Source organism: Colossoma macropomum, unplaced genomic scaffold, assembly GCF_904425465.1.
Source record: "Colossoma macropomum unplaced genomic scaffold, Colossoma_macropomum, whole genome shotgun sequence".
Taxonomy (NCBI): domain Eukaryota; kingdom Metazoa; phylum Chordata; class Actinopteri; order Characiformes; family Serrasalmidae; genus Colossoma; species Colossoma macropomum.
In genome coordinates, this window is record NW_023494795.1 from 37766519 (window position 1) to 38054876 (window position 288358).

The following is a 288358-nucleotide window of genomic DNA, read 5'->3' on the forward strand; positions in this document are numbered from 1 at the left end:
ATTCCTAGACACCGTGTTGTCTGTTGTTCTCTATCTGAGGCGATGCGTCTGCGCGTCCGCCATGATGGAGCGGTCAAGATCCGCTTGTGAACAAATTCACGTGTATTGAGAGATGATGAGTCTCAGGATTAAATCGGCCACAACTTCCTTAATACTCAACCAATTTTTACCACATTTGATTTATTATAATTCTCAGACACAGATTAATCTAGTCTGCACGGACTGCTCTCAGTAGCTTTTATTACTTTAATAACTGGTCGTGCTAATTAGCCGTCCAGACCAGCAGAAAAGTATTCAGTCTGCACCTGACGTTAAAAACCCAGTTTAGCGCTCCGGTAAAAACATAATGTCACACACATCAGCAAATCCATCAATGTGTGAAACACTTCTAATCTTAATCCACATAAAAACAAAACAAACCCCCCAAAACACATCCATTTTGATTTCAGGCTGACTTTAAAAGGGAATTCCATTGATAGGTCAACACTTCTAAATAATTCAGTTATTGAGATGTAAAGTCATTCAGAGTTTTGATGTAAAATGGTTCATTATACAGAAACTGTCTGACCGTCATCTCTTTACAGTGGTGAGGAACCAGGGGTCACTTCTGATCATGTATCTTGAAGGTGGGAGCAACTTGTGGTAAACTGCAACTGCTTTAGGGTGGATTTTTGGGGGCGGGGTGCGGGCAGAGAGCTAACGTTAATGCAGAATATCTTATTCCAGCCGTATAATTGCAGTCCTCGATTCGTCATTACCGTGGAGAGAATAGATTGAACAGCATGTACTATCAGTGTTGATTTCAGAATGACTGTAAAAGGCAGTTCTAATGATTTATCCACATTTCAGCATAATTATGTCATTGAGATGTAAACAAGGTCAGTCAGAGTGGTTTGAAGTGAAATGGCTCTTTGTAGATAAACTTACAGACTCTGATTTCTTTACAGTGGTGGTGATGGGAACCAGGGGTCACAATGGCTATGTTTACATGTAAAGATTTTTGCCAATCCGATTGAATACAATCCGATTACAGATTCAGACTGAGGTGTTTATATGCACACTCTATTCAACGATTTGATGGAAAATCTTCGTTTACATGCTCACTACAAGTAATCCGATGCAAAATGACGCGCATGCGTGGAGTAGCGTTTAGAGTAAACGTTACCATGACAGCGAACATCACGTGAGGTCCAGTCCGCGTGATATGAGTTTCCTGTTGGCGCGCTTGTGTTTTAATTGCTTTAAAATGATGTCAGACTCAGGAAAACGTCCTTCACATGTCCTTATTAAAGAAGGCCGAGAGGAAGACGTCGTGTTCTGAGACACATAAGCTGGACGTCCGTCCCACCGCCGTCTTTTAAAGACCAGAGCATAAACTTCTTCTCCTCTGCAGACCCAGTTTCTGCTCCTGCCATGTTGAACGGTATAAACTTTCGCCATGACGCGACGCACATGCGCAGAACATACTTGCACGTTCCGATTGGAATGTAATCGGATTCAGGCGTTTACATGGCTATTATTCTTCTATTTAACGGATTATTTAGAAGTTTACCCACCTCGTTCAATCGGATAGAAATTGTATTCCGAATGGCCTCAGTCAGACTAGTCTATTCCGATTGAGGTGTTTACATGGACGTGTTCTATTCTGATTGAGCTATTAGTCGGATTATTAACGGATTATCAGGCTGCATGTAAACGTGGCTAATGTCTACTACACAAATACAGCCATTTCATTTACTGTCCAAAATGACCAGTGAAATAGTGGTAAATCTGAATAAAGTTGGTCTGCATGTGCCTCTCCACCATGAATGGATTAAAAACAAAAATACGAAACTTTCAAAACTATCATGAAACAGTGTCTCAGACATCATGCAGTGTTAACCGTTCACATTTTGGTTAATATCTTTCTGTGAGGGAGCTTTTAGAGGCATTAACCTCTTCAGACGTCTGGTTCCCATCACCACCATTGTGAACAATTCTCCACATAGAAGAGTTTCTCTAGAGCAAAGAAATCTGAATGACTTTGTTTACATCTTAACCGTTTAATTATGCAAAACTTTTCAACAATTTTTGGAGTTCTGCCTCTAAACTGCTGTCTAACTGGGAAAAAAATGGCTTTGCTGAACAGGTTAAAAACACTTTCTAATGATTTTCAGTATATCAGGCCTCATGGCCAACGATAACACACATAAAGCTGCAGAGACTTTGTGTTCTGTGATTGTAGACATTATTAATAGTGCAGAGGAAGGAACAGAACGTTTCTGAACATAGCACAGATAAAACGGTCCATTTCGGCATACCTGGCAAATAGAGCTAAGCTGCTGATGTGCCCAGCGTTCGCCGCAATAATGGACACAGTCGACAGTGTAAATATTTTAAAAGCTTTAGTCGGATCAGTGGGATCCAGCATCACCCGGCTTAGATAAACACCGCTGGCCTTCCTCGGGCCCTGAAAAAGTCAAGTGCCCCCGTTTCCACGTCCGCTGTGCGATTATAATTTGTCAATGCTTCCGTCAGAGAGGAGAAAAGCTGTTTGTGCAGCTTGTGCAGTTGCGCCATGATGCTTAGTGAAGATGGACGAGTGTGAACTGTCCCTGCATCATCAATGAAAACAAAGGGGCTCTTTTCTCTCTTTCTTTCTCTTTGGAAAAACACCGCTGAAAAAAAACCAGCATGAATTCCACGCTGGTCAAAGCTGGTTTAGCTGGTCACCCAACGTGGTCATGCTGGTTGACCAGCATACCAGCATCCAAAAAACAACATATGCTGGTTTTGGTGACCAGCCGTTCTGGTGTGTGCTGTTTTTTTCTAGCAGGGAGGGCAGACAGAAGACACAGCAGCAGAGGAGGGAGCCACGTCCTGACCCCGTTACACTCGGTTGCAGCTGTACCCACTCCGACATGCATGACCTAATGAGCTTCTCTCAGCATGGATCAGCTTTCGGTCTTGCGTAAGAGGACTTTCTGGGGTGAAAGCAAGAGCGACGGGCGGCATGGGATTACCAGGTCGCTTAAAAATTGATGATCAATAAGCGTTCGAGAGAGTGAACCCACAGGGATTACCCCAGCTCCTGAAAACACCCACTGAGTCCCAGCACTGGATCCTGAGAGCAGTTATTGTGGGATTTGTATCTAAACCAGTGTTTCACAGATAGTTTAGCATTTCTCATTCATCATTAGCTAAAGCTAAAGCCCTGAAGCCCTTCTGGAGCTGAATCAGGTGTGTCAGAGCAGGAAGAACCACAGCACTGTAGAGCAGAAGTCATGCCACCTAAGCCTGCACTAAGCCATGTCTGGGCCCCTGAAATGAACTGAAAGGGCCCCCCTCTACCTGAAGTCAGATCAAGATTGTGATAAGAAATAAGTTTTAGAGTCTTGAAAAAATTAAAACAAAGAAAATCTAACAAATACAATGTTTCAAATTGAACCCCACTGTAGTTTTGTTTAAATAACTGCTTTTATAGAACATTTAATATTCATTTATGGACCAATTTTATTGACTGGCCCGATGATTCAGCTGTCATTCTAAAATGCTGCACTAAAATCATTTTTGATACCTTTACATTTTTTTGATATACTTATAGAAATATCTGCCCTGTGATGGACTGGTGACCTGTCCAGGGTGTTTCTAGCCTTCCGGCCAATGAACGCTGGGATAGGCTCCAGCACCCCGTGTACGTTCTGATCTGATATCTTTTCATTTATTTGGCATGCTTATGTGAAATAATCATTATGTAGTGTTATGAATTTGATACACTGCAAAAGTGGTATCTTAGCAAGTGATATTGTCTTTAGTCAAGTCAATATATCTACTGTTTCTCATTTTGAGATTGTTGAAACTTTATTATAAGATTATTGAACTTATTTCTAGACTGTTTTGTGTTTTGAGTAAATTTAGTAAGTCAAATTATCTCACTGTATTAGCAGATAGTTTTGCTTGTTGTAAGAAATATCCTTGAAGCCAATTTATCTGCCGATACAGTGAAAAGTTTTTTCCTTAATAAAATCATTTAAAACAAGTAAATATCTACTAACAAGTTAAATTATCTCAGAATCTCAAAATTAGACATATTTGATACATTATCTGGTCAAAAGTATGTGGACACCTGACCATCACACCTATATAAGCTGCTTGAACATCCCAATCCAAAACCATGGACATTAATATGGAATTGGCCCCCTTTCCAGCTATAACAACCTCCACTGTTCTGGGAAGGCTTTCCACAAGATTTTCGAGTGTGTCTGTGAGAATTTGTGCTCATTCAGTCAAAAGAGCATTTGTGAGGTCAGACGCTGATGTCGGATGAAAGGGCCTGGCTCACAGTCAACGTTCCAGTTCATCCCAGAGGTGTTAAGTGGGGTTGAGGTCAGGGCTCTGTGCAGGAGGACACTGGAGTTCCTCCGCTTTATGGAGCTCGCTTTGTGCACAGGGGCACAGTCATGCTGGCACAGGAGAGGGCCTTCCCCAAAGTGCTGCCACCATGTTACAAGCCGATAATTGTCTAAGATGTCTTTGTATGCTGTATGCCTCATCCCGAACACTATAAAACAGCCCCAGATCATTATCCCTCCTCCACCAAACTTTACTATTGGCATTATGCATTCCGCACTCCTGGCATCAGCCAAAGCAAGATTTCTCAATGAGACTGCAAGATAGCGAAGCATAATTAATCATTGCAAAGTACAGATTTCCACTGCTCCAGAGTCCAATGTTGGTGTGCTTTACAGCACTCCAGCTGACGCTTGGCATTGCACAGTGATATAAGGCTTGTGTGCAGCTGCTCGGCCATTGAAACCTATTTCATGAAGCTCCCGATGCACAAGTTTTGTGCTGAGTCATGCAATAGAGGATAAGCGGTTTGCTACATGCTTCAGGGCTGAGTGGCCCCACTCTGTGAGTTGCGTAGTCTTTCGCTTCATAGCCGAGCTGTTGTTGCTCCTAGACGCTTGCATTTCATAACAGTAGCACTTACAGTTGACCGGGGCAGACCTAGCAGAGCAGAAATTTCACAGACTGAGTTGTGGCAAAGGTGGCATCCTGTGACAGTGCCACATTTAAAGTCACTGAGCTCTTTAGTGCGACCAATTCTACTGCCAGTGTGTGTCTATGAAGACTGCAAGACTATGTGCTTGATTTTATAGGCCTCTTAGCAATAAGTGTGACTAAAACATTTGAACTCAATAATTAGGAGGATTGTCCACATACCTTTGTGGCCACATAGTGTATATGAACCAGATTTAAAATCATTTTACTTGCTAAAATAACACTTTTTGCAGTGTATGATAATGAAGGACTCTAACACATATATTAGCTGCTCCTTTCTCCCAAGTTTAACTAATACATAGCCATTAAAATATGCCAGGATCAGCTCTGGTCAATTGTGGTAAACTTTGAGGAAGACTATTATTTCCCCTCCGCGACCCAGAAGGATAAGAGGCTTAGAAAATGTGTGTGTGTGTATTATTTTCCAGGTTTTTTGTCATGTTTTCGGAGTTCATTTCTTGGTCTCTTGTACCCCCCTTAGTAGCTGGGTCCCTGAAAGTTTTGCACTTTATTGCCCTCCCTTGTGGGCAGCTCTGCACTTACTTAAGTCCAGGCCGAAACACCCCTTAGAGCTTCAGCATGAAGTGGTGGAGCTGCACTGCTGTGCACTGTAAGAAAATGGTTTCTTATTTTGATCTAAAAAGTGGACAAAAATTTAAGTGGTTTTATTAACATATTAATTAAATAAATGATTTGCAAATAAATTGTTTAAATGAAAAAAAGCTAAATGTGACATCAATTTAAAGCTCTAAAACACTTTACCTTCGGCCCTGTTCCACTTTTTACAGTACTGTGCAAACGCCACCCTTTTAACGTTTAATTTCCAAGTACAAGTTATTCATTTTTCAGGAGATATTTCTGAGGAGAAGAACAGTAAGATAGATATAAGAGAATCCCTGTGCATGAGGAAGAGTAAAGTTATAAGTAACAGAAACAGGAGTTTGGAGTTCAAAGTATGATAGATACAGAGAAAATGGGCCTCCTAACAACCACCTGCAACACTGGGCAGACCTTCAAAACTGTCCCCATCAGATAAACATTACTTAATGCTTTTGTCTTTGAGAGAGAGGAGAAAATCAAGCTGCTTCAGATCTGAAAACATCCACAGCTGTTTCTGTCCATCCTTCCACTGAGAGAAGACAACTCAGCGCTATGGGTCTGAAAGAATGAGCAGCTGACAAGAAGCTCTTACTGAAGAAAAAAGAAGATCAAAGAAGCTGCTAGTGTTCTCATAACAAGGGACTGACCACCTCAGAGTCCAGGCATCAACATCACTGAATGTGTTTGGGATCATTTGGATCATGAGAAGCAGATCAAGTTCAACCAACCTCTAAGACTGAACTGGAGGTGTGGAAAAGTATCCAGATTTATCCAGTATGCAGATTTATTTGAAAAAAAAACAAAGAGTCTCCTGAAGAGAATGAAAGCTGTAATAAAAGTAAAGCTTGGACACACTGAGTACTGAAAAGCTGATCTTTAGTTGTTGAGGCTTTTTAATTTTGTGTTAAATATGTTTTCTGCTTTTTTTCCTGATGCTGAAAAATTAACAACTTGTACCTATTGGTTGTTTTGACTGGAAATTAAATAAACAAAGGGGGGTCTCTGACTTTTGCACAATGTAAATGTGTTGGTTTTTGTGACATCACAAAAAATAGATCCAAAACAGCTCAGTGTCCATATATGGACTGCATGGACTGGGGAGTGAAAAGTACATATTGAAACTTTAACACTGTTTACATACTACATCAAACTCTTTTATTTTTTTTTTAAAAAGTGAAAAATTCTGTTTTCCATAAAAACTGCTGGTTAACACAAGAGCGTTAAATAGCTCTTCACAGTTTACAATGTAAGCATTTTTTCCTGCTCTATTACACCTAGCAGACCTGGTAGCTCAGTATTTCCCAGCCCCCGTCCTGTAGTCCATACTGTACATGTTCATGTTTCCCTGCTCTCACCTGATTCAGCTCCAGAACTGAGAGGATGACCGAGTCCTTCACCATTTAATACTGCATTTCACATGTCTTAAACAGAAATGACACCTAATTAACAACATTTTGTACATGAAGTTATTCATGCATGAACTTATACTACATTCTAGAGAAACATATCGAGTCAGACTTGTTCACAGTGGTGGTGATAGGAACCAGGGGTCACCGTGTCTACAACACAAATACAGCCAATTTATTTACTATCCAGAACCACCAGTGGACCCACATGTCTTCTGAGTTTTCATCTGCAATGTTGATGATGGTAAACAGTGGTAAATCTAAAAAAAAAAGTTTTCTTTAGGTACTATTTTGTCTCACAACACCCTGCATGTACCTCTCTGCCATGAACGGAGTTTAAAACATACAATTTGGGCCAAAACCTTTTCTTTAAACTATTTACTACCGTTTTGTGTATGTGATGGAGCTTTCAGCATTAAAGGTTGTTAAACGCTCCAGACGTCTGGTTCCTATCACCCCCACTGTGAACAGTTCTGACTTTAGGCTGGAGCGCTTCACGCCAAACACTCTGAATGGCTTTGTTACCTGTTTCATTATGCTGACAGTTTTTAAAAGTAGGTGAAATTGCCCTTTAACCAAACACAGTACTCTGTGTTTCTCAAATCTCTCTCTGTCTCTCTCTCTCTGTGTGTATATATATATATATATATATATATATATATATATATATATATATATATATACACATATATACACACACATGTGTGTATATAAAAGTATGTAAGATCTTTTCTCATCTTATCTCTTACACACAATCTATCTTCTAAACCGAGTCCGTGTGCGCGGCGATGCGAGCGAGCGCGCGCCCTGCTGGTGACGCAACCGCGCCGGTGCGCGGCCCCGCGCCTGACGTCACGGCGCTCCATTGGCTCAGGACTTCGGTTGTGGCTTCGTGTGGCTGTGTGGGAAGGAGAGAGAGAGGGAGAGAGAGAGAGAGAGAGAGAGAGAGAGGGAGAAAGGAAGAAAGAGGGAGAGATCACGACCCCCCTCCCCGAAATAACCCACAAACTTTCAACGTTCATGTGAATCCGCGCGCGCGCGCACTCCTCACGGGATAAGCAGTGGACCGAGGTAAGCGCGTTCATGCGGTCCGGAGCGCCGGACTCGGTATTATTTCTCCCTCTGCTGAGTGCAGGAGTCGGTGTGGACACCGGGGGCGACGGGGATCACCGTGTGTCCTCCCTCGCGCTCCGCAAAGAGCCTGTTGTGGTTGTTGTGGTTTGTTTGTGCGATCCGGTGTTGGGACGAGGGACGAGAGCAATGGCTGCGGAGAGAGAGAGAGAGAGAGAGAGAGATGCTCGTTCCCACGCTGCTATGAGCAGCAGGGCTGAGTGCACGGCGGCGTAGCAGATTAGACCCCAGCAGCTGATGCTGCCTTGTTGTTTTTGCAGCAGCAGCCTTCTCTCCCCCCTTCCCTCCCTCCCCATGCATCCCCACCTAGCATGCATGCAGCCCACACGTAGCGAGGAATTGCGGATGCATACACCTGAGGGACAGGACTGCACTGCACTGCCTGTGGGAAGCAGCCTGGAGCCTCCAAGCAGGGCCTTTATCCGAGTGGTGTGTTTTGAGATCACTTGGGTTTAGTGCTCATCACCTGATTTGTATGCCTGGGATAGCTGCCCTGAGATGAGTTCACTTAAGCTGACTTGTGTGCTTGATGGAGCTACTTTGGAATTGCTCTAGTTGTAATTTCGCTATAGTTGTACCTTAAGGTGCCTTATAGGTACCGTAAGATGAGTTCACTTAATTGGACTTGTGTACTTGAGAGAAGTTCTCTTAACCTGAATAACATGTTTCGGTTAGCTACTCTAGGATGAGTTCATTTTACTTAAGTAGTGTGCTTGGGATCAGTTCCCTTCAGCTCACTTGTGTGCTTAAGATGGCTAAGTTGAGATGAGTTCACTTCTGACTTTTGTGCTTGAGAGAAGTCCTCTTGACCTGAATAGTGTGCTTGAATTAGCTCCTCTGGGGTGAGTACATTTCACCTGAGTAGTGTGCTTGGGATGAGCTCCCTTCAGCTCACTTGTGTGCTTGAGATAAATACCTTAAGAGTAGTTCTCTTGACTTGTGTGCTTTAAAACGATACTTTCGGCTGACTTCATTTCAGGTAGCGTGCTTGGGATGAGTTCACTTCAGCAGACTTTTATGCTCTGTGCTCGAGATACCTTAAGATGAGTTCACTTCATCTGACTTGTGTGCTTAAGATGGCCAGTTTAAGAGGCCTAACTTGAGATGCTTAATTCATTTTTATGCTTAAGATGGCGCAGAAGTGAACTCCTCTTCACCTGAATAGTGTGCTTTAGTTGGGTACTTCGGGATGAGTACAGTTTCCCTGAGTAGTGTGCTTGGGATGTGTTCCCTTCACCTGACTTGTGTGCTTGAGGTAAATATCTTAAGAGGAGTTCACTTGACTTGTGTGCTTTAAACCACTACTTCAGGCTGACTTCATTTCACCTGGCTAGTGTGCTTGGGATGAGTTCACTTCACAGTTTGTGCTTGGGATACCTTAAGATGAGTTCACTTCACTTGACCTGAGTAGTGTGCTTGACATTGCTACCTTGGCATAAGTTCTGCCTTAGGAATGTTTTGGGATTTTACCAGAGTGATTGGCAAGCTGGGTTTGGAGCTGAGCTGCTGTCCTGCCTTTTTGTTAGTCAGTTGTCATAGATGGCCTGGTCAAACGTTTAGTTGTCAAAAAAGGTCTGGTCAAGTGACTTCCCTCATAGTAATGTCTCAAAGCTCACATTATGTTTGGTAGAATATGAGGTCAGTGATTTAGAATGAATCGGCGGCCTGTTTGAACTGATGTACAGTCACTTTTTAATCATTTAACCTGTCTTCCAGAGCCGCAACCTTTGTCCTGGTAGTTTGCATGGCTGTTTTTTATGGGTGCGCTGACATGCAGGTTGCGGTCATTACGACAGGATTTGCTCTTCCTGTCTCTCCAGGCCGTTGTAAAAGTAACAGCGGAGCAAAGGGCGCCGAAGACTTGTACATCCTCGGTTTCCACATGTAGATTCAGGGTTGCTGTAAAACTAAGGCTGTTCTTTCATATGGATTGGCAAGCCAGTCCAGTCTTGAACTGAGCTGAGCAAAGTAGCCTCGGGTTCTCCTTGGCAGGAGCTAAATGTGGACCAGTTAGGTTGCTCACACATTAAACTGCAGGTCTGCCCCCACGTGTGTGGGGTAATTGGCAGTCATGTTGGAGACGTTGTCCTCAGGATTATGTTACAGCCTGTGTTTTGCCTTCCACAGACAGTGGCGGCGTGTTATTTTAATATGAGGCTGTCAGGCCTCGTGTGTCACCTTACCCTGTTTGTCCACCGCGACACGCCTACAGGTGCAGTTACCTAGGCATCATGACTCACCTGTTCAGCTTGGACTGAAGGCTGGTTGTGAAGGCAGGCCAACGCATGTGGGAAAGTCAGGTGCTAAAAACGTCTAATTTATATGCAAGATCAGGTTTCATAAAGTCTGCTGGTGCTGCAGTGCTTACGTGAGGCTCCACAGCAGCGGTGCACAACTCCTAGAGTCCTAGAGGGCCGGCATCCAGCACAATTTGGTGATTTACCTGCTCTAACACACCTGATTCAACTCGTCTGCCCAACTGTGCTGGACACCGGCCCTCCAGGACTGTAGTTGTGCACCACTGCTCTACAAAGAAATGTGTTCAGGCTTATGAGTGTTGTCATTGAGGAAGATGCTTCCTTTGTGCTGTGAATTTTTATTTTTCCCAAAAATTCAGCATGATTAAATCCTAAAGATGTAAACAAAGTTGTTCAGAGTGGTTTGAAATGCGAATTGCTTCTTACCTAGTCGTTACCTAATCGTTCACAGTGGTGCTGATAGGAACCAGATGTCCCAAGCCTCTAAAAGCTCCTTGTGAATACGCTGCCTGATGCCTGTGACATTGAGTGCGTTTACATGCACTCGATAATCTGATCATAATTGGATATCTGTGTTTATCTAATGATTCAAATGGTCATGAAAACTCACCCCCCCCAATTTAAGGTAAGGTCTAGGAATCCGATGAAGAGAGCTGGATTGTAGCTTAGTAATCAGATTTCTCAGTGCATGTAAACTCTTACTCTGATTTCTTTCTTTTTTCTCAGTCTGTGCATGTGTGAAACAGACGGTGGTACCGGCAATAAGCAACCAACTACATGCTTCATGAAATGAAGGATTTAAATATTCTTCTTCGTCTAGATGGTGTATGTTCATAGCTTCAGGTAAAGTGGTGCAATGTTTAAAACAAAAAACTGAGACAAAGTCTGAAGTTTGAGTCCGAAGTCTGAGTTTTACATTACGTTACATCACATCTTCTTCCATGAGTGTATTGGCTCTTTACAAAGCAGAAATCCGATTACTGCCTGACTCATGTAGACCTGGAGTTTCCCCATTATTTGATTACTCAAGTGCATGTAAATGCGCTGATTGAATTACTGATTACGACAAGATCACGTCAAGACCCAACTGCTCACATTGTGTTCAGATCGGACGTCGTTTCCTGAATGTGTGTTGGACTCACGTCGGGGTTAAATTTCACAAGAAGGTTTTACAGCCCGCCTCCCACTTTTAAAAGATTTTTCCTTTCACTTCCCCCAGTTTTTCTCCTTTAGTTTTTCTCCTTTTACATTGAAGTCACGTTTTAAAAGAGTGAGATTTTCAGATCCCAAGAGCTGCAACATTGGTTTAACAATATTTAATTGGGTAACCTAATAATTCAGAGCTTTGGCGTTTCAGCCTCAAATGTGAAAAAGCAGATGTGTGGGTCTTCTTGGCAAAAGTGTGCCTGAAGCTTAATTCCTAGAAAATAATCACATTTAAATTTTAACTGCAATATTGATCAGGAAAATTGCAACTGGATATTTTCCTCAAATTGTTCAGCCCTACTGGAATCATCCACTCATGTTGTCAACAGAATTTTGCACTGAGGTCTTTGAGCCTGTGCTTGTGAGGAAATGGATTTGTAGGAAATTAAACAGTGAAAGTACTTCAGGAAAATACAAATTGGTGCAGCCAAAAGGATATTTTTTGTATGTGTATTATGTTTTATGTAGCATGTTCTATGTGAAGAAATAGAGATTTAGGATTAAACAGGTGAAGGTTAACGTCTCACTATATCAGCAGCGCACACTGTGGATAAAGCACGTTTTGAACAGCTGATTAGTTTATCATATTTTTTTCTCTCATTTAATGCCAGCTTTTATTATTGCTATATGATTTAACTGGTGCTGTCTTTAAAGATATCAGATTATTGTGCACTTTGGGTGATGATGGGATGGTGAAAGCCAGTTTCAGACAGAATTTTGTCAGGCTTGAGTCTGTTTCAGGCTTAAAATTTAGTGATTTGGGTCAGATTCAAACAAAAAATTATCAGGCTGTTTTTGGGTTCAGATCAAAATTTCAGGCCTGATTAAAGCTCCAATTCAGTTCATCGTGGAGGCACCATATCAACCTACTCACATAGATTTCGTGGAAAGGTGATTTAATACCCCGACCTGTGATTCACTATTGAAAGCGAAAGTCTTACAAAGACCTTGTTGTGTAGTTCCCAGTCAGTTTTTGCACCTACAGTTAGTTATTGCTCTTTATCTGAAGTTATTCTTGTAGTTTGGTGCTCTTATGCCATTTACCATTATGCATGTTTCCTTGGACAGGATCACTCAGTCCAAATGGACCATATTTAGAAAAGTAAGCTGCAAAAACAGTCAGTTTTGGTGTGTGACGTCATGACAACCAACACATTTACATACAGTCATAGGCAAACATTTGTGTTCCCCCTGGTCAAATGACGTTTTGTTGATTTAAATGAAAATGAGTGAACACATCCTCTTCAAAGAGCGCATGTCTGCACATTTTACTGCACAGTTACTGTTGGGTGAATAACATAGTGAAAAAAAAACACATAAAATGTGTCCTGTGCAAAAGTTATGGCACACTTTATATGTTGTGTCTTTTTTATGTTAAACTCAGCAAATAAACAGAAATTGGCACTAAAATTTTAAGTTTGTTCCCTTGTTCCCTAGAAAATTAGCAAAACATGTCATGTGACCTGTTCAAAATTTTTTCATATGACTTTATATTCCCCTATTTAACCTACACCGGTTTAGCACCACCCGTTCACACTGAAGTTATAAAAAGTGTTTCAATCTGAACTGTAATAAATAAATAAAATAATGAATTATTGAATGCCTTAATTATTTTAATACTTCCATTGTTTTCCATTATTCTAATGGTTATTTCAATGGTGAAGTTACCTGGACTGCTTTTTGAATGAGGAACAATACAGGCCAGCCAATCAAAACAGTGGTCATTTACATATGTGCAGTGCACAATAACAGCCTGTTAAGCACTAAAGGATAAAGAGAGGTTAGAAAATGGTCATGAGAAGATGAATTTATTATATTTTTTCTTGCATAAACCCACACAACCATCATACCTGGACCTCAAGAGGAGAAATAATGTGGGATGTGGCCCTTTAATGCATGTAATTGTCTCTCTCAGCTAGTTATTCAGTACACAATGTGTCTGTACTTGTCTGTCTGTGCTTGTCTGAGAAAGGCCTGCTGGTGCTGTCGTTTCTTTTCTGCCCAGCTCTGTCATCAGGCTGTGTGTTCACCTGCTTCCCCGCCTCTGTTTGACTCTGACCACATCCAAATGAGCCTGGCCTCTAGTTGGTGATCACTATAGCAACCTGTCCCAGGACTCTGTGCTTGAACTGAATGCAGCTTATGCGGCAGTCCATGACCGCGACTTGACTTAGGTTTCTGTTATGGGTTTCAGTGTCCATACAGCACGACCAGAAACCTCAGTTAAGAAGTAAGGAATGTTATAAAACTGATGACCAGACCAGAGAGCAGAAACATCATACAGTACCTTTGAGCTAGGCTGCCTTTTTTCTACAGTTTAGTTTTGGTCTGTTTTTTGGAGAGAATGCTTCATTTTTTTTCTCCTAATGTAAAACCTCCAGACGTAGAAGGTGCAATGAATCATGCTATTTTGTACTAGTCATAATTTGGCTCTGTTCCTCTTATTCACGCATGTTTGAATGTTGCTGCTGCCAACTATTTACCCATTTCACAATCATGTGGGTGTAAAAATCTGCATGTTAAAACCACACTGTGTAAGTTTTGGGGATTTGGAGGCCTCTCTGGTGGAAATATGTAACTGCATGCAAAGTGCTGAAGAACACTTTGTAATGTTGGACCCCTTTCCTGGGGGGGATGAATCTGATGATTGTGAGCATGTTGAATGAGCACTCAAAGTGAACTCAAGTCAAAACTTGGTGAAGAGTGTGCCTTCTGGGTACTGTGAATTGTGTACTGTTTTCATCTAGGCCTGGACGATATCTAAAAATAATTAGTACAATATTTTTCTAGTTAAAAAATTCGAATTATCCCTAAATCACCCCCCACCCTTTTAATAAAATCACGTATTAAATGACATAACATTCACGAGCTTCTTCTGATGCAGATCTGTGGTGACTTGCATGCTAATAGCGCTCCCTGCTGGAGAAACTTCAGACTGCAATCGATTTTCAAAGCCATGTCCACAGGCTTTCCACATTTAAAACAGGAGATTTCCGTCGTTGCAGCAGAGTTTTCATAATTCAGCTGTTCAGTAAATCACACGCAGCAGAGACTGTGGAGAACATACTCAACTACAGCCTTGTCAAGGCCACAGCATTACTCAATGTTTTAACAGTTAAAGTGAATAAAGCTTTATGACGGGGATCCGAAGAACTTTCTCTCCAGGTTAGAGCTGGTTGCTCCAGCTGAACAGAGAGAGGGGAAATCTGCAACATACAGAAGTAGCTGAAGTTGGGGGGCGGCTGATGTTGGGGGGCATGACGTTCTAGCAGGGTCTGAAAAACCCCTGTGAAATCTCATCCAACACCTCTAACTTTTAAATCACCTCTAACTTTTAAATCTCTTTCAGACTTTACAGGCTGACCCATAGCAGCGCAGAAACACTAGAGTTGGGAGTAAAAGCATCGTAAGCAGAGCGAGTCCTGACCTCCCTGGGGCCCTAAACTAAATTCTGCACCTGATCCGTGAGCCATGAAAACCATTTGCAATCGCCCCCACAGTCTGACACCCCAGTGCTACCAGTACAATCCGCCTTCTGTTAAAAGAGTTTGCTCAGTCTGTCGGATTAAGGATAAACAGACCTATATAGAATAGAATGACGTAGAAACAAACAATATTTATTGAAGAGAATATCTTCTATAGCAGGGGTCTTTAATTAAAATAAAGGTCCAGTTAGAGAAAATTTCCTCAAGCAAAGGTCCGGAACATCATAATGTCTAACTTGCATCATGATTTAGTGCCACATACTGTATACCGAAGTAGCCTAGTAGGTTTATCAACATCTTATGTAGTCAACAACTGAATGTCAAATCAAATAAAGTACAATTCGGTCATATTTCAACAATATTTGTCAGTTTTCTCTTTTTAGAGCACTTCATGTGTCCCTCTGACTCACTGTCTTCTCTGACTGCTGTGTCTTGCCTCGTCCCTTCCCTGTGTGTGCATCACTCACTGGAGTCTCAGTGCTCATTGTAATGCACAGATCTGATTGGCTGAGTAGTGTCACGTGTGATGTTTACAACACATGCGATTGGTCTGAGTTTCCCGGGCCGCTAAAGCGCTACCGTAAATGCTGGAAAAGTTTCGCCGATTAAAATAGGACCACCCCGTCAAATTAAATAATTCTCCTCAGTTTATCGGTTATAGGTCCAGGTCCGCATGGAACAGCGTCTGGGTCCGGACTCGGACCACGGCCCGCCTATTAGTGACCTCTGTTCTATAAAATCTTGTAGGAAAGTGAATATTAACATGAACATAAATATTGACAAATCTAAGCATATCACCTGAAAAATTATATTATTTTTAATTTTATCAGCTGCATCTGGCCCATTCCAACTGGCTCCCCCAGATTTCCTTTTATACATTTTTAAATATTAAATACTTTTTATACTATGGCTTGGCTGAATACTCATTGGTTACTGCCCTACGCTACATGCATAGTGAACATATAGGCCTCGACTCTGGTTGTAAGTGACGAAAAAGCGTTTATGTTGCTTTTGAGCCGTAGCGTCCTGCTTTAGTTCCCCTACATGGTCATCCACTATGTGAAAGCACTGCACAGTTTTCAGGTTATCATGTTAAATATTAAACCTTGCTGCTAAATAGGAGAGAGGAGCTGTCTAGCATTTGCTTAGCTAGCATGATAACAGCTCTGCTCACCACAGAACATTTTAAATTGTGTCTGACTAAAACACCAAGTTTAGATGATAATGATTCAGATCAAATGCAAGTGGCGTTGAAGGGACAGACAGGAGAAATTAACCCTGTTCTATATAATTTGAATCAGAATTGTTTGGGGATATTGTTGTTTGGATCTGTAGCCTGAAACTTAATGTTAGCTTAGCAAGCAGGCCATAGACCCAAACAGTGCCACACAGTACAGTACAGGTTTGATTCTGACAAACGAGTTTGATGATGAAAACTAAAGTCTAAACTAAAGAGAGCAACTGAACTTGTTCTGTGGTGTTTAGGGCTGTAGTGTTTCGGCTAAGCTAACGTTAGCTTTATTAGCAGGCCAGACGTGCGACACAGCACAGCACAGGCTTGGTTCCAACTAACCGAAGCTAAAATGAAACCCATTTTGAGGATATCTGAGTGTGAGTGACTGGTATTACAGTGAAAGCTGAGGTCGAATGTGTTCTGTGATGTGTTGAGCTCTTAGCCATCGCTAAGCCGCTATCATGCTTGGCTTTTCTGAGGTTTTTCCTGGCTTTTTTTCCTTTTCTATCAGTGTCACTTATTGGTGAGCTCCACTAAAATATAAAAGGGTGGAATGTATTTAGTTGGCCGTTCAGACATGGAACAGAATTTTGACACGTCATAAATTTAAAATGATGTCTTGACTTTAAAATACTGCCCAACACTGATTGACACCATATTTTATTTTGTCCACCTGCTGTAGTTTAGATGGCCACATGACTTTGGTTAATGATGAATGGAAAGTGCATTACTGCTATGCTTGGCTATGCTACACTCAGTGTAGGCTAACCAGGCCCTTGGACATTAATCTCTTTGTAACCCAAATCTTATAGTAGACGACTTTTGTCCCTGCTCCCGACTACTGACTCATGCACGAACCAAACGATTAAGAGTTCTGTGTGTAAAACACAGTAGAAGTATGAATGAAGGTATTTTGTTGCTGTGGCGTTCTGCCCAGTCTCATTAGGTGGTCTCGGCTAGAAGAAACTTTGACCCATTTTGTTAAGTCACTGTTTAGCCTGGGCCATTAAGGGCCTGAATGGTGAAAATTTTGCTTGCAGAGGTTTTTGTTGTTGTCAGTGCTGGCTGCCCTGTTTTCAGTAGTCTTTACCTTTATGAAGCACTGGACTGGAATCAGTCTTCCCCCTTTGGGGACGGGAGTTATTTGTTTCAGATGCATGTAGGGCTGCCACGATGACTCGATTTTAATAAATCAGTTGTTAAAAATGTTTTTGTCCATGAATCAGGAAACATTATTATATTATTATGATAATGGAAGTCAGGATTTGTTGTCGGTCAAGCCACTTTATGACAGTTGGTGATGTATTATGTATACCGTACATATTGTAGACTTTGTATACGTCATATACTGTGCAAAAGTCAGAGACCACCCTTCATTTATTTAATTTCCTTTCGAAACAGCCACTGAGTACAAGTTTTTCAGCGTCTGGGGGAAAAAAAGCAAAAAACATTTAAAAGAAAATTACACAAAAGATTTAATAACTGAATATAATATTGTTCACAGTTTAGTGTGCCCATCCTTCTTCTTTATAACAGCTTCTATTCTATTCAGGAGACTTGCTTTCAGTTTTTCAAGGAAATCTGCAGGAGAGTTTTTCCACACCTCCAAAGTTCGGTCTTAGAAATTCAGTGGTGTTGAACAATGTTTTTTCTGCTTATTTTCCTTTGGATTTCCCCTTCTTTATGCAAGTAGACTATTTTGTATCTAATTTCTTCAATATAATATATGTTATGAATAATTAATAATTTGTATTTAATTTCCATTTTGACAAGAAATTAAATAAATAAAGTCTCTGACTTTTGCACAGTGCTGTATGTGGTAAGTAAGGCTGAAAAATGATGATGATTTTAGATACAAGGGAATTCTACCTAATAAAGTGGCCAGTGAGTGCATGTGTGTAATGTGGAGGACTAAACTTTTTGTTTTTTGAAAGCTTTTGCTCTCATTTTGTTCTTGTGCCCAGATCTGTGAAATAAATACCCACACTACGTCTGTAGGCTTTGGAATCGTTCAGGTTGCGGAGGACAGTGTGGAGGCTGGTTCTTTTTCAGTGCTTTATTCATTATCTTTCTTTTGGTCATGAGTCATGTTTTCTCAGGTTCCCCCCACTGTGTAATCCCATATCTGAAGTCCTGCCAACTTGGACTGTAGTGTGGGGGCGTCCGGTGAAACTGAGCAGACACTGTTACCCTAACGGCCCACTTGGGCCTGGTCTGCTGTGCAGGAGTTTTGTAAGGTCAGCGTGTTATGTTTGAGGGTGCTTTTCTGGCAGCTTCTATTATCTCTGCATGTGGGAACCCCCTGTGGACCTCTTTCCTCTTACTGGACATCCTTGACTCTATCTCCCTGTTTGTCCAACAGTGGCGCCATGGCTGTTCTGTTTCCCTTTGCAAAGCTGTGGACCTTCTCACATTAGTTCCTATCACCAGACAGCAGACTCCCCTTTGTCTATACTGTGTCAGGTTTCAACATATAAGAACGTCCTTCTTGTGAAATTTGGTGCACTGATAAATGATTGAGTTGTCTTGAGGGTGATTAACATTAAATCCAGAAAAAGGGGTAAATGTATATAAATTATACATTTATCAAAACTGTGAGACACGCTTAACGAGAACAGCCTTCATGATGAGGAGGAAATGCTTCAGAAACAAGTTTTTTACTCTCTGTAACTAAATCAGGTAACACAAAGGCCCTTTAGGGAAGGGGGTTATAAATACTGCATTACATAGCACAGTTAACCTGTTGCTACGTAGAATATCTAACTCTAGCTAAACATGGACTACAGTAGCTAACTTTAGCCCAAACTGAAAGTTTTCTAGCCAGAATAGCAAACATTTACTAGAGTAGTTAACTTTAGCTAAACCTGAATATTTTCTAGCTAGAGTAGATAACCTAGCTAAACATGGACATTTACTAGAGTAGCTAACTCTAGCTAAACACGGACATTTACCAAAGTAGCTAACTCTAGCTAAAGCTGGACTGTTACTAGAGTAGCTAACTCTAGCTAAAGCTGGACTGTTACTAGAGTAGCTAACTCTAGCTAAACACGGACTTTTACTAGAGTAGCTAACTCTAGCTAAACACGGACATTTACCAAAGTAGCTAACTCTAGCTAAAGCTGGACTGTTACTAGAGTAGCTAACTCTAGCTAAACACGGACTTTTACTAGAGTAGCTAACTCTAGCTAAACACGGACTTTTACTAGAGTAGCTAACTCTAGCTAAACACGGACATTTACCAAAGTAGCTAACTCTAGCTAAAGCTGGACTGTTACTAGAGTAGCTAACTCTAGCTAAACATGGACATTTACTAGAGTAGCTAATTCTAGCTAAAGCTGGACATTTACTAGAGTAGCTAACTCTAGCTAAACATGGACATTTACAAGAGTAACTAACTCTAGCTAAAGCTGGACTGTTACTAGAGTAGCTAACTCTAGCTAAAGCTGGACTGTTACTAGAGTAGCTAATTCTAGCTAAACATGGACATTTACTAGAGTAGCTAACTCTAGCTAAACACGGACTTTTACTAGAGTAGCTAACTCTAGCTAAACATGGACATTTACTAGAGTAGCTAATTCTAGCTAAAGCTGGACATTTACTAGAGTAGCTAACTCTAGCTAAACATGGACATGTTACAAGAGTAACTAACTCTAGCTAAAGCTGGACTGTTACTAGAGTAGCTAACTCTAGCTAAAGCTGGACTGTTACTAGAGTAGCTAACTCTAGCTAAACATGGACATTTACTAGAGTAGCTAATTCTAGCTAAACACGGACATTTACTAGAGTAGCTAACTCTAGCTAAAGCTGGACATTTACTAGAGTAGCTAACTCTAGCTAAAGCTGGACTGTTATTAGAGTAGCTAACTCTAGCTAAAGCTGGACTGTTACTAGAGTAGCTAACTCTAGCTAAACATGGACATTTACTAGAGTAGCTAACTCTAGCTAAACACGGACATTTACCAAAGTAGCTAACTCTAGCTAAAGCTGGACTGTTACTAGAGTAGCTAACTCTAGCTAAGCCTCAATGTTTGCTAGCTAGACCCAGATAACAAGCGCATATTGGTCCACTGGCTTGATAAGTTGGCACCCCGCTAACTGTACCCCACTGCTGGTCCACCCTCGGACCACTCAGATTACTGTCCTGCGTACAAGCTCTAACTAGTTTTTTATCTCCCCTAACAAATTTTGAATGCACACAGACTTTTATTTTAGAAAATAAACCTAAAGAAATATTACAAACAACTGAAAGAAAAAAAAATAATGACTAGGCCTGATGTAAAATGATTTTATAGAAAATGTTGTTGCTGACTCTGTGCTCTGTGACGATAAGTAGAATTTTGTCTATTACTTTGCTTAACCACCGGTGGACTGCCCAGAAAATGCTGAGCAAAACGCCATTGGACCGCCAGCTTTGCCATCAGTGGGCCGACAGTGGTCCACCATCCTCTTGTTATCAGGGGAGTAGCTAACTCTGGCTAAATCTGGAAATTTGCTATTTAGATTACTTGACTCTACCTAAACTTGGAAGTTTTCTAGCTAGAGTAGCTAACTCTAGAGTAGCTAAGAGTGCACCATTTCTGTTAGGAGTCTGCTATGTGCTCGGTATTTTTCACATGAGCTCTATATTTTAAGATATATGTGGAACATCCGTTTAGAAATAATAATTGTTGAACATTGTTTTGGCAAAGCTGGTGCAGTGACACTAGCTTGTTAAGTGCTTTTGTTTTAGGCTAAATGTCTTTAAGAGGCTCTGGGACTACATGCTCAGTTCGTGGCTGTCACCACTTTTGGGCAAACCCTAAACCATAGCTGGGAGATAGAACGTTTCTGTCAGACGCTGTAGAAAGTGCAGTGCTCCTATGTGGTTCTCCTTCCTACAACTGCCAACTGCAAAAACGGCACTGAAAGCAGTTTCTCAGATTACAGAACAGTTTATTTCTTCCTGGTTGTACAAAAGGTGGCCCACTAAGAGCATTCATTCATTCATTCATTCATTCATTCATTCATTCATTCATTTGTAATACAAATCTGTGTAATTTACTCCAGTCCATTAACTGTAACACCTCCTGCATACATCCAGTAATCACACATTCAACAACTCTCCCAATAAACGTCACGCGGAATCACACCCAGACATGACTAAAGTGATTTAATCTTAATGAACCAGCTTCTTTGTCACCTAAACTTCTTCTGTAAAAGAGCAGCAGCACGACTTCATGACGTCCCGAGTCCTGTGATTCATGAGCATCCTGCTCTCCCGTCTCTGCAGCGGCCTCCCAATCACAATGGTACAAACTCTTCAGGCTCTGCCCAGGCTCAGTGTCTGCCTTCAATTAAACAGATTTGTCTGCTGTCTTCACTAAAACAACCTTATACACTGTGAAGATACTGGTATGCCTCCTTTTCAGGATGTTCATTGCCTCTTTGTTTTGCATAGGAACAGACTGGGGAATATTTGTGTCCCACACGCTTTACATTTAAATGTTTTGCCTCAAATCTGCAAAGAAATCCATAAAATATTTGTAAAATAAGATAGTAGTAAGTAATAAGAGATGTATAATTTTATCTGGTAAAAACGCTTACTAGCTAAACCTTATCATCTTGTATAATCCTGTTGTGGAAAACATATGTAGCAGATTTTTCAGGAAGTCTTTTATTGGTCTTATTTTCATACTACCTGGAATAAAATCCTGTTCAGTTTTGATGTTTATTCTTAATCTGTTGTCTTCCCTGAACAGTAGTGAAAGAGCATCTTACTGCAAGATGTGGTTGTTCTGTGCGCTCATATGCTTTTAAAATGATCCACAATTTATTAACTTTTTTACTGGTGGTGTCACACTGCAGTCAGGGCTTTTTTATTGGCAGTAGAGTTTGACCTGGAAAAGATAGGCCTGAGGCTCGTCAATCTTTAAGCTGTGTAAAATGAGTGGAGTGAGCTCGGTAGTTAGGTATCAGGGACTACTTTGCTGATGTTGGCAAAAATCAATACACTCGACTGAATGAACACCAAGAATGTGGGACAATGTCCACAAAAGAAAACACGATTATTTATTGTTAATGCACTGTTACGAATTAACCTGACCGGGTGGAGGATTCTGTACTACGCTCTCTCTTTCTTAGTGAAAGTGAAAAAGTCTGTAGGGTGTGACCTTTAACAGGCTGCTCCAAGGTAGATTCTTCCCTCGGCTGTGTGTTGCTAAGGTGTGGCTGGAATGGCCTCTTAATTATTTTCACTGTAAACTTGTTTTGGCTGGTAAGGTCAAGGCTGTCAACATGTACAGTCCAAATGAAATGGTCTTTAAGCGTGAAGCAAAGTGCCCGGAACGCTGACGTGCCTTTCGAGGGAGTGCCTGGGATGACGGCATTCCACCGTCCGCCATGTTCTGGTGACTGAAGGCTCCAAATGAAATCTAATAATAACATTGCTGACTAGATCTTAGTCAGGTGGTGGATCATTCTCAGTGACCTAGTAATGTGTGTTGTCCAGCTAGGAGTGTAACAGGTTGGGGTTTTTAAACTGTTTACAATCGCTGGCCACTCTGTAGCTTAATTTTGCTGGTGTACAGTTAGAGACTGTGCCTCATCGTTTTCCATGCACAACTTTTGTAGCCATCAGTGGTCAGTTTCTGACCACAGAGCCGCTGTTGGCTGGATATTTTAGGTTGCCTTGTTTTTCTCAACCCAGTGACACTAACGTGTGTAAAAACCTCAGCACACTCGCACCAGTGCCACGGCGTAAATGAAGTTTTCCAAAAAAATAAATGAAGAAGAATTCACTTCCTGTAGCGGTGAATTCTGCTTTGAGCCGAAGCGAAAACAAATGGACGAGCTGCTCCTTGGTCATCATATCTATGTAGATACCTGACGTTAACCATATTCATTTTGCTCTTGCTCTTATTGTTTGCTATTCAAAGGGGGATGGGGATGGATTGGTTCCTCTCAGAGATTCTTCCTCTTGCTCTTAGGGAGTTTTTCCTTGCCGCTGTTGCCATTGGCGACACTCATGGGGGCTTGGACCCTGGATTTTTCTGTAAAGCTGCTTTGTGACAACACCTGTTAAAAAAAGCACTATATAAATAAACTTTGATTTGGCCTGACTTGACAACCATTCACTGAGCTACTGTAGGGGTGCACAACGATATCCGAATCATATCAGTTTCGGCAGATGTTTGTTGAAATGAAAAAAAAAATTGGCGTAACTTAAATCAAATTAACTTAACAATAACGTGAATTGCAACACAGATCTGCCAAAATAAGCACAATAAATTGCTGATTTCATTTTCCAAGCAAAAATCTGCCAGTTCTGCTAATCCAGGTGCATGTAGTCCCAATTTAATGTATTTTATTAATCTTTATGTACCGGCAATGGTATCAGAATTGGCAAATGCCTGCATGAAAAATATCGGTTATCAGCATCTGTCCACAAATCCAGTATTGGTGCATCACTAAAAATATTGAAAAGCGGCATCAGCCCACAATTGCCATACTGGTGCATTCTTAAAAGTTTGGATGTCTGTATCAGTCCACAATTCCCATATCAGTGCATCCCTAAAAGTATCGGATATCAACATCTGTCCAATTCCCATATCAGTGCATTCTTAAAAACATCAGATATCTGCATTGTTCTGCAGTTTCCATATTGGTGTATCCCTAAAAATATTGGATATCTGTATTGAACCACAATTCCCATATTGGTGCGTCCTTAAAAATAGCAGCTATCTGCATCAGTCCCTAAAATATCAGATATATGCATCAGTCCACAATTCGCATATTGGTTTATTCCTAAAAATATGAGAAATCGGTAACAGTCCACGATTCCAGAACGGTTCATGCCTAAAGTATTTATTTACTCCAAAATCATATCACAGCCTAAAATTACCTGCTTTTGCTCCACGCTGGCAAAAGAAAATAGCCAGGTGAATGTCCGGTGTGGCTGCAACTACGTGACTAACATCTTTGTGTCACTGCTGTTCTGAGAATCGTCCACCACGCATGTAATATCTTATCAGTGGTGGTCCTATGGTGGTCTCTTTCCATTGCTAGATGGTGTAGAGGGGGGCCCTCATGAAAAATGCCTTGACAGGTAGAAAAATGTTACATTCAGTCCAGTGTGTCCAAACTTCTGGCTGTTCACACTTACCAAAGAACACTGATGAGCTGGACAGGTTGGCTGCACTGGTGTGCCAGTAATGTGATCATTCTATCATCACATTTATTGTAATGGTATGTAGACTAAATTATCTAATTAAAGGCTTTGGGATATGCAAATTAAGCCTGTACTAACTGACAATGGGACCTGCTTTAGGCTAATGTGAATAATGCAACCGCAGCAATAGGAATGACATGGCATAAGAAAGTGCCTCATTGTTTCTTCATAAATGTTTTAGACAGAATGATGGTCATCATTCAGGCTGTGAGGCAAGACAGACAAGACGGACAAACGTGTTTACAAATGGAGAACAACAGATCAGAGATAAGAGCTGGGTGTAGGCTGAAGAAATGGAGTTGGCTTTTGAAATTTGAGAGCCCTCATATTGAAGGGTGTCTGTTATATGATATTACTGGTCCAGGGAGAAGGAGTCAGTGATGAGGAAACCAAATGTTTTCATAGTCAAGCCACAAAAACTGTACTATTTCTTAATTCATTGTTATTATGTGGGACGGTAATATAGCCAATGTCATATCGAGGCCTCAGTTTCTGTAACAGCTATCTGTGTTTTGGCTGTCTTTGCATGTTTTTTTGTATGATTTTGTTTACTGTTTGTTTTCCATGTTGTCAATTTATATATTGCTGTTGAAAAAAAACTTGTATCTCCAAAGTGGTAACTTTACAGGAGAAGGAAAAAACCTACTTTACTTTTAATGTAAGTCAATGGAACCATGGTCATTTTGGGCCGTTTCTTTTGGCCCGTTCATCGTGAAATTTACACACAATCTAAAGAGCAACAGGCATTTTCAAATTATGTCAAAAACAGAAAAACAAAAACAAAATTGGATATACGAGGTTTTGTTCCGACAACAGCGAAATATTATCTATTAATATTTCCACCAAGACAGTTTCCTGGTACATGCAAGTGTGATTGGCTAATAAATTGTTCTTAGGCCATTTTGTTTGTTTTGCATCTTTAATTTCATTAAACATTGGCATTTTTTGCTCTTTTCTAGTTAGACAGTTACTCCAGCCTCAGTTTAAAAGGGGAATTCCAATGATTTTTCAGAATTTCTCAATAATTAATAATAATAATAATAATGATTACGAAGTGAACAAAGTCATTCAGAGTGGTTTGATGTTTAATGCTCTATTCTACAGAAACTTACAGAGTCAGAATTGTTCACAGCAGTGGTGACAGGAACCAGACGTCTCCAAACAAGAAGTCTCTACCTTTCAGAAAGCTATTTAATGAAATGCTTAGGAAGACCTTGCCTGATGCATGTTGCCTTGTTTTATTAACATTTACTTACCACTATTTTGATATCAATATTATCAGCATTTACAAATACAAACTCAGAAGACTTAAAAGTTCACTGGTTGCTAGTAAATACAAGGGCCTATCTGTTCATGGCACGGAGATACATGCGGGGTGTTGTGAGGCAAAATAGTCCCCAAATAAAACATTGTTTCAGATTTACTACTATTTATACTACAATTACCAGTGTTTTATTTAAAAACTCAGAACACATAAAGGTTCATTGGTTAGTAAATAAAATGCATACTGGACATTGTGACCCCTGGTTCCTATCAAAAAAAAAAAAAATCAGAGTTGGTAAGTTTCTCTACCATCAACTATTTCAAATCAAACCACTTTGAATGACTTTGTATACATCTCTAACAATGAATTATGTTGAAATTCTTGAAATTTTTGGTGGCATTCCCCTTTAAATGCCTTGGTTTGTGAGCTCCTGAAGCTCTGAGCTTTTCTGTGTCCTTTGTTAGCCACTCCTTTGGTCTCATTGTCACCGTGACATATCACTGCCTTTTGTGTTCAGCCAACACAGTCTCTGGTCATGTGACTGCCTCGGCCAACACAAAGTCCCTGATCACGTGACGGCCTCACCGTGACAGCGAGTCCTCAGTGATCTGCTGCAACAATCCGTGTTTGTGTGGCATGGAAGAGGAGTGGGCCCGAAGGGGCATAACTCACTGGCCTCTGAACTGAGCGCTTTTTACTGGATTCTTGCTCATTATGAAGTTTCATTCTGCAACTCATACTTTTATTTAATTCATTTTCTCTGATTATTCCTTATGTCTCTCAATTTAGGCCATAGTCACGTCACAGTGTGCTACTGTAGGTCGAGCAACAGTGCTATTAATACCTCCTTTGATGCACATGAAGCCTGTTAGTGTCTTCTCAGACTGCCAGAGACGTAGGATTACTGAGTGTCTCAGGAGAATGTTCAAAGGGTGCTGATGTCTACACCTTTTAATGAGAACGAGGCAAATTGCATCAACTAAAAAGCTGAAGACGAGTTCAGTGCTTAGAAGCAAGGTTGAATCAGGTGGTGTGACTCCAGTCAGCTCTTCCCATCTTGGTCAGTTTTTTTTCATGTCACTGGTACTGCTTATTTCATGTCACAGAGAAGTGGCTTGTCATTTCTTTCCCTTTCTTCTGGCTGTTTGTTGTGCCATTGGTAGCATTGCTCAGGAGGCTGGTCTGTGGTGCTCTTTCAATCTCCCTTTCAATCTAATGACTATGGCTGGGACTACGGCTTGAGTTCAATAGCGATTTCAGAGCAAAACTTTTTGTTACAACCCGAAAGTAGGTGTGGCCTGAACCCAACATGAGTGTGAGGTAGCAGTAGGCCAGCTATTTATCATTTATTATTGATCATTTATGATATCATCATGGTAAATTAATGGTGGCTTATTATTCTGGGAAGGCCCCTAACAAGCTGGAAATGAGTGTGGCCTAAACCCAACACAAGTGTGAGGTAGTAGTGGGCGGTATGGCCACTCATTTATCATTTATGATATTTATCAATATGGTAGATTAATAGTGGCTTATTATTCTGGGAAGGCCCCTTCACTTTTTAACAAGAACCATTTTAACATCCAAAGTAAACCTGAAATATTTTTATTGTGCAAAATAAATCAAAACTGAACAATAAATAGATAATCCTTTGTCAACATTGGTGCTAAATGTTTTAGTTGGCAACTAAAGGTGGATTTTCTGTTCCACCATAAATGGAGCAACATCTGTACAGGTGGCTAAATGTACCTGCTGCACCACTTAAGGTGGAATGGAAAATTTAAATATGAAGCCAACTTTAGCTTTGTTGAATTTAAAGTCATTTGTCTCATGTGCCCCTACACCTGTGCCTACGACCAACAGACACTGCTTGAATTTGAGCTGGTCTATGGCGTATTGCGTAGACAAGGCCGGGAGATTGAAATGACAGCTGACGCAGGAGTCGACTTCTCAGCCCTCAGAAACAAAATAGACTACTTCAGATGACAAGACAAGACAGCGGAAGGTGATCGAGAGACTCCATGACCGAGCCGATCAGCTGAAGGTGCTAATGTTAGTAAGAGTTGCGCTGTTTGTGTTTCACAGTATCTACGAGTTATTCTGACACAACCCACACCCGAGGAAGATTGTTGGGCTTAGGCCACGCCCACCTTGAAAAGAAGTTATAGCGTTCTGTTGAATTTCACGTATTCTATTGAAATCAATGTATCATTTATGCACAATTTTGTACGAAACCCAGCTCTAATGGTCAGACTGTAGTTATTCACTGTACAGTTAGTTGAGAACATTATGCTGGGACAGTCATGAATGTATTGAGTTGTTCATGTAATGCATGATTTTTCATTGCTACCAACATATCACTTTTTTAATCTACTGGAATGAAATTACTTTCAAATGATCTGTGATTGACTTGGGATTGAGGTTTTAATACACAATTGCATGGCTTCCCGTTCAGCCTTATAAAGCTGCTTTCACACCACTCGCAATATGAGCAGTGCTTGCCAGTTGGGTGAGAAAGTGGACGGCGCTCTCCGATAAAACTAGCCACACCCACTGCTCTCCTATTGGCTGCGGCAAGACTAGGCCGAAGTGCTTCGCGCAAAAGTAGAAAACATTTGAACTTTATATGACCCTGCATGACTCCATGAGCTCACCTCAGCGAAATTCTGCATCATCCCTTTGTAGATAATGTGTTTGAAAGCACTGAATTTTTGCCGTTCAGTGTAAAAGCAGCTTCATTTTTCAAGAAATTTTCAAGAAATATCCAGCAGCTTTGCGGTGCAGTCTGAGATCTGAGGCTGTGAGGTCTACATTTACACTCATAGTTGGGATTTAAATCTGTTCAGCCTTTTGGCTGTGAAGGTTTTCCACCGCAGCTATTACTGTAATGCTCTGGCCTCTCTATACTTGGCCATTGATGACATCACTGTGCTGTGTGAACATGACCACACCCTGCTGGGAGCTGCACCTGCTGATTTGTTTAACTAGCTAAAGAAACGTCATTCAGGCTTGCTGAAGCATTGATGCCTCCAAAATGAGCCTGTGCTTTATGCTGTAGACTGAATGAGGGGTTCATCCTCAGTCAGAGTATCTTTAGACCGAGTTTGTGCTCTGAAGCACAGAATGCAACATGAAATTTTACTTTGTAGCTCACTCATGAGTGGCAGTGCTTCTCAGTGTCCTGGGAGGTTTCGGTCATTTTCAGGAGCTTCATGTTCCTCTTTGAAGAACAAACAGTAGCATTGTTTATATCATAGGTGCTTTGCCACATATGGAAATTATGCTACGCTTTCTCAGATAAGCAAACCTCTCATGTATGAATTATGGGATGTTTTAGCATTAGCATTTAGCCTCAGGTTTATGTTGGGTCATGTTAAGGACAGCCCTCATGAGTGTGTTTGAAATAACAGCATGCTTAGAGGTCATTTAACTGACGGACGTTTGTGTTTCAAACAAAACTCTGCTTTGGGATGTATCCGGGACAAAGGTTAGGGTTGGGACCGGGCAGAAAATCGTGGCCAGATGAGTTCATTCTGAGTGTCCCTTTCTCAGGGAAGGCAGCCAAGCTGAGGGAGTCCCTGGCTGCTCCAGCGTCAAATGTTTGTTTTCGTGTAGTCCGTCGTTGCTGAACTGATGAAAGGCTAAGTAAACAACCAGCGGGCACACCCTGAGTGGAAGCACATTTCCTCTAAATACTGTCCCCCCTCCAACAAACTCCCCACCCCCAACAAAGAAGAGCCATAGATCTCAGCAGCAAATGGCAGTGACCAAGAGGTGGACTCTGAGTCTGACTTTTATTATCCTACATATATTTTTTTTTTCCCTGGGATCCACTTAAAGTACCAAATACAGTCATACTTCATGTTATGACCATTTTCCAAACTCACTTTAGCCCTTAGAATTAAACTGGCTGTTTTAAAAAAAATCCATACCATCGCTGCCCAAATGAAAAATAAAGGAAGTATCTCTTTTAATGTAAGTTAAAGCAGTATGTAGTTTGGAGCATTTCTGTTGGTCTTTTTATTATGAAATTTTCACACAGCTGTTGTGTCAAATGATGTAGAAAAATTAAAATGCAATGTTTTTCCCAGTAACGAAACATATGCAAATTACCTCCGTTCTGATTGGCTGCCTTTATAATGCCTCATTCATAAAGTAGTCTGGAGAACAGCTAAACTGTTATAGGCTACCTAGTTGGGATATATGCAAATGTGAATTTAAAATGGGCAGTTTCCTTATATTAGGGGTCGGCAACATGCAGCTTTGGAGCCAGATGCTCTTCTGCTGTCCTGTTGTGGTTCCACAGCAGAATTAGATTTTTAGGTAAAAAAATAATCCACTAAATTAATCCAGCAGTAGTAATAATGCAGTAGAATTCATCTCTGTTGATCGTTCTAACACAGTTTTATCAATAAATGGTTTTAAACACTGGAGTTAATGTATAACTGCTAATTCACCCTTTAACCGTGAAGATCAGCGCTCAGACTGCTGGTCACCATAGCAACAACAACAATCTTGCCTAGCTAGTAGCTAACGAAAAGGCAAAGAGCGTGATTTAAGACGATGATCGATAATTTGGAGATGAATGGACTTATTTAAATTTACAAGCACTCAACTGATTTCCTGATATGTTTAATCTGCAGTGAGAAACTGTCAGAAACTAAAAAATCGTGAAGCTGAAGTCAGTTTCCTGTTCGCCAGGTTCTTGTTCGAATTTTCCCGTTCCACCTTAAATGGTGCGGCAGTTACATTCTGGCACCTCAGGCACTGTTTAAGGTGAAACAAGAACATTTGAACAACAAGCTGGCGATTGACATCCTCATCAACAGTCAAACGTTAAAGAAACTATTCTACTTTTGTGGAAAAGTTTCCTGCCAGAGATGTGAGAAAAGCAGCTGTAGTTGAGTTAAAGCTTAAAGCAGAGCAAAGTATGTCTGCGTTTTTGTTAAATGTTACTTCAACAAAATGGATAAAATGTTGTGGCTCCCAGGGTGGTTTGATTTATGTTGAAATGGGACAAAATGGCTCTTCTTAACATTTGGGTTGCCTACCCTCTGCCTTTTATAAACTGTTTGCATTATGAATGAATGGTAGGCCCTGTAAGTTCTACGGTGCTTTTGGAATGAGCGTTTTGGTCAAATATAATATTCACAAGGTACTGTGTGAAAAATAACCCCTCGTATGCTCACAGTCACCAACATTTGGCATGGACCCATGTCCCCACGCGTGTCAGCGACCTTCAGTGCTCCTCAGGGTCTCTAAGCACCACTCAGCATCTCTCGATTACTGCATTAATCGCATCAAGTAGATAAGTGGCTTGAAATGTATACAGAGAAAGTAAGAAACACCGACGCAGGCTCTGCACTGCCCTCTGGAGGAGAACAGAGTTCAGACGTCTCATGGTTCTTAAATATGAGAATGTAGGGAGAAGATAATTATGAAAAATCCCAATTTACTATTTGATTTTTTTAAGACTTTGATTATCATTTGAAAATTTGGACTCATCCCTGGGTTGTTTACATACTACAGCAAACTCTTTTATTCAAAAAAGGTAGAAAAACTCCATGTTTTATGAAAAAGTTTTATAAATCACTGATTTGGAAAGTCTTTTTTTATTGGTATCGTTTTTGGTATTGTATTAAAGCAAATCCTATTGATTGACACATTATCCAGATTGAGCTAGTGTGTCAAAATAAGGGCTTTTTAATTACAGCCATTAATGAAACCATCTTTTGCACCCAATAATCAAGCCAGGCAGGGCTTTAATGTTGAGTTCCCACTGAATTTGGCTGTTGGTTCTGCACTGAGCTCCATCTGTGATGGAGGGCTGCATGAGCCACACACTGTTCACTGTTTTGGAAAATTCAGTGTCGTGTTTGAAATCTGTGGGTGAAGCTTTAGAAGCTTGGCCTGCACATCGCACTGAGCCAATAAACTGTTCATATGTTTTTATTAGGGAATGATTAGTCAAGACTGTAGGACATTTCCCTTGTGTTTTGTTTTGTGTTTATTGTACGTTTTGTTTGATTAAGTTATCCATTTTATTCCACCTAGACTGCCACAGACTCCTGTGTTAGTCGACTCACTTATTCTGTAATTGGGCCCCTGAGACGCTCCCTGATTGCTCTGCAGATATAGAAGGTAGCCTGTGCTGTTCTGTTAGGAACTGTATTTGAGAGCTGTGTTTAAATGGCTTAATGACTTGTGTTGAAGCCTATTGTTTGTCCCCTTTCTCCTCTTCTACTCACAGTTGCTCTGAGATGTTTGCTCAGTTCTCTTATTTGCCTCCCTTAGATGCTCAGTACTGTTTCTGAATCATAAATACTTCAAAAATGTTTAATAAGTACTTAATACATATTATATTAAATACTTCATAAGTATTATATTAAAGATAAGACATTTTGCTCAGTCACCACGTTAGTCCCAGGGTGTATTAACGTGTATTTCACAATACACATCACTAGGGATGGGAATCTCTAGGCACCTCACGATTCAATTCGATGACGATTCAGAGGGCTGCGATGCGATTATAAAACGATTATCGATGCATCTCAATGCATCTTTTTTTTTCTATGCATGATTTCTATTTTCTTACTGTCTGAGGACTTTGTGGGGGGGGTGGCTGAAGTCGCTTCTCTTTCTAATTTTCCCGTTCCACCTTAAATGGTGCCGCTTTTACATTGGGCGCCTCAGTCAGAATTTAAGGTGGAACGGGAAAGTTCAGCAAGAAGCTGGCGAGAGAGAAGTGACTTCAGCCTCGTAAAACAGCCGAAAGCTGAGAGACATTTTACAAGAAACTATTCAACGTTTGAGGAAAGGTTTACTGGCGGAGATGGAAGAAAAGCGGCTATAGCTAAAGCTTAAACCAGAGCAGAGTAAGTCCGCGTTTTCGTTTATATTGTTTAGCCTATACTAGGACATTAACACATACTGAGATATACTGGACATTAAATGTTGTGGCTCCCAAGGTGGTTTGATTTTTATTGAAAGGACAAAATGGCTCTTCTTAACATTTGTGTTGTGACTCCTGACCTATCTTTTAATGCAGAGGGAGCTGGTCGGATTTCTCACTCATCCAATTGTGTTTTTGTTATGTGCCGCCACAGACTGTCCGGGCGCTGCACTTACCCACTTCCAGGTTCCGCCCTTTGCGTTCCGTCAACATTACGTTATAAAGTAAATATTTAGAAAATCAATTTTTGACATTTGTGAATTGATTCAGAATCGTCCACGTCTGCATCGCGATGCATCTAAGAATCGATTTTTTCCCGCACCCCTACACATCACCCTATTTTGACACTGGACCACCAAGTGTACAGATTAAACTGTGTTTAAACTGAGAGGCTGACAACTTTCTTAACTAGAGCCAGGCTGATCAGCCAGCTAAGAGGCTAAAAGGTATGTAACAGGCTATTGTACACTATCATATGTAGTGCACTATGTAGTGAATAGGGAGCTATTTGAGATTCAGCCCTAGCATGGGAAGAGTGATGTACAACAATGTTAGCTTGGTGCATTTTGCACTGGTAATTTTGGTGAGCTTGGTTTTTGCATAAAACAGTGCTACACTATGCTTTGTTTATTATAATATGCCAAAATGTTGAAAAGAAATGACTACAGTATACAACAATGGGCAACTAAATGCTGTTGTCCCCTTTCACGAGTCTGTGGTTGCTTGGCAACAATAATACGGTCTAAAGGAATTTCCAGGCGGAATAGTTATTTATGACGATTGTTATTGATAATGACTTCTATTTATTTAAAATATTTTTTGTAAAATTGTCATTTTTTTATAGATTATGTTGTTCGCTGTTTCAAAAAAGCAGTAAGCCACTGCACGCATTACAGTGATTTTATCATGTCCTGTCAGGCCTAATAACACCCTTACCTGTGATTAGGTTTCATGGTTTATTATTTTAAACCCTCTCTCTCTCTCTCTCTCTCTCTCTCTCTCTCTCTCTCTCTTCTCTCTCTAATGTTAAACAATAAAATGCTATGTGGCCAAAAGGTGCAGATATTTCTATGTCCATCAGGCAACGGTTTTTTACTACAAGAAAGACCAGCAGTAGAATTTAATGTATGCATCGTTGGGTATCTGTAGGTATCAGCAAACTCAGTGCATTTTAAGTCCTTTTTATTGCCATTTTGATCAATTCTTCAGTGCTAAATTTGAGCTAGTCATTTCATCAACTTTTTATGACTGCACATATCTTTATAAAGCAGTATTTAATTCAGAAATCTTGCTTTATAAGTACATTGAGTACAACTGCAGTGATTATAATCTCTGCTTCTAGCACTTCTATGGATTATGTTGGCACCAAGCTAGCAGTTTATATTCCTACCCAGGGTTTAAGTCTACTTACTTAAACTTGGATATTTGAAACACTTGAAGCTTGTAACACATTTAAGTGGCATAATATTTTATTTCTATGTTATAGTTTGCAATGTAAGTGTTGTACAGTGAAGCCTTCAGTAAAGCCTAACTCTGACTATTATTGGAGGAGCTTGTTAGCTTACTAGCTGTCAAAGTGTCAGAGTCTGTTCAGCCTAACCTGTTCAAACAAAACATTTACTTTATGCATTTTTATTTCATGTGCACACAAATAGTAAAAGCAAACATTTAATTTTACTTCACATACATACAATTTGTAACTAGAAAAATATGTGCATTAATGAGATCCTGCTGGTGTGGGTTTCCTCTTTAAGTGCTACCTCCTTCAGTCTGCTAAACACTGCTTTGTAAAGACTTGTTTATTTCAAATTTGTCAAATTTGCTAAATTTGCTGAACTAAAGGAATTCATTGAGAACCTAATTCTTTAAATCGAGTAATTAGTTTGAAGTGAGTGATTGTGAAAGCCCTAATGTTAATAAAACAGGCCAGTGCTAAGAAATCCCAAAGATTAGGCCTACACCTGTCGAGATGACTTCTCAAATGCAGCTAGTCTACCAGAATAATAGGTGACCCGTTTACTCTCACTGATGACTCTAATTAAAACGTCTTCATCTGGGTTCTTTTTGTTTCTGTTGAGCTCTGTCTAGGAGGTGTGATCCTAAAGCCTGCTTTCAGTATTGTATTATACAGAAGATATGGCTTTTTTTCTGAGTCACCAGTTTAGTCCCAAACTGTGTCAATAAAACAGGCCAACGGGAGCCAAATGCTGCGTGGATAGTGATATTATCTGTTCAGAGTAAATAAGTCATTGTCATTTTCACAACCGGCTCTCTAGGAGAAATCTGGAAAGTATTATGATAACAGAAGTTTGGATGGCTCTGAAGGAGGCGCTTCCCAGATTGCTGTAAGTGATCTGCTGTTGATCTTTGATGCCTGAGTTAAAGTCTGCGTCATGCTTTGCTTTATCTTTGATTGATCTTGCATTTGGCAGCAGTGTTTCAGAACAAATACGGGTACGTCCACACACACACACACACACACACACACACACACACACTTACGAATGTATGCCAAGGACATACACTAGTTCTCTGACAGTATCTCTGGGGCCTTTTCTTTGGCAGTTATTAACCTTTGACCTCAGCATCTTGGGATGAATAAGTCTTGTATATGTTACAGTTTTTACTGCATATTTCCTCATGTTGATATAGACTGTCCTGTAAGACTCTCAAATACAGCTTCCTGTTCTATAACAAGCTACTTAGTTCTCTTTACACATCTGAAAGCCTCAATCTGCAGTGATTGGATGACCGCCTGTATCCCTCAAATTGCCATGTGGGTTAAACGTCAAAGTCCATGTGTTACTCTTGCATGCAAATCACATGCATTTGGTAGCTGCAGTGTATCATAATACTACTTACTAGCAATGTAACTTGTGTTTACGACAGATAGGTGTGTGCCTGTGATCTCAGGGCTGTGCATTCCTTATATGATTTATCATACTTAAATACTCAAATATTCACATTAGCATGATTTATCACTAACCCTGGAGGCAGTTGATAAGTCGAGGCAGGTTTGATATCTGACATGAGCTTCTTTAGTTTACAGCAAGAGATTTTAGGCCAATGTTGCTAACAAACACTGGACTTAGACTGTCACCAGCCTCATCTGTGTAAACCTATGCCAAAAAATCTTAATGTGTTTTCTTCAAAAATCTGTTGAAAAGTAATATAAACAAGGTTTTCCCCATTTTCTCCCCATTTTCTCCCCATTTTCTCCCCAGTTTAGTCCTCTCTAATTCCACCCACTAGTTAGGACTCCCCTAAACACACAATGCTACCAGCGCTAGAAGGGCGAAGGCTAACACAGGCTTCCTCCGAGACATATGAAGCCAGCAGCCATTGGACAGCTGAACACACTCAGTGGAAAGCTCCAACCGCCAGTTCTGTTACGTCAGCTAACAGACGCCTGTGCTGACTAGCATCACGTTGAGTGATGGGGGAGATGGGGGGCCATCCTACCCACCCAGAGAGAGCGAAGCCAGTTGTGCTCTCTTGGACTCCCGGCCACGGATGGCTGTAGCATCACCAGGGATTGAACTTGCAATCTCCTGATGATGGGGCCAACGCTTAGACGGTTGTGTCCGTAAACAAGTTTTTAAAGAAAACTATTTATTTAACAGTGGTAGTTGATGATGTACTGGTTTATCTGGTATATTGGTTAAATTCCTTTTAAGGTATTAGTTTTGTCATTATCGTTGTATGTGTGTGCAAACAAATACAGATAACTACCCTCTCATGTAGTGAGTTGCAGTCTGAGGTAGACTGAGTCCAGTTTATTGTTAAAAGAGCAAAAATCAGATTGGAATGGGTTAAAGAGTTTGACAGGGAAAAGAGGGTGGATGGAAAAGCCTGTCTCTTGGGGTTAGGTGTTAGTCATTAGTCTAGCATGAAGGCTAGCTGGGTTTCTGTGTGCACCACCTATGGCGCTCCTTGCTCAACCAGCTGCTTCAGGTGATGCCATGGTCTCGGCCTACAAGCTGAGCGTCGCATCATAGCGAAAGTTTATAACGTAAAACATGGCGAGAGCAGAAACTGGTCTGCAGAGGAGACAAAGTTTATGCTTTGAACTTTAAAAGACGGCGGTGGGACGGACGTCCAGCTTATGTCTCAGAACACAACGTCTTCCTCTCGGCCTTCTTTAATAAGTACATGTGAAGCATGTTTTCCTGAGTCTGACATCATTTTGATGTAATTAAAAACACAAGCGCTCCACCTGAAAACTCAGGTAACTCACTGCTGCTCGTCTCACTCTGCCTGGACTCATGCTATGCTCGTTGTCACTAAATCCAATTAAACAGGAGTAATTATGCTCTCATTGTAATGAAACGCGGCTGGAAGTGATTTCAAGTACTGAGGAAATCCACGGTATGCTCAGAAAAGGGTATTGTGAAATACTTTATCATGATAATGACAGAATATTGACTCATTGACCACTCCTAGTTTGGAGGAAGGAGGTAGTGGCTCAATAGGTTGAGAACCACTAGTTGAAGGAATTTACAGGAACAGTCGTGAGTAGATGCATTTTAATCTTATTTTGGAAGGAAAAGGTGAGATAACCATCCGATATATCATCTAACTGTGACACCATGACTGTGAAACCATGACACCAAAACATACCTAATACAAATATTAGTAAAGAACAAAACTCTGTTAGCATGTTTGTGACATCATGGATGTAAGACTCACTGTCAGATTTGAATGCAGTGTCACTTTCACCAGCATGTACAAGCCCTGCGTAAGTGGATTCATTAGTGTTTGTATAGCTGTGACTCTATTGATTTACATCTTGCTTTGGGTTTATCCATGAGATATTGCTGTATGAATATTCTGACACACTTATAGTAAGGCTCATCATCTTAGATCAACTCCAAGTGTTTATCTAGGGTTAGATGTAATCTGCAATCTGTCATCCACGACTGAGAAGAGTGAACTTTCTTTCTGAATTGGAGGAATGTGCCAAGCACTTCTCTGGAAGGAAGTTTTAATTCTCACCTGGAATCCTCCCAGTTACCTGATGAATCCTGGACTGTAGCTCTGCGCTGTCATCACTGCAAGGCTGGGCTATCTGAGCTCTTTATAATGACTAAGTAAAAGTCTTTAGATGATGGTAATATATCAGCTTTAATAATCTATTCAGGTCAGTTTGATAAGTGCTTTCCCAGTAGGTTGCCATAGCGCTGGAGGCCTGAATTCTGTTTCCGGGTTCAAAGACTAACCAGCTGTTGGATATGCTGATGTCATACATGCTGGAAATGATTCCTTTCTTCTGGTACTTCATGAGAACTGACTGACTTCCCCTGTGTTAGTGTTGCCTCGCAGCCAAGTTACAGAGCTGTGCCAAAGACATGAACAACAAAAAGGCACTGGCGTTATTTAATTTGACATTTTGGCAGTCTGAGATGTTTCAGCCAGCTATTCAGGGATTTTTAGATGTGGGCTAGATTGTGTAATCAGGGTAAAAGTGCTGAAAAAGTTTGGGTTAAAGCAGAGGTCATTTTTAAATCTAATTCCTTTGAAGTTACTGTATATTAAAACAAAACAGTTTTTACGGATAGCTTCCAGTGAGATAATATGCATAATATTTACACAAGTTAGAGATGTTTTCCTGAATTAAACATGCATTCTTCACACAAAATGTAGTCATGCCAGAGTGTGTTTTGTTGCTTAACATGGTGAAAAACTGCCTACTTTGACAGGAAAGGGCTGTTTGACATGCGAAATAACCAGCCACATATAGTTGTTTTTGTGCCATCAAGTCCTGCAATATTTCTAAATTGAAAATAAAAAGATAGTTAAGTTCGCTTATGTTTTGTCACTTAATGTGTTGAAGAATCGCCTACTTTGACAGGAAAGGGCTGTTTGACTGACATGCGAGATAACCAGCCACATGTAGTTGTTTCCTTGTTATTGATGTTTTTGTGCCATCATGTCCTGCATTATTTCTAAATTGAAAATAGTAAAATGGTTAAGTTTGCTTGTATTTTTTCGCTTAACATGGTGAAGAACTGCCTACTTTGACAGGAAAGGGCCGTTTGACTGACGTGAAATAACCAGCCACAAATAGTTGTTTCCATGTTTGTGCCATCATGTCCTGCATTATTTCTAAATTGAAAATAATACAGTGATTAAATTTGCATATGTTTTGTCTCTTAACACTGTGAAGAACTGCCTACTTTGACAGGAAAGGGCCGTTTGACTGACATGAAATAACCAGCCATGTGTAAAATAGTTGTTTCTGTGTTATAGTTGTTTTTGTGCCATCATGTAATGCATTATTTCCAAATTAAAAATAAAAAAAAATTGTTAAGCTCGCTTATGTTTTTTCACTTAACATAGTGAAGAATCGCCTACTTTGACAGGAAAGGGCTGTTGGACTGACATGCGCAATAACAAGCAACATGTAGTTGTTTCCTTGTTCTAGTTGTTTTTGTTCCATCAAGTCCTGCATTTTTTCTAAATAGAAAATAATAAAATGGTTAAGTTCGCTTATATAGTCACCAAAGATTTGGTGCATGATTTTCAAGCCACTATCCAATAACTATCAACCCATCTATCTGAAAGAGCGAAAGTCAAGTGACTAGTGTTTGAGTGACAGTCAAAATTTGAGAGTGTTTTGTGGTGTTTGGGTATGTAGCATTTTGGCTAAGCTAACATTAGCTTAGTTAGCAGACCAAAACTCCTGACTCTGGAAATAATGAAACTAATAATTCCAGCGTATATGAAAAACAAGAGCTGTTCACATGGATCAGGTATTAATTAGTAGCCTTTCTAGATGTGACTAAGTTGATACTGAGCTCTCTCTGATTCTTGCCATTATAGTGTTTCACTGGAGAGTCAGAGCTCATTTAAATAGCAGCATGAGAAGCAGTTTCCCGTCTGGTGTGCTGGATTATGTTTAGCTCAAATTTGTGTATGTAAATAGTTTGTTTGGTTGGCAGAGTGAATGAATGAAATGTCTGTCCTGGTGTACAACAAAGCCGCAACGTCTCCACTGGCTGGCTCTGACAAATAAAGGATCTCTCTTAGGCCTTACTAGTTAGCTCCCAACCTCCATATCTCAGCACTGGGCATCAGAAAGCATGATTTATCATGCCTGGTTTGTGTCGGTTATGGCCCAGGTTATAAAAGTGGAATGTAACACGTCACCCTTCCACAGAACGATCAGATGACTGAGGAATAAAACACCCCGCCTGGTCCAGACAGTGAGTTAGATTTCTAAAGTTATGGCAATATAGCGCAGGTCTAATCCTGAATTAGCAGCTCGCCCTGGAGGCTAAAACGCTCACGTTTCCTTATGTGACCCTCAGGCCAGCCGGTGTGCTTGTATTACATGCTTAGTCAGGTCTTTGGTATGTGTGCTAAACGGCATTTTGAAGAGGATCCGAGTGGCTTTCTGCTGCTCTGGTGGGAGAATGCAGTGATTGTTACTCTTGGGAAGCGGCTCAGGAAAGCCTGAGGCGAATAATTAATAGTTGGACATTGAAAGTCTGATTCAGACTGGAAGCTGGGACTCAGCCAGGGCAGAGGCCTTTTGTGTCCTGGGGTACGGTGTCCCTTGAGGACCAATTTTAAGGGAAACAAATTCCCTGGTGAACAGTGGGCTCTTGGTAGAAAACTAGCTTTCCATACCAAAATTCCAATGTTAGCCATCTAGCCTATAGGAAAAATAACCAAACTGTCCACCTGAAACAAAAGTGCCCAAAAGAGTTTTTGTAGCAATGCTGTAGAAGAAGCACTAGTGCTTCTGTAAAACAGTACTTCTCAAACTGGTCCTGAGGTTCTCATTTTCACTCTATCCCTATGTGCTAAGAGTTGGGATCGAGAAAAATGTGGACTGCCTGGCAGTCCCAAGAACTGGTTATACAACTGCTGCCCTAAAGAAAGGATGGTTCTTTTAAAGGGACATTCTGGCCCAAAAATAGAGTTTAGTATGTTATTTGTTGGTTTATTCAGAACTAGCGCAGCACGGTGGCTCTAAACCACCTCGGTTTGACAGAATTCACAATTGAATGTTTCCATTTTAACAGTATTCTTTTACCCAGTGTACAGAGCACAAAGGCAACGTACATCTATTGGGAACCCCTGTGGTGTCAACCAATCCTGACTGCTAGCTAACTGAGCTATGGGTTAATAAATGCAACCAAGCTAGCATTAGTGGAACTCTTTCCTCAGTCACTGATCAAAATCGCAATGAATACAGTGATTCTATCGTTATTCAGAACAAAATGTACACCAGAAACAAGTATTTACCCTTTCAGCCAGAGAAGAGAAGCCAAAATGAGGTAACGTGTCTAGATAGCCAGCTGACTTGCTAACTTTAGCTTTTAGCTTTTTGGCCTTCTCATCTGATTAGCCATTTCTGTGGCTTCAGTAATCCATTCTCTGCGCTGTAATGATGATTTGAAGACAGTTGCCACAGCTTTACAGCAGCTGTAAGATATACAGCTTTCTTCTGCATTAACTCGCTAACCAGAAATACCTGAAAATAATGGAACTAATTGTACCAGCAGATATGAAAAATAAGAGCTGTTAGTATGGATTACTTAGCCTTCAGCAGCCTTTAGAGATGTGACATTAAGTTAGTACTGAAGTTTGACCACTTCTTGTTGTCATAGTGTTTTGTTGGAGAGTCAGAGCTCAAATAGCAGGACAAGGATCTTACTGCAGCTGTATAACTCTAGTAACTGTCTTCAAATCATTGATATGGTAGAGAGAATAAATCACTCAAGAAACGACTTGTAGCTGGCTGTCTAGATATGTTAGCACAGTTTGGCTTGTTTTGTCTGGCTGAAAGGGTTAAAAACACAGAACAGCTCACTGCCAAACATCCACCCTAAAGCAGTTGCAGTTCCTCTTCCACACAGTAAGAAATACGATATTTCAGGATCGATTTTTTTACAGGATTGGATGACATGCATACTCTCTTACCCTCACTGTCAATTTAAGAGTGTGTGATGGGCTGGAAATTGCATTTTGATTGTGAATGTTCACCAACGTTTGAAGTCGATAGCCCATCAGCTTGACCTTTTTTGTCCACTCTGAGCATTTCAAATCACAGGGGAGTACTGTGTGAGCATTGTGCACTGGAGTTATCAACCATGTTTGGTAAATGAGCACAATTACTGTCCTGTGTTGTGGGACTGCTACTGGGTGCTAAATTTCCTTTGGGATCAATAAAGTATCCATCCATCCATCCATCCATCCATCCATCCATCCATCCATCCTAACTGCTCTTTTAGGCCCGTCGTTCCTGATATAACCCTTAAGCCGTGTTTGTGGGGACGTGCTGTATTTTGAGTTATTACTGATGAGGTCCATGATTTCAATCCAGTACAGATCTGCAATGTCTGTGGTTTTTACAAGTCTGCTAAGTGATAATTCTGGAGTGAATTACCTTCTATAGTTTGCTGAACTAAGACTTTCCTCAGTAGTAGTAGTCCTGTTCGAATCAACATAACAGTAATGTAATAAAAACCAGAGTAACGGAAATCGACACCTTAATTCTTTCTCTTTTTCTGCGACCTGAAGACGAGGCTAACAGCTAAATGGAGCTTGATTTGACCCAATTCCTTAATCATCAGTTTCATAACAAGACTGGTGAAATCCACAACAATTTGGTGTATATTCTGTCTCTTATGCTATGATTATGTACCGTCATTTAGAATGGCCGCTGACAACACGTGTCACCCTATACCATGTCTAGGGGTAGGGTGTCCCGATTTTTGTTGAGATCGAGAGGTAGGGCGAAGTGTTAGCACTACATGGCCCTCCAAACGGAGATTTTTCAGAGCTACACTCCAAACAGATTATTATGAGAAAACCATTGTATTATCTTAGTTTAATGTTGTTTTAATGTATTATAGTCCTTCTCTTCATAACAAGTATAACAAATCGCTAGTAGTAGCTGATGTCTCGGTAGCTAGCTAGCTAAATTTTCTGTTCCACCGTAAATGGTGCAGCAGTTACATTCTGGAGCCTCAGGTGTCAGAACTGCTGCTCCATTTAAGATGGAACAGGAAAATCCGAACAAAAAGCTGACGAATAGCTGACTTCAACTTCATCATCGTCACCGAAGAATTAGGTGTGGGCGATAATAAATAATTATCGCATCCCCCTCTTTGAAGGCATATGATTCCCTAAATGTAACTAAAGCCCAGCAGTGAGGAGCTGAACTTTACCCTCCTCTGCTGTCACTGCAGACTGGCAGGGTCGCCTACAGAGCAGCACTAGTAGCCAGTTAATGAAGTGATGTTCTTTTTTTATTTGAGGGTCCCATTTCGTGGGGGAAGATTTCCACTACAACTTGTAACTCAGTTCCAAGGGGCAAGGTGACACCCGAAAACAGGGGGTAGGGGTAAAAATAAGAAATGGGTTTGGGCCCAGGTCTCCTGCCTCGTCCAGTGTCAGCCACACAACATGTTATTGTTCAAAAGTGTGGCGCCTGTCGCATAATGCTGATGTAAATGTCCATGTGATGTTGTTTAGATCTGGGCTGTTTGGGGTAATTTTGGGAAATTACACAGATCCTTTATCCAGGATGAATCGACCAGTTAAACCACACACAGTTTACATCACAGACCACCTCTGGTAAAACTAATCCAGCTCCAATAGGGCTTTAGTTTCTGTGTTTTTCAGAAGAATCAGAATCACAATCACTTTATTTCTCCAAGTATGTTACACATACAAGGAATTGGTGAGTGCACACATGTGTGACATGAAACATACTGAACAGACCAGACAAACAAACAAACTGTTAACAGATATTTTACTGACTGACGAATAAAATAAAAATGCTAAACATAGAATTAAAAAAAAAATATGTAACAAGACAAAAAAGCCGCATGTGACTTCAGCTTTTTAGGTTAAGGTAAAAATAAATCAATGGAGCCAGTGACCCACACCTAACAGCATGAGCTTGATGGTCAGAGTGAATCACAGTCCACTGAAACAAATGCACAAGAGACTCTCTGTTTCCAGTGAGTGCAGTAAGTGAGGATTGTTTCTAGAGCAGCTTTATTCTATTTTAAAGCTGTTTTGATGGGTTGTATGGTTGTGGTTGGGTTTGTTGGGCTGAAGGGTGGATGTGTTTTGAAGGCTGGCTGTAAGAGAACTGGATTACAGTCTGAATTGTTCAAATACAAGTTTGCTGGGTGCTTCAGTGCAAATCACATACCTCAGAGGTAGGGCTGGGCGATAAAACGATAACGATAAGTATCAGCGATATAACTTTTCCTCGATAGAGCGATAAGACAGGTTCGATAAATGTTCGATATAATACACCGTTCTCACACTTACACGTTTTAGCGAAAGCCCTGGTGGCGTTTTCTACTGCAAGGAAAGCGACACTACTCTGCTGTCACCAGGAGAGGGCGCACTTCCGAATTTTTCGACTTGATTAGAGAGGGAGGGGGCCACGAGTAAAAAAAGGGTCGCCAAATATACTTTAGCAACGGCTGAAACGCGGAGTTATACATTCCCTGTCTGAGTGGATGTTATCGGCGATCTGTTCTGTGACCGAGTGTGAGTGACGAGGTCAGTGGTGTAACTGTACTGTCCTACAGCGAACTCACCTCTTTCTGTACATCCTAACAACTTCAGCGGTGTTAAATCACGTCTACAGCGCCGTGTTACAGCGCCAAACCGTCATATGTTAGTATTAGTGCATTCTCGAGCAACGAAAGTGAAAGAAGTGGGTTCATGTTTGAAAGTAAACTGAGGAAGCTGTGAGGCATTGGTGAGCAGGAGAGCACTATCTTTCCAGGCTAGCTGTTTTTAGCTGCTGGCTAACTTGAAGCAGCGCTCCGGCAAAACACGGTGAATTGATGATACTGTAGATCAAACACGACACAAAAGCACCGCTTTCAGTTTAAACATACCTAAAAGGAGGACTCTGTGACTGGTGTGAGAGATTCACACTGCAGATAATGCTTTTACACAGCAAACGTCAGATATACTGCGGTTCACCCCTTAAACTACTGCGATAGCATAGAGAAACCCAGTCGTCGCTAGCTGGTGTCTGAGTACTGTGATATGCTCTGACATGGATGTGGTAGGAGTGACCGCAGTGACCTACCGAACCGAGTTGACATTGTTGAGAAACTAAAGAGTTTGTTGGCCACTTGTTTAGCATTTGTAACGGGGTAGCCGAGCGCTCGTCACCAGACAGCTAAAAATAATCTGTTTTCTTTCTTAAATCATGACTATTACAAAAATTGCAGCTGTGCTTTTCCAGCTGATAGTGAAATGTTCCACTGTTTGCCGAGTGTTTGTCATGATCCGACCATAAGTGATAGTTTAAAACCACAATTAACCACCCAGGAGCAAAATCAGCCTTCAAACGTGAAAGAAATCATGATTTGACAGTTATCGCGATATGTATCGATATCGAACGATATGAATTTTGTTTATCATGATAATGTTTTTGGCCATATCGCCCAGCTCTACTCAGAGGTGATGTTTCAGCACACATTTGTTTCTGCTAATAGCTCAGTGAATGCTCAGTGGTGCTCAACAGCTGCAGGTAACTTATTGTCATTGTTTAAGTCTGCTGATTGGAACCAATCAGATTCATCCACATGTCCTGCAGTCCTGTAGAGGAGTCCTGAAGTCTGAATGATCTTTGTGGCCTGGCAGATCAGAAGGTTGTGGTTTTCCTGCTTCAATCTTTGGCCGTTAGGATCATTAGGATTCTAAGGCCCAATCCCATTTCTTATTTATGCCCCTACCCCTTGTTTTCGGGTGTCACCTTGCCCCTTGGAACTGAGTTACAAGGAGTAGTGGTTGAGATCTTCCACTATAAACTGGGACCCTCAAATTAAAAGAACATTACTTCATTAACAGCTACTAGCGCTGCTCTGTAGGCGACCCTGCCAGTCTGCAGTGACAGCAGAGAGGGGTAAAGTTCAGCTCCTCACTGCTGGGCTTAGTTACATTTAGGGAATCATATGCCTTTAAAGAGGGGGGTACGACAATTATTTATTATTGCCCACCCATAATTCTTCAGTGAAATTAATTCAGCTATTTGCCAGCTTCTTAATTGAATTTTCTCGTTCCACCTTAAATGGAAAGCATTCTGGCACCTCAGGCGTCAGAATTGCTGCACCATTTAAGGTGGAATGGGAAATTTCGCTGACTGGCTATCGAGACATCAGCATACTACTAGCGATTTTTATACTTGTTATGAAGAAAAGGACCACGCAGCCATTTTGCCGGTTTTTCTTTTTTTTCTCATAACACTCTGTTTGGAGTGAGTCTCTGAAAAACCTCTGTTTGGAGGGCCATGTAGCCCTAACACTTCGCTCTACCCCTCCATCTCAACAAAAATCGTGACACCCTACCCCTAGACGTGAGCACACAAAACGGAGGGGTAAGGCTAAGTGGTAGGGGCGAGGGGTGAAATAGGATTGGGCCTGTCACTACATTATCATTGTTTACCTTGTGACTGTTACAGTTCTTACAACATTTACTTCATGATTTCCATCATGACTTCATTGTTTTTAGGAGCTCCCTGTTTAAACCATTGTTGGGTTTATACTTTGTCAGTTCTTTTCCGGTGCTCGGGGCAGATGTGCTGCAAACCCTCAGGACATCCGTAAAATATTTCTTTGCTTATTACTTAATTTACAAGAACAAGGAACCCACTTCTACCATGATATGATATTCAGTTGTATGCAAACACAAATGATGTGTTGTGTTGGTTGTCTAAGTGAAAATAAATTCCTCATCCTCTACAGAGAACATACTTCTGCACATTTGTGATTATATGCTGTGAATTCTTAAGTGGCTTGTTTGCATGTTGTACACAAAGAAAAAAGATGGTTCTTCAAGGGTTCATTGGTAAAGAAAATGGTCCAATATAGAACCATGAACCCTTTGCATGATTAAAGGGTTGTTTGCATCATGAAAGTGTTCTTCAGATCGATGGTGCTGTAGATGGTTCTATATAGAACTTTTTGAAAATGGTTCTTCTGTTGTTACAGGCTTGACATCGTAACATTAGAAGTACCTATACTTTTCAAAACGGTTCTATATAGAACCACCTACAGCACATACAGCAGATCCATCGATCTGAAGAACGCTTTCATGATGCAAACAACCCTTTAATCATGCAAAGGGTTCTTTGAGTGTTCATGGTTCTATATAGAACCATTCTCTTTATTAAAGAACCCTTGAAGAACCATAAGAGTCTTCTAATATGATATGAGGATATTGTATTCTATGATATTGTAAAAAAACAAAAAAACAATAATTTTGGTTCTTCTTTTTCTTCTTTTTTGTTGTTGTTCTTCTTCTTCTTTTGCTTCTTCTTCTCTTTTTTCTTCTTCTTTTTCTTCTTTTTTTGTTGTTCTTCTTTTCTTCTCATTTTTGTTCTTCTTCTTCCTCTTCCTCTTCATCCTCTTGTTCTTTGTCTTTTTTCATCTTTATCTTCTCCAACTTCATGCTGTTTTCATCTTCTTCATGATTTTGTTTGTTTTCATCTTCCTTGTCCTTTGTCTTCATCTGTCGTCTCCTCCTTCTTCACTGTTTTCATCTTCATGATCTTTTTTGTCGTCTTCGTCTGTTTCTTTGTCTTCTTCGTGTTCATTTTCTTCCTCATTGTATCCTTCTTCTTTGTCTTTTTGTCTTCTTCCTTATCTTCTTCTACTTCATATTACTGCTGTTCTTGTTGTTGTTATTATTATTATTATTATTATTATTTATCTTATTTATTATTGTTAATGATAATAATGTGGTCATCATTATTAGAAAGATTGGGATCAGAGTTCTTGTTGTCTCATGCCTCTCTGTCCTGTCTCCTTGTTGCAGCGTGGTGAGATGGAGGATGGGAAACCGGTGTGGGCACCCCACCCTACAGATGGGTTCCAGCTGGGCACCATTGTGGACATCGGAGCGAATAGCCTGACCATCGAGCCCCTAAAGGAGAGAGGAAAGGTGAGCCTTTTGTCTGACCTTTCTGCTTTATCTGCAGGGTCAGATTATCACAGGAGCAGACTGCAGACTGCACTCTCGAGTCTGCTCTGAAGATTAAAGCTGATTTTTCTAGCATTGATGTTTTCTAGGCTGATTTTTGTGGTGTTTACATGTCATAACTGGCTTTTGTTTGGTTCCCTGGAATGATTTGTGTATTCAAATTGTAATCAAATAGTTTCTTTTGGATTACTGATATACAAGATATACATTAGGCTCTGGGCAGGCTTTACAGTAGATATTGGAACAGTGCTGTGAGGATTTGACTGCATTAAGCCACAAGAGCATTAGTGAGATCAGGCACTGATGTTGGATGATTAGTTCTGGATCACAGAGGTTTTGGATGGAGCTCCATCACTTCAGAGGATGCAGTTCCACTGCTCCACAGTCCAAGTGCTGTATTCCTGTAAATGATTGCAGTTGGACATAGGCTCATGTGCTGCTGCTCCTCCAGGGCTTTTTCTATGGAGATTATACAAGCCGAGTGCACACAGCACTGCTGTGCTAACACTCCACCACCACGTTAGTGTCACTGCAGTGCTGAGAACAATCCACCACCCAAATAATACCTGCTCTGTGGTGGTCCTGTGGGGGTCCTGACCATTGATCAGTGGGGTAAAATTGGGCTAACAAATAATGGACTACAGTCTGTAATTGTAGAACTACAAAGTGCAACTAAGTAGACCTGATAAAATGGACGACGAGTGTAGAAATAGTTACCTTATAAAGTCTATCTTGGTTACAGATAGTATTCTGAGCCAGAGTACGTCACCTAAAGTGCAAACTAACAAATGCAGCATTTTATAATCTAAAGTGTCATCCTTCAGTACCCATGAGCACACAGCTGCATTCAGTGAAATGGCCACGGGTTTTAAATGCGTCTGAGTGGCACCAGCTGTTTTGTACAAGAAAGAGTGATTTTGTGTGTATGTGTGTATCTGCTTGTTTTAGCTATCCTTGTGAGGACCACATGTCCTCACAATTATAGGACTGCTTCACAATTTTGTGTGAGGACATTTTGGTGGTCCTGAGTTGATGTGGTGCTTTCACCACAAAAATACTATTATAAAAACTAAAAGGTGGCCAATTGTAATTAATGAAAGTCCTCACAAGTGATGTAAAACAAATGTGTGTGTGTGTGTGTGTATGTGTGTGTGTGTGTGTGTGTATGTGTGTGTGTGTGTGTGTGTGTGAGTGTGTGAAACATTACATCTGCCCCATGTGATGTTGGACGGATGTGCCTGGAGTGGCCTGCTCTGATGATTGCCACAATGTGAGGAGTGTTCACTAGCATAGTCTTTGTGCCAACAGATGGCAGGCACCCCTACACTGAGAGTGAGAGATAAAGGCATAAAATGAAAGAGAGAGAGAGGGAGGCATGGAGAGAAAGAGGGAGGCAGAAAGAGTAAGGGAGAAGCAGAGGGAAAAGGGAGAGCAAAAGGGAAGAAGGAGAAAAAATAACGCATGACACCACGTCACCCTCTGTGAATGGCGGCGTTTGTGCCAAAAGCATTCAGTAATGGCACAGCGTCTCTGCCTCAGAGGCAGCCTGGCATAGAGAGAGGCTTAATTCTGAGGATTACATCACACCTGCACACACAGACACACTCACACACATATGCACACATTTATTTTCATACAATTTCATTAGATATATAAATATATAGCTACTTATATGTAATATATCTCTTATAAATTATAAAAAAAAATTGTCATGTTTGTATTATAAATATGTAAGAACATATATGGAGATAATAATAGCCCACACAGTAAATACAGAAAAAAATATTGTATTTAGTTATTGAGGCTTTTGTGTTAGATTCTCTTAAATATCTGTATTAATATTTACCCAGTGCTGAAAAATGAATTGGTACGGGAAATTAAATAAATGAAGGGTGGTCTCTGACTTCTGCACAGGACTGTAGTTAAAGCTAGTCTCTGTGAAAGTGAGGTCTCCAGTCTGTGTCGTAGAGGTTTGTAAGACATCATTAAAGCAGCTCAGGCTCCCTCTAAACACCCCCCTGTGGCTCTGGCTGGTGTGTGGAATGCGTGAGGAATGCCCTCCAGTCTGAGAGAGCGGACGCTGGGCCTCACAGTCAGCGGGGGCTCCCTGCAAATGTAACGCATCTGACAGAGCCTGACCCACACGGTCAAAGGTCGCCTGACATCTGTGCCGCACATTGTTTTTAGTTTTTTGAGTGAGTCCTCAGATATTCGCATTCAGTCTGAAGGTAATTCTGCAAATATCAAATTTACAATGGCAATTTTTCCTTATCTCAAACGAGTAGTAGACTATGACTGAGCCAGGCCGTGTTTGGTGCTGAAGCGCACAGTGCATGTCCTCTGTTGAATCACTTAGTAAAGAGTTACAAATTGCCTCTGGAAGCAACATCAGCAAAAGAACTCTGGAGCAGTGGAAACGTATTCTGTATTCTGTGGAGTGGTGAATCATGCTTCTCTATGTAGGGGTCTGATGGACGAGTCTGGGTTTGGCGAATGCCAGGAGAACGTTACCTGCCTGACTGCATTGTGCCAACTGTGAAGTTTGGTTGAGGAGGGATAATGCTATGGGGTTGTTTTTCAGCGGTTGGTCTAGACCCTTAGTTCCAGAAAAGGGAAAACTTATTGCTTCAGCAGACCAAGACAATTGTACGCTTTCAACTTTGCAGGAACAGTTTGGGGAAGACCCTTTTCTGTTCCAGCAAGACTAAGCCCCAGTGCACAAAGCAAGGTCAAAGTCATAACCTCAACCCCATCAAACATGTTTGGGATGAACTAGAATGGAGATTGTGAGCCAGGCCCTCTCGTCCAACATCAGTGTCTGACCTCACAAATTCTCCTCTGGGTGAATGGGCAAAAATTCCCACAGACTCTCCAAACTCTTGTAGAAAGCCTTCCCAGAAGAGTGGAAGCTGTTATAGCAGCAAAGGGGGGGACAAACTCCATATTAATGCCTATGGATTTAGAATGGGATTTCATAAAAGCTCCTGTAGGTGTAATGTGTAGGTGTCCCAATACTTTTGTCCATATAGTGTATCTCTATCTATCTATCTATCTACCTACCTATCTATCTATCTATCTATCTCTATCTATCTATCTATCAATATCTAACAAATGAGCCTTTTCCCTTGCATATTTTGCCACGCCAGTTTGCCTTGGTGTCCAAATGTCTTAATTTCTTGTACTTTTTGTCGTGAGGGTGCTCACACTAGAGAGCTCAAAAAGTGGGCATCACACACATGACAAGTTTCAGTTACAGAAAACCTCAGATCTCGCCGTCATCTGTGAAACAAAACTAAACTGGGCCAGCCTTGTTTTAGCTTTTACATTTACATTTATGGCATTTGGCGGATGCTCTTATGCAGATTCAATGAATATGTGGTTGAGAAACGCAGTGAGAGCTGGAGAAATGTTTTACTGCAAACTGCTAGCTTAGAAATTGTAAAGAGAGTGACTGTTTGCCTGTGTTCAGTTCTCCGCTCCACATGTGGCGTTCAGTTACGTCACTGACCATCTACCAGCTACAGGACTCATGAATGTTCTGAGTCGTAGAAGTCAAACATGTTTGAAAATATGGAAAGGCCTCTGAAGGCCTCGTGAGCGTAATTGGAAGGATTGGATCACTTCTGGGATCTTCCCATTTGGAAAATCACTTCAGATTGTTACAATTTGTCAGAAGGGGCTGATTGGAGATAAAATTGGGCAGTGTAGGCCCAGCTTAAGCATTTATATATATCTGGAATGGTCTGACAATGTTGGCCTATACCACGTTTCAATCAGAATGAGCTTAGGTCCATTAAGACTTTAGACTGACCATGACAATAATAACGTGCTGTTTACATTATCATGGCTTAATCCAAAGGTTAAAAATACACAACTTTAACACCAGTTTTCCCTGATTCTTAGGTTGGCTGAGTCTGTGCTGGACAGCTCTGGCCTGCAGGTCTAGTAGTGTGTGAGGGGCACAGATTTTTGGCCTCACAATTGGAAGGCATTTGCTTTGTACTATATATATATTTTAAGACTAATTTTACGCAGCATTTTGAGATGATACCTTTACAGGTATTGAAGCTTGGAATATCAGCCGATACTAATCAGTATTCATCATCCAAATTCCTCCCCATTCATTTTCAATGGGGAGTAGCAGAAAAGTGCGTGAGAGATTGTGGTATAGTGAGCGGCATGAACATGACTTGTGATGTGGTGATAGCGGTCAAACTGGCTTCAACTTCATGCAAATTGCACACGGCAGCCACAGAGCGCTGACCAATCAGGCAGATGCAACTGTCCATTGTTTGTGCACAGCAAGGACATGCCTATGTAGTTCTGCCTGGATAACATGGAAGGAAAGTTAACAATGGCTGTGCCTGGGTTCCCCATTCTGTGCGATCCAGAGAGTAACAAACAGAAAGACAAAAATACTGAACTACTGCATGACAGAAAGTATCTGAACCCCAAGAGCTTTCTTGCACTTCTTGCTGTTGAAGGTGTCCAAGCTGAGCTTGTCCACTCGTGTCGTAATGGGGAAAGTAAACTTGTCGTCTTGACACCCTGGGGATGCATTTTAATGAAAAGTATGAATGGTATCAAGACGAAGCTTATCCAGGTATAATCTGGATACAAACTCACATGTAAATGCAATGTGCAAACAGGCTTATACTGTTCACATCACTATTCTGGTTGCACTGTGTTACAAAGTTTGCGCACACCTGGTCAAATTACACATTTTATTGATTTTCAAAGTGAAGAGACTTAAACAGCATTTCTGCGTGGAACACATGACAGATTTCTTCAAAATGTAATGTGCAGTCATTGAAATTTGAAACAAAAACTGAAAGGGTGTCTAAACATACGCACACGCCACATGGCTTGTTTTTTTTTCAATATATTAAATTCAGCAAATAAATAATATTTTTCCATTAATTATGAGGGGCAAGGGCCCAACCTAACACAGGGAAAATTGTAACACTGATGTGTTTCTGGAGTCAAACAGGTCCTGGTAGAACATGCTTTTGGTCATCATCCCACCGTCTGTGAACTTTACGGATATTTCTCAAGCTTGATTGTTGTTCTTCCATAAAAGTGACTTTTTTCAGAATTTTTAGTGTTTTTAATGTCACAGAAGCTGTGCGTGTACTGTTTTAATCTGCTTCTTGGTAGCTGTAACAGCACCATTTTAAAACCTGTAAATAACTCCTGGAGAGAGCTAGCCATTCTCCGCATGGTGGAGGTAGTTTTAACTGTTACAGCTAGGCCTCCTGAAGTAAACAATGAGAGAAGTGTTTATCGTCTTCTGTCAGTTCAGAACAGTTAACTGTTTGAAACTTTTTGTAGAGTTAAAAAAAGAAAAGTTTTTCTGTAGCAGATGTGTTTAGGTTGCTTGTATACAATATTAAAATTTTTCCAAAATTTGTAGGCCAAAATCATATCCCAAGTCTGTTACCCATTTATGCAATAACTTTCTGTGAGGGAGATTTTAGAGGTATTAAACTCTTCAGATGTCTGGTTCCCATCACCCTCAATGTGAACAATTCTGGCTCTAAGTTCCTCTAGAACAGAGCATTTCCTCCGTACAACACCCTGCATGTACCTCTCTGCCATAAATGACTTCTAAAAACATGTTTTAGGCCGAAGCTTTATCTCAAAACTATGATAAAACAGTGTTTCAGTCATCAGGCAGCGTATTCGTCATAGCCATATTGTGCAGTAACTTTCTGTGAGGGAGCTTTTAGTAGCATTTCACATCAAACCACCCTGAATGACTTTGTTTACATCTTAAGGATATAAATATGAAGAAATTTAGAAACATGGGTGGAATACCCCTTTAAACTTGCTTGTATATTTTAAAGTTATACATCAAAACCCACAGTGTGTTAGGTTGTGTCCTGCTCTCTCTGACATCCCGATTTCCAGGAAAACAGCATTCAGGAAATGATGTCAAGGAGGATGTCTGATGTCAAGGAGTTCCGACTTTAGAAATACTTCCTGCAGTGATAACAAAGCCACCCAAACACCGCAGCTGTTCCTCCTCCTCCTCTCAGCCGCACTGAGAGTGAACAGGAGCTGCTGACCGAAGCGCTCAGTCATCTCTATATGTTCACTGTTCATACTGTTGAAGCCTGAAGATCCAGCACCTAAACCTGTAGAGAACACGGTGCCCACAGCGTGTGCAGAGAGGAGTTAGTGACCAGTGTTTTAGGCCTTTTCAGTATGAGCTGTCATACAAATCCGCATAAGTGTTTTATTGATATGTATATTTAAAAACATGCCCCGTATGATTTATGTGTGCATGTAAGTACCTGTGCAGGAATTTTCTAGGGCTGAATGTAACAAAACTGAAACATGGAGCTTTTGTGAAAAGTTTTTCTCCCTATGTCTTTTTGTTTCTCTTTCTCTCTCTCTCTCTCTCTCTCTCTCTCTCTCTCTCTCTCTCTCTCTCTCCCCCTCTCTCTCCCCCTCTCTCTCTCGTTCTTGTTCTCTCTCCCTCTCTCTCTCGTTCTTGTTCTCTCTCCCTTATCTCTGACTTTCTTGCTCACTTTCCCTCACTTTCTCTCTCGTTCTCTCTACCCCAACCAATCTCTTTCTCTCTCTCCTTTTGTCTCTCTTTATCTCTCTATCCTTTTGTCTTTCTCTCCTTTTGTCTCTCTCTCTGTCTCTCTCTCTCCCTCATTTTCTCACTCACTTGGTCTCTGTCCCTCTTCTTAGCTCTCTCACTCACTCTCTTTCTCACTATCTTTCTCTTGCTCAATCTCTTGCTCTCTTTTTCTCTGTCTCTCTTTCTCTTGCTCTCTTTCTCTTTCTCGCTTGCTCACTCTTTCTCTTGCTAACTGTCTTTTTCTCTCTTTCTCACAGTCAGTTTCTCATTCGCTTTCTCTTATAGTCTCTTTACCCCGCTACAAACTTTCTCTCTTTCTCTCTCACAGTCTGTTTCTCTCTTGTTCGCTCTCTCTCTCTCTCTCTCATACAGTATTTTCCTCCTGTTACTCTCCCTCTCTCTCTCTCTCACACACACACGCAGTCTGTTTCTCTCTTGTTCTCTCTTACTCTTTCTTACTCTCTCTCTCTCTCTCTCTCTCTCTCTCACACACACAGTCTGTTTCTCTCTTGTTCTCTCTTACTCTTTCTTACTCTCTCTCTCTCTCTCTCTCTCTCTCTCTCTCTCTCTCTCTCTCTCTCTCTGTCAGTGATTGTGCACAGAGTACACAGATGTGGTGCATATAACCCTTTAATAACTAGATACTTCATGACATAATAAGGAACGTCTTATATATTTGCTGCTTTTGTGTCTGAAATACGTACCTATGATTGACGACTGGCTGGAATGTGTTAGAAATACTGGCCCCTCCCTCGTAGCTCCACCTTGCCGGTGTTCAGTTAGAGGCTGTAGCCCGTCTGTTGATGCGCAGTGTATGTTAACCATCCTCTAGGCCTTCATCAGTGGTCAGTTTCTGATCACAGAGCTACTCTTGGCTGGATATTTTTGGGTGGGGGATCACACTCATCCTAGCAGTGGTGAGAAATTGACCAATGAGCAATGTAGTGGAGGACAACTGATAAATTGTCATGAGAATGTCTACAGTCTGTAATCATGCACCTATAAAATGGAGCTGTAAGGTTGATGGAGCTCATAAAGTGGCTCAGGAGTGGAAGTGTATGTTTTTTTTGGATTTGCAGTTCATGATTTTGCCATTTATGTATTTTTAAATCTTTTTGTGACTGTTACACAAATCCATGTTTGAGTGACCTAACACTGCAGTGTTTTCTCCTTTCTGTGTTGCAGACTTTTCTTGCTCCTGTTAATCAAGTGTTCCCTGCTGAGGACGACGTCAACAAACATGTGGAGGACAACTGTGAGTGATCCAGCTGTGTAAAACCCGCTTTGTTTTCTGGGCTTAGTTTAAGTTTAAGCCTAGACCAGGCATGTCAAACTGGGGACCCTTTAGGCCAAAGTGCTGCGGAGGTTAACGTTTACCCTCATCTAACACTCTGAATTCAGTTTACAAAGGCCTTGCTGATTAGCTGATGAGCTGAATCAGGTGTGTTAAATGAGGCAGTGTGCTGAAGTCTGCAGTGTTTTGGCCTGCGAGGACTGGAGCCTGACACATGGTGTAGACTAAGACATTTTACTAGAATCTCCACCAAGTGGAGCAGTTTTCCAGAACCTGGGTTTAATGTCTGAACCCGACTGAATCAAACGTCCATTCTGAGACTTTGGTGGTTCCCTTTAACTCGTTTATATCTTCTGACCGAGGGCTTATCGTGCTTTCTTTATTGTTGGATGCACTGTGTGAGCGAGTATCTGCATGAGAGCACAGTTCATGTAGTTAAGCAATTATCATTGTTTTATTTAATCAGCTTTATTAGATCACATTCTTTATGTTTAAAATAAATGCAACAACAGCATTAAGAAATTGCGTTGTTAACAGAGAAGAGCAGATTAAATGGCAGAAATAGCTCCTTTTTTGCATCAGCCATAAAGGGTTAACATGTATTTGGAAGTGGCCTGTATAAAGAGTAATTCCACCAATTATTAAAAATTTCTGCATGATTCAGTCGTTGAGATGTAAACAGTCATTTACAGTGGTTTAATGTAAAATGGTTACTTGTAGAGAAACTTACCTTCTCAGATTTCTTTTACAGTGGTGGTGATGGGAACCAGGGGTCACCATATCTACAACACAAATATAGCCATTGTATTTACTATCCATACCAGTGAACCTACATACATTTTTATATGTAATGTTGATGATGGTAAAATAATGGCAAATCTGACAGAATATGTTTTCTTTTGGGACTATTTTGCCATACAACACCATGTGTGTACCTCTCTGTCATAAATGGATTTTAAAAGTATGTTTTAAGCCACAATCTTATCTCAAAACTATCCTAAAACAATATTTCAGGCATCGGGCAGCATATTCATAACACATTTTTGTAATAACCTAATAAGTTTTTAGAGGCATTAAACTCGTCAGATGTCTGGTTCCTATCACCACCACTGTGAAAAGATCTGACACTGCAAGTTTCTCTGGCATTTCAGACCACGACGTACGTATCACACGTACGTATTAACGTCACATGGCTCGATGTTTAGGTCTCATATGCAAAATCAGCATTATACTGATGAAGATATGATGACGTCATCATCAGATTCATCCACTCGGGGAAGGGGTCTGAAGCACAACACACGTTGCAAACTCTTCTTCTGCACTTTCGCATGCAGTTACATATTTCCACCAGAGAGGTCTCCAAATCTCCAAATCCCCAAATTTTACATAGTGTAGCTTTAAATCTGTCTTTGAAGATCAAGGTTGCAGCTGCAGTTCTTTGCTTTCTGCAGCTTCACATGGTTTGTTGACAGACTAAAGCCTCCTAGTCAGCCCACTACCTCTAGTTTCACAAGAAAAACAGCATCTCTCTCACTCAAAGAACTGAGAAACAACAGTGCTTCAAAAGCATTGCAGTCTGATAAGGATGATATGCAGTGAAGATCTTCCTCCCATATTAGTGGCACCATTGTGCTGTAGAGAGCTATGCTTCATGGGATTTGACTAAATTTGATTAAAAAGCCACATTTTTTCCCCTCTTCATCATGTTTATCTGTTTTGATCTATTCGCTTGCATACAGTTTGATCTTAATCTGCCTTTCCGTCTGTGTTTCTGTTGCAGGCTCGTTGATGTACTTGAATGAAGCCACACTCCTTAATAACATCCGTGTGCGCTACAGTAAAGACAAAATTTACGTAAGTATTAAATGTCCACCAAAAGCAGTGAAGAGAATCTGGCCCTGGCCCTGCGTAGGCGGCCTGTGGGCAGTAGATCTCACTGCGGAAGGCGAAGGACTGAACATAGCTTTAATACAGTGTAGCTCAGTACTGTAGTGCCTCAGTACTGTAGTGCCTTCTGTAGTCCCACGCCCCTCTCTCTTCAGCACTGCAGCCTTATTATTGTGTGTCCTGTTATTTGTTTTCTAGTTCTTTATTCTCTTCTTTCCTTTGATAACACAGCGGTCGCCTTTGTCTCCCATTTTGTAGGATGTTTGTCCAGCTTTCCCATCTCCTGCCCCACAGCATTAGTGTTTAACTATTACACGTTGCCTGAACTGTTTGGCCCAGTGAGCTGAAATATAGACTGAGAGAAGTGACAAAATATTCCTCATTTATTTTTTGTATTATTATTTTTTGTTGGTAAAAATAATTGAATTGAGATGTAAATAGTCATTCAGAGTTGGTTGATGTGAAATATTTTCTTTGTAGAAAAATTGGAGCTTGACCAGAGGTGTGTCTACCCAAATATAGCCATTATATTTACTATCCACAATGAGTTTTATATGATGAAATGGTGGTAAATCTAGAAATAAGTGTTCTTCATGGACTGTTTTCCTTACATGTATCCCTCATGCATGTACCCCTCCGCCATGAACTGTATTTTAAAAAGTATGTACGTTTTAGGCCAAAATCTCATCTAAAACTGTCAGAAAACAATGTTTCTGGCATCAGGTAGCTCATACATAATCATTTCATGTAATACCTTTGTTACGTAACTTTTTAAAGGCATTAAAAGAGGGAATTCCACTGCTTTTCCAACATTTTCTGCTTAATTAAATGCTTATAATTTAAACAAACTAATTCGGAGTGGCTGTGGTGAAATGCTCCGTTCTACAGAAACTTACCAGCTCGGAATTGTTCACAGTGGTGGTGATAGGAACCAGACGTCTGAATAGTTCAATGCCTCTTAAAGCTTCCTCACAGCAGGCAGTTACATGAAATGGTTACGTATACACTTCCTGATGCTTAAGACAATATTTTATACTACTTTTCAAATAAGAACATATATTTTTAAATACATTCATGGTGTAGAGATATATGCAGGGCATTGTGTGGCGAAGTAGGCACCAAAGGAAACGTATTGTTTCAGGTTTACCACTCGATTTACTTATTTACAGGTTTCTCTAGGGGGAGCATTTCTCATCAAACCACTCTGAATGACTTTGTTTACGTCCTAACAGTTTAATTATGTAGAAATTTGGAGTTCTTTAGTTTCTCCTGATGTTTGCTTTCTCTCTTCACTATTGCTTGCCTTTCAGTGACTGGCAGTAAACAGCAGATGTGTTTAGATGCCACCTGGTGGCCACATCGAGTCACTTCAGCCCCTTTACATTTTTCTTTCCCGTTTAATAACATTCAGAGCAGCTCACAGATGCCTGTTAGACCTTCTGGAGGAAGTTTGCACACAGTGGATGAATGCTTCACTCTCAGTTGCAGTGACCCAAAGAACCACGTCATCAGCCGCAGCGAATAACTTCTTGGTTCACAGCCGAGTCCCATCATGGGATTTAACACTAATTTGAGTAGCGAAACAGTGAATGGCGTACATTCTGAAGGTACAACTAAAATAAACAAACCTGGTAGATGTGTCAAGGAAAACATGGCGCGAAGCATTGTTGATCCAAAAGTAATAAAAATAGCATGATTTGTAGATTTGATGTGTCAGTAGAGATAAAAAGATGCTCCAGCATGTTGCTTTAGAGATGAAATAGAGATGGCATGATACCACTTTTTGTTTTTTAGAAGCTTTGAGCTTCTGCTATGAACTTTAAAAAGAAATATTACATGTATTTATGTATCATACCCGAACTACCCCACACTTACTGTTATTAGGGGCCTTATTCATGTGGCTGTTAATGTTATTATGTGACCTACGTCGCGTTTGGGACACTACAGCCAATTCAGTAGTTGTGAAAGGAACCAGACGTCTGAGGAGCGTAAAGGGGTATTCCACCTATTCTGCAGAACTGCTGCGTAATTCAGCTGTAACATAATTAAAATAGTGGTAAAGCTGAAACAGTATGACTACTTTGCCTAACAGTGTCCTGCATGTGTCGCTCCACCATGAATGTATTTCTAAAAACATGTTCTTAACTTGAGTATAAAATATTGCCTCAAGCACCAGGCAGCGTATTTGTAACCATTTCATGTAATACCTTTCTGTGAGGGAGCTTTTAGAGGCTTTAAACTCCTCAGATGTTTCATTCCCATCAAAAATTCTGAGCTGGTAAGTTTCACTAGAACGGAGTGTTTTACACCAAACCACTCTGAATGGCTTTGTTTACATCTCAACCATTAAATTAAGTAGGATTTTGGAAAAGCGGTGGAATTCCCCTGTGACACCTCTAAAAAGCTACATAACAGAAACATATTACTTGCAATGGTTATGTGTATAGCTGCCTGATGCCTGAAACATTTTAATGACAGTTTTTTAGATGAGATTTTGGCCTAAAACATATATATTTTCAAAAATAGAATTCATGGCAGAGGGATACATGCATGAAGCATAAATGCAAGAAAAAAATAGTTTGCATAGAAGTCTTTATGCCAGAAAGTTATTATATGAAATGGGTTATGAACATGCTGCCGGGTGCCTGAAGCATTGTTTTATGATAGCTTTGAAGAATAAGTATGTTCTAAGTTATGGCCTACAGTGCATTTTTAAAACACGTGGTGGAGAATAAGTACGTGCAGGACGCAGAAAAAGCAGGATAGTTCTCAAAGACAGCCTTTTATTCTGTGGATTTAATGCCGTTTTACCATTATCAGCGTTACATATAAACACAGAAGAACCATGTAGATTTCACTGGTGGTTTTGAATAGTAAATAAAATGGCTAAATTTGTGTTGTAGGCATTGTGACCCCTGGTTCCTATCACCACCACTGTGTCAGTAATTTTCCCGACAGTGAACCGTCTCACATCAAACCACTCTGAATGACTTTGACATCTCAGTCATTGAATTATGCAGAAATATAGAAAAATCTGTGGAATTTCCCTTTAAATACTTTGAGTTCTTGGTTGTACAGTGATGAATCCAGTGTGCTGAAGTACAGAGCCACAGTGATAGAAGTGAAACTACAGAAATTATTACTGCATATGTATATAATATATTGCAAAGATATTTAGATCTTTTTCATATTGTTCATTGTGAATGCTTCTTTACTAACCCTGGTTCTAACTTTTGTCCTCTAGACCTATGTGGCCAATATCCTGATAGCAGTGAACCCTTACTATGACATCCCCAAGCTCTACTCCCCCGACACCATCAAGCAGTACCGGGGCCGCTCGCTGGGAACGCTCCCACCCCACGTCTATGCAATCGGTGAGAGACACAAACTAAAGTCACTTATTCAGCTCTTCATCTAAGGGTTTCTGAATGTCAGCTAACTGTTAAAACTCTCCGTTTGGTGAACAGTGGTCTTGTTCGAATAGGAAGGCATGTGGAAATACATGTAATGTCAAAATACAAACACGAAATGCTGTGGATACAAATAACCATAATTACTAATGATTCACCGAAATTAAAATTCCTGACTGAAACTGAAATTCAAGACATACTTGGTGCAAAAAAACAAAAGAAAGGTGTTTTTTAAACTTTTTTTATTCTAATTGCTGTTTTATTTATTATTTTGAATAAAAGTGCTAAACATAAAATCTACCAGGTAGTACAGAAAACATATTTTTATTATTGAGGAAATCTGCAGTCTTCAATAGGACAAAACTGAGCAGATAGTAAATTAAAAACAGTTAAATAAAGACAGAAAATAAACTTATTAAAATTACAGTATGTAGGCTGAAGAAAGTGCTACAAAATCTGTCGTTCTTGAAAAAAACAGTCGGTCTTCCAAGACATTAAATTCCATTATGTTTCTTTAGTTGCTTTGCTATATTGCACCTTTGTTTGTGAACTTCCTTTGTGACTTTGTCCTTTGTGACTGTGTTCCTCACAGTTGATCAGCTGCTGCTCAAACTGTTTGAACTCGTCTGCACAGCGCAGGAGTTTCACTGTTTCTCGTTTTCAGTATCAGTCAAATGATTTCTTAAGTGTGAGATTTTGACACTTTATTGCGGTCTAATTCAACTTTTTGTATTTTTGAGCCCAAATTCTCAGCCTTTTTTTTCTTTCAGTCAAAAACAGAAAGCGATCAAAATATTTTGGCGTCTTAAAGTTTTGGGCATCCCTAATTATTACCGCAATTCTCAGCACTGTTGTTTGTAAAATGATGCTGATTCAGGTATTTCATTTACTACCATTTACTTCTCCTGGCATTTAAGCTGCAATCAGTGTTTTAGAACTTTTGGGACAGTTCATTCAGCTCTAAATGTGTTGGGCAAAAATGTGGATAAATATAGTAGAAGTTGGACATTATTCTCTTTTTGTTTAGTCACATTTTCTCATTAAAATGCTTAATTTGCTATCACTTCATTGACCTTAGCATTAACTGAGAGTGCTGTAGATGGAGTAATATGTGTGGAGTGGTTGATGGCCTGTGTGTTTCTGCCAGCTGATAAGGCCTATCGCGACATGAAGGTACTGAAGATGAGTCAGTCCATCATCGTCTCTGGAGAATCAGGGGCAGGGAAGACCGAAAACACCAAGTTTGTACTCCGGTAAGAGACAGTTCCACTTTTACCACAGTCGACTGCTATACATCATGTGGCTTTAAAGAAATAGCTTGTTGAAAAGCCTGATTTGCCTAATTTGGCCCTTCCCCCAGATGTTGATCAGATAAGACCTGCTGGGTGTCTGAAGTTTGCTTCTTTAATTTTCACACTACTAATTGTCGTGATCTCCCTCTCACCTCAGTGTCAAGTTGTTAAGTAATGTCAGATAGACTTGCTTATGTGGTTTCTAATAAGACCGGATGATAATGTGCATTTGGACAAATGCTTGTTCTCATCAGAATTGTAGGGATATATAATGTTATCATGATCCAAATTCAGTTACCATATAATTAACAACTGTCCCAGCTTTTAATATCACTTAATAATTTATAATGATATCTATATTCTGCACATACAACATGTAACACTGCTAACATCCAGTGGTTCTCCACATTTATTTGGTTGGAAACCAAAATAATACCAAACTAAAGCTTTGGCAGCCTTCTTCTGGGCAAGGATGTCCATTTCGTAATCTTTCCAGGCGGCGTTTAAATTAAAGACATTTGTAGTTCATTAGTTTGTGATGTTGAAAAGAACAGTAATTTGTGTAATATCAGTGCTTATTTAAATTAGCAGGACATTCTTTAGTACCAAATTATATTTATTAACACTGAATGACATAGAATTATATAGAGTGGTGCACTGAAATGAAAACACTTGGCTAAATCCTAAACCGAAATCATATATGCTGCTCATTGCAAAATTTTGATTGTTTATTATATGATTAGTGGGCCAGTCTGAGCTGAGATAATGTTACTGAAACGTGAAAAAAGAGCACCACGGTTTCATTTTCGCACATTCAGATTTCTTTTCACAGTAGCTTTTCAAATGGTAGGCAGAAAAAAGGGTTTTTATGTGCAACGTTATCATTGTTATTAATGATAGCAGCAAGGACAGTCAGCTTCCATTTGATTTTCACCTGAAATTGAGTGTGTTTACATGCACTTAATAATCTGCTAACTTCAGAAAATCAGATTTTGTCAGTAATCAGATCAACATGTTAACATGCACTTGAGTAATCAGATAGCGGGAAACTTCGGGTCTACATGAGTCAGACAATAATCGGATTTCTGCTTTGCAACCAGCCAATAAACTCACAGAAGAAGACGTGACGTAAACATAGCATAAGCTCAAACGTCATGCCAGGGCTTTTTTTCAAAACATTGCACCACTTTATCTGAAAATATGAACATACATCATCTAGAAGATGAGGAATATTTAAATCCTTGAATTCGTCAAGTATGTAGTTTCAGCGTCGCTCCAAAAGAGTTTTGCTGCATCTCGCTGCAGCGCTGCTCACTTATTTCTGGTCCTCAAGTCTGTTTTGCACATTTGCAGACTGAGAAATCCGAAAGAAATCAGAATAAGAGTTTACATACACTAAGAAATCTGATTACTGAGCTAAAATCCAACTCTCTTTTTTGGATTTCTAGATCGGAGTATGGTGTTTACATGACCATTTGAATCATCAAATTCACTGCAGAAATCCAATTATGATTGGATTATTGAGTGCATGTAAACACACTCATTGATATGGAACACGTTGATTGCTGTGAAAAGCGATGGGCAAAGACCAGCTTTATAATAGATGTGGGATCTCAAAAGAAGATCTCTGCCAAATATCGCACACTCCTGACTTTAAGCAACAGATTTTTTTAGCAAGAAAGTTTACTTACGAAAAAACTGCAGTTTTCAAACATTGACAATAAATAATATTTACATAACAAATAGACCATTCAGTCATCAAGGCAGTGATTTCCACTATTAGTCATATTTTACACTGTTAAAACATTAACTTTATTCTATTAACAGTTCTTTGGTATAACGACTTGTGTGCTTAGGGTCATGTTTTGCTGCATGACCCCTGTCCTCTTGAGTTTCAGCTCATGGACAGATGTCCTGACATTTAATTTTAGAATTTGCTGGTTTGACACAGAGTTCATTGTTCTATCAATGGTAGCAAGCTGTCCTGGCCCAGATGCAGCAAAACAAGCCCAAACCATGATACTACCACCACCATGTTTCACAGATGGGATAAGGTTTTTATGCTGGAATGCAGTGTTTTCCTTTCTCCGGACATAACGCTTCTCATTTAAACCAAAAAGATCTATTTTGGTCTCATCCATCCGCAAAACATTGTTCATCTTGTGTGAGAATCTGATGAAGTTATAGGTGAAATTTATGCAGAAATGTAGAAAATTCTAGAAGGTTCACAAACTTTCAAGCACCACTGTACATTTGGGGGACAAAGATAACAATGTAACAGATTTTGTTACACATTATTTCTTTAATCAGGCAGAAGCAACATGTGAAATGACAGATGATCGTGTTTCTGTATGTTGATGCCAGGTTGCAGTCACAAAGGTCATATTGACAAAACTCCAAGTGATTGTCTCCTCTGACTTTTTGTCTTTGCTGTGTTTTTCCCAGGTATTTAACCACCTCCTATGGGACAGGTCAGGACATTGATGAAAGGATAGTTGAAGGTACGTGTGTGCTGTAAATGCTGCTGGCTTAACACACTGACTCAGACAGATTACAGAATGGTGACCTTTTGTTTGGTCTTTGCAGCGAATCCCTTGCTGGAGGCGTTCGGGAACGCTAAAACTGTCCGCAACAACAACAGCAGCCGCTTCGGCAAGTTTGTGGAGATTCACTTTAACACAAAGGTCAGTGTGCCCTCCTTGCTGTGAGTGAGGTTTGGCCAAGTATAGACCAGCAATGCTGAGCACACCAAAACAGCTTATTCTCATGTTATTGCTGGATTCTTATTCTTAGGAAGCAGTGGGGTAAGCAGTGATTGTTTTGAAGTCACTGTGTTCTCTAAGTATCGTCTAAAGTGGCTGGAAGAGTGCTTATTGTGCATGTGGGATGCTAAATTTGTTCTCTTTTGATGGGCGTCTACACCGAGCATTAAAGCAATGATTTGATGAAAGGTTTTGCTTCTTTAGTTTAGCGATACAAGGCTAATGATGCTAAAACACTAGAAGTCAATAGTCCCAAGATAGTCCCAAGATCCAAGATACCCAAATCTTTTCGGTAAATGCATCCCTAAAACTTCTCTGCTCACACCACACCTGGGTCTTCATTAAGGCCGCACAGACTTGTAGATGTAGTTTAGAGCACCACAACTTCACCGTGTAGCTGAATTTTTCACTGTGCTGAATTCTGACTGCACACACATCATGCAGGCATATTGATGTTAGTTCACATTCAAATTTCTGTGGTTTCTGTTTATAAACATACCCAGTCATATGCAAAGGTTTGGGTGCCCCTGGTCAAATGGCACGTTTTGTTGATTTTCTGAGGTAAAAGAAGTTAACACATCCTGTACACATCCTGTACAGAGAACACTATAATGTGGCATTTTTCCACAAAATTTAGTGCACAGTTTAAGGTATTGGAAAAAAAATTAAATATAAAATGTGCCATAACTTTTGACAAGCCAAAATTGGTTTTATTTGTATTTTTGAGTAGGTATATGTTAAATTCAGCAAATAAACAGTTATTGTGCATTAAATTCAGGGCAGCGCGATGAATTGTATTTTTTCTGGTATTGCAATATGAGTTTCCGGGATAAATTTTTAAGAGCTGAGATGACATAAACAGGTCAAGCTAGCAGCACCAGAGAGGCGACATGACAACCGTTAGAAGCCTAATGAGTGCTTCTCTGTGCTGGTGTTGAATAAGTAACTTAACCATTAGGCTAAACAGTCTATTACAAAACACACACGTGCACACCTCAAAAAACCGGCCTGTGAAAATGGCCTGCATCAAACATTAGGGTTGTTCTCACACCCAATGTTGTTTTGAGTGTGATATATGTATGTGTGTGTGTGTGTATATATATATATATATATATATATATATATATATGTGTATATATATATATTATATATATATATATATATATGTATATATATACACAACACCCTCCATGAGCTGTTGAGGTGATTTTTTTTCTTCATCCTTTTAGTACACAAAAAATCTGCTGAATCTGTATGTAAGTCGATGTTAGTGTTTCTTTTTATTTTGCACAATAGTAATTGGTACTTTTGTAATTTTGTATTTTGCTATTTATTAAAAGGAGAGGTTAGATTACTGTTTACACCTCCCCAAAAAATTCTGTACCTGCGTCATTATTATTAAAATATCGCTTCTCATATTGTCATAATATCATCATGACAGCTTTATCAAACATTGCACTTTATGTCCGTATTGTACAGCTCTAATGAAAATGTACAGACGTGTTCTCTGTATGGGATGTGTTAACATATTTACGCTTAGAAAATCAACACAACATGGCATTTGACCAGGGGAGCCCAAACTTTTGCACATAACTATGTATAAATGTGTGGTTGGTGATTCAGCTGCCATCTTGTGTGAGTGTGTGTGTGCACTTGCTAACGTATGTGTTGATGTGGTGTCCAGAACGCAGTGGTGGGGGGGTTCGTGTCTCATTACCTGCTGGAGAAATCGCGGATCTGCAGGCAGAGCCAGGAGGAGAGGAACTATCACATCTTCTACAGACTGTGTGCAGGAGCTCCTGAAGACATCCGGGAAAAATTCCACCTCACCTCTCCAGACTCCTTCAGGGTGAGTGCAGTGATTTACTCTTAAATCCAAACTTCTCTTTTTACTACACAAGTGGTTCACTGACAAAATTAATGACAGAACGTGGTGTTTTGATTTACATTCAGTATCAGCAGGTTTGCACTTCACCTGTTTTCTGTTTATTTAACAAACAATGACAAAAACGTTTCATTAAAGTAAAATGAATACTAATAAATAATTCACTCTTTTACTTGCTAAACTTGAATGTAGTATGCTTTGAAGGTTTAGAATCCACACTTTACACAGACCTTCTCAGCTTGTTTCACTGAGCTACGAGTAACTGCTCCATTGTGATGCAGTTAGCAGGTCAACTAACCCGCCAACAATAAACAGTGAAAATATAACAGTCTCTCTTTCATATGTTTATTAATAGCTGGTGGGAATGAGATGTTTAGAGTTGAGTTTAACATACCGGGAAAAAATATATATATAATAAATAAAGTGTGCCATAACTTTGTCACTACCATATTTAGTTTTATTTGTGTTCTTGAATATGTATATGTTAAATTTAGCAAATAAACAGTAATTGTGTATTAAAATTAGGGCAGCACGATGAATTGTATTTTTATTGTTATCACAGTATGAGTTTCCATGATAAATTAAGAGCTACAATGACCGAACAGGTCAAATTAGCAGCACCAGAGAGACGACATCATTCCCGGCCCAAACCATTAGAAGCCCAATAAATGTTTTGTGTGCTGGTGTTGAATGAGTAACTTATCCATTAGGTTGAAGAGCCAATTACAAAACACACACATGCACACCTTAAAACCTGCTCCATTCTAAACTACAGGCTTGTGTATTATTCTCACGCCCAATATCGTGTTTTAGTGTGTGACATACACACGTGTATATATATAAATGCTAAAGCTAGCGTTTCCTTCATTTAGAATCATTTAGAAGCCCCGCCCCTTTAGATGGCAGCATAGCCAAAGCACTACTAGTTGAGGACAAGCATCCAAGGGTCAAAGTTTACCAAAGTACAACTTGACATGACGTTTCAGACTCAAAATTCGTTCAGTCCGGAAGTCTGCAACGTGAAACCACTCATTACGGAGAATTATTACACTGAAATTAATGCCCTTTTGTTCATAAAATTTCACTCGCAAAAAGCTAGTGTGACTGTGCTTTCAAGTTCCCCTGAAGTCATATGTTAAAACACAAGAAATCATCTATGCTGAATAGTAAATTAAATGTTTTGTAAATTATTATTATTATGGCCAAGAAACTACAAAAAATGGCAACTACAAAATGTGTCCCTAAACCTCAACACTCATTAAAAATACGACAGTCTTAAAAGAATATGCCCTATTATGCAAATAGTAAACGCCCCGTTTGGATTCTTCGCCACTCCCCCGGCTACCCTGCCCTCTGTCTCTATGTTTAAAAAGATGAGGCAGTGCAGATACAAAAATAAGCTCCCACTATAACTATTTAATAATCATAAAGAGTCTGTCTTCGTGTCAGTCCAGCACCAGCCACTCGATTTCACTCGCTCAGATTTGAGTCTTTTGACTTTCCTCAGTGCAGAGTCAGTGGTGGTTTAGCCTTCTTGCTTAGCTATTGTTAACTTAAACTGACAGCTACACACACAAAACAGACATTTGAGTCTTTATCTTTGCATCACTGAGGCTTCAGTGAGCCAGAATGAACCTGCGTGTGAACTGTTGTTTAGGCCTTCTCGCTAAGCTAACGTTAGCGTCTAGTGCCGATGGCATTGAGGTGGTACATGAGGGCTGAGGCAAGTCAGCTGACTTTTGCATGGTTTTACATTGGCAGTGCAAATTGAAGATGCTTCCTTCAGCTGTCGTCGGCTCTTGGGGATCAGGTGCTGGACGTGACGCCTCTTGTGCATCCTCTCATTAGCATATTTTAGTATACTGAACAGTGATAGGTTCAGGCTAATTCATTAAGTACAAAACTAAGCTGTTACATGGTGCCCCACATGTAGCTTTTTTCAGATGTGCTGATATTCTGTGTTTTTAGTGGAAAATGGCGAACTCTCCACTACAGTAACACATTACATACATACAAATATCAGTCTATATAACCATAATAACATTTACAGCTTTGGCAGACGCTCTTATCCAGAGCAACTTACAATTTGATCATTTTACACAGGTAGGTGAAGGTAATGTTAGGAGTCTTGCCCAAAGACTCTTACTGGTATAGTGTAGGGTGCTTACCCAGGTGGGGGATTGAACCACAGTCTATAGTGTAGAAGGCAGAGATGTTACCCACTACACTATACCAACCATCCTAGAGAAGCTAACCATTTAAAAACCTCTTTTTAGTGCAGGTGGTCTTTAAAGGTGACATTATCTTTGTACAACTTTGGTAAGTACAGTGTTTGGGGAGAAAAAGACGAGAATCAGGGGGAATGGGGGTACATACTATTCAGATACAATAGAGCCCACAACCTTCTGGGTATATAAGGCACAGTTTCACCACCTACAATACCCAACAAACCTTGGTTTAAACACCCCTTATGCAACCAACTTCTATTCCACTCCTGGAAGGGAAAAGTTTGCTGAGTTTCCTGTTCAAATTCATCCAAACTTGGTAGCTTTCTGCTGAATCAGGTGTGGAGAAGTCACCACACTATAGGATCAAGGCCCTCCAGGTCCAGAGCTGCTGTCTTCTTTGTTCTTTCGCCCATGTTGACCAGTTTTTATAGGAACAGAACATTTTATTGTACTTAAATCAGCACTGCTGAACATATTGGACATTGTTGTGCAGATGAACCCTTTACTCTTTGAATTCCAGCTTAATTTCAAATGTTTTTTTTCCTTAGAGGGATTGCCACGCAACACCTCTTTCAGCTCTAGAGGCTTAATAAGCTTCGTAATTATCCGTTGAGGTGAATCCGAGCAAGCCAGAGCGCTGCTGTAATGGCTTAGTGATGGATGCACACTTGCATGTTTTTCTGTTTTGTGGAAATTCTTGAGTTAACCACTAGATGGCAGTATCATCCACAACTGCAGGACTCATATTTGGTCCTGTGTGCCATTTTTAACCTGCATTTATGGTTGCATTGCTGTCTGTCTACCATCCTCACTCTACCCATTAAAAAGAACCCAGAAATGTTACAAAACCAAAGCTATTCCTTTCTGCTTCAGCTTAAAGCTCTTGTTTATTAAGGGTTTCATTGACATCAACTGTGCAGAGTCTGTTTTAGCACAGACTCTTCTTGCGTTTGGTTCCAGGATCTATGGGGTCACAGAAGAGTTCCTAATGCCGTAAACACTTTTGTTTGAAACCTTTTGGCTCCTGTGACTTTTTGCCACTTCAGATTTTCTTTAAAACTACAGTTTTCTCCGAACTTTGATGTGCTTTGTTCAAGCAACAAGGCTAAAATTGAGCTGAAGGATTGCGAGATCACAGCCCGTCGCGATAATCCACGCAGCTTCAAGTGCCTCATATGGAGATAAGAATCTTTTGAAGTGAAATGGATGAGGGGCACTTGACAGTAAGCCCTAAAGGAAATGGGGGATTAGTTTAGCTCAGTGTGTAGATCTGCCACTAAGGCAGCATAATGTGCACTTAAGCCCCACTCACTTATTCACGGGAGCGTATGAATGTATGTATTCGATGAACTTATGTGCATGATTGCGCAGTGTGCCGTTGTGAGAGAACCTCAGGACCTCTTCACTAAGTTTTTAACAGTTTAAACTCAATACAGACTCAAAATTCACCTATACATTCACCGTCCACTTTAAACTAGGGTTTAAACTAGATTACATATCATTTTACGGTAATAAAAGTAAAGAGAAAATTAAAGTAAGGAGATGAATTTAGGAAATAATGTCCAAACCCGACCGAACCTGATGATTGAATGCTAACCATGATGGTTATTTCATCAGTTCAGTCTGCAATTCTGTCATACAGTTAAACAGGGGATGTGATATGTTAAAGTTTTCACCCTGTCATGGAAGATCGTGGATTTGAATCCCTGTGTTGCCGTGACTAGTAGAGTTACTAATTTTCACCAATCTTTAGAAGCCACTACCTTATCCTTCCACTTACTCACCACATTATGAATTATTTATTATTAACACACAAACTCCCATATTGACTTCATTAGTTAACCGTGTAGGCGATCAATAACATCTGTCACTGCACAATTTATCAGCCCTGCTCTACTTCATTCATCATTGGTCAGGCCTGCCTTGCTGGACGCTCTGGGAACGTGCGGCTAAAATGCAAGATGGTTGAGGTGCAGTGAAAGAGTATGCAGAACTGTAGGCCATTTCTGAGCCCCAAAGCAGACTGATGTTGTTTTGAAAGTTAAAACTTTTATTTTGAAAATGAAAATAATCAAAGATAATCATATCCCGTGCTCTGAATACATTCATTTGTGTATTGTTCATTATATCTCCTTCTCTGTGTGTGTTTAAGTGCTGGAATTCAGTGTGTAACGAAGGCCGTGATACAATCAGTTCCTGCGCCACAAATTTGCGATCTGATTGGTTGCCGCTCAGCTCAATTGCATAAAGTTTCTCCTGGGGGTGAGAGAGCAGAGTAGAGGTGGGCGATAAGGCAAAATTACATTGTTATTGTGATAAATTATGTCACAGTATGCTTCTCTGAGCATATTGTGGACATTGTGGGTCCCTAAAGGACACTCACTTACTGCGTTTCACCGCATGTTTCATTCATAGTGAGCATAATTAGGCCTCTTTAGTTGGATTTAGTGCAGTGCAGTTTGTAAAGCATTGATTAAATATGTTTAGTATTATTATTACAGTATTTTATAGTATATACTATAATATTGTTATAGTATGTTTGTATATGTGGCACTACAGGTTCTATTTTGTCTGTTTAATCTCTAAACTAAATATCGTGATGCATATCGTGTATCGTGAACATGTCTCATGACATATCAGGACATTTTTGCCATATCGCCCACCACTAGAGCAGAGTGAGCAAGGTGTACGTCAGCCGTTTGATGTCTTAGTCACATTATAGCACATTATGAAGACTATCATTTTGCATGACACCCCTGTTCACGCCACTTATGTGTTGCTTAAAATTCTAGCACCCCCACCTTAAAACACCTCCCCACATCCGTGGAAGTGTCTCCTGACTGATTACGTAAATCCTCTACAGATATTCATTCAGAAAACTAACAAAACGTATTTTACCAAAGGTGCACAAACTTTCCCACACAAATGTAGGCCAGTAGTTGTTGCATGGACTCATATAGTGGAAGTTAAAGTATAAACCCATCAGGCCTCTGGAGACTCTGTATCGTCCTCACTTTCTTCTCTCTTGCCTTATCTGCACCCATTTAGCCTTTTTGTTGCGAACACATGCAAACGCCTACCTTCTTGTCTGTCAACTGTCCATCTTCCTCCTCCTCTTCTCCTTATCTCTCTCTCGCTCTTCTACAGGCCCGTCAGTAATAAAAGCCTTTCGTGGCGTGTCGTCTGCAGACTTGTTTCTCGGCTCTGGACGGCCCCTCTTATTGTTTCCCCTCTTGTTCTACACCCTCTCCCTCACCTTGGAACTTCAATCCACACTCATCATTTATCCACGCCTCTCCAGTGACAGCATCCGCGAAGCCATTCATCTCTCACTGTAGTAATTAAAGAGGGGGACAAGGATTTCATGTTGGAGCTGACCGCTGACTGCAGCTCAGGGCTTAAACAACTTACATCTCAACTAGATGTAGAACACATGTAGAGAGAGTGTTTGTTTATCAGACAGGCTCTCATGGGACAGCTGAGTAAATGAGGCTCTTGCTTGCCGCCTTTAAACAAGACAGCCAGTTATACTTGATTACAATTCTGATGGTGATGGTGTTTGAAAACACAGCTTGCAACACACCTGGACTAGACATTGGCCGTGTGTTATGTATTGGCCGTGAGACTCGCGCAGTTCGGTAGAATTTCACGCCACTCTCAACTTTTCTCGCGCGTTTTTACAATATGACCTACCAATGAATTTGAACACTCAGAAAAGTAGGAACTGTGCACGTACATTTTGTTCGTCAGGTTACAAACAATGTAAATATTTCCTCAAAGGTATGAGAGTGATTTTAAGGTCCAGTTGTGTACTTTAAATAAGTTTTTCCACTTGGCACTTTAAAGATACAGTGTCTATTAGCAGAAATGGAATACAGTATACAAAACCATGTTTTAATCAGTGTATAATCACCTGTAATCATTGTTTTCTTTAGTTTAACATGAGCCCTTCATATCAACATAGGGAGCAGGTCCTATTCCAACACGTTGTGCCACCATGTTCCTACAGTAGTCCAGAATGGACAGACCAAATACTGGCTCTCGAGAGTACCTTTTGCGTTTTTACGTTAAAGCGCCAGCTTGAATTTGGTGGTGCCATAGCACTGGTTGGAAGATATACACTCTCAGAAATAAAGGTATGAAGCTGTCACTGGGGCAGTACCCCTCTTGTCACTGGGGAGGTACCCTTATGGGTTCATCTCAGTGCCTTTAGTCAGGGAACAATCTTATTTAAGGTACAAAATTGGACCTTAAAACCACTGTTGTACCTTTCAGGGCACTTTTACATTGTTTGTACCTTGAACGAAAAATGTACCTGAACAGAACCTTCATTTCTAACAGTGTAGAGGGGAGAAGAATCAGTGTTTGCTGCCAGTGCTGACTAACAATTTTGTGTTGTGAGAAGTTTGAGAACCCAAATTTTGACAAATGGTGGATCATACCTATTGTTTAGCACAAGAAAAGGCAAGGGAGGGTGAATCCTCGTCCTCAAAGAAGCAAAAGCATGAAGTAAAACAAAATCTGGACAGGCTAATGCAGAAAACCTGACCGCCACTGTAGGCACTGTAGGTTCTGCTACACGCTTGGAAAGGGAGAAGTGAGGGAGGGGTATTTAGTTGGTTACAACATGCAACCTCACCACTAGATGCCACTACATCTTACACACTGCACCTTAAGAATATTAGTTTGTTGTCTGGCCCGGGCCTCAGTTCACATATGGAGTGTCATGCAGTGAAATAGCAGAGCTACCTACCACATAGTGACAGAAAAATTAGCCTTCTGTCCTCATGTTTAGTTGGGAGAATGAGCGTTCCAGGTAGCCCTGTTCCCCCCAGCCAAGAACAGCTCCATCCTCTCCTTCTGCATATTTTTTTTCAGATAACGTATCACCACTTATACTCCGATCAGGCATAACATGATGACCACCTCCTTGTTTCTACACTCATTGTCCATTTTATCAGCTCCACTTACTATATAGGTGCACTTTGTAGTTCTACAATTACAGACTGTAGTCCATCTGTTTCTCTGCATACTTTGTTAGCCCCCTTTTACCCTGTTCTTCAGTGGTCAGGACCCCCATGGACCCTCACAGAGCAGGTACTATTTGGGTGGTGGATCATTCTCAGCACTGCAGTAACACTGACGTGGTGGTGGTGTGTTAGTGTGTGTTGCGCTGGTATGAGTGGATCAGACACAGCAGTGCTGCTGGAGTTTTTAAACACTGTGTCCACTCACTGTCCACTCTAATAGACACCCCTACCTTGTCAGTCCTCCTTGTAGATGTAAAGTCAGAGACGATAGCTCATCTGCTGCTGCACATTTTGCGACGGTCATCCTCTAGTCCTTCATCAGTGGTCACAGGACGCTGCCCACAGGACGCTGTTGGCTGGATATTTTTGGTTGGTGGACTATTCTCAGTCCAGCAGTAACACTGAGGTGTTTAAACACTCCAGCAGCACTGCTGTGTCTGATCCACTCATACCAGCGCAACACACACTAACACACCACCACCACATCAGTGTTACTGCAGTGCTGAGAATGATCCACCACCCAAATAGTACCTGCTCTGTGAGGGTCCATGGGGGTCCTGACCACTGAAGAACAGGGTAAAAGGGGGCTAACAAAGTATGCAGAGAAACAGATGGACCACAGTCTGTAACTGTAGAACTACAAAGTGCACCTATATAGTAAGTGGAGCTGATAAAATGGACAATGAGAGTAGAAACAAGGAGGTGGTCATAATGTTATGCCTGATAAGTGAATGCCAGAGGTTTTTCACTTCCGTGGCTCTACTACTACTGCAAAAAAAGGAGTTTTCTTGCATCGTACATGTGTCACTAGAAAACCTATAATCTGACATGCAGCATAACTGACTTTTCACATTCTTACATGAAGACTTTATTTGCAGCAGCTGGAGCAGTGTGACATGCAGTGAACGTATAAGCCTGCTGTAATCACACAGTGTAAAGCAGGCTTAACTGGCTCTGCGGAAACAAGGGTAGACGATTAAATGCTAATGTTTGAGGGAGTGAAGTCGAGTGGCTGGTGTTGGAGTAACAGAAGCCAAAATCGAACCTGTTCTGTGCTGCTTGGATCTGTAGCCTGATGGGCTAAATTACTGTTAGCTGAGCAAGGAGACTGCAGACCCAGACAGCCCCACACACCACAGTACAGGCTTGATTCTGCACAACTGCTGCTCTGCTAAAACAGGTGTTGGTGAAAACAAATGTCTGAGATAGATAAGTTGAAAAACGAAGACGAAATCGAAACTGTTCTCAATCAACCAACTAATCAACCAACTGATCAACCAACCAATCAATCAACCAATCAAATAATCAATCAATCTTGGAGTATGTTGAGGGAGCCCCTTATAAACAGTGTAGCCGAGCCTATTGGACTGTGGTGTTTTGGCTAAGCTAACGATAGCTTAGTTAGCTGGTCATACGTGCCACACACCACAGTACAGGCTTGGTTCCAGGGGACTGATGCTGAAATAGAGGATATCTGAGAGCACAAAGTCGAGTGACTGGTGTTAGACTGAAAGCTGAGACGGAACATGTGGTGTGCGTAGCTCTTAGATGCTGTTGAGCTTTTCTCTCAGTGCCACCTCTTGGTGAGCTCTCACCCCACCAATCAATGAGCCTGTCTAAAATATAAATGGGTGGAATGTCTTTATTTGGCCTTTCAGAAGAGGCCAAGAAATGTGACTTGTCTCTTCAAAAAGATGGTTCTTCATGTGTTTTTTTTTTTAGTAAAAATGGTTCTATATAGAACCGTGAACACTCAAAGAGCTCTTTGCATGATTAAAGGGTTCTTTGCATCGTGAAAGGGTCTTCAAATTAATGGGGAATGTGTTGTTATTTACAGAATTTGTTTCAGCAGGGCTCTATATAGCGCCAAAAAGGGTTCTTCTATTGTGATTCTATATGTCTAATATTCTATTCTGTATGTCAAGCTTGTAACAATAGAAGAACCCTTTTTGGTGCTATATAGAACCCTTTTCAAAAAGGTTCTATATAGAACCAAATACAACTCATTTTCCATCAATCTGAAGAACGATTTCACGATGCAAAGAACTCTTTAATCATGGAAACAGTTCTTTGAGTGTTCATGGTTTTATATAAAACCAGTTTCTTTATTAAAGAGCGTTTAACGTTGTACTGCCAAACCCAAACCCTGAGGCCAACCCACAGTGATGGGCCTTAATGTACATTTTTCATAAGACAGTAATAAGATATTTGCATTTCAATGCAGAAGCTGAAATGGCAAATAAACGGTATAGTTAGTGCCTGTTTATACATTTAAAAACATCCCAGGTGACTCTGTGTAATGCTGCTTTATAGAGTGCCAAGAGTGTCTAAAGTGTCCTGGCAAAAGTGTATGTGTTGGGGGGGGGTGTTATGGGGGCTGCTTTAAAGAATGTGAAAAAGGAGATGTTTGTCTCAGTTTGTCTTCACTGTTATTCTAGAAGCTGGAATGTGTTAAAATTGCAGAGAACCCTTGTATTATTGGACGTATCCAAACCTTTGACTGGTACTGTATTACACAGCGAGCTTGTGAGTGAACGTTTGGACCCGCATGACCGCACTTTCCCATTTGGTCCGCGTGCTTCAGTGACATCTTTGTTCATCATTTCTGATGAGTTTTGGCCGACAGTCGGACTCACTGGGGCTTCTCAAAAAAGCCTAGTTAGATGCAATTGGTTGAGCTGCAGATGTGTTTTTTAATGGTTATCATTTGACACTGTAGAATCCAACACAGGTGCCATTTCGACTGGATTGTTGGTGGGAGGGATAGAACTCAAAACCCAATCTATTTTTTTATGTAGCCCGAGCACAACCTACTGGAGCACCTTCGTTTTTTTTCTCTCATTTTTTCCCTCTTTTTTTAAAATGGTTGCACAACAAAGCAGAGCGATCACCTACTTTAACGGAAAAGCTCAGTTCAGATTTACACAGATTTCTCTTTACCCCAAATGTATATGGATCATTCTACCAAAATGGTTCAAAGTCAGAGTTTAAAACACAGACTTTGAACCACTAATTCTGTTTATTTTATTAAAACTAACTATTAAATGTTCCATTTTGTCATGCCAAAACGATCTTAACACTACCAAAACTCTACATCAAAAACACTAGCCAGTGCATGACTAGCAAGCACAGCTTGGAACAGTTGTACACACATAAAAATCATACTATTTTTTATTAAAACACAAAAACGTTCACTTATAATTGCATAAAATATGTTTCGTAGTGACACTTTTTAAACGCTTGTTTTCTGACTTTGGGGCACATTTACTTTAAAAACAATGGGATCTAACTCCTCACCATGTGGCAGTGAGGGACAGGGATTCAGTCTCACTTCCTGCTCTAAAATGCAGGGGTGTGGCTAAAATATGGCTCCAGCTATTGACTGAAACTCTGTATTTCAGTAGTGACATGAAAACATGGGACAGCATTTTTTAACATAGTTTTTCCGGTCATAAATGAACCTCATGATGAACCTAAATGTTTCAACTTCACTTTAAAATAAATAAAAAATTAAAAATATGAAATAAAAAAAAACTTTATAAAATAAGACATTTAAAAAATGTACGTATCATTTTTACAAGTGTGAATGTAGAGGTTAGGGTTTGGGACAGCCACCTCCCAATCAGAAGTACCCTGTAATTGATGATTTTGTATATATTTAGCTCATAACTATTTGTGTTAATGCCTTGAAATAAAGACTTAAATAGGTTAAAGCATACTCCATTTAAATATCGAAGCACTGAATGCTTAATTGTATCGTGTAGTGGGTAACACCTCTGCTTTCTATGCTGTAGACTGGGGTTCAATCCCCGCCTGGGTAAGCTCCCTACACTATACCACTAAGAGTCCTTGGGCAAGACTCCTAACACTACCTTTGCCTACCTGTGTAAAATAATCAAATTGTAAGTCGCTCTGGATAAGAGCGTCTGCCAAATGCCGTAAATGTTAATTGTTTTTAATTAGCTTTTTTAATGTGAGGCGGCAGTTTGAACTAATTCGGTAGAATGGTCCAGTTAAGTTTACTTCTTTAGTTGCTTCGTTTACACTGGAGCAACAAAGCTGACTTAGCTAAGATGTAAGCCTAAAACCCATCAGTTAGTATTGTGTAAACTACATATCTGAATCATCATACACTTGCCTTACACAACACCCAGGAATAGAGTAATTTAGTTAGCTCAGGTTCACTGAGCATCATCGCTCCTGGGCGCCCCCTCTGGTGCAGTTCTGGACGTCTATAGAGATTTCCCATCGGTAACTGACCTTTCACATATGCATACATCACCACGATGTTGGGAATCCGATCCATGAAGCGGTAATAATCTCTTTAAGAAAGCGTAAAATTCCATAATGTTGTTTCGGACAACAGCTATTCAAACGGCAGTAAATGGTGCTAATACTACACTAGGTTTTATATTATAATAAAAACAGGGATTTTTGTGATCTTGTTATTATATTATTAAATATCATAGTGGGCAATGTTACAGCAGGAGATCAGGGTTCAAAAACCTTTGGACAGTAAAGCTAATTTTTTTGCTGCTGTGGGGAAAAACTTTCCACAGATTTTTCTACATTTGTGCATAATCCAGTTGTTGAGATGTAAACAAAGTCATTCAGAGCGCTTTGTTGTGAAATAGTTCATTGTAGAGAAACTTTTTTCTTTACAGTGGTGATAGGAACCAGAAGTCGCCATGTCTACAACACAAATGTAGCCATTTTATTTACTATTCAAATTGACTAGTTAACCTGCACGTGTCCTGTTGTAATGTTGGTAATGGTAAGACGGTGGTAAATAAGTTTTTGTCAAGGACTATTTTGCCTAACAAAGCCCTGCATGTACCTTTTCGCCATGAATGCATTTAAAAAGAAGCATTTTAGGCCCAAATCTGATTCTAAAATTATCGTAAAACAGGTACCAGACAGTGTAACAGCTTTCTATGAGGAATCTCCAAGAGGTGTTAAACTCTTCAGATGTCTGGCTCCCGTCACCACCACTGTGAACAATTCTGATTCTGAAAGGTTCTCTAGAACAGAGCTTTTCAAACATCTCAGATAGACTTGGTAGACATTGTAGGACATACCGTTATCTATAAAAATGCTAGAAGCAGTAGCAGCCATGTTGAAGTAGTTAGTACTTTTGTCCAAATGAGTAACTCACATTATCTCCAATGCAAAATTACTGAAGCAAACTTCAGACACAGAACGTCTTGGCTGGTTAACTGTAACTGGGTTAAGGGGAAAATCTGGGCAAATTTGATTTGCACCTAACTACAGCTTTAACAAGGCTGAAAAGTTTTTCGCTAAAGTAAATGATGAATTACGAGGCCTAACGTGCGGAACAAATCATTCTGTCCCACGGTCCCACTCTTACACCCGCAACAGTCATTAAATGAAATTTGCATATAATTTCCTTGTAGCACATTTCATTAGCTCAGCGTCTGGCGAAGTTGCGGGGGCTAAAGGAGTGGGCCACGTTTGGCGTTTCGCAGTTTATGCTTTGGGGGTTTTTCGGTTCTGCACTGCTTCAGCGACACTGAAAATTGCCACCGCCGAGAGCCGAGTAGGTCATTTGTCAGTTAATTGCGCATGAACGTGATATTTGCTCCTAACCACTGTCCTCTGTTTTTTTTTTCCCTATGCTCTGACGCAGTACCTGAACCGGGGATGCACGCGCTACTTCGCCACCAAGGACACGGACAAGCAGATCCTGCAGAACCGCAAGAGCCCAGAGGTAACCTTTAAAATCTCTACTGCCCACACTGGGCCTGGACACTTTACCTGTGCCCCAGTTTGGGGACTGTGCACTCTGTTCTGTGCACTTCATTGCGTAAGGTGGTATCGTCTAAACATTTGGCCTAAACGGAAATGCCAAATTACTATGCATTGTAACGAGTCATTGAACAGCCTCCGTACAAACAAATGCCTTTTTAGGAAACTGAAAACCTTGATGAACAAAGACATGTAGTTCACATTGGTACAGGGCAGTAGTGATCTCGCTTGTGTCAGCCTTTTGAATATTTTAAACCACGGCTTCCTCTGATGGCTCCTCCCCTTCCACTTTGTAGTCAGCCAGCAGCTGCTGGGTACAAACAATATGCAACACTTAATTTCTCTGTGGTTGTAATTAGGAGCGACTCATTTAGGGGCCTGTTTACACCTTGCATTAACGTATTTTTATGGATTGTATCACGTTTGGATTTCACTTGAGCACATGAAAAGCCAGCAGTAAACACACCCAGGATGCATTGGACTACAGTCAGATCACTTAAACCTCATTCGGAGGTGGTCAGAGACAGATCTTGACCACACTGAACATGAGTTCAATGTGGTTCAATTCACAGGATGCATGTTTGATAGTTGTATATGTGAGCGGAGGTGTGTCTGCTGGCAAATGAGAGAATGACCAACGAAACAGAAGACAGAGGATACGTGAGGCCGAAGTTTGCCGAGTGTCTTCATGCACTCCAAGCCAATGAAAGTGTCCAAGCCGAGCTTGTTCACTCATAACGGGGGAAAAGAGTAAACAAATGTAACAGAAACAACGTATGTGTTAACGTTTTTCACACGGGAAAGTAAAATCGAACCTTATCTTGTCAGTCTATTTTAGTGAAAAGTATAAACTGAATCCAGACAAAGTTTATCCAGGTATGATCTGGATACGAAAACATTTTAAAGCAAGAAGCAAACAGGGTGTAAAAGTTTTGTGACTTTTTTTGTCATTGATTTTTCTAACAGTTTAAGCAAAAAAACAGAAAGATAAAAATCACATCAACCAAGTTGATAAAAAAAAACCATGGTAAATTAGGTAAAACAAGTTAAGATAAAAGGTAAGTGAGGTAACATAAACTAAAATAGGATAAACAAGCAAATCATACGTAGGTGGTCAGTACAAAAGTTTATAAATATGCTAAATGTAAACGTCAGATCTAGCTTGAGGCGACTCTCTGACATTAAAGCAACGGAGACATACCAAATATTGAAATTCTGAAAGTCATGTAAACATTGCATTTCCACTCAAATTGTTATGCTGATGATGTAATATGTGATGAAAACTTCTGTATTAAGTTAAATAAAGAATGCAAAGTGGAAGTATTTCCACTAGTGGACTTTTAGACCCCACTATACACTCCTAAAAATGGTGGTTCTTCAAGGGTCTTTAGTAAAGAAAATGGTTCTATATAGACCCATGAACACTCAAAGAACCCTTTGCGTGAATAAATGGTTCTTTGCATTGTGAAAGCGTTCTTCAGGTTGATGGAGAATGGGCTGTAAAAGGTTCTACATAGAACCTTTTTGGAAAGAGCTCTATATAGCACCAGTAAAGGTTCTGCTAGTGTTTCGATGTCAAGCTTGTAACAATAGGAGAACCCTTTTTGGTGATAGGTAGAACCTTTTTCAAAAATGCAAAAAACCCTTTAATCATACAAAGGGTTTTTTGAGGGTTCATGGTTCTATATAGAACCATTTTCTTTACTAAAGAACCATCTTTTTTAAGTGTGTACACACTGACTTTAAAGCTACACTATGTAAGATTTGGGGATTTGGAGACCTCTCTGGTGGATATGTGTAACTGCACACAACGTGCGGAAAAGCATTTTGTAATGTGGGTTGTAATCGAGACCCCTTCCCCAAATGGATGAATCTGATGACTACAAGCGCATTGAAAGAGTATTGAATGAGACCTCAGTCAAAACTTGGTGAAGGTCGTGTTTTCCGAGAATGTAAGTGAATGATCTGATATTGTCATCATATCTTCATCAGTATAATGTTGATTTTGAATTTCAGACCTAAACATTGAACCAGACTTTCTTTTTGAACCTATGTGTGTGACGTTATTACATAATGACATAAGAAGGTCTGAAAATTTAGCAGTTTCATTTCCCAGTGTGAACGCACCACTTGCCCTAGTGGCTAGTACACTAGAGAAGTAGTTGATATGGGACACAGCCTTTATCTGCCCTTGACTAGTTGAGATGTTCCAGAAGAGAAGTTACCTGGCACAAAGTTTATCTCCGAAGTGCCCTGAGTGAATGGAATTGGATGCTTACCAAGTATTCTAGAGGACACACACACACACACACACACACACACACACACACACACACACACACAACACAAGCACCTGCGAGGTATTGATGATGAAACAGACACAATTGATTTAGTGCCCTTCCAAGGAGAACACTTCATGCTTATAATTAATTATTCACTACGAGTCCACTGTACCCAGCCCTGCTCTGCAGTGGCCCTGCAGGAACAGCCAAATTCATTATTATTGTTTGCAGAAATAGCCCTTACAAGACATTGCTCGCGCTGCCCGCCTCCGGGAATAGAAATGATTAATTCATTACAAGCTCGTGAAGCCAGCTCTGTCCGGGGAATCACATTCAACTGGATTGTTTTCATATTAATTAGAAATATGTGTATGCATCAGGAGGCGGCGCCCCGGGCTCGTCTGTGGATAGATTACGCAGGATTATAAGGGCGTATCCATTGTCGTGCCCCGTAATCAAAGTGATTGTGTCTGTTTTTTAAATGTTCCTTTGAGAGGCTAACAAAAAGGCTGCTGCATTTCAGAAGTTCATGTTTTTGTTGTTTTTGTTTTGTTTTTTTGTCTGTGTATTTGGGTTATGAAAGTGTGTGTTTTTGTGTTGTGGTCACTCTGTTCAGTCTGTGTGAGACCTTATAGCATGGCTTTTGATTTGCTAATGGTGCCATCTGGGTTAGATATGATCGAAAATGTATTCACTAGCCTTGTGAATGTTTTAAATGAGGAGACATAAACCAATCAGGCGTAACATTATGACCACCTCCTTGTTTCTACTCTCATTGTCCATTTTTATCAGCTCCACTTACTATATAGGTGCACTTTGTAGTTCTACAGTTACAGACTGTAGTCCATCTGTTTCTCTGATACTTTGTTCGCCCCCTTTCACCCTGTTCTTCAGTGGTCAAGACCCCCATGAACCCTCACAGTGCAGGTACTATTTGGGTGGTGGATCATTCTCAGCACTGCAGTAACACTGACATGGTGGTGGTGTGTTAGTGTGTGTTGTGCTGGTACGAGTGGATCAGACACAGCAGTGCTGCTGGAGTTTTTAAACACTGTGTCCACTCACTGTCCACTCTATTAGACACCCCTACCTTGTCAGTCCACCTTGTAGATGTAATGTCAGAGACAGTAGCTCATCTGCTGCTGCACAGTTTGTGTTGGTCATCCTCTAGTCCTTCATCGGTGGTCACAGGACGCTGCTGGATATTTTTGGTTGGTGGACTATTCTCAGTCCAGCAGTGACACTGAGATGTTTAAAACTCCAGCAGCACTGCTGTGTCTGATCTACTCAGACCAGCGCAACACACACTAACACACCACCACCACATCAGTGTTACTGCAGTGCTGAGAATGATCCACCACCCAAATAGTACCTGCTCTGTGAGGGTCCATGAGGGTCCTGACCACTGAAGAACAGGGTATAAGAGGGCTAACAAAGTATGCAGAGAAACAGATGGACCACAGTCTGTAACTGTAGAACTACAAAGTGCACCTATATAGTAAGTGGAGCTGATAAAATGGACAATGAGTGTAGAAACAAGGAGGTGGTCATAATGTTATGCCTGATCAGTGTATAGGCCTGCTTATATAAATGAGGGGATGTATTAACCCACTTAAACCCTCATAACTGCATAACTTACATATTAGTTTCATGAATTAGTTTTGACAGCCCTTAATGTGTGTATATATGTATAGAATTTTACAAAATAAACATTCAGAATCCTGTACATGAAAGGTTTTTCTGCTTTTCCAGAATGCACATTAGGGAAACGTGAATAAATCCTTTTTCTGTTTGTGTTCTGATGAAGCGTAGGTAACACTTTATTTGGATAGTCCACTGTAGATGCTTTGTAACTACACAAAGTGATACGATTAATCACAACTGATTTTTTTAAATTGGCAACCCTGAGTGTGAAATACATTTAGAGCACCTGTACGTTTAAGAATTAATCGCAGTTGGTCATGATCAACTATACAAAGTAATACAGTTAATCACATTTGATTATTTTAATCATTTGACAGCATATTTAGAGTACCTGTACGTTTAAGAGTACATCACAGTTAACTACGCAAAATAATCCAATTAATCGCAACTAATCATTGTAACCGTCTGACAGCCCTAAATGAAATACGTTTAGAGCACCTATACAGTTAATGTGATCAAGCGTGATTAAGCGTGATTAACTACACAAAGTAATGTGATTAATCGCAATTAATTATTTTAATCGTTTGACAGCCCTAGGAGATAAATAAACAATTAATTGTGATTAATCACAATTACGATTAATAACAATTAGCTATCCAAGGTGTTTGTATATGATTAGGTATTTGAATGTGTTTAATCACAATAAATGATGTATATTGTTTGACAGGCCTAGGGGAACATTTAGAGCATCTGTACATTTAGTCAACAAATATGATTAATCACGATGGAGTATACAAAGGAATGTGATTAATCGCAACTAATTGTTTTAATTAAACTCCTGTATTGATAGCATTGCAGAAGGAACTGTTGTGATATATTGCTGTTAATTTTATGTATATATTAATTTCTTTAGTTAGCAGCAGGGCAGATGTTCATAAATAACACGGATGGCTCCTGGGCAGTAATGATTTCACGTATTGAATTATGACTTGTGCATGGCTTTGTTTATGCTCTAATCAAGGGGGCTCCCTCCTTTGTACTCACACACTAATAATTTGGTGCCATCTGCTTGCTATGTTAATCTCAGATGAATGTCTTTTTGTGTTGCTTCTTCTTTGTGTATCGCAGGACGTGAAGGTGATTATAGGAACACAATCGGGCGGTGGTTTTGATTCATCTCCTCTCTCTCTCTCCTCTTCAGCACCTGACCTCGCTCCGATAGAGCACACGTTCACGCGTTCAGTGATCGGCCCTGTCCCAATCCGCTTAAAAGACTCTTTGTCCTTTTCGCCCTTATGCGTTCCGAGACGTGAAGAACGTGCACGACTTTATGAGGCGTTTCGTTAAAGACCTCGTGTGATGAGTTCTCACACAATAGTGCGTCTGACTCTTTTGTCTCGTCACCTAGGGAATTGCGGTAAGGCGAGCGATTTGGGACAGTGCCAATCATTAAGCTACAGCGCTCGATGTTTATTTGACCTTGCTTGGGTGGAAAGGGGAAGGCCCCTCGTGCTGATTGCAGCGGCTTTAGGTGCATGCTGAACAAAGCTAGCGTCTCTTGTTTGCTTCATTTATTTCACTTCTCTCTTCTGTGGGACGGAATGGGGGGTCAGGGGGGTTCACAGTGAACGATTGTATTTGAAATTTCTCTATTTGTCCAGACCTCTGGCTCAGAAAGTCACAGCACTCTGGCACTTTTGCGGCTGCCGGCTCCAGGGGAACCCCGCAAGAATCCATGACACAAATTCAGCGGCTCAATTTTAAGCCATTCGTATCCTGTTAAGTGTGATCTCCGGCCCCTGCTGGGGTGTAAAGGGTTGCCCAAAGCTCAGAGTGGATAAACCAGAGCCCTGCAGCGGCTGATGATGGCTCATTTTGACACATATGGTCTCTCAAATATACTAAAGTATCCTCTGATTATTGGCATAAATGCCAAATGCTCAGTTTTGTTGTGAGCTTTAATCAACTACTGGTCCACCACCTTTTTATGTAGAAGACCAGGTCTGTGACCCTTCCAGTACCAGTCAAACGTTTGGACACAGTTACCTATTTAAGATTTTTTACTGCTTTTTTAAGATGTGTGGAACAGGGAAGACATCAGAGCTGTAAAATAACACCTGAGAAATTATGCATTGACCAAAAAAAGTGTTAAACAAATCAAACTATCTTTTATCTATTTTAGATTCGTCAAGTAGCTCCCATTCACTGTGTGCGGCTTTACACACTCGTGGAATTCTCTCAAGCACCTTCATGAGGAGCCACTTGAGATGCTTTTCCAACAGGACTGAAGATCCTCATACAGCGCTGTGTACAAAGCCCACCTTCATTTATTTAATTTCCAGCCAAAAAGCAGAAATAAAACCAACTTCTGAGACTGAACTTTGGAAGTGTTTAAAAAAATCCCCGCCGATTTCTTTGGAAAACTGAAAGCAAGTGTACAGAAATGAAAGAACGGAAGTAATAAAGATTGGACACATTAAATAGTGAAAAATAATATTATATTTACTTGTTGTTGTTAAATATATAAAAGGTTTTGTTGCAAAACTGTTGAAAATTCTAGAATTATATACACTTTTGAGAATGTTTTTTTCCATGACGTATGTTATTGGCTGTGAGCTTTACACATACAAGGAATATCAATGCTACATTGTGATTAATACCATCTTTATTAAAAAAATAAATATTTTTTTAAAAAGCTTGTTAAGAAACACAGGTTTCTCTATGATGATCCATTTCACATCAAACTACTCTGAATGACTTTGTTTACATCTCAGTGATTGAATTGTGCAGATCCAAACTTGCGACTGGTACTACATGAACATTTCAGGCATGGGTCAATTGATATCAGATAAAATTATTGGTCACATGAGAGTCCATTCCCCTTATGGTGATGCGCAGAAGGCTAATGGAGGTGTAATGGGTGCATGATGAGCGATAATGAGTGCTGCTGATGTTGGGAGCTGTTTAGATGTTTGTCCTGCTGCAGTGCCAGAGAAAGCCAGTGTGCTGTGACCTTCATTACAGCGTGCTCTGAAGGACACTTCGCTACTATAAAATGTCAGAAATCTACAAATGGCAAATAACACAGTTACTCATTGTGCTCTTTTGGACTGCAGGTCCTCTTTCGAGCTCCTCTGATGCTGCTGTGCTGTTTGCAGTGGATTTCGGCATGTGCACACATGCCTTGATACTTGGCTCCTCTGCCTGGTGGTGGCATTTTAAGTTTGCTTTCGCCACTCTTGTACTGATATTCTGTAAAATAACCTTAACTCCACTTTTCGTCCTCACCCTCTGCTTTGTGTATAGCACCTGAAAGCAGGCCCGCTGAAGGATCCCCTGCTGGACGATCAGGGGGACTTCAACCGCATGGTGGTGGCCATGAAGAAGATCGGGCTGGACGATGCAGAGAAGCTGGACCTGTTCAGGGTGGTGGCAGGAGTTCTTCACCTAGGCAACATTGACTTTGAGGAGGCTGGAAGCACTTCAGGTAAAAACCTAATGCCTGTCTGGTGGTTAGCTTCCTTTGTCAGTTCGAGTAGCAGTGCATAACCCCCTTGTTACAAAGATGAAAGACATTTTAGAGATAAGTGGTGCAAAAACTATCAGCACTGGTTTTCAGAGATGTTGGGAAAACAGTGAGCTGATCAGATGAGTCATGCTTCGCCATGTTCTCCACAAGTGGGCGAGTGCATGTGCAGCATACGCCAGGATGATGGTACATGCCTATCTGCTTGACCCCTACAGTGAGGGTGTCCAGTGGCTTTGTTATGCTGTTTGTTGACTTGGTTTAGGTCCAGTTGTCCCCTTAGAGGGATGGTTCATTGCAAGTACGAAGTTATTCTGATAATCATTATCCTACAATGAAACTTTTCTGCCTAGATGGGAGTGGTCTGTCCCCATCCGCAGGCCACTAGGGGTCACTGAATAGTTAGACGATTTTGAAAATGATGTAGGTCATTTGCTATGGCCTTTGCAGACACCACATCTCAGTACAAATGAACACCTATGAAAGATCTTTGACCATGGGGCTCCACGGAACCACAGTGAGCCAGTATCTCCAAATGGAGAAAACTTGTAACAGTGGTGAATTGTCCCAGAAGTGACCAGTCCACCAAAATTCCTCCAAGAGCACACTGACAACTCATCCAGGAAGTCTGAAAAGAACCCAGATGAACATCTAAGGAATTGCAGGCCTCGCTCGCCTCAGATAAGGTCAGCGTTTATAATTCCACCATTAGAAAGAGACTGGGCAAAAATATATATCCATGTGAGAGTTGCAACATGAAAACCCCTGCTAATCAAGAGATTACATAAAGGCCTGTCTTACATTTGCAAAAATAAAATCTTGATGACCCTCAAACCTTTTGAAATAAAGTTCTCTGGACTGAAAGTGAAAGTTTATCATATCAGCAGTGAAGCATGGTGGTGGTAGTGTGATGTTTTGGGGCCTGGACAACCATGAATTCTGCTCTGTACCAGAAAATCCTGCAGGAGAATTTTGAATCGTCAGGCCAATGTTCTGAGGCTAAAGTGCAATTGGGTTACGCAGCAAGATGACGATCCAAAGCACAAGAGCAAGTCCACCAATAAGGCAGTTCATGATCCAAAACCCTTTGATGTGGCTGAATCAAAGCAATTCTGCAAAGAAAAGTGGGCCAAAATTCCTCCACAGCGATGTGAAAGACTGATCTCCAGTTATAGGAAGCATTTGATTGTAGTTGTTGCTGCCAAAGCTGGCACAATCAGTTGTTATGTTTAGGGGCAGTCATTTCATTATATTCTCATTGTCTTGTAATACATGTTGTTTGAGAATCTAAAACCGTTTAGCGTGACAAATATGCAAAAATAGAGTAAATTTATGTCATTATCCTGTTTCTGTTGATCATTGTTTTTGTTTTTCATCAGTCATTTGTTCCTATTCATATCTTGCTCGCACTATAGACTGTCACTTAAAAAGCCTCACCCAGCTAACGAGATCTCACATGTAATGATGACAAAGGGGAAAAAAAACTACAGCTGTTTGACACAATGAGCTGATGAGTTGGAAGTCTAATTACTTTCAGGGTTTAACTGCAGAAACAGCAGGAGTGACTGTTTCATCTGCTGATGTAAACACGTCTTCTGGGAGCAAATAAAGTGGCAGTGTGTTGGACTGTGGAGCAGTAGAGGGCTTCTGGCGCTTGTTGGAAAACAAGATCTAATCACTCTAAATTGCTCGCAGGCTGCAGAGTTGAAAGGTCTGTTTAATAGAACACTGAAACTGCTAGCGACTGATGCAGTATGGAAAAGAAGCTTTGGTTCTCCGGCTCCTGCGGCGGTCTTAGCGCCTGAACCCTGCTGTGACTGGCACCCTTGGTGAAGAAGAACAAAAAGGTCCTTGTTGTTTATCAACGTCCTTGTTGTGTCAGTTGTTCATCATAATGGTGCCAATAATTTAGACTCACACTGCGGGCTGTAATTTAAAAAAGCCAGTTAATGAAGTCTAATATGTAATGATGACAAAGTAAAGGAAAACTACAGCTGTTTTGGACGATGCGCTGATGAGCTGGAAGCCAGAGTTGGGATGCAATGGAATATGTATTCAGAATACAGAAATGAAGTGTCTGTATTCAGTCCACATTACATTTAGTAAAGGCCATATTCAATTACTGTGTACACAGTATACAATTACTTTGTACTTTTTTAGGAGAATACTTTTATATTGTTATTATTATATTTGCCCACTAAATGAAAGAAATACGCAATCTTCAAAAGAAACACCACTGATGTTTGTTTATTAACTATTTTACAGTCAGTGCACGACGTAGCAAACATGCCGCTAGACGAATTCCTGAGAGGACCTCAATTAACGATTCCTGCTAAAGCCTGAGTAGACTGATAAATCAATGTGATGATCGGTTATTAATCTCAGTGTTACTGAGCTCTGCTAAAGCCTGAGTAGACTGATAAATCAATGTGATGATCAGTTATTAATCTCAGTGTTACTGAGCTCTGCTAAAGCCTGAGTAGACTGATAAATCAATGTGATGATCGGTTATTAATCTCAGTGTTACTGAGCTCTGCTAAAGCCTGAGTAGACTGATAAATCAATGTGATGATCAGTTATTAATCTCAGTGTTACTGAGCTCTTTTGAGGGATGATAAAAACTAGTAATCTACTCCGTAGTGGGCATGTTTACAAGTGTTAAGTTTAACACCAGTGTTGTACTGGACTTGTGCCAGGGGATTGAGGGAGCAGCAGTGGACTAAAGCAGGTGGTGAGAGAGAAAAAAAAATTAGAAGTTTTGGAACTTTATTTTAATTGATAAGTCAATTAAAAAAAGTTTTTCCCATGTGCCTAAAAGTATTCTTAATATAGATCTTTTTTATGTATTTTAATATGAAGGCATTTAGGACACTGTACTCAGTATTCAGCCCTCACTACTTTTCAGAGTGTTTTGCCCAACCCTGCTGGAAACTTAATTAGTTCGGGAACCCCTGCTGGTAAAAGGTCTTTGAACTTCTCACATGAAGCTTTGAGTTTTGAAGATATACGCTTATTGCATAGTAACTCTAAATTATTTTTCTTACTTGACTCAGTAATAATGTATACAGTGTAGATTTCAGTATTATAAACTAAATACCAAAGAGCATTTTTAGATAGTTTATTCAGTATTTAAATGGACAATTCGGCCTAAACCTGGAGTTTAATATGTTATTTGTTCTGTTACGTAGTATTCTGTTCAGCTTTAAATCCTTCAGCCTCATCGGTTTGACAGAATTCAGAATTTTTTTTGTTTTCTTGTTTTCATTCATCAGTGTTCTCTCACTACAATACCCAGCATGCATTACACAAATACATTATACAACCATTGGGAACCCCTGTGGTGTCAACAAATCCTGTCTGCTAGCCTAGCCACTGACCTATGGGCTAATAAATACAACCAAGATTACAGTAGTGTAACTCATAAGTCGTTAAACAAAAACGTAAAAAAACAGTTATTGTATCTTTTAATTCAGCATACGTGTCTCCCACCTTCAAGATACATCATCAGAAGGGGGTTTTCCTAATCTTTAAATTAGAAAGTTTCACTATAGAGTCTGCTGCTTTAGGATGCAAGTAAGCATGTTTACAACAAATGATGGAAGAGTTACATTTTTCGTTTTGTTCAGAGTGTCCCTTTAAAGTAGTTTGGAAATAACATTATTTGTCACAATATCTGCCTCAAGATTTGATCACCACTTTTGAAATATGAATTCCGGTTGTTAATTTATTAAAACTTTATTTTCCATGTTGGACAGCTTTCTCAGTCATTTAATTATCATCTATTGCTCCGTTTATCATTCTGGACACGTTTAAGATTTCATACATTTTTATAGCTTCCTGCTAATTATCTGAAACCCAAAAGTTGTGGAATACAAGCATCATATTACAATAATTTTATACATTAATCTGTAACATAATATCTGCAGAATGACTTTATATTATTGAAACAAGCTTTTGAACAGTAGTGTACATTTACCTGTATGAAGCTAACACAGACGCACTCATTCCTGTGGTGTTGGCTAAGCAGTACAGAAGTAACTTGTTCATTTCTATCTTCCTAATTGCTTATTAAATGTAATGAGCATGAGATTTATGGTCAGTCAGACTCTCAGACGTGTAGGTGCGGGTTATGAGATGTTCAGGTAGGAGTGGGTGTGGATGGTGATGCTGGAGCTGCTTCAGGGAATGTAGATTTGACTGCAGGAGTTTCATTCCTCTGTTTCTTTTGTTAGTCTGGGCTCCTGTGGAGTGAGCGCTGGGAAATCACTACCTGCTGTGAGGGTGTGTGTGTGTGTGTGTGTGTGTGGTTGTGTGTGTGTGTGTGTGTGTGTGTGTGTGTGCTCGTGTGTGAGGGGGATGATGGTTCTCTAGGGCTCAGTAGCTGATAGAAGAGGATAGATATTCTCACGGTGTTTGAGAAGAGGGAGTCAGTGTCATTCTCTCTATCTCTCTCTTTCTTTCTTTCTTTCTTGCACTCTCTCTCCCTCATTTATCTCTCTCTCTCTCTCTCTCTCTCTCTCTCCCCCTCCCTCACTTCTCTCACCTCTATCTCTCACTTCTGTCCCTCTCCCTCACCTCTCTCTCTCTCTCTCTCTCTCTCTCTCACTCGCCTTTTCCCTGACTCTCTCTCTTCCTCACTTCTCTCCCACTTCTCCCTCACTTCTCTCTCTCTCACCTCTCCCTCTCTCTCCTCTCTCCCTCCTCTTGTTCACCTTTCTCTTTCACTCTCACTTTTTCTCTCCCATTCTTTCTCCCTCACCTCTCTCTGTTTCTCTCACTCTCTCTCCCTCATTTATTCCCTTCTCTCTCACACTTTTACTCCCTCATTTCTCCCTCTCTCTAAATCAATACAGCCTTAACAATTTATGTAAACATACCAGATGTTTAAAATATGATAAAAATGATAAAATATAATACAAGTGGTCAGCGTAGGGTTCTCTTTTAGCAGCTGTAGCCAGTCAACAGCCTGTCCGTGTTGTCCACCCTCATGCATACACACACACATATATACAAACACACACACACACGCTAACAGCAGGCCAGGTAGGAGGAGAACAGAGTGAAGGACACAGCACCTCCACGCTTTTATTCCCCATGGGTTCACCCAACACCACATATGTAATATAAATGTGTGGGGGGTGAACAGTGTGAAGGCACTGAAAATGTGTTATTTTATGTTCTTCACAGAAAATGAGCAAAGACCAAGGAATCTGAGGTTGAAATAATAATAAATCACATAATTTTTCTTTTGGTAAACATTGAAAATGGGTCCCACGGATCCCAACACCACACAAGGGTTAATTATAAGTTTGGGTCCATGTTCATTTCGAATGGGACTCCAAACAAGCATGCAAGACCTAGTAGACCTGTGAAAAGACAACTCAGTGCTGTAGGTCTCAAAGAATGTGTAGCTGTCAAGAAGCCCTCGCTGAGAAAATGTGCTAATCGAACAAAGAAGCTGCTGCTGTTCGCAGAACAAGGGACTGACCACCCAACATCACTGAATGTGTTTGGGATTATTTGGATGGCGAGAAACAGAAAATACAACCAACTTCTAAGACTGAACTTTGGAGGTATGGGGAAAATATCCCTGCAGATTTCAACTGAAAAACTGAAAAAGAGTCTCTTGAAAGGAATGGAAGCTGTAATAAAGGCAGAGTGGACACTAAATACTGAACAGAATTGATTTTATACTTAGTTGTAAGGTAGTTGGACCTGTATGACCTCATGTCCTTACATTGTATAAAAAACAAATGATTGTGTGTACATTTGTGATCTTATGTGTTTTTGCCTGCTGTATATATATATATATATATGTGTGTGTGTGTGTGTGTGTGTGTGTGTGCGCGCGCACATCTACTTTCCCAAACTTCACTATGATCAATCACTTTAATAACACTCTCAGCTCGGGCCTCAGTCTGCACAGATACGCTCACGCACAGCATCAAATTGATTATTGCTCTGCGTCCTCGGTGCATAAAGCAGTACTGGTAACTGTGTAATGTTGCAGATGTAGCAGTTCGAGTTTCATTTTTAAAACTGCTGCATTTTAATTTGCATTGTGGTCCTATTGAAGAGCATCCATCTGTAACCTCTGCTCCTGCTCCGGCGCCGGCAAGAAAACGCTCACCCACGCCTCCTTTACTGCAAACACATGGCCGACTGAAGCCCATCAAATAACAGTTAATCAAATAACCCGTTAAATGACAGTTAACCTCATTAGCCTCCCTTTAATTAGTCTAATATAATTAGTGTTGTGTAGCCATTTGATATAACGTAGCTTAACTGACTACATAAAGCCACTTTAGGGACTGGCCTGAACTGTTTATACACGGTTGTGGGTTTAAACCTGCTGACTAGGAATAATCATGAAAATGGGTTTGGTTAGTCCAAGTATTTAAGGGGAATACCACCAGTTTTCAAAAGTTCTGCAGTATTCAATCAGTGAGATGTAAACAGTCATTCAGAGTAGTTTGAAATGGTGTGAAATGGTTTGTTGGAGAGAAACATACAGAATCTACTGAAGGTACTTGTTGCAGGGTTACATTGCTTCCACTTAAACAACAGTAGCAACCATGCCTGAGTGGAGCTTGTAGAGTGTACCCAATTGTTCAAGCTCAAAGCCAAATCAGCCTTACCTCAGTTTGAAGGCCTCGTGTAGGGTTACACTACACGACTTTTCCCCCCGATTTAACCCTGATTCTCAGTCTGGCCCAGCCTGTTCTAATTGGCTCTAGTCTCCGGATTTTTGGGTTAGTCACAGAGAGAGTCAAGTAGTGTGTGAGGGGTGCGGACTCAGATTTTGGCCTCCCGAATGCGTTTCAGGTCAGTCGGAGTTTATGAAACATGTTTGATTTTTTTCAACCCGACTCTGAGCATAATCTAGTGTAAACTGGTCAACGACTCAATCTGAACAGACTCCTGCAACAGCCGATGACAACTGTGAGTGCGAAAGAAGAAAATACAGCAAGTGAACAAAGAGAAATGGCAAAAAGTCATTTAAAACTCTGAAAAATACCACACTGATTACATTTTTAAATCTATGAGCCTCAATTAAACATGTTTACCTGAAGCTTCTTTACTGTGTCAGTGCAGAGAAAACAGTAGCAGCGAGCCGAGCCACGTTTGTTTATTTGGGTCTCCTAGTAACGGGAGAACACGAGAGTTCATATGAGTTCCATTTCGTTCAGCAACAGCTTACGAGTTGAGTAGTGTCTGATCCCTAAACGTTTATTGTGATCTCCAATATTTCAGTCACCCAAAAAAATCTGCAAAAAATGCTTTTTATAATCCGTTAAGACTTTAAAAGTCATGTAGTGCAACCAAGGCTTTAACTGACGATGGGCAGACGTAAAATGTTTTGGTTAATTTGTAGGAATGAAGGAATAAACTTTGTCAAAAACTATGTTAACATTTCACCTCGTTACACTGAAGACAGTTTGGGCTTTAAAGTTGCAGCTGCAGACGCTTTCAGCGGAACAGTTTTCATGTCCTCCTCAAAAGCTGTCTGCATTAGAGAGCATGAGTGCTCAGCGAGGAATAGATGTTCGTTGGGGGGGAATGGGTGGATGTGGGGGGCGGGGGATGAAAAAAAATGGTGTGTGCAAAAGTTCTGGCATGTTTTGTATTTTGTTTTATTTTTTTCCAATATGTTAAACTCAGCAAAGAAGTAGAAATTGTGCTCTTAACCCTCTACTGCACACATTATGAGAGCAATTAAAAAAAATTAAATTCACTTTTCTTGCATAAAAGGGTCCTTTATTTATTTTTTCAGACCCGATTATTAAATTAAAAAACATTTAAAAAAAAAATACAAATAATGTGTGCAGGGGTCCTTTTGGAGTATGTTGTCTTGAGGCAACACTGTACGACAATGGGAAGAAATGATATAGAGTGTGGTGAAACCTGGCTTGTGACTGGCTAAATTCATTCCACTGTTGCACAATGTTGCTTCTAGGCAACAAACGTATTTCTGCAAAATCTCATACCAAAAAAGTTTACACTCAGTGTTTAAAATGAGGTTTAAAAGTGCCCACTAAGAGATTGTATGACCGTGTGCTTTTTATTGACTTACTCAAACTCTTCCCTTCATTGTTAACCCTATCGTTGTCTTTAAATGTGTGTAATGTTATTGTAAAGTGAGGAAAATTAGTTTGTTGCCCTGAGGCAAGATTGTGCAGTAGAGGGTTAAATATGCAGAAAATGCCACTTTAAGTTCACTTATTTTCACTTAGAAAATCAACAAAACCTGTCGTATGACCAGAGCTGTTCAGACTTCGGCATTTGACTGTATATGCCAGTGTTTTCAAAGATCATGTGAGAGTGAATTACATGCACAAGGTATTAAAATCAGGCATCAAACTCTGCTTTGAAGTTATTAAAGTCATGAGAAATGGTCATGGATATTTTTAATGAGGAATTATGGGAAGGTTTTGGGATTTTGTTTGTGAAAAGATGTGGTGAGCTCACTGATCCTCTCTAGTCACAGCAGAGGAGACAGCTGCTCCCAGTGGTTTCCCTCAGTCGAGCACGTTGGCCATAAACGCGCCAGGTGTGGTGTGATTGCAGTATTGACGGTGAACAAGGCGAAGCCCAGGACGAGAGAGACAGTAGGAGGAGTGAGAGAGAGTGAGTGAGAGAGAGTTTATTGTGGTGCGCTGCAGGCAGAGATGGAGGGGGTGATTTCAGGACTAATGAAACCAGTTTAGCTCTGAAATAGCTCTCTGTAGGAGGCCTGATCTCAGCCATGCATCACCCAGTGAGCCTGCAGGACACATACACCTGGAGAGATACTGTTTTAGGGGAGGCAGTTGTACTCCCAGCTCATCTGAGGTGAAGTTGATATGTGTCTTATTCAATAACAAGTTACATCAAGTAGGTTTAAATATCATAAACCAGACTCCAAGCATCTGTATAGATTCCTTTCTGATATTTCAAATATTTTAGTGTTTTTTTTTATTTTTTTTATACAGCTTCCATTCATTTCAGGAGACTTTCTCACTTTCTCAAAGAAATCTGCAGGGATATCTTTACATGATAACTTTACAGGAGAAGGAAAAAACATACTTTACTTTCAGTGTGAGTCAATGGAACCAGATGTTTTTTCTAGTGATTTTGGGCCGTTTCTTTTTGGTCCATTCATCATGAAATTTACAAGCAATGTAAAGGGCAACAATTTCAAATCATGTCAGAAACTGAAAAACGGTTTTGTTCCCACAGTGTTAATATCTTTTGTCAACTTAAAACCTGAAATTTCTTCATTTTTATTACAGCTCCATACTAATTATTTGAAACCTGTGAACTTATAGAGGACCAGAAGTTAGGCCTTCAGTTTGGGCTATAAATATCAAAACTCCTCTACAATAATGATTTCTGCTGGCTCGCCTATGGGATTCTAGTAGTATACTGGCCCTAAGCTAATGCTAGTGCACATGAACATTTTTTGACTGTTCTAGATTAAACACAGACATTTGAAGTGTGTGAATGACTTTCAGTGACTCTTTAGAGAGTCCTGGCCTAGAGCTACTGCTGCTGTTCTTCATTTCTGACTGACTGAAACCTCATTAGACAGCCCAAATTCAGTTTCATTGACATGTCTAGGACTTCCAAAAGGCTTATAGCAGGGCTGAACAATTTAAGCAAAATATCTCATTGCAATTTGTCTGACCAATATTGCACTTGCTATTTAAACGCAATTATTTTCTAGAAATTAAGCTTTAACCAAGAAGACCAGTGCATCTAACTTGAGGCTGGAATGCTGAATGTAGTGTGCTAGACCGCCAAGCTCTGCATTAAATTAAATTTCACTTAAAACTTATGACAACTGTGAACAACGTAGGATGCAGTTAAAGCTGCAACTCCTGCCATTTTAAAGTTGCACTCTGTCACATCACAAATTCAAAACAAAAACCAGTAATTCAGGTCTAGACTAGAGTGTTGTTGCTTCTTACAAAATTGGTCCCACCCACTGTAACTCAAAACAGAACTGATTGATTCCACAGTCACTTCCTAATTATGTTGGTGGTTAATCTAACATAATAATGTTAGGCCTTCTTTTCAGCTCCTGAAGTCCTAACCAGTGGCAGAGCTAGGCTGGCTGTATCTGCCTACAACAAAATCCTGATTGGACAGTTTTCTTTTGGAATTAACCCTTAAATTTAACCCTTTCCACGTTTCCACCCGAAACTTAACAATGGAAAAGAGCATTACTACGATCATTTAGTGGAAATACAAGCAGAATTAAAAATGAGCTTTTTTAGTTCTTAAAAACGATTAGGCATAAAAAACAGAGTTTTTAGCTGATTTTTTTTTAAAACAGTGATTCCAACCCCCCCATTGTAGTTTCATGTGTCCTATGAAGAACTAGACCAGAGGTTCTCAACCTGGGGACTTGGACCCCCCTGAGGGGGCATATACCTGATCAAATACAGAGAAAATGGCTCCACATGGGTGAGCTCGTTACTGAGGGAGGGTCTTGATTGGCAGCTGAATTTGAAGCATTTTTTCAGCGCCAGGCTAATTATTTGTGGTTTGTGGTGCAGTGCTAGATAAAGAATGTGGGCTCAGTAAGTGAGTGGACTTACTATTTGATTATTTATATGTAATATATTGAATGTGTATACCAGTGTGTAGGAGAGGGGGGCTGGAGGGAGGATGGGTTGTGAAAGAGGGGGTTACGAAATATTTTTAACCCCAAAAAAGGTCACACTGTGTCGAGATCAAGGTTAAGAACGCTTGAGCTAGAATATTCGGCTCAGCTTTGCGTTTTAAACAGTTCTTTTTGTCTGTGAATGTCTCCCCAGGTGGCTGTATCTTAAAGAGGCAGTCGAGTCAGGCTCTGGAGCACTGTGCCGAGCTGCTGGGCTTGGATGAAGAGGATCTGAGAGTCAGCCTCACCACCAGAGTCATGCTGACAACAGCAGGGGGCGCTAAAGGCACAGTCATCAAGTGAGACTCTCTCTCTCTCTCTCTCTCTCTCTCTCTCTCTCTCTCTCTCGCTCTCTTTCACACATGTATACGTGCACAAACACACAAGCGGAGCAGGTAGAAGCGAGTCCTCTTCTTCCATTAAGCGGCGCTGATGCTAATTGACTTAGCGTCTGGGTGCCACTGATGTGCTAATGTGAGGAATCTTCCCGTTTAACAGCCTTCAGCCACTTTAACTAGAGTCTTCACAAAGGCCGGTCAGACACAGTCACTGTAAATTGCCAAAAGCTACACTAATCAAGGTTTCGTCACCTTTTGAGATTAATAATTGCATCAAAATGTCATGGAAATCTGCTGTAAACATCACAGTGTCACTGAATGGCATTTGTCAGCTGGGATGGAAGCCTGCCTCGCAGAAACCATCCCAACGTGTTTGCTGACATTTTTGCAAATGCTATCTGCACAATGACAGGACAGAAAAGGACGGTGGAGCAGATGAAGCTTACCATGTGGAATGTGTGTCTTTTGTTCATGCTAGTTGTGAAATTCTTTCACTGGTGCTGTTATTCTAATTGCTGGTATTATGTAGTGACTATATTATTAAAGTAATGGATACGAGACATAATGTGCAGATGTCAGAGACCATGAATGGCCATAAATGATGAGTTATTTATTTTTAGGAGATATTTCTGAAGAGATTAGATGTAAGATAATCCACTTACATAAGGAAGGTTAAAGTCAGAGGAATAAGTAGAAAAACAGGAGTTTCCAAAACTTGAGTTCCAAAAATGATTAAAAGATATAAAGAAAGTAGGACCACCTGCAAGACCTGAACACATGAAAATGTGCTAATTAAACAAAGTAATGAAAAGAATGGAAGCTGTGGAAATGTAGATACACAAAATACTGAAAAATGTATGTAAAATATGTGTTTTTTCTTTTTCTTAATGCAAAATGAATAACTTGTACTTAATGGCTGTTTTGACCGGAAAATAAATAATGCAGGGTGGTCTCTGGCTGTAGTGTCTGCACAGTATTGTAATATTATGTCATCATACAGCAGTACTGTTTAGCTAGCATGTGTTAGGGAGATTGAGGCGTGTGTGTGGATGCGTGTCCCCTGCAGTGGTCAGGACAGTTATTTGGGTGGTAGAACCCTATTTAAACCTGTTATTGTTCATTTTACTATTTTACTAATTCTGTTGTCTTTTGTTCATCTTAATGGAGAAAGTTGACAGAAACACATTCATACGAATGACTGAAAGTACAGGAGACAGTGAGAGGTCAGAGGGTACAGCTCCGGTCACTCAGAGATATGAATCACAGTGTGGCTTATAGGCAAACCTCCTCCCTCATCATGACCGGACTCCTCCCCTCCCTCCCTCTGGCCGGATTCCTCCCCTTCCTCTGACAGGACTCCTTCTTTCCCTCTGACTGGACTCTTCCCCTGCCTCTGACTGGACTCCTTCTTTCCCTCTGACTGGACTCTTCCCCTGCCTCTGACTGGACTCCTCTACTTCTTCCATCTGACTGGACTCCTTTTCCTTAAATCTGACTGGACTCTTCCCCTTCCATCCCTCCCCCTGGCCAGACCCCTCCCCTCCATCACCCTGGCCAGACTCCTCCCCCTCCCTCCCACTAGCCAGACTCTTGCCCTCCCTCCCCCCTGGCCAGACTCCTCCCCTCCCTCCCTCCCTCTGACTGGGCTCCTCCCCTCCCTCTGCTTGGACTCCTCCCCTACCACTGACTGGACTCCTCACCTCCCTCTGACTAGACTCCTCACCTCCCTCTGACTGGACTCCTCACCTCCCTCTGACTGGCCCCTTCCCGCCATCTGCCTGGACACCCTCCTGTCTCTGTGACTGGACCCCTCCGCTCTCTCTGACTGGACTCCTCCCCTCCCTCTGACTGGACTCCTCCCTCTGACTGGACTCCTCCACTCCCTCTGACTGGACTCCTCCCCTCCCTCTGACTGGACTCCTCCCCTCCCTCTGACTAGACTCCTTCCCTTCCTCTGACTGGACCCCTCCGCTCTCTCTGACTGGACTCCTCCCCTCCCTCTGACTAGACTCCTCACCTCCCTCTGACTGGACCCCTCCGCTCTCTCTGACTGGACTCCTCCCCTCCCTCTGACTGGACTCCTCACCTCCCTCTGACTAGACTCCTCACCTCCCTCTGACTGGCCCCTTCCCGCCATCTGCCTGGACTCCTCTCCTCTCTCTGACTGGACTCCTCCCCTTCCTCTGGTCCACCCTCCTGTCTCTGTGACTGGACCCCTCCGCTCTCTCTGACTGGACTCCTCCCCTCCCTCTGACTGGACTCCTCCCTCTGACTGGACTCCTCCACTCCCTCTGACTGGACTCCTCCCCTCCCTCTGACTAGACTCCTTCCCTTCCTCTGACTGGACCCCTCCTGTCTCTCTGACTGGACCCCTCCGCTCTCTCTGACTGGACTCCTCCCCTCCCTCTGACTAGACTCCTCACCTCCCTCTGACTGGACCCCTCCGCTCCCTCTGACTGGACTCCTCCCCTCCCTCTGACTAGACTCCTCACCTCCCTCTGACTGGACCGCTCCCGTCTCTCTGACTGGACTCCTCCCCTCCCTCTGACTAGACTCCTCACCTCCCTCTGACTGGACCCCTTCCCTTCATCTGCCTGGACTCCTCCCTTCCTTCTGGCTGGACCCCTCCGCTCTCTCTGACTGGACTCCTCCCCTGTCTTTTGATTGGATGAGCTACAGCCTAGCTGCACATGTACAGCTAAGTCCACTTGTTGAGAGACTTCTGTCTCTCTCTCTCTCTTTTTCCCTCTCTCCCTCTCTGTTTCTTTCTCTCTCTCCATCTCTGTCTTCTTCCCCTCATCCTTCTTTCTCTCTCTCTCTGTCTCTCTCACTTTGTCTCTGTTTTTTCTGTTCTCTCCTTCTCTTTCTCCTTGTCCTCTCTCTTCTTCTTCTTTCTCCCATACGTTTACTTATCTCTCTTTCTCACTCTCTTCTCTCTCTTCTGTCCCCTCCTTGTGTTTTCCCCCTCATCTCTCTCTCTCTCCCCTTCCTCCCTTTCCCTCTTTCTGCCAGCACTTTCTGTCCCTCCATTCAGATTTAAATGGCTTTTAAATTGTATTCAACACGTTGCCAAAGGAACACTTAATACTAATAGTGATTATAATATTAAAGAACATAATTCATATATATTTATATACTCTCTCTCTCTCTCTCTCTCTCTCTCTCTCTCTCTCTCGCTTCAGTTGGAGAGTATAGCTCTTCATGCGCTTCTGTTGTTTTTAGCTTCTGGTGTTCTAGCTCCTCTCTCTCTCTCTCTCTCTCTCTCTCTCTCTCTCTCTCTCTCTCTCTCTCTCTCTCTTTTTCTCTGAACCACTTTTCTCTTCCATTATCATCCCTCCCACACTGGCCACTGCTTTTTCTCCCTCTTTCTTTTCCTTCTGCTGTCAAGGTTTTATCTCTTCGTTTATAGAGGAGAGAGTAATGAGGTGTGTGTGTGTGTGGGTGGGTGGCTGGGCCTCTGTTGCATGCGCGCGTGTGTGTGTGTGTTTGTGAGAGATACTTGGAGTGAGAGAGAGATGAATAGATGTTTAGAGTGAGAGCCTCTCTCTCATTTGTCAGACAGACAGGCGCTCTGTCATGCTCGCAGAGAGAACGCTGACTTTCCAATGGCTGCTTTGTAAACTAACTGTATTAATTCGGCAGTAGCAGGGTGGCTGAAGGGCAGCGGAGGATTGAGCCTGCCTTAAGCACTCTATTTCTGAGTGTTATGTAAGGGGAAAGCCTGGACTACCTTGCTTTGGGGCCTTGCTTGGAGAGAGATAATGTAGCCTCCAGGAAGACTGAGTCATTTTACCGTTGCGGTGGCAAACAGGGTATCACATGTTTACTCGTAAACTGTGCTCTGTTTTATTGGACAACATCAGTAAATGTGTATACCACTGACAATCATCAAAATCTGAGCTTTTCTAGAATACAGTCCACCCCACTTTCAGAGTCACATTGTATGTAGAAAATTACAAATACTGCATTCAGGTTGTTTTATTTTTGTTTTAAAATCACTTAATGTTTCACGAGAAACACACCTGACAACACGTGAACACGTGAATCTGTGAGCTTGAACCATGACTTCTATAAAGAATCATTTCATGCTTAAATGGGTCTTTGCATGGTGTAAACATTCTTCAGATTGATGGTGAATGTGTTATATATGGTTCTATATAGAACCTTTTTGAAAATAGCACCAAAAAGGGTTCTGCTATTGTTATGATGTCAGGCTTGTAATAATAGAAGAACCCTTTTTGGTGCAACGAAGAACTAGTTTCAATATGATTCTATATAGAACCATATACAACACATTCTCCATAAATCAGAAGAACCATTTCACCATTAGAACTCACGGTTCTGAAAAGGAGATCGCGAGTTCGATCCCTGGTGATGCTAAAGCCATCCGTGGAGACCAACAGGGCACAATTGGCCTCACTCTCTGGGTGAATAGGATGCACCCCCCCCCATTACTTAACGCGATGCTAGTCAGCTCAGGCGTCTGTTAGCTGACGTAACAGATCTGGCGGTTGGCGCTTTCCTCCGAGCGCGTTCAGCTGTCCAATGACGTTGTGTTAGCAGCAGCTTGAAAACATGCATTAGCACTTAACAGGTCTTCACAGGAGGAAGCCTGTGTTAGCCTTCACCCTCCTTGTGCTGGTGGTATCGTGTGATTGGGGGAGTCCTAACTAGTGGGTGGAATTGGAGATGACTAAATTGGGGAGAAAATTGGACAAACATAAAAATAAATGTTTCATGATAGTTTTGAGATTTTGAGCTTTTTACCTAAAATCTTATTTTTATTTATTCTTTTTATCCGTTATGGCAGAGCAGGGCAGTCTAAGGCAAACTAGTCTCAAGTCTAACTTTTTCTTTCAGATTTACCACCATTTTACCATCATCAACTCAAAATATAAAAAACTCAGAAATCTCACTGATGGTTTTGGATAGTAAATAAAATGGCTATTTGTATTGTAGATATTGAGACCCCTGGTTATTGTCAGCACCACTGTAAGGAAGTTTCTCAACTGTAACCATTATATATTATCATCATCACTTTTATTTGTATAGCACCGTTCCCATGCTCAGGGACACTTTGCAAAAGTAACAAAATACATAAACAACAACAAATAAAAACAACACACACACACAGTTCCACAGCTGGCAGGGAGACTCCCCAGACCACAATATAGAGTCACTTAGCTAGCCTGGACAGAGTCCTTAGCTGCGGAGGAAGGTCTCACTATGCCTCGGGGGGCCACACCACTACAGAGTAGCGTCGCACAGATGGCCACCCTGGGAAGCCTCGAAGGCCAGAAATATCCTTATCCGTGAGTAGGTAGTGTTTTCCTGCAGCCTCATAGCTGCAATGCAGAGTCACCCAAGCGGGCCAGTCCGGGCAGCCATGTAGCTGAATGGCAATGTGTAGCATCACTTAGGCAGCCTCATGCAGCTGAATGGCAATGGTTGAGATAGCCTCATAACTGCAATGCAGTCACCCAGGCTACCCAGGCCAGCACAGGCTACGTCATAGCTGCGATGTAGTGTCACTCGAACAGCCAGCCCAAGAAGCCTCTGAGCTACGGGTGGAAAATCACTATCAGGCGCCATCAAACCATTTTGAAGTGTTTACATCTCAACGAGTTCTGCAGACATTTTGAAAAATCTGTGAAATTCCTCTTTGAAAGAAGTTTCAAAATAAGTGAAATAATATAATATCCTTTCAGCAATCTCAAAATGAGAAATATTAGACTGAAGATGAATTCACTTGCCGTGATAGCATTATTATATTATGGAGTGTAATTTTGCACCGAAGCCATGAGGCTAATGTAGCTAACAGGTAGTCAAAGCTTATGTACACAAACTGCAGACTTGAATCATCACCTTCACCTCAAATTGGGTCAAGTTGTTAAGCAATGTGAAAAATAGCCTAATTTATGTGGCTTATGTGTGTTTTCAAGCAACTTATGTGCATAAGCTTTCATTACTTGTCAGCTAGATTAGCCTTGTAGCCAATTGCAAACTAGCCTTGTGGCTAAATTGTAGTTGAAATAGCTAAAAACAGTAGCAGCCATCTTGATGCCTGGATTTTGTCTGTTATCTTTTTTTTTATAGATAACAGTTTGGTGTACAATGTCCGAAACCACAAGTCTTTTCAAGATATCTGAAGCAAGTCTGTGATGATCTATGCAGTTAGCATGATGCTAACATGGATATAAGCTTCAATGACTTTCTTTTTAGCTGCATTAGCCTCTTAGCTTAAGTAGGAAAGAAGCAAGACAGACACCAAACTCACAGATCTGAGCTGATCGACCACATATAAGGAGTAAGTTGTGTACATTTGTTTTTTAGCTGAACTTTAACTCTTTAACTGGAAGTTTCTCAGCCTGGCAGTTGAAAGTTTTACTTCGTGCCTCGCTGATGCTGACTTTTCCTCTCACTTTTGTTCTTTTTTGCAGTTTATCCCTCTCTCTGTCTTTATGTCCTTCTCTGAATGACATCTATAGCTCAGAGAGTGGGGTGTATTTATAGGCGAACGGCATCTGCTGACTGGAGAACGTATGGAAAGTGAGGGCCGAGGGACTTTATCTCTCTTTTGGCGGTTTTATTGGATCACGATTTGTCTTCATCTGTCTGTCATTTTGTTCTAAATGGATGATAATGATATAAGTTTTGCGCTGTGAATGTGTTGACGTATGGTGCAGCAGGGCTGCAGGTAAAGCCTGGCTTGGAGTATAGGGATACATTCTTATAGGAATTCTTATTTAGTATTTTATTCATTTATTTTATTGTTTTGCTAATTTTTGCTGATTTTTGCCCAATGTTTTTTTTTTTTCTTAGGTTAGTTACAAGAATAACAAGAATACACATCTGAGGACGACTTGTTAAACTTTTTACTGCTGGATCGCTGTAAAATTCACCCCAAACATGGGTACACCCCTCTTAAACCCACCCCCAGATTCCTCCAAACTACCATCAATAACACAAGCAAAACAAGCTAACCAGCAAAGCTGTTTTTACCTTGCAGGAAGTAATGTGCATCTTTCAGCCATGCTAACTTATGTTACATCCATGGCCTAATGTTTTCGCCAGCATTTGTATTGGTTTCGAAATTTGTTCCCACCCAAGTATGTCAACATTCCCACCTACATTTAGCCTAAAATTTCACATGGTTGTCTCCAGATGTCCTCTTGGTAGCTAGGGCTCCTTCTATGATGCTACCAAGCTGGAAGGTTGAAGACTAGAGAAACACAAAGATCCACCATATTTATTTGAACTGCTGCTAACGCAGTGTCATTGGACTGCTCAGCATGCTTGTAGGAGAATGCTAACTGCTAATTCTGTTACATCAGCCGTCTCCACCCAGTGGGGATGAGGCTGATTATGCTTGATTGGACTCCCGACCACGGATGGCTGCGGCATCGCTGGTGATCGAACTCGAGATCTCCTCACAATTAGATGGTTGCACTACTTGGAAGCCCCGTTGATGTCTCGTGTATCTATTGATGCTAATACTGATACTTTCTTATTTTTTCCCCTTCCCCTTGTTTTCCAGTGTCACCTTGCCCCTTGGTACTGAGTTACAAGTTGTAGTGGTTGAAATTTTCCTCTACGAAGTGGGACAAACCTCAAATAAAGAAGAACATCACTTCATTAACAGCTACTAGTGCTGCTCTGTAGGCGACCCTGCCAGTCTGCAGTGACAGCAGAGGGGGGTAAAGTTCAGCTCCTCACTGCTGGGCTTTAGTTACATTTAGGGCATCGTATACCTCTGAAGAGGGGATGTGACTATTATTTATTATTGAACACTCCTAATTCTTTGGTGATATGAGGCTCAAGTCAGCTATTCGCCAGCTTCTTGTTCAAATTTTATTCGGGAAATTGCTTGTATAACAAGCAATAAAAAAACTATTGCTTTTTTATACTTGTTATGAATAAGAGGACCATAATAAATTGAAACGACAATGAACTAAGATAGAACAGTTATCGTAATTTTGTAACAGAGAAAATACTCACATTTGTGGGTTTGCCTGGTCGCTTGCACAGCCATCTTGCCGTGTTTTCTTTTTTTCTCATGACACTCTGGAGTGAGTCTCTGAAAAACCTCCGTTTGGAGGGCCGTGTAGCCCTAACACTTCACCCTACCCCTCTATCTCAACAAAAATCGGGACACCCTACCCTTAGACATGAATGTGCAAAACGGAGGGATAAGGGCTAAGTAGTAGGGGTGAGGGATGCAATGGGATTGGGCCTTAGAACATTTGGAAATGGTAACTAGATCTGTCTGGATTAGTATTACATAGTGACAATATAAAGTATAACAGAGTAACATAGTGACTCTCATTGTCAATTTTACACAGCTCTGTTTAGCCTAAACGTACACAGAACGTTTACTTTTTGTGGCTGGGTGTATGGAGGTACGGTGGGTCTGGAGGCTGGTCCACCATGTTGTGGTGGTTGTGTGGGCATGCTGTACGCCTGTGGAGAGGAGCAGCAAAGCTAAATGCTGACCAGTGTGAATGAGAACTATAGCCCAAAGTAGGCGAGTGTGGGCAGGCATGAGGTGGTTGAAGCAGGTGGAAGCGGGCAAGAATGACACTAGGTTTTACAGGCAGGTGGGGTCAGGAACAACACTGGATTTTGCGGACACAGGTGGTCATGTTGCATGATTAAAGTAGGCATTAACAATCAAGCCTGTGCAGACCTCTAGACTCAAATAACACCTGGTCAACAGCAGTACTGGGGTCAGTAACTGACCAGTAATGAAAGGGGAATGGGATCCAGTCTATAATTGGCCAGTGGCCATGATTGGACACACATGCAGAAAAGTTATCATTTCCCTTCTGTGATATAAAGCACTGCCTACCGAAGTGCTGCCTTTAGAAGACGTAGGGCCGGCAAGATATTTGGAGTGAGTATGATTTTGGGATGATTAAGTGTAAAAACCAGCTGAGTGTTCAGACACAGTGAGCACTTCCATCTGATATCAGTGACTAATAAGGCATGTAATAAAGTATACTTTCTCTCTCCCTCAGGGTTCCTCTGAAAGTGGAGCAGGCGAATAACGCTCGGGATGCGCTGGCCAAGGCTGTGTACAGCCGCCTCTTTGATCACGTGGTCACCAGGGTCAACCAGTGCTTCCCTTTCGAATCCTCAGCTAATTTCATCGGCGTGCTGGACATCGCCGGCTTCGGTAAGAGAGCCGCTGCCCACATTGCGTGAGTGTGTGTGTTTGAGTGTGTGTCTGTGTCTGTGTCTGTGTGTGTCTGTGTGTCTGTGTGAGAAAATTGACAAAGTACATACGGGGTATAGAGGGTTACTTTAATAAAGTATTCAGATACAGATCACTAAGTACTACGTTTGTAACAATGCATAGTGACATTTTGATACCACAAAGCAAAACTGTGACAATGTGCATCATGAAGAATGGACATTCAGTTAATTATGGCATTGAATGAAATTGCATTGTTTGACCATGAAAATTCTCAAACAAACAGCACCAATCAACAATCCACACCACCAATCAACAATCCACACCACCAATCCACAATATATATATATTTTTTTATTCGAACTTTGATCTACCCCTCCCACCTCTGTAACTATAACAACCACCATGTGCTGACCTGCCCCTCCCCCTTTCTGTAGCCATGACAACCACCCACTCTGGCTAGAGAGGGTGAGTCTTGCAGATTATTCTGATATTTGTATCCTTTTTTGTTTCATGAAGCATGTTTGAGTCATGAAGCATAAAAACAAATATAATATTATAATAGCGAGTGAGTTTTGGGTCGTTTATCAAGCCGGATTACTTGTTGATGCGGACTACCTTGATGATCCCTCTCTGGCGTTACAGGGCAAGTTCTGCTGATAATTGTCACATGTGTATCATGTCTGAAAGATAAACCGCTCCAAAGTTATGAAAGCTAGAAAGCAGCCATGCACACAGCCTGCAAAAACTTTTTAACATCATATATTTAAAAGACATTTTTAAATAAGGCAAACAGGAAAACTACAATGTTTTATGAGGCAAAATAACATATAATTGTCTGCCATAGCTATGCATACTGTCCGAATTACCATTAGTAGTCAGCAGTATACCTGTTTTTTGGTGTATGTCAGTTTATCAGGTATACCAATTGAAAATAGGGTTAGACCGATATACCGGTTGGCCGATAACATTGGTCGATATTAACGACCCATGGTATCGTCTGAAAATATTGCCAATAATTTGAACTCATGCCCTGTTGATGATGGGCAAAACCTTACACAGATCCTGTTGTGAAACAAGTGACTGAGGATGCTCTTAACTTGACTTTAAATATCAAAACTAGAGCCAAAAAAGGAATTTGTAGAGAATCTCCTTTTTGTGTAAACACTTCTATCATTGTACCATAATTTTGCTAAATTATCTTCAGTCTTGCAAAACAGGGTCACATACAAAATCGTAACTGCATACAGTTATTAGAGACACTTAATATAGTGGGACCGTGTTCTCTGTAGAGGATGTGTTCATTTATTTTCACTTAGAAAATCAACAAAGCATATCATTTGACCAGTGTTGTGGCGTAAAGTGACACCAATCACCCACGCCGGTCTATTTGTTAAACAGATTACTTTATCAATAAGTCTTGCGTATCACTTACGTCTAGCAAGTATTCTGTCTCAAGTTTTCAAAGACTTCAGACGCTGAGTTCAGTCGGAACAAAAAGGCTGAAATTTTTATTACAAGCAAAGTGCATTCAGCCTGGGCATCAGGCTCTGGACCCGAATGCGAATACAGTGTACAGAGTTTCATGTTTTTATACACTTTCCAGAGATGAGGAGAAGATTTATCACTTTTTTGGACTCAAATTCGACCAATTAAAAAGGTCTAGTTGTCTAATCATTAAAAAGGGCGAGCTGCATTGCATCCCTTGATGCCTATCATCCACCTGTTTATACACTGGCCTCTTTGTGGCTAACGGTTTAAAGGGTTCACTTGAAGGCCTCTGCTTAGAAAAGTTCTGGAATTTTCCAACACAGAGACAAAGTCTCAGTGGCTTTGCTGTCTTATGTATACTTTCCAATATCCTACATATATATGTACCTTTTATTAATGATGTTCTCTGTAATCATCATGTTTGATTATTATGTTAGAAATTTTCATTTTGTTCCGTCACCGGGGTGTTAAAAGTTTTGCTTTGGTCATGAGGGAATGTTTGACAATGGTGTGTGTGCGGGAGAGTGTGCGTATGCGTGTGTGTGTGTGTGCGTGTGCATAAACGACTCTCCAATGTCCGAGTCTCCAAATGCATTTTAGTTTGGAAATGCCCGGCGCGCGTGTGGCTGCTTTGTAGCCTCTCTGTTCATTTTCTCTGTGGGGCTGAAAGTGAGGCGGTGAAATAGTCTCTCAGTGTGACACACTTAGCATTCATGAGCTTCTCTCTGCTCTCAATCACTCACACAGCCCCACACGCCGCTCTCTTTCTCCTACTCCTTTCATTCTCCCTCTCTCATCTCTCTTTCATCTCCCTCTCATCCCTTCTCCTCTCTCTCTCTCTCTCTCTCTCCCCTTTCTCTCTTCTCTCTTCCTCTACTTTCTCTCTTCTTGCATCTCTTTTTTCTCTTTGCTGTCCTCTCTATCACTCTATCCCTCTCATTCTCTTGTTTTTTTCTTTCCTCAGAGTATTTTGAGCACAACAGTTTTGAGCAGTTCTGCATCAACTACTGTAATGAGAAGCTGCAGCAGTTCTTCAATGAGCGCATCCTCAAAGAGGTGAGTGGACCTCGCCATTTCTCAAGCCGTCAGAAAACACTTCACTTCCTCCATCCTTTCCCCCGTTCTCTCCTTCCTGCTCTCTATCTCTCCCCCCACCCCCCTTGTGTGCTTTCCTCCTCTGTTATGAAGATTTACCTTTACTTTTTGGCACCTGGGGCCTAGTTGTGAAGCCTCTGGTGGCCATATATATATATTTTAACTGAACAGACTGGGAGAGCTCACCTCTGCTCTGATGAATAAGAGAGTGTGAACACAAAGCAGCTGATTCCAGATCAGCATGCTTGGTTTAATGAGGCCCTGGCTCTGCCTGTAAGTTATAACAACAGAATAAAACTTCACCCTTAATTGTTGCACTTTCTATTTATAATAGCAAAAGCAAGTTGTAATTGCATATTTTTCACTGAAAAAGCCAGAAAAGTTCTGGCAAAAGTGCAGAAAGTTTCAGTTGAAATCAGATTTGTATGTAGGGTTATTATCTTTTGAATTGGACTGAGGGTGAAATATAAAAAAGGGAAAACATTTTTGTGAGCCAGCAACCGGACAACCCAGGTTATGGCTCCGAATCTTGAGGACTATAGACTTGGGCAGGGCACTTAAACCCCACTGCCATGCTGTGCCACTCCTAGACTGGAAAAGGCATCAAAGTAACCAATTTCCATTCTAATCAGATCAGTAAAGTATAACTAAAAGGGAATTCCACAGACTTTTCAAGCTGGCAAAAATGTAATATCACGATACTTGAAGAATTTTTCACAACATATGTCAGAATAATTTTTCTGACATCTAATAAGTTGGAGCGGGCAAAGTAGTGCCACAGTTAAAAAATACTATTAAAATTATAAATCCAGTTATTTGTATTCATCATTTCTCATACTGTGCAGCACTAAATCAAGTTAAACAGGATTAATTATGCTCTCTGTAATGCAACATGCAGCTGCTCAGTGTTCCTTAAGTACTGACAATGTACACAGCGTACTCAGAAATACATATTTAGACATATTGTGATGTGATTTATCACAAAAAAAGATAAATATTGTCAGACTGCCCAGTCCTCTGTAAGACTTATAATAAAACAGAAGAAACTCTAGACGTCTATGTTAATATACTGCTTATATCTATATTCAGCTGCCAGTTTCCTCCTGGTGAGGTAAAGTATCGGAAAAGCTGTATTTCTTTTTACAGGGATTGATATAACCAAAACATGATGAGTCACAGTCCTCAGATATACAGCATCATTAGCTTTAGTCATTGCCGGCGCTCATGGAAGTTTTCTGGGCACCGTCTCGGACACCTGTCTCACGCCCATGCAGATGGCTGTTGGCCATAAGTTTTTTAAATGCGTTAATATACACCGACCATTCGCTTTATTACTGTACTTCCACTCACTGTCCACTTTATGAGCTCCACTCAGCTTATAGGTCCACTGTCTAGGTGTACAGCAGACTGTAGCCGATCTGATATTGCACCATTTGTCAGCTGGCCTCTACCCTATTCACCACTGCTCAATTTCTGGCCACAGGACCACTGCTGACCAGATGTTATTTGGGTGGTGGACCATTCTCAGCACAGCAGTGACGTTGATGTGGTGCTGGTACACAGTAGTGTTTCTGTTTTTTTTGTACACATCAGTGTCTCTGCTAGGCACCACTCAGAGTGGCTCTGTGGTCAGAAACTGACCATTGATGAAGGAGTAGAGGATGACCGATACAAACTGTGCATCAACAGGTGTGGTCTCTGCACTGCAAAAAAATCACACTGGACACACACCAGAAACAGGTCAGCAGAGCTCTGACGTTTATTACAAACTCAAAAATAGACAGTTTAGCAAGAGTATGCTGTAGCCTGACAATGGGTGGAAAAACAAAACTACACCTCTTTTGAGGTGGTAAGAAGAAAAGAAAACAGCTCTGGGTTCAGGCTTTTTGGTGTGTAGATGGACCCGTGGCAATGCTGTGGGGAAGAGCTCAGAGTGTGGACAGTGATTAGAGCGGGCTGGGATCTTCTTATGGGTCCGAGTTTGTCATTAAACCTCGTTAAAGGGAGAGAAAAGGAGAGTTCAGTAGGTGTCTTTTCTGTGGGAGAGCGTCTCCGCGACTGCTGCCCGTGCTGCCCTTTTTGTCTCTCTCCCTTTGGCACTGCAGCTGCTCTCTGCCTAATCTGAAATGAGCTGGAGTTATTCTTGTTTTAAACTTCATTTAGTACAAAAGTTTTGAAATGTTAAAGCTTAAACAAGCTTCAAGCTCGATGCCAGAAAAATGTTGCTTTTAAATAAACAAAAGTGTCTTTAAGTTGGTCTTAAATCAACACTATATTCCTTAAAGTCAGACACCTTCCTAAAACTCCTTCTGAAAGTTAGGCACAAAATGTAAAAAATACACACACATTATAATAAACAGCTTTACTAACTACAAAGAAGTGACTACAGTGGATTAAATAAAGGACGTAAACAATTAATCTGGCTGCTCATGTGATGACGCTGCAAAAACTGGAAAAGCCAGAAAATCTTAGAAATGAGTCATAGTTGTTGTTGTTGATTAACAGACTGGACTAAACTAGATTAATATGTATGACATTAATCAGCTAGCTTGAAGAATTTTGGAGCTGAAGGAAGAAATTTCAGTTCAAATATAATGTTTTTAAGGTTATAAAGCCAGGTTTGTGTCCAGTTACATTCTTAGAAAAATTACCTTGAAATTCCTTCTTTCATGGTCAAGAACTTAAAACGTTTCAGTTCTCACAAAAACATTTCTCATTTTGTTTTAATAAGTCTGTATAATTAACAAATTTGTCTAAAAACAATAGTTGTAGACAAAGTTTCTAAAAGCTAGCTGACTAATCTCATGTTCAAATTTAGTCTAGTCTGTTCATCTTTAATTCCCTTCAGTTTAGTCAAGATAGCTAATATTTCTCATGTTGAGATTGTTAGCTTATTATATGATTATTATAACTTTATAACTGAAGATTATTATAACTTGTTTATTTCTAGTTTTTACTTGTTTGAAGTTATTTTATTAGGTCAAATTAGGTCTTCCAATAAAATGGCCAGTGAATGTAGATGTTTTTTTTTCAATTTGATGTGGTCATCTTTTAACTTTATGGTGTAGGGCCGCTTGATTATGGCAAAAATCAAAATCAGGATTATTTTGTTCAATATTGAGATCACTTTGGAAACATCATGCATTTATTAAACTTTTTTTAAAAAAAACTTGTCCTTTTATCAGTGTGAATAACTGAAAACTAAAAAAAGGTAAAGAAAAGAAATAAATTAAATAAATTATACTTAATATGTACATAAATGTACATTTAAATAAAGAACCAATTCAATATATCTATATATATATAAATAAGATCAAAATAAATGAGATGTTGTAGTGCACTTCCACAACCTGCTGAAAACTACTAAGCATATATAAAAAGTCATTATCATCATCAATATCGTTAACCGCTTAGTTCAGATAGGGTCGCGGTAGCAGTTGGGAGAGCAGAGAATCCCAGGTGACCCTGTCCCCCGCAACTTCCTCCAGCTCATTCCCGGGGACCCCAAGCCGCTCCCAGGCCAACTTGGAGATATAATCCCTCCAGCGGGTCCTAGGACGACCCCGGGGTCTTATTCCGGTAGGCCGTGCCTGGTACACCCCCACCGGGAGGCGTCCCGGGGGCATCCGGATCAGATGCCCGAACCACCTCAGCTGGCTCCTCTCAATGCGGAGGAGTAGCAGCTCTACTCCGAGCTCCTCCCGGATGGCCGAGCTCCTTACCCTATCAAATAGAGTGTAGCCCGCCACCCTGCGAAGAAAGCTCATTTCTGCCGCTTGTATTCGCGATCTCATTCTTTCGGTCATTACCCACAGCTCATGACCATAGGTGAGGGTCGGGATGTAGACCGATCGGTAAACAGAGAGCTGAACAGTCCGGTACAGCGACCGCATTACTGCTGCCGCTTGTCCCAGCCTGCGGTCGATCTCACGATCCTTCTTCCCATCACTCGTGAACAAGACCCCGAGATACTTAAACTCCTCCACCTGGGGCAAGTCCTTTCCCCCTACCTGGAGTGGGCATACCATCCTTTTCCGGGCTAAGACCATGGACTCAGACTTGGAGGTGCTGATCCGCATACCAACCGCTTCACACTCGGCTGCAAACCGCTCCAGTGTGCGCTGGAGGCATCCATGTGATCCAGCCAAAAGAACAACATCATCTGCAAATAGCAGAGACGCCACCCTCCGGCCTCCACACATAATGCCCTCCTGACCCCGGCTACGCCTTGACACCCTGTCCATGAATATCCCAAACAGGAGTGGAGACAGGGCACAACCCTGGCGGAGTCCAACGCTAACACTGAAAGAGTCCGACTTAATGCCGAGTATACGAACACCGCTCTCACTCCGGGCGTACAGAGATTGAATGGCCCGGAGTAGTAACCCCGGCACCCCATACTCCCGGAGGACCTCCCACAAGATATCGCGGGGAACACGGTCGTAAGCCTTCTCTAAATCCACAAAACACATGTAGACTGGGTTGGCAAACTCCCATGCCACCTCAACAATCCATGAGAGGGTGAAAAGCTGGTCCATTGTTCCACGGCCAGGACGGAATCCGCATTGTTCCTCCTCAATCTGAGGTTCAACTATCGGCCGAAGTCTCCTTTCCAGCACCTTGGCATAGACTTTCCCAGGGAGGCTGAGCAGTGTGATACCCCGATAGTTGGCACACACCCTCTGGTCCCCTTTCTTGAAAATAGGGACCACCACCCCGGTCTGCCAGTCCAAGGGTACTGTTCCCGAGGTCCATGCACTATTGCAGAGGCGTGTCAGCCACGACAGCCCCACAATATCCAGAGCCTTAAGCATCTCCGGACGAATCTCATCCACCCCCGGTGCCTTGCCACTGAAGAGCTTGCCAACTACCTCAGTGACCTCCACCAGGGAAATGGAGCTTGACACGCCAGAGGCCTCTGGCCCTGACTCCCGTGAGGGAGGCATGTCACCCGGATTAAGGAGTTCCTCAAAGTGCTCTTTCCACCGACCGACAATATCCTCATTTGAAGTCAGAGTTTCTCCACCCCTGCTGAATACAGCCTGGGCGCAGTCACCCCGACCACTCCTGAGTCGCCGGACAGTTGTCCAGAACCTCCTCGAGGCCGACCGAAAGTCTTTTTCCATGGCCTCACCAAACTCCTCCCACGCCCTGGATTTTGCTTCTGCCACCGTTGCAGCTGCCACCTTTTTTGCATGTCGGTACCTATCTGCTGAATCGGGAGTCCTTCGGGCCATCCAGTCCCTAAAGGCCTCTTTCTTCAGCTTGACGGCCTCCCTCACCACCGGTGTCCACCAGGGGGTTCTTGGGTTACCGCCATGACAGGCACCGACAAGCTTTTGGCCACAGCTGCGCCTGGCAGCTTCCACAATGGAGGTTTTGAACAGGGTCCATTCAGACTCTATGTCCCCTACCTCCTCCGGGACATGAGAAAAGCTCTCCCGGAGGTGGGAGTTAAAATCATTCCGAACAGGGGCCTCCGACAGTCGTTCCCAGCACACCCTCACTATTCGCTTGGGCCTACCAGGTCTAACCCTCAGTCTTCCCTGCCATCTGATCCAACTCACCACCAGATGGTGATCAGTTGACAGCTCAGCACCTCTCTTCACCCGAGTGTCCAGAACATATGGTCCCAAGTCAGATGAAACGACAACAAAGTCGATCATTGACCTTTGACCCAAGGAGCTCTGGTACCATGTACACTTATGAACATCCTTGTGTTCGAACTTGGTGTTCGTTATGGACAATCCATGCCTGGCACAGAAGTCCAATAACAATTCACCATTCGGGTTTAGATCGGGCAGGCCGTTCTTCCCAATCACGCCTCTCCAGGTCTCCCAGTCATTGCCAACATGAGCATTGAAGTCTCCCAGTAAGACTATGGAGTCTGTAGTTGGGACCCTTTCCAGAACCCCGCCCACTTGCTCCAAGAAGGCCGAATACTCCGACCTGTTGTTTGGTGCATAAGCACACACAACAGTCAGAGTTTTCCTCTCTGCGATTTTAATACGCATTGAGGCGACCCTCTCATCCACCGGGACAAACTCCAACTGTACTGCCGCCAGCCGGGTTACGTGGGCTGCCCGGCCACCAGGCGCTCGCCGAGGGACGCTACCCCCAGGCCTGGCTCCAGGGGTAGGTCCCGGTGACCCTCTCCCGGGCAGGGTACACGATGTTTTGCGTCCGTTTTTCATGGAGGTTTTTGGATCGAGTTAGTCTGGGTCTTCACTCCAGACCTCTTCGCCCTGGGAGACCCTACCAGGAGCATGTTGCTCCCGACGACTTAGCTCTGAAGATCCTTAGACCACACAAGCCCTTCCGCCACGACAAGGCCCCGATCCAGGAAGGGTATAAGTAATAAATAAAAATAAATTAGACCAAAATAAATGAGTTTATGCCTTTAGGGAGGGGTGAAAGTGCCCCCCTGTAAAAGAAATAGGTGCACTGGATTTCTAACACAAGACGAAACGGGAGCATCACTGCAAAACTCAATGCAGCTCAATAATCGTTTTATCTCAGTTATCTTGTTTTCATAATGGTTGGAAGCCAAACTCGTAATTAATAATTAATAATTCAATTAATTGCCCAGCCCTATCATGGTGTTCATATGGGTTTTTTTTTTCTTAGAGCTTCAGGATGGTCCCATGGTATGAAGGGGAGCATCAGCTTTCAAATTGTGGAGAAATATCATAGATCAGAAACTGTCTGCTGTTGCCTGGTGATGCTGAACCGTGTTTCTAATGTTTGTGAATTCTGTTCGGCTTCCAGGAGCAGGAACTGTACCAGAGAGAGGGGCTGGGAGTGAACGAAGTGAAATACGTCGACAATCAGGACTGCATAGGTCTGTATTCCTCTTCCACGCACACTGTACAGCTAATAAAGTTAGTTCTGATGTATAAATAGGAATGCTAAATCAGGTATGGACGTTTTTGACGTTAGCGCATGCTTTAAAGCTTATTTTGTGGTTGCTATGGAGGAGTAAGAGCCTGCAAATTCCATTTTGCAGATAATCCTAATTTAAATCTCCATTGGATGTTAACTTGAATAATCCGCGTATGTTAAAAAGGTTGATGTGATTGACAAGGATTTGCATTTGCCAATGTAAAACTTAATGCCATGATAATTACCTTTGACAGTTTTGATATCATGATGTGTTAAGACAAAAATACATACAGTCATATGCAAAAGTTTGAATACTTTAACTAATAGCTAATTTTTTATTCATTTTCTAAGTTAACACACCCTCTACAGAGAACTGAAATATGGCAAGTTTGAGTTAGGGCTGAAAGATTATTCATTTTTATATCGAAATCACAATTTAAGAAATTACGAAATTATGAAATCGTAATTTTTTTTTTATGTAGCCTACATGGTTAAAAAAGACAGTTCTTCAAGGTTCTTAAAAAAGATGGTTCTTTAGTAAAGACAGTTGTTCTATATAGAACCATGAAAAATCAACAACCCATTTGCAGGCTTAAATGGTTCTTTGCATGGTAAACCATATACAATCATATACAACACACTCTCTGTAAATCTAAAGAACCATTTCACCATACAAAGAACTTTTTAAGCATGCAAATGGGTTGTTGACTGTTTATGGCTCTATATAGAACCATTTTCTTTACTAGAGAACCCTTGAACAACATTTTTTAAGTGTGTACGTTAGCAAAAGCGTTGTTTTAAGAGAGGAAATTGAAATGCCTGTAGAAGAGTTAGACCAATCAGAGACAAACAAACCTCCATATGTTGTGACATCACCACCACAACTTACTGGCAGTTTGGCACACTACACTCAGGAGTCAAGCCTCAAGACAAAAGGCAATTTAAATCGCAGGCACCATATTAGTCTGAACAGTCGCAATTAGATATTTTCCCCAAATCGTTCAGCCCCAATTTTAGTGCACAGTTTCTATTAATTTGAGATTTATTTGAGTTGTGGTCCTTTCACGCCGCAACCTTGCGTCTTGTGTTGAGGAGAATTGGAGTTTTCTGCTTTGCTTCTTCTTTTGTTAGTTGCTCAGTTGTTGATTTATCCATTGTTCTCCAGCAAGCAGCGTAGTCTGCTGGCGTCCACTAAGCTGTTACTGGTGACTTCGGTGTGCCTGGCTTGTATAAGTGATGCTACAAACAGGTGATAAACAAATTCACAGCATGGCAGTAGATGGAAATAACTTATCAAGAGAACCATTATTGAAAGCTGCCATTTAAAGCTGTGTTTGAATGAGAGGGCTACATAGTGGCGGAGTCATAGCAACAGCCCGGATGGCTCAAATGGTCAGTCTATAAAAAATGGCGTTAATTACCCACGTTAATGTGTTATTAACCCCCGTCACTGTTTTTAATACATTGTATGAAATGAATGTTGCTCTCCTGGAGACGCAGCACAACACAGTACCTGTAATGTGATTATGCATTACTTTGTTCAGCTGGCCTTGAATGTTGTGCTATACCGTATTATGGAATATGGACATATGGATACAAGAATTTCTCACTTGAAACAGATGCCTGGTTGTTTTTATGTGTGTGTTATGAGGCTGCTTTTGCATGGGATGGTAAACATCATGCTGGCTGAAGGTGGTCTGACTCTTGACCCCAAACTGCAGCATTAACGCCATTATGGCTGGAGGCATGAAGACAGACTGGCTGTGCAGCGGAGACCAAACAAATATAAGCACATAAACACATAAACACACACACACACACACACACACACACACACACACATGGCCCTGGGGGATGGAGAAATAAGTTATTACTGTGGCTGTTCCATAAATAAAGTGAAGGAAAAGGGTGGAGAAGGGTGAGGAGAAGAGTGGGAGAGAGGAGAGTGGAGAGAGGAGGATATGATGCAGATGCAGAAGCTTCTGCTGAAATTGTCTGTGTGTCTAACCTGTGAGTCTGTCTGTGCTTCCTGTCTATACTGTCTGTCTGGGCTGACTCTCTGTCTGTCTGTCTACACTGTGGGGCTGCACAATAAATCGTTTGGTAAGCGTTATTGCAGTATTGGCCTTTGCAATATCAAGTGACCCCTGTGACCAGTCGTAGTGTTTTTCACTGTGTGCAGTGAGTATTCTGACCGATTTACAGTGTTAAAAGTGAGTTATTTTGAACAATATAATACAAACCAGTGTTTAACTGTGTCACATTGTTTCTCCAGTGCATTTTAATATATCACCTTATGTAAAATCTGTCTGTCTGCGCTGTCTGTCTACAGTATCTTCACTGTCTGTCTACACTGTCTGTCTACATTGACTTCCTGTCTATACTGTCTATCTGCACTGTCTACACCATCTGTCTGCACTGTCTACACAGTCTGTCTTCAGTGTCTACACTGTCTGTCTCTCTGCACTGTCTGCACTGTCTATGCTGTCTGTCTGTCTTCACTGTCTACACTGTCTGTCTGTCTATCTTCAGTGTCTACACTGTCTGTCTCACTGCACTGTCTACACTGTCTCTCTGCATTGTCTGCACTGTCTGTCTTCAGTGCCTACACCGTATGTGTCTACACTGTTGTCTGTCTTCAGTGTCTTTACTGTCTGTCTCTCTACACTGTCTGCACTGTCTAGACTGTCTGTCTCTCTTCAATGTCTACACTGTCTGTCTCTCTACACTCTCTAAGCTGTGTCTCTCTACACTGTCTGCACTGCCTACCCTGCCTGTCTGTCTTCATTGTCTACGCTGTCCGTCTCTCTACACTGTCTGCACTGTCCACAATGTCTGTCTTCAGTGTCTACACTGTATGTCTCTACACTGTCTGCACTGTCTGTCTGTCTTCAGTGTCTTTACTGTCTGTCTCTCTACACTGTCTATCTCTCTATACTGTCTACCCTGTCTGTCTTCATTGTCTACACTGTCTGTCTGTCTTCAGTGTCTACGCTGTCTGTCTCTACGCTGTCTTCACTGTCTACACTGTCTGTCTGTCTGTCTGTCCTCACGGTCTACCTTGTCTGTCTTCAGTGTCTCCACTATCTCTCTCTCCACACTGTCTACACTGTCTGTCTGTCTTTAGTGTCTTCAGTGTCTCTCTGCACTGAGTACCCTGTCTGTCTGTCTTCAGTGTCTACACTGTCTGTGTACACCATCTCCAGTGTCTGCCCACAGTGTCTCCACTGACCATCTACGCTGACTCTCTAGACCGTCTCTGCACTGTCTACACCGTCTGTCTGCAGTGTTTACCTGTCTACACTGTCTGCATTGTATATCTGCATAGTCTGTATGTGTAAACTGTCTGCACTGTCTGTTTGCAGTAACTACATTATCTATCTACACTGTCTGTCTGTCTGTCTACACTATCATGTCATTCTGTCTCTCACCTCCTCTTCTGCTGTCCGGCCTGTAGTGAGTGTGTGTTTGTGTGAGTATGTGTGTGTGACTCGTGCCTTCTGTTCTCTCGCAATGAGAAGACAGTGAGCAACTCGTCAGCCCTTTTCCAGTAAAGGAGCTCCAGCTCCTGCAGGCAGACATTCTGTCATACATGCACACAGTCCACACACGCACAGTGCCTCTCGCCCTTCAGCACCTGTCCACCTCCCAAGACCATTCTGTGATTTCCAGTCTGAGCTGCACTCCAAATAAATCACTCCCCGAGGGGGACGACAGCATTTTCATTCAAACTTCTTCCATTGTTTGTGTCTTTGGAAAAGCCAAAACACTGCCAAGATAGTTTGGCCACTTTTCAGACAAGTTGTATTTCATCAGTTCAGGAGAAGCTTAGCAGAACGCTCCAGACTCGAGTATCGTAACGTGTTATTATCCTTCAAGAGGTTTATGGCTTGTCTGTTTTTGAATAATTGCCGTGTTCTTGACCGCAGACTGAGTGGGCAATTTAATGGGTAGGTGATATAAAAATAAAAAGCAGAGTGTCTCCTGGAACATGAGATGTTTGCTCTTTTGTCAGTTAAGAAGAGGCTTGTACTTATATTTCAGTTTCTCACCAACAGATTAGCAGAAAACCAGCCTGAAGTAAAACACATTACTTCAATTAAATAAAGTTGTCAAACCTGTAATTTGTTTGTCAATTTCTCTATTCATATGTACAAATATGAATTATTATTGTTAGCAACCAAAACAATTCCATTTCCGTCTAAAACTGACGAATCACACATTGATTTCTGTGGACTGTCATAACCGCTATGAGAGCTTAACAGTTATCTTCAAATTACATTGCTAGTAGCAATCACTGGGGTCCAAGCACAGGAGCCAGTAGAACACAAATGATGGGCAAATGATGGGCAGAGAATCTGAAGGCCATAATAAGGTAGATCAGCTAGGGTTGGTGCTGAAGTCTGCTGAAAGGTAGATCTCCAGGAGTGGGGGTGGTGACCACTGTCCTATGGCATTGCTCAAATAACACTGCTTTTTTTTTTTGCTTTGTATTAAAATAAGAGTGTACATGCAACAAAGTAAGCAGCTTAGTTACTAGTAAGCAAGCAAGCAAAGTTTATTTATATACCGCTTTTTACAACAGGTGTTGTCACAAAGCAGCTTTACAAGGAAATCAGCATTACTACTATATTCATGTCGCCTATTTTCTTGTCTGTTCATGTTGTTACATTTGGAATGCTTTGTTTTGCTGTCTGTCCTATATTCTCAATTATGAGACATGGCTGCTTTTTTTTGGGGTGCAGTGAGTGAGCGTCCTCACCGTGAGCTCTGTTATCGTAGCATTCTAATTTGTACTGACAGCTGGACCGCTACTGTGCGTAGAGCTAACTTTCACGTTCATAATTAGATGTTTCATACTCCACTGCCCTCGGCTATACATAGAGCACAGCTTGATTCAAACCCAGCTCGCGTAGAAAATGCCAGCCAGCAGTGTTTGGGCCTAAGACCTGGGTGTGGGTGAATTCCTCTGATTTATTTCAAAATTTCTGCATAATTCAGTGATTAAGATGTAAATAAAATATTTTTTTGCAGAGTGATTTGGTTAAAGTGGTTCAATGTGGAGAAACTTCACAGACTCAAATTTCTTTGCAGTGGTGGTGATAGAAACCTCAGTGTTTACAGCACAAATAAAGCCATTTTGTTTATATTTCAGTATATATTTTTATATAGACCAGTGAAGCTGCACACTTCTGAGTTTTAATATGTTGTGTAAAAAATGGTAAATAATGATGAAATATGTTTTTTGGGTACTGTATTACCTTATAGCACCCTGCATGTATGTTTCCCTGAATGGATTAAAAAAAATCTACATTTTAGACCAAAATTATCTTAAAACTTTTGTAAAACAGTGTCTCAGGCATTAGTCAGTATATTCATTATCATTTCATGTAATAACTTTCTGTGAGGGAGCTTTTAGAGGCATTAAACTCTTCAGACGTCTGGTTCCTATGACCACCACTGTAAACAATTCTGATAAGTTTGGTAAGACAGCTGTAAGAGAGGGCAGGACTGGAGGCGGTGACCAGGAGGCAGGAGCTCGGGATTCATGCATCGTCCACCACCACCCCTCACCGATCTCTAACCGCTGTCATCGCAAGGTTTCCTCTGTGCTCAGTGTTCGAGTCCCACCTTCCTGACGGCTCTTGCAGCCATCATTGGGGCCTGGGGGTGGTTCTGTCCATCCTTCCACTCTGAGAAGAAAACTCAACACTATGAGTCTGAAAGGATGTGTAGTTGTCAAGAAGACATTGCTGAAGGGAAAAAACCTTGCAAACCAAGCAAAGAAGGTGGTAGTGTTTTCAGAAAAATGGACTGACCACCCCAGAGTTCAGACCACATCACTGAATGTGTTTTTTTTTTTTGTCCTATTGGTGAAGAAAACTCATATTTAATGGCCATTTTGACTGGAAATAAAATAAATAGATGATGGTGTTGAACTCATGCACAGTACTGTAGATCCTTACTGATCTTATTGATAAGTAGTAGCTACAATAAATTACTTTATGAATACTATAAAAGTAGTATGTAAGGCAGTGGTCACCAGCCCTCCTCCTGGAGATCTGCTTTCCTGTAGAGTTCAGTTCCAACCTGCATTAACCCCTCTTACTTAACACTAACGCATCTAGTTGAGCCATTCAAGAACTTCTGAAGAAGTTTGTTAGCTGGAGCAGATGAGGCATATGGTTGGAGCTAGACACCGCAGGAAGGTAGATCTCCAGGACCAGGCTTGGTGACCACTGATGTAAGGTGTGTAGTTGTGAGAGTGAAGAGTTGAACCTGTCGACAAGTCCTTAGAGTTTAAGGGGAGCGTAAAAGACCCTTGGATCAAGCAGAAGAAAGATCTCTGAGATAGGCCAGTGAATACTGTTTAGAGTTGTTTAGACAACTGTAAGAACAAAAGGTCTACATTACTACACAGTAGACTTACGTGGAATGTTGTGTGTGTGTGTGTGTTTCAGACCTGGTGGAGGCAAAGCTAGTGGGCATCTTGGACATTCTGGATGAAGAGAACCGTCTACCTCAACCGAGCGACCAGCACTTTACCGAGACAGTCCACAACAAGCACAAAAACCACTTCCGCTTGACTGTGAGTGCCTGTGGAGCTGTCATAGCCAATAACCCAGAGCTGAAGCAGTCATTTTGTCCTGATTCTGTTCATTGGAATATTCTGGTGAAAATTCAGATCCTAAATGTAGTCCATGGCTGTGATTTACATGCTAAGATTTTTGCCAATCTGATTGAATACATTCCGATTCTAGATTAAGACTGAGGTGTTTATCTGCTCACTGTACTCCACAATCTGATGGAAATCTCAGTTTGCATGCTCACCACAAGCAATGCAAGTAACTGCAAAATTACGTGCATACGTAGAGCACCACTTAGTGTAGACGTTACCATGACAACGAACATCACATGAGTCCAGTCAGAGTGAGATGAGCAGCAGTGAGCAGTGCTTGTGTTTTTAATTACTTTAAATTTATCTCAGACTCAGGAAAACGTCCTTCACATGTACGTATTAAAGAAGGCCGAGAGGAAGACGTCGTGTTCTGAGACACATAAGCTGGACGCTCGTCCCACCGCCTTCTTTTAAAGATCAGAGCATAAACTTTGTCTGCCCTGCAGACCAGTTTCTTCTCCCGCCATGTTGGACGTTATAAACTTTCGCTATGACACGACGCACATGATCAGAACGTGCTTAAAATTCCGATTGGGAATGTAATCAGATACAGGCATTTACACGGATGTTATTCTTCTATTTAACGGATTATTTACAGGATTACCCACCTCGTTCAATCAGATACAAATTGTATTCCGAATGGCCTCAATTGGACTAGTCTATTCTGATTAAGGTGTATACATAGTCTGTTCCGATTAAGCTATTAGTCAGATTATTAACGGATTATCAGGCTGCATGTAAACGTGACTGTGGAATGGTCCTGTATGTATGTGCGTAATTTTGGATCTGATTATTTGTAGTGAGCACGTAAACAGAGATTTTCCATCACAATGTTGAGTAGAGTGCATATAAACACCTCAGTCTTAATCTAGAATCGGAACGTATTCAGTCAGATTGGCAAAAATCTTTGAATATAAGCAATAATTTTTTTGTGAACATTGCTTATTGCCCCTTAACAAGTGATGGAAGATCATATTGCAGCAGTTGGCATTATGTAATGCCTCAGCGGACATTCGGAAGACGTCTGTTTAAACTCCCTTAAGCGGCTTCACTGAGTGAAGTTGCGTTCCGTTTAATCTCTATGAGTAGAATGTAAAATGAATTTGAGCTTAACGTTTATTGCGACTGTTCTGTGACACGTTCTCTGTGGTATTTAACGCAGTGTTGTACGACGCGGCCGGTGTGTGTGTTTACAAAACTCCCCTGTCTGCCCTTTCAGGTCCCCAGGAAGTCAAAGCTGACGGTACACAGGAATGTGAGGGATGATGAAGGATTTATCATCAGACATTTTGCAGGAGCAGTTTGTTATGAGACTGTAAGTACACACACACACACACACACACACACACACACACACACACACACACACACACGCCTGTGTGTCCTGAAAGGTGCTGAATGTCAGCGCTGCTGTTTTCACCTTCATCCAGCCGTTTAGTAACCTGTCTTTCGCTCTTCTGCTCTGAGAATAAATGTGTTGTTGCTCCTCTGAGCTTCCGCTCAGCCTGAGCCTTCGCTCAGAGGATGAGTGACAGAGAATGAATAAATAAATGAATGTGAGAATGAATGAATGTCTGTGCAGTTATAGAGTAGATTGAGATCAATGCTACTGTAGTGGATGGTGGTTCAAGTGTCTTGAAAAAGATGAATCAATACGATTGTTTAGTTAAAATCCACTAAAAAGTGTTTCTTTATTTCTTTCCTTGTCTCTCTTTTGATTTTTCTTTCTTTGTTTTTTCTTGTTTGTGTTCCTGTTTTCTTATTCATTCTTTTGTTTGTTTTGTCTTCCTCTGTTTTGTTTCTTTCCTTCTTTCGTCCTTTCTTTCTTGCTTTCTCTCTTCCTTTTCATTGTCTTTCTTTTTTTTTTCTTCTTTGTGTTCCTTTTTTCTCATTCATTCTTTTGTTTGTTCTGTCTTTCTCTGTTTTCTTTCTTCCTTTCTTTCTTTCTTTCTTTCTTTCTTTCTTTCTTTCTTTCTTTCTTCCTTTTTTGTGTTCTTTCTCATTAATTCTTTTTTTCTGTCTTTCTTCTTTCTTTTCTTTTTTTTACTTTTCTTTCTTTCCTCTTTTTCTCCTTCTCTTTGTTTTCTCTTATTTCTCTCACTATTTATCCTTCTCTCTTCTCTCTTGTCTCCACTTTTTCCTTTTCTTTTTCTTCTTTCTTTTTCTTTTTCTGTTTTCTTCTGTCTCTCTTACTATTTGTCTTTCTCTTTTCTCTGTCTTGTTTTTCCTTTTCTTTTTCTCTTTTTCTGATTCTTTTTTTTATTCTTTCTTTTTCTCTTTTTTCTTTCTTTTTCTTTCTTTCTTGCTTTGTCATTCTTTCTTTCTTTCCTCTTTTTTCTTTTTCTCTCTCTTTCTTCTTCTTGTTTCTTTTTCATTCTTTCTTTCCTTTTCTCTCTCTCTCTCTCTCTCTCTCTCTCTCTCTCTCTCTCTCTCTCAGATTGACTTTGTGGAGAAGAATAATGACGCTCTGCACATGTCTCTGGAGAGTCTCGTGAGCGAGTCTAAAGATCAGTTCATTCGAGAACTCTTCGAGAACTCCATCAACTCCAAAGATGTCAAGCAGAAAGCTGGTAAACTCGGCTTCATCAGTGTGGGCAACAAGTTCAAGGTGAGCCAAAAAAAAGTTCGCATCTGCACATCTGAATAGTCTGTTTAAACTTTAGAACCCACAACCAGGTGAGAACTGTTCTTTCATCTCAGTGCTTATTTAAAATGGAAATATCAAACACAAAAACTGCTTTTGTTCCAAAACACGACATGTTCCAGATTTGAAATGCGCTGGAAGAAAGCCAAGTCATTTTCATTTTTAATTCAGGCTGCCTGTGAAAACAGCAGAATGAACAACTTTACTGATTCAGTAGATGTGCAGGGCCAAACACTTGTACATCTAAACGAGTGTATGTTTACACTCATTGTTTATCTCATAATCGTCTCATCTCATAAGACAGTTTGATCTAAAGACACTTAAATGCTTAAAATGTGCAGAATCTTTCAGGGTGTCCTCCGCTGCAGGTTAAACTGGTAGTTTTTTGTGTCTGAGGAGTCTTGAGTAACAGAGGCTGCCCCTTCAGATGAGTCAGCACTAACACTAGAGCTAACCAGTGCAGCTGTAGATGACTTAGTGATGTAGTGATGACTTCTACACAGCATCTTTTCTTCTCAGTGGATGATGAGCTAAAGTTAGTTTGTCAAAAACTAGAGAACAGATAATAATTCTCTTCTTTCTCAGTCATGTCCTTAACAACGTCCTTGACAACACGCCCACATTAAGGCACTGTAGTTTCTTAATAGCAGCAGGTAATATATTTACCTACACTACTGTTTGACAGTTTGGAATCACTGTTTTTAATAATATTAGTACAGTTTAAGTTTATAAACAAATTCATGTTTCAAATAATTAGTTTTAAATTAGCTGTAAGAAAATTTAGATGAGGCCAGAATGAAGAAGATGCTAAAATGACTGAGAAAGCAGTGTAGCATGAAGGATAAAGTTATAATAAAAAATTATACAAACCTTCTATAATTATGTTTTGAATGTGTTTTATTAATCTCCAGAGTTGATCATATTTCAAAATCTCAAGGCAGATACCTTGACAAAATAATGAATGCAAAGAATAACAATTGCGTATATTATTTCTCTTTTTATTCATATTGTGCTCACAGAGTTATTCATAAGTTATCCAAAAACACCTTTCAGTGAGCAGTTTGTCATATTTAAATTAAACCTAAGCTTTGTATATAGAATAAGAGAAATTGTTAATATGGTAAGTGATTTCAGACTTTTGAGCACTAGTGTACACCTAAAATATTACATTTAACTTGTAGTTAATGTGTTCAGACAGCCTGTTTTTGGTAAACAACAAAAACTCTATTTGTGTTATTTCATAGCTGTGATCTTAATATTATTTTCAAATGTGTAAAATAGTAAAATAATACAGGAAGCTCTTCTATGAGTAAGTAAGTGTGTCCAGACTTTGGACTGTATATAATGTGCCGTATGTGGACCATTCTACCAAATTGGTACAAAGTCAGAATTCAAAACACATTTGGGACTTTAGACTAAAATCCTTTTGTTTTGAGTGACCCTGTGCCTTAATTATGTTTATTTTACTAAAACAAATGATTAAACATTCCATTTTGTCACTACCAAAACAATCATAACACTACAACTGTCACTTGGTTGTGACAGTTTTAGCTAATTTTGAGCAGAACTGGGTTTAAATAGATCAAAATATAGTCCTTGTAAATAGATAATATTTGAATACGTAATTTTTTATTATTATTTTTATTTTTTTTTAATGTGGGACCGCAGGTTGAGCTAATTCAGTGGAATGGTCCATATAATACAGTTAGATTCATGTTCTCGGTCAATGGCAGTGTCGGTTAAGTGGATATGTAGTGCGCTAATGCACAGCTAGTACCCAGTCTACTTAAGCACACACGACTATGGATGAGATATAAAACTCAAGTGGGAGTAAATGTAGAGCGTAGAGTGGATGTACGCTGGATTGGGCCGGTCTGTACTGAATGTTCCTTCACAGCAGATGCGTTTTCTGTGTCTCTCTCTGTCCTGTGGTTCTGAGGAGGACTGTATGTGTATGTATGTGTCTCCTTCCTGCTCTTTTCCTTTATCTTTTCTCCTGTTCCCTTTCTCTCACTCACTCTGTCTCTCCATCCCTCCCTTGTGATTTGTGCTGGATGAAAAGGGAGGATAGAGAGATGAACTAAAGGGTGAGGGAACCTTTAGTGTTTTTTTTCTTTCCCTTTTTACTGTTTTAGTAAGGCTGAGCCATCTGACCTGGAGTGTCTTCGTGCTGCACATTCACATTATACTTACTGGACACTTAGAAACACAGACTTTATACCTGCACTCACTGGCCATTTTATTAAAAACACTGACCCTGTACTTTCCCTCACTGGCCATTTTAGTAGAAACACCAACCTTGTACGTCCACTCACTGGCCAATTTATTAGAAACACTGACCCTGTGCTTTCCCTCACTGGCCACTTAATTAGAAACATCAACCTTGTGTGTCCACTCCCTGGCCACTTTATTAGAAACACCAACCTTGTATGTCCACTCCCTGGCCACTATATTAAAAACACTGACCCTGTACATTCCACTCACTGGCCACTTTATTAGAAACACTGACCCGGTGCTTTTGCTCGCTGGCCATTTTATTAGAAACACCAACCTTGTACGTCCACTCACTGGCCAATTTATTAGAAACACTAACCTTGTATGTCCACTCACTGGCCACTATATTAGAAACACTGATCCTGTACTTTCCCTCACTGGCCACTTTATTAGAAACATTAACCTTATACTTCCCCTCACTGGCCACTTTATTAGAAACAGTGACCCTGTACTTTGCACTCACTGGCCACTTTATTAGGAACACTTGTCCTTCCTGTCACTGGCCAATTTATTAGAGACGCCAACTTTGCACTTCCACTCCCCGGCCATTTAATTGGAAACACCTACCTTGTACTTCCAGTCACTGGCCACTAGAAATGCTGACCCTGTACTTTTCCCTTACTGGTCACTTAATTAGAAACACCAACCTTGTATGTCCACTCACTAGCCACTCACTTTTTTTTTTTTTCCCAAAACACTGGCCTTATACTTCCCCTCACTGGCCACTTTATTAGAAACACTGGCCTTGTGCTTTCACTTACTGGCCATTTATTAGAAACAGACTGTAGCCCATCTGTTGTCATTTGCAGTTTGTCAGCCACCCTCTGACTCATTCATCATTGGTCATTTTCTGACCACATGGCTTTTGTTGACCACATGTAATTTATGAGGTGGGCCATTGCAGTTGCACAAGTTGGTGCCACTGCTTTAGAGTGGTATGACTCTCCTAAATATTGAGCCAAATTGGCCTTGTGGTCAGATGATTCCCACTGATGAAGGCTAGAGGATTGCAAACATATTGCTCATCAACATAGGTGTTTCTGATAAAGTGGCCAGTCAGTGTAATTTGAGTTTGGTGTGGGATAATCCTTTCAATAAAGTTCCTTTTTATTATTTGAAAGTATTTTTTTTCCTAAACAAACATCCAGTTCTGTTTCAGTAATATCTCTCTGTAGTGCCGCCTTTATTAAAAAAGAAAAACATAAGAAAAAAAAAACAGAAATAAGGCCTCTGCTGTACGACAGGTCAGTGTATTTGTGCTCCGCAGGCTGATAAGTAGTGCTGCTTTAATAATGACATCATATATTACCCAAATCAGCGTGGATCTGGGCTTTCTGCTGCCCGCAGTGACCTGTCCCAGACTATCTCATAATCTGAGGCTGTAGAGGAACGAGAGAAGGAGAAAGAGGGGACGAAGAGAGAGAGAGAGAGAGAGAAAGAGATGCTATCCTCTGTCTTTCCATGTGCAGTGAGATGCATATGAATGTAGTATCCTTGGATGCGGTATCCGTGGAGACGGTGGCCTAAAAGCAGTTATCCGTCAGGTATCCCACAATGCATCGCTCACGCACGTTTGTGCATCGTGTATCTGTCTGCATGGCGTTCCTCAGCAGCCGTGTGGAGGAAACACTCAGCTCCTGCTCTGCCTTCCTTTCTGTTTGCCTGTCTGTCTTCTCTTTTCACTGTCCAGTCTGTCTGTTTCCTGTCTGTCCTACTGTGTGGATGTGTTTGGCTATCTGTGTTTGTACTGAAACACGTGAGCTGTGCTGCACAATCGATTTAACACCCTTGTGCTGGAGGATTGTGTTGTGGGCGGCTTTAGGCTTTGAGAGTGGAAAAGGTAACACGCATGTCTTCATGTTTATGTCAATCTGGTCAAGTTGTGTCACTAAAAAGTGCTTTTTCTCTCTGTCTTTGACCTTTTGACCTGACAGACCCAGCTGAACATTCTTCTGGAGAAGCTGCGCAGCACGGTAATGTCAAAATCACTCAAATGTCTCAAATTACTCAAATATATGGAAGACCGGAGAGGTCAAGAGCTGTTGACAGTTGCCCACGCCCCAGTCACCGCCACTTGCCCAGCTACCGCCACTTGCCTTGGACTAGCTGCCCACGGTTTCTTCCTCAGCTCTGAGGGAGTTTTTCCTTGCCACTGTCGCCCCTGGCTTGCTCACTTGGAGGTTTTACATTTCATGTTGAAACTGTGTCCTTAATGGATTTCTGTCAAGCTGCTTTGTGACAACATCAGTTGTAAAAAGCGCTATACAAATAAATTTGACTTGACTTGTTGCTATAATTTTCTGGATTGTTTTCTTGAGATCACAAGATAATAACCTTGTTATCTCAAGAAAACAACTTTATCTTGAGATCACAAGATAGTTAACTCGTTATCTCAAGATAGCTTCGTTATCGTGAGATCCCTAGATAGTTAACTTGTTATCTCAAGATAACAATCCAGAAGATTATAACTACCTCATGGCCTCTCCGGACTTCCATACAAATGGGTCTAAGTGTATTAGCATGATCTGTTGTTGAGGCTCTTTGGTTGAAGCATTTATTTATCTTGAGATCACAAGATAATTAACTTGTTATCTCAAGAAAACAACTTTGTCTTGAGATCACAAGATAGCTTGTTATCTCAAGAAAACAACTTTATCGTGAGATCACAAGATAACTATCTTGAGATCGCCAGATAGTTAACTCAAAGTCTGTCGTTGAGGCTCTTTGTTCAAAGCATTTATTGATCTTGAGGTCACAAGATAATTAACTTATCTCGATAATAACTTCATCTTGACATCACAAGATATTTAACTCATTGTCTCAGGAAAACAACTCTGTAATCTTGAGATCACAAGATAGTTAACTCGTTATCTCAAGAAAACAAATTTGTTATCTTCACATTAAAGATAGCTAACTCGTCATCTTAAGAAAACAAATTTGCTATCTTGAGATCACAAGATAGTTAACTCATTATCTCAAGATAACAATCCAGAAGATTATAGCTACCTCATGGCTTCTCCGGACTTCTGCACAATTGGACCTAAATGTATTAGCATGATCTGTTATTGAGGCTCTGTGTTTGAAGCATTAATTTAGAGGGCTGGAAACGAGATCAGCGTGATTGACTGTCTTTAAATCTGTTGAGGTGATCTGTTGTTAATGTACAGCATCTGTTAGTCCTCTGGTTTGATTAATATGGCTCTGTCAGGCTTAGCCTAACTGAGCTAATCACTGTAATTGTAATGAATTGGCGTTAATTCAGCTCTGTTTTGTGTCTGCCTCCAGGGCTCCAGTTTCATCCGCTGCGTGAAGCCCAATCTGAAGATGGTCAGCCACCAGTTTGAAGGCGCTCAGATTCTCTCCCAGCTCCAGTGCTCAGGTCAGCGCTTCTTTACACGCGCTCTATTAGCCGCGCTCTGTTTTACACTCACTCTATTAGCGATCCGCCAATAACGCTGTTTCCTGCAAGCCAAGCCAAACTCGTTAGCTGACTTTATTTATTAATTAAGCTCCCGTCTTTATCGTCCTACACCGCTTAGTCTTTGACTCTTGAAGGCGATGCCCTTTAGATGACACTTGTTTAGGATAATGGGCGCGCCTCATCGCCAACAGAATAGCTTCATTATCTGCAAATTAAACTCTCATTCAGGGAGTTTGGAGAATCGATTTTTCTTCATTGGAGTTGCCATCGGCGCGACGTTCGCACAGGAGTCGATTTTGATCTCTGGTTTAATCACACAAGGCCTGTTTTATTGAAATGCATAGATAGAGTGCGCTGATATTGACTCTATTAAATTCCATTTAACTCAGCTCTGTTAACATCCCTGTTCCTCCTGACCCCTGTGAGATATTATTTGCAGCTCTGAGCAGTAGAGTTCTGGGAGGATTCCATAAAACAGGATTTCTCAGTAAGCTGGATAACTTAAGCTGAAAGTTTGGATTGCCCAATAGGAAACAGGGGTGGATTTAGTCATTCTGGGGCTTTAGGTAAAAGATGATGGGGGCCTCTGGATGAACATTCCTACAAATCAGTTGAGGCTCTGGCCTCCTGGGTGTCTAGACTTTTTTATCTTGGCAGGTGAACTCATCTTAAGTCTTTAGAAATGTTAAATTTGGTTGAATAATTTTAAAAATATTTAAGTTGTAACAATCATATTTTTAAACAAGCAACATATACATCTCTGCTACAAACGAACCCTTGAACTTTGTTTCTAGCACCTACTGTTCAGGTCCAATTCCACCCAAAATAACAGGTACCGCAGTGTTACTGTTTACCATATGGGTGGGTTCACTGTAACAGACAGATGGTTTGTTGTAACACTTGTTAGAAAAGTTGGATGAATTAGTGCAAACAAAGTGAGTTCAGTATAGTTCTATGTTGTGAAGAAACAAATATTTTTTCCAGCCATACTGAATTATATATTATCTATCTATAAGACACAGTTCAATCGATACACACATCAAATTATATATGAATACTCACATGAGACTATGTTCAAACAATGATGCATTTATTTTTCTCCAGTGAAGGACAGCAAATAAAAAATATCATACATTAGTAAAATATGACACATTGTTTCTGAATAACTGCAGCTTTACCAGCATTTAATGTCAATTTCGTTAATATACATATTCAAAACCAAAATACTGACATCTGAAAGACACTAATAAAGCAGAAGAAAATCCCTGTGTTCAGATGTTTCTCTTTCTCATTTTAAAATCTGTGTGAAACAAGTAAAACAAAAAGTTTCCTTTATTTGTCTTTGTTTACAAAAGGTGGCTCAGTTGTAACACTGTGTAACAGCTAAACCTGGATTACGGAGGCTGTACTTAAACCCAGCTAGCACTTGCTGTGAGCTTGTCAGCTGCTTCAAAATGGTGCTACGTTGTCAGCAACAAGATTGTGCTTACAGTATTGTGAAGTTGGACTTTGTGATTTACAACAGCAGCTTAGTAACCAGAAAAAAACTTGTGTTGAAAAAAATGACTTACATGCCCTGAAAACACTCTTTGGCACAGATCGGTTTAAAACGCTGGCGATTCGCTGTGAATTTTGGTGGGAGAATGTGGCTAGGAAATGTGGTAATGTGGCCAGAAGCTTATGCTGCTTGACCCTATATAACAACATAAAAAGTCTGTGTTTAATTGTGCCCCACGTTAGGTTGTTCCCCACACTCAGCTATATCTAGTGTTTCTCATTTTAAGATTATTATATGAATGTTATGTAATTACTGACCTTATTTTTTACTTAAATGATTGTATAAATTATCTCACTAAATAGGCAGATAATTTTGCTTGTTTTAAAAAATAACGGTCTATACGGTGGCTGAGAAGACTTGACAAACTGCAAATAAAATCAAGCTGCAAAACGCCAGAAAACACCCATCAAACTGACAACATGGGCTCTGCATTTTACAAACACACTGCAAATTCATAGACACTCTGCAAACTCTGCAAAGCACTTTCGTCAAAAGGCACACCTGAACTGCATTTTGGAAACGTGCTGCAAATACAGGCACTTTCATCAACAGGAGCGACATTTTACAAACGCACTGCAAATACAGAAAACAGATGCAGCTTCAGAAAAGCTGCAAAGCCAGTCACAACACAACGGAAATGAGCCACAACACAACGGAAATGTTTCTGGAAGACTCAAAGGGCTCAAAGGGGATGGAATATCTATAATGGAAAATCACTGACAGAAGTAGAGAAGACCACAGACACTCGGACAGTCACATCCCCAGTTTGGGGGTTAACCTCATGGTTAACCTGGCTGGCTAGTTCGCTACCTGACACGTCACAGCTCTGCTGTGGTAGTTTTCTGGTGTTACTAGTTAAACTCCTACAGTCACACTGTACAGCTAATTCCCATTACCACACAGTGATATTAGTGACCTGCTCAAATGAAAGTTATCTTACTTTTACCGGTGAATGTGCTGTATAGAGTTTAAGTCTGAATGACTCCAAAGACTCGGCCCTTTTAGAGTGTCCTTTAGAAACATCTCCGTTGTGTTGCGACTGGCGTATCAACATTTCTGAAGGTGTATGTGTTTCTGTATTTGCTGATAAAGGTGTTTTTTGTTTTTTTGTTTTTTTTTTGCAGTTTGTTGGTTTTTTTCAGCCACCGTAGATCTACCAATATAGTGAGAGACAGAGTGTCGTACAAGTGAAGTAATGAGTAATGAGATTACTTTTTCCAGCACGTAACAAGTAACATAATCCTGTTACATTATGTAATTAGTAACTTGATTGAGTAATGGTTTTTAAGTAATAGCCCCAACACTGGACCTGACTATACTAACACTAACACTAGCGCTGGGTACAGTCTGCTGAGCCTCTGGAGCACTCGGTTCTGACTGAAAACGTTAGCTTTGACAGTGTAGCAACAAACCTTTTGCTTTCCTTCCTTTTTTTGTGTACAAACATTTGATTTTCACTCTCGACACCCAGAAAATCGAAGGACCTCCTTTTCAAATGACTTTGTAATTACCTGCACTTTACAATCGCCAATGACTTTCAAAGAACTCTGCATGACTAAAGGGTGCTTTGCATCATGAAAGCGTTCTTTAGATTAATGAAGAGTCTGTTGTTTATGGTTCTATATAGCACCAAAATTGGTTCTTCTATTGTTACAAGCTTGACATCGTCATGAACAATAAAAGAATCCTTTTTGGTGCTATATAGAACCCTTTTCAAAGACGTTCTATGTGGAACCGTACACAGCAGATTCTTCATCGATCCGAAGAACACTTTTTTGATGCTGTATAGATCCCTTTTCAAAGAGGTTCTATGTAGAACCATATACAACAGATTTTCCATCATTCTGAAGAACACTCTTTGATGCTATATAGAACCCGTTTCAAAGAGTTTCTATGTAGAACCATGTACAACAGATTCTACATCAATCTGAAGAACCCTTTTTGATGCTATATAGAACTCTTTTTAAAGAGGTTCTATGTAGAACCGTATACAGCAAATTTTCCATCAATTTGAAGAGCCCTTTTAGGATGCAAAGAATCCTTTAATCATTCAAAGGGTGGAGTGTTTATGGTTCTATATGGAACCATTTTCTTACTAAAGAACCCTTGAAGAACCATCGTTTTAAGAGTGAAGTTAATACGGATCTGTCTTTATACAGTTGTGTCGTCACGTAACAACATTGATTAGTCTGTTATGACCCTGACCTGGGGGTGGGGCTACATTAAAATGACTGAAAGTAATCACTGTTTTTAAGATGTATATATTTCGGAATGGATTATTTAACATCAACACGTACCGACCCTGGGCTCATGGGGGCCTTAGGCAGCTGTCTACCTTTACCTAGTGCGGGTCCCCCTGAATAGGAATAAAGCTGTAAGCAAAAGTTTGAATCCCCCATTCATGCACTAAAAGAGCAGCGACCGCCCACTTGATCTTATTAAAGTCCCTTTTTAAAGCACTTTACGCTTCTTTAGTTACTTTCGAGCTCCAGGTGTTTCAATTATTTACTGAAACGGTGAGTGAGGGTCCGGCTCTGCACTGAACCACTGAACCTGCTGTTCTAAGCTCTTTGGGTCTAATGTGAGTTTGCTGTGCTGTTCCTCAGGGATGGTGTCTGTACTGGACTTGATGCAGGGCGGTTTCCCTTCCCGAGCACCTTTCCACGAGCTCTACAACATGTACAAGCAGTACATGCCCCCTAAGCTGACGCGCCTGGACCCTCGGCTCTTCTGCAAGGTCAGCGTCCACTGCTCTGGGCTTTTACAGAAGTAGTTTGGAAAATTTACACTGTTTTGTGTTTAGCTGACATGTAGCTGGCCAGCCAAGACTTGTTTGGTCAGCCAAGACATGACAAAACTATAATGCATAGCAAAATACATTAGCAGCAACGTTCCTGAACGCTGACTTTATAAGTGCGTTTTTATAGATAACAGTATAGAATAAACTTAAGTAAGTATATTTGAGATCGCTTAACAACTCAATTCAAATCAAAGCAGTTTAAATATGTGTTGATTTAGCAACCCTAGCTGTGAAATGCTAACATAAGCGTACATTAGTTGTTAGCTACGTTAGCCTCGTAGCACCAGTGACTAACAGTGTTTTTAAACAGTATCAATGCTAAACAGGCTGAAAAGCCCCAATAGACAAAACATTTTCTTTTTCTTTTTTCTTTTTCTTTCTTTCTTTGTTTCTGTTCTGTTTTTCTTTTATTCTGATCTTTTTAAATTTTGCTTTCTTTTTCTTTTCTCTTTCATTCATAGATCTGTTTTTCTTTTTTTCTTTACTTGCTTCCTTCCTTCTCTACTTTCTTGCTTCCTTTCTTATTTAGTTCTTTACTTTTTCTTTCTTCCTTTCTTTTTCTATTTCTTTCTTCTATTCATACATCTGTTTTTCTTTCTTCTTTCTTGCTTCCTTTCTTCTTTACTTTATTTGCATTCTTTCTTTTTTACTTCTTTACTTCTTTACTTTTTCTTTGTCTTCTTTCTTTCTTTCTTTCTTTCTTTCCTCTTTCTTCCATACATGTTTTTTTTCTTCCTTTATTTCCTTGCTTCCTTCCTTCTTTACTTTTTTGCTTTCTTTTTTTACTTTACTTTTTCTTTCTTTTTCTTTCTTTCTTTCTTTCTTTCTTTCATTCAGTCTTTCTTTCGTTCAGTCTTTCTTACATTCTTTATCATCCTTTCTTTTCTTTTTTTTCTTTTCTTTCCTTTTTTTTCTTTTCTATATACTGACTAACAAACATAGTAAAAACCAACAAAGTGAACTTTGGACACCAAACGTGTCTTGGCTGATCTGCTACGTTTTGGTGAAAGAAAAAAAAACTGTGAATATAATGTTTCAGTTAAAGGGCCCATATTCTACTTTTTTTTCTTTTATTTTTTTTACCCTTTTTGGTCTTATGTCCCAAAAAATAACTTCATTTTTCCATGACCTTTTTCCAGCTTGTCTTTGTCCATCAGAATTAAACAGGCTAGTTTTATTATTTTGCCTTTAAGACTGAAATAAGTTGAATGAGCTCTGTTCTGATTGGCTGTCCTGTTTTTGGGCATCATTCAGAAACCAGTTAGAGTTGAAACACTCCTTATAACATCAGTGTGAATAGGCGGGGCTAACCTGCTGTAACCTGAGCTGGCAGTTATATGTAAATTGCTTGGTTCTCATGAAATCACAGAAACAATGACTTTATAACAGGCTGTTCTTGGACTGAGGGGAGGGAAAGGTGAATCTTTAACAATCTTTATGCATCACCTCCAAAAAGTGATGGAAATTCAGTTTTCCATTATATGGGCTCTTTAAAATTGGCTGTGCTTTGTCAAACACAGTAGAAGTGCTCTTCTCAGTCTCTTCTCAGCCTGTCATAAAGCTTTGAGTGGCTGAGGACGAAACTAGGATTGATCTTTTGTAGTCCAGAGTCGGTCACACAATAAAAAATGTCTCCACAAGGTTCACGAAATACCCTGAGGTCTGAATGTTGGTTTACTGTGTGGCTGAAATGGTTCACAGACATTGTTTTAACATGCTTTGTTCCCTCCTCTGCTGCAGGCCCTGTTCAAAGCTCTGGGCCTGAATGAGAACGACTACAAGTTCGGCCTCACTCGAGTTTTCTTCAGACCCGGAAAGGTGAGACGCTCCTAATGGTTGTCATCCAGATGTACCCCAGAGATAAAGGCCTTCAGTTCTCGCCGTCGTTCAGAGGAACACGAGTTAGTGATGCTCTCAGCGCTGATGAGAGAGCAATTAGATGTGGAGAGTAAACCACAACTAGCAGATGGCGTTTTCATTTCTGACTGAATGAATAATTTACCTGCGGCGAGGAAGCGGCTGAGCGCCTATCAGACGGGCTGCGGCGGCGTTCTTACGGGAGGAGAGGAGGATGTGGGATTTCTGCAAATGCCATACAGAAGATACGCTATCAGCTTAGTGTTAATGAAAGAGTGGAAATTAGAAATTTAACTCTTAAAGACCGGTCTTCGTCAAACTGACCCCGTCTGTGTCCACTCTCTCTGTGTCCACTCTCTGTGTCCACTCTCTGTGTCCACTGTCTCCTCTATCACCCAGACCTCTGTCTATTTCTGTGATAGAAATGTTGATTTACTATTGTAAAGAAACAGTAATTTACACTGTCAGACCTTCAGATAGACATTAACTCAGTCTTTCTCTTCTACGTTCTCTTTCTTTCTTTCTTTCTTTCTACTCTTTTCTTCTCTTCTTTCTTTTGTTTTTCTTCCATTCATTCATCCATTTTTTCCTTTTCTTCCTTCTTTACTTCCTTGTTTCCTTCCTTCTTTCTTTTTCTTTCTTTCTGTTTTTCTGTCTTTCTGTCTTTCTTTCTTTTGTTCATTCGTTCGTTCATCCATCCATTTTTTTTATTTGTTACTTTTTTACTTCATTGTTTCCTTCTTTCTTTACTCTTTCTTTGTCTTCATTTCTTTCTTCCATTCATTCAGTTATTTATCCATTTTTTTTCTTTTTTTCTTCCTTCTTTACTTCCGTTTCCTTCGTTCTGTATTTTTTTCCTTCCTTCTTTCTTTCTTTCTTTTTCTTTCTCTTTTTCTCTTTCTTTCTTCCTTTCTTTTTTCCTTCTTTACTTCCTTGTTTTCTTTTTTTTTCTTTCTTTACCTCCTTCATTCTCTCTTTCCTTCTTCCATGTTTCCTTCGTTCTGTACTTTTTTCCTTCTTTTTTTTCTTTCTTTCTTTTTCTTTCTTTCCGTTCATCCATTTTTTTCTTTTTTCCTTCTCTACTTCCTTGTTTTCTATCTTTATTGTTTCTTTCTTTACCTTCTTCATTCATTCCCTCTTTCTCTCTTTCCTTCTTTATTTTATTAATTCTTTCCTCTGCTTCTCTTTCCTTTCTCTGTCTTCCTTTTTTTCTTTACTCAATTTCTTCTGTTCATCTTATTTTTTTTTCTTTTCTTTCTCTTTCTTTCTTTCTATCTTCCTTTTTTCTTCTTTCATCTTTTCTTTATTTGTTTCTTTCTTTTATCCCTTACTTTGTCCCTACCTTCCTTCTTTACCTTCTCTCCTTTCTTCCTGCTTTTTTCTTTCACTGATTCTTTTTTCTAGCTTCCTTGCTTCCTTTCTTCTTTGCTTTCTTGCTTGCTTCCATCTACTTTGTTGCTCCCTTCCTTACTAGCCTCTGTCTTTCTTCTTTATATCCTTCCTCCATTCATTCATTCATTCATTCATTCATTCATTCATTCATTCATTGAGCCTGGGTTCCTCTCTAGGTTTTCTTCCTCTTGCTCTTGCTTGTTTTTCCTTGCTACTGTCACTTCTGGTTTGCTCATGGGGGGCTTGGACCGGGATTTAGTTCCTTATGTCTATACATGGACTCCTTTTTCTTTGTCTTTTCTTTTTTTTTAATTTTATTCTTTTGATAACGTTCCATAAACTGCTTTTGTGTAAAGCTACTTTGAGACAACACTAGTGGTAAAAAGCGCTATACAAATAAAAAGTTTTTTCTTTCTTTCTTGCTCTCTTTCTTTCTTTCTTTCCATTTTCTTTTGATTCTCACCGTGTGTTTTTTTTTTTCTCTCTCTCTCTCTCCTCTGCCAGTTTGCCGAGTTTGACCAGATAATGAAGTCTGATCCGGATCACCTGGCCGAGCTGGTGAAGCGGGTCAATAAGTGGCTGATACACAGCCGCTGGAAGAAGGTCCAGTGGTGCGCGCTGTCAGTCATCAAATGTGTGTAACTCACTGATTTCTCACACACCTTTTCATCACTGTCTCAGTGTGTTATAGGGCAGAGGCTCCTGACTGGTTCTGGAGGACCACTGCGCTGCTCATACAACAACTCACGAAGGGCTTGTTAGTCAACTGATTAGTTAATTAGCTGATTATAGCAGCAAAAACATACAACCACTTGTTAGATTGCATAGACCGTTTTGAGTAGGCCTGTTTGAATCAAATGCTGGTGTATCGTTTATAGTCCATTCCACATCATTTTAACATTCAGTGTCCGTGTTTATGATCACAGATGGTCTGAAACCAGTTTTATAGTCATTGGATGCATTAAGAGAGTCTCTGGCTTTGTTTTAGCAGTGCCATACTGCTGCAGTCTGGCCCTGCAGCCAAGGGCCATTAGCATGCATAGGGACTTATTAGTTATAATTATTTCCTAATGACCTGGAAAAGTTTGATTAAAGTTTATACCCCTAAGTCATTTTCAGCTGTGTGTGCAGGACATTCTGATCTTCTTCTGTCAGCATTTAAAACGTGTCCGCTATCGATTCTGATGTTACTGAAAGTTCGGGTGCAGCCATTTGAGCTGCTCCAGCCTCCGTTCACAGGATACTTTTTCTGTCCCATTTAACAAAAGCGACTCAGGAACTTTGTCTTCCTGCAGCCGTCTTCAGATTCCCAGCACACACACACACAAATACACAAGCTAGTTCAGAAGTGTTACACAGCCATTATCCGCACACATACATCCTAATGATAAAGAATATGTGGCACTGTCAGCAGTTCTTCCTTATGTTCTCTGACTGTGAAACTCTACTCCAGCATTTGTACGCTTTGACCTTGAAGCTCCAGTAGATGTCATTGACTTGTCTAACTTCTCCCTTTTCTCTTTGTTTTTCCTTCTCTCTACCTCCCCTTGTCTATTCCAGTGAAGAATAAGATGCTGTATCGGGCCAACGCCTGCATCAGCATGCAGAAGACTGTACGTATGTGGCTGTGCAAGCGTAAGCACAAACCTCGGTGAGTGTTCTGAGGTTATAAAAAGAATAACACAAGGTTTAAGACTCATCATTATTATTATTATTATTAGTAGTAGTAGTAGTAGTAGTAGTAGTAGATAGATATAACCTGCATCCTATTAGTTTTTCATTTCATTAATTACTATCAATCAATCAATAAATTGAATCAGCCAATCAGATCGTTTATTGTTACAACACATTTACACAGGTGCAAAGGTGAGTGAAAATCGTAGGTATTTAGCCCCCTTATAGTACTTAAATATCACTGTTATTGGAAGAAAACATTGTATCTCCAAAATGGTAACTTTTTGGTAACTAGAAGGAAAAAAACATATTTCACTTGTGATGTAAGTCAGTGGAACCAGACTTTTTTACAAGTCATTTTGGGTCATTTCTTTTGGTCCATTCTTCATGAAATTTACATACAATGTAAATGTAAAAAAACGAAAAACGACAAAAAATGGAGATATGAGGTTTTCTTCTGACAGCAGCGATAAACAAAAAATATATATGACAAGAAACAAATGTCATATATATATATTAACAACAAGATATCAATCTACATGTGCAGGTATAGGTTGGCTAGATTGACGTTACAATAAGAGCAGAGTGAGTCTGTTACTTCTTTACTACATAGTATTACTGTATAGTTCATTTGAGAGAGAACTACATTTTAAGTATTTTTCATTCGAGCTACACATGTTATGTATTTTTTCCCATGTAAAATTAATCAAATAAACAGTAATTGGGCATTGAAATATGTAGAAATGTGCTCTCTATAGAGGAAGTTTTCACTTATTTTAAATAAAATCAATAAAACATGTCACATGACCAGGGGCGCCCAGACTTTTGCATGGAACTGTACATTTGTGATTATGTAATAACATTTAGGGAGCGTAAAGGACTTGGCAGGATTCGTTGCTGCGATGGCTCCGTGCAATTCATTAGTACAAGTGAGAATGCTGCCATGCAAACTGGTGCAAACCAAATAACTGAACCAGGACTCCTTGAGGTGGCCGGTCTTGATCCACTGCCAAACGAACTCTGGTGCAGCTTGTTTGAATGCAGTGAGACAGAGCAAACAGTAATGAGTCCCATTACGACACCGCATTCCACTATATGAACATCTTACCAACAGTAAAACATGGTGGTGGTAGTGTGATGATCTGGGGCTGTTTTGCTTCTGCAGGACCTGGACGACTTGTCATAATGAAACCATGAATTTTGCTCTCTATCAGAAAATCCTGAATGAGAATGTTTGCCGATCAGTTTGTGACCTAAAGCTCAAGCGCATTGATTGCATACACATTGATTGCACACATCAGTTATGTATTACTGTGCTGTTTTATGAAAGCAGTAAGCCACTTGAAGCCCTTTATTACAGTAATTTTACCCTGCTTCACATAATGGGAAAACTGCACTAACCTTATATGACTTATTGCTTTAGAATATCACAAGACAGACAGGCTGGAGTACAGCATGTCTCTAAAACGTTGGTTTGTCCCAGTTGTAGACATCATTTAAGTAGTAACTGCAAACGTGCATTCATGAGCTCCTTCTGGTGCAGGTTCATTGTGACTTATGTCCTAATTGAAGGTGAAGAGCTATAGGGTATGTAAAGCTAGCATTACAGTGCACAGCTGACAGGACAAAAAAGCAGCTTCATAACACACTTGTCAATCATCAACAACATCCCTAGTTAGTTCTAAGTTAACTCCGGTGCACACAAACATTACATGGCTGGATTCTGGATTAAACACAAACATTTACACCTTGTAACAGACATTCAGTGTTTTATTTGAAGTTTGTAACAGATGTTAACATGTATTTTACTTTGTAGCATTTTTACAGTTACTCTTTCAGTAAAGAGGCCTGCTAAGCTTACAGTGCTATTTTAAAGGGAACTGAGCTAAAGATATAAATGCACTGTTGAGTAGTACAGCAAAAAGTCATAACTCTAAACTTTGAAAGGTCATGAAATTGATATTTTTTTGTACCCAAATGGCTGTTACTTCATGATTTGCAATTATTCAGCAAGTTTCTTTAACCCTTGATTGATAAGGGAGATTGTATGGAGGCATTGGTGAGTTGAACTAAAGATTTTGCATGAAAAACTGCTTTAAATCAGCAGTCATGAAGAGCTGAATCACTGCCGCAGCTGTAAGCTACACTGAAATTGCTTTTGGAGAATTGCGAGATATTAGATACATACATTAAGGTTAATGACAATTACCATTACTGCTGTGGGATCCATCATCTAATGGCTGGCGCTCTGGAAGCGGTGACCTAAATGTAAATTGGAAGCTCGCTCTCTGACACGCAAGAGTGATATTAATGACATTACAGTAACAATGTAAATATTATAACTGCCATGTGTGGAGAATTTACCTAGCCGCTCTGATGAAGCTGCCTCGTTGCTTGGTGAAGTGGTTTGAGAAGTAATTTAACTCCACGTCTATTTTGCAAATGATTAAACTACTGAAGTCTCCTGGGGATTAAAGTCATCAAGCAGGGGTCACCGGTGGGCTGGGCTTGAATAGAAGCTCAAATAGAGCTTTGATTAAATCTTCCCTTTGTGTGTGTGTGTGTCCTTCAGCATTGACGGCCTGGTGAAGGTGCGGAACCTTAAGAAGCGGATGGGAAGGTTTAATGAGGTGGTGTCCGGCCTTAAGGAGGGCAAGCAGGAAATGAGCAAACAGATCCAGGATCTGGACGCATCCATCGACGCGCTCATGCTCAAGATCAAGGTGTGTGTCAATGGCAAGTCAATAGTTTGGGGACACTCAGCTTTCCAAAATGTTTTTAAATATTTTCTTAACATATTAAAGACAAAGGGTCAGGTTTATTAAGGAGGGCACAAAACCTGCAGCGCGTGCTAAAATGTAGCGAGCACAGCTGGTTCTAGTTTAAGTTACATTACACGCAAAGTGGCTAATTTGAATAGCAGAGGTGCTGATACGCAGATCCACTTAGAGCATGTTTGGACCAGCTGACAGAAGAAAAAAACGAAGAAAAGAGAAATTCTCTCTAGAAGAGCTGAAAGTTCTTGAAAGATCATGCATAGAACCTTGAAATATTGCATTTGTGTGTAATTTCTAAAAACTGTATCATTTAAACTACCTATAGGCTTAAAAAAGTCAGCCAGTCAAAAGTTTGGGGACTTCACATCATAGGAAAACTCCACTAACCCAAGACTTAGCATATCACAAGACAGACAGGCTGGAGTACAGAATGACTGTGGAGGTTTGGTGAATATTTGGCCCAGTTATTCAGTCATAAAATCTGTTCAGTCAGGTGTGACTTTCTACTCTTATCACTTTTGTTTACATTGTTTGGTTCGATGTTAGTTATGCTGGCATGAACCGTAAGCGAACTAAAATGCAGCAGTTTCCCACGTCTACAATGATGCTAATTTCTACTGGCATCCCTATGGGATGTCTTTTAGTATGTTAGTGCTAGGCCTGGACCATATCTAAAACTCACTTACTTTAAAAAACGCTGTCGTTAAGGAAGCAGGGTTGGTTTGAAAAATATGTATTTGCTGTCGTGACAAAACCTTGTATCTCTGTGTTTGCCATTAATGTTGTGATCAATTTTATGATGAACGTATCAACAGAAATGGTCTAAAATGACTTAGAACAAAAATCTGGTTACATGAACTTTCCATTAAAAGTGTCAAGGTTGTGTTACAACAGCAACTATGTATGTGGGTATATGTGTGTATAAATCAAATGTATGTGATGCATAAACTTTGAATATATTTTCACATATAACACACATTGCACATATTCTCTCACATTCTCATATATTTTCACATGGGATGAAGTATAAGGAAAAGGTGCCTGCTTGTAATAGCAAATCTAAACAAGAGTATTTCTCTGATAGAGTTACCCCTGTTTTAGTCGCATGCTGTCAGCATGTCCACCATGTTTAACGTAATTGCACCTTTTCCTGGGTGTTGCAGTTTTTCCGGTCAGTTCACATTAGCAAGTCATTCTGGGTTGTTAATTTGCATAGTATCCTCTTCTATTTTCCTCAACAGAGCTGTGCCCTAGAATGCATATTCTTGAAGTCAGGCTTGCTCAAGCCTGCAGTGATGACCTTGCAAAAAAGTAAATCTGGTAAATCAGCTCTGAGTGCTTTTGTGCATGTTAAATGCAGCGCCACCGTAAATGTTTAGTAAACATTGTTTTGTTTTTTTTTGTTGTTGAGAAAAACAATATTACACTTGTAAATAATTTGACAGCAATTCTTTTTGGTATAATGCCATGCCATTTCTTTCTTGTAGCTTACTATATTAAACACTGATCAAACTGATAAAAGTCCAATCTTGGGAATACGGTCCAAGCCTACACATTTTACCCCCCATTGTGATGTCAGCCCTCAGGCCTTCCAGATGTTTAAACCACCTTTCAATATATGCTTCTTACAATAGTTAAATCATTATTTAGAGACAAATTTGCTGTTCATACAAGGCACTTTGATGAACGTAAAGCTGAATGTAGAACCAATATATACCCAAAAGTATTAGTAAATACATTAACAAAGTCCTTTCCAGATAATTTTTATGCTTAACTGAAAAGTATCTACAAGAAAATTCAGATTTTAAAGAGCAGAAGTGTCCCTGAAGAAGTGTGTGCTTGTTTGATTGTAGACGTGCGTGCTTGTCTTTGAGTGCCTGGTGGCCAGGTGGCCAGTTCTTCACATCTACGTATCATCAGAATCTGAAAGAAGCCGATTGAAGGTTCCGCTCTTTTTGACGAGCAGACAGGAAAGTTTGGATGTAATTAAACACGACCTCAGCCAGATGCTGAGTGATTAGGAGAGCTTAGAGATAAAGTGAGTAGTGAAGATGATGGAGGAGGAAGTTCGCTGAAGTAATTAAACTCAACAAGTTTCTTATCTGTTCAACCAAAAGAGTATTTTATCTGGTTTTGGGTGTATATGTATATATGTTTTTTTCTGCAGATGTTAATGCACAGTTACTTTGTATTTGATTGACTTAATAATATAATAATACTAGTTCTGCAGTATTCTTTGGTCTTCTTTCATGCACAGCATGTTGAAGATTTACTCGCAGATTTTCAATGATCTTTAAGTTAGGAGACTGTGAGGGCCATTCCAGTTTCAGCTTGTGTGTCTTGAAGTAGTTTATGGTGGATTTTGAGGTATGATTGGGGTCATTGTCCTGTTGTAGAAGCCAGCTTCTTTTCAGCTTTAGTTTCTGGACTGACTGTTTCATTTGCCCCCAGAATTTGCAGATATTTAGTGGAATTGATTCTTCCATCTGTGCTTGCAATGTTTCCTGTGCCACTGGCTGCCACAAAACTCCCAAGTGTAATAGATCCACCCCATACTTAACAGTTGGCACGGTGTTCTTTACATCAAATGCTGCTTCATTTTTCTAAACATACCTTTGATGATTGTGGCCAAAGAGTTCCATTATTACTTCATCAGTCCACAGCACTTGTTTCCAAAGTGCTTCTGGCTTCTATAGATGTTTTGCATCCTTTAAACATTGACGTTTGGGGCAATGTTTCCTTCTAGTGACACTGCTGTACAGATCATGTTTATGCGTGCAACATTGCGCAGTAGAACAGTGCATGCCCACTCCTGTGTGAGCTAAACCTTCCTGCAGGCTCTGTGCTGTCATATGGGGGTTTTGCTTTGCCTTTTTCACCAGCATACAAGCACAAGTATACACGTTCTATCTGGGAGTTTTCTTGGTCTTCCAGAACTTGCTTTGTCTTCCACAGTTCTTTAAGAAATTGCCATTTTAAGAAACTGCCATTTCTTAATGATATTTTGGGCAGTGGAATTTGGGAGGTGTATATGCTAAGTCGATATACTAAATTGTCTGCTTAGTAGAGTACACATGATCTGCCAAGAAGGGTGAGTTGAAAATAAAACATTTACACATTTTTTTCACAACTTGTAGAGAGGGGAGCTCTGTAGTGTCTTCCAGGTTTCCCGAACGCTAGAGGGCGCTCCCGAGCAAGTTATGGGTTTGGTTGGAGCATTTGGGCAAAATCGAAGTTTATAAATGCTTAAACATTTTTCGTATAAAAGAATACATTAATTTCCTGAACACTGAACAGCATAAAACATTTTCACACTGCTGTTATATTTTTAAGAGCTTTTGAATTCGAGTTATAGGAGTTTAAAACGGCGCCTTATGTACTTTCATGACGTCAGTGAGCGCAAACAACCAATGAGCTGCTCCGCTCACCAGCCAATCAGCACTCTGTAGCAGTAATGCCAGCATCCTGCTGCCCACATCCTGTTTGCTGTAGAAAAAAGGAAATATACCGATAAGCTTTCTTTGCTTTTTTAGTGAAATAAATCCTTCTACTTTCTAAAATTAAAGGAAAGTTCTGGGCGAGTGATTAGAAATTTCAACTTTTTGTTTTTGGGCATTGAGCTCCGTTTACGCCTATTTATTGAGAACTCACTCGCGGGCGCCCTCTGCTGTTTTGCAGTCCTGTTTTTGATATAACGGAGGAAATAGGAAGTGGCCAGGCTCCTCATAAACTGGTTCGGACGTTAAGCTGAACTTTGTCGCATCGCAGACTTTGCCAACATTTGCGTCGCCAAAGTTTGCGTTGCCAAAGTTTGCGTTGCCTTCTGACAGCGGAAATCGCCGGTTCTTATTGAAAATAAATGCCCTCTGGCCGCCTTGTCGCATCACGTTGCTTTACTGCCGGTGTGAATGCAGGGTAACTATTTATTTGTTCAATTAGAATTAATTATGTATAAAGCCTACATTGTGATTTCATGCTAATATGTTAGCTCAAACATTTCCAAAGCTCTCCTTGAGGAAGTCTTCAGTATTTGCAGTTAGCATCTAATTACTAGTTTATGTAATCAGTGTTAATGCATTATTTTTAATGCATTATATTTAACTTTGCATTTATTCCAATGTTATATAGTGTTTTTACTGGCCAAAAACACTCGTAGTACTGAGATTACTTGTTTTAAACAGTCCTCTTGGCTGCCTAAGTCTTTTGCACAGTACTGTATGGACAGCAGTAGCGAAAACTGTGGAATCACAGACTGTTGCTGTAAGAAAGTTGGTAACTTTTGACGCAGTCTTTGACCTTGATTAAGTAAGGCATGCGTGTAGCATATATTACAAACCGTGACATATATCCAGCGTCCTCTTGAATATGTCGCTGCCTCTTCCCGGCTCTCCAAGATGTGTCGAGCGCTGCCATCTCGGCAGCTGCTGATGCATATTAACCAGCTTTCGCATCTGCGTCTCATTGGCCGCAGATTCTGATATTCAAATCGATACCATCGAGTGTTAAGTAAGCATGACTGGTGCCCAAATTGGAGGCCGTCACGAATACCTTAAATACTCATGAATATGGATGAGGCTAATGAGGGAGTAGGGCGCTGAGGATCTGAGACAGGATCAGGTCCGGTTGTGGAGAGGTGTGAAGAACTGAGAGGCTTTCCAGCTTCAGATGTTAGCACTGCAGTGGAGGTGGAGAGTCGTACCTGGTCTGCAGTAACTGGCCTCCAGCAGCATCCCCAGAGACGAGCTTTTATCTTTAATTTACTGCAGCTGCCGATTCCCCGGGAGAGCAGAGAGTTCTGCAGCGGGAAGGAGGAGGCTGAGGGTTTGAGTCCATGTCTTTGGACTTTAGAAGACCGTGGTGTTTGTTTTTTTTGTTTGTTTGTTTTTTTTTAAGCTTGGTTTTATTGTAACACTGTAAAAGATTCCATTTATCTTCATTTCTCATTCCCTCCCTTCCTGTCTTACTTCCTTTTTTCCTTCTATTCTGTCTTCCTTTCTTTATTCTTTCCTTCTTGACTTCCTTCTTTCCTTCCTGCCTACCTTTCTTCCTGTCTTCCTTCCTGCCTTCGTCTTACTTTTCTTTCTGTTTTCCTTCCTTTCTTCCTGCCTCCTTTTTTTCTTTCTTTTTTCCTCTTTTTTCCTCCACATATTCTTCTTTTTCCTTACTTCTTTCTTTCTTCCTGCCTTACTTCCTGCCTTTGTGCCTTCCTTTGTACCTTTTTACTTTCCCTCCTTCTTTCCTTCTATCCTTCCTTTCTGCTTTTCTTCCTTCCTTACTTCCTTCCCTCTTTCCTACTATCTTTCCTTCCCTCTTTCTGTGTATTCTTCCTTCCTGCTTTTCTTCATTTCTTCTTTCCTTTCTACTTTCCTTCCTAATTTCCTGCCTTCCTTCCTGATTTCCTTTCTACTTTTCTTCCTTCCTCCCTCCTTTCCTTCTATCCTGCCTTCCTCCTTTCCTTCCTGCCTCTCTTCCTTCCTTCCTTTCTACTTTTCTTCCTTCCTACTTTACTTCTATCCTTACTTCCTGCTTTCCCTCCTTCCTCTCTTTCTTTCTTCCTCACTACCTGCCTTCCTTCCTTTCTACGCTTCTACCTTTCTACCTTCCTACCTGCCTTCCTTCCTTCCTTCCTGCATAATGGTAGGCCTTCAGTTTGGGACGTAACAACTCCTATGGAATTTCTAATAGTGCAGCAGTGCTAAGCTAACAGTAGTGCATATGAACTTTCATGGCCACAAACACAAACATTTATAGGTTGTAAAAGACATCTCAAATGTTTCATTTTAAACTTGTAACTAGGATTGCATGATGATGTCAATCAGTGTTGACAAATGATTGCTTAAAAAATTAAAAATCAGCACTGGTCAATGTTTAGATCTGACCGATATTTCAAAAAGATAAATGATGGCAAATGTATTTGTACTCCAGCAGAGCAGAATATTTATAACATTTATAACTTTCTGTACATGCTAATGCATTTGAAACCCTGTGGAAATGAGTGTTATATTTACCCTTAGTGTTATATGGTGCTAATTCAGGTAGATGTGGTCTCAATGTCTACAGTTTAGAATGTTTATGTATCGTCATCAGTATCGACATCGGCCCTCAATTCGTTCTCATATTGGTCTATCCCTGTTTGTGACAGGCATTAACATGGTTTACTATGTATATTAGAGTTTTACAGTGACTTTTTCACTGAGGTACTCTGGCATTGAGCTGCCACTGTTTTCCACTTCTAACAACTCATTTGAGTACCGCTCATATTCACAGTCAGTGACGTATCTAGAACCTCCAGAAGGCAAGGGTGATTATTTTTCTTAGGAAATTGTTCCCAGCCATTGTAAATCAAAACAGGATTGATTGATTTTTCTGTCACTTTCTGATTATGTTGGTAGTTAATCTAACGCCTAAGGTGAACTGTAGCTATTCACAACACCATTATTTGATACTGTGGTGACGTGATGATTATATTAAACAAAAATGACCCGAACATTCCCCAGATATCTTTAGGCCTCCTCTGAAGGCCTAGAAAATGTTTCTTTCAGCTATTTGTACATGTAGAAACGGTCAGTCTGTGCCCTCTTAATGTTCTTTACTGCTCTGTTTTATAATATTTAAGTTAGCAGTGTCACCAGCTTGTTACAGAAAGTGTGTGTTGTGTGTAAGTGTGTAAGTGAGGTCTCTCACTCTGCTGTGTGTTTCTGTACTCAGAGCACCATCATGAGCCGGATTGAGATCGATCACGAGCACCAGGCTCTGGTGACCCGCTCTGAGAAGTTGCTGACCACCATGCAGAAGCAGAAACAGGAGGAGGAGGAGCGAGAGAGACTGCGCCGCATCCAGGAGGAGATGGAGAGAGAGAGGAAGAGGAGAGAAGAGGAGGAGAAACGCCGCAAACAGGAGGAGGAGGAGAGACGCCTGTAAGCAGATGGGAAGGGGGGCTGATTTGAAGGGTCTACATTGGAGGAATAAAAGGCCAAAAATGGATATTTAAACTGAAGAAAGAAAAGATTAAACAGGCAGAATGCAAAGAATGAGAGAGAGAGTAATGGAGTAAAAAGGTGTAACAAATGGATATGTAGGCTTAGGAAGAAAAAGAAAGTAAAATAAATGAGTAAAGACAGAAACTTATTGAATAGATAGGCCAAAATCAGTAAGTGAAACAAAAGAAAAAATGTATAAAGAATTGGAAAGAAAGAGGAAAAGGAAAGAAACAAAGAGATGGATAGATGAGCCCATGATGGTAGGTAAAAAGAAAGAAAACATGAATATACAGATTTAAGAAGAATGAAGGAAAGAAAAAATAATAAAAATGAATGTGAGAAGGGAAAAGATTGAAAGAAGGAAGAAAAGAAAGAAAGAAGGAAGAAAAGAAAAAAGAAGGAAGGAAGGAAAATAAATAAAGGAGTGAAAAAAGGGTAGAAAGAATTAAAGAAAGAATGAATGAAAGGAAGGAAAAGAAATAAAGTAAGAATGAGTAAAATAAAGAAAAGAAAAACAAATGAATGAAAGATGGAAAAAAATGGAAAAGCGAAGGAAAGAAACAGAGAAAGAAGGAAGAAAAAGAATGGAGGAATGAAAGAAAGAAGGGAAGAAAAAGAATTAAAGAAAAAGAATGAATGAAAGGAGGCAAATAAAAAAGAAGGAAAGTAAAGAAGAAAAAAGAAATAATGACCGAGTGAATGAAAGAAGGAAGAGAAGAAAGAAAGCAGGGGGGGATAGATGGGTCCAGACTGGTAGAGGAGAGGAAAGAAAAATGGATATACAGGCTTGAAGAGAAACAGAAAGCAAAGAAAGAACAGAAAGAGAATTGACTGGCCTGGTCAGGTAGACCAGACAGACAGACAGACAGACAGACAGACAGACAGAGAGAGATCTACATAGATAGATAGATAGGTAGAAGACAGACAGATGGAAGGACTCACTTGGCATGCTTGTCATCACTGTCCTCCGTTAATGGCTCATAAAGTCTTTATCGGGACCGCAGCCCTGTGGCTCCATCTCCAATCAGCGCCTCTTAATGCCAGCCGTTTGGGACAGGGCCAAGGCTTCTTCTGACTGAGGGCCAAGTCCACTCCCTCAGCACTCACCTTCCCCTCCAATGAAGGGCACAGTACAGCAGCATAAACGACACAGTAATTGAGTCAGTGGAGTTGGAGCGCAGCCACATCAGGGTTATTAATAAAGTCACGCACCCTGTAAAACGCAGAGAGAGAGACTGAGAGAGCGGGAGAGAGAGGGCTGACATGACGGGACAGTGTCTGAGCTGACGCCCTTTGAAGTGTTTGTATTGATTGGGAATGGTCACTGAAATGACCGGCTCACTACAGTGGACATTAATGTTGTAACTGTGGCAGAGCCGCCTCTCTCTTTCTCTCTCTCTGTCTTTCTTTCTTTCTTTCTTTCAATCTCTGGCCCTCTCTCATTCCCTGGCTCTCTCTTGCTTTCGCCCTCTCTATCTCACTCTCTTACGGAGCCCTGATGATGACATCCTGTATAAATAAAAATAATGCGTGGCCACACCTTATTAATGCATGGGAACGAGATCCTAATGCATGGCCACGACTTGGTAAGGCGTGGGAATGAGATCACGGCTTACTAAGTCTTGGCCATGCATTAGGATCTCGTTCCCACGCATTAGTAAGTCATGGCTATGACTTAATCATCTCATTCCCACGCCTTACTAAGTCGTGGCCATGCGTTATTTTTATTTATACACGATGTCACCAGTGGTGCTCTGTACTCTCTCTCTCTCTCTCTCTCTCTGTGACTGACCTTCCTCGTTCCCGGCTACAGAACAAAAGATCCTGTCTCCATTATGTACATTCACTTCACTCTCTCTCTCTGTTCCCTTCTTTAACACTCGTTTCCATGCATACTTGCTCTCCCTCCCTCTCACGCTCTCCCTCCCTCTCACACACTCCCTTATTTTCTCTCTCTCTCTCTGTCTTTACCCACCATCACTTTTTCAATTCAATTCAGTACAGTTCAATTCAATTCAGTCTTCGTTATTGCCTTAACATATAATGCTGTGGTTGTTTTGCCGAAGCTTGTTTCAGAGTCCGGCCATGTTACAGAATAATCAAATCAGAAAATGGAGCATTTTAGCTAATCCGAAATCTCTCACAGATGTTCAGCTGGGTTCAGATCCACTGACTGCAAAGGCCACAGCTAGAGCTGGGCGATATGGCCAAAAATGTTATCACGATAAACAAAATTTATATTGTTCGATATCGATACATATCGCGATAAATGTCAAATCATTATTTCTTTGAAGTTTGAACGCTGATTTTTGCTCCTGGGTGGTTAACTGCTGTTTTAAACTATCCTTTATGGTCTGAACATGATGAACACTCGCCAAACAGTGGAACATGTCACAAATCTGTAATGGGAGAGTGGGAGAAAGTGTCTGCTGAGCTGTTTTTACCAGCTGGAAAAGCACGGCTATTTTGTAATAGTCATAATTTAAGAAAGAAAACAGATTATTTTTAGCTGGTGACGAGCGCTCGGCTACCCTGTTACAAACGACATCACAGTATTCAAACACCAGCTAGCGACGACTGGATTCCTCTATACTAATGTAGTAGTTTAAGTGGTGAACCGCAAAATATCAACACTAGACAAACAGAGTCCTCCTTTTAGGTATGTTTAAACTGAAAGCGGTGCTTTTGTGTCGTGTTTGATCTACAGTATCATTAATTCGCCGTGTCGTGCAGTGACGAAGTGCTGCTTTAAGTTAGCCAGCTGCTAAAAACAGCTAGCCTGGAAAGCTAGCGCTCTCCCGCTCTCCAATGCCTCACAGCTTCCTCAGTTTACTTTCGTTTAAATCAGGGCTGTAATTTACATGAACCCACTTCTTTCTTTCACTTTCGTTGCTTGGGAATGCACTAATACTAAATTATGACCATCCGAGCTCTGTAACAGCGCTGTAGTTGTGAGGATTGTGATTTAACGCTGCTAAAGCTGTTAGGATATACGGAAAGAGGTGAGTTCGCTGTAGGACAGTATAGTTACACCACTGACCTCGTCACTCACGCTCGGTCACAGGAGAACAGATCGCCTGTCGCTCCGCTCAAACAGGGAATGTATAACTTCGCGTTTCAGCCGTTGCTAAAGACTCATCTTACTCGTGGCCCCCTCCCTCTCTAAATCATGTAGAAAAACTCGGAAGTGCGCCCTCTCCTGGCGACAGCAGAGTAGTGTCGCTTTCCTTGCAGTAGAAAATGCCACCAAGGCTTTCGCTGAACGTGGAAGTGTGAGAACGGTGTATTATATCGAACATTTATCGAACATGTCGTATCGCTCTAACGAGGAAAAGTTATATCGCAATAATTATCGTTATCGTTTTATCGCCCAGCCCTAGCCACAGCATTTGATTTATATCTTTACACCACACATGCACTCACCCACTGGAGGACAGGGTAAAGAACGACTCATCTCAGTGTCGGTGTACAGTGTGGCACAAGTTAGCAAAGATGCTGCAGCACAATTGCTTGGTGCAGAGCTGCCTGTAGACGCTGCATTTTATGTGCAGTGTGAACACCCATGTCACAGTCTGTCAATCGAGCCCAGCGTCACAGGCTTTGTCTGTACACAGTGGTCTACTAATTTAAAAAAAATGTAAAATCACAAAGCATTTTCTTAGCTTTAGTGGACTTTTGGCTACAGTTCAGCCAACCAAACAAAAGACTCCAGCAAGACGTAAAACACAGCAGGTGAGCTTTTTGGATGCATTAGCCTTGATTAGGAGGTGATTCCTACAGCCACATTGTTAAAAGAGACAAATGAGAAGTGGGGATCAAAACTATGAAACATACTTACACATACAGCTGTGTAGTAGCTCTTTTCTGACATGGAACAAACGCCCTCTTCCACTGCAACCCAACTCGATCCAAGATAACTAACTTAGGCTTTGTTCACACAGCAGGTGAAAGTGGCCCAAATCTGATCTTTTCCTTCATATGTGACACATATGTGTTATCTGTGTGGCAGTGTGAACGGCAAAAATCACGCTGAATCTGACATTTTCAATTACGATTTGAGGAATTCATACAACTTTTACGTCAATTCAGCTTAACATTCATCATCATTTCACACTGCTGAGACCTCATAAACAGTTAGGCTGATGTTTCTGTACCAAAAAATTAGAAGGCACTTATTGCAGCTGCTCCATGTTTGAAGAGATTTTGAGAGAAATGGTCGAACATGGCTGTAGGAGAGTGAGGCTGCAGCATCAAGGAAAAGTCTAAAAACAAAAAGAATCCAAAGACGCAATCCAAAGTGACCGATGAGCCCAGCTGTCAGTCGTTGGAGCTTCATGATGGCTCCTGTGATACTGAAGAAGATGAAACTGAAACCTCCGGGAGCTACTGGTGTTCATTGGCAGCCATGATTGTTTATCTCTGGATGAGCCACGTGAAGCATTGTTCTTTTGCGTATGCGGGTCAGTTTGAGAGCGTGATCTGATCAGACTAATGTCGCCTGTAGGTCACATTTAAAAGACATTGTGAACAGCCAAACAAAAACAATCGGATTTGGTGAGAAAATCAGATTTGGGTCACTTTTACCTGCTGTGTGAACGTAGCCATAGACTAATGCTCTTCATTTTAACATTTATTTACACTAACAAGTACGACTAATTCTAAGTAGGTTACTCATTTTGGTATCAGTATTGGCAGGTAGGAAAAAATGAAAAAAATTATATCGATGTATCGTTTGTGGTTATATTAATGAACAAAACCCATCAAGGCAACTCATGACAGCCTACGATATTAGGCCATGACATGATTATGTCAATGATACATAGCAGAGTTCTAGTGAACTGTTACCAATGAGTGCCTATGGCCTATTTTTAGACCACTGAACTCTGACATGTACATTTGTCTTTATAATGAGGGGTTTATGCACTGCAGCCCCACTATAACACCCCTCTCTATGTAGTTGTGGACCGGCTTTTCCTGCTAACAAGTAGGCCACTGCCCTCAGAATAGCCAGAATTGAACCTGTTCAGTGGTGAGCAGATCTGTTAGCTAATGCTATCTGGCTCCTTTTTTCTACTTAGTAGTACTATTGAACACTCAACAGTTGTTATTAGACTGATGTCAATTGAAAATTGTGTGCTGTTTCCATTTATTTGGTGTAAGCCAGGCATCAGCAACCCAAATGTTAAGAAGAGCCATTTTGTCCTTTCAACAAAAACCAAACCACATTGGGAGCCACAACATTTTATGTACATTTTACCATCTTAGCTGTAAATATATCTCAGTATGTGCTGATGTACGAGTGTAGGCTAAAAATATAAAACGAAAACACAGACTTTAAGCTTTAGCTCAGCTATAGCTGCTTTTCTTGCATCTCCAGCAGGAAACTTTCCCTCAAAAGTAGAACAGTTTCTTGTAAAATGTCTCTTAGCTTTCGACTTTTTACGAGGCTGAAGTCGCTTCTCATTCACCAGCTTCTTTTTTGAATTTTCCTGTTCTACCTTAAATGGTGTCTAAGGCTCCAGAATGTAACCGCTGCACAAGGTGGAACGGGACAATTCAAAATGAGAAGCTGGCAACGAGAAGCTGACTTCAGTTTAGTGACTTTTGAGTGTTTGTCAGTTTCTCATTGCAGATTAAACTTATCAGAAAACCAGCTGGAGTGATTATAAATGCAAATAAGTCCATTTGTCTAAAAATGATCGATACTAGCTAGGTGAGATTGCTGTCTGCGTTGCTATGTGACCAGCAGTCTGCACGCCAACCTTCAGGGTTAAAGGATGGATTAGCAGTTATACATTAACTCCAGCGTTTAAGACCATTTATTCCTAAAACAGTGTTAGAAAGATCAACAGAGCTTTATTTTACTGCAAAGGAGGATTATTTTATTTCTACCTGAAAATTTAATTCTGCTGTGGAGCCACAACAGGACAGTAGAAGAGCGGTATGCGGCTCCGGAGCTGAACCCTGGTGTGAGTGAACTGAGCGTTCATGTTTTTAGTTTAGAAGTGATATAATACAAATGGAAACATAGAACCACTCAGCAATGGCTCTGTGGCCCTGAGCGTGGTTAGCTAACCATGTCGAGGAAACTGTGCTCAGCAGGCGTTCCGTATCGAATCATGTCCTTGTGGAAATGCCCCTGGACTGGTTATTGGCCGTGCTCGAAACCTTTCAGCTCTGCAGTGGAAGGAGAGGCCATTGTGACTGATGCACCAATAATGAGCTGCTGTTTCTCCATTGATTTATTACGTCTGTATATTCTGTATTTAGTCTGACTTTCTTACCTTTTTTTGCTCTCATTCTAATCCCCCCCTTCTTAGAAAAGCGGAGATGGAGCTGAAGAGGAAGCAGGAGGAAGAGGAAAGGAAGAAGAGAGAAGAAGAGGAGAGGAGATTGCAGGTGAGTTGATTTCTCCTGGAACAGTGGTCTTAGAGAGTAGTGGCCACTCTTGCTCAATCAGTGGTGGATGAGGCGTGTGCTGCTGCCTCTTGTCGTGATGTCTGATCAAGCCAGGCAGGGTGAGGGGCTTTTCTTGTCTGTAGTTTTTGTAACTCGTTTGTCTTTTTTATATAGTTTCACTGTTTGACTTTCTCTCCTCTGTTTATCTTACTTCTTCTCTAAGTTTATTAGTGATGGCACATTGTAAAGCAATGTTCAACACTATTGCCATCCAACTGCATATTCTTCCTCTTTTTCTTCTGTCCGATTTTTGTCCACTAACTCACTCCGCAGTTTTTGAGGTAAAACACCATTCCAATTCCGAAATGTACGGTTTGATAATGCTGTAATTGTACACAGCTTTTTGATTGGACACACTGTTTTCATACAATGATCGTTAAATTTCTGTTTTCCTGTAGTAATGAATGGTGGAACTGTGTGGGTAAAAGTTTGTGCACCTTGCTTACATCACAGTGTCTATGTTTACATGCAATCTGATTGAATACATTCCGATTATAGATTAAGACAGAGGTGTTTATCTGCTCACTCTACTCAACAATCTGATGGAAAATCTCTTTTTACATGCTCACTACAAGTAAACAGATCCAAAATGACGCGCATGCATAGAGTACCGCTTAGTGTAGACGTTACCATGACAGCAAGCATCACGTGAGTCCAGTCAGAGTGAGATGAGCAGCAGTGAGCAGTGCTTGTGTTTTTAATTACTTTAAAATGATGTCAGACTCAGGAAAACATCCTTCACATGTATTTATTAAAGAAGGCCGAGAGGAAGACGTCGTGTTCTGAGACACATAAGCTGGACGCTCGTCCCACCGCCATCTTTTAAAACTCAAAGCATAAAGTTCGTCCCCTCTGCAGACCAGTTTCTGCTCCCGCCATGTTAAACGATATAAACTTTCACTATGACACGACACACATGCTCAGAACGTACTTAAACTTTCCGAAGGGGAATGTAATCAGATACAGGCATTTACATGGTTATTATCCTTCTATTTAACGGATTATTTACAGGATTACCCACCTCGTTCAATCAGATACAAATTATATTCTGAATGGTCTCCATCGGACTAGTCTATTCCGATTGAGGTGTCTATATGGACGTATACTATTCCGATTGAGCTATTAGTTGGATTATTAATGGATTATGAGGCTGCATGTAAACGTGGCTAATAATGCAAGTTCACCAGCAACAGCCCAAAATCCATAGGGGATTCCATAGCACCTGCCTAACAACATTCTTATAAACAACTGCTATACCATAGCAACCACCTAACTACTAAAATACCATAGTAACCCTTTTGGCAACACTGTAGCAACCACCTAGATCACCATGGCAAACACCCAGCAACACTCTGAGGATGCCAGTGCAACCACCTGGCAAGACCCTAGCAACCACATGGAATACAAGAACAACCAGCTAGCAGCAAACTAACAACCACCTTGGGTAGCATAACAACACCCAAGCAACCACCTGGAATACCATAGGAACCACATAGCAACACTCTAGCAACCTCTCGGGATACAATTGCAACCACATAGCAGGACCCTAGCAACTACCTGGAATACCACAACAATCAGCTAGCAGCACTCTAGCATCCACCTTGGGTGGCATAACAAAACCCTAGCAACCAACAGATATACCATACTAAACATCAGGCAACACCTTAGCAACCACCTAGCAACACCCAAAGAGCCACCTGGAATTCCAAAGCAGCCACCTAGCAATACTCTAGCAATCATATAGCAACCATCTAGCAACACTCTAGCAGCCACCTAAAATACCATAGTAACCTTTTTGGCAACAGCCTAGCAACTACCTGGGAATTGCTTAATACATCTCTAAAAATGAAACAAACAAAAGACAAAAAAAAAAAGTCTGAAAGTTCAGTGAATAAATAAAATCTAAATCTATATTAAAACCACTAAATTAAAATAACTCTGTCTTTTTTCTTTACCAGTGTCCTCCTTTTTTCCTGTAAGGAAAAGAGCGCTTCAGTGTAGATCATGCTTGAGGCTGCTTTAGTCCCTGTGATCAGAACCTCTGGCCTGAGGGGTATAGCCCAGGGCTTCTCTCTCTCTCGCTCTCGCTCTCGCTCTCTCTTTGTTTCTCTATCTATATAAAGAGCATCATCCATTCCATGCACACTGTAGCGTCCTCAGGCTTTCTAAACAAACACGCAGTGGAGCTGTTGCAAATTAAGCGTTCTCACCTCAGGTTCACGCTGGAACATTGGCACTCACAGCTCCGCTTCGGGGAGAGCAGCTCCATCTACAACCCTATTTACAACCATTAGATAGGATCAGAGGGCTTTATGCTGTTTGAGTCACTGGAAACATTATTGCGCTGCTTATAGAGGAACAAAGCAGTGAAAAGCATCTGGTCTGTAAGCTGACATGAACAAATGGAGGGATGCAGATAGAGAAGTACACTCACACACCACTTTATTAGAAGCACCTGCCTTAACTGTCCACTCAGCTGCTACTTTATGAAAAAACCTACCTTCTATTTCCACTCATTGGTCACTTTATAAGAAACACTTAGCTGATACTTCCAGCCACTTTATTAGAAACACCTACCTTGTATTTCCTCTTATTGGTCACTTTATAAGAAACACTTACCTATTTTGTCCACTCACTGGCCAGTTTATTAGAAATTAGAAAATTATTATCTTGTGTGTCCATTCACAGGCCACTTAGTAAGAAACACCGACCTTATTTCCTCCCCTGGCCACTTTATTAGAAACACCTACCTTGTATGTCCACTCACTGGTCAGTTTATTAGAAACACCTACCTTGTACATCCACTCACTGGCCACTTTGTAAGATACACCTACCTTATTTCCACTCACTGGCCACTTTATTAGAAACACCTACCTTGTGTGTACAATCACTTGCCACTTTATAAGAAACGCCTTCCTTGTACTTCCACTCACTGGCCACTGTGAGGTCCACCTACACTGTAGGTCCAAAATATAGATGCACAGTCACAGAATGAAGCTCATCTGATGCTGCACAGTTTATCAGTCAGATATTATTTGGGTGGTGGACCATTCTCTGCACAGCAGTGACACTGACATGGTAGACTGTGATTCTGGAACGAGTGTTGCTGTCAGGGCTCGGAAACTGACCACTGTTTTAAGACTAGAGATTGGCTAACACAGTGTGCATCAAAAGATGAGCTAATATCACCAAGTGTACACCAGCAGGTAGGGGTTTCTAATAAAGTGGCCTGTGAGTGTGGAGAAAGACAGGTTCATAGGCTCTTTGGTAAATGATGGACAGATGAATAAGGACTAATAATGTAGCCATGGGTGGATGGAGAGATAAGATAGCCAGGTGGTCAGTCATCCCACCCACTCTTTCATTCACTCCCTCAGTCTGTGATGGATGATGATAACGGTGCCTCTGGTCTGCTCTTACATAGTTCATCTCAACTTCATTAGCCAGCTGAGTCATGAGAGAGAGAGAGAGAGAGAGAGAGAGAGGTGGATGGTGCAGAATACATTGTGGAGGAGAGGAGATGGTGATATTTCTCAGTACTGAAGGTCACCCTGCCTAAGGCTTGACCACGCCCTTCCTCAAAATATACCACTGCGTCCAGTTGGCTGAATCTTTTCTCTACACGCTGCGAAACGCTGCAGAGTTTTTTGCCCTTGACGAGAGACATCAGGACTTTAGATAAGTTATGAAGCGAACGCTTAAGATAAAGTGGGTGGCAAAATATCTCTCTCTCTCGCTCTCTTGCGCTCTCTCTCTCTCTCTCTCTCTCTCTCTCTCTGTCTCTAATTTTATCTCTCTGTATTTTTCTGTCACTCTTCTTTGTGTCTCTTGCTTTTTTCTTTGTCTCAACCTGTTTTTCCTCTTCTCTTTTTTCCCTTCCTTTCTCTGCCTTTTTCTTTCTTTCTTTCTTTCTCTCTTTCTTTCTTTTCTGTCTGTCTGTTTCTTTATTCTTTCTGTTTCTCATGTTTTCTTTCTGTTTTTTCTCTCTGTTCTTTCTTTTTTCCATTGTTATGTCTCTTTCTCTCTCACACTTATCTTTCTCCTTACTTCCCTCTTTCTTCTTTCCTTTTTCCGTCTCTTTCTTTCTTCCTTTCTTTCTTTCTTTCCTCTCTGTGTCTGTTTCTTTGTTTTCTTCTTCTTGATGTGTCTCACTCACTCTCTCCCTCTCACTTTTCTATCTTTTTTCTCCCTCCTCCTTTCTGCCTCTTTTCTTTCTCTCTCTTCCTTTTGGCTTTCTCTTTCCCCTCTCTTCTCTCTGTCTGTCTCTCTCTCTCTCTCTCTCTCTCTCTCTCTCTCTCTCTCGCTTCTCTCTCTCTCTCTCTCTCTCTATCTCTCTCTCCCTGTAGAAGATGTGTGCTATGACAGTGGATATAAAGTAGTTCTCTCTCAGGTCCTGTGCTGGTGTCTCTCTCTGTGGTCAGTGAGTTTTCGCTGTGTGGACAGAGCTGGTGAGGGGGAGGTTCTCTGATCGTTTAAAGTATCTGCAGCTGCTGCAGTTAGTTATTCGACAGAGAGGACGGACGCTCTCTGCCCATAATGAGTTCAGACTGGCGCTGCTCGACCTCTCCTCACCTGCAGTGAGCATTTCAGTTCATATGAACTCTGTCGGCCCTCCGCTTTCTTCCCCTCGCACGCTTCCCACACACGAGCCCACAGCGGGGCTGAACACACACATCTGCTGTGGTCGAGAAGGAGAAACAAAGCGGATTTAAGCACCACAGCCTACAGCCTAAACAGAGCCTCAGTCAGGCCTCCATGCTTCAGTGCTTAGTTCCTTTCGGGACAGAGTGAGAGTTTGGAGAGTCGTGCCTAAAGCCGTTAAAGTGTAAAGACATCCTGTAAATGCAAAACGCTTCTTTGGCAAAGGCAAGCAGCTGCTGGCTGAGTGTTATCTCTGTATATCTGACCACTTTCTCATTTGAAGGTGAAAACGTGACTAGAGTTGAGCGGTATAACGTTGATAAAGCGAACCACGGTGTGAAAAATGATGGCGGTAATTCAAAATGATGGTGGTGTTTCCAAATTATTGCAGTGCCAAATTTCTGTGCCACGTCTGTCTAGTAAATGGCGAAATAAACACATCCCACACATTCCCTGTTTATCAGTGGAGGTGGATGGTAAGGGATGCAGTGGTCTGCGAGATTTGCCTAAAAATGGTTGAAACCAAAGATGAAAACATTCTCATCTTGCTTGGGACTCAGTTTCAGAGCTGTTGAGCTGACGTTCGGTGTTTATGTTGGTTGAACTGCAGTTGAAATGCAGCTGGTGTGTTTGGTGTTATGACTGGTGTGGATTTGTGTAGAATTGAGGTATAACTGCTGTCCCATAGAATGTTGTTGGGGTGGGAGAGTTGAAACACATTACGTTGCAGTGCATGCTGGCGAATGTAGTGCAGCGCATTGTGAAACAAGCTAATAGTAATAGAAAATTAAAAGTATTTTGCGGGCCGGAGAGGATTGCGTCATGGGCCTGATCTGACACACAGGCCTTGCGTTTGACACATGGGCGTTAGAGTAAAGGGACCCCCTGCCCATAAGAGAGAAATTAACCTTTGAATAATTTTGAATTAATTTGGGGGAAAATATATATATATATATATATATTTATTTTCTAACTAAAGGAAAGCCCTTACACAAGGTGGGCATCTTCTTTTCTGTGTTTTCAACATATTTACCAGTAGATTCATCCCCCTGGATGAACTACCGAGCCTGAACTCAGAAGCCTGAGCGTGAGGCACTCTGCAGATGTACACAGACTGTCTGATGTGAACTGCACGCTCAAATCGTGCTCAGGAGAAAAAAGATTTCTGTTCTCTCCTCTCTAGCCTCTTCACTGTAGTGTTTACCACTTTGTATTTTATTTTAGGTACTAGTCACAGCGCCAACTAGTGGATTTATTAGTCATCTGTTCTGTCCAACCCCTATTTGGGACAAAGAAATTTAATATAGTTTTGAGAGCTGAAAATATGAATTTTGGTACAATGTGCCATTGGCACAAACTAGAGGGCAAAAAAAACTGGCTCCAGTAAACACTGCACTAGTGGAAGTATTTCATCATACTGAATGGCAGTCTTATGCAAAAGTTTGGGCGCCGTTGGTCAAACATCAGTGAGTGCGTTTCCATGCACTTAATGATCCGATAACTGTAGAAAATCAGATTTTGTCAGTAATCCGATCAACACCACATGCGCTTGAGTATAATGGGAAACTCCGGGTCTACATAAATCAGGTAGTAATCAGATTTCTGCTTTGCAATCGGCCAATAATCTCACAGAAAAAGACGTGACGTAACGAAATGTAAAACTCAAATATCATGTCGTGGCTTTTTTTTTTTGGCACATGGCACCACTTTACCTGAAAATATGAACATACATCATCTAGATGATGAAGAATATTTAAATCCTTCATTTTTGTCAAGCATGTAGTTGGTTTCACCGTCACTTCAAAAGTGTTTTGCTGCTTCTCGCGGCAACACTGCTTACTTATTTCTAGTACAGCAGTCAGTTCCGCACATGCGCAGACTGAGAATCAGACTTAATCGGATTTAATCTAGTTTGTAGTATGGTGTTTACCTGACCATTTGAATAATTGAATAACTGCAGAAATCTGATTATAATTAAATTATTGAGTGCATGTAAATGCGCTCAGTGTTTCCTTGATCTACTAAGTGAAAATAAGTACATCCTCTACAAAGAACACACTTCTACTCATTTTAATGCACAATTACTGTTTATTAGCTGAATTTAACATACAAGGAAAAAAATGAAAGATAAAATGTGGTCTGGGCAAAAGTTATGGCACATTTTGTATTATATGTTTTACATCTGATGTGTTAAACTTTGCTCCCGTAGGAGGAGATGGAGCGGCAGCTGGAGGCAGAGCGAGAGGAGGAGGCGGCCCGGCAGGCGGTGCTTGAACAGGAGAGGAGGGACCGAGAGCTGGCTCTGCGTATCGCTCAGAGCGAGGCGGAGCTTATTCCAGAGGAGGCAGGAGATGCAGGACTCCGCAGGTACACATACACCTACCTTTTGTGGTGATAACTGCAAGTGTAGCTGAGTCTTAGCTGATAAGACTAGTTTGATGTGTTTGCCAGAATCTTAATACCTTTATCATGGCATGGGTTTGAGCAGCTAGTATCTGCTTGTGCATCATGTAAATGGTGTTTCATTATTGCTCAAAACATCCATGGTTTCAGCTTGAGGAGAGTGAAATGAGCTGAGACAGTGATGCCATCTCTCTGAAGAGTTTCTTCTGAAAGCATTTTAACCGTCTGTGTCTTATTTTCCTTTTCTCTCAGTAACGGCAGCGTCCCGTCGTCACCCGAGAGAGCGATGTAAGAGACTTAAAGCCCTATTTTGACCTGACCCTGAACCCAGCTTATCCTGACCCCATTGTAACCCCACAGACCCCATAGCTGAGCATGCGGTAGCAATCGACCGATCAATCTGCTTCACACTAATGTAGCTAATATAAAGCTGTTAACATTGTTGTAGATATATACCCATTGAACATCAATGCAAGCAGAATTGAGAGCACTAGAGGTTCTCTAGATGCTTCTTCAAATTTCGGACTTTGCATTAATGGCAAAGAGGTAATTTAACCAAAATCATGCACGCCGTGGAGAAGGAATCACCTTTCCCAGGCTCAGATTCTGCCTGAATAAGCTCCATTTAACCCTTTTCTCCTCTGTTTTTGCAGTGTTGCAGCACCACAAAAGCTCAAGAGCTTGACCATGTAGGTTATGGTATTCTTATTATTGTATCACTTTTGTAAATTTACAAGCACTGGTAAAGAAATGGTTTGGTAAACAAAATCAAATTTACAGTTTTCCACTTATCCCAGGTGGAGTTGATCAACATTCACAATAAACACAAGTCAATAGTCACCCAAAAAAAGTTCCACTAGTGTATCCCCAACACTTCTCTTACCCTGTTCAAACCGCATTCAGGTCTTCGTTAAGGTTCTACAGGCTTGGCAGTTTGGTTTAGAACAATAGTTCCTAGCCGTGGTCCTGGAGGACCCCCTGCTCTGCACATTTTAGTGTTTGACCTGCTCCCATCGCACCTGATCCAACCAATCCTCTAATTAACAAGCACTTCTTGAGTTGAATTGGGTGTGTTGTGGCAGGAAAACGCAAAACTGTACAGGGTAGGGGGTCCTGCAGGACCTCCAAGGTTGGGAACCATTGATTTAGAACATAGGGTTAGTTCGGCACAGCACCCGTTTTCTAACGGTTATTCCCAGCGTTCAGCTACTCTGTGAAGTTTTGTTCATTTTTATACTTCACAGTAAGTCTTGTTGTGCTCTAAACCACATCAACAAGTCTGAGCAACCTTAATGAAGAGGGTTAAAACAAGTTTTTACAGAAAAGATTTGGGTGATTATTGACTTCTAGTGTTAGCATCGTTAGCCTCATAGCTCCAGTGCTAAACTAAAGAAGCACAATTTGGACACAGAACATGTCTTGGTTGGCTGACTGCGTCTGGGGTGAGTGGAAATTTGTGGAAATTAGACTTGGCAGTTTGGTTTAGAACATAGTGCCGGTTTCGGCACAGCACCTGTTTTCTAAAGGCTATTCCCAGCGTTCAGCTACTCTGTGAAGTTTTCATTTTATTTGTTCATAGTAAGTCATATTGTGCCTCAAACCACATTAACAAGTCTGGGCAACCTTAATGAAGAGAGTTGAGAGAAGTTTTTGCAGAAGAGATTTGGGTGACTATTGACCTCTGGGGTTAGCATCGTCAGCTTCATAGCTCAAGCGCTAAACTAAAGCAAAATTTGGACACGAACATATCTTGCCTGAGACATGGCTACGCCTTAGGTGACTGGAAATTTGTATAAATTAGATTTATCAAGACACTCCTTTTAAACGCATTGTCTATGTAAAACTAGACCACACTCAAGTTGACAGTATGTGGTGTTGGCACACTGCTGCAGTAGTTTTGGCCAGTAGAGATGTATTGAGTATCATGTAGCTGTATCATTTGCTACAATACTCTGCAGATGTTCTCCTGAACTCCCTAACCACCACAATCTCGTAACCACAGCAACCTCAAAGCCGATCTCTATGCAGCCTAACTATACCCAACTAACTATACTAATAAGGCATCATGCCAAATATACATACATGAAGCTTCTTACCATTTAACAGATCGTTACAGCGCTCAGCACTTTCCTCACCCATCCATAACACATCTTTAGGTAGCTTAGCAATATCCTTCAGTTCTCTTTCTCACAATTACATTTGTAAATATTCACTAGACCTTTAATCGGGACTGAAATTTTGGCACAAAGCCAAATACACCCTGAAAACTTTCTGAGTCCAACCCAACCTGACGTGCTGCATTAAATTTTGAACAGGACAACAGGCCTCAAGCCTGACTGTCTGTCCAACCCAAACCACAGCACTGTGGTGCCGTGACCAACAAAATTTTGCCCTGACCTGATCTGAACCACATCAGGTTTTGAGTCCAGTACTAACCTGAGTCCAGCAAAATTCAACAACTAAAGAACTTTCTGCCAAAGCCCAATCAGCCTTACCCACAGCATTAAATTTCAGTCTGAACTGGACACCAGCCCAGCAAAATTTGATCTAGACCTAACCCAGGCCAACCCACATCATTAAGTTTTTGAGTCTGAACCCAACCTGAGCCAGACAGGTTTATTTTTTTTTTCCCCCAGACCCGACCTGGAGCACAGCACTTAGTTTTGAGTCTGAAGTAAGGGTTGCAGAACTTAACATTTTTTGTAGTCGACAATTGTGGGATTAAAAGTCATCAACTTATCGCTGGTGATGTCATAAATAAAACCACAGGAGAAGAGAATACTTTGCAACAAACAATGTTAAAGAATTGACGAAGCCAAGCTCCAGAGATCATTAGAGGGTGATGTGCCCTTTCCAACAAGCCTTGGATTGCATTCCTAGCCTTCAGTGAACCGGAGATACGGACCCCGGAATCTTGCAAATTTGTATCCGATTTAGCACACTACGTTGCCTTGCCAAGATGTTCGTCTGCGCTGGACGTCTGAGGAGCCAGAGCAGTTTAGAGCACCATAACTATCAAACTTTACAAGATTATAGGGTGTTATGCCACCTCTCCAACTACTATGACTTTTTAGTAGTGTTTGAGAATAGAGACTTTCAATGTCTGATCTTTAAAGCGCTGTAGATCAGCAGAGAATAGTGAGAATGAAGCCAAACTCCACAGGTCAATAGAGGTGCCCATTCCAGTTTGCCTTTTCCAACAAGCCCTGGATTGCATTGTTAGTTTTCAGGAAACCAGAAACATAGACCCCAAAATCTGGCTTCTCATCAGTCGTCCATGTCGTTAGTGTCATAATCACATGATCAGCGACTAGATGGCATCAAGCCCTGAACCCAACCTGAGTCTGGCAGGATTTGCCCAAACCCGACCTGACCTGAGCGATATCAGGTTTTGAGTCCTATACTGACCGAGTCCAACAAAATTCTTTCTGAAATAGACCAAAACCAGCCCATCACCATCCAAAGTGCTCAATAAAGCCTGATGGCAACAACAGGAGCTGTTCAACCTGTTTGATCTTAAAGCTTAATTTCTTTACAAAGACATACTGAACATATTGAGCACAGAATTCTGTATCATATTGGAGCCAATGGCAAAGGGGGCATGGTAAATCTTTGTTTGGCCCCTCATGTAGGTACTGACACAACTGTACACTCATTACTCACCGAAAGATCCAATTTCTTAAGAACAAGCCTTTCTTGTTAGCTTCCATTAACACTATACAGACAATCCTGCTGTCTGTTTATCTCCCTCTTATTCATAATGCATCTCATCCATGGAAACCATTTCCAAACAGATGTTTCACAACATGCAGAACCATATTTTCTTTATTAATCATTCTAAAATAACAAACACTTAGAGTTAGATGCTAGTGGGTGGACTGACATGCCTTGAGATCATCAGCTTGTTTTATATGCAACAATAGCAAACAGGAAAATTCCACAGTTGTTTTTTTGTTGAAAAGTAAAAATTTTTTTGCACTGGGATCCACAACATCCTACTTCCTCCACAGCAGACACACCCACCAGTAAGAACATCCTCAATTGCTGCTTTTAAGGATAGCCCGAGTGGTCTTAGGGTGGTCATGCGTTTGGCTGTAATTTCGGCGCCTGGCTATTGTGCTGTGTCTTCGCTAATGAAGGATTACACTTTCACGGCAGCAGACCTCCCGAGCCCCTAACGCTGCCTGTCTGTAGAGGTGTAACACATTCTCACACACACACACAAACACGTTCACAGCCCCTTGCTCAGCCGGCTAATGCCGTCACCTCTTCATAAATAAAAGAACAGGATTAGAGGGTGATGAATCTGAAGGTGCGCTGTTGCCTGTATTGATGCAGGAGTGCTTGACTTATATTTGGATATTAGAATTCGCTCCGTTTAAAGGAACAAGAGCTGCATTGTTTATCAGAGCTTTTCCAAGGGGTCTGAAGGCAGAAATGACCTCTCAAAAACGGTTTCACATACAAACAACCACACATATAAAGACAGATGAGTACATAGAGTATTTGCGATGGTTTGGCGAAAATAAGTTAACACACCGTCTACAGGGACCAGACATCTTCACATTGAATGCACAATGACTGTTTATTTGCTGAAGTTTACATATTGGCAAAAAAAAATACATAAAATGTGGCCAGTGCAAAAGTTCTGGCACATTTCATACCATTTTCCAATATGTTCAGTTCAGCAAATAAGTAGAAATTGTGATCTTAAATGTGCAGAAAATGACGTATTTAGGTTCTATAGTTTCTATATGTAAACTGAGGCTGCCATAATTAATAGCATTTAATAGTCATAATTAATAGCATTTCTCTTATTTGTTCAAAATTGAACCTAAAGAGAGATTTGTTCATTTTAAAAAGGCAGAGCATTTGTTAGTTACATGAGTGAACAAAATACGCTTCATCAGACAATATTAATTTTTTTCAATTGTGATTTCCATTGGAGGTGTGGAAAATATCCCTGCCAATTTCTTTGCTGAAGGCAAGTCTCCCAAAAAGAATACAGTTTCCTCAGTTTCCTATTTTTATCGCTGATGTCCAGTGAGAGCAGCAGTGGCTGCATGTTCCAACTAACAAGTGTATAGATTATGTATACAGTCAGTGGTTGAGCTCCTCTATGATTGTAGCCCCTTGCTCTCATTCATTCAGCTTATGGACTCGTGTTACAGTGGAGGCTCTCTAGGGGAGCTGTTATGTCAGTTTGCTGCTAGGATCCACGGGTCTCTTGCGAGCACTGTCCAGCGTCTTTGCAAGGTGAAGGTGCAGCAGATTTAAAAGACATTTAAAAGCTGTGTTTGAATGAGAAGACTACCATCAGAGGTTCTATCATAGCACTGGGCTGCTATGGGAAGGGATAGTTTGAAGGGTCAAACTAGGAAAATATGTTAATGGTGTTAAAATAATTGAATGTGTTAATAAGTTGTTAGCATGTCAACTTAACAGCCCTAATTCATACACAGTCATGCAACAGATATTCTACACACCCACACACACACACACACACACACACACACACACACACACGCTCACTCAAAAACTAAGGGTCTGTTATTCTTGTGTTAAATCTTTGTAAACCATGAATAATATTATCCCTGTCCACTTTATTAGAAACACCTATCTTGTACAATACTGTGTAAATGACCACCCTTCTTTTACTTAAGTCAAAACAGCCATTAAATGCAATTTTTCAGGATTTGTTTTTGATGCAATTAGATATGAGAACCCACTTGCATAAGGAAGGAGGAAGTTGAAGGGAAATAAGTGGAAAAATTAGACATTTCCAAAAACATTATAGAGAAAATGGGACTCCCAACAACCATGCAAGACCTGGGAGACCACCAAAACAGTCATCATCAGATATAAATCTGATCCACAGGTGTTTCTGTCCATCCTCCCACTGTGGGAACTCAACACTGAGTCTGAAAGGATATGTTCCTTTCAGATTGCAAATCAAATCTCAGGACAATAGAGTGGTCATCACTGAATTTCATTGGGATTATTTGGATTGTGAGAAGCAGAAAATGCAACCAACTTCTAAGACTGAACTTTAGAGGTGTAGCAAAATATCCCTGCAGGTTTCTTTACTGAAGGCAGGTCTCCCAAATAGACTGGAGTTTATAACTTGTACATAATGGCTCTTTTGACTGGAAATAAATGAAGGGGGGTCCATTAACTTTGTACTATAGTTCCACTCTCTGGCCACTTCATGAGCATCACCTACCCTATAGATCCACTATATAGGTGTACAGTTACAGACCATTTGACATTCCCTTCATTCATCGTTGGTCCATTTCTGACCACATAACAGCTGTTATAGGACTATAATCTTTAACTGTCCATCAAGGTGGACCTACAGGGTAAGCCTTTCTAACAGAGTGGTTCTAATGTATACTAACATGTATGTGTTGCATCCATGGTGTCCTATAGGGAGGAAATGGCCAAGGAAATGTCTGAGCTTCTGGCTAGGTGGGTGGAGCGGCTCAGCTTGACCCTCGAATCTCCCGTCAACACAATCTCCAACAATTACCTCCAAACAATTCCCTCAGGAGAGATTAATTACCAATTAATCACGAGGCTAATTCTGTAATCCTGACAATCGTAAACTGAATTAAACCACGGGCTGTTGTCCTCATCATGACGTCTAATGAACACGTCAGCGATTGGAGTAATCAATTAATTAATTGAGCCAGCTTGAATAAGTCTTGATTAATTGTTGTTAATAATGTAATTAATTGAGTATTACAGTATGACTGGCGTGTGTGTGTTGGCAGTGTTCTCCAACAGTTATTTCCCATAAGGTTTACTTGCCCCTCCTTCCTCAGAAATGAAGGATGAAAGCGAACAGTTCACATGTTTCTGTTAGATCTTCTTCACTCACATGAGAGTGAATGGCTTCTGATCTCCGCCATCAGTCATTTAGCATTAGATGCTGATGATAAGCGCTTATCTGTCTTATTGATTCCCAGAAGAAGCGCAGTGCAGGACTGTTCTGTAATCTGCTCTTCCTGGAGGCTGAGTGTGACGCTGCCTGGGAGATTTTTTAGCCTGTTGCGTTTGTAGAAGCTGTGAATGAGTGACGATAGAGAGAAGCTACAACACTAATCCCCACAGCTAATAGGCTTCAGCAGCCAGTAAGCCTGGAGGAGGATCTCAGCCAGAGCAAGGAGGTCTGGGATAGCTCTTCTCTTCTCTTCTCTTCTCTTCTCTTCTCTTCTCTTCTCTTCTCGTCTCTTCTCGTCTCTTCTCTTTATTCTCCTTCTCTTCTCCTCACATTTCTTCTCTTCATTCTCCTTCGCTCCTCTCCTCTTCCCTTCTCTTTTCTCATTCTCCTTCTCTTCTCTTCTTGTCTCCTTTGTTTTTTCCACTCCTCTCTTTTTCTCACCTCCCTTGTCTACTCATCTCGTCTTTTTCTTCATTCTTCTGTACATTTTTCTTTTTTTCTGTTTTTTTCTTCCCTTTTTCTTTTTCTCTTCTTTTTTTTCTCTTTTTTTCACTTTTCATCTTCTCATTCCTGCTCTTCTCCTATGTGCTTTTATCTGTTCTCCTTATGTTTTATTTCTTCTCATCTCTTTTCTTCTGTTCTTTTTCCCTCCTGTCCTCTGCTTTCTTTTTTTACTCATCTCTTCTCCTCTACTTTCTTCTCTTCTCTAGTAAACTCCAATTTCTTATTTCTTCTGCTCTTTTCTTTCTCCTCTTCTTATCTCTTCTTGTCATCTGTAGTCCTATCCTCTATTTTCTTCTCTTTTCTTTTCTTCATCTCCTTTCTTTTCTGTACTGTTCTGTTTTCTTCTCTTTTCTTCTCTTCCCTTTTCTTTTTTCCTCATTTTTGCTTTCTTCTCTTCCTTTCTCCTTTGTTTTCTCTACTCTTCTCTTTCTCTTATCTTCCCGTCTCCCTTCTGTACTCTTAATCTCTTATTTTTTTCCTCATTCTCCTCACTTTTTCTCCTCTTTTTTTCTCTTATCTTTATATCTCTTTTGCTCTTCTAATAAGCACTCTTCTCTTATGTGCTTCTATCTCTTCTCCTCATGTCTCATATCTTCTCATCTCTTCTGTTATTTTTCTGTCCTCTCCGCTCCTTTCTTCTCTTCTCTACTCTTCTCATCTCATCTGTTCTCCACTCCTTTCTTCTCATCTCTACTGATCTCTAATTTCTTTTCTCCTTTCTGTTGTTGTTTTTCTCTCCTCTCTGCTCCTTTCTTTTCTTCTTCTCCTTTTTATCTCCTTCTCTCTTCTCTTGTCTTATCTTCTTGCCTGCTCTTTTCATTTATTCTCTTCTTTTTTCTGCTCCTTCCTTCTCTTCTGTGCTCTTATCTCCTCTCCTTATGTCTCATTGCTGCTTATCTCTGTTTTTTTGCTCTTTTGTTTCTTTCTCTGCTCTTTTCCTCTTCTCTTTTTTTGTCTTTCCTTCACTTGTCGTCTCTTCTGTTTTATTTTCATCTCATCTCTCATTTCTTTTCTCCTCCCTTATTTCTGCTCTTCTGTTCTTCTCTTTTGTCTTGACTTTTCTATTCTTCTTCACTTCTCCTCTCCTCTGTGCTTCTCCCTTCCCTTCTGTTCTGTCTTCTCCTCACACCTCCAGTTCTGTGCATCTCTAAATAGCCCATACAGTGTAAACAGCCAATACAGTGTAAGGCCAGACTCACTGAGTGACAGATGACGTCTACCAATCAGATTGCAGGGTGGGTGGATGTCAGTGGGCTGCTTAATCCCACTGGTATTTCTCTATAAGGGGCAACTTCCAGAGTTGAAACAGTAAAAAGGAAAGAGACAGACGGAGAGATCAAGAGTGTTCGCGGTGTATGTTTGCTTGTGTGTGTGTGTGTGTGTGTGTGTGTGTGTGTGTGTGTGTGTGTGTGAGCGTTTCTTCGCACCTCCTGCATACCAGAGTGCCATAATCACGAGTCTAAACGAGGTGGCTGCACCTCCATCTCATGTTAATAATCATAATAATCATCCAATCAGCACTGCATACCACCTCTTTCTGACCAGTCCTGACCGCTGTTCACTCCGGCCATTCATTACAGAGTCATTTGTGTGTGTGTTCTGAATTGCACCCAGACACAGCCATTTTTTCCTTTGTGCTTTTCTCTCCAGTCTAATTGAACCTCACTCACCTCCCGTTCTTTCCTTTTTAATACCTGCCTGTAATGTCTCCTCCTAAATTACGCAATCAGTGCCTTATCTGTATAACCGACATTCGCTCTTAGCAGGCTTCCACTTCAAAAGGCAGGTGGTTGTGCCGTGTCTAAAATCCTCTGTTTTGTTTTTTTGGGGTGGTATGACAGGGGTCCGCAGGTGCAAGCCACAAAGGCGGCAGCCAATGCCAAGAAGTACGAACTCAGCAAGTGGAAGTATGCAGAGCTCCGAGACGCCATCAACACATCCTGCGGTAAGTCATGTCCATTAATGTGATGAAATGAATTGAAAATTTACACCATTTTCTTCTTACTGCAATTGCAGTTGAACTGCATGCAGAATAGTTCAAAACCTTGCTTTAGTTTCACACAACTACAAACAGAATTTAAGCTTCAAGACTACTGATTTAGCTGTGCCACATAATATTGGATAACAGCACTGCTATAAAGTATTGTTATAGTCTACATTTTTGTCCAAGTTTTGTACATTTATAACACGTTTATGAGCACTAAAAGCAATACTTGAGTGTTTATGAAAAGCTCTTGGGACTTTATAACACATGTACAAAGCACTGAATAACATATTTAAGAAGAAATACTTGAATATTCATCAAAGCTTCTGTCTGTATTAGCAAAATGGTTATTATGTAAATGATATCGTGTTGACATAAAGGCCCCTTAAACGAATGTGAGTGCTGTTATTATATTTATAACACTGCTATAAAGCATGGTTATAGTCTATTATGTAAATTATATCGTGTTGACACAAAGGCCCCTTAAACTAAAGTGAGGCTATTTATTATATTTATAACACTGCTATAAAGCATGGTTATAGAATTTATGAAAGGCTTATGTCTCTATTCACAAGATGTTTGAATATGTAAATGATGCTGTAATGACATGAAGATTCCTTAAGGTGAAAGCCATTTGTGACGCTGCTATAAAGCATTATAGGTCTGAATTGTGCCTGTACTTCATAACACATGCATAAGCACTGAATAACATTATTTGAATTATATAATATTTATATAATATATACTAATATATTTGAATATTTGTGGAAAGCTTATGTAAACGTTAAGGATAGGGGCTTTAGATCACATATGTGTACACTGAATAACGTACTTAAGAGCATAAAATATTGTGATACAGTATGATGTAAATGACATTGTGTTGATATGACTAACTAAAGTGGTCCTAACTAGGCCTCTGCTTCTTCATAGCGGTGTTAACAACAAATATTGGTCACTTTAGTTTAAGGGCCCTTTAAATGTTATTTATTTTTATAATTAATCGTATGCCATCTTGCATACACTTACATAAGCTGCTCGTAAATACTATTGTACTGCTTTTTAAATGTGTTATTCAGACCTTGCGTGCATTATGAAGTCCCTAAAAAATGGCCTATTTTTCCAATTTTTTAGCATAACAAACAGTAGGTTATAAACCACACAAGCAAGTCTTTTTAAGATCAGTTGAGCTGAGACACGTTTAGTCAACCAAGATATGGACAAAACTGCTGCATAGTTACAAACAGTAGTGAACAAAAGTACGTCTATCTACCCTTTTAGTACCAGTTTTAACCCACGTGCCCACATCCACTCAGCCTCTCCATTTTCCATTGCGGTAAGGGATTAAATAAACACACATCGACTTTGGCAGCAGAACTTGCCCAGCAATCATTGCAAGATTTTCCTCTTCAAGCCCTAAAAAAAAGTCAGACAAAGCTGTTAATAAGCTAATAAAGCAATAAGCCATGAGAGGCCGTGTGTGACTGTGATTTTATCACGGGGAAGGGTGTTATTAGGCACAACACGAAGCAGATTAAAACTCCCTTCCCTACGATAAAATTGCAGTAACACACAGCCTGAAGTGGCTTATTGCTTTTATAAAACGGCGACCAACATGAAATATGAAAAAATACACAATTTTTGGGAAAATAATTTATTATTAATAATAATTTACATAAACATGTATTCTGCCACGAAATGTAATTCCTTTAGAGTACAGCATCGTTGCCAACAACCATATACCGCTGAATGAGGAGAACATCAGTGTATATTGCGAACATTTTTTTGGAGAATAACAATGAACATATGATGACACAGCACTGGTTAATACAAAAACTTGCGCTTGTTGGTCACCAAATTACCACCCCGAGTCTTACTTAGCACCAATCCAGCGGTGCCCCTCTTCTTGTGCACTACGTGGGATTTTAAGTACTGGATTCTGCACCCCAAAAGTGCTTAATATAGCTAAGAAATGGTAATTTGAGACTCAGACACTTAAGGATTTTGGAGCTGTTTGGGATTCAGCCTGGGTTTGACGCGACTTTTGACAGTAACACGGACATTTGAAGCGTGGAAGTCATTCAAGTGACGTTTTTAGACTTTCATTCTGCCGTTTTGCGGTTAATCATACTATAAGTACCTAGTTCTAGTCAACAACATAAGTCACCAGCCCCTCAGTTTAAATAAAAAACAGGTTCTTGATTAATCAGTACACTTGGTGGTCCACGCGAGCAGCATGATTTAAAGATTATTCCATTAACAGCACCAGGGTTTTTTTCGTGCCGTGGCTCAGTAATACAATTCAGTTGTTGTGAGGCGTCATAGGTGTGGGTACATTGTGGATTTTACAACGGCTTCGAATGCAGCTCAGCCAATCAGATTTTAGGACCGAAACTATCCGTTTTATAATTAGCGATTAAATACTTTAAAATTCTGAATCTCCAAATCATAACATTCAGTTTGCTCTGTTCAGGATGAGTTTTAGGTAGCAAACTGCTCGATTACTGTTATACATGACTATTGATTCAACTGCTAGCCTGCTAGTTAGCCAGCTAAAGGCTACACAGCTAACAACAACAAAAAGCAAGCCTCTACACCAACGTGCAGCCAGAGAAAGCAGATATTCACAAATTCAGACTTTTCCAAAAACAATGTTTTGCATGGTTAGCTATATAGCTCAATCAGGCTAGCCTAGCTGAGGGTGGGTGAGTCCACTTTTTTACTGCCCACTCCTCTCCTTGAACTGAAAGTGACCAGTTATATTGCGAAGGTGCGACATATGTCCGAGTGGTTACTTAAAGTTTGCGATGGCCTGTTAAAAACAGTGTTAAAACGGGTCCTTCTGGAAGTGGAAGCAGTTTGCACTATGCTAACTGGCATGCCTAAGCTTCCATTGCTTGTTAGCTACATTAGCCTCGTAGCTCATTTGCAAAACTAAAGCAGCAAACTTTGGATACCAACTTATTTTGGCTAATTGGCCACATTTTAACCTAGGGGGACATTCTGGAGAGTTTAATTGCCAGACCTTTCTTAGTTAAAGTGCAGGACATGCTGTAGAAGTGGCGTCATCCAAGTAAACCAGGCCTGCACCTGCTGCTTAGCTGTTTAGCTCCGAGATTCATCCAGGAAATGCCAGAAGCGAAAGTCTTCTCATTGATCTCAAACTGCTCGGCCCACTGCGTACGTGAGGAGTCGGCATAATGGTCTGTCGGTTGGAGATCAATGAGAAGAGGCTCCGAACGTAGCCGGTCCTTTGAACTAGCTGCGCTGTCCTGAATTAGTGGTGGAGCTAATAAAGTGTTCTTAGGGTCGAGGCTTGATGGTGAGATATTGCTGCTGCGCAGTGCTGTGCCCTCAGTGAGAGAGGGCTGGCGGAGCTGAAGGTGGAGGGAAACAGTGCTGGTAGCCCATGGCAACAAGGGATAGACCAGCAGAGCCTCTGTTTTTCTCTCTCTCTCTCTGTCTCTCTGTCTGTCTCTCTCTCTCTCTCTCTGTCTCTCTGTCTGTCTCTCTCTCTCTCTCTCTCTCTCTCTCTCTCTCTGTCTCTCTCTCTCTGTCTCTCTGTCTGTCTCTCTGTCTGTCTCTCTCTCTCTCTCTCTCTGCCTCTCTGTCTGTCTCTCTCTCTCTCTCTGTCTCTGCTTTTTTATTGAAGGCTGTTATCTCTAGTCAACTAGACTTGACGATTGTTATCATCAAGCACTGTATTACTGGAGTCTTTCTGGAAGAATCACTGCTGTATCGCTGCTCCTTCAGCTCTGAGGAGGAAAAAAAACTTTTTCATCCACTTAGCAGTGAAATTGGAGCTGTTGTGTTTGGCGCTGGGCTCATGCTGAGACAGGAGCAGGTAAAACGGTCACTCAGAAGCAGCCACACTGTTTGTGTTTGAGGCTGTTAGGCAGATACAGGTGGTCATCTGAGGAGTGGACGAAAATGGTGTGTTTGGATCATGTGATCAGAGAGAGGACTGAGATGTTGATGAAATAATCTCATTAAAGAGGAAGGACGCTGTGTGTTTGTGTATCTGTCTCTAGTCTCTGTCTCCCTTCCTGTCTGCCTCAGTCTATGTCTATCTCACTCTGTCTCTCTCTCTTTCTGACTGCCTCTCTCTTCCTGTCTACCCCTCTCTCCCATTCTGTCTCTGCCTCTCTCTCTCTCTCTCTCTTTGTCTGCCTCTGTCTCGTTGTCTTTTTGTCTCTTTCTCTCTATGCCTCTCTCTCTCTCTCTCTCTCTCTCTCTCTCTCTCTCTCTCTCTCTCTCTCTCTGTCTCTGGCCCTCTCTGAATCTCTCTCTCCTTTTCTGTGTTATGTATGTGTCTCTTTCTCTCTCTGTATGTCTCCTTACTCTCTGTTTTTCTCTCTCTCACTGTCTGCCTTTGTCTGTCTGTCTCTCCGTCTTTCTCTTTCTCTTTCTCTCGCTCCTTCTCTTTCTCTTACTCACTCCCCCCTCCGTGTAGTGTCTTTCTTCTGTGTTCATCTGTTTTTGACCTTTGCTTGACAGAGAAAGCTCAATTTGCCGTCTGTATGATCCCATTCTCTTTTCTCTCCTCCACACCTCTCTATTTCTACCCCCCCCCCCTTACAGACATTGAGTTGTTGGCTGCATGTAGGGAGGAGTTCCATCGCAGGCTGAAGGTCTACCACGCGTGGAAGTCAAAGAACAAAAAGCGCAACACAGAGGCTGAACAGAGAGTGCCCAAATCCATCACGGAGTACGGTAAGAGGGCCTGGACCTGTTCCATACACACACATGCACAGCACATGTGGAGCTGCAGCAAGAAGTTGGGAAAGCCTGTTATTAGTCTATGACACTGATTATCTTTAATAAAAAAGGCCTCTATAAGGCTGTTTAATTTTAACATTGTGACTGTTGTAATAAAACCTCATAGCTCTGAAACAGACTTCGCAGGGAAAATGCTCTGAACATTAACTTTCAAAAAGCTTTTGTGTTGATCCGTGCACAATGAAAAGTTATAGCAAAGTAAAAAATAAAAAAATATATATGTTGTCATTCTGACAAAGTGCAGTACCCTACAGGAAGCATAGGGGGCGATATAGCTTCTATCATTTCATTGCACCGTTGAAACACTATATTTTAGATTTGATTGAAAACAAATCTCTACTCTTCATTAGTATTACACTATATAGGCGGAAAACGACAAATGCGTGGAACAGTAAATGCACATGTACATGGATTGGTAAAAACTACAGAACTTGGCTGTACATTTAATTCTGGGTCCATGATTGCAGCAACCAGGTAGAGTTACCATTCCATGTTTCTGCTATTTGATGAGCAAAAGAGCTGGGATTACTTATCAATTTATTGATGATTGTCAATAAAATCAGCCCATAGAATTTATCGGGTTTTGCGCTCTCATCCATTATCCAAAGCTCCACACTTGGTTTTACTTAATTTACACAACCAGCAGTGAGGGAAAACAGTGTATGAAGCAGTATTCTTTGTGTGGAATAGGATTTAATGTTTAATGATTGTGATGTCTTTTCAGGCCAAGTTGATTATTATGGATTTAATGCAGTGAAACCTTCAAATCAAGTTCAATGTACTTTAAAAGACTTGTGGATTTATTAAACAGTAATGATGACAAAGTTATCATTTTTCTTTTAGTCTGAATGAAGATGTATTTGTCTTTATACTGGCTAAAAGAAAGATAATAACCTTGTCACTGTTACTGTTTGATTAATCCACGTCTTCTTTACGCAAAAATCCAATTCTTCTAGCCAGTATGAAAACATATGATACATTTCTTTAGATGTTGTGTAACAACCCATTCTGCCAAAAAAAAAACAAAAAAAAACAGCACGAGTAGTTCCACCAACTCGCAGAAGCTGAAGTTCCTCTGTAAAAACTTTTGTTCCTAAAGACCTTTGCTTGTGAAAAGGCCTTTGTCGCCCTCTCTGGCACAAATGAAAACTGCCCAAGAAATACTGAATATATAATTGCAAAATATTGGTGATGTTAATTTTTTTTTTTATTAAAAAACGATTTTATCTTAGAACACAATTCTGTCTTATATTGATTATTCAGAATTCTAATCATCAGTAAATGCTTCAGCATCTTTTTATTTCAGCAGAGAGTCAAAACTGGTACGTTTTGTTACCTGCCAGTGTTAACATTAGTAACAAGACTCACGATGCATTTTCATACATATTTAACTGATGTAGTGATCTGCAGTGTACATTAGAAATGAGGAATGTATTGTTGGAAATGGTAGTGCTGCTTTTTTATAATTCAGACACTATAAGTCTTTGACTTTCTGATTATTCCAAACATGAGAACATTAATATTACCCTAGCAAGACTGAATTTCATAGAAAACACCCTCATGACATCTGTATGCAGCTAAATGAAGGGCAGGGATGCATTAACACCCAAAATGGATCATAACTGACTATTCTGTAACGTCAGCTAACAGCATCACACTAAGTGATGGTGAAGGATGAATTCAAGTATATAAACACTCATCCAGTAACTACTGTTAAACTATATAGTAATCAAAATGAGGAAGGGAAGTGAGGGACAGGTGGGCCTGAGGTTTAAGGGCTTCGGCTACAAATAGTCTTGAAGATCAAATATTCAGTAAGCAGCCTGATCAAATGTAAGAGCTGCTATCAACAGAGAATATCAGCATATCTCCCTACAGCCCGTAAGCCCCTAACTGCTTTTCTGTCCCCACTGCTGGAAGTCACCATGGTGACAAAGAGCTTGTGCGGCTCGGAGGATTCAAAGGCGTCGGGCGCTGGCCGGCTATTTTCTGAGATAGTGTGTTTATGCATGTTCAGCAGGACGCAGTGAGGCGCGCTCTGTGGTTGTTATTAACAGAGCATGGCTAAAGCAGCCTGACTTCTCTCAAAGGAGACAAGCAAGGACAAGTGATGGTGCCTTATAGGCCTTAATGTGTGTCAGAGAGAAGAGATGAACTCTAAACCAGCGCCTGCACAGCAAATACCAGAACAGCTAGCAGGGGGGAGAGGGGTGCTGTGTATGACTCCATAAGTCTCTCTCTCTCTCCCCGTATCTGTGTTAGTCTACAGATTTATTTTGGAAGATCATGCATATAACATGCCGATTGTAAGTATTTTGTACCCATGCCTTTAGTACTTTGTGCAGCCTCCCATTGCCAGTATTACAGCAACGAGTCCTCACTAGGGCTGTAACGAATCTGAAAAGAAAGCGACGTGCAAACAGCGCAAAAAACACACTGGTTCCCTCAGCTCTCGTGTAGTGAGTTGAGGTAAGTTAGTCCAGTTTATTGTCAAAGGAACAGACATCAGATTGTACTGAGTTAATGGTTAACAGAGAAAAGAGAGTGGAAGTAAAAGCCAGTCTCTTGGGATTAGCCGTTAGCAATTAGGCAAGCATGAAAAATTACCTGGCTATCAGTCAGTAATCTTAATTATACCATGGTATAAATTTTTGTCCACACCAACCAGTACCAACTATAACTCACAATCACAAAATTATTATTCTATTTATTTGTATATTTACGTAGTTGATTTATGTGAAATTATATTGTACCATGTTCTATAGAGTACTTCTCTTTAGTGTTCCGAATTGTTGTTAATTTAATAAAACCTAGAAACTTTTTCTCCTAGAAACGTTTTTTTTCTTATTTGTGCTCAACAACAACCCCACAAAAAAAAATGAAAGCATGAACTGAACTATGCCTCACGCTTCTCACCTATAATGCTCAAAGAAATTGGAGAATTGGAAATTGGAAAGTAGTCTGGGACTGCTACTCAAAACAGAATCTCTCCAGGTCCTCCAGGGTCCAAGGTCTTTTTTTTTACACTGTTTTTCAGCTCACCCCACAGGTTTTCAGTTGGGTTTAGGTCCGAGGGATTGCGTGTTGTGGGGGTTAAATAAACCTGCAACCTCTTCCAGGCAGGTTCACTACGGCTCTGGTTGTTTTAAACCTCTTAATTAACAGTGGATTTGGGACATATTTTCAGACTTGTAGTTATTATTGGCTGATTTTAGAAAGTCAACACACCCTCATTTCACTTCTCATTTCGGTTGTGTGTTCTCTAATCTTCCTGATGAAATGAATTTGGCCTCTCTTGTCACCTCATTATTGATACTCCAGTGAATCTCAAAGGATGCCAATAATTGTAATGTGTTTTGGTTAAAAAATATATATATATAAAGGTAAAAATATAAAAATATATATATATATATATATATATATATAGGCTTTTTTTTTTTTGGTACCTCAAATGAGTCAAATAATTATGGAGGTGTCAGCAAAATATACAACATAGGAGGACACAAGGTTTTGTGATTTCGTCCGAAAATGCATAATATAAATTAGGGGCAGAACAAATATGAAAATTTTGTGGAAAATGTTCTGATAACAGATAATGTTGAATAAAATAATTTTATACTTATATACTACATTTTAATCTTATACTCCATGAATAATTGGACTGAAATAAATAATAGTGTATAAAATAATACTGAGTACTGTAAATTTTATAGCACTGGAGGCGGGTCTACCCATACTTCTCTGCAGCCTTGATTTTTGCGAATTTTCTCTTGATTTTCTTGTTTTTCATTGATTTTTTGTGTGTTATTTTCATGCTAAAGGTTGAGTTTAGTTATATCTTGATCAGCTGGTATTGTGGGGTTACCGATAAAACAGTCGACTTCTAATATGGATTCACAAATGCATTCCTACAAGGACCAGGTAAACCTATAGGCTGGCTCTAATAATATACACTAATAGGAGGATTTTAATGAGTCTAAGGCAGTAAAGAAAAATCTAGTCCTGAAAAGTCTTGTCTTGGTTATTAAGCAGCTGTAGCGTCTCCCAGAAGGAAGTAGCCAAAAAGGATATTGCGCTGTGTGAGAGGAATCTGAAATGATCATTTTTCCTGCTTAAGGGTGTGCTGAATATAAATAGAATCAGGTAATAAAAGCAGCGCTTTAGAATGAAAAACACCTTATGATTCCTGTCTAATCCACAGTAATTTCACAAAATGGTATATACACTTAGTGAGACATAGCAACAGGGCTCACACACACAGCACCATGGCACCAAGTTGCACAAGAAACAAAAGCCTCATGTTTCATTTAATGTAGAATCATACGTTTTGTCCAGTTTATCTATCGCTGCTGATGATGTTGTAGTTGTTTGATTATTTTTGATCTTTCTGTGACACAAACACCATGTGCAGATGAAAACGTGTAACAGACAGCTCGTTTGTTTGCAGATCATGTCCCCCATGTGAGAAAAGCGCGTAAGTGCCACTTGATGGTAACATAACAGCACTAACAGCCAGGCTGCTCCGGCCTCTTAATAACTGCGCCCAACCCCTTGTACTTTCCTCTGCTTCTGAAAAAAAGCAGCCTGCTGCCCTGGGTTTAGATCCCCTACCCTCCTCACCTTCACCCCTCCCACCACCCTTCTTGCTCTTAGAAAGTGGTTGAACTCTCTAGAAACTTTGTTGATTTTTGCTTCCTTGACAAAGACAAGTGACCATGCCACCATCTAGCATAATATGAATCATAATATTCCTGTATAAACCAAACTGTGTTCCCAAATAGGAGTGTGTTATGATCAAAGTAGGTCAAGTAGACAAAGGCTAAAGAAGGTGAAAGCTAAAAGCAGGAATGTTTGCTGTAATTTTAGCCACACTAATGCTGTTGCAGATAAAAATAATGAAGGAACTGTGGTCCTTTGTGTGACCAAAGGCCGCCTACGACACCATCTGAAACTTGGGACGGACATCTGGATACATGATTGTTGCTATGATGCACATTTAAGCCACCAACAGGAGATCATGTGGTGGGCAGTGTGACAAAAATATATCACGGTACTTATCAGGTGACATTTTCGTGTTTTTTAGTGTTTCTAACACAGTTGACCTGATTAAATGGACAAAGGTGTAGAAGTACAATGCCAAATAAATCCAAATAAACGGGCCTAATTCTGCTCTCTTTGTAATTAAACATGCAGTCGGTCAGTGTACATTACATATTGACCATATCCCTGATAAGACCATACTGTAATATAATGTGGTGTAATTTATCATGGTAACAGTAAATACTGTCATACTGCCCATCCCTAGAAGAACAACATGGGATGATGCACGACTCATGCCAAGTGTGTGGAGCTGATTGGAGCTGATAGATGACCCAAGCAGAAGGCGGTCATTTCCTCATATCGCATCAGAGAATTTTTATCGTATAATCTGGCATCCAGCCCATGTGAACATAAATGATAGCGCACCTCCAGTTATACTAAAATTGGCCGTCATCTTGCACAGTTGCTCTGGCGTAGTGGGTAACATCATTCCCAGTTCAAGCAAGCTCACTTTCTATTATATATTATATATATATATATATATATATATATATATATATATATATATATATATAAGGTTGTATTATCACTGCAGGATTAATGTGTTTACATGTTGGCGGTGGACGGATGTGAGCTTACTGGATATTCCACTGTTGTCAGTGGAACCACAACAGAAAATTCCGCCTCTGCCGTTAAATTTTTGTTATCGTTGGTGGAAAAACAAGTTTTTTTTTGTTTTTTTTTCCTCAGCGTTGAAGTCCAGGCATGCCCAGTATTATACAACAATAAATGAAAGAATACAGAGCATCCTCCTACCTGTTTTCCATCTTTAATAAAAAACAAAACTGCTAAAGCTGTTAGTCATCAATTTTCGCCAGTAAAGTCATCCCCATGGCAATTTTTGGGTGTATTCATGTCGCCATTGGTTGTGTACCACTATGAGGCATGAAAACACTTTTTTTTTATCATTGACATGTAAACACAGCATAAGAGACGGCCTGTTAGCATGCTCGTATGGGGTATATTAAAATGCACGTAGAGTCGCGACAAAGCATTTTTCTAAACAATACCCAGAGTAGTCAAAACAAACCTACCTGTCCACTGTGCAATGACTGGATCTATTGATCCTGACAGATATATAATGGGTTTATGAACCTGCGAATAGGGGCGTCCAAATCGTCCCGATTTGATTAAATTGTGTTTTGGATGTTTGCTGCGCTCTTGTTACGGCCGCAGGAGTGTGATGGGGGAGAGAAGTCCGCCGACTGATTGAAAGCGAAACATCGTAATTGACTTCTTATTGGAGCACAAAGCCAAAGACTTGCTCAGGCATTCATAATCAAGCGCTGATTATTGAGAGTGGCGTGAAATTAGCCAACTCAATTTCCTTATCGCCGCCGCGGCCCAGAGGAAAGCGCTACGGCAAACGAGAACCCATTTGGCAGCGGGAATGAAGTTGTCGGAGCTTCGAGATTTGGGACATTCCCTGGACCTAGCAGTGAGCGAGGCTGTAGAAGACGAGTCAAAGTATTTAGCGGCGGATATGAAAAAGGCTCTTTCTGTCCAAAACGCTTCTTGGCCACACATTCCAGTTGGGTCCTTGCTGACGTCTGTAAAAGCTGGCTGCATGATGGGATGCTGGGGAAAGGTGGGGAGCGCTTGTTAACCAAACTTGTGCTCCATGTCTCGTCCATATTCTGCTCCGTGTTTTTACAGCGCCCTTTTTGAATATGCAAATGTAATCGTTTTTTAAAGACTTCTCCATGAAGAAGGGAGCTCATGTCAGCCTGTTGATGCCGCAGCGCTCTGCGACTGACCACCCCTGTGGCAGTTCTCTCACTTTTGTGGAAAACGGTCTCCAGTTAATGACTAGAATCAAACCAGTAATGGAGCGGTAATCAGCATGACATTTTGGCGCTTTCTCGCAAGAAAAATTGACAAACTGGACAACCTGTAATTCTCTTATTCTGCTGAAGTAATTTACTGGCACTTTAATGATGGGTTTGAGCTGAAGTGATGAGGTACAGTACGTACCTCATGTATAGTCTTTAGGACTGCGCGCGCAAAGTATATTATTACTTTTATTGCATATGATCTGTGGTAATGACAAAACACATGGGCGATTAAATGGGGCTGCCCAAGATGATCGGACGTTAATTAGGCTGGATTAATACTGCTCTCAGAAGTTTTTCTGGCCAACATGGGCAGTTAGCACTTCTACAAAGTGTAGCCAAATTGTAGTGCTGTGATGATACATGTTACAGGGGATTTCATGGTTAAATTCATGGTCACAGTTAAGAGCTAAACAAATCTAACTCTGTTGATTCCTTATAATAATAACCCCTAATTTTAATTATGCTAATCACGAGAGATCGCTCACAACTAAATGAACTAAATAAATGATCTAGACTTCCCTAGGTAGTGTTGATCACAGCATTATGAGTCTGTGTAATCTTAGTCTTATATCCCTTCGTTATAACATTACAGGCCTTTTTTCATGGGTGTGCAAAGACTGTCTACATCCTAAATGCAGAACTATGACACTGGTATTTTCATGATGGTGCAGAGTGTTAGAGAGTTAGAGAGAGTTAGAGAACAGCCATCTTTCATATACCTTATAGAGCTCAACAGCCAAATTAAAGTGGAATTTATGCATAATTCAGTTGTCTAGCTGTAAACATAGTCATTCAGCTTGGTGTGAAGTGCTCCATTCTAGAGAGATTTAAGTGTCTAAAAGCTACCGCATTGTTCATAAAGGTGGTGATAGGAACCAGACGTCCAAAGCCTCTAAATGCCACCTTATAGAAAGTTATTGCACAAGCTGTTCACAAATACATTGTCAGATGCCCGAGATGTTGTTTTATGATAGTTTTGCTGCAGATTTCTGGCCTAAAGCAGTGGTGTCCAGTCTTATCTGCAAAGGGCTGATGTGGTTGCAGGTTTTCTTTCCGAACAAGTAGGGGTACAGCTGATTCCACTTGTTTAATCAATTTCTCAGTCTTCAAAAAACTGATCTTGTGAGCTCCTGCTCTGTTGGAATGAAAACCTTTTTCAGGTAAGATTGAGCGCAAAACCTGAATTTGATTGTAGACATTGTCCCCCTGCTTTCTAGCACCACCACTGTAAAGAAATGAGTTGGTGGAATGTGCAAAAAAAAACCTTTAACTGACCACAAACCACAAACTGCTCTGCATACTTTTGTAGCAACTGGTGCAAGGTTGGACAAGCTGGAATGGACCATGGAACTGAAATGTATTATGGTCAAAATAGGTCTCGGGAGTGATGAATCATGCTTCAATATCTGGCAGTCTGATGGACGAATCTGGGTTTGGTGATGCCAAGAGAACGCTACCTACAAGAATGCATAGTGCCAGCAGTAAAGTTTGGTGGAGGAAGGATAATGGTCTGGGGCTGTTTGTCAGGGTTTGTAGTTCATGTAGTTGCTGAATAGTAAGCCTTCGTGTGTAATAAGCCTGGGATTTTAAGGGATTAATGCTACAGTGTACAAAGATACAAGGACATTTTAGACAGTTACATGCTTCCAACTTTGCAACAACAGTTTGGGGAAGACCCTTTCGTGTTCCAGCATGACTGAGCTCCAGTGCACAAAGCGAAGTCCATAAAGACATGGATTGATGAGCTTAATGTGGAGGAATTCCAGTGACCAGACCTTCTCATCCAACATCAGTGCCTAATCTCATCAAAGCTCTTTTGACTGAATGGGCACAAAATCCCCACATATTTAGACACATTCCAAAATCTTGTGGAAGGCCCTTCTAGAGTAGTGGAGGCTCTTATAGCTGCAAAGGGGGGTCAACTCCATATTAATGGCTTTGGTTTTGAAATGGGATGTCCAGCAAGCTCATATAGGCGTGATGGTTAGGTGTCCACATACTTTTGGCCATATAGTGTATGTACGTGATTTAGAAAAGAAGGTGCCGTTGGCTATCCATGCTGATATTGTCACACTCTGTCTGACAGGGACTTTCATGGTATAAACACATGAATCCCAATAAAGTACTGTTGAAGTGCTGCATGTGTGAATGACATGAAGCCCAAACATTACTGAAAAAAGTATCCCAATACAATGTAATTCAGAAAAGTTTAGTCTACTTAAGTTTTCAAGGCCCAGCTTTTTAGAATTTACTCTACCTAAGAAGTTCTCTTAAATTTAACCAAAGCTTTTTCTCTTTACAGTGTATTGTCCTGGGTTTTGAAAAGAGCTAGCTCAATAGTGCAGCATTTTAAACTGGAAACTCAGTTATTTAGCGACCCTGAACAACAACTTTTCTTTGGGTTGAATAGAGTTTTGCCAGTGTTCTTTAAAGCTTGTCCAACCTCAGAGCAGTTGATAGAAAAGAATGCGTATGTGATCAGAGCATGGGTAGATCAGCTAGATTCTTATGTGCAATGAGTCTTAACTAGTTCCACCCTTACTTCATACATATATATCCAGGGTAAAAAAGCCTAAGCGTCACAATTTTCAAACCTTATTCTGCAGAGTATTTTCAGAGACACAGCTGTTATTTCTACTGGCCTTTATTGCATTGCACACACTCGATTTTGAAGACTAATATCTTGTGAATGTTCTGCTCCACCTAATATTCTGTGGCTTAACAGAGTAATGGAATATGTTATTATGAGGAGAATGAGGTGCCGGTACAGGCGCAGTGTGCACCTCTCTCTCCTCTTTAGTGAACCGTTCTTCACTGCTCGCGTTTGGACGTGGTGCGTAGCGCAGCTGTTTAAGAGGTATGAAATGATAGCGCTTATGATTGCATAGCGCTTAGCGCTTATGATTGCACCCTGCATGAAAATACCACGTCTTTTGGACAGGCCTAAGTTATGAACCTTGCACCATGAAAACAGGGCCCTTTAGCTTTCCCCTGCAGTGCTAGTAGCGGAGACTCCATAAATAATGGCCCCAGAACCTTGACAGTTCACAGACTAAACGTTCATGATGGAGTGCAGTAGACCTCAGAGGTCGTGTGTCATTTTGTAGTTGGCGACATGCCCAATGAGGAAGTCCTGGTCTAAGCTGGCTTCCTCTATAAGAGAAAAATGCTTGGCATTTTGGAAACTCATGCAATCGCATGCATGAGTAAATATGTTTTGCCCTTTGATGTTTTGCCCTTTGATATGCTTTGCTGTATGTATTTTTCCCACAGATGTTAAAGGATCCTCTGAACAACGTCAAACCTATAGTTGTATGCAAAGTGTGAACACATCTGGTCAAAATGCATATATTTTCTAAGTGGAAATAAGAAATATGGCATTTATCTGTGAATTTCAATGCAAAGTTCAAAAACAATACAGTATAAAAAGTACCATAACTTTCCCACAGGCCACGTTTTATGTTTCATTTTCCCCCCCAACATGTTAAATTCAGCAGATAAACAGTTATTGTACATTTACATGTACATATGTGGTCTGTGTTGAGGATGTCTACTTTTTTCACTTAGAACATCAACAAAACGTTCAATCTGACATTCAAACTTTTGTACATCTATAAATATGTACATGCAAGCTAACACTACTCCGCATTTCATTTAAATCACCAAGTTATGTAAAAACAAGCTTAATTCCAGCCTTCTCAAGTATCTTTTTGAGCAGGTAGCACGTGTGCTAGAAAAACTGCACAGAGATGTGACTTTTAATCTGTTCATTCTAAAATAAAGGATGTAGAATAAAGATAGCAAATGCAGTAGGCCCAGAAGGGGGGGGGCTCAGCTTCAGAATCCAGAGATGTCTTTGGTCCAGCTTTTTGGGCCTTTCGCAAAACCCTTTGTTTACAAATATATGGATTCATTCTGTAGTGTCCAAATTACTCGATAGACTACAACTACCATAAACAATGGAAGCTTACCTGCATTGCAGTACAGATGACTATGCTTGAGGAGATCATCAACAGTAAATGCACACAGTATTATCACACAGCACTGAGCTTCACTACCCAGAGCTACTTAAATACCATGCTTGCTGGTTTGCATGGGGTATTCCACCAGTCTAATGATGTCAGTTAAATGCGCAGACGTGTTAGCTTGCTTGTAACTTGTTTGTACTAATATTCCTATTCCGACTGCTATACACCCTGTTCAGATGACGGCCATATTCAGGGGGAAAATATAAGACGAAGCATATCAGCTTTGAAACTCAGAAGCTAATCACAGTGTGTTTATAGGTGCGATTTTCAAAAATGCCATTCATTTTTCCAGTAGACAACAATAGCTTAGACCCAGGGCTCTTTCACTGGATAATGGTAAACTACAAAATGGCAATATGATCTCAGATGTCTTTATCACAACATCTTTGCCCCCACAGCCCAGCAAAATGCTCCTCCACCCATCCCAGCCCGGCAGCATGAGATCCTGATGAACCGGCAACAGCGCTACTTCCGTATCCCCTTTATCAGACCAGGAGACCAGTACAAAGACCCTCAGAACAAGAAGAAGGGCTGGTGGTATGCCCATTTTGATGGCCCATGGATTGCCCGGCAGATGGAGCTGCACCCAGATAAACACCCCATTCTGCTAGTGGCAGGTAAGCAGAGGAGAATCTCTTTCATCCTCCATTTACTGCAATGTATATCCTCACCATCCACTTTATTAGAACCATCCACCTTATACATTACATTTACGGACAGCTGCACCTGCCTTATAGTCAACTGTATAGGTGTTCAATTACAGACCTACACAATTTAGCTGTCCTCTGCTTCATTCATCGTTGGTCAGTTTCTGACAACAGATTTATTTTAATAAATAAAATGCCTTTTTTAATAAATGAAATGTTTGCCTTGTAGACATTGTAAGCATGCCTGAGTGTAAGTGAATAGAATGGAATGGTAATTTACAGTGGTGCTTAAAAGTCCTAATAGTGGATAAAGTGTAATAGTCTGCAAGGTCACAAAGGAACCCAAGGTAACATCTAAGCAACTAAAGGCCTGTCTCACAGAGGCTAATGTTAATGTTCATGAGTCCACCATCAGGAGATCACTGAACAGCAGTGATGTGCATGACAGGGTTGCAAGGAGAAAGCTGCTGCTCTCCAAAAAGTACATTGCTGCCTGTTTGGATGAGACCAGATATATCTTTTTGGCTTAAATGAGAAGCGTTATGTTTGAAGAAATGAAAACACTGCATTCCAGCATAAAAACATTATCCCATGTGAAACATGGTGCTGGTAGTATCATGTTTTGGGTCTGTTTTGCTGCATCTGGGCCAGGACGGCTTGCCATCATTGATGGAACAATGAACTCTGAATTATACTAGGAAAATCTCAGGACATCTGGCCGTGAGCTGAAACTCAAGAGAACGTGGGTCATGCAGCAAGACAACGGCCCAAAGCATGTTCTACCAATGAACATTTAAAGAATAATATAGTTAATGGTTTGGAATGTTCTGCCAGGTCCTGACCTTAATCCTATAGAAATGTTGTGGAAGGACAAGCAGTTAATGGGAGGAAACCCACCTACATAAGAGTTGAAGCTGTTTCCTATGGAGGAAGCCGATTTGCAGGACTAATTAACTGTTACAAGAAATGTTTAGTTGCAGTTATTGCTGCACAAGTGGGTCACACCCGATACTGAAAGCAAAGGTTCACATACTTTAGCCGCTCACAGATATGAAATATTGGATAATTTTCCTCAATAAATAAATGACCAAGTCTAATATTTTTGTCTCATTAATTTGGTTCTCCTTATCTACTATTAGGACTTGTGTGAAAATCTGATGAAGTTCTAGGTCAAATGTATGCAGAAATATAGAAAATTCTAAATGGTTCACAAACTGTCAAGCACCACTATAAGCTATATAAGATTTACTGTGTGCCAACTTCACTAGATAGCCTCAATTATATGCCTGTTGCTACTACAAAAAATTTTAATAAGCAGGCATTTTGGGGCCATCCAAGCATTCCCTTGATCCCCCTAATTAAGGCTTAGCCCCACATCTATAAATCTCTAGTGATGGCCTGATACCTAGAATGAAATACTAACTGCTATGAAACTCACATGCTATGCAGTTACGAGAGGCTGAGAGGTCTTAAAGGTGCTTCGATCTCTGTGTTTGTAGGTAAGGATGATATGGAGATGTGCGAGCTGAGTCTAGAGGAGACCGGCTTGACCCGTAAGCGGGGAGCGGAGATCCTTCCCCGTCAGTTCGAGGAGATCTGGGAGCGCTGCGGAGGGATCACGTACCTGAGGAACGCCATCGAGACCCGGCAGGCGCGGCCCACCTATGCCACCGCCATGCTCCAGAGCCTGCTCAAGTAGACCTCCTGGAATGCTGACACACATGCAACCAACACTTAAGGCACTGCCAAGCTAGAGTGTGCTCAAGTAGACTCACCTGGACACGCACTCGTAATCCAGTCTTTCTAGATCAAAGGGAAGAACGCAGTTCCTAGCATAGTCCACATTCAGAGTACAGTAGGACTCACTTTAAATGACTGTTGTCTCTCAACTCGTCAGTGAACTGGGTTTTTTTTTATTGCTAGTTGTCACTCGCATTGGTCTTTATTGTTTAATTTCTGTCTGATACTGTTTTCTCCTTTAAATTCATGATTTACAGTGAATCAATAGAATTCAATATTGTTTTTTTTTCCCTTTTTTTGCATTTGACATTGCTTTTCCTTGCACATTTTTCCTCAGTACTCTATAACTACAACTAAGAGGCCTTAATAACTGTAATAATTGCCAGGGTGATTCTTTCTAAGCTGCCTCTCAAAGCATTTTTTTTGTATATTATGTGAGAAATATTGATAAATAATAGCTCAGTTATTCCAGTAGGAATGTCCAAACGTCAGAAGTGCTTCTCTCTCGATTTACGGTGTAATCGTAACATCCTAAAAGACTTCACTCCTATATATTTGCTTAAGTGAGATTTTTAATCATTCCATTTTGATATGACACTCATAACTACTGATATCGTGTTGAACTGGAAAAATACATTTTCATAAACCTCTACAGTTTCAGCTTTGCACAATATATACAAGTACAATAATGTAGTTGTTTGTTGATTATTTTCATTTGTCATTGAACATTTGCACTGAGAAGCGAAAGGTTGGAGAAAATCACACATCCATAGTTCAGATTTGAAATCCTAAAGATGCACTATATTTTTCTGAGCAGTTTTTTTCTAAAACCTACCTGTCCCAGCTGTACCTAATGCTCTTTCAGCTACTACTGAATGTACAGAACCTTTGAAATTGCAGTTTCTTTCCCTTTTACACACAGTTGTCAAAGCTAAAATTGAGCTACATTATATTGCAGCGATCAGCTTTATTCGTACTTGTTCCTCCCTTTCCTGATTTTTCTGTGCTTACCTACACTTCAGCTACACCTGGATTCTTAGTGATTTTCCTTAACGTTGGAAAAAATCTTAATGATGTGTGTGAATAATAGACTTTTTTTCTTATTGTCATTAAATCGAGGATGAATTCTGGGTAAAGAAATTTATGCAATACTTGATTAACCAATATTACAAACAAGTGTCGAATTATGGGTGGTTTGGTTGCTGTCGGACCAAATATGTATGCTAGCAAATACGTGATGACTCTTGGGGGAAACGCAACTTTGTACAAAGCTAAATAACATCCTTAGCTGCTGTGTGCATGACCTCACGAACCGAATAAACTCGGTGTTCTTCCCATCCTGTTCTGTTTCAGTGCACTCATACACCCCATACATATGCAGTACAAGATGCTTTATACAGTCGTATACAAAGTTTGAACAGCCCCACTCAAATTATGTTTTGTTGATTTGAACAAATTAAAATTTGGCATTTTCTGCTAATTTTAGTGCAAATAAAACATAGAATATATAACAATTTTGGCACAACTTTTAGCCTCATTTTATGTTCTATTTTATTTCCTTTATATTAAATCAGCAAAAAAACAATAAAAATGTGTTTCTCTATAGAGGGTGTGTTAACTTATTGTCACTTAGAAAATCAAAAGGGACGCCCAGACTTTTGAAAACGACTGTCTATATCATTGCTGTCATATTAAAAGCTCTCAACTCAGATTTTTTACATTATTTTTGCCATTATTTGATAACGCCAGGTTGAATGGGTCAATAGAAAAGTCCAAAATTACTTGTTTTATTAACGTATATTTAAAAAATGTTCTCCTGTAAAATTTACCTTTCTGTGATATGATATGTAAGTATGATTATAGGGAATAATGTATGTACAAAAGTGTACCGGTATATTTTCATGATTAAATGAATATAGACTTACTTTCCAAAGCCATTGGCAATCTGCAACCACATGCACATGTAAATGTATAGCTAATGACAGTGATAAGCAGTGACTACTTGGACAGCAGATGAACACTTTAACACAAGGTCTGTGTTCATAAGGCTACACGACTCATATATAAGCATTTCATGACAAGACATGATCCCACATAGACATTTATAAAGGCTTATGTTCCGACATGCATCATCATAAAAACTGCATTTGTCAACTTTAACGTCAAGTAACTGAGTTTCACTCACACTTTCTGTGGTGATATGGCACATAATGATGTGACACCTGATGTCAGCAAGAAGCAAGACTCTATGACCCTGTTTACACCTGGTGGTTTGATGTATTTGGATTGGGCCCTGATTAGATTTTAAGCTCATGCATTCACACTTGGTAATCAAATGTGATTCTGGTCAGTCAGAATGAAATCCGATTGCTGTTTGGCGTGTAACACGCAAATCAGCTCACATACAACCATCGTTGTTCCTCATTTTTCCTGTCCGATTTAAAAGGTTGCCGCCTCGAAAATCAGTTTATCCTGGTATTTTATAACTTTGTCATCGCAGTCATTGACCATGTGCATTAATACAGAATGTAACATAGCAAGATGGTGAATAATGATGAGGCGAAGTCAAGATTAACCAAACTGGCACTTCATTTTTAGGCCACTGAAAGCTACAGAATTAAACTCGCTGGAGAAACTCCTCAGACCACCTCCTGAAGTGGACTGAGCGATCAGGTTTAATCTTTCTTTAAATGCATTTTTATTTGAATAGTCAATATAATACTGATACTCAAAACTAGGGGATGCCCAATCCTGGTCCTGCAGATCTACCACCCTACAGAGTTCAGATCCAGCATAACTGACTCTAATATTCAGGTGTCCCTGAACACCTTCAGTACCTCAATCAGGTGTGTTAGATTAGGAGTGGAGCTAAACTCTGCAGGGTGGTAGATTTCCAGGACCAGGATTGGGCACCCCTGCTCAAAACCATTTAACAGCCGGGTCTAAGTCACGACGTTGGTGTTACATCAGCTTGAATTGGAATTCCACGGATTTTATAAGTGTTTGCATAATTAAAATAAGATGTAGAGTCATTCAGAGTGGTTTGATGTGGAATGCTCAGTTCTAGAGAAACTGACGGTCAGAACTGTCCATAAGAACCAGATGTCTGAAGCTTTCAATGCCTCTAAAATCTCCCTCACAGAAAGTTATAAGTTGAAATTGTTCTGAATATGTTTGTTGATATCTGAGACATTGTTCTTTTGGGCTAAAACTTGATAATCCATTCATGGCGGAGGCACAAGAGAGACATAAGCAAACATATTTCTTCAGATTCATTTTGTTCCATTATAATAAACATTACATATCAATCTAAAAGGCGTGTAGGTTCACTGATTGTTTTGAACAGTAAATGGCTATATTTGCATTGGCATTGAGACCCTGGGTCTTATCACCACCACTGAAAATGACTTTAGATCTACACAGGTAGAAAAATCTGTGGAATTCCCATTTGACACTAGAATTGACAAAAGCAGCCTTTATGATGGAGGGATTCCTGCTGGAATAAATCTTTATAGATTTTTATGAAAGGCTTATGTACATGTGACGTGGCCCTATGAACACCGGCTTTATCCCTTTCACAAGCCACTGACGGGCCCAAAGTTCTATTACACACTTCTATGACCTAAGAAAACTCCCTTATTATGCATTGAAGCTCCTGTAGTTACTGAATAATAAGGCTTTGTATGAAATAAACCTGGAATGTTAAGAGGTTAAGTATTACTGAATATTCCACTCAACCAACAGGCCATTTGGAACTGTTGGTTATGTGTGATCGTGTTTCCTCTTGTATAAGGGCTAATAAAATAGCTAGTAGAATAAAATTCAATAGAATGCTTCTATTGAATATAAATGAATAAACAGATGGACATAACGTCATTGCTGCTGATGCTGAAGAAGCCTCCTCTATTGGAACTGGAGTATTTATGGACAGCCCTGCGATGGACTGGCAACCTGTCGAGGGTGTTCCCTGCCTTTCCTGACCACTGGGTTAGACCCAGATTGATGGACAAACACAAGTGACCCCATAACGCCGACTTAAGTTTTTAACAGCAGCCTCTGAGGAAATGAACAAGTGAATTACTGAAACTGGATTGGTGAGCAGAGTGTTGGTGGAAATATGTCTGAACACAAAAGACTGCTTATCAGAGTATGTACAAAAACAAAGTGGTCAGACAATTGTTTTGTCCTGCATATCTCTTGAAGAACAAGGAACGACAGCCTTTAAATTTAAATTGGAAAAATAGTTTTAATTTTCACGCCAGTGCAAAGTTTATAAAAGAAAACAAAAATGATCATCCCCGCTACGTTCCCATCAGCATCGCAATCCACGACTATACACAATGAGGCTTTGAAACGTAACAATGACTGTATTCCGACGTCGAAAGAACAATTAACAGCAAAAAGCCATTAACTCTAACAATGTAAACCAAAGAGCCTAGAGCAATTGCACAATCCTCAACTGCAGCTAAGAATAATTAATGGAGATCACTATCGAACAAATGTAAATGACTCAGAAAAGACGTTTGATTCTTTCGCAATACGACTTGAATGTTGGCTCCACTGTTGCCAGACTAAGGTACTATTTTTAAGACGATTAGAAAACCAAAGCACACCACAAAAAAAAAAACACAACATTTTTGTTCGAGAACATTGAAAGCAAGTTAACAACTTTTGAAGACATCATTATGGGGCTCTTCTCAGGACGGACAGAACAATGATGGCCTCATTGTGAGGAAAACAATAGCTGAAAGCCCTCTTTTCCCATCTGTGAGCAGTCCCTTAATGTCCCCACCTTGACCAAATTGATGTCATCCCCTTTGACTTCTGTTCCTTTTCGCTGATAAGTACTTCACGACTTTGTGTAGTCGCTTGAAAATGTGAAATACCCTCCCACACTCCCTAAACATAAACCGCTCCGGCGTCATGCTTTGTGAATTTCAGAGGAAATGCATATGCAGCAGTCTGTTACTGTAGAGCACTGAAACGGCAGCTTTCTCCAGGGCTCAGAATGAAACGGTTCATTATCAGTGTTCACATTCCTAACACTCTCTTTGGTCTTCGACAAACATATCATCAAGTCTTGTACTCATTCGGCAGTCTTGGTTCTGTGAAGAAGACAAAAAAAGGTTACATTTATTTAAAAAATGTTACATATTTCCTTTGGTTGTGTAATGATGCTTTACAGTTCAATGGCTGAACAGTTTCAGTCCCAAGCACAGCCACAAAGACCAATGCCTCATTTAACAGCTCAAAGATATCACTGTTCTAGCTTATTGAGAATGTTTTGGTTAATGTTTCTAGGTTTCATGGCTTTTTGGCATAGTTTACAGGAGCTTTGTTCTCTTATTTCAGTACATGAGGCCATATTGCACTGATTCCACTGCATGAACAGATGAAGTGGCAAAGTGGCTCAAGTATGGTCAGCTAATCACTTAGTGTCAAAGTCAGTCTGCTGTAATTAACTTTAACCCCTCTCTAAAACGTCTGAGTAGCCTCGCAGACTGGAAAAACATTGGGATTAGAACAGAGTAAGTTCCAAGAGTACATTCAGAGCCAGAGTCAGTAGCTTTGGGAATGTAATCACCGGACATATGCTAACGTTAGCGGATTTCCCAGGACTCCTGGCTTGAGGTAACTGTGGGGCAGTTTTGCACTAGAGCTATGAGGCTAATGTAGCTAACAAGTAATGGAGGGTCATAGCCATGAATAGCATCATGCTAACTGCATCTCTGCTGAGTTAAGTCACCTCAGATGGACTTACTTATGTGGTTTCTGACACTGTCATACTGTTATCTATAAAAGAGATACAAGGTTTTGTTCTGACAGCAGTGATATGCTTGGTTTTGTTGGTGACCAGCTGTGCTGGTCTCTGCTGGTTTTTCCAACAGGGTTTATAGATAACAGTACGCTATACAATGTGAAAAACTATATAAGAAGATCTGCCGGTGGGGTAGATTTCAACACTGCTTCATTTTCAGCCATTTGAGCTACAACACTGGGGTAAAAAACATGTATGCCTCCATGAAGGCGAGTATTGTTAGCAACACGCTAGCCAGCCAGCCAGCCAACTTCAGCAAGTGATAAGTTTAACATTCACGATGTATTTACATTCATGATGTTCACAATGTTATATAACATTAAAGTCAGTGTGATAGATTTAACCGAATGGCTGTGTCTGTATGTTGATTGGTCTAAAGCTACTATAAAGTCATTTAAAAGTAGAGAAGCTGTACTTTTACTGTTGACAGTGTGAGCAGCCATGTTGAGATGCCTTCTTATGCTAACTAACTCAGAACTCCTTTTTGACTTACCAAGTAGGATTCCACAGTTGAAGGGGCATTTTCTTTGTTTTTTTTTAGTTGGAGGTCAGAAATGCAGATACTAGCCAGAAACAAAGGTCAGTACTAGCCAGTTAAATCAGTGTTGGCTACAGCGAAAGCTCGGTTTTCGAATGTGTCACTGTGTTTTAGTTCATTTTCCATCAGTCAATTCAAGCGGTGAGCAACAAACACTGAAAACATGTCTGTGATAATCCATGTTTGAGAGCGAAGAGCGGGTTAAGGTCGGGTTCAGGTTTTGAGTTTAACCCTATTAGTCCAGTCAGGCCTGGTCGGGTCTTAAAGTCACAGTTACAGGTTGGGTTCAGGTTTAAATTTCATGTCCGTGTAGATCCATACCATTAGCCGAATGCGGCATAAGCTTCCATTTCTTGTTAGCTACATTAGCTCCAGTTGGGCTGGGTAATATGATGATAATTATCATAATCAGGGTAAATTACGTCACAATGTCACAGTATCGTTTCTGTAGATTTCATGAATATCGTCAGTACTTCTAGAACACTGACCAACAGCATGTTTAACTACAAAGTAAGCATAATTAGCCCTGTTTAGTTGGATTTAGAGCAGCGCAGAGTGTGAAATGTGCTAGTTTTCAATGGTATTTATTAGATGTGGCATTACTGGTTCTTTTTTGTCTGTTCCAGAAAATTTATATCCTTACACTGTGTATTGTGAAAATTTTGTGAAGTATCGTGATATATTTTCATCATATTGCCCAGCTCTAGCTCCAGTGCCAAACTAAAGAAACAGAAATTGGATACCAGGCAAATGTGGCTCACTGGCTACAAATTTACTTTACATTTGATTTTGGCCAACCTTTAACTGTAACGGGAATAAGACGCTAAACAGCAGAGTCTTTGCTGCTACCTGCTAGCTACACTATCATTTATCAAGCAACTGATCTTCAGGAACCATAGCCTACATAATTCAACCATCCACTTTGGATCAATCTTAAGGATTTGAATTGAGCAATAAGTCAAATCTCTGCCTATGAGACTGATGGGTTTTGAGTTCCTGAGAGCTGTATTGGTAATCTTAGCAGATATTGGCAATATTAAGGAAAATACCAGAACAAAGTGCTGCCTTGCGGCATCCATACCTCATTGAGAGCTATAACACTGTCGAGATCTGCTGTCTATGATTAACTTGTCAGACCTGGCAGTGTGGTGGAGTCACGGTTTCTATAAAAGAGATGAATGCTCCATTAGAGGGAATGCTAGCTTTCCCAAAACAGAAATAGAAATGCGTAAAGTGTGGAATAAAGACAGAGTTCAGGAACAGAAAAGGGAAAAAATACAGTGTCAACAGTACATTATCCCAAGGGGACAATCACAGGGGGGTGAAGCACGACAAGAGGACTTCTGTAAAGAAGATAAATTAGTATGGAATTCTATATACAAAACAATGTTGTTGGAAAGTCCATGCTTGAGCTTTTTTGCAGTATCCTCTTTTGGGAAAAAAATCCTTTTTTTTTTTGTAGATAATCTTAATTAAGTCCAATTTTCATGACATGTGAACCTGATGTCCGCGTTCATTACATTAACCCCATAAATTCCCAGTTTTGTTACATCTTAAGGCCTGTTATACAGTAAATACAATGCAAACTGTCCAAATTATTCCCAAATTTAAGGAGTGAGGAATAGGAATGGACGCATGGTCCTGCCTGGTCATTTAAGGGGTAAATGTTTGTATTAACAAAAATGCTTTTCACTCTATCACAGGTTGGACTATTAATAACTGAACTAGCCCTCGTCGGCTAGTGACCGTCTACAGAGATGAGGATAAGCCGCTTCCTTTGGGAATGCTATCTGGAACAGCGGACCAGAGACGTCCAACATTGTGCTGTTCTCCTGCTTTAAAGCTTTCGCTCTGATTACTTGCTGGAGGATTATACAGGACATGTGAAGAGTTCAGTGGGTAATCCAGAGAGGCTTGACCTGGCCATGTTAGCCTCATCCTCCCATCCAAGAAAGGATACTGTTACATGGGCTTTACCTTTAAAACCATTCAAAAAGGAACAGAGCAACACTGAGGAACGAGAAAACAGAGAAAGTAGTTCTGCATTCTTGATAAATGTGATAAGACCATCACGAAATGAGAAAAGTGTGGCGGTGTAGAAATATTAATTCATTTTCAGGAGCAATTCTTATAAAATAACCAAAAAAAAGATATTTTTAAGATGATTAAGTCCATAAAAGCCATGATGGGGAAACTAGTGTATTCTGCATATAGGGTGAATTCGGAAAAACAGGCTCGTTCACAACATATCAAAACTTTCTCAACACTACATGGGACCTTATAGGATACATACTGTCCAGTTTATCAGAGGGGCAAAAGATCTTTTATTACTTATTAAGTATTGAAATAATATTTTTAGAAATCTGACACCGATAGTTTCATTATTATTTTTTGAAGTATAAGAGAAATACCTTAAGAATTTCAGGGGTATTTTAGTTACACAGCTAAGCAGTTTAAAAGGGAATTCCATTTTTTGTCTCAAAAATTGTCCCTGTGTTGGAACGTGAGGTAGGCACTGGACAGCCGTTGCAACATTTAACCTCCGTTTGCAACTTCCGGGTGCATAGCCCCGTACCCCCTCATGTGCCTGGCAGAAAATGGAGATGACTTCCAGCATCGCATGTAATGTAATCGATTACACATACGTCAAGGTATGTAGCGTATTTTTTGGTTCAGATTGCTTCATCCTAACGGGAGTTACAACAGAATATTTGGGGCCTGTTTCGAGTGAATCTCCCTGTATATTGTCAAGATTCAGAATGGTTTAATATGGAAAGCTGCGCTCCAGATAAAAGCATTTGTAATTGTTCACAGTGGTGGTGATAGGATAGTGGTGGTGGTGATATATCGCTGCTGTCGGACCAAAATCTCCAAAATGGTAACATTACAGGAGAAAGAAAAAACTTACTTTTAATGTAAGTCAATGGAACCAGACATTTTTCCAAGTAATTTTGGGTCATTTCCTTTGGTTCATTAGTTTTGAAATTTACAGACAACGTAAAGGATAGCCTGTATTTTAAAATTATGTCAAAAACTGAAAAACAACAAAAATGGAGATACGAGGTTTCGGTCCGGCATATATGTGTGTGCATATTTATGTATATATGCTGTATTATGTCAAATGTGTTTATTAAAATACATTTACAGTACAGGGATTTCTAAAGATAAGTAATAGTAACCTTATTTTTTTTCAGATTATCACTATTTTTCTATTATCGATATGGCATATAACAGCTCAGAAGGCCCGTGTAGGTTCACTGGTTGGATAGTAAATAAATCAGCTATATTTGCTATATAGACATTGCAACCCCTGGTTCCTACCACCACCATTATAAGGAACTCTACAACTCTACAGCACTCTAAATGATGCTGTTCAGATCTCAGAGACTGGATAATTGGCAGAATTCCCATTTAAGATGCAGTTGACAAATGTTGTTTATTATTATTATTATTATTATTGTGTATTATATTAATGTCCTGCTTTGCCTGTATTCACCCTACTGCACAGTCTGGTCTGATGTCATTTCAACTGTCTATTCCCCCTCATAAAGAAATGAAAAAAATGAGACATTCAAATAAGAATCATCACCTTGATATTCAGGTGAAGAACCACCTGGAACCACACTGATAATTTCTCACCTCTGCTAGTGTGCAGGTGTGAAATTAACTTCCTTACAGTTTCTGCCGTAATAATACCACAAATAACTCTGAACGCTTTAAATGAGACCTCCTGGTTTTAAAGGCAGTCTGTTCAGTGTTAGTGTTCTGGAGTTCTAGAGTCGAGGTAGGTCAGTCTCTAACAAATCCACGATGGTCACTGTGTGTAAGTGCATGAAGAACATACAACCAGATAGGCAGGAAAAAAAGTGTCAACACAGTGAAATTTGACGAAAAAAGACCTGCTTACACTAAAGCCAGTGTCTTTCTGGTCCGTACACATTTCCTGAACATAGATATCAAGAGTGCAATGATGGCAAAAACAAAGGTGAGGGCCCCCACGAGGCAGGCTAGGAAAAGAAAAGGGTCTAGAGGCACGGAGACCAACTCGGCACATCTCTCCCCGTTAAAGTGCCAGAATTTACCTACGGGACATCTAAAAGGGTCAAGAGAGACAGTTAGAGCATCAACTCATGTGATAACACGTAGAGCAGATATTTCATTAAGCTCTTCTTAGGATTTCAAAGCCTTAAGTACTGGCTCAGTGTGAGCAAGCGTGTGCTTGTTTTTCTATCATTGCGGGGTCCCGGTGTCCCAAGAGAAAAGGCCAAAGAGCAGTTACTTTGTGAATTTCAGATCCCCACAAGGCAAAGGGCTTTAACCCTTAGAAGTTAACAAGTACTTATTTTTGCTATACCACCCCACAGGCCTGCCAAAAACAGTGCTGAATGTTGTTTGACCTCTTAATTTCCACAAGTTCTACAAATTCTGCAGTTTTCCATTCCACCTTAACTGGAGCAGTGGTTACATTCTGGCACTTGTACAGGCATCTGAATGTAACTGTTGCCTTATGGTCATACTTGCTATCAGCACCAGCTGGTCCACAGCTTGCTTTCACCGCGACTGTGATATGGTCTTATGTAGCTGACCGAGTCAGGTGGCTTCTATGGTTGTACGAGGGAAAGAGAGGGAAGAATAGCCCCTTGGACTCCCCCAGATGGTTGTGACATCCAATAATACAGGGTGATCCAAAAAGATTCATCCGATTTCAAAGAGCCATATTTTTACAGCGGTGAGGCGCATAGGAACCAATCACATACCAATTGAAAGAGGGGGTCATAGAGTTTCTGACTGTCACTGGAAGATGGCTCCCTTCAGTCTGCGAGGAGAGAGACCCCTGAGCAGAAAGCGTTTTGCGTTCTCCACTTCAATAGGAGTGAATGAACTGTGCAATGTGATTTTCGTCAGCAGTGAACCTTGAACAGCTCAGTGACACCCGACATGCTCAATCGAGTACGGGATGAATTTGACTATGGCGTTGATGTGCGTACTTGTGAAATTAAATAATAAACTTTATGCTTAAACCATTTACAATTTACTGCATTGTTCTGTAATTATTTACAAGTGAAATAAATCATTTCAAAATCAGATAAATCTTTGTGAATAACCCTGTATATATATATATATATATATATATATATATATATATATTATTATTTTTCAGAAAGCATTAGGCCTTTTCTAAAGGCTTAAAAAAACTTGAGGGTCCCCCACTGGACGGGTTTGAGACTACATTACACAGATCAAATTCAAATCATGTTGACGATAACTGCAACTTCCAAGGGTTAAAACCAACAAATTGTTTTAGATTTCTAAATTTAAAGTTCAATTTTGGCTTAGGATTGTAATGATGTTTAAGTTTGCTGGCTGTAGTGACAAATCCCCCTGAGACATAGGAGCCCCCACAAAGACAGAAAAATGCGGGTATGAAAGTGAGTGTTTATTGCTCTTCTAGTGTTCTCACATGTACACAGACAAGATTTCATTTAAACAATAATGAAAAAATGTCCACTACTAAGTAAACAAGTTTGCCAACGTTACAGTCAGAAACTTGGGTGAACTATGATGTGACGATGCTAAGCAGCAAGACCCTGCGAGGCACAGACTGTCATGCTGGTTGGCATCAGCTCTGGTCAACTGAGTAAAAATTCAGAGATCTGTATGAAATTCAGTTCCTGGAGTGAGTTATATTGAAATCGCACTGTAATCTTGTTTATACCGCATGTATGGTGAGGTACCTGCAAGCTGCGCCGTGCCCAGGTACAATTTCACACTCTCCGCCATTGAGACAGAAATCAGGCTGGACGATGCAGAGGCTCTGGCAGGGCAGTCCATCCACCGTGACGTATCCTGGTTCGCACAGGCACTCGGCCTCCTTCGTCCAGCGGTTCACCACGCAGCGCGAGAACTCATTGCAGGCCAGAAACTTGCAAGGGTCAGCTTGATCACCTAGAGGAATGGGTAAATTGGATAACATTAGTATTAATGAATGGCCTCCTACAGCAGAGCGTCCATCACTTTCCTTAACGGCGCTGCTGCAGTGAGAAATTATTAAGGATAGGGGCAGGGCACTAGATTTAATGAGTACCCAGAATGCACTGCCTGTAGCGATTTGAATGAATTTCACTTTACTGTCTGCCATCTCCACACCTGTAGTTTATATAGATGAACTCTAGTATTGAACCAGTGTGTACTGTGCAAGCAAATAATCTTTAGGTAATTAAACTACAAATAAAGGCACAGAACAACCCCTAGAATAAGGTAATGCTGCAGTTCTCAAACTGTGGGCATGGTCCCATGAATTGGGGTTCTAAAGGGAGTACAGCCAAATGTTAGTAAATGTTAAAATGAAATGCATTATATGGCCAAAGGTATGTGGACACATGACCATCACACCTATATGAGCTTGTTGGACATCCCATTTTAAAACCATGGGTATTAAAATGGAGTTGACCTCCTTTGCAGCTATAACAGCCTCCACTTTACTAGGAAGGCTTTCCACAAGATGTCGGAGTGTGTCTGTGGGAATTTGTGCCCATTCAGTCAAAAGAGCATTTATGAAGTCAGGCACTGATATTGGATAAAAGGGCTGGGCTCACAATTGGTGCTCCAGTTCATCCCAAAGGTATTCAGTGGGGTTGAGGTCAGGGCTCTGTGTAGACCACTGGAGTTCCTCCACATCAAACCTGTTAAAACATGTCTTTATGGACCTCACTTTGTGCATGTCACCCCTCACTGGAACTAAGGGGGTGAGCCCAAAACCCTTAAAACAGCCCCAGACTATCCATCCTCCACCAAACTTTACTGTTGGCACTATGCATTCTGGTAGGTAGAGTTCTCCTGGGTTCCTCCAAACCCAGCTTTGTCCATCAGGCTCCCAGAGAGTAAATTCATCACTCCAGAGAACATGTTCACACTGCTTCAGAGCCTAGTGACGGCATGCTTTACACCACTCCCTCCAACGCTTGGCATTGCATATAGTGATCTTAGGCTCGTGTGCAGCTGCTCAGCCATGGAAACCCATTTCATGAAGCTCCTGATGCACAGTTCTTGTACTGATGTTGCTTCCAGAGTTAGATTTGAACTCTGTAGTAAGTGATGCAACTGAGGATAGGTGATCTTTATGCGATAAGTGTGTACATCAGTACTCACTGAATTCAATAAATAGGAGGGATGTGTACATACTTTTGGCCATATAGTGTATGTGCCAATCAATCACAATTCATGGCCATACCTTGGCTACTTAATGAGTTCATAGAACAGGGCCATGTCTCTCATACGTGCAAGTCAGTGATAGCTGCAGAGAAAGCTAGCAAAATAGACGAGTGTCTGTTTAAGACATGGTCCTTATTTATTTAGTGAAAGTAATGACCAGGTATGGAGGCCAGGGAGTGAGAGGTTGGTGAGGGTGTGGCAAGGGGGGGCCAGAAGTTATGACACGGTAAAACACAATAATAAATGTTATTAAATGACAGACTATAATCTATTTATAGCTATTTATGGTTATGTATATGTTTTTTACGAAATGACTAAGTAGCTATTTAATTAGTGAGATCACTGCTTTTTTTAAAAAAAGAGGCATTCTGGATGTACATTTTTAACATAAAAGTTCATTCTGGATGCTATACAGCTTATGGAATCATTAAAATACCCACTAATTTAAAAAAAAACATCAGTGCTTATTTATGAACTGTTCGTTTTATGAATCAGTGCTTGGTTTGCTGCTACATGCTAATTAGATTGGCTCTACAGAGAAATTTAAAAAAAAAGGATTCTTTACAAACACTGAGGTTTCTGCTAAAGCCTGAGTAGACGGATAAATCAATGTTATTTATTTCAGCATTGCAGATCAGACAAATTTGCAAGATTTTGTTATTGGAACATTGCAAATTGCTTATAGAAAATATTTATTCATAAATTTTCATTTTTAGAACAGTGTTTAGCAAAAATGAGACGTGTATTGGAAACAAGTGAAAACAGTTAAAGAAGGTACTGAACTGTGTTCCAGGGTCTGTAATATACAAATAAAATCTATATTCAATATCTAACTGTCAGAACTTTGCTCAAGTGGCATGCAAATTTGAATGAAATACATTAAGAGAAGAATCATATGAAGAAACCTGCCAAGCAGTAAACAAGTAGATATTTTTCCATATGCGTTAAGCAATATGTATTTTAAATATATTCACAATATGTTAGTTTTAGGACTTTTTCAAAGTATTCTGCCCCACTAATAATAGGCAAATTGTGCTTACCTGGTTCGACATCTAGCGAATGGCTGTCGATCTCCATGTCAAGACGCTGGGCAACTGCATTACAGAAGTCCTCCAGAACGCAGTGGACGGCTCGGGTGATGTTGTATGGCACAGACTTGGCAAATTTCATCTTGCTGTTGACCACCACGCTCCCGTTCCTGAAGTTGAGAATCTCCAGCTGCTTGAAGCCAGTTAGGTTGGACTGCAGGTACGGCAGCAGCTGAGAAGAGGACATGGACAATCTCACAAGAAGTGCTATCTTAATGCAACAACCTTGTTAGGTTGATTTCTGTCCTTGGCTTTGACCTTTGGACCCTTGCTTAAGTGCCTGTCTGTTTTTGTATAACAAAGTAGAAGCTAATATCACAGCAGTAGAACTAAGTGGAGACATGTTATAATAAGCTTCTGGACAGGAAATATCTCCTAAGGATCAAGATTTAATGAGGTCTTGGGAGCACATGATTCACCCACCGTAGCCCATTTTAACTTAAAAATAGTCTTAGCGAGAGAAAGAACCACCAGCGACACTGGATTTAACACAGGGAGCGCTATAATGGCCTGTGGACTGTAGATAATCAACAGGAAAGCAAACTGTTAAGTCAAAGTTTTGGGTCTCTGCTCGGTTTGAGGATTTGTGGGTTTTTAGCATTAAGGCTTTGTCTTCAATTACAGGACACACTATACTTGTAGAAGGCAGAAAAACAAGGCCTTCTTATAATGAGCTCTCGTTTCCAATGCTCACAATGCATCTTCAAGTGCAGTACTTCAAAACTCATTTCCCTCCAAAAAAAAGTCTGAAATTTTGTCTGCTTGAAAAAATAGAACTCCTGCTGAGAAAAAAAAAAAAGTGATGCATGCTAATTTGTTGCCTTTGTCATTAAAACAGTGTTCTGCGCTGGAGTGAACGTGTTTGATTTATTCGAGGCAGAGGCATTTGAGTGGTGTTTTTTTTTTCTCACCCCAGGGCTGGCAGGAAACAAGCAAGCTCTGAGAGATGCCTTTATACAAGATATTAATGAGCCTATCTGGAGACCTCAGTGGCAGACAGCACTTTGAATCTGTGGATTTGCCCTGTGACAGGGGTCATTCAGGATAGTGCTGCTTTGAAGTGAAAGATCTCGCACTGCTGCTGCTGTTTTCCATAAGTGATGCTACACTCTGCTCTCACATAGAGGTCTTTTTTCCCAGTTGTGCTGTTTGTTGATGAGTCATGATTTCAGTTTAGACCTGTGTGCAGTACGTCAAGTGCAATTATAGCTCTGCTTGGAAGATTTTGTACTGAAAATGACAAAGTAAACACTCTGCTATGCTATATGTACTTCCAGTGCATACATCTACTTCAAATCTACACACTTGTAGTCTTGTGAACAAAAAGTATTTTGCCTATTCATAAGCACAAAAAAGATAGGATTAAAAGGTAAAGCCGTTTTTCGGCAATTACAGCTCCAAAACATCTACGGTAAGACGTAACTGCCTTTTTGGAGCATTATTTTGGCTCATTCTTCTGGGCAAACCAGCTTCAATTTCACAAGGTTGTGAGGGTCCCTCTGATGGACTCTCAATTTTAAAATTCTCCATAAATTTGAAGTGGGACTTAAGTCAGGAGATAGGCCTTGATGTGTTACTGATACTCTATTAAGAGTTTATCAGTCATTTACAAAGGATCACTCAAAATAAAGTGTTACTGAAACGTAATGCCCCAGTACTGTTTGCAGAGAACCAGTCCCTTATCAAGCTCCCATATCAAGATGCTCCCACCCTCGTACTTCAATGTGGATTCACAGACAACCCTTCTTTCTCCAAACATGACGAGCAACCAGAGTACATTGTTCGAAAATAGCTCTGACTTGACAAAATGCTTGTATGCACTCTTCAGCAAATTTCCATGAAGCTTTGTGTGGGATGTAGAAATGGAGATGATTGCGGTGCAGTTCAGTGCTTTTTGTTCTCTGTGTAACTTTTGCTGCTGCTGCTTTTAGATCATCCTGCAACTCTTTTCACGTGACTGCTGGCTTCTCTCTAATCATTATTCTTGGTTTAAGAACCTTCCACTTGCATTTGATCAAACCAGTTGTACTGACAGGGATATTTAACGTCTCCGTAGCTTTTCCATGCATGTGTTGTTTGATAATCTTGGCCCTGAGAAAATTAGGAATTTCTTTCACCTTTTCCATGATTGCTACTGGTTGCATGAAATCTTTTCAACCAATGACAAAGCATTTATAATGACACCAGGTGCAATTTGTGTGTATATGAGGTGGATATGTACACTGAAAGTACTTTTTATTAAATAAACTCCTCACTATACATATTTATCTCTAATTCTACTAGAATATAGAGTTGTCATCTCTTGTAAACTTGCATCTTACAATAGTGCAGTGGTCGTCTTAGAGGGGGATTCTTTTGTTCTGAAGGCGTATCTTGAAGGTGGGAGGATGTTTAAAAAACTACATCTGCTTTGGGGTGTTTTATTTTACATGGACAGCCTTTTTTATTTTGGGTAAAGCAGAAGAAAGGCAGATAGCAGATAATAATACTGCAGGCCAAATATCGTATTTCAACTGTACAATTATGGTCTTCAATTGATCGTAACAATTGAGAGAATGGATTACTCAAATAACAGAAATGACTCACCAGATGAACAACAAGAACAACAAGCTAAATGCTAAAGTTAGGAAAGTAGCTGGCATTCTATGTATCTTACCTCGGTTTTGACTTCTTTTCCTTAACAAAAAATGTAAAAAGTAGTTTCTGGTGTCCATTTTGTGCTGAATAAAAGTCTCTGTTTTCTTTACAATTTTGTTGGATAACTGAGATAAAAGTTACACTAAAGCTAGCTTGGTTGTATTCATCATTCTGTATATCAGTGGCTAAGCTAGCAGTCAGGATTGGTTGACACCACAGGGATTCCCAAAGCCTGTGTGATGCATTTTGCATGCTGGGCATCTAGTGAGATGATATTGATGAACGAACACATGGAAATTATATAAATTGTGAATTCTGTGCTACAGAATACTACGTAACATGACTAATTACATTAGGCCTGAATTTCCCTTCAAGCACTTCAAGAGGTGTGAAACAGACAGCTAAGACTAGGACCTTTTCACTCACCAGTTCAATGAATCTGTTTTCCAAAGACCTGTATTCAGGAGAGCTCTTGTTAAAGAGGTCGTCAGAGAACATCATGTTTGTGACTCGCAAACTGAAGAACACCACAAGCTCTTTGCCTTTGCTAGCTGTGGTCATCGAAGGTGTCGTCAAATACTTCAGTGGCGGAGCAACTGTGCTCTCGAATGGATGGTCTTCATTGGGAAAAATATACCCAGTTCCATAACTCAGCAGATCGATGGTCTCTGTGCTCACTACATCCATCTGATCCAGCTCTCCAGCTAGATCTTGCACCTCAGAGTGTAAGTCATCCTTCGGTAAAGCCACCTCCTCTGTTCCATCCATCTCTCCAGTCTCCATATGTTCAACCTCCTCCACATCTACAGATATGGTTGTAGGTAATTCCTCCTCCTCTAGAACAGGTGCTGATATAGTTGTTGGAGGAGACTCTGTTGCAGGGGGCTGTTCTGGGACTGATTCAGTGACGACTTCTGGCATTTTAGGAATGACCTCTGTTTCACCGGTGTTCTCTTCTGTATACCAAAATGAGAAATAAATTGAACAGTTGTTGAATTTGTGTATTGTCATGAATATATGTAGCATTAATTTATCAGATATTTACCATTGTGTTTCATAAAGTCTATTTATCATATCAAAATTTCATATCAAACGTTTTTGATGCAAAATGCTAAAGATTTCTTATCAAGCACTGTTTTATGAAACAGGGCTAAAGGGGCTCTCAACCCAAAATGAAAACATTTGTCATCTGTTGAAAACATGCCTACTCGCCTCCTACAGTGGTACCACAGCCGTTTCCAGAGTGAGATTTTTTCAGTTTATAGACTAGGAAACCCCACCCTTCTGATTCAAGGTCATGAAGATGGGAGGAACTTTTGAAAAGCTTTTTTGGAATATACTTGTGAGTGGGCTGTTTTTCACCAGCCAGAAGGAAGCCAGATACATTAACATAACATTACAGCTAAGAATAAGAGCATGACATCAGTATTTATTAGCCCCTATATTAATAGCTGGGCTAGCAGTCAGGATTGTTAGAGCATAGTAGAGATTTCCCAAGGTATGACATATTTGTTTAATCCATGCTGGGTATTGCAGTGAGAGAACACTGATGTATGAAAAAACAAAATCAAGACAAGATCACAAATTTTGTCAAACCAATGAGGCTGTGCTAGAGAATATTGCATTTTAGGACATTTTAGGTCAGAATACCCCTTTAATTTACATACAAAGAACTTTAATTTATGTTTTAGGTACACCATAAAAACACTGTTGCACCTTTAGCATTTACTTGGTTTACCAGACTGTCATAAATGTAAAACATTAGAAACTTTTACAGGCCAAAGTAATGCAGGGAAATAAGCTACATGAAGTCTCTCTTGGGAGAATGTGATGTTGTAATTAATGAATTGTTAAAAGCCTAGTGTTTTGAGCTCATTACATTACAAACTAGACAGAACATTTATCAGTGGAGGCAGCTCAAGGTCTATATATAGTACATTAATTCTTCCCAAGAGGTTGGGCTAATTACCACACTCATGCAAATGCACAGTTGAAGTATGGATATTAACTGCCTTTAATCATGTTATGTGTCTTTCTCTCAAAACAAACAGTGGAAGATATCACTTTGTGTTATCATCAAACAATGTTCACCTCTCTTGATAATTTCAGAATCCTCAGCAGGTGATGGCTCTTCATCTTCTTGTACAGCTGTCTCAGTGTTCTCATCAGGTTGTGCTTCTTCTAAAGTTGTTTCAACAGGCTGAACACCAGCTGTGGTATCCTCATGTGGTTCTGCTGTTATGACCTCAGATGCTTCAGCATCTTCCTTGACAACTGGGACTTCAGAATGTTCATCTTCGGGATGATCCACATGCTCAGGCTGGCCTACATCCTCTTTGCCCTTTGTGGGAACAAAGGGCAGATTTGCAGGCTCTTCAGGGTAATGATAATCATGATAATCAATGCCCCCACCAGGCTCAGTGTCTTTGGAAATATCTGGTGGAATAATCTTAATCATATCAGTAGGAGGCTCAGTTGGTTCTCTCTCGGGTACAGGAGCTTCACTTGCTACCTCATCCTCAGGTTCTGGTACCTTAACCTGGTCCTCAAGCTTTGGTATGTTGGCAGGAAGCTCAGTTGGTTCTTCCTCAGGTACAGGAGCTTCACTTGCTACCTCTTCCTCATGTTCTGGTACCTTAACCTGATCCTCAAGCTTTGGTATGTTGGCAGGAAGCTCAGTTGGTTCTTCCTCAGGTACAGGAACTTCACTTGCTACCTCTTCCTCATGTTCTGGTACCTTAACCTGGTCCTCAAGCTTTGGTGTGTTGGCAGGAAGCTCAGTTGCTTGTTCCTCAGATACAGGAGCTTCAGTTGCTACCTCATCCTCAAGTTCTTCCTTGGGTTCTGGTGGTTCAACCTCTTCTTTGGGTTTTGCTGCCTCCTTTTCTTCCCAAGGTTTTGATAAATCAGCCTCTTCTTCAGGAGTTGTTGCCTCAACCTTTACACCTGGTTCTGCTACTTCACCTTTTTTCTCAGGGTGTCCTACCTCATGATCTTTGACAGTTTCTTCAACCTCAGGTTCTATCTCATGTTTCACTGACTCAGTGTCTTCCTCACGTTCTGGTACCTTTGCCACTTCTTCTGGTCCTGCTACCCCACTCTCTTCCATTTCTGTTCTTTCAACATCAACCTTACCCTCCTCTTTATGTTCCACTACTTTAACTTCATCTTCAGTTTCCACTATCTCAGTCTCTTCTTTAGGTTCTATTACCTCAGTGTCTTCATCATGTTCTGTTATATCAATTTCTTTTTCTGGTTTTGTCTCTTTAACCTTTACTTTAGATTCTGATACGTCAGTCTTTTCTTCATGTTCAGTTACTTCACCTGTTTTCTCAACCTCTTTTTTGGGTTCTGTTACCTCAACCTCTTTCTTGGGTTCTGTTACCTCAACCTCTTTTTGGGGTTCTGTTACCTCAACCTCTTTCTTGGGTTCTGTTACCTCAACCTCTTTCTTGGGTTCTACTGCCTCAACCTCTTTCCTGGGTTCTGTTACCTCAACCTCTTTTTTGGGTTCTACTGCCTCACCTTCTTTCTTGGGTTCTGTTACCTCAACCTCTTTCTTCGGTTCTACTGCCTCAACCTCTTTTTTGGGTTCTACTGCCTCAACCTCTTTCTTGGGTTCTACTGCCTCAACCTCTTTTTGGGGTTCTGTTGCCTCAGCCTCTGCTTTGGGTTTTGTTACCGGGACCTCTTTTTTAAGTCCTGTTCCCTCAGCCTCTTCTTTGGGTTTTGTAACATCTACCTCTTCCTTGGGTTCTGTTACCTCAACCTCTTTTTTGGGTCCTGTTACCTCAACTTCTTCTTTGGCTTCTGTAGCATCTACTTCTTTGGGTTCTGTTACCTCAACCTCTTTCTTGGCTTCTACTGCCTCTACCTCTTTATGGGGTTCTACTGCCTCAATATTTTCTTCAGGTTCTGTTACTTCAACCTCTTCCTCAGTCTTTTCAGGTTCCGTTAATTCAGTCTCTTCTTCAAGCTCACCTGCAGAAAAGTCTTCATATTCTGTGGGTTCTGCTGTCTCATCAGGTTCCTGAACCTCTTCAGGCCCTTTCACTGGCTTATCTGAACTAGGATCCTCAAGTACCTTATCTTCTCTGTCTGGCTCAGGTGTCTCTTCCTCAATTGGAAGTATGTTTGATTCCTCTTCCTCCTTAGTCAGTGACTCAATAGGCTCAGTAGGAGGCTGTAAGGTAATGGCCCAGTCTGTTGTAACTGGTAATTCAGTGTCCTCAGAGGGAGGGGGCACTGTTGCTGTGGTGAGCAAAATCTGTGTTGTGGTGACTGATGTTGAAATGATGTCATCCTCTGATATCATGTTAGGACTCAAGTCACTGTCTGGGAAAGGCTTGTCAAGATGTTCATCGATTGGTGGTAATGGTAAGTCATCCTCTGAAATGAGGTTTGGAGTCTGATCTGGGGCATCTGTCCCCTCTTCACTAGCATCTTCACTTGGTGGCTCACTGAGTACTTCCGGTGGGGGTGTGGGGAAAATGTCTCTTATGAGCTCACCATTTTCTCCTGTTATTGTTTCAATCATGTGGGTGATGAACACCTCCTCTTCAGGTTCACTTGTTGGTAGTGTTGTTTGAGAGACACTTGTTTCTGTAGTAGCCGTTGGATCTAACAGTGTATCTAGGTCATTCACATCTTTGATTGGGGAAAGAGGAGTTTCCACAATCTCTGGCTTTTCTGTTGATATTCCTAGGTCATCATAAGTGTCTGGCTCAGGAAACTGTGAAATAAAAAGTGAAATGTTATGCTAGTGTATTTAACATTGTACAAATTTATACATATATAGCTGGCAAAGATTTTACACTTTTATTACTAGCACACAGGTTGAATCAGCAGTAGAGAAATATGTGTTAAATGGTATGAGTCACCTCAGTTGCAACGTCTTCTAAGACTTCAGAGGCTGGTGTTGAAGTTGATGTCAAAGTTTTGCCTAGTGTGATTAAAAACAATTGATGAAAGCATAGGTGATACCTTCGGTAGAGAAAAAATATGATCAAGTTCAAGTGCAGAGACTTTGATGTTTGCTTTGTATGCTAAACACATATCGTTTCGCTTTGGGCACCTGTTGGAATAATTCGGATAACTTGGTGACATACATATTTTAACTAGATTTCACAAAAATGACTCATTCCTCTGGCAACCCGATTCATCTCAATCATTTACCTGGATCAAAGGACAGCGTATCAAGGTCGATTGGCAGAGAGGCCTCCTCAGCAAGTGCTTTTTTCATAGTCTCCCTCAGGCTAGGTCCACCTGCTGTACTTATGGTGTCCTCCAGGCTGTCCTCTGCGATGTCAGGTGCAATAATCTCAAAGATAACCGCATAGTGCACTGATATTCCTCCAGATCTGTGGAGCCAGAATGGATTTAAGTTAGGGTTCAAATGGCATAGTTATCTATGAAATTATGCTTCCACTTTACAAGGTCTATTTTAGACATGCTCTGTACACCCCAAATGCAAATGGTGTGGAGACCCAAAAGAATGGGCCTTTTTCTGAAAGAAAGAACAATTTTAATGATAATACAGTCAATATATCTAATGTTTCTCATTTCAAGATTGCTGTAAGAATGGTACGAGATTACTCAAATTATTTCTAGGTGTTTTTACATGTTCTAAGTCAACCTAACTTTTAAGACATAGGGATGAAGGGAAAATGTGGACCATCTGAGGGTCCTGAGGAGAGGGTTGGTAACCACTGTTACTTTATTTTATCATGTGAAACTGGTGAAATTGTCATGTTGTAGCTTGTTTTGCTTGTTTAAAGGCACAAAGATGAACCTGGTCAAATGATATGTTTTGTTGATTCTGTTGGTTTTGATGTAGTTTTAAAATAAGTTACAAATTTCAAAACAAGTTGCAAATTTGAATTTAACGTAACATAAAATGTGGCCTGTGCACTGAAATTTGCAGAAAAATGCCATATTTAAGTGTTCCCTGTAGAGCAAGGCTTCCGAATCTCTCTCCTGGTGACCCCACACTATTCACATTTGTGTACTTTCTCTCATCTATCACACCTGATGCAATTCATTAACTAATTATCAAGCTCCTCATGGGGTCGCCAGAACTGGGATGATAGAGATCCCCTGCTGTAAAGGATAAGTTACCTTATCTTCTTTTACATCAACATCAGCAGAACATGTCATTTGACTGGGGGTGTTCAAACTTTTACTCTAGATATATAAAGATCTATAAAAATGATTTCACTTGCCATCATTTTTTTGGCAGTGATCCAAAATAAGTGGCAGATAGCAAGTGCTAACATGCCAACAGTAAGAGTTAGATATACTGGATGCCTTAATTACATCTCTACAGTACTAACACTACTATAAGTGGTGCCAGGCCACATTATCATATTAATTACCATAAATGACAGTAATGACATTACATTTAACTAGACTATATTCTTAAGATGTGCACACTACATACTACTCTGTAATACAATTACCCATCATTCCCTTCCGTCTCGCTTGATTTAAGAGAAAAGAAAAGAGAGGTCAGCCACATTTGGAGAGAAATCATAACAGCTAATAAGGCAAAAACATTTATGACTTTAATGGATGTAACATTGCGCTGCTATTCATTTGCATCTCAGAGTGCACAAATAATCTGATGAAAGATTGCTGGTAAATGTAAACATTCTGGACGCGTGTGACTGTTTTACATAATGACTGTGCACACGGATTGGCATCCCTATGCGACTCAAGCTAAATGCAATAATTAGTCAGTGTTCATAGGCAGTCCAAACTGACTAGAGATGATCACGCAATCTGGCCTGCTTCCCCAAAAGCATCGCAACATAAGGATAGCGGAGTGAGTGACACTATGTCTGACAGTTAGGATAATTCAATCACGGTTGTACTTCAGGGAAGCCAAGCCTGGATCTTTTTCTTTTTTCTTTTTTTTCAGCCAGCTGTGCTTTTATCAGATGAATGGTATGTCGTTGCAATTAAGTCAGATGATTCTTTCATGCCCTGTGGGCAGTACCGTGTAAAGCCGATGACTCACCCACTAATCAACGAGCTTTAATAGGGAGGATATGGCTTTTTGATGACCTCTGAAAATGACCTCATCCTCTGCGTTTTCCCTCTCATATCCCCAGCTGTGCTGAGCCTCAAGCTGCTTTGCATGACCTACCTGATTCCCAGCACTTGGATGTCTTTAAACCCCGGCAAGTCATCAAATACATGTTGCATCTGTGCAAAGAAGACAAAGGGAGAGATTTATTGTAAGGTTTATCCGCACCATCCACGTGTGTCAACTGTTGCTTCGCTAATTAGTGACTCCGCCAACTGGTGCCTTGCCTCGGCCAATCATTAATAGTGCTTGGATCTGAGAGAAGAAATTAGCATAAAATTCTTAGCAAACTGAGCCAAGATTTAAAATGCAGTCTAATGTGAAAGCGCTTCTATTCCCCAGCTGTGTTAACACATGAGCCACTGTGATTAATGGCAAACTGTGACAAAAGAGGTGAAAACAACTTTTAAAGAATTAATCTAACAGAAGAAAACAAAGCACATAAAAGTAAATAAAAAATGTAGGAGTTTCTTGGCATGAAGACGTTAAATTAAGCGGCGGTGAGCTAATCCGCTGGCTTTCCCTGATGTGACCTGGCTGTCTTTTAGTAAGCAGCTTTTCAGCAGAGCTCCTCTGGAGAGTGCGCCCACAGTAAATTTAGAGGAAGTGCCTTCAAGTATCAAATCAAATTAATAGTCCATCATCTAATTAGTCTCATGCTGGTATGTCAGTGGGTCAAACGTAATGGCCTCAAGGGTTTTAGACAGGTAAACAGCATGTTTGTGCCATCCTGAATATGATATATGTGGATCGTTCTACTGAACTGGATCAAAGTCAGAGTTCAAAACACATTTTAGACTTTTAACTGACTTTGACTTGAGACTAAAATCCTTTTTTAAAATCCTGCTTTGAGTGACCTTTTATCTTAAATGTGTTTATTCTTTTTAAATAAATGGATAATCTATTTTGTCGCTAACAACAACCATAAAACTACTGAAACTTTACCAACTGTTCAAAAACGCTAGCCCATACATGACTAGCGAACACAGCTTGTTGAACAGTTGTACACGCATAAAATCATAATATCTTTCATTAAAACACAAGAATGTTAATTGCAGAAAATCTGTGTTTCGGTAGTGACAGTTCTTACCCACAGATGATGTTAGTGGAAAACTAATAACGAATTTGTATGTATTTATTATTCATCTATTATCTATTATGTATACATTGTCATAGGTTTAAACAGACCATAACGTACTCCTTGTAAATATCTAAGGCCTGAATACTTCATTGTTTTTTTACTGTTTGACAGTATTCATTAATCTCTAAGCTGCTTATCCTTCTGGGTCACAGAGGGTGCTGGAGCCTTTCCCAGAGGTCACATCGTAGGGCAGACACACAGATATATACATTTACACACTCACACTTAAGTGCAATTTAGCATCTCCAATTCGAGGAAACCCATGCAGACGCGGGGAGAACACGCAAACTGCGTACATGGGGGACCATGGTTGCCCGTCTGGGGGTCGAATCCAGGCCCTTCTTGCTGCAAGGCGATAGCACCACTGTGCCGCCCCCTGTTTGGCAGCAGTTTGAACTAATTCAGAAATATGACAATAAGCAAGGTCCAGGATGGATTTCTGACCGGGCCAGTGCCTGCGCAGTACAGTACAGTACAGTACATTACGGTTACAAATCCGGACCCAGAACTATTCGTACCCCTGTCCAGCACCACGTTGCCAGAACCACGGAAGCAAGCGGAGTTCTTTTTATCTTGTGTGGTCACACGATTTCTCACACAAATCTAGTGCTAACAGTAAACATGAACAACAGCAGCAAACATGAAGGAGCTTCAAGCTCTGGTTTACCTTTTACCTTTTTTAGACTCACAGATAGAGCTTCTGTTCATAACTATGTTTGACAAAACAATTGTTTGCACCAATACTTGCATTTAACATGTGGGGGAAAAATATAGAACTAAATGTGGCCTGTGCAAATGGCACATTTTATATTATTTATTATTTTTTAATACATCAAACGCAGCATTCAAATAGAAATTGTGCACTAAAAATGAGCAGAAACTTAGAATATTTTACGAAAGCCAATTTACTGTTCTTCATTTTAGGATTCTACACTTTTTTGGTACAATTTTCATGGATCACATTTTTTGAGCTAGAACCACAAAACTTTACAGGATGGTACAGCCTGTACAGTGTTTTTGCTTTTGGAACTGATCACATTTATGATTTGTGTACAGCATGTTTTCCCATGTGAAATGACCAGTGAAATGCTGAGAAAATCTCACACACTGACCTTCACAGACTCTCATACATACTAGCACATTAGCAACCACCTGGGATTCCATAGCGGTGGCCTAGCAACACCTTAGAATTAGCTGGGATTCCATAGCAATGGCCCAGCAACACCTTAGAATCAGCTCGGATTCTATAGCCATGGCCTAGCAACACCTTAGCAACCATATGAGATAACACAGCAAAGGCCTAGCAACACCTTAGCAACCCCCCGAGATACCATAGCAATAGCCCAGCAACACCTTAGTTAACCACCTGGGATTTTATAGCAATGGCTCTTTTCAGGCTTCAGGATTATTCACTTTCCCTTTATCCACATATTTTTACTTAGAAAATCAATAAAACATCATTTGGCAGGGAGTGATCAAACTTTTGCATATAACTGTACATTCTGGCTTGGTACACTTGGTACCCCAGCGAGAGGGATAACCCAATTCAGCATGGGTACTCAGGTATGGTACGGGTCACTGCCAGTGGAAATGATGACAAAATGCATGATCACAGATTTGTAACCTTACCATACTGTACTGTACTGTCAAGTGGAAGAACGCTTTTGGATCAAGGTGGCTAAAATGAATTGTACATGTAAACATTAGATGGATGAATAGGCCTTGAACATTTACAAAACATTTTTGCTTTTGGAACTGATCACATATATGATTTGTGTACAGCATTTGTTCAAACACAAATGTTTTTCCATGTGAAATGACCAGTGAAATGCTGAGAAAACCTCACACTCTCACTGACTTCAAAGACTCACATACATACAAGCACATTAGCAACCACCTGGGATTCCTTAGCAGTGGCCTAGCAACACCTTAGAACCAGCTGGCTCAGTTTTGTACTGTGAGATTTTGTTGTTGCCATTCAAATAGGAGGTTTCAGATGTGATAGTGCTGTTAGAGTTTACTCCTCCATGTATGTAGGACAACATCTGTTTTTGCATTAACAATCAGTTTGGCTCAAAAGATAAATATTTTCAGGGAAAAAAATAAACACCATTGTGAAATATTTAGGTTTTGTCCTCAGGTCTTGTTTTTGAAGAGCATTGGGCCACATTAACAAGAATTTTGGTATCCATCAAAAACTCTTCATCACTTTGATATTCACTGTGGTTTGCTGTGGATGTGTGTTTGTGGGCGGAGACTGACATCTAAAAGCTCACAAGCAGAGGTGGAACCAGTAGGGGGGCCCTGCCCTTGAGGGGGGCCCACAGACACGACCAAAAATAAATAAATAAAGTTTTAGTGATGAAATATCTAAAACATCTCAACATAATTCTGGTAGGCGTTGTTATAACTACAGTGATATAAATGGCAGAATAAGTTTTTCAGAGCAGATTTGAGGCCCAGTAGTGAACAGGTGGCTGCATAAGAAGAAGACATAGAAAAGGTTCACTTTAACTCAGACTTAGTTTCTTTCACTCATGTTTTATCTCTTTGAGTCAAACTTAAACTCCAATGACCAAAAAGAAAATGACCATGAAGAGGATGGAGAGAGAGAGTTTGACAGATGGAAAATTGACTGTGAAAACTTGAAGGGAGGATGAGGAGAGCTCTAAAGGATCAAAAACAAAATGTGAGGCAGAATCTGCAAGAGGTGTATAAAGACCCCCAGCTATGGGCGGTAGAGCAGTGGTTCTGCGTTCTCTGGAGTGATGGAACTCCACTCAATACCTTTGGGATGAGTTGGAGTGTCATTTGTGATCCAGAACTAATCATCAAACATCACCAATGCTGTTGTGGCTGAGTGCAATCAAATCCTCACACCAATGTTCCAACATCTAGTGTAAAGTCTTCCCAAAGGAGTAGAGGCTGTTAATGCAGCAAAAAGGGGGCACACTTCTCTTTAATACCCTTGATTTGAGAAGAAACACTGATGAGCTGGTATCTACAAACACATAGACATATAGGCCCAGTCTCATTTCTTATTGTTTTTGAGTGTCACCTTGCACCTTGAGTGTAACTCAGTTCCAAGGGGTAGTGGTTGAAATCTTCCCCCACGAAATGGGACCCTCAAATAAAAAAGAACATCATTAACAGGCTACTAGCACTGCTCTGTAGGCGACCCTGCCAGTCTGCAGTGACAGCAGAGGAGGGTAAAGTTCAGCTCCTCGCTGCTGGGCTTTAGTTACATTTAGGGAATCATATGCCTTCAAATGGGGGTGCAATAATTATTTATCATCGCCCACCCATAATTCTTCAGTGATATGAAGCTGAAGTCAGCTATTCACCAGCTTCTCGTTCAAAATTTAGCTAGCCAGCTATTGAGACTTCAGCATACTACTAGCATTTTTTTCTGCTTGTTACCAATTAAAAGGACCATAATACATTGAAACAAAAACTAAGATAATAAAATGGTTATCATCATTTTTAAACAAGAGAATTTACTCACATTTGTGGGTTTCTTTGGTCGCTTGTGCAGCCATCTTGCCAGTTTTCCTCTCCTGACACTCTGTTTGGAGTGAGCCTCTGGAAAACCTCTGTTTGGAGGGCCATGTAGCCCTAACACTTCACCCTACCCCTCTATCTCAACAAAAATTGGGACACCTTACCCCTTGGCGTGAACATGCAAATCGGAGGTGTAGGGCTAAGTGGTAGGGGCAAGGAGTGAAATGGGATTGGGCCTTAGTGTATTTCACAAATCCCTGGTAGTAGGGTACTGAAAGTATGACCCATGCCCAATTCTGAATATAATGCTAACACTGCAGTGCAAATAATAATATTGACATTGGACATCCTTCGATTTGAGACCACACTAGCCTCACAGACTCTCACCTGGTCTTGTAGGTGACGTGAGAGGTCGTGGTACTGAGGTGAATCAGCGTCACCTAGCAGTTCCCTGTACCCAGGGTCCACCAGGCTTATACTGAACTCCACTACCTGCACCAACAGCTCCTCAGGCACCACATTGGGCATCTCCAAGTCCTGCAGAAATGACACTGGAGTAAACAAGGGAGCAGTTCTTTCTGGAGAACTGCCACACTCTCCTTAGGTGATGCACCATGAGCTACATGAAATGAACGTTATATAAGATACCTGTTGAAAATTGGGTTTTATTTCCAAGAATGCATTAACATTTTACGTTTATGGTGCTTTCAGATGACAGACAGGCATACAATTAGCTAATAGCAGAGACCTGAACGTGATGTGCTTTAAAGCAATTTTTAAGCTTTCTGTGAAATGTGGATTCCTCTGAAGTCAGGCTGACTCAGCACTAGAGCCTGTCTTTGTAATATTCCACTCAAAGGTCTATGATTTGAGGTCAAAAGCAGAGTTCTAAATTTTTTAAGCAGTTGGGTGACGTTAAGCAGTCCATATCCTGAGTGGAGTCTGCATTTCTTTCTCCTGTAGAGCTAATATTCTAGTATACCTACAGCTGACTGTTACCACTTGGGGGCCGTTGTTAAAAATTCATTGTGAAGTATATTGCATGAGTTAAGAAGACCTTTCATCAGTCTGGCTGTGATGCTGAATTGAAGGCTTACATCTAGCTTCTCCACATGGTGCTACGTGCTAATCTAATGACATGTAATTTGCCTGGGAAGTGTGAACAGAACAGCTTTATGATCCTAAATGCATGTTATTTCAGGGTGTTACAGCATGACCATGGACCGACCTCCTCTGGGACGTCTGTAGTTTCCTGTTCAAAGTCTTCTGAGGTTCCTACTGGCTCTGTTGGGATGCTGGGATGGGTAGTATTGGGCTCGGATGAATCTATTGGGATCTCAGGCTGGACTGGGACCTCCTCTGGTTCTTCTGGCACAGCATACATTATTTCAAATAATGGATAAAACAAAGGGATGCAAAATATTCTTGTTTCTTTTTCTCTTCTCTTCCTTACCTGTTACTACTGCAGCAGGCTCTGTTACCGACTTAACAGTAGTGTCTTCTCTGTGAGAGAAAAATGAACATTCATATAAATGTAAGATTTTATTTTTGTATAGAGCCGTCAGAGACCACCCTTCATTTATTTAATTTCCAGTCAAAAGAGTCATTGAGAACAAGCTATTCATTCCTCAGGAGATATTTCTGATGAGATTAGATATCAGACAAGCCAAAATCAAAGAATATGTGAAAATAATTGAGTTTTAAAAATTGGAGTTCAAAACGTGATTAAAAGCTACAGAGAAAATGGCACTTTTGCATGCGCCCATCCCCCCGGGTCCCAGTAACGGCCACAAGAGCCGGCTGGAAGGCGGGGCCCAAACTCCAAGCGAGGACGAAGCCCAGGCAGCGGAGTTCGGGACTCATTTCCCGCCTTCGTGTCTTTTGTCTGTCATCTTCGTCCCCTCCCTGGTGGCTGACATCTTCCTCCCGCCGTCACTCGCGTCCCTCGGCGGTGTTCAGGCGCACCGTCCCCCACTCACTCGCGGTTCTCCTCTCCCTGCTGACCTCGTGACCATCGTTTGGGCCCGGGGGACAGGCACATGCCATAGGGATCAAACAACAGTGCAAGATCTGGAAGACCACCAAAACTGTCCCCATCAGATAAACAACACTTCAAGCTTTCATATTGAGAGAGAATCAAGCTCCGCTCTTGCTTCAGATCTGAAAAAATCCACAGGTGTTTCTGTCCATCCTTCCACTGTGAGAAGACAACTCAACACTATGAGGCTTAAAGGATGTGTAGCTGTCAAGAGGCCCTCATTGAGAAAAGGATACAGACAAAAAGAAGAATATTTGCACTAGAACCTCAAAACTGGAGATCTGGGAATCTGACATGTGGAGCAGAAAGCAAGTCTCCTGAAAAGAATGGAAGCTGTAATAAAGGTGAAGAGTGGACACATCAAATACTGAAAATTCTGATAGTTGTGGAGTTTTCTACTAAATATGTTTTTACTGACAATACTTATGGCCATTTTGACATGTAGCTCTGTTATAACTGAAGTCTGGGGGGAGGAGCATGGCTGAAACCCCTCCTTCTTCCAATGTAACACCCTATAAATTCACATCCTCACCTTTTGTTTCCATAACAAAGTGTTTGCAATCCCCACCACCACCCCATCTCCTCCCTGTTCCTCAGTCCTGCATCAGTCCTACCACAGCTTGAGGGGGTCCAGCCTTCTAGCCACAGACAGAAGCCACCAAAACCTCCAGCCCAAGATCTCAGGGACTTCTCCCCCTCCCTCAATCAGTCTTCCGTCATACTGCCACCGCTTTGATGATGGGTGCTCTAATGTTTTCACAGTACTGTATGTACAAGTTTGTGTTTTTAGACATTCTTACATTAAAGTTGTGGCTATTTTTTGGTGTTCTTACCTCTCTGGAGGTCCATCTGTTACTTCTGGCACTGATTCTGTTACTGACCTAGCTGTCGTGTCTCCTCTGTGGGTGCAAAATGAACAGTTACATATCATATGCAGGTTTTTTGTGTTGTAGGTTTGATTGTAGTTATTGAACTTTTGGTTTTTAAACTTTGAAAGAGTTGTTTTGTTTGTAAACAGGCTGTTCTGTGGTGGGCTCACCTTTCTGGAAGTCTGTCTGTTACTGTAGGCCCAGGCTCTGTTACTGACTTTGCTGTTGTGTCTTCTCTGTAAATGCAAAACATATTATATTTAGTATTTTTTAAGTTGTGTCTTTGTGTTTGTAGTAGGGATGTCCTGATCCGATCTAAAGAATCAAGATTGGAGCTGTTTCAGGGATATTCTAAAGGATCAGGTATCAGCCGTAATAAGCCTGATCCAGTTTCTTGTTCTTTTGTGTGTTCTACTTATGTCACTATCATAGAAGCATTATAAATGGACATTATCCTTAATATGAAGCAGAGAACTGTGTAATATGAGCAATAGAATATGAGAACATCTACACCAGCAGTGTTTTTTTCCACTGTGTTTGAGCCAGCAGAGCTTCACTGACTATTGCACACACTTTAATACATTATGAATCATTGCATATTCATGACACTATAAAATATATATTTTGCATTAGTCTACACTCTTAAAAAAGGTTTTTTCAAGGGAACTTTAGTAAAGAAAATGGTTCTATATAGAACCATGAACACTTAAGGAAGCCTTTGCATGATTAAAGGTTCTTGCATCATGAAAGCATTCTTCAGACTGATGTAGAATGTGCTGTAAAATTGTTCTATATAGAACCTTTCTGAAAAGCGTTCCATATAGCACCAGAAATGTTAAGCTTGACACAATCGAAGGACTCTTTTTGGTGCTATATAGAACACTTTTTAAAGAGGTTCTATATAGAACCATGTATAACACTCAATCAATCTGAAGAATCCTTTCATGATGCAAAGAACCCTTTAATCATGCAAAGGGTTCTTTGAGAGTTCATGGTTCTACATAGAACCATTTCTTTACTAAAGAACCCTTTAAAAACCGCCATTTTTAAGGGTGTACAAAATAAGTCCGCAAAAAGAAAACAGAAGACGTAAGAATAGAATATGTGCACTCTTAAAAAAATGGTTCTTCAAGGGTTCTTTCAAGACAATTATAGAGCCATGAATGCTCAAAGAACCATTTGCATGCTTAAATGGTTCTTTGCATGGTGAAATGTTTCTAAATGTGTTGTATGTGGTTCTATATAGAACCTTTTTGAAAATGGTTCTGTATGTCACTAAAAAGGTTCTGCTATGGTTCCAATGGTCAAGCTTGTAACAATAGAAGAACCCTGTTTGGTGCAGTATAAAACCAAATACAACACATTTTCCATCAATCTGAAGAACCATTTCACCAGACAAAGAACTATTTCATCATGAGTGTTCATGGCTCTTCAAAGAAACATTGTCTTCACTGAAGAACCATTGAAGAACCATCTTTTTTAAGACTGTACCACTACGCAGACATTAAAAATGTTAATTCACTAAAGAATATCAAAATAACTCATAGCCATCATCAGGCAGGTCAATCAAACGAACCGACAATCAGTATTAAACACACTGTAAAATGGTCATTTATAAAAGTGTTAACTGGCTCTAAAACCACCACATTGGATTGGATTGGTATCGGTATTGGCTGATACTCAACACTTCTCAGATCGAATCAGGAAATCCCTAGTTTGTAGAAATTGAACTTAGTTCTTGCACACCGGAACAGTATGGCTATTTTAAGGTGGTCTCACCTGTCTGGAAGTCTTCCTATTACTTCTGGCACAGATTCTGCTACCATCTTCGTTGTTGTATCTTCTCTGTGAGTGCAAAATCAACATTTACATATATGCGTGATTATTAATTGATTTTTGTTTTATTTATGTCATTATGTGCATTAGTGTATGTTGGTTCTTGCACACTAGAACAATTAAGGCTCTTTTGCGATGGTCTCACCTTTCTGGAAGTCCATCTGTTACTTCTGGCACAGACTCTGTTACCATCTTTGTCGTTGTGTCTTCTCTGTGAAAGCAAAATGAACATTTACATATATAATGTAGATTTGTTGTTATGAGGCTGTGATTATGGATACTGAACATCTTGAAAGACAGCTATTTTGTGGAGGGCTCACCTTTCCGGAAGCCTGTCTCTTGGCAGATTCATTCTCTGGAAGACAAATCACAAAGAGTCCCACTTTACCACTCTGAAAAATCAAACTACACGTGAGTAGATGGGAACCTGTCACTCCTAAGGCTCTTAATGAAATGTACCCAGAGCTTTGTGTTATCTTCGCTCATAATTTACTAGTCTAAATCTTAATACTTATGTTGGCACCAAAGGCTTCAGTGGAATAAACATCTTTGTCCATATACAGTAAGAAAGACTGTATCCTGAGTTAACCAAACTACTTTTAATATTAACTAGGATTGATTTTAAAATAGAAGTCTAGTAGAAGGAACAGTGGCAAGATTTCACGACAATCTGGGATCTGACACCACTATCTATATATATAATGTGTAATTATCAATTAAGGCCTCTGAAACCCCTTAAATGGCCAGGGCCCACCAACAGGCCCATCTTTTAATTACACTTCTATAATCTAAGAATAGGTCAGCCAGTTTTGCATTGGAGTGCATTGAAGTCCCTGTAGTTACTGAATAATAAGCTTTAGTATGTAATAATGTAAGCTTTAGTATGTCAGCTCCTTCAGGTGGGTAGGTGTCAAATCCAGTTCCAAATCTAAGTGATGGGAATTGAGTAGATTCCATTCGTCGATTCCAAAAACTAAGGCATAGTGAAAGACATCACTGTTAATTATATCTCACCTTAGCAAATATATTTGGAGAGCTAATGCTAGCTAAATTACCATGTCTGACGGTACTCGGTACAGGGGACTGGCTAGGTTGTACCTGTTTGTCCTCTGTCAGCTCATTCAGGTTGGTAGAAGTTTCAACACTGGCAATGTTGTTTGACTGTACGCTAACTTTTCATTACAAACTTTACATTTTACTTGTTGTGTAAAGTAAAATACAGCTGCACTATCAATGTGTATCTGTACAAGGCTGTATTTGTCTTTCAGTCTGTCTAGAGTAGGGGTTGGCTTATTGCCCTGTTGTGGCTTCACAGCAGAATTAGATTTTTAGGTAAAAATAAAATAATCCTCCTTTGCAGTAAAATAAAGCTCTGCTGATCATTCTAACACCATTTTCTTAATAAATGGTCTTAAATGCTGGAGTTAGTGTGTAACTGCTAATTCACCCTTTAACCCTGATGACTGGTGTGCAGACTGCTGGTTAGCACAGCAAAGCAAACAAAAATCTTGCCTAGTTAGTAGCTAACTGAAAAGACAAAGAGAAAGATTTAAGAACATCGATAATTTGGAGATGAATGGGCTTACTTGCATTTATAAGCACTCGGCTGGTTTCCTGATATGTTTAATCTGCAAAGTCAGCATCTTGTTCGAATTCTCCCGTTCCACCTTAAATGGTACTGCAGTTACATTCTGGTGCCTCAGGCACCATTTAAGGTGGAACGGGAAAATTCGCTGACTTCAGCCTCGTAAAAAGTCGAATGCTAAGAGACATTTTTCAAGAAACTGTTCTACTTTTGAGGGAAAGTTTCCTGCCAGAGATGCAAGAAAAGCAGCTATAGCTGAGCTAAAGCTTAAAGCAGAGCAAAGTGAGTCTGTGTTTTTGTTTATATTATATTTTTAGCCTACACTAGTACATCAGCACATACTGAGACATATTTACAGCCAAGATGGTGAAGCGTTACTTCACTAAAATGGACATAAAATGCTGTGGCTCCAAAGGTGGTGTGATTTTTGTTGAAAGGACAAAATGGCTCTTCTTAACATTTGGGCTGTGACCCCTGGTTTACACTGTGACATCTCACACTTTCATGGATGCAGGCAAGCTTGAACATCACTGTGTGGAATCGAATCCAAATATTTAACGATAATTTTGTCCTGGTTTATCGATGTTTCAGAATTGCCCTTTTTGTGATCATTTCATTTAAGTTACTGAAAAAGGTTACCCAACACCAGCTGGCCCTGTGTGAAAAAATGATTGCCTCCTTAGTTACTTAATCAACCAATTAACCAAATTTAGTTAATAATTAAACCAGAAACACCCAGGCTTAATTACTCCCAGCCTTGTTGAATCTAAACAGCACTTTATAATAATAATAATAATAATAATAATAATAGTAAATTACATTTATGTAGCACCTTTCACAATCCAAAGGCTGCTTTAATAACAAAGAAAACACACAAAAAAAGGAAGCTAAAGTACAGCTGCACTGTCAGTGTGTATTGATGTGTGAGCAGTGAAGGAGGAAGAGAAATGCTCATGAAAAAGAAAAGTCTTCAATCAGAATTTTATCTAATCTTATTCTAAGATAGATAGAGAATCTTATCTATCTTAAATAGACTCTTTCCAGCAATGTGAAGAAGGCTAAAAGGTCCTGACAAGCTGCACACATGCTGTGATGAAAAGACATTCCGGAAAAGATGAGGAAGAAAGTTATTGAAATATGTCAGACTGGAAAGGGTTACAGAGCCATTTCTAAAGCTCTGGGACTTCAGTGAATCACAGTGAGAGCCATTATCTCCAAATGGAGGAAACTTGAAACAGTGATGAATGCTCCCAGAAGAGTTCACCTACCAAAATTCCTCCAAGAGGACAGTGATGACTTATCCAGAAAGTCACAAAAGAACTCAGATGAACCTCTAAGGAATTGCAGGCCTCACTTGCAAGGTAAAAAATACTAGAGGAACATAAAGCTTTGTCTCACGTTTGCCAAAAAACACCTTCATGACGTCCAAACCTTTTAGAATAATGCTTTGTGGACTTTTCGGTCAAAAGTGGAACTTTTTGGAAGACAGGGGTCCTGTTATATCGGGCATAAAGCTCATACAGCATTCCACAATAAGAACACCTTAGCAACAGTAAAACATGGTGGAGGTAGTGCGATTAACTGGGGATGCTTTACTGCTTTGGGCCTGAGTGACTTTCCATCATTTCTGAACACATTAATTGTGCTCTCTACTCTAAAACTCAAGTGTAATTGGGTTATGCAGCAAAGCAATGATGCAAAAGACACAAGCAGGTCCACCTCTCAATGATTCCAAAGAATGACAGTAAGGTTTTGGAGTGGCCTAGTCATCGTTTAAAAATTGTGCTTTGTGTTTGGTCCTGTTTGTCTTGTGAATTTTGAATGAGGACCTGAAACCATTTTGTGTGACAAATATACAAAAATAGAGAAACTCAGGAGGGCACAAATACTTTTTCTCTAAAAAAATAAAGGTCCCAAAAAGGGTTCTTTGAAGCAAAGCCGCAGAAGAACCACTTTTGGTTTCCGAATGAACCTTTCAGTAGGTCTTGAATGAGTTTCAAGAACATTTTGGGTTCCTCTAGCAATTGAAGGCCTTTCCTAGAACCGTGAATCCAGTTATTCCATTAGTGATTAGTGTAAAAAGATGATGTTCCACAGCTCTGAGAGTTTGGCTATCACAGGCCTTTCATGTCACACTGAAAATCAGTGTCTGTAATTAGCACTGGTTATGGTACACAGGCAGTTTAACAAAGCTGCGAAAAGGGGAAAGGTATTGTGATGCTGTGTTATCTGTTGCTATGGCATTTGTTGTATTATTATTCTCGCTCCTGAACAGAACCTCTATTATTTAACCTGCTGAAGCGAGGAGGCCTTAACAAAACTGAACAATGTGTTGAATTAATACATACATGGGAAATTGTTTGGGTCCTGGGTGTGGATGTTAGAGGAGGCCTTGTTGAAGAGCTCTATATACTTAAAGTGTTGAGTGTAAAACTTTAAGGTATTAAAGTCGCACATAAGGGTGTTAATAATGCATGCGTCGAGTATGAAATGTACTCGTTCTTATTTGTCCTCTCTGAGCTATGAATTTCATTCGACTAATTAGCACTTCATCTTCATTTGTGTACACATTCAGTGATTCACTGTTTGCTCAGTTCTGGTGTTTGAATTCAATATGCTGGAAACGTTCCTAAACGTACATGCTGATGTTTGTTTTTAAGGCGTTAGGAGGTTTCAGTTCTACTGAAGTGGTAGCCAGTGTAGTAGTCAAGGCACAAAATATAGCTGCTGTCACACAGCAGCATTGATAATGAGGGGTTCTTATGTGCAGCCTTACACTGACCTCAAGTAAATAAAATGTAGGCTAATTATGTTTAGTTGTTTTGTGAAAATAAGTGAACACATCCTCTACAGGGACATAAAATATATAATGTGCCATAACTTTTGCACCGGCCACATTTTATGTTTTATTTTTTTCCTGCATGTTAAATTCAGCAAATAAACAGTGATTGTGCATTACAATTGGCAGAAGTGTGTTCTCTGTAGAGGATGTGTACTTATTATAAACATAATTTGACCAGGGCACCCAAACCTTTGCATTTGACTACACATCATGAAATCACAATTCTATAGTAGTTATTCTGTGCATTAAGGAAAAAGGGGATCACTTTGCTCAGAGGGTCCTTCTGGAATGCATTAGTTTTGAAAACAACATCATTTTCTCACTTTGTTTTTAAAATAAAAGTTTGATGTTGTACGTAAACATTTTCAGTCGTTTTCACTTTCACTTCCGAGTCTGTATATAGAAACTAAGCTGCAAAAGCAGCACGTTTTTATTCACAGTTTTTGTGATGTCACAAAATCTGATTCATTCACATATATCTGCCTACAGCAGATTAGCCCCGCCCATTCACACAGATGTTATAAGCAGTGTTTCAGCCTGAGCTGCTCTTGACTGAGCTGCAATACAGGGCAGCCAATCAGAACAGAGCTCATTGACAAACATCATTCTCTTAAAAGAACAGTAACAGCTGATGAGAAAACTGTCATGTTAAAATGAATTACAACAGTACAAACAGTCAAAAGTTTGGAATCAGTGCTTTGAATAATATAAACCCAATTTTGCAACAGATATATAAATATAACAATCCGAAAATTATGCTAAAGTTTTCTGTACTACAAGCAATTTTCAGGAAGCTGTAAAAATAAATTCATTTTACAAGATGAATGGCACTGTAGCTCACATGTGTCAGGCTTCAGTCCTCGTGGGCTAAAACACTGTAGACTTCACGCTGCCTCACTAAATACAACTGATTCAGGTCATCAGCTAATTAGCAAGGCCTTGATGAACTGAATTCATAGCGGTAGATGAGGGTAAACATCTCCACAGCACTTTGGCCTGGAAGGTCCCCAGTTTGACATGCCTGGTGTAGATGATTCTATAAAAGTCGAGAAAGCTGTAAAGCAAGAATGAACTAACAAATTTAATACAATTAATACAAGTTCAGTGGAAACGTGCATGATTCCAAAACCGAAGTGAACTGGATTAATGCGTCTGATTTAGAGTTTTCATGCGAGTATGTACTGTTGTAATTCATTTTAACGTGTTCATCTCCTTCATCCCTTCTTAAACAGGCTGTTACTGTACCTTTAAGAGACTGATACATGTAAATGACCTCTGTTCTGATTGGCTGTCCTGAATTGCACCTCATTTAAGACCAGGTCAGGCTGAAACACTACTTATAACTTCAGCATGAATGGGCGAGGTTAATCTGCTGTAGGCTGAAGAGGCGAATATATAAATCAGTGGGGTTTTGTGACATCACAAAAACATTGAATTTAAAATGTACTGTTGTTGTAACCTTTCATTCAAGTACTTAATCCTTTTTTTCATAGTAGCCTTTATATTTTGAAGGTCTCTTTTTTTAAAAATGAGAAAATGTTGGTTTTCTATGATTTTGGCCCTTTAATATGATGAGCTTTCAGGCTTTTGAACAGTCATATAAATATGTGGAGTCCTGAAAATGTCAGGCCGTAGGAATACATGCTTATCATTCCGGACCGATGCTGATAGCGACAGTAATGCTTGAGATTTAGTTGAGATTCAAATGTTTTTGTTCCTGAATCTCCCTCACAACAACCATAACAAATTATAGGGAGCCTGTAAACAACAACAACCAGTGCATAGTATTGAGTCATTGTTTTTCATGGTCTTTTTTAAGGGGGAAAATTTCTGCATAATTCAGTCATTGAGAGTTGTTTGATGGTGAAACGGTTCACATTAGAGAAAATTACTGACTCATTTCTTTACAGTGGTGGTGATAGGAACCAGAGGTCATAATATATACAGTGCAAGCATAACCATTTTATTTACTATCCAAAACCACCAGTGGGCCTACATGTGTCTTCTGAGTATTTATATGTAATGTTGATGATGGTAAAGTAGTAGAAAATCTGAAAAAAAAAGGTTTTGCGAACTATTTTGCTTCAGAACCACCTGCATGTATCTCTACACCATAAAAATATGTTTTAGGCCAAAAGCATATCTTAAAACTATGTCTCAGACATGAGGCAGCATATTTGTAATCATTTCATGTAATAAGTTCCTCTGAGGGAGATTTTAGAGCTCCAGACGTCTGGTTACCATCACAACGACTGTGATTTGTTTCTCTAGAGTGGAGCATTTCACATCAAACCACTCTGAAGGACTTTGCTTACATCTTAAGTTTTATTCTATTCTTTGCCCCTCATTTCATTCCATTCAAGTAGTGAATGTTTTTTTTATAGTAGCCATAAATTTTGGAGGTCCCTCAGTTGAAGTATGAGGGGTTTTTGCCCTTCAATAACGTTGATGGAACATAGTTCAATGGAAACGTGTATGATTTACAAAACCGAAGCAAACCGACTTCTAATCTTCACGATGATCACTTTAAAAGTGTTTTTATTGTGTTTCCGTGGGAGCTACTCACCCTGTACACCATGTCCATGTGCTCTTCAGAGCTGCTGAAGTTCTGGGCCAGGTCCGAGATGCAGAGTGAGTCGTGCTGACATGTATGGACCCATTTCTGATATTCACTGGTGCCGGGAATTCTGTCGAAAAAGATCCGGAACGCCTCCCATACCGCCTCCTGGCATACTGTCAGAGTGAGACAAGAAACAGTGAGGTGCTAAAAGTACTTCTAATCACTCATTCTGGTCCTGCCACAGGCCAATGGACACCATCTTTTAAACTCCAGCACAACAAAACCATGTTTCTGAACATGAATTATGGATCGTGCGGTGCTCATACTTCATCCTGATCGTGTTCATTCATTTTATATTCAACTGCCAAGTGACGTTGGATAAACACTGACAAGAAAATGATATATGGAGTGCTTTGTAGCCCATCCTTTCCCCCCAAAAGATGAGCAAATATAATTTCCAGAAGATTCACAGAGAGAACAAGTGATTAATAGGGGTTTTGTTTGCTTATCCACTGTCAAGTTTGCAGATCATTGTTACGCTGTGTAAGTTCACAGCCAAACACAAAATTTCCATGATTTAGACCTGGGGTGGGTAATATGGTGAGGCAATATTGTGATGGATTATGTGGTGCCATTTTATTTCACTCAACAACAGCATCTCTCATAAAGACATATTAAGACCAATTATAAGGAGGCTGTAAACAACAATGACCAGGGTATTTTCCATTATACTCATTGTTTTTCACTGCCTTTCCACTAATTAGCACCTTTTTTATACATACAATGGGATAAGGATCAAAGTGCTTCACAGACAATACGACAATAAAAATTATATAAAATAAGATAATGCAAAAACATAAAATAGGAAAAAATGGTATAATAATAATAATAATAATAATAATATGTAGCAACAAAATATTAAAAAAAAAATAGTAAAAATATATTTTATAACAATGATGTACTGATGTTGCCTGTCTAATCTCAGTTAGTAGGCCGTTCCATTTTTTGGGTGCATAAAAGCAAAAAGCTGCCTCACTGCATCTTTTCTTGTTGGCGTTTGCAACATTAAGCAAGTCTGCAGGCCTGGAACCTAAAGATTTGGGGTATACAGAGACAGACAATCCATAATGCATGATGGTGCTAATCTATTCAATGACCAGCACTATGCCAATCTGATACTATCCAAAATGACTAGTTTTTCTAAGTAATGTTGATGACATTAGTGGTAAATCTGGAAAAAATGTTTTTGATAGGGACTACTGTACCTTTGAATGTCCTGCATGTACCTCTCCATTGCCAAAGCTTCTCTCAAAACTATCATAAAACAGTGTCTCAGACAGCAGGCAGCGCATTAGCAACAATTTTGTGTAATATCTTTCCATAAGGCAGCTTTTAAAGGTTCAGATCAGGTTCAGGTTACCATCAGCGCCACTATGAACATTTTTGACTTACTCTAAAATAAAGCATTTCATGTCAAACCTCCCCCGAAAGACTTTGTTAATGACTGAATTATGTAAAAATATTAGTGGAATTCCCTGTTTCTTGGTGCATTTTGTTCCAAGTTCTGTGCAAAGTTCTTTGCAAATCTCAGACACACTAAATATTGTGATACAAGTCATGGACATGATTATTTATTCTGTGATATAATCATCCACCCTAGGGAGTACCTACTGCCCCAACGGCCCAAAATCTCATTTCATTTTCTCAGAGAAAAACAGAGTGATTCCTCAAAACTGAGCCTTGGGAGAAAGTAAAAAAGCAGAGAGAAAAAGCGTGAGAATGAAAAACAATGGCATCTTTATGTGGGCACCGAAAGCCATTGATCGTGGCTGGCATTGACGTGGTTGTTGGCTCGCTCCTGCGTCTGAGCACTGTTGGATGACAGAGGCACTTCTTCCTCCACCTCCTATGAACATCGCTGAGATAAGAGTTTATTTTCACACTGCGAATATTACAGCTGTGATGTCTCAGCCTCTTTAATTCGCAGAGGAGTTTCATTTGCGGCCCCTCCGAGGCGAACAGGGCACCCTGCAGGTTATATGTCTCAGGAGGGATTGTATCTGCAGTAAAGGCTGTTCTCAAGCATGAGTATGTCCATCCCGCTGTGCCATATATGCTAAAAGTGTGCGTCATGACTGTCCACAAGGTCCAGTAAGCACTGTAATTGTTATGAAACTGGATTCATGCTTTTACTGTAAGTGTGACCCTGATGGGGCCGGTCAATACGTTGGATTTTAGGCCGGCCTCGGGACGGTTTTTCATGTACAATGGGCCCAGTTTAGGTCTGGTTTGCAAGTGTTTTTTAATAAGTCTCTCTCTCTCTCTCTCTCTCTCTCTCTCTCTCTCTCTCTCTCTCTCTCTCTCTCTCTCAGAACGTTGTGGTCTACAGCTGTGGTTGGAATAGCTCTGGGGCTGGTTGCACCAACAGGGCTTATGCCTGGTTGTTCTGGACAAAACTTTCAGACCGTTGCACCAACTGGTCCTAAGCTGAAGAAGACTGGGCATTTTATACTTTCATACCTAGCCAGAAGCAGGTGAAAAGGCAAAATCCAAACCTTTTTTTAGGCTCTTACAATTTCCCTAAACAAGCTAATTCTTTGTTTTTCAACGTAATGCCTAATAGAGACTTTCTCTGCTGCTACTCGAGTCACAACAGCTAACTTCACTAACTCAAAATATATGTGTATCGATAGTACTTGGTTAGCTATCTATGCTACAAAATGTGCGAAAAAAAAGCAGACATATTGCTTCATTCAGAATGAGTTTGGAAAGAGTAGTCAGGTGTCTACAGATACCTTTTTCCACATTTTCTTCCAGGCGTTTGGCAGTCATCTTGTGAGATAAAGCCCTTGCCTTGCCTATTCTATGAGTAGAAGCAGAGTGTTTTCAGCAGACGCAGACTTCCTGAGCTGTGGTTTGCTCAGGAATGAATCAAGAGGGAGAGGGCCACGAACCCCAAAACACATCTTTGGATAGCTTTGGTTCAAAAGTTTGAGAAACGTTACTATCCGCTGTAGTCCTGAACCAGCCAATATGGTTATTACACCTTGGTGTAACTTTGGTTGGTGCAACAGGCGTAAAGTCCTCTCTGAAAAAAGGTCTTAGCTACAACACTTAGCAGTTAAGACTGTTTTGTGAATGTGGATAAATGCCCTCCTGAATGGAACCAAGGAGGAAGTTCAATGGGACATCAGTAACAATGACATGATGGATTGTGAAAGGGATTGGTGGAAGGGTCATCGCAAATCCTTCCCCTTGCTTGTTAAGCTCACCTGAAGTGTGGAACTTGAGTGCAGTGGGACTAACAGTTTATTAGTATAATCACTACAATCAGCAATTCCATAATAAATACCATAATAAATAGATTGTAAATACTGTTTCGGATTCTGATTTCAACTTTAGCAGTACCATTTGAGCCAGGCTGGGTCTCAAAGTCGTGGGCTTCAATTTCATGAACGTGCAGACTCCTACTGTAAGTACAGAGGTCTGATAGTGATGTGCATTCTGTCTAATTTTGCAGTACCCATAAAAAAACGGAAAAAAAGTACTTTGGCTGAAATTAACGTAGGAGTGTAGGCTAAACAGCACAGGTGTTGGGAGTCTAAATAAATTCAGTAGAACTACAATTTAGCTGCACTCAGATGAATACATTTGAAAACATGTTTTATTATTCAAAAATAGCCACTGGAAACTGGTACATTTTTAATGTCAGATGAGTAATGGAAGCTGCGTCTTGAGCTAATGAGCTAAACTCTGACTAACTAGCAAGAGCAGTTAGTTTAGTTTGAAGAAAAGCCGGCCAGAGCTGGTCTCACTGGAGCTGTCCAGGCTATTACTGCATCCTTAAAAGGGAATTCCAAAATTTCTGCTTAATTAAAGTATCAAGATGTAAACTGAGTCGTTCAGAGTGGTTTGATGTGAAATGCTCCATTCTAGATAAACCTCCCGAATCAGAACTGTTCACAGTGGTGGTGATTGGAACCAGATGTCTAAGGAGTTCAGTGACTTAATAGCTACCTCATAGAAAGCTACTATATGAAATGATTACAAGTATTTGCCTGAGGGTTTGTTTTACAATAGTTTTGAGATTGAAGGTTTTGGTCTGAATCGTACTTTTTTTAATTTGTTCATGGTGGAAAGATGCATGCAGGACATTGCAAACAATGAACAATTATTTATATGACAATTAACCCTCAGCTAAAATTTCATGATCGTGGCAGCTCTACCTAAGAGTCGTCTGAACCCTGTGCTTCAATTTCTCATTTTACATCATAACTTCTCTTTCTTTGACATTTTTATAAAATTCTAAAACGTGTTGTTTACTCCATGTTTAATTAAAAATATATATTTTAATAATTAATTTTAAAAAAGTTTATTTTTTTTTAGGATTTTGGACCCCACTGCATCTGTCTGATTGCTGTGAACATTCTCAGACTACATTGTCTTGGGAATACAAGAGGGTGTTCTACTTGAATCTGTTTAACTGCACAAAATAGCCATGTTACATTTTACCCCATGTCCCATTTTAGCCTACCTACATTTTCCACATACACATGATTTTCCTCTGGTCATGAGGGGAAACTCTTACCTCTCAGTTTGTAGTAGGCCTGATGACTGGCTATAACTTCCCTGAGGGTCTCCTGGGGGCACACTTTAACCCCCGAGTGGAAAAAGGCTGACCTCCTGGTGCGATGCCTCTCCAGTTCAAATATGGACCTGATCCTAGATGTCTGCTTGGATGAGCTCAGCAGTTCAACCAGGTGCAGAGAGCCGACAGCTTCTGCTTCTTGGCTCTGTCTGTTTCCTTCTGGAGCAAAGAAGCAGGCATAGATATTTGTCAAACACAAACCAATGGCTACACTGTGCATGTATGAGTAATGGAGAAGCTGGTGCACAGGTAAAGAGCTTGTTAGTATAATGGACGGCCTTGTGCTCAAAAAAGATTGTTCTGCACGTCCACATGCAGGATGGCACATTATTAGCATGTATTATATTTTTTATTACGGCAGTGCACGAGGGGGAAAAATTCACATGGTAAATGCCACAGTGGGTCGCATGGAGAGAGCGAGAGAGAGAGAGAACTCATCCATCAGTCCTTTCACCTCACTGGCAGCAGTAATTATACCCCTAAATGATACGATGTTGCTGCCTCATATTGGCAGTCGCCAAGGAAACAACAAAGATCAGAATCCTGTTTAAACGCCATCCGTACATTTCCATTCAATTCAGACACCTGACAACTCCCAGAAACTGTGCTGAAAGCATGCTGTAAATTGACCTATTTGAATGTCATTTGGTAGACATTTTAACGCTATCTCGAACGGGAGAAATGTCTCTCTTTATTTCTCTTTTTTCATTCCCATCCCCGAGGGGTGAGGCAGCCCACTCAAAACCGCTGTTGTTCTTTCCAAGAAGGCAGCTTTCTGTAAACAAGCCTTGATTGGTTGACAGGTGGCTGAGCCGTCATAGAAATCGCCTCGGACGCTTGATCGATTTGCGGCATTGAATATGTCAGTGGGATCAGAGAAGAGGAGGCAAAGAGGATCCAAGAGAAAAGGACAAGATTGAGAGAGAATGCTGACCGGGTGACCCGTCTGCCGTTGTGACAATGGGCTAAATATCAAGATGGCTGCATTAGGTTAATAGGCAGCCCGCGCGGGGGTCAAGGCCGAAGAAAAATCAATCGCGAGTACCCGACTAGCAATGAGTCAGCGCATAAGGACGGCACTAATACCTGTCAGTCCATCAGCACTACTTGAAAAGATTAACATTTAGACTGCATATACTTAGTAGCTTTGGGGCTTCGTGGTTGTCAAAGGCTAAATCAATTAGCAACGCTCTTTGACTAATTGAAATGGTCCAAAATGACTTTGGAAAAAATCTGGTTATATTGACTTTCATTGCACGTTTGCAGACCTAAATGTTAGTACATTTGGCATATATTATGTACGGTTATATGCAAAAGTTTGAAAGCAAATACGCTTTGCTGATTTTATAAGCAAAAATAAGTTAACACATCCATAGAGAACACAGTTGGCATTTTCCTGCGAATTTTAGAGCACAGTTTCTATTTATTTGCTGAGGAAAAAAAATAAACCTGCACCTGAATCAAGCCAAACACCTAAAGTGGAGGCCAAGAAACCATGTGGACCTGTGTGTACTACTTCACATATATCATCTGAGTTGATGGAAGGTGAATGAGAACAAATACCCGTGGCTAGCACAGCTAGCAAGAGCCCACTTGTACATGCCAGCTATGCCCATGCTGTCAGAAATTCTGTGCCATCCTCAACCAGCTTTGTTCTCAAGTTTATGTAAAGCCCGTTAACGTTACATTAAAATGTTACTCTAAACAATAAAGGCTACAAGTTGCATTAATGTGAATGTTCACGTTCTGTTTAGCTAAGCTAAAGCCTACGTTAATCTGACTCCTGTAGTACTATGTTTACTGTACTTGCTGTGGTTAGGGTTAATATACTGCACTGTTTCAAATAGTAAATGCTGAAAAATCATATTCGACAAAATTCCCATCCCTACTACATTGTTAACAGCTTGTATGGGCAAGTTAAGCAAATGAAATCACAATATGCAATCCACAGGTTTCATTCACTTTTAGCCATGCTAGCATGTTTAGCTGAAGTGGTCCTTTAATCTAATCTTGGGCTCCCTGTTGTGCTATTGGCCAGTGCAGTCGTGGCCTGCCAGGACATTACGCAACACCAGCAGGGCTGTTTTTGGATCTTTAATGTATTCTTGGTACACAGGAGGACAAAGCCATGTTAGACGGGTTAATCGAAGCCTCTGAATGCATGTGGTGTCAATGAATGAGAAGAGACATTCAGTGCATCGCTGTTCTCTAACCTAGCTGAGTTTTTAAGGGATTGCATAAGTTTATGGGTAGATTGAACTTGAAAGGCTAAAGCACTACCACTTCATGCAATCTGTAAAATCAGTTCCCTCAATTGTGATCAAAAGCACTAGTTATAGGCCTACTTTGTTGAACTTACAATTGCAAAACTGTCTAAAGGATCTATTATGAACATCTTTGTCAGATTCTAGGCAATTTTAGAGCATCAAGGCTTCAGATGTCTTTAACAAAACGCAGTAAAAGTGATACTTTAAGATTGAAATAGCAATAGAATAAACCACACATTGACCAAAAGGCAGCTTCCCTTGATGCAGGTTTACTTTGACTTATTTACAGTTTAAATACAAAGACAATTAATAGTAAATTTCTGCAATCTCTTTAAAGACTAATTAGACTTCATGTAAGTACATTGCACAATGCCAGAGTCTTACCTTTGGTAGCTATTACTGGTACAGCAAAGAGGAATAGGCCAAGTAGAAGCCCACATTTCAAAGGCATGGTGCCTTAAGCTGTAGCTCGGATAGGAAAAGCAGGTTGTAAAGTCTTGTCTACCTCAAGTAGATCTCAAGGGATCGGAGCCGGCCATTGGAGCGAGACAGAGACTGGACGTCTGCAAGCGGAGCTTTGAAACTCAATCACATTGGTCTCAATGCCTCAATACAGTAGGTAGTAGGAGGTAGGAATTCCAGGATGTGACAGGTATAGCGAGAGAGGAAGCGATCAAAAAAGCCCACCCGAGGCAGGGGGGGTGCGTACGTGTGGCCGTTCTCGAACAGCCACAAGCCTCAGCGGCGAAGTTAAAAAAGCAGGCTCCGTTTTGGGAATAATCTGTTTATCTGCTGCTCAGACATAATCCCTGCTTTACCCCGTGGACCACGCCCGCGTTATCCTTTTAGTGGCTTTCTCTTTGAGCACCTGTCGGCCACGGCACTGTGACGGCTCTGACAGCTTCTCCTGGCACCCTGACCCACCGGCACTTGGACTTCTACCCTTCCAAAACCCTGGCCCCTGCCCATGGGCTCCAACACCTACCATGCCCATTAATAGACTCGCCTTTAGACTTTATCTTCTTACCACAGTTTTCTGGTTCAGTTTAGGGCCTTACTTTACTGACCACCTATAGCAGCTGAATTTCAAGGCTCTTGTTCTTTAGTGGGCAGAGCCTCAGACGGTTGTTGTGTCTCCTCAGGGGTTTAGGCAGCGTCTTTTTCACTGGAAGCAGTAAAAAGAGGATTGCTCTTAGCGGAGGCGTGCTAGTTTAAGCCTGCTCAGGCAAACCGCTTATGAATCCTTTCAATGAGATATGCGAAATAAGATGTTTATTTGGAATTTGATACAATGAAGTCTGACAGTTTCACATATAGTACATTAGGCATGGAGGAACGCCGAAACAGGGAATTTGCTATGGTCACTTGGTGCCCAAAACCTGTGGCATTACTGGATTTATGTCCACCTTATTTTTCACATGACCAATGTATTTTGAAATAATGGCCAAAATATCTAGTTAGGGAACGGATTGTATCATTCATTACTGTTTTAGCTAAGTCACAGACAATGTGCTTACTTTTTAAATTACCATTTTATGTCTCACTAAATGTCTCTGAAGTGTTTCTGGGAGATTATACAGTTTGTGGCCGTGTTTACAGCTTAGTGAGACTAAAACTATGGTAAGAACAGGACTGTTTTAAACCTAAACCTCTCACAAAAGCACAGAGCAGCTTCAAAGGACATGAGCATGGCTTCACAATCTCTGCTTAAAAAAAATCCCAGTTGTTATTTTTTAAAATCTTTGCCCATAAAATCCAACCAGATTAAGAACTGCCAGTTTAACATCACTGGTTGCTGCTAACAGACTCTCTTTAACTGGTTTACACTTCATATTCTCTACAACTGAATATATTCGGCCTTCACTGGTATAGGATGAGCAAGTTACCAGAAAGCTAACTGGCTAGCATGTTAACACTTAAATAATAAAAGACAAACTTTGACGTCAAGTGTTCACAGAAAGAGTTACTTAAAAACTGAGACATACAAAGTACAGAATATGTCACTCATGCCTGATAAGACAGCTAGAACCAGCAAAAACAGCATATGTTGTGTTTTGATGCTAGTACGATGGTCAACTAGCATGACTATGCTGGGGTTACTAGCTAAACCAGCACCGGACCAGCATTGACCAGCTTGAAACGATTGCTGTTTTTTCAGCAGGGGAGCTGAAATGTCTTTATTTAAATCTAGAGCTGATATCAAAATCCAACATAATGCTGAGCTTACCCCAATATCTTGGTGCTGGCATACCATACAAAGAACATTATAGTATTTTTTTTTAAGTGACTTAACAGATTTTTACATGAAACATTGCTATGTGATGCCACTGCTTTATAGCTGTATTCCTGTACTTGAGAGTGTGAACGAAATAATAATAAAAAAACAATATTACTTCATTAGCATGAGTTATTGATGTAGGCTATAGAATCCTCTGACTAAAGCGTTTCTCCGATCCACTTTAAATGCACCATTTAAGTGGAAAAAGAAAATTTGAATAAGAAGCTGGCTTCGTAGAAAACCTGAAGACTATCGCTAAAAAAGGAGTTGACCATTAATTGTCAAGACTACTGAAATCCACATTTTTGGTGATGGCCAAATTACAAGGAGAAGGAAAATGAAATATCTCAAAAGCACCTCCTGCAAGGCAATGCACTTTCTGTCTTGTTGGGTGGCATTTGGCAGGTTAAATGAACCCACTTTATTAGCCTAAGTTAGCCACACAACATGTTGTTATTGTTCAGAAGTGCAGCATCTGCTGTATAATACTGATGTAAATATCTGTGTGATGATGTTTCGATCCTGGCTATTTGGAGTAATTTGGGGAAATGTATACAAATCCTTTATCCAGTATGAATCGACCAGTCAAATCACGCACTCGTTACATTACCAGACCTCCTCTGGTAAAACTAATCCAGCTTGAATATGGCTTTTAATATACTGAACTCAGAGCTTCCTCCTTCATCCAGTGTTGCTTTTTTATTATTATTGTCATTATTTGGGCACTATTTTTAACATTAAGGCCCACAACCTGTTGTTATTGTTCAGAAGTGTGGCGTCTGTCACATAACGTTGATGTAAATGTCAGCGCAATGATGTTTCAATATGGGCTGTATGGGGTAATTTGGGGACATTACACAGATCCTTTATCCTGTACATATCAGCCAGTCAAATTACTCACAAATTACATTACTGGACCTCCTCTGGTAAAACTAATCCAGCTCCAACAGGCCTTTAGCCATCTGATTTTATTTTGTGCTTTATATGAAAGTAGCCACGTTTACATGCAGCCTGATAATCCGTTAATAATCCGACTAATAGCTCAATCGGAATAGAACACGTCCATGTAAACACCTCAATCGGAATAGACTAGTCCGATTGAGGCCATTCGGAATACAATTTATATCCGATTGAACGAGGTGGGTAAACTTCTAAATAATCCGTTAAATAGAAGAATAATAGCCATGTAAACGCCTGAATCCGATTACATTCCAATCGGAACGTGTAAGTATGTTCTGCGCATGTGCGTCGCGTCATGGCGAAAGTTTATACCGTTCAGCATGGCGGAGCAGAAACGGGTCTGCAGAGGAGACGAAGTTTATGCTCTGAGCTTTAAAAGACGGCGGTGGGACGGACGTCCAGCTTATGAGTCTCAGAACACGACGTCTTCCTCTCGCCGCTTACTTTATAAGGACATGTGAAGCACGTTTTCCTGAGTCTGACATCATTTTAAAGCAATTAAAACACAAGCCCGCCAACTGGAAACTCATTTCACGCGGACTGGACCTCACGTGATGTTCGCTGTCATGGTAACGTTTACTCTAAACGCTACTCCACGCATGCGCGTCATTTTGCATCGGATTACTTGTAGTGAGCATGTAAACGAAGATTTTCCATCAAATCGTTGAATAGAGTGCATATAAACACCTCAGTCTGAATCTGTAATCGGATTGTATTCAATCGGATTGGCAAAAATCTTTGCATGTAAACATAGCCAGTGTTGCTTTTGTGTTAACTTGTGTTCTTTGTTAATATGTGTGGTCTTGCTATAGTTTTGTTTGTTTTGTACCACTGTAGGGTGTTGGATGGCATGATAACTGCACAGCTGTCTGTCAGCAATAAGATTTAACCTCATGTCATGCCATAGAACACAGTGCAGTTAGAAAATATACTGTTTGGCCACTTTAAAAAAAAAAAATATGGTGCACAGTCATGACCACCAACAGCCAGGTTGGGGCCCTTCAAACATTTGTGCCCAGGGCTCTGTAACTTGATGATCCACACCAGATCTTGGGATCACCAGTCACAGATGGTAGAAACTCCTCGAACCCGAATCCTGGTGGTGGGGCTCATGTCTGCATTTACTACTCTGTCTTCAGCAGACAAGACACTTGAAAGCCTGAACGAATCAATCATCTTGATTTTCCGCGATACATTTTTCTTTGTCGTAATCGACAACCTGTCAACCCTGGTAAGCTCAGGCATTTATCTCTATTAAACACTCAATAGTGCCATTTTCATGCAACACCTCTCCAGCACACGTCTCCAGGATGACATTTGATGAAGTGCTTCTGAAGCCCCCCCCCACTTTATCTCGTCTTACGCCTGCTGGCCTATTCTCAAAGGCTGCGTATCATATGGAAATGAATCCTTTATCCTAAAGGATGTGATAAACGAGAATCTTCTTCTAAAAAAATCCTACAGTTTCTGAAATAGCAGAATGGCATTATTTGTTCTTCAAACAGAGAGAGAGAGGTGCTAACAGAGTGTTACGGACAGCGCCGCCGACTAGAAGCTTCGTCTGAATGCCAAATGGCTGTGTCACCAAATGCTAAAGCGCCTGACGTGCCTGTCTCAGAATCCGTGGCTACACTGACGTTGAGGAGAGAGAGAGAATCATCTTGTGTAGTGTTTACTTCTGTGTGAAAACATCGCAGAAGGCTTCCCAGTAAACATTCAGACGTTGAATCAATGTTGAAACCGCATAGATGACAGCTGTTTAATGTACGGCTTTATTAAAGATGAAAATAAAGATGAAAATGAGTGGAAAAGATGTCTAAAAAATTGAAAGTTTGTATTATCGCAGGTATGTATTATCGCACTTCATATGTATCTCACCCAAAATGAACCTGCACAGACTTGGCACCAGGTTCTGGTAATTGTCAAAGTTCATAAATCAAAGCAAAAACACTAGAAGAACTACAGTTAATTCCAACATTCACACAAACGCATATCCATGTGACTTTTAGACAGTTAACATGATCTATGATGTGGATTAAACTCGGATCTAGCCCTTTTAACTACACATATTTACATTATTTTAAAAAATCAAATGGACATTGTGATCTGGCCATGCATTGACTGCACGCAAGATCAAAAATAAACACAATTCTTAATTTTATCTGCAGGAGAGTTCTGTTCTACAACTACCAGCAGAAACACAGAACCCAGTGTCATTGAAAACCCACCCATTTCCTGACAACCAATAGTGAAGATCTCTGAGTTATACCCTCCCATTGTGAGCTATGGTCCACCCTTTTGGAGTTATGCCCCTCTCATTTGGAGCTTTGCCAGCATGCAGTAATACTTTACTCAAAAATTGAGCCCAAAAAAACCCCCCAGAAAATGTCAATGTTTAGATCTCAAATACAAAATCAACATTATACTGATGGAGATATGATGAGAATATTAGATCATTCACTTACATTCTTGGAAGACACGTCCTTCACCAAGTTTTGACGGAGTTCTTGTTGAACACGCTTTCAGTGCACTTGTAGTCATCAGATTCATCCACTTGGGGAAGGGGACTGTAGCACAACCCATGTTACAAAACGTCCTTTTGCACGTTGTGTTCATTACACATTTCCACCAAAGAGATCTCCAAATTTGAAATAGTGTAGTTTTAATGCACTTCCAAAAACAGATTTGTAATTTTCATTTTAAAAAGTAAGTAATGTGACTGGCTTAGTTTAAGTTTAAATTCATTCAAGTTATAACAGAATGTAAGACTCATATTGTTGTCCAATTAACTTATAATTTGATATTCATTTAACTCAAGTTTGCAAAAACATGTTACATAGGCCAACACAGGTTGGATTTTGACAATGTAGTTTAAGAAATATTCCACATTTCTTGTATTCTTGTATTTGTGTATTCTTCATCTGCTGCATTTGTAGTGACCAATCCATTCTAGTAAATTGACAGTCAGAGATACAGTTGTATGCAAAAGTTTGAACAACCCAGGTCAACTTACATGTTTTGTTGATTTTCTAAATGTAAACACACATCCTCTACAGACAGCGTTCTTTCTGCATATTTTAGCTAACATTTTCAAGTTTAACATACTAGAAAAAAATCAAACATAAAATATAAAAGGTGCCATAACTTTTGCACAGGCCACATTTTTTGTTTTTTTCCACAAAATTTGTTAAATTCAGTAAATAAACAGTAATTGTGCATTTAATTGTGCAGAAGTGTGTTCTCTGTTATCTGAAAAATCCATAACGTCATTATCAAAAAAAGTGAAAAAAAATCCTAATTTAAAAGTATTTAACTATTTACAACACTAGTTGTAAATTTTTCCAGTAAAATCTTACTGTAGTTAGTTTAAATTTTGGTGCCAATGTAAACATGAAACAAAGCAAACTTAGCTGACTGGGCGCTTAATAGAAAATACATTGCCAGCTCATTGATCCATTAATCATTGATTATCATTATTGTTATTAGTAGTATTACAGCTACATTAGTAATATTACAGCTACAGGGTAAATATGCAGTGAGGCCATCAGAAAAATACACTTTGGAAAAATGTTTGATAAAACTTTACTGTAAGATACTGTTCATAGGGTTACACGACACTTACATAGGCTTGTCAAGACAACTGACATAACTCTATATAAGTGTTTATTAATGCTTATATTAATGGATGTCATTTGCTATAAAGGTTACATTTGCCAATTTTGATCAAAGTTAGCTAAAGTAGCCCTTATGACAGATGACGCCTATTGGAAAAGCATTTATACCAAGTTTACGTAGTTGTCATGTAGCCTTATGAACAGTTCCCTACAGTAAAGTCTTGCCAAAAATTTCTGTTTTCTTCTGTTACTATTTTTGTGATACTTGTACTTAATGGTTGCTTTGACTAGATTTAAACAAACTGGTTACTTTTGCACAGTATTGTAGTTCAGAGCGTGTGGGTTTCACATACAGGCCCATGGAGTTTAAAAGGTTAAACACATTTTGGATGTCCAAGGACATTCTGGGTTCACTGGGTTTCCTTTTCTGTATTTACATGAATGCTCATGGCCTAGAGTTACCCCATCCTGTATGCATGCACTATAAATATAGATTTTTGCCTACAAAGAGATGCAAAAAAGACTTCCGACATTGATTTGAAACAGGTGTAATGTATCCAGTTAATCTCTTCAGCCTGCGAGTACGCCATACTATGTTAGCATAGCTGTAGCATTACCGCTAATCCTGTCTTTGTAGTCTGGCTTTCCTCTCAATATAACCTTCCTTTGCTAAAAATAATGTTCCCCCCTGCTGGCTTATCCCCATGCGTAAACAAAGGTCACCCATGGCAAAGGGCTTGGGACTTTTACCAAATGGGAAAAACAACTGGGCAGTATAAGGCATAGTAATCCTATTGTGCTCTCTGTTTGATTTGATCTGATGACTGAAGAGGCCTCCTTATGTGCGTGAGTGAGAGACAGGAGAAAGGAAGGGATCAGAAACCAGCAGGTGTACTGGATTGGTATAAATAGCGTCTTTCACAGGCCTTGTGCAGGTGGTGTACGTTGACCATGTTAAGATCAAGTATTTTCATTTTTAAATTCAAATTGCTTGCAGTAGTGGTGATAGGAACCAGACGTCTAAAGCAATCAATGCCTCTAAAAGTTCCCTCACTGAAAGTTATTACACAAAATGGTTCTGAATGCATCACCTGGTGCCTGAGATTGTTTTCTGATAGTTTTGAGATAAGCTTTTGGCTTGAATTTATTTTTTATATTTTCATGGTAGGTAGATGTAATTAGAAAGGTAGATGGAGGGCATTGTAAGGTAAAATAATCCCAAAGAAAACTTATTTTATTAAATTTATTACTTTTTTTTTTACCACAATACATAAAAATTTAGAGAATGTGTAGATTTATTGGCCATTTTGTATAGTAAGTACAATGGATATACTGTAAACCATTTTACATCAAAACATTTTTTTTACATCTAAATGACTGAATTATTCTGAAATTCTGAAAGATCGCAGCAAAGTAGCTCATTTTGCTTGTGGCACAGCATGAAAGCTTATAAGACAAGCAACATGTTGACTATAGAAATACGGAAAATAAAGAAAAAATATGGCAGACCACAGCGGAAGGCTGAGAAATGATGGTGAGCACCTTATAGCCTTTTTTGCTGCATTTACAGAGCTGTTAAAACAAAACGCATGGGACTCGATGTGAAGGTTTCACTGTGTTAAAAATCTCACTTGTTATTTCATCTAAAAAAAATTGTATTTGGTGTGAATCATTTTTGTGTAATTAAATAGTGAAGCTGTAAACAAAGTAATTCTAAGTGCTTTGATATGAGATGCATTCTAGAGAAACTTATGGAGGCAAAATTGTTCACAGTGATGGTGAAAGGTATCAACCTTGAAATTATACACCGCCTGATGTCCACAATAGTTCTGAGACCTAAACCTAAAACTTTTTTATTGAAATTTTATTTTCATTGTGGAGAGGTGTTGTAGAGCATTATTTTTAAAATTACTTTATCAGATTTTACCACTATTTTACCATTTTCAACAGCCTCAACACAAGCCACAAGAGGTGCCGTGAGGCCGGCGTCCAGACCTGGAGCACCCACAAGAGCCACAAGAGGTGATGTGAAGATGGTGCCCAAGCCCAGAGTGCCCACAAGAGCCAAAAGAGGCAACTTGAGGCCAGCACACAAGCCCCAGGTGCCACCTCCTGAGCCCCCCTCCTGTCCCAGGCCACTGCACTACGTTCAACATTCTGAAACTATCCATCTTGCCTCATGTGTCCTTCCTCCTTCTGGGGAAAAACATGGTATGCTGCACAGCCTTTTACTGTAAATCAACAGTTTCATTAGTTCAACTAGTCATTCTGACAAGTTTCTCACCAAACTAATAGCAGTAAATAAACTGTATTAACTATTTCTGTAAAATAACAGCAGCAGTGTTAAAATACAGTATATGTATGGTTTATTTACATATGTATGGTACATTTATTTTTCCAAAAAAATAATAACTGATTTTTTAATTAATAATTAATTAATTTTGCAGTACACTGAGAGTAAAAATACCCTTTTCTCCTTTTTTTATAGTGCACTGCAAACCACTATTTTACATCCAAACCCTCTTAATGAGTTTGTTTACATCTCACCACATGCAAAATTGGTGGAAATTCCCTTCCATAAGGGCCTTAAAGGACTACTTGCTGCTAGAGACTCCTCAGGTCTCCTCAGGTCCATCGCAAAAACACATGGCTGACTTCCAGCAGAGGCAATGCCCCCTGTAGTCTCCCTGTAGTCCTCTAGTGAGTTTGCAAACACTGTGACAGAGAGACTGTTTCCCCTAATGATCTCCTGGGACTAATGAGCAGTTGCTCAGGTCAGTGACATTGTCCACATTGTCCCTGCCGTAACTCGCCAATTTCACTCTAAAACACCTGTGAAGTGTTGTTGATGAGCTGGTAAGAGGGTTCAGCTGCTTTTACAGCATGAAAACACTAAAATGTACTGTACTGGGCTACTTCAGGACCAGCACTGCTCCCAACACACCTGATCCTACTACTCAGCCCATTAACAGGCAGGAATTATTGATAATGGGCTGCCACATTAAAGTAGCAGGCACTAAATGTGCAGGGCAGTTGGCCTCCAGGAACAGGGTTGAGAAACACTGCCTTAGGTGACATGTCTGCTGAGGGCACATCAGGCTCAAGAATATTCAGCAGCTCCCCTACTGGCAAGTACAGAAATTACATCTCTTGTTTTCCACCCCTTTGTTCGTATCTCGAGGCAGAGTGCATTACAAGCACTTCTATGCTCCAGCTCTGCTAAACAGACACAGATCGAAAGTAATTATCACAAACGGGCCTCAATGGGACTCTCTCCGCAGTCTCCCTTACGAGGCCAAAAACTGCCCATTATTCCAACTCGCTCCATTGTGGTGCAGCCATCAAAGAAAAGATTTGCTTTATACCATTTTAATTGCCCTGACTCTTTTCTTAAATAGTCCTTATTAGAAAGCTCCTATCTAACCTTTCGTCTAATCAGGCAAAAATTAGCGGAAGTCAGTTTGAATGGGGACAGCAATTTAGTTGCCTGTTCACTTTTCTCCAGGTCTACTACAGACTTAAGCCCCTCTGAATGCTTTGGTAAGTTCTATAGTAGGCTAATCTGTCTGTGGATTAGTGTGTTTGGGTTTCAAAGTCAAGATCAGGTGGGATTTGAACCAACGCCCTACAGCTTAAGACTCTCCCACAGTTTAAACTGCCTGAAGAAAAAAAGAGAAGGAGAGAAAAGGGACAGAAGCAGCTGCTTAATAACCACTGTGTTCAACTTAAAGACCAGGCATTTACAGACTGTTATGGGTGGGTGAAAAGATGGGTTATAAGGTCATTATGGTCTTTGAACTGTAATACCAGGGGTGGCCACTTGTAGGCAGCGCAGAGCTAAACACACACACACACACAAACACATTGTAAAACCCCGCTACCAGCTCGGAGCGGCAAGCAGGGGCACCATGGGTCCTGCCGTGCAACAGTGAGAGAGACTTAAAAATGTAAATAGTTGTTGCTGCTTGAACATTGTACGGGTTGCATTGTTGTGATAGGCTATGCTGGGCTGTGGGGCTAATTAGTGGAGTTGGAGTCTACCATGAATGAGAAATGTGTGGCTGTTGATGACCTGTCTGCTTCCCAGCCATTTCTGCCTGCTGCATATTCAATTAAAGAGCACTATATTTCCTGCATTGTCATCTTCTATGCAGATGCCACAGTGGTGTCAGAAGTGGGATACAGTCATGATTTTAAACTTCGTAGTAGTAACATTCGCTATCTGGCTTCTTTCTGTGTTAGCTAGCTAGTGGGAAATTATATATATCTATAATATATCTATATATATATATATATATAACATAAACACAGTTGCAATTTGACCCCAGGCTGCTTTAACTGTATAAAACATAAGAAATATCAACATTTTACACACATTTCTTTTTGTTGTTTTCAATTGATATTAAGGTCAGTATACCATGCAATTTTATAATCTTTCAAAACACTTCCCTCTGCTTTAGGGCCCTAACCTAACATAACCACACCTGTAGTAAGGCAAGAACCACTGATAGTTCACACAACATGGGGGAGGGAAAAACATCCCAAAAGAACTTGATATTTCCTGGAGCTTGAAATTACTGGGGTCAAAATGACCCCAAGGGTAAAAGATGTTAGTAAATTTGAAGATAAAAGGAGGGTTATATTTCCTCTCATATCGATTATTGCAACTTGCTGTACTTGTGTGTCTGTCGGCTTGTCACACCTTCGACTTGTCCAAAACGCAGCTGCAAAGGCTCCTGATGGGTTCAGAGAAAATGTAGTATTCATTTTTAAAGCTCTTCATGGCTTGGCTCTGACCTACATCGCTGACCTCCATTCCACCTTTCAAGCCCTACAATTCTCCAAGCAGTTGTTTTCAGCTGTTCCATGCTCGCAGATGAGGTTCAAAGGTGACCAGACCTTTTATGTTGTCCAAAGGCTTTGGAACAGTTTCCTGTTTTTCACAAAGGCATAATCAACAATAGATATTATTACATTAAAATTGGTTTGAAAACCCATTTATTTTCATTCATGTCCTCAGTCATCTGTTCTGTCTTAGTTTGCTCTGTCCTTCAGTGGCTTTTGTACTTTGTCTTTGCAGAATTTATTTAATAGATTTTGCAGTTATTGTGTTTTCATCCTTGAGGTATTTGTTTTCATTCATGACCGCCCCCCCACCCCACCCACTACAATAAAGAAATACACTGATTTTTTATTTTGACAGTTGGTTTTAATTTTATTGCTTTAATTTGCTTTGTTTGAATCTAAAGGGTTGTTTTCCTTGAACATTTTTGTTGTGGTTTGTTTTTGATCACCATTTCTAGTTTCATCTGTTTTTTGCATTTTATTTGATTTTATTGTGCAGGAACTGACACTTGTTTTTTAAAAGTGCTGGATAAATAAAAGTGACTTGAATTGACCTGATTTGAGAACCACTCATCCATCATCACCGTACTGACCTCACTAATACTCTCATGTAAGTGCTACATCGTTTAAGGTGGAATGGGAATCTCTGTCCACTGTACAAGACTCATTTACAATCAGCAAACCAGGGCTGTAGCATGTGAGGTGGAGGGCTTAACCCCTACAGATACACACTTGGATCATTCTTGTGCTTATATGTGTGAGTTTATACCTTAACTCCCAGTAATTGGCTCAAAAGTTTACTGGCCCACTGGGAATTCCCCCACCCACTCCAGCATTGGTTCAAAACATCCACTTTTCAGTACAGGAGGCAAAAAAGTACTGGCAGAAACATTTGGTCTTGTTTTTGTTTGTGCTCCTCTTTTCAAGGTGATAACTGAATAATACATATTTTCACAACTATAATGGCAAATCCAGGAAAAATACTACATTTTCAGTCGACAGCACCGTTATACATTGTATTTACTGCATCATTACAGTCGTCGAGCGTAAGTGCAGTTGTAGAAGGTCAGTGTGCAATTCCACAGCCGTGAAAGTAGGTCTCTCTGCAGTTGTGGCGGTGATGATGGAGAAGCTGTGTGGGCAGCAGCTGGAGCGGTCCCAGCATGTGACAAAAGAGGGGTGAGAGTTGAAGTGGTGCCTGGGGTCCGTGCAGCTGTTTGATGCCACGGCTGAGTTGCGGAGGCAGGCCGCGCGGGCTCCTCTTCATCAGCCAGCTAAAGAGCAGTGAGTCAGACCCAGCCTGTCATTTTAGCCGCTGGCGACGGAGCATTTAGAGCGGATCTGACAAAGAGGAGCTGCGTGCAGGTTGCCTTTGTTATTCTAGGCATAATTCTGATATTCGGGCCCACGACTGTGTTTGTTCTTAGAGGAGCATATCGTTTGAAATGGACACCAAAGCGTGTCACTGTTCTAAAATTAGCTTTAAAATGACAGCAAAATTTCAAATGTACACAATTTTCCTCCTCGTACCTCACACATAGTAAAACAGCCATGTTTTATGGTTGGTAGCTTATACCCCACTGGTTAGCATAATCATGCACTTGCTTGGCAAAGAACTGTTCTATAAAGCTAATTTTATAAGCGAAAAACCACAAATTATCATCAAAGTATCACAGCACTGAGGTCCAAATGTAAGCTATAATTTCTAATTGAGAGCTTTCAGGAGGAAAAAAAGCCAGATTATGTTAGAAAAACTCTTTTTTTGACAGAAAGCATCTGTGTATTTTTTTCCTACAGACTCTTATTTTTACATAACCCAATCAAAAGCACTGATTTCACTTCCAACCACAGCTAAAATATGTTTTTAGCATCCACTTAGCATAAACTTGCAGAAATACAGCGTTTTTCAAGTGATAATTGATGAAAAATTAAATCCACAAATACGAATTTCCATTGACCCTAAAAATAGTTGATCAGTTTTGTTTGGTGTCTGAAATGTAGCTTCTTTCGCTCATGCACTGGAGCTACAAAGCTAATGTAGCTACCAAGTAATGAAAGCCTACTGCTTGCCACATAATGTTCTGAATTGTTAAGTAATCTCTTATAGACTTGATTATGTAGTTTCACACACTGTATAACGTAACGTTATCAATAAAAATGGTCAAATGTGCATAGCTACCAACAGTAGTAGCAGCCATCTTGAGGCCATTTTTATAGACATTCAGGTATTTTACAGTTACTCAGAAATTCAATGCTAAATAAGCAGATAAACAGACCTGTTTAAGTTTACTTAACAAGTTTATGTGGTTTGAGGGAAGTGTGTGATGGTTTGGGCAATGATATAAGCTTCCATTGCTTGTTAGCTAAATTAGCCTCATAGCTCCAGCGTAAAACTAAGGCTCTGCTGAGAAAACCATGAATTCCATACTGATCTAAGCTGATCTAAGCAGGTTTATGCTGGTCTGTTGCTGGTTTAGCTGGTCACCCAACATGGTCATGCTAGTTGACCGGCATACCAGCACCCAAAACACAGCTGGTGACTAGCTGTGCTGGTCTATGCTGATTTTTCTAGTAGGAGAAAAAAAATTCAGACCTAAATCATTCAAGTCTTGGTTGATGAGCTTCATTTAGGGTCATGGGAAATTCATGTTCCTACTGATTTCCCTCGGCCATTGTTGAATAATAAATGTTTTCAAATGTATTCCTTTGTGTGCTGCTGAATCTTTGCTGTTGCTACTGATTTTTTAGCCTTAACGTTTAAGTCTACAACCCAGCCAAAGTCATTTTTTGTCTTTGTTTAGTTGATTGAATATCCGTTCATTAATCTTATGGATTAGTATGAAAATTAGTCAGAATGCACATGCCTAATAAGCAGGGCCGCCCATAAAGGGGGAAAAACGGTGAAAGCTTTCAGGACCCTTCAGGACTCTTCCATTGGCTGGGCAAAAACCACATTAAACAGAAAGGTCAAAGCTTTCAGGCCCACAGAAACCACAATAGTGAAATATGTATCAGTTTTTTCCACTCAATATTTAAAACTCCTTAAACAGAGAATATTAGCGATGGTCAAATATATCAAAGTTGAACAGGTTGTATACCCAGTTATACTGGGCTGGAATTCACTGGAGCCAAGCTTGTGTAAATGCATGATAAATGCATGATTAATATTAATATAATAGATTACTGATAAACAGCTCCATCAATTCCACAGTGAAACTGGTTAGTGATGTTAGGTAGGAAGGCTGGGGTTTACAGTAGTTTGAAAAGCAGGTTTCCAAATCTGACTGGATGACACTGAACACTTGGCAGTAAAGTGCTGCACAGAGCTGAGCCATTGCACAAGTTCACGACTTCTAAACCATAGATAATTGGGGATCAGCTGCTCCAGGCGTACAGTTAAATGGAAATAAAAAGTTCTTAATGTCGGATGGATCATCACAGTTTGGAACAATTTATTTGGCTAGTTTAAAGGCTTTAGTGTGACTTTCATTTGGTGACATTTTGATGCCAAAACTGACAAACAATGAATGCTAATACAGCAAAGGAAATGAAAGGACAGAAGCATAGTAGGCTACGGCTTTTAATCACGTTTCATGATATCATTGCTGAGGACAAAACAGATTTAATGATATTGTTCCCACATTGTTGACAGCCATGGAAATAATAGGGCTATTCAGCTCTGAAATCTCAGTTTAAGGCCTGTGTAAACCTCTATTCACATATCAAAAATCAAGTTAATCTGGCATTTCAAACTGGTCGCCAATTTCATCCAAATTTGATGATCACTCAAACTGGATTATATTAAATACACTATAAAACGCTAATATAAAAAAGACAAAAATAAGTTTTGCGTGTCACTGTCACGCTTTACAGTACATAGCAGCTTGGAATAACTCACCTAAAGTAGACTGGTATTAATGTCAGTGTCAGTTTGCACTAAGTGGCTGTATATCTATAAAAATCCTAATATTGGATCAGATTCAGTATCAAAAAAAAACAAGAAGGGCCTGGGTTCAACTCCCCAGCCATGAGCATATAGCGCCCCCTTGAGTAGAATCATCAGCCTGCTCAACATGAGTGAGTGAGTGAATTAGTTACAAGTCAGGTCCATGAGGTGCTTCACATTGAAAAACACTGTAGTTTTTCAATGTGAAGGGAATCACCCTCACCTATGGTCATGAGCTTTGGGTGATGACCGAAAGATTGAGATTGCAAATACAAGTGTGGAAATGAGCTGTCTTCACAGGGTGGCTGGCTACACTCTACTTGATAGGGTGAGGAGCTCGGTCATCCGGGAGGAGGTAAAAGTAGAGCCGCTACTCCTCCGCATTGAGAGGAGCCAATTGAGGTGGTACAGGCATCTGATCAGGATCCCCCTTGGTCACCTCCTGGTGGGGTTTACCAGACACAGCCTACTGGGACGAGACCCAGGGGTTGTCCTAAGACTCGCTGGAGGGATTATATCTCCAAGTTGGCCCAGTTGCGGGGGACAGGGTCGTCTGGGATTCTCTGTTCTCCAACTGCTACCGCGACCCGATCTGGATTAAGCGGTTAAAATGATGAATAGATGAATGTAGTTCTGCAAGTTTTTCCTGAGAGGACAAAAGCATCTTTCAGATGTGGGTAGAAGTGGTGTAAAAAAAGCAATGGCATAAAGTGATGCAATCAAGTAAATTCAATATCACGGCTCTTGACTGGGTTATGTAATGGTGAAAGCCTTTATGAAAACCATTGTCAGAATATTGATAAAAAGAGAAAATGTAGTTGTTTTTCTAAAAATCTTTGGCAGCTTTCCCTTCAAATTTGGAAGCTTTCTTTCACACTCTCACAAATTATAGCTTATATTTAGACCTCTGTGGTGCGATACTTTGGTGATAATTGGGGGTTTTAAACTTTAATATTGGCTTTATAAAATTAGCTTTGTAAATCAGTTCTTTTGCAAGTGATTATTATTTTTCCCCTTGAATGTTTCCTTTCTTTATCAGTTTAATTATTCCTGATTGAACCAGGCCAGCTGCTGTAGGTGAACTGACATTGCTCTTTTCTCCACATTTTATTTTTAGACATTCCAGGATGTGGTAGAGCCTGGCAGAAATGCCTGATTCTGTCTCAGGAGAGATAATGCAACTTTCCACTCGTGACCCGCTCCACATGGAGCTCTGAAAGCAGAGATTTGAGTCTGAACAAGCATCAGTCCTTTTTGGTGGTTGTTGTGGATATCTGATCTGTATGTATGGTTCTTTTTCATAACAGATATTGTCAAAGCAGCTTTCCAGAACTAAGTGTCCAGACCCTAATGAACAAGCCTCAAAGAAGGAAGAAACACTGAGAGAAACCAAGAACATGATGAAGAAACACTGAGAGGAACCGAGACTCAAAAGGAAAAACTCCCTAAGAACATGATGAAGAAACACTGAGAGGAACCAAGACTCAAAAGGGAAACCTCCATGATGAAGAAACACAGAGAGGAACCAAGACTCAAAAGGGAAAAACTCCATGATGAAGAAACACTGAGAGGAATCAAGATGCAAAAGGAAAAACTCCCTAAGAACATGATGAAGAACCAGTCAGAAGAACCAAGACACAAAAGGAAAAAACTTCCTAAGAACATGATGAAACACTGAGAGGATCCAATAGTCAAAAGGAAAAACAGGATGAGAAAGAACTCCTGAAAGGAACCAAGACTCAAAAGGAAAAACTCCATGATGAAGAAACATTGAGAGGAACAGAGATGCAAAAGGAAAAACTCCATGATGAAGAAACACTGAGAGGAACCATCCTCTTCTTTGCAGCACCAATGCAGTTATAGTCAGAGATGAAGCCACACAAGTGGGATTACACAGAGGTAATCGGACCACTCATAAGAAAAAAAGCTAAATGTCTGCTAGGTGAAGGGTGGCCAGTGATTGCGTTGGACACAAACAGGATGTAAGAGATCTCTGAACATGGCAGTAGGGGTTCAGCCTGAGCACAATAACGATTGTTAATAGAACATCTTGAATAGTAGCAGATATAGAAGAACATAAAGTAGTCTGGGGCTTTAGAGTTGGTATTATAAGACTGAAAATTGCTCTACTCTGTTTGGACATTGATTGTACTGCTGCTGGCACTGTGCTTGCTTTAAATGGTAATTCATTCAAGTTGAGCCATTCAGTTTGAATCTTCGATTTTTATGTCCGGGAATTAGTGAGATTAGTACATAACCAATAGCCTGAATTTACAGTGAACTTCCATTCTAGTTTAGTCTATTAAGTAATTGGAGAGTGACAGTTTTTTGTTCGGTACCACAGTGCATTGAATTTGAAATAACATTGACTACACTTTTAAAAATATAGATTCCACAGTCTGAGATCTTCCACTGAGTGAGATTTTCTGGTTTAAAGACCAGGAAAACCCCCTTCTGATGATGCATCTTGAAGGTGGGAGGAATTTTGAATATCACAACTGCTTTGGGTGGATTTTTGGGAGCTGTAAATAAAGCTCTGCTGATCGTATTGACAATCAATAGTCTCAAACACTGGAGTTTATGTATAACTGCTATTTCACCCTTTAACCCTGAAGGTTGGCATGCAGACTGTTGGTTACCAAGGCAAAGTCGTGAAGCTGAAGTCAGTTTCATGTTTGCCAGCTTCTTGTTTAAACTATTCTGTTTCACCTTAAATGGTGCAGCAGTTCCATTCTGGCACCTCAGGCACCATTTAAGGTGGAACGGAAAAATTCAAACAAGAGGCTGACTTCAGCCTCGTTAAAAAGTCAAACGTTGAGAGACATTTTACAAGAAACTGTTCTACTTTTGAGGAAAAGTTTCCTGCCAGAGATGTGAGAAAAGCAGCCATAGCTGAGCCAAAGCTTAAACCAGAGCAAAGTAAGTCTGTGTTTTCATTTATATTTTTAGCCTGTAGTAGTATATTAGCACATACTGAGACATATTTGCAGCCAAGATGGTAAAATGGACTCCCAAGGTGGTTTGATTTTTGTTGAAAGGATAAAATGGCTCTTCTTAACATTTGGGTTGTGACCCCTGGCCTAATGCATGCTAAGCATTGTAGTGAAAAAACACTGAAAATTATATAAAATTAGTTATTGGGTGAACACCAATCCTGGTCCTGGAGATTCCTGCAGAATCTAGTTCCAGCTACAGTCTGCCTCACTTGCTCCAGCTAATTAACTTCTTCGGAAGTACACCCTGCCCTGTTATCCCTGCTCCCAACACATCTGATCTAACAAATCAGCTCATTAACAAGCCCTTCAGGATTTGAAGTGGGTGTGTTGGGATCACTAACACTAAAGCGTTCAAGACAGGAGGTACTCCAGGACCAAGGTTGGGGGCTAGTGCTTTAAGCAAAAGTGGGTATTCTGTGGTAGTGTTTACAAACCAGGGTTGGTGACCACTGTCCGATTGCATCACTCAAATGGCACCTTTATTTTTAAGAGTGCATGAGTTGAGGTTAAAAAGCAGAATATCAGCTTTAATTCATCAGTGTATCTACTCATATACTGAGGGAACCATTGAGGAAGTGCAGCCATTGCTGTATGTGAATCATTCACATCTTCCATCTCCAGCTGGCTGCTGTTTAAATGTTGCCATAACAGTTGTTTCACATGACAAAGCACTGGCTGTGGGTGCCAAGTATCCTTAGGAGAATTCCTGTCAATCATTATGAGATCAACAATAACAAGCTCTGCTGTAAGTAAGTACCGAGTATCTTGTGAACTGTCAGGTGTTTGAGATGCACTGCATGAAAGGAGACTTAAAATGACAACAGTTCCAAGTGAAGCTTTCCTTCATGTGGAAATTGTATCTATCTCGACGTCAACCTTCTGATCAGTCAACAAAGCCGACATCACTCGGCTGAGGCTAACTCACTCCGGTTCACAGGCTCTCTCCATTGTCTACTGCAATTTGGCCTCAAACGGAAGGTTGAAAACCTTCAAATATTTAGGACGTTAAATATTTGATGTTGTAAAAATGGTGGGCGGCATGGGCCTTTGACGATTAAAGAATCATTTTGGCATGTCTATCTGAAGACAGCTGAATGAGAGAGAAACATACGCAGTGAGGATGATGAATTCTGTTTGATAACGTGCCACGAGAGGCGAGGTTATCAAATCAACGCCAGCCTCCTTTGAGGCGGCGAAGCCTTTACTGCTCTGACCATTGAACAAAAAAGGGATAATGATCTACCAGTTGTGTAAAAATAACACAGGCTGAATTGCCTGAGCACACTCTTAAAAAAAGGTTCTTCAAGAATTCTTAGCAAAGGCAATGGTGCTGTTTAGAGCCATGGGTTTTATGCTTGAAATGGTTCTTGGAAAATGTGTTGTATATGGTTCTATATGGAACCTTTTTGCTAATGGATCTATATAGACACTAAAAAGTGTCGTCAAGTTTGTATCAATAGAAAAAGCCCTTTTTGGTGCTATATAGAACCATTTTGAAAAAGGTTCTGTAGGAAACCATACACAACACATTCCCAATGATCTGAAGAAACATTTCATCATTCAAAGAATCATTTAAGCATGGAACTGTTCTACATAGAATGCATGGTTATATATAGAACCATTCCCTTTACTAAAGAACCCTTGATCTAAGAGTGCCTATAAATGCTTGTATGGCATTTGAACAGCTTAAATGTTCCACATTCTGAAAGCAGTTGAAAACGCAGTGGTCTGTAGAGTGTTTATGTCTCTTGATCATAGAGAAATCTCTGCATGGAAGGCTGATATGAAATGTAGGTGGGGATGGACAACCATGCTAATGCTGGCTTGAGTTAAAGTAATAGTTTAGAGTGTGAAATTTAGGCAATTTTCCCCTTTCCTCAAATGTAGTTGATCAGCCAGGACATTTGATGTCTTATGCGCCATTAGTTTTGCATTGGAGCTACAACCGCGCTGAAAAATAACATGGATTTCATGCTGGTATAAGATGGCTTATGCTGGCCTGGTGCTGGTTTAGCTGGCCACCCAACACGGTCAGCATACCAGCATCCAAACACAATGTTTGCTGGTTTTACTGGTGATCAGTATATTAACTTCTGTTGCTGCTGACCAGCATCACTTCTAGAGCACAATATATGCTGTTTTTTGTCTGGTGACCAACTATGCTATTTTTTCTAGCAGAGGAGGCTAATGTAGCTAACAAGCATTGGAAGCTTACATGGTTAGCAATTAGCATTGTGCAAACCGCATACCTAAGTCATCACACCAAGTTGTTAAGCAATCTCAAATAGATAATCTATAAAAATGAACAAAAGTACAGACAAAAATCAAGATTCAAGATGGCTGCTTGTATGGTTTTTTTTTAGCTAATTAGCCAAAAAATAGCATTGTGTGAACCTTGTCAATTTCAAATAATAATAATAATAATAATAATAATGATAATAATAATAATAATAATAATAAATAGACTTGCTCGGGTGGTCCTGACACTGTATGACATGAAAATGTAATTTAAACTAAAAAAGTTTAAAAGAGAACACAGCATAGCTAAAAACAGTAGCAGCAGTAACCGCTTCACTTAGCCAATGAGCTGATCAGCTCTCCAAACAAATAGCACTCAGTAGCAGCAATGCTGGTGTCATTCTGCCCAAAACCTGTTTGCTGTAGAAAAACAGAAAATATTGGTAAATTTTCTTTCTTCTTTAATGCAATACATCATTCTACAAAATTACAAGAAGTTCTTGTGTGAAGAGCTAGAAACGTGTGATTTTTTGCCATTTAGCTCCATTCATCCCCCTTCCCTGAGGACTTGCTCATGGGCGCCCTGTAGCATTTTGCAGCCTTTTTATTGGTACAATGGGAGAAACAGGAAATGCCCTGGCTCCCCTTAACCTGGCTGTGGTAAAATGTGGGCCTCCCCAGTCAGTCAGCGTGGTGGTAGCCAGTGCTGAAGCCTGTTAGCTGATGCAAAAGAATTAGCAGTTAGCGTTTTCCTCCAAGTGCATTGAGCTGGCTAATGACAACGTGTTGGCGACAATTTGAAAAGATGTGGTGGTGCCAGAGCTACTTTAAGGGGAACGTAGCTACTTCCTATTTCTCCTATTATGTCAAAAATATGGCTGCAAAATGCTAGAAGGAACATGCAAGTGCTCAATGAATGGTGGTAAATGGTAAAAAACAAACTATTATAGGTATAGGTTTCTTTACTTTTTTGTGGAAACATCCTTTTATTTTTGAAAAGTAGAAGGATATATTCTATTGTAAAATCAAAGATAACTTACTGGTATATTCCTTTTTTTTTAAACAACAATCAGGTTTTGGGCGCTAGGATGCTAGCCTTACTTCGCCTGAAAAGAGTTAATTAAATGCTTCAAAACTCTTTAAAAATTAACTTTTTACTTCTGCATTTTTTGACAAAAAAGTGCTTAGAAAATGTTATTTCACCTCAGTCTGTCAGATCAGACACTATATGAGCTGTTTTCTTTTCTGAAATGTATTTTCGCAACGCTGTTACCAAATTTTAGGGAGAGGTATAAATAGCCTTTAAAAGCCTGTGTTAATTGAATTCATTATAGTCTAGCAAGAAATTAATATATTTATGAGATATTTTTAGAACTTTTCCAATAAATAATAAAAATCAAACATTTGCTTATAATTTCTCTTTCTTTTTTTCTTTTGTATATTACTTCAAAGCCTTAATTTTTTTTCTTGTATCTAAACAGAAATAGTGCATTCATAACCTATTATGTTAAATGTTTTAAGACTATTTTCCACCAAAAATAACTAAATAAATGGCTGAAATCTTGGTAGCAGGGTTGCAAACAGAGACTATATTCCTCAATAGGTTGATGCTAATGCAGTAAAAAACATAGAAACTATAAAACATAGAGCAGAAGAGTGACAAAATGTTTTCATTACAATATTTGTTTCAAGCCATTTTCATTTCATTTTCATTTAAAAATAATTGAAGTTTAGAAAATGGGTAACAGGGTTGCAAACTTAGGCTAAAATGAGCAGCATTCAGGAGTGGTTGCCTTAAAATGGTGCACATGTTGCATGCTAACTAGTAACTACTACTACTACGAACAGTTTACATATGTTAAAATCAAGGAGGTTCAAGGTTTGGGGAACAGGGTTAAAGTGTGGAACACGGGTTAAAATGACTTTTTTTATTAAATTGAATGAATTAATAGGTAGAAATCATTCTTTTAACATGAAATTGCTTGGAACTTAACAAAAAACACTGTATTTATTGTTACTGGAAGATTTTAACGAATATATTTCATAGAGAAGTGAGGTGGTCAGTGAAGTGGGACAGCTCTAAATCACTATACTGGATGGTGGATCCAGATATTTTTATGTTTTGTGACCATTTAAGTGCTAATTTTAGTAATTTTATTTTACATTACAGATCCCTTCACTTTTCACAGAAATAAACAACAACAACAACAACAACAGTCACTTTATTGCTTAAAAAAGTAATGGGGCATAAACTGAACTCTATGGAAAGAGACAACTGCTACTGAGCGCTGACTGAATGGTCAGCTCCCTAGGAACCCAGTTATTTTGGACTTGGGAGCGCCCTCTATTGTCCAAGCAACCCGGATGACATTACTGAGTGGCAGAACTAGTTAGTAGGTGGGAATTTGCCATGACTAAAATTGGAAAAAGCAATCGTGAGAGAAAAAAATAAGAATCTCAGTATCAGATGTTTTATGGCTGTTTTCACATTTTAAAAGTGTCCAAACAGCTGATATTAAAAAACAGAAAAGAAGACCTTCCGCCTATCATGAACACCTTGTTAACACAAACTTCAGTAACAGATATGTATATGAATGACTCCAAGCACAAAATAGCAGTAAATTTGTTCATATCAGTATCAGTGCTATCATTTGTGGACTCCAAGGCAAACATATTCAGAGGCGTTCATCCCTGGACCTTGTATGTATATATAGCTATATGCTCTTCCAGGGACACTTTAGAGCTATCATAATTTAACATCTAGCACATTCAGTCAGCAAGAGCTCACCCATAGTGATGAAACATTCAGTGATCCCTGTGCAATTGAACGTTCTGGGGTAAAGAAATCAAAGGCAAATGTGGTAGTGAGTTTACATCATTATGGTTTTGATGCATCTGAGATACTGGACTCTGTTTACCTCTTGAAAAGGATCCCAAATCTGAGCAGTGTGGAGTGACAGGAACGTCACTTAAATGACAGTTCCATTTATGGTGTAACATTGGTGTCTAGCAGATCTAGCAGTATTCGTTAATGACATGTCCCAGTGGATTCAGACTAGGTGATCTTGGACGATTCTGGCCACAGAAACCAGCTAATTAAATCCCACTCCTGGATGAACCCTCCGCTCATTAATGCAAATCATCCCTGTCCAAAATATTTGCCCCCGCCTCGACACACTTTACAGCCTGAACGTCACAGGATCTGACTCCGTGGGTCGAATGCAATCATCTCGGTGACCCACACGCTGACCGCTGAAGAGGCTATTCCGGTTCCTAGTGGAAAGTCAGTCAGAGTTGTAAATGAACCTGAATGGTGTAGAAGTTAGGTTTAAATACTTAATGAAGACAATTTCAGAGAGAACTCGAGTCAAGCAGCCATAACATTCACTGTGAGTCGCTAATGGCATGCTAATGGACACTGACCCTTCTGATGCTGGTCATAGCTCCGCTTTTTGTGAGACGCCAAAGTCTAGCTCAGTTTCACAATCAACCAGAGCTTCATTTGTATCAGAACAGCGAATGGATTATATGAGTTGAAAACTTCAAATCTGAAGTAATAGCCGTTCACACAAGAAACCTTTTCAGCCATTTACTAGAACAGGCAGTTCAGAAGCAACCCGGTAGATTTAATCCATAAAAGTAACACATATTTGTGAATTGTTTATGGTTATTGACAGGAATTAGAGAATGTTTGCAGGGAAACTGAAGAAGCTGACCAATTTAGCAGCTTTTCATGCTTATTAAGAAGCAAGCTAATCAGGCTAATCTTGCAGAAGCTACACCTAACTTGTTCTTCCACTCACTGACCACTTTACGATCTCCACCTGCCTTATTGGTCCACTATAGAGGTGTACAGTTACACACTGTAGCCCTTCTGTTGTCATACACCCTCTACACCATTCATTACTACTCAGTTTCTGACCACAGGACTGCTGTTGACCTGCTATTATTTGGCTAGCAGGCCGTTCTCAACAGAGCAGTGGATTAGCTAATGAAACCTCTCATGAGATGCCTGAGAACCGCTGGCCTATGCCGCAGTTATGGTGTTTGATATAAATGAGGAGCAATGTATCAGTTAAGTGGACATTATGTCAAAATAAAAGCCCCCATAAACTATACAGAGATGAAAAACAGCCATCTGTAGTAAAATATGCTCTGCTAACACTGCTAACCCTGCTAACCCTAGATCACACTTCAGTCAGTCTGAAAAGAAGTTTTATGAAACTGAGGAAACTAGATGATCATACATAATGATTGTAGAACTTCTGTCTCATTTCATAGCTTTTATTCGCATATACACTAAATCAAGCTCTATTAGTTTTCCAATAGGAGGTCCAGCAATGTAATTTGTGTGTGATTTGAACGGGATAAAGGATCTGTGTAATTTCCCCAAATTATCTCAAATAGCCCAAAACGTGACTTTGGATGAGGGAGTAGACTTTACATCTCATTTCAGTGTGAGGTGACTCCTGTTATCAATGGCAATTTGAAATGATGGTGTATTACTGTAGCATTTGGGAGCCAATATACACTGAATTGTCAGAAATTTCCTTAACCCCTGGCGAGTTCTGCCAGATCTACGCGGTGCATGACGGTTGCGGCTTGGGGAAATCTGCCTCTGAAAATGTATGCAAATGAGTCTGGCTGCCACACTGCGTTTAGTCAGTCCGGAGAGTGGACTGATCTTTGTCATGAATGGCAAACATACAACTTTCTCCTAAGGCTGGCTAATGGTTAATCTTTCACGCAACTAGTTGCATATTTTAAGTTGTCTGCAACCTAATTCCTGTGCAACGCCACAGTTACATGAAGCAATCAAAAAACAAACTTGCGTGAAACACGTTTAATAGCTCTACTACCCAAATCAGCAGCTTGTATTTTTTGATACACTGCATTTTTCTCACTTTATATAGTCATTTACAGCTTTTTCATTCGTATATTTTCTCAGCTATTTTTGTTTCTATATCTATCTACCTAAGGTTCTTTTATCTATGTCTGTGTTCAGCCTTTAACAAATGTTTAAGCAGTCATTGAGGTTACAGCCTACTTGATGTCTCACTCATCTTGACCTTACATCCTTGACTTTAGAGCTGGATGTGTATCCAGGGAATGCAGGTGTGGCCAGTTGAACAGGCCAGAACTGATGGGCGACAGGCAGGCAGATGAGCTAGCTTGATAGCTCTGTTATGCTTGCTAGGTTACCTTTTGCTTGGTTGTTAGATTGCTGTCTGCATGTTTTTCTGGCACAAACACATAGAATACGGTTTTGTTAAAGCTGTGTGGGCAGGACAAACCACATCAGCCGTGTGACTGGTGAGGGTACTGCGTACATAAGCGTTACCCACCTAGTTTACATCAAAAGAAGAGAATGTGGGCAAAGTACGTTGGCCATTCAGTGGCCGAAGGAAAGTTATCCACAGGATACACATACATACATACATACATACATACATATATACGTACGTGTATATTGAGCAAGATTAAACCCCTTAAATGGCCAGGGCCCACCAGTGAAAGTTTTATTACACACTTCTATAATGTAAGAATAGCTCAGCCAGTTTGCTTTGAAGTCCCTGTAGTTTCTGAATAATAAGACTTAGTATGTAATAAGCCTGGTATTTTAAGGGGTAACTTAAAATGTTTAACTACTTAGAAACAAAACATGCATTTAGGTTTCCTGGGGCTTTAAAACTAAGAATCAAATTCATATTCATGTAAAATGAAACTGCCTACGACTATACTAAAACAAGAAACAGTACTGCTTGTTAGTCATAACACCATACTTGTGGCCCACACCAGTGAGGAAGATGAGGAGCAGAAATGCAGTGAGCTGCAAGATGGAGACTAAGAGAGGGAGGGATAATGCTGTGCAATGCAATGGATATGACAGTGTCATATATTAACCCTTAATTGAGTAAGATTTTGACACAGTCCCCATATTTTCAATTACGCATAGTTTCTCTGTACTTTTTCCACCTCAATCAATTTCCAAACAACAATAACAACAACATCTTATAAGCAGAACCTATTGGCCATCCCATTTGGAGCCCTTTTCAAATAGAAGCTGGTCATTTTCCTCCAGCAAAAATCAAATAACCATGGAGATGTGCCGAGGTGGGATTTACTGCCTTCGTCCTTCATGTCTGCTGTGCACAGCCAATCACACGGACTCATCTCAAATCCGCAGAGAAAATGTATCGATTCCAGATGTCACTTTGGAAGCGTTATGGCTGGCACTTGTCGGCACTAACAGTACATCTGTCAGGGGCTGTTCCTGGCTGAGGCTGCTTTCATTGTTCGACTGCAAATGAAAGTAGGCAGTGAGGGCCATTACATTGCACCTTTAAGGGTTGATGAGATTATTTTTTTTTCCATCGACTGCAGCTAACAGTCATCCATCCCTCTCCAGTCTGCTCAAGTGTCAACTAAGTGGGGAGTCAGGACTTCACTAGAGTATTCTGGGTTTTAATGATTGCTGAACTTGAGTTGTGCCAAAGTACTGTAGCTCATTTGCCGGTGAAGGTTTTCAGTCATCCAGGTCAACAAATTATCAATTGATAAGTTTATGTAAGCTGTAAAGTTGCCTTACTTCACTACATTTAGACAAGATAATTTCTAATACTAGATGTGATATGTGTAGTGATAGATAAAGTAACTCCATGAGTCATGCTACTTTCTCATTTCTGCATAAATGCATTGATTGCCTATAAGCAGTTTTAGTTACATTCACAACACTTTATTAAACAAGAACATACTACTTTATAATGTCAAGTTTCATAACATGTTAAGTTGCATAAGATCACATGTTGCTCTAAAATGCGTATTTACCTCTATTAATGGTGCCTTCACAGATGTGCAAGTTACCCATGCCACTGGCACCTGCATACCCCATACTATGACAGATGCTGGCTTTCAAACTTTACACTGGTAACAATCAGGATGGTCCTTGTTCTGGCCCTGCCAGTGTAATAGCGACCCCTAGTGTACAGCACAGGAAGTGCAGAACAGGAACTTTGGTTTAATACAGGAAACAGGAAGTAAATTCAGTGTTAGCCTGCATGTAGTCAATCCTTCACCATCCATGTACAACAGCTCTTAAAAGAGGCAGTATCTGTGAGTAATCTTGTTACAGACAGCTATATCTTTGTTTCTGCCTTGTTATTTAAACTTGGTAAATTTATATCTTGATAGATGTTTGTTTGTGGTATCTATGGATCACAAACCATACTGCATAGCATATGTAGTGTCAGTTGCAGCTTTGTCCATGCTGTTTTAGTGTCTAATTGGTGTAGTGGTATGAAGTTCATTGTATTTTCAAATTTCACAGCACATAGTTTTCACTGTGTTTATTTGGATGACTTGTTTTGCTGACTGGATAACTGAATACAGCTATATTTGGTAAGGCCACTACAGTCCTTTTCTTCTTTGGCCTAGAGAACACAATATGAACATTAGACCACAGCTCACTGCGTCAGTCCATTTCAGACGAGCTTTAGCCCCGAGAAGTGGGTGGCGCTTCTGGGTGTTGTTGATATTTGGCTTCTGCTTTGCGTTACAGAATCTTAACTTGCTTTTGTGGATGCAGCGACGAACTGTGTTTACTGACAAGGGTTTTCTGAAGTCCATGTGGTTATGTTAATTACATATGCGTCTTGGTTTTTACTGCAATGCCATCCATGGGTTCGAAGGTCATAGGCCTTCAATATTGGTTTTCAGTTTTGCTCTTTATGGATTCTCTGAATGTTCTTTAATTTTCTTGAAAAAATTCCTTGCGCTGAGAAATGTTTAACTGTAATAATGATCGCCCACACAGCTTTTCAAAAGCAGGCCTTTTGTGAATGCTCCTTTGACACACAATCATGACAGCATCACATTACCTTTTCACTGTGTACTTGTGCAACGCTCCAAAACAGGTGTGTTTAATCATTCCACAACTTTTTTGGAATGTGTTGCATCAAATTTAGCACATATCCTGTTTTAATTAAATACCTGTAAACGTTTTTAGTTGCATTTTACCTACTGTCCCAACTTTTTTGGAATTGGGTTTGTATTTTCTTCAGCAAATAAACAGAAATTATTCACTAACATATGCAGAAGTATGCCACATTTAAGTGTGTTCCCTGTAGAAGATGTGTTAACTCATTTTCACTTAGAAACTCATAAAACATGTCATTTAACGAGAAGCATTCAAACTTTAGCACACGACTCTACCTCATCTTTGCCTTGACAAGCCTTCAGGCTTCATTCAGCTGGAAAAAATCAGGAAATTTTCAGACTCAAAGCAGCTTGAGCTTTTTCAAGGGACCCTTTTTTTGTCATTCTGAAATAAATTTCCCCAAATATAAAAAATATCTCGCCGCTCCTCTCGGATGTCACATCTAATCATGCATTTACTATTGGGAAGGGGCTTTGCTTCTATAAAGGCAAGCTTGGCAGGTTGTTCAGATCTGTCCTATATTAAGCAAGCCAATGCAGTCTAATGAACTGGGTTATGCGAGGCCCCTGTAATGTGGGTTGCTTTGCCATGGCTTCATCAATTCAGTACTATGCTGTTCGGAGAGGAGGCTGCTGGCTCTGCGCTGCCGGTGACAGTATGGGGTTACGATGTGTCTGAGTGTCTGAAATGAGATGAGTTAATCTGAACATGGCGCGCGGCCGCCAAGCCTCAATTAGACAATGCGTCCATTAAAAAAGCAGAAAGCGGTCTCCGGGGGCCTCTGGAGAGCCTGCAGGGGTGAAGCTGGCCTCTGGTTGCTGGATCGTTTATCTACTTGCCGCGAGTCAGAAAATGAAGTAGCAGCACAGCGTAGCACAATCTGGAGAGCAAATCTCATTTCGGCTGTAATGAGTTGTTGGAACATGACACCGCTGTAAGTATTGTGGCTCGCTTTGGAAAAAAAAACATCAAGGTTATCAATATCATGACTAAATTGACCATAATGCATTTTCAGCTGTGCTAAATCAGTTTCACTTTCTTTCTTTACCTGGTGGCCAAAGATGTGGTGCATTTATATCACTGGTTATGTCTCTTATCAACATCTTTCAGGTACCCTGGTAGGCCATAGCCTTGATTTCCAGGCCGAGATAGCGTCTGGACTCATAGACGCAGAAAAATTTATGATTGAATGGAGAAAATTGAATAACCAACCCAAAAAAGTTGGACTGATCTGATACAGCATTGCCCGATTACGGTTTGAGATTGTGACAAATCAAGACCACGTTGCAGATGCCACAGACCATGGCCTGCTGTCTCTTTTTAGAGAGATGGTGCCAGGCAGTGTGAAAAGCAGTCTGCTATCTTCAGTTGGAGATTCTGCTGGTTGCAGTGCAACAGGCTGGGTGGGGAAGGATAGCCACTGATAAATTTAATAGCATTCTTGTCCACTTATCTCTAACAGTTACGGAGAGTGGGTTTTCATTTGTACTGTGGTAACCTGACACAAGTACACAAACATACGTAACACACAGAAACACACATCCAATTGCGGACACATCTAAACACCCATACATATTCTCATCTCTTTGGTTTATAACTGTAATTGTTAATTGTGTGGGACCTTAATTAAGTTCTGGAATCTCAAAGCTCTTTATGTAGGAAGGTAAGCAAAACATTATGCCTCAAATGTCATATAAGCACAGTTACAAACTACAGAAGCTTATGCTAGCCTGAACAAATGTGTCTTTAAAGAAATTCCATCTATTTTTCAAAAATTCTGCATAAGTGAGATGTAAACAAAGTCATTCAGAATGGTTTGAGTGAAATGGTTTATTGTAGAGAAACTTGCTGTGATTTCTTTATGACAGTGGTGATGGGAACCAGAGGTTACAATATCTACATGTATAGCTATTTTGTTTACTATCCATTCACTGGCCACTCTATTAGAAACTCTTACTTTGTACATCAACTCACTGGCCACTTTATTAGAAATACTGACCTTGTACTTCCACTTACTGGCCACTTTATTGGAAACACCTACTGTCCACTATCAATGAATGGCCACTTTATTACAAACCCCTACATTTTTCTCCCTCTGAGTCCACTCTCCGGCCGCTTTATTAGAAACCCCTACTGTCTACTTTCACCCACTGGCCACTTTATTAGAAACCCTGACTACCTACTTCCATTCACTGACCACTTTATTAGAAACGCCTACCTTGTACCTCCACTCACTGGCCACTTTATTAGAAACACCTATCTTGTACCTCCACTCACTGGCCACTTTATTAGAAACACCTATCTTGTACATCCACTCACTGGCCAGTTTATTAGAAACACCTACCTTGTACATCCACTCACTGGCCAGTTTAATAGAAATCCCTACCACCTACCTCCACTCACAGACCATTTAATTAGAAACATCTACTGTCTACTTCCACGTACTGGCCACTTTATTAGAAACACCTACCTTGCACTTGCACTCACTGGCCACTTTATTAGAAACGCCTACCTTGTGCTTTCACTTACTGGCCACTAAATTAGAAACCCCTACCTTGTACATCCACTCACTGGCCACTTTATCAAAAACACCTACTGTCCACTTCTATTCACTGGCTACTTTATTAGAAACACCTACTGTCTACTTCCACTCACTGGCCACTTTATTAGAAACCCCTACCTTGCACTCGCTGGCCACTTTATTAGAAGCACCTACCTCATACTTTTACCCACTGGCCACTTTATGAGCTTCACCTGCCTTATAGGACTGTAGCCCATCTGTTATCTTGCCCATCTGTCAGACATTCTCTGTCTCAGGCATGTCAAACTTGGGGACCTTTTGGGCCACAGCACTGCAGAGATTAGAGTTTACCCTCATCTAACTGACATGAGTGTATCAGGCACAGTGGTGTTGCTGGTGTCACACACAGGTTGAGAGTAGTCATGGTAGGTGCTTCTAATAAAGTGACCAATGAGTTTACAGTTCTATTTTGGGCGTTTTTCATTTTCTCTCTAAGTGCACAATGCACCACAGCTTGTGGCTTGCTTTACAGAACATGGACGACAAAAAACAAAATACAGGCCTCTTCTTCTATAAAAACATGTAAATATTTACATGCATGGTGTTTTTGTAGGCTTTCCCAGTCTTCAGGCACCAAGTTAATGAAAGTGGGCTTAAGAGGTGGAATGGAAATCTAAATGTAAAGACACTTTTTTTACCTTATTAAATTTAATTGACCCATGAGGGCACTGTTTGAGCTTCGCTAGACTTATGTGACCGCTTGTATGGAATGTATCTGCTCGACTGGAGATATTGACGTTGGAGGTGTACCGCTCCATGGTGAGTTTAACACTGTGATGATTTCATTAGGGATCATTGATTTTTTTTTTTTTTTTTCCTCTACTGACACACCAAAGCATGGCTGGTGTTATACAGAATATTTCAGGAACTGCTGGAACAGGAGGAGGCCTATTGTCCATGCAAATTGAGCGCTAAAAATAGGTGCAGATCACATAAGGCTGGCTGGTAAATATTGTTGTTTGACTGGGGAAAAACTCAAAACCTGAAAATTTAAATCTCTGTAAAAATATGAATCCAAAATACGTATGACTTAGCGCATTGTTGCAAATTCAGTTGTCGTGAGGTGGTCATAGGTGTGCGAATATCAAGTATTTAACACGGTTGTATCAAACTCCAGTTTGACTACACCCCAGTCGTAAAACCTCACCACTCAAACACACCTGATTTAACTCAGCAGCTAATTACTAGGTTTAGTGGATGTGTTAAAAGCAGGAAACTCGCCAAAATATGCTGGACTCTGCCACTCCAGGACTGCAGTTTCCCACGCCTGATTTAACAGCTTTAAATGTGGCTTATCAGACTTTAGAACTGGAACTATCGTCGTATAATAATGGGTGGAACCTCGCTTGCCAGTAGTCTTCTTGTCTGTGTCTATTTCTGATAGTGTCTGTTACATAAAATGAGCCCTGGTGAATAGGCCTTTATGAGAAGCATTGATAACTACAGGCTTTGCTGCTTACCTGCTATCACCACAACTTCTGAGACCTTTTTAAAAGAAGCAAACCATCAAAAAGAGGTCAGATCAAACAAGAAGTGCAACTGTCATAATCGTACGATGCAATCAGACAGCTCTTCAGCCTTAAACTTAGGCTGGAATTAAATGAGGCTGACGCACAATAAACTGCATTGAAGTTCTTCAGTATCACTTACCGAGGGAAGCAAATGCTCTGTTTGATAATGGACGCTGTGTGAATTTGAAGCGGAGCTGAAAATCCTCCCCCTATTCACAGTTTATGGGTAATTTGTTATAATGTGGTGGTAAGTCAGGAATTGCACCTCTTATGCAGCTCTAGAATCGCAATCCTGCAGGTATAATTCAAATGAAGTAGCTACCTAGACTTGCAAAACGACAGTGCCACGACGTATTAAAAGCATAGCTGGAATATGAATTGGCTGGACTTCATACTGCTGGTCAGTAGAGCGTGATATGTAATCAGACATTTAAATGGGCAGTTCACCCAAAGATTTGACCTTGGCTAAAAACAACTGAAAGATGTGGACCAGTTAGCATGATCTCTTTATGCTAGCTTGCCCCACCAGCCTTCATTTAGGTTTAAGGCATAACTAGGCATAATTAGTTCAGTGCAGTATATAAATAATTGGAGAGTGACAGAGATTTTGTTGTTGTATTCCAGCCAACAGGTTAGCGCTTCACCTGGGATTCAGGAGCATGTCCTAAACATGCTAGTAAATAAACTGTGAAGTTCAAAGTTGAAGGCCAAAGAGTGGAATACTCTGGCTAAACTGGCTAAATCACTTAACCTAAAGCCTGCATTTTCCTACTAAAGCAAGCATTGGCTAAGAACCCCTGAAACTCCAATTTCAGTAGGAGCTGAAATTGATTGCATTACAGGCCTTATATGAAAGACATAAGACATCATGTTCTACAATCTGTCATCAACTGCAAAGAATTTTCCATTTACGATCTTCTAAATCTGTCCATAAACAGCTTCCTGTGTTTATTTTTTTGTCCTGTGAAATCCACAACAAAAGTTTGAACCCCCTTAGTTAGCATGTAAATTCAGTAAATAAACAGTAATTGTGCATTAAAATGTGAGGAACTGTGTTCTCTGTAGATGATGTGTTAATTTCACTTAGAAAATCAACAAAACATGTCTTTTGACCAGGGGTGCTGACACTTTTGCACACAACTGTATGTGCCTGGTTTTAAGCCAAGTTATATTTAAGGTGGAACAGAAATTCAAACAAGAAGCTGGAGAATGACAAGATGGCCTCATAAAAGTCAAACGCTGAGAGACATTTTACAAGAAAATATTCTACTTTTGCAAGTTTCCTGCCAGAGATGCGAGAAAAGAGGCTATAGCTGAGTTAAAGCTTAAAGCAGAGCAAAGTAAGTCTGTGTTTTCATTTATATTACATTTTGTAGTCTATAATAGGACATCAGCACATACTGAGACATATTTACAAAAATGTTGTGGCTCCCAGGGTGGTTTAATTTTTGTTAAAAGGACAAAATGGCTCTTCTTAACATTTGGGTTGCCAACCCCTGCCATAGAATGTAGGGTAAATATGTTGTTTTTGCTACTGTGCCTTTAAGACTGATGTGTATATAAATGACCCCTGTTCTGATTGGCTACCTTGTATTGTGCCTGAGCAACACTCCTTAAAAGGTTGTCAAAGGCTGCTATTGACTGAATAGGTGGACATGTATGTAAATGTGTTGGTTTTTGTGACATCACAAAAATGCTTAATGCTGAATTTTTTTTTTTTTTGCTGCTCAATTTTCATGTATGGACTATATATATGTGTGTGTGTGTGTGTGTGTGTGTGTGTGTGTGTATATATGTGTATATATATGTGTGTGTATATATATATGTATGTGTGTGTGTGTGTGTGTATATATGTATATGTATGTATTTATATATAAAATGTATGTGTGTGAGGAACAAGAATGTGACTGATTGCACTGTAGTAAACTGCAGAGGATGTTTTGCTTACAGCTCCTGGAGAGGGGTCTGAGGTCTTTTCTGTATGGTCCTCACGTACAGCAAGAAAGGCAGAGCTTCTTTCCTTTAAACTTTGAGTGCCAGTAGGAAATGCTTAGTGCTGGTATGAAGTCAGAAGGTCATCCAGGGGCTGGGACTATCAGTGATAATACCTTTTAAAAGACTCAGGGGATTTCAGTGGAGCAAGCCTCCTGCTAACTCACTGCTGAGAGGCAGTGCTGGTCTGGCTTAGTTTCTAGGAAACTCAATTGCCTCGACCAGGGGTTTTTAACCTTTTTCAAAGTGCGCCCCCTTTTTTAGGGTTAAAAAATATTTTGCTGCCTCACCAAGTCGGGTGAGTATGGGACCTTAATCCCGCAAATTCGTAAATGTCGGAAGAGTCCATCAACAGAAAACAAGAGGGAGAGCTGTGGCGTCTTCTTTCGACAAAATACTAAACAGAGAAATGTTCCTCAGTCAAAATACTGTCATTTATCAAAACAAACTAGTTAACCAGACACCACAGATCTCCCTCTTGTTTTCTGTTGGCTGACTCTTCTGAGATTTGCAAATGCGTGAGGTTAAAGTTCATCTCAGCTTGAAGCAAAATTTAATTTAAATTTAATGGAAACTAATTCATTTTTCACATTCTCGCATTCTCTCCCATTCAAGTCTGTTGGTTTTTTCGTCAGCCATTCATCAAACTTATTCTCTGTTTTGTGTATTGTTACAGCTCTACTCTTGCAACCCCCCCTATAACCATGTTAGGACCCCGCAGGTTAAGATAGACATACAAAACCGCTTATTTGTGTGAACCTTTTTTTTATCCCTAAATGCTTCTATTCTTTTGTTTCAGCAACTCAATTCCCTTTATAGGTAAAACCCAGGATGGACAATGCCATGATGTCAAGTGCTGCTTATGCTGAAGAGACTCCACTTCAGATTCTTCTTTCAGGTCCAGCGTGAGAGCTGAAATCAGCAGGACTGCCGGCCAGGCACTGCAGAGGAATTGCTAAACTACACAACCATGTGGTTAGTGACATACAGTCACCCCAGTGGGAACCCTCAGGGCAGTCTAGGTCCTTAGAGAAGGCCTAATGAGTTCTGCCACATAAAAGAAAAAAAAAAAGAGTTTTTTTCCTGTGGTATCTAGGTAGGTACAGCCAAGCAAGCTCTTCCATTGGTTAGGCTTTCAGGAGCTGCACAGAAGGCCTTAAGCTATATTGTCATTCTGTGCCTCATTGCAGAACGCTACCAGTGGTGGATTATGAAAGGACAGCTTTTGAAGTGTTTGTGTATTTAAGGCAAATAGGCAAATTGTTTTGCTGTGTAATACTAGATGCACCTGGGTGGACTTCAACAGCGAGATGTTTGTTGTCCATTGTTCCCAAAAAACATCAACATACAGTTTATATGGTTGATGGAAAAAGTTGAGAGAGTGACATTTTTAATGGAACTGTCACGCTTCCTGGTTCACATTCGGACTCTCATACCATCAAGGACCCCACTTCCCAGAATCCTTCTGTCAGTCACGAGACTCTTCCAGCCAATCACAAACCACCCAGCAGATCACAGTCACCTGAATACTAATCATCACCACCTGTTTTGCTCTGTATATATACCTGTCTGTTTGAACCTTGTCTTTGTGAAGTATTGCCCCTGTTTAGTCAGTGCATACTGAGCTGTTTGTTATTCTGACTGCTGTTTCATGTTTGGCCCTGTTTTGTTTCTCATTACCGATTCTCGCTCCAGTCTTTTGGCTTAGTCTGTTCGTTCGTGTGTGTTTACTTTCTGGTTACGACCCTCACTGTTTATTCTACTCTGATATTGTTTGCTCCCATGTATTGTATTTGGTTAATCTGGTTGCTGACCTGGCCTGGTGTCGACCCTGTTCATTCCCCTTTGAATAAACCTTATGGTTTATCTTTTATCCACAAGTGCTGATCCGTCAAGCATTACAGGAACTTTCCTGTGGTATGCTTCCACTGCCAGAATTTTCCAATGGAACAATGGAATAGCCAGTTTGTCATTGACCACCTATCACCAACATGTAAATGCAGCAGAATATGTTTGGTTATCTATGTTTAGGCAGAGATCCTGGAATCAACCAGCCCAGAGTCTTCAATACCAGATTTTGAATCCAGTTTTCAGTCCTAGACTTTCCAGCCAATGGCAGGGCTGACTGGCCAGTCGGTTACATCAACAGGTCAGTGACTGCAAAATCCAGGACTGGAAAGTGGATTCATGATATAGACCTCTACTCTAGGCCTTCTAGGAGTCCAACATATGTTTGATTCATACACAGTCCCTGACTGTGAATACAATTCTCAAAAATGGAAAACACTTCCTAGAAATGGGGACCAGCAACAGCACTATGCTTGGACTCTTTAATGAAAGAATCACTGTAAAACTGCAGTATGCAACGTAAAATTTATTCTCATGTCTGTTGAAAGCTTCAAATAAAGAAAATGTAGTGACTTTCATGTTTCGAAAGTTTGTGTTCAATCTAGAACAATTAAAATACGTTCATGTGCACCACTGTCTTAGCTAACATGCTATTAGAAATACCATAGAGATGCTAGCAGATATCAGCATTATCATAGAGGTGGGCTGCAAGCATCTTAACAATCAATCAAAACATAGACAATGCATTATGTGATCATGCCAAACATAATTTAACACCCTCATCAATGGACAAGAACATAAAATGGAAGACGGTTTATTGGATGACTGAAAATGAGGCCCCTCTGACTTCAAGGTTGGTATTTGGTCATTTTGTCAGTTACCTGAGCCATAACAATAAACAAACAAGGGCGTCAGCGTTTCAGCTGTCTTAACTAGCCAGTTTATACTAATCTATCTAAACAGCTGCTTCTTTCACAGTTTATTCTTCTTTGTAAGGCTACAGTTGTGATCTACTTAGCGAAATTATTAATTTTCTCCTCTCTCAATGCCTCAAAAAGGGAGACCAGGATGCAGTTCTCAATGAGTTTGTAGTGCCTCAAGGACAAGATGAATAAGGCATCTAATACAACCTTAATGGCTGCTTAAACATTCATTTAAAAAGGCTTAACATACACAGCACAGATTTAAAATACAACTATATTGGAAAGCACCATAAATAGATAAAAGCTAACTGCTAACATAGGCACAATATAAGTACATGAGGTGCCATAATTTTTGTCCCTTTTTATATGTAAGCACGTGGAGTGTGGAGGAAACATATAACACATAGTGCCAAAATTCAGACCCAGGCTTAGTCTTGCTTCATTGTCTTAGATTAGATTTTTTCAACAGGTTAAAGTTTTTTAGAAAGATCAGTACATTTGACAATTGTGATATTCTTAAGTGGTCCCACTTTACTCTCAGAGACCACTTTGGCAGACTTCTAATAATGACTTTAACTGGGATTTGGTCAGGAGACGTTGACTCCAGGCAGGTTTTCAGGTCCAACATCCACCTTGTACTAATGATGTCCAGGGGCAGACAAGTTGGCACTTACAGATAGCCCAAGTGCTTTGACATGATTAGTAGACTTAGCTGTGGGACAGATGTAGACAGCTCACTCATTAATCTACCTGGTTCAGGTCAGAGTCCCGGAGTCCCAGAGTGCACTATGAGTATGGCGGTCTAGCGTATCTGAGCTGCAATAACTCATCTGAAGACTCATACATGGACAAGGAGGCCGCTGGGGAAGACACTGTAGAAGTCCCCTTCTCTCTGATCCCTATTGGGCACTTTAAAGCTGTCAGAAAGAGTAATCGCTGTTTCTGCTCGTGACTAAGACCTCTAAACCCTGCAGGGTGGCCTAGTTAACCAGGGCCTGCATGCAGGTAGAACCTCAGAGCAGAAATGCTCATCCAGACAACTTCTTGTCCAATTTAGAGCTTGAAACATTTGTCCAGACCCGACATGACCGACATGATTATTCTCATTGGATTTGGCCATGTTTGTACATAATTTCTCAAATTATTTGTTGGGCAGTTAGGACTGTCGAGTTTTAATCTTAGTCTCTAATTGGTGGTGGTCAGTTTTAGGTGGAATTATGACAGAATTTTGTCATGGTACAGTTGGGTTGAGACAGAAATTTGTTGTGCTACAGTCAGGTTCATCTAGAATTTTGTCAGGCTGCAGTCAGGTTCAGGTAAAATTTAATCAGAATTTTGTTGGGTCAAAGTCAGGTCAGGACAGAATTTGGTTGGGCTAAGGGTAAGTTTGGACAGATGTCTGTTGGGCTAGATTTGAGACGATTTTTTCTTGAGTCATATTCAAGTAGGGACACAACATTGTGGGACTACAGTGGAGTTCAGAAAGCATTTTGTTTGGATAGAGTTCGATTCAGACTTTTTTTAGACTAAAGTTGGATTCAAACTGAATTTATTAGGTTAAGGTCGGGTTCAGGCATTATTTTTATTAGACTAAGGTCGGGTTCAGGCAGTATTTTATTAGGCTGAGGTCGGGTTCAGACAGTACTTTATCAGGCTGAGGTCGGGTTCAGACAGTACTTTATCAGGCTGAGGTCGGGTTCAGACAGTACTTTATCAGGCTGAGGTCGGGTTCAGACAGTATCTTATCAGGCTGAGGTCGGGTTCAGACAGTATTTTATCAGGCTAAGGTCGGGTTCAGACAGTATTTTATCAGGCTAAGGTCGGGTTCAGGCAGTATTTTATTAGGCTAAGGTTGGATTCAGGCAGTATTTTAATAGACTAAGGTCGGATTCAGACAGTATTTTATTAGGCTATGGTTGGGTTCAGACAGTATTTTGTCAGGCTGCAGTTGGATTTAGAAAGAATTATGTTGGGCTGCATTTAGATTCAGGCAGAATTTTGTCAGGCTGTTGTCAAATTAAGATATTCAGTATTTTGCTGGGCTACAGTTGAGTTCAGACAGAATGTTGTCAGTCTACAGTCCAGTTGAAACAGCTTTGTCAGGCTGCAGTTGGGTTTAGGCAGAATTTTGGCAGGTTTACTTACAGTTGTTTCAGGCTATGCTTGAGTTGAAGCAGAATTTTCTCAAGCTACAGTCAGGCTCAGAAAGAACTCTGCCAGGCCAAAGTAGTAGAATTTCATAGTAGTAGAATGGGCTGCAGTTTCAGACAGAATTCTGTAAAGTTAAGGTTAGGCTTAGACAGAATTTTATTAGGCTATGGTCGGGTTCAGACAGAATGACAGGCTGCAACTGGATTTGGATAAATTTTGTTGGGCTGTGTTATGACCCCACAGGAAAGTCTAGGGGATAATGGGGTCCGTAACATATGGTTTAGATGTGATGCTTGCAGCACGAACCAGAAAGCAACACGACATGAATAGGATAGCGCCCATCTAACCTGCCCAGAACCCCAAGAAAGCACAGCAGCATATGAGAGAGAGAAAGGTAGAAAGAGAGCATAGACAGCCGTAAAACAGCAAGGCTAGCGTGATTAACAGTGCGAGGCACGAAACCATAAGCTAACATGAACTGGACAAAACTCCATCAAGACAGACAATACTATCGCAGACACACACAAAACTGCACGAGCAGAAAGAACACACAGCTTTTGTGTCTGCGACAGCAACTACAACTAGGAGCACACAAAAACAGATTGGAGCACAGGGGTAACTCCAGCCTCTTCATGAGCTTTGCCGGGCTGCTTTTAAAGTTTTCCCTCCTCCAGGGCCGGAACTCTGCATGATGATTGGCTGCCAAGTGGTTCGGGTCAACCCTCTCATGACGGCACCGCAGCCAACCTGTAGCCAAGACAGGGAGCAACCGAGGGAGGAGACATTCGGAATAGAGAGGGAAAGAGAGAGAGAGGAAAAACACCGGCCAGACACCCCATATCCAGGCCGCACACGTAACAGGTTGCAGTTGGGTTTAGACAGAATTTTGTCGGCCTCCAGGTGGATTCAGACAGACTTTTGTCAGGCTGCAGTCAAGTTCAGACAGTATTTTGTTGAGTTCTGACAGAATTTTGTCATTACAAAGTTGCATATTTCCTCTAAACAGTATCTGAAATAGTACTCCAGACAATTCAGCATGCCCAAAACTACTTCAACACATAGCAGACGAAGCATACTTGGACGCCATACATACCACGTTCCATTCAAAATATACCTATGCAAATACCGCCTCATAAATCCAGTGATATTCCAAGGATATAAAAGGCTTCTAAGGTAGTCAGAAGTGTTGTGAACACAGTGTATGTGGATAAAACTGTCTATGATTATGAGTCTGATTTTTAATTACAGAATTTATGTCACTATTATACTTACTTATGAGAGCTCATTAAAATATATGTTTCACACAGTACAGGTCATCAAACTTTTTATTACATTTATTTTTTTTATAAGATGCAAATGTGGCCAATGAAACTGATGGTTATGATTATCAAAAGCAATAAAACACGGCAAGGTATTTTGGTGAGGATAGTAATAACAATAACTGCTGCATTGAGATGAATTTTTATAGCTTTAAGTTTCAAAGTCTTTTCAAAAAGATCTCACTTGAATTCTGTACTAATTAAGTCAGGAGAACAGTTTGTTCTACTATGGCAAATGGGAGTGTATTTCATTTTATTTCATTTGTTTAGTTCTTACACTAGTCTAGTACACCTGGCTCAAATGTCTTTTACACGCCACTAGTGGCTAGATCAAGTGTGTAAATGGTATTATTATTATTGAGGCCTACTGTGATGTTATCTCCAAACTAAGCTAACACATTGCTGTATATCATCCAGATAACCCTCAAGATACCCGTTTAGCTGGATCAAGAGTCCACGTGCAGTTCTTGCCAATGTGCCGGATCACTCTGCTCACCACTGGTGGGCACCCCCATTTTGGTTGTGATATGGAAATGAAGGAAAAGAACAAGAATCATGTAAAACATATCTGGGGTAGTAAACATGGTGTTTATTACACATTTTTCCCTACATAGTGAGGCGGACTTCACTGTATAAGTTAAGGTTGGGAATTCCAGGACCAGGCCTGTAGGCTTCTTACTGTCAGAAACTGTAAATAAGGGATACATTTCCTCCTTAAATTCCATTGCAGTGTTGTTGTTTTTTTTGTCTGAACATATGGATGCCTTAACTTTGTTGGATGTGTTTTAACATTCTTATCAGGACTGTTTAACGGTGTCCAAATCTGAATAAGCCGTACACTGTGAAGCGTGGAAATGCTTTGTAGTGGAACCGGGTAAACACTCCGCATTAGACAACCATGCGGCGATCCCCCGCCGCATCTCAAGCTGCTCTGTGCATTTAGAGGAAGGCTAGAGATCAAGGCCCCCCCCTCCCTCGTTCTTTTCCTCTCCTTCCTCCTCAGCGGGAAGAATCGATGCGTCGTGGAAGGGCTGGAGCGTGAAGCGAGCCGCTGTTTATTCCGCGTGGCGTTTTGTATCTGCATTGTTTCATCCTGACTGACCTTTTCTGCACGCTTCAAAAGGACTTTCTGAAATTGTAAAGGATTATCCACACAGCTCTCGGGCTTCTTCTCATAGGCTGCTGGGTGCCTAGCTTGAACACATACCTGTAGTTTTGTTTAAGTAGCCACAAGCGCTCCGTAGCTTTTAAAATCGATGAAGTTTGCGCACCTAAAATGGATTCAATAAAATGCTTTGTTCCAAAGATGTGTGTTCACTGCAGTTAACAAAGAGACTAAAATCAAATGTAAACAGGCTCTATTAAATGCACCCATAGTCAATAAATACCATTGGGGCCCTTTAACCAGAAACATGAAAGAGATCAGAAAAAAATGGATAAATAAAAAAGAGGGGTGGAAAGCATTTTAACATTAGGCTTTTAAAGCGCCAGACATGACCTACCTGAGCAGAGCCCAGACAAAAGCTAGCTGGTAGTTTGCTAACTGAGTGCATGATGAATGAACACTTTTCTGAACCCGGGTTCGATCAGGTTGAACGTCATTTCCCAAATGTGTTGGACTTGGGTCAGGTTCAGATTTCACGCTCAGGTTCTCAAAGACCGCCTCACACTTTTAATGAATTTTACCCTTCATTTTCACCTGCTTTACAAACCCAGTTACAAAAAGGTTGGCACATTTGGGACAGTTTTTGCCAATAAAACCTGTTTAGATCATTTAGCTGTTAAAATCATTTTGAGCATAACTCAAAAATGCTAGCCAGTACAAGACTAGCAAACGTAGCTTTGAACAGCTGTACAGAAATAAAATTGTACTATTTTTCATTAAAACACAAAAAAGTCAATTGCAGAAAATATGTATTTCGGTAGTGACAATTCTTAATGTTACACACTGATTTTCTGACTGATTTACTTCAAAACAATGGCATCTCACCATGTGGCCTTGAGGGACAGGGATGCAGTCTCACTTCCTGCTCTAAAATGAAGGGGTGTGGCTAGAATTAGGCTCTGCCTATGGTCTAAAACTCTTGTGTTTCAGTAGTGACATGAAAACATGGGACAGCATTTTCTGAATGTAAAAGTTTTTTTTATTTAAAAATTAAACTCATGACAAATCTAAATCTTTCAACTTCACTTTAAAAGAGATCCTTCAAAAAAAAAATGTTGGGAAAAAGACGTATAATTTTCACAAGTTGAAATGTGGGGGTTAGTGTTTGGAACAGCCACCTCACACTACAAAGTACCCCATAAATGATGATTTTGTGTATATTTTGCTCATTACTATCTCTTGCTGTCTTGGCTCTAAACAGATCACAACACAACCCTTAAAAGTGTAAGGTCTGAACACATGACAATTATTTTTTAATATTTTTTATTGTGTTACCGCAGTTTGAGCTAATTTGGTAGAATGGTCCATATATGTGTAACTAACCCTAAACCACATCTTGTTTAGTTACTGTAGGTCCAGTGACCTGCTGGACCATGCTTGGGACCACTCCTGAGAAAGGTTTTCACTCTTCCTTTACTGCAGTGGTTCCCAATCCTGGTCCTGGAGAGCTACCACCCTGAGGAGTTTGGCTCCAGCTAATCTATCACACCTGGTCTGGGTAATGAAGGCCTTCAGGGGCAACTGAATATTAGGGCCAGGTGAGTTGGATCTGAGCTCTCCGGGGTGGTGGATCCCCAGGACCCCGATTACAGCCCTGAAACTATTCTCGTCCTTCAGCAGAGTTGGAGAAGAATGGGCTGCTCATTCTAGCCTTTCCCCCTGAAGGACACAAGCTTGGTCGTGCATCTCTGTGGAGTCAACAGAGGTTCTTTGAAGTGCAGCTTATGGACGGCCTCCTTTTTCTTTTTACATGGATTGGAGTCTAATGTGCTACACGCTCCTGTGCCAGATGCTTGCTCCATGGACTAAGTGACTATTCATTGAGAAGTCATCTTCCCAGCCAGTACTGCCAACAGATTTAGTTGTATTTGCTTCACCCAAACTACTTAGACTGGAAACGCAGGCCACAGTCTTACTTTATCTACATGTATTTTAAGACTGCTGGACAGGCTGTGAAAGGCCCTGAACCTGATGTCTCAGGGGGCTCTGTATTACATTATATCCCACTGAGAAAGTGACTGAGTGTGCATGTTTTACCCCGGGACCATATTGCACACTTTCCCAGCGCTGAAAAGAAGAGCATGGCTTGAGAGAAAGAGATAATGTCTTTTTTTTTCTAATGGCTAAGCATTTCTAGGAAGCGCAATTCAGATAATTAATGCCAGTTTGGAGCTATGAAGTCCAACAACTTTGGACACCTTATAACTTTGATAGCGTATTTTAATGAACTGAGCTGGGTGGGCTAAAGTGGGGATACGACTACACTTACTGTCCGTAACTTAATAAGGCACACAGGTCATTAGAAACAAGGTCCTCTTCTCTGCATGGACTGGATGAGTTTATGTTTACAAGAGTTCCATTTAAAATGCTGCGAAGGCTTAGCTGTATTCACAGAACAGCGCCTAATTAAGACGACTGCTCCCCTAGAAAGCTGATACGATACAAATATTTGCATTCGAAGCAACAATTTATGCTTACAGGCTACTCGTTCGTAGCGTCCTTGTAGATACAGAGGAATGCAAATAGCTTAATCATCCCGAGACGGTTCTTGATACAATGAAAAGGAGCTTTTTAATGTCTTTGTCCTTGCGCTAGGAACCACTAGCGGCCTTTTGTGCTTGATTAGTACTGGCTGGTATGAACGCAGAGAATAGAAAATACTCCCCATGTGGGTGTTCACCAACTGTTAGCCATTGTGGCTCTCCAGAGATAGAGAATAGCGCTGGGTGTATGAGGATGTCATGTAGCATGATGTCTACTTTTTTCCCCACCGTCCTCTTTTCACGCTAATGTGACATCAAATTATGCACCCATGATGCTGTTTTTCTCTCTTGGCTTGCAGAAATCTCTCATCTCTGAAAAGACTAGCAAAAAACTTGCAAAGATGTTACATGATGTTTTTGTCCATGCTAATTTGCATTTAGTATGTAAAGATTATTATCATTAGTATTATTATTATTAACTCCTTAAAATCTCAGGTTTATTACTTATTAAGGCATATTATTCAGTAACTTCAGGGACTCCAATGCCAACTGTCTCATCCATTCTTAGGTTACAGAGGTGAGGTGTGCAATAAAATTTTGGGCTCTCTGGGTTCACGAACATACATGTGCATCAAATTTGATGTTTCTATATCTGTTTCTCTATCTTTGTGATAATACAGTGCAGAAATATAGTTCTACCGTTTCTTGAATCTGTAGAGTTGGCGTTTTTTTATTCCATCTTATTGCGAAATCATACCTGACTCAATTCCAGAGTTATAAGGCTGTGAAGAGGGGCTAAGATACACGTCATATGCCTTTTACCATGTGTAATTGGTGGATTTGTGTTCGTCTACATTTTGTGCGAAACTGACAAATGGACACCCAGGAAATCACTAAGGACTGACCCATCACGATAAAAACCCTTCATTCTTCTTCAGTCTACATCAGAAAAACACGAGAAATGGTGTGTAAAGAGTTTACAGCCACTGAATTTGCTGCAGTGGTTTTGGAAAGTAGTGATGAAGATAACAGAGCATTTTGATATGAAACATCAAATTATATGCAAGTGACTTTAAAGGAGAATTTAGGAAGATATGCAAAAATGGAGAAAATGCCCTTAAACCCCAAAGGGTTAAGTGACATCAAGTCAACTGTAGTAAAAACAAAATCATAGCAAGTATTCACACCCATTAACAAGAACAAAGGTTATCATAAACCCAACAACCAAAGCAAAACTTCCATGTAAAGCATGCATTTCCCCAATGAAGATGACCGCTTACTTAAACTGGGTGGCTGAGATGTCAGTTACATAAAGCTGAAGAAAAATAAATCTATATCTTACCTCTGAAGCAGAAAACTTTTGTGTTCAACTCAGGCTGACTTTTTATTTGCCTGCCTTTGGAAACAGACATCCTGTACTCTGATGAAATATTAGATCTTGCTCTTACAGATCACCCAGGCACATCTTTTGTAAATCTGGAGCTTTAAATTCAAAGTGCATTCACAGGAATGCTAGCTTGATGCAGGGGCGAAGCTAGAACCTTTAGAATGGGGTGGCCAGGTTAGACCCAGAGATTTTATTGGGGTATGGGTCATATGTGCTTTCTGTTGGGTGAAGTTTGTGTTTTTATTTGTTATATTCATAAATGTTCAAAATATGCAGCAGCCATGCACTCAAACTTAAAGCTGCATTTTAGAGAAAAGTGAATCGCTTCCCTCAGCAATTATGGGCCAATTTGCACATGTAGCTTGTGCTTTGTGTGCTGCTAAAACACAAGTGTGAGTTGTAGGCTAGTTGTGTGCTTTAATGTTGATTTAAAACTTAAGATGTGTAATTAACATATTTATCTCCCTCTCTTGTCCTTTTTTTCAAGCATTAATAATCTCTCACTAGATGTGTTTGTGCAGCTTGACTACGGGCACGACACATGCAGTTTCCCACCTCATATCAACAATCCGATTGTTTGACGCTCAGCTCATTTGCATAAAGTTCCTCCAGCAGAGCCATCAGTGTGTGTATCAGCTGTGTTTGCTGTGTACAGCTGTATCTTGTAGTCTCTCTCCTAATAATTCAAATGAAAAAGGGGAAAAATGCATTAATTATGGCATTAGCAGGTGAAGTAACTCATTAGCACAAATAACATTTGTGCAGCTCACTGAGGTTTATGTTTATACTTATGTTTTAAAACATGTCACATTATTCATAAACACCCGTGAGAAATCTTTTGGTCACTACACTTGAATAACAGAAGCTGCCCCTTCAGATGAGGTCATGAGCTAGGGCTAACACTAAAGGTAACCAGTGCAGTGATAGTTATGATGAATCGTCATCAACAATTTCACTGAATCAACGAATCTGTGTCACTGTGGAACTGCTACAAGGTAAAATATATGTTAACATCATATGATATAAGCTTTAAATATTAAATTTAAATACAAACTTTAAATGTCAGCCAAAATATTCTGTGCTAACATACTACTAAAATCCCATAGGGATGCTAGGAGTAATTAGCATTATTGTAGATGCTTTTTTTGAGTTTTGACATTTACAACTCAAAATAGAGAACTACATATATATATACACACACACAGACACACACACACATGTGTGTGTGTATATATGTATATATATATATATATATATATATATATGGAAAGATGGACATTTTATGGAAAGATGTTACATAGTGATGAAGATGTATGTAGAAACCGTGGTATGCAAAGTTTGGAAACAAGTATTGGGAATATATATTCAGAATACAGAAATTAAGTACATGTATTTAGTTCAAGTAACATTTTGTGAAGGCAGTATTCAGAATACAGTTACATTTTTACATTTCAGGAAAATACTGTTAGAAAACCTACTCACGAAAAAAAAATACATTGTTGAAAAGAAACACAATCAATTAAGGCCTCTTTACAAACACTGAAGTTCTTACTAAAGCCTGAGTAGACTGATAAATCAATGTGATGATCGGTTATTAATCTCAGTGTCACTGAGCTCTGCTAAAGCCTGAGTAGACTGATAAATCAATGTGATGATCAGTTATTAATCTCAGTGTTACTGAGCTCTGCTAAAGCCTGAGTAGACTGACAAATCAATGTAATGATCAGTAATTAATCTCAGTGTTACTGAGCTCTGCTAAAGCCTGAGTAGACTGATAAACCAATGTGATGAGCCAGTTATTAATCTCAGTATTACTGAGCTCGGCCCCGTCCAGATGTATTCTATATGTATTCCGAATATGTCACTTTTTTTGTGTTGCAATGAAATACATTACTGAATACTTTTAGGACAGCGTATTCAGTATTTAGCCATCACTACCTTTTCAAAGTATTTTGCCCTGCCTTGGTAGTGTGGTAGCAAAAAATGCTGTCAATGTTTCGTGCAAACATGTTACATAGCTTTTTTAACCATATTTTGTCCCAGGGACTCAAACAAATGTTAGAGTTGTAGCTGAGGTTGTCACATGTGATTGGTTGTACATTTTTTCCAACTCCAGAAGTCCTAAGAATATTTAGGGGTGGGTTGAGACTTTGGAGGATACTGACGGGGATGTTCTGTCTTTTTTAGAAGGGCTTTACTGTCCCAGTGCCAGCATGAGTCAGAACGTGTGTCACAGTAGGAGTTTTGTAGGTGAAAGGACTTCAACGTTGCCTCAACATTGCGAAGCAGCTAATGCCAGTCACTCCAGCGCTATAGCGTAAATCTTGTGTTGTTTCTGATTGGTCTGGCCACTAAGATGAGGCAACCCACTGAAATCAGCCGTGGAGTGATAGCAGACGGCC

At 40.4% G+C, this 288358-nt stretch overlaps 2 protein-coding genes across 3 annotated transcripts; one reads left to right on the top strand and one right to left on the bottom strand.

Annotated features, from left to right (window-relative positions):
* The first annotated feature begins 7961 nt into the window (after positions 1 to 7961).
* myo6a (myosin VIa) lies at positions 7962 to 193278 on the top strand. Of its 2 annotated transcripts, XM_036582362.1 has the most exons (35): positions 7962 to 8120; positions 47591 to 47716; positions 55533 to 55602; positions 57422 to 57495; positions 60773 to 60902; positions 62086 to 62191; positions 64676 to 64731; positions 64817 to 64914; positions 66677 to 66841; positions 79783 to 79863; positions 87134 to 87314; positions 98156 to 98300; positions 107357 to 107514; positions 109988 to 110079; positions 116887 to 116959; positions 123462 to 123589; positions 124899 to 124994; positions 126117 to 126287; positions 130532 to 130570; positions 131883 to 131976; positions 136183 to 136313; positions 138117 to 138194; positions 140130 to 140259; positions 141186 to 141276; positions 143872 to 144022; positions 150785 to 150993; positions 157377 to 157455; positions 164366 to 164523; positions 164812 to 164847; positions 165213 to 165248; positions 170989 to 171027; positions 173848 to 173951; positions 178569 to 178700; positions 190128 to 190346; positions 191876 to 193278. In XM_036582362.1, the coding sequence occupies exons 2-35, from the start codon at positions 47600 to 47602 to the stop codon at positions 192073 to 192075; spliced, it is 3867 nt and encodes a 1288-aa protein (XP_036438255.1). In that variant the 5' UTR covers positions 7962 to 8120; positions 47591 to 47599; the 3' UTR covers positions 192076 to 193278. The 2 variants fall into 2 exon arrangements, with proteins under 2 accessions (XP_036438255.1, XP_036438257.1); XM_036582364.1 differs by lacking the exons at positions 164812 to 164847; positions 165213 to 165248; positions 170989 to 171027.
* Positions 193279 to 202345: 9067 nt separating this feature from the next.
* Positions 202346 to 240234, bottom strand: LOC118816286 (interphotoreceptor matrix proteoglycan 1). Its single transcript, XM_036582811.1, has 20 exons — positions 240168 to 240234; positions 237457 to 237675; positions 232875 to 233041; positions 226202 to 226236; positions 226027 to 226092; positions 225825 to 225890; positions 224216 to 224281; positions 224010 to 224075; positions 222592 to 222662; positions 222367 to 222506; positions 221526 to 221675; positions 216557 to 216615; positions 215868 to 215888; positions 214585 to 214769; positions 214290 to 214351; positions 211501 to 214141; positions 209836 to 210365; positions 206725 to 206944; positions 204208 to 204418; positions 202346 to 202565 (listed from the first exon to the last, which is right to left on the bottom strand). Exons 1-20 carry the CDS (start codon positions 240232 to 240234, stop codon positions 202376 to 202378), a joined length of 5232 nt encoding a protein of 1743 aa, XP_036438704.1. The 3' UTR covers positions 202346 to 202375.
* Positions 240235 to 288358: the final 48124 nt, after the last annotated feature.

Bases quoted from the DNA above. Each gene is read 5' to 3' on its own strand.
- myo6a (XM_036582362.1), top strand. From the start codon at position 47,600: ATGGAGGATGGGAAACCGGTGTGGGCACCCCACCCTACAGATGGGTTC. The intron at 150,994-157,376 runs GTAAGCAGATGG...CCCCCTTCTTAG, and splicing joins GAGGAGGAGGAGAGACGCCT to AAAAGCGGAGATGGAGCTGA. The intron at 164,848-165,212 runs GTAAGAGACTTA...CTGTTTTTGCAG, and splicing joins TCGTCACCCGAGAGAGCGAT to TGTTGCAGCACCACAAAAGC.
- LOC118816286 (XM_036582811.1), bottom strand. From the start codon at position 240,234: ATGCCTTTGAAATGTGGGCTTCTACTTGGCCTATTCCTCTTTGCTGTA. The intron at 222,507-222,591 runs GTAAGGAAGAGA...ATGCTGTGCCAG, and splicing joins GCCTGCTGCAGTAGTAACAG to AAGAACCAGAGGAGGTCCCA. The intron at 206,945-209,835 runs GTGAGTGAAAAG...TCCTCTTCTCAG, and splicing joins AAAACAGATTCATTGAACTG to CTGCTGCCGTACCTGCAGTC.